The following is a 254,649-nucleotide window of genomic DNA, read 5'->3' as shown; positions in this document are numbered from 1 at the left end:
TTGAGACAAAATAATGAATATCCTTTGGGTATTTTGTATGCAGTGACGTAAGCTTTGAAAAAGATACAATTTCAAAGACGTTACTTTATTGTAGGAAAGACAACCCTATGACATTCTACATTTTGAATTTTACTTGGGAGTAGCTTTAAATTCTCACACTTAAAATTGCAGTGAAAAAAATATTGCTACTCATGCAAGTCTGGGCCCTAAAGTTTTCCTCCTTCCTTTTTTAACAATTTATTTGTCCATTTGTTTGCCTGCTAAGCTGTGTGGGCGTCGTATTGCAGCGGTCACTCAGCGGATTACAAATAAAAACAACAGTGTTGGGGTTCTGACCGCCCAATGGGAGCCGAGTGTGTGTGTGTGTGTAGGGGTGTGTGTGTGTTTGGGTGCATAAGTGGGGCTGTAGCACACCAACAACACTTAGCGGGCTGATTGACGTGCAACTCTTGGCTTGAGCGCAGCTTAATCCTGCTGCTTTCACAGATGGACTCAGTCTTCCTCTTTTTGTCTGGGTGTCACCAGCAGTGGCAGGGGCATGTATAGTTACACACACACACTCACACACCCACCGTACAGAGCCGTGTACTTTTGTTCACCAGGGATTGATGCTGCTGTGTGGGTTCTAATCCCCTCCCTCCCTTCCTCTTTTTTGTGACCTCCCCGGTGTTCCCGTAAACACACACATTCGCGCGCAGATGCACGCCTGCATCTACATGTTGGTCATTAGAAAAACAAAGGAGGTCAGTGTCAGGCAGCGAAATCAGGCAGCTGGGTCCTGTGAAGCGAGAGTTAATCCTCGTTTTCAAGGCCCAGAGACAAAAAGAAGCCTTGCAGAAGAGATACGTCATGAGTTGCACATGAGCAAGTCTCCGTCGTGCCACCTTGTCCTTTCAACCGTCTGCAGTCTTCTCAGCAACACAGTTTTTTGCTGCTCTATATCAGGTGTACTAAGTTCACTGTGTTGTATGAGTAACAAGATCACAAGGTGAAAGGTTAACCTTTTCTGCTCCCCGCTCTCTCCCTAATCATATTCCGCTTCTGCAAAAGCTTTGATTTCCATGTAGATGGAGCAGTGTTGATAACAGCGGGGAGCTGCCCCCTGGAGAAATGAGGCGGAGCGATAAGATAAGGCAGGCAGATCCCCATCCAAACACACGCACAAAAGACAAAAAAGGGAAGCCATCTCCCCACATGGCGGTTAATCTCTATTCAATCCGCAGATTAGAAAAGTCAAATTTCTCATCCCCAAAATCCAGAAAACGATTAGTCATTTCCCAGAGGGGAATCGCTTAACTGGGGTCCAACCCGTAAACTCTTGGAATGAGACAAGATCAATAACCGACTCCTGGTGACAATGACGAAGAAACAGCTCTGTGAAGGCGACGGGTTCCCCAAAATGAAGGTAGATGCTTTTAGCTCACAAACTAATGCTGATTTGTCAAGGGTTCTTGATCCTCAACAGGCAGCATGGTTTGCAAATAATTGGATCACTAATTCTCCTTCCATCGAACAAGAGCACACCCACAGCCAGAGCGTGGTCTTGTGGAAAAGGGGCTCCTTTCTCTGTATTATGCACAGCTCACACTGACATCTATGCTAATGGACTGTTTTAATCAAGTCTAATCGCATTGTCCAAACAGCGTGTGAGTGATTAGCATTCAGTTAGGGCCGTGTGGCAAAGCCCGACATCGATACGTGACATGTGACCTGTGACCCCAGACTGCTCCAGCTGCAGAAAAGTTTATCTCTCTCCAGGTCTGTTAATTTCCTGCAGCAAGAGTAATCAGAAGGTACGCAGACAGCAGGGTGGGGTGAAAGGCACTGTGGCAACGCAACGGGTGAAGCCAATCAGAGTAAGACAGCTGCTTTGCTTTCCGGACATGACATTAGCACACAGCCACTCAAGAAACAAGACTGTATCCAAGGCCCCATTGAGTTGGCAACATCCAACTGTTGGTCATGGTAATCTATATCCAGTAAGCCCTCACATTGTGCCATGACAGGACTGGATGTAGGACAGAAAAGCCAGAACAGTTCCTGTGAGCTGGGAGCGTTCAGAACAATACCCCAAGTTCCAGTACCCTCAATGGACTCTGAGAAGGATGCTACAACTGGCCTTGATGTTGGATATAGATGGGCCCAGTGTCTCCAGGAGACGAGAGTGTTCTGGAGGACACCAGCGTGTGAGAGGCTACGGTCTGATGTCAAGACCTAGACAAAACCCCAGCTGTCTCCAGTAGAAAGTGTTGAAAACAATAGATTATGTCACTCCATCACCATTTATTTCTTATAGAACTTGTGCGATGAGGCGACAATGTCCCTCCTCCACCCAAGTGAAATTCATACATGTGAAATTTTGAGCTCGTGCACAGCGACGTGCACACGCAGGACAGAAAGAAAGTTGAAAATTGTTAAACTTTTGTCGCTGTCGTTGCTACTGCATCCCGTGTTATTTTCACACTGAGTGGCAGAAAACTTTCGCCTTTGGAAGGTTGTTTGCCTGTTCGTCAGTACCATGTGTCAAGCCCATAAGGAACTACATGTTTTTTCTAAATGAAACGTCAAGGGGTCCACTTTTTTGCTGACATTGCAAAAAAGTTTTTTTTTTTTTTTTTTTTAAGTTTTTTTATTTGGTAGTAGCTCATCAACTCAGCCTCTATCCTGCAAACAAAATTACGCAATTTTTGTCACATCAATGTCAATAAGAATTCATTTTGGCACTTCCAGATGAAGTATGCATGAATGGCTGTGGTGTAAAATGCTTTTCAGACACCTGGACTAGATAAAGCACTATGTAAGTACAGGCTTGGTAAAAAAAAAAAGAGCTTTGTGTCTAAGGAGACCCAGCCAAATGCATCAAATGACTCAGTTTGCAGCAATCCCTCCTGCTGACCGAACATGTGGATAGTTTCTTGCATACGAACTGCAGTCTGCCACGTTGTTGTTCCAGATCTAGGAGGCTTTTTTTTCATCCTGCCTTTATCCATTCTGTTTTTCTGTGTTACATCCTAATCAGCACGTTAGAAGTCAGAAGAGAAATTGTCCCATTTTGAACGTGCAGACGTCTAACGCAGAAGCCAAGAACTTGCCTTCGTAGTCTTTGATAAATAAGACGAAAGTGGCTCAGTGCAAAAGTACATAATGGATTTGGTATTTCCAGAGAACAGCTGACGCTTCTTGAATGCAATTAGAGCGGCGAGATCATCCGTGATAGTCATTTTCATACGAATGGAACACTAAATTGTTGCGTGTGCTTTAAAATGGCAGCTGCTCCATCACATGCCTGACGTGTAAACTCTTCGCACCAGGACTGAATGTGTGAAGAGTTTGCTACACTTCATCATTCGCTGCTGTGCCGATGCTCACCAGCGTTTTGAAATGTGTGTCAGCATCGTGTCACACCGTCAGGCTAGTTGAAGCTCATCTGAAAACCACAGCAAATCTCTGTGTGTTGTCACAGAAAATTCTTAGAAAATTCAGCACCTTATCATTTCGTGTTCCCGTTGTTATTTTTCCATATTCCATAAAAATGTCCTCTCGTTTTCTAACCAATCTCAGAACTCTAAAATCTCCATAATCGCAACAAGCATAGATTGATATCTTTTCAGATCAAAACCCGTCCCTGAAAGGGCCCAACACAGCAGGTTGGATGAAGATAACACTTGGTCAGTGCTCAGACTCAAGGTGGGACGGTTTATTAGCTGCTGATGAGAAATAACAAGAACAGGAAACATAGCAGATGGGCAACGGAAGGTGCCAGTTTGGATTTTGGGAGGGGCTAAAGGGTGTTTTATGCCCATCTGCTGAGCCTGCTTTCTTAATTAAAAGCTTTTAACGTAAAGCCCATACATCGCGTCTGAACACTGTTTGGATACAGAAGAAGAAGGTACAGAGATTTTTAACAGCAGGTTATTCTTGTTTGGTCAGTTTTTTAGGGTTGCTTAAAATAAGTTGAGTTTCACGTTATACACCTCCTGGTGCCTTTAAATGCTGTTGTCCATCCATGTTAGGATAGGGTTAGGGTTAGGGTTGCCAAAACATAGTGTTACAAAACGGTTGAAATTGGTGCAGATAACCTTCCCCCCAAAAGGGAAGGATTTTAACTTGGTTAATATTTAAAGTGAAAATAAAATTGTGAAGTACCTTCTTGAATTAGCAAGAAGGTGCTAATTCACCCTGATTTTAATAGAAATAAAATCATGTCTTGAAGAGCCGTCAAAGTGCAAAGGAAGAATTCCATATTGGTCATTCAAGTTAACATGAACTGTATACACAGCATAACAAATTATAGAGAACATCGGACATAGTTTTTGCAAAAAACAAAAAAAAAAAAGGCAAATGTTACCAGTTTTATCTAACAAGGTTTGAGTTTCAAGAGATGACGTGAAACAGGAAGTTGAATTAGAACAGGAGTAAGGGGACGAGTCAAAACTGAGATGAGCTGCAGTGATTGGTCAGAAAGGAGATACAGAAAACACTGAGGTGATTGGTCAGATTTACACCTGCGCAAAATTTGTGAATGACGAGTAAATTTGCATTAATACTTTGACAGACAGGACAATGATCCAGAAAACACCAGCAAGTCCATTTCTGACTGCCCTAGTCAAAGTCTGCACTGTGTGGCATAAATTAGAACAAGTTCACACTCCAAAACAATTCAATGTGGCTGAATTAAAAAAAAACTTTTACTCATTTCTCCAGAAAGTTTTGAAAGATTCATTGCCCTCTTTAAAAAACACTTGATGGCAGTTTTTAGCAATCAGTTTTACAGATGGGGCCATATTGGTGTAGATTTTCTCTTTATTTAAATAAAAATAATCATTTGAAATAGTAGTTTGTAAAATTGGAATTATTCAAATTTGTAGATCTGAACACAAACTCTGTAAGAGTGCAAACGAACTTTTTCCCAGCAGTGCAACAGCTTGGACACGGTTCAAACACAAACTCGTCTGTATCCCGTTTGTTAAAGGAAGCTTTATACTTCACAGCTAGGTGGCTATTTAAAAATCCCATCACACACACACACACATACACACACACACACACACACACACACACACAGGCACATTTTTCACCCACACATCTCCGTGATCAACTTGTCAAACGGGCCTGATGACAGAGACTGCGCGACAGGGTGTCATTTACCACGTCAGGAAAAAGCACAAAAAGAGGGTAATTGAGGGGTATGCAGAGGAAACAAAGTTTGCAGGTGTCAGCGTAACTTTGTCTGCCTCCTCAAGACTGTGATGAATTTATGCATGGGTGGGTGAGACTGCCAAGTCAAGGACAAACGCCATATAATTACCCCATAAATTTAGGGAGCGATTAATTCCAAATTCCATCATTTCATTAACATGCAAATAGACAGCCATTGTCTCACCATGGGACGCACTAAGGAGAGTGACAAAGTTTCACTGGAGCTCCGCCGAACGCCTAAAAGCAGCGGCCGCAAACACGAGCGAACCCACGACTGTCTTCGTTGCACGTTTGCGCCGTCTCTGCGCGCCACTGGTTTTCTGAGAACGCTGAGGGTCCCAGAGTGGTGACTCATGCGAGCCGACTCCTTCAAAGCAAAAGAAGCGCAGTCACAGATATAATTGGATTTCATTTCAACCATGTGAGAGAAGAAAAATAAAAAGACTTGTCGTCCTCCACCTTGGAGAAAATGGAGCCAAAACACAATCTCTGTATTTACTGCACTGCGTAGAGAGGCTGCGCTTGTGCTCGGGTGTGAGGTTCACGCTAAGCGCCTCTCTCTGCACGTGCGAATCTGTTCTTTTCCAGCGAGTCAGTGTGGGTGCGTATTGCGCGAGCCCCTAAAATCCCAAGACGCCATCACAAGTGTCAAATGAGTCCAAATTGAGCCAAAAGGGGGGGAAAAAGAGAGAAAGATAGAGATAGAGAAGAGGGCTTCCCTGATGCTTTTTAAAGCAGCTGCTTTTGAAAAAGAACAAACCGCGGGCAGCTAACAAGGACGAGAGGGAAACGCAGCTTCAAATCGAACCTTTTCGGCCTGGAAAATACAACCTCTGCTGTGCGCGTCACAACATTTTGGAAAGCAGGTCAACTTTGTTAAGACCTTAGTTTTACGGAGCACCAAACCTAACAAGACGTGGGGCGTGCTGTGGTGGCGCAGGGGGTTAGCGCGCCCCACGTTTGGAGGCCTTGGTCCTTGTCGCGGACATCGCGGGTTTGACTCCCGGTCCCGACGACCTTTGCCGCATGTCTTCCCCCTCTCCTCACCCTCCTTCCTGTCTGCCTACTGTCGAAAAAATACGAGCCACTAGCACCACAAAAACTCTTCAGAGGAAAAAAAAACCAACTAACAAGACGTTAAAAAGATACAGCCAGGTGGTACACTTCTTTTTTAAAGAACGGTTGAGGCAAAGTGAAGAATGGCATTTCACAGTGGTGTGAGAGGCGGAAGCTAACAGCTAAACCCCTTCTGTTTTGACCGACTTTAGTGAACTCGTAAAAAAAAAAAAAAAAAAAAATTTCAAAAGAGCAATTTCATATGAGACTGCTGCGGCATTCGGTGCTGTTTTGCTTGGAGTCTATCTGCTACATCAGTTCCCCCAGATCAGCTGTGTCTCGTAAGTCCACTCTAGCTCTGCCAAGAACAAGAGTAAAGCCGCAGATTTTCCATCACACTGCAAGTTGTGCAGAAGCATCGAACATGGTAAGTTCCTAGTTTTCCAGGTCTTTTAAAGGCTTGGAAATGACGACAGTGGACTCACAAACCGTACTAGCTAACGGTTAGCCGTTAGCTTCAACTAACACTAATTCATTTTCTAACAAGATCAAGGAGGTATAACATCTTTCTAGAAAAGGTAAAGAGGTCACTATGATGGCTTCAGACTTTTGCTTCAAAAAAGAATCCAATCTAACTCGCTAAGATTGGTGCCATCAGTGGTTTTGACCACCATTTCTTCATGTATGTCTGACAAATTACCTCCAACAAGTCATTAGGATAGAAAGCTGTCATTGAAAATGGAATTAAATGACAGTATAATTCGTTTAAATCATTTAATAATTCATTTATTAATTCATTTAATAATTAAAAGGAACTACATTTTGTCTAACTTCTTGAGCAGTTTAGGAAATGTTTCAAGATTTTTAAAATAACAGAAGTAGCATAAGCATTCCCTTTGGGGCAATTTGGTTATTTTCACACCTGATAGTCCATAGTCCAAAATTGCAACATTTGCTACATTTTCAGCTGGTGCGGTTCACTATCACACTTCACTGTGTCAAATAATTCAAACCCTTTGAATAACCTATTCAACTCCTGGCCTGTGGTGGCGCTGCACCAAGCACCGCTGAAGGAAACGACACAAAAGCATTTGAAGAAGACACAAGCTCAACGTCTTTCTTCACAAAATGTTAACAAAAATGAAGTGGTGTCAGATTTTAGCAGTTGTAATATTTCTCTTGTCTTTGGCAAAATTTCTCACACTAGAGCTACATTCAGGTGTTTGTTTGGGTTGTATTTACCCAGAATGCCCCGCGCTATAGTCCGCTTCCTGCTTGTGGAGCGATCACCTGTCAGGTGGGCACCCGCATACGCATTCAAATCTCACCAGAGTTCACTTTAATCGAACAAAAACTTGGGTTTGTAGGCCGACCAGAGTTCAGCTTTTTGCTCCGCATCAGAGTTTGATTGCCCAAACCAACTGGTCTTTCTAGACAAACAAACGAAAGTTCAATTAAATTGGAATAAATACAGTAAGGCTGGTGTGAATGCACCCTTAACTCCGAATTCAACTGTAACCCCCCCCCCCCCCTCCTCCTCACAACACACTGTAATAGCATTATTGTAACAAGTTGCTATAAAAGGAAGACTATAAATGGGATATTTTAAAATGATTTCTTCACATCTTCCTGGTATAAAATGAAGGGATCACCAAAAATTGCTCTAACATTTTTTTTTTTGACCCAATCCTACATCATTTTGGAGTTTAAGTGGGTGTTAGACTGCAGTACTGTGCCCAAATGATGAAAATACCTTTAAGGAAATAACCTCAGTCAAGACGATATGGGGGAGTTTTTTTTTTGTTTTTTTTTACATAAAGAGCATCTACATGCCTCAGACCTTCAATTATAAGTGCTAACAGGAACACCTACACATCATCAGACGCCCGCGCACGCAGTCTGATATGAGCAGCTGCTGCCCACCTACCTGCGTTCATCTGACACATATATTTAACCACTCACATGTGCCTAACACGGCATGCATACACACACACACACACACCCCCACACAAAATGCAAATCGAGACACACAGCCAGATTTTCCAGCCTTATTTCCACATGTGCCGAGCAGCCCTGGGGTATCCACCGGGGGCGATGTTGGGAGTTTAAAGTGGCGCAGGGACCTACATTTGAAGACTTTGATCGTAATGCAGGAGTCAGTTCGGCAAGATGTTCTCTATGTGTTATTTAAGAGGCAGGAGTCGATTTGGACAAACGCACACGTCGAACAGAGGCTCCTTCTCCGACATCTGGAGTCGGAACATTCTCTCTCTCTCTCTCTCTCTCTCCGTCTCTACTCCCACTGTGTGCTCGTCTTCATCCTAAATATGCCAACCTATTGTTTAGAGAGTTCCTATCTGGCAGAATATAAAGCTCGACAATACACAGAAATGATAATAAGGCTCTCCTCTTGTGATATTTTGAAGCTCTGACCCAGTTTTGATTTGTACTACTGTGGGAGGGGGGGGGCTGTTACTGCAATACAAAGCTTGAGAGAGCAACTCAAAACCTTGAAAAGCATTCCTTCTGCTAAATATTTACACCCGAAACCTTCCTCGGGCGAAATAGCGGTGTTTGATAAATGATTGCTTGCGGTCATGTTTACGGTCCAGCTGTGGCACTGAGAAGTTCTGTTGATTCGAATGTTGTTGTTTTAGCTCAGTGAAATAAAAATCTTTGACGTGTTAAATGCTTTATGAGCCGGTGGAGTAGATGGGCCATTTGGCTCTTCTGTACCTGCATTTGTATTTACCGTAAAGTAGCGAAAATTGAAAGCATTAAAATAAATTTGGAAATGGAAACACGGCAATGTCAAAAAAAAAAACAACTCACTTAAAAAAAAAAAAAAAAAAGGTGGGAGCAATGAGTGAATTTTTTTTCCCAGATTATCTATTTTGTGCTAACCTGTCATGACAAAGTGACAGTTTTAACAATTATGTTAAAAACTTTTTTCTTTCTTACTTTTTTTTATAGTGTAGCTTTAAGAGCCAAACTCTGATTAGAAATTACATCATTTGCACAGCCCTTGTCCTAAGCTATACGGCTAACTTCCAGGTCACAGCTTTTTTTGTGCTCTTTGTATGTCTTGCTATGCGAGAAATATTGTCTGATATAACAAACAATACATAACCAAAAAACCCTGATTATTCTGATACAGAAATGTTCAGCCTGACCAGGCCTAAGCCAACCAGCTGCGGAAAAAAAACCCTGAGCTTTTACCTTCCAGTGAATGTACCATCCATGACCTTGACCAGGTTGCTCTTTAGTGTGAAAGTGGTTACTGAGGAGAGAAGACCCAAAGTAAGCTATTTTCCGTATCGGTGAGATGTTTAAAACCACAATCAAGCAAAAAACAAACAAAATTTACAAATGGAAACTGTTTTCAATGGAGATGCGTTAGCTGTTCATTCAGGCTGCTACAACATAAATTATGGCTGGGAATGATTCAAGGACCCCACTTTGAGCAAACATGCAATACAGACATTGACTTTTTTTTTTTAACTTAATTATGCTAAATCACCAATAAATAAAAGTGAATTACAGCGCTGAAAGGATAGCTATGTCAAAATAGTAGGTCAAAGGTTTGTGAAAGTTAAAAGATTGGAAGTTGGCCACAAGTATCAATATATCGGCGCATCGAAGCAATAAGGACAACCAAAAGAAACGGGACGATTATTTGAGAGCTCTAGGACAGTAATGGTAAGCCATGTACCTAGAAGTTGGGATTTGCTGTAAACCGCTATCCCTCGTGAGCAGCGCAGCATGACGCGAGGCTGCCACGGTAACCGGCCCCACGAAGAACGAGGCAGACGAGCCACAGTGGCGGAGCAAAAACTCAAAAGTCAAGGCGGTAACGGAGGCCTGTTATATTAATCACTGTCAGGGGCCTCCTCAGGACTCACGGCAACCTTGTGGAGGAGTGTCATTATATATATATATATATACAGTATATATATATATATATATATATATATATATATATATATATATATATATATATATATATATATATATATATATATATATATCGCAGCGAAGAGAAATGTGTGTGTGTGTGGGGGGTTGGAGTACCGCATGAAAAATGCCCTCCATCTGCAGTGACTCAGCCTGCGAATCCAAGGTGAAGAGGAATATGTTTGTCTACTTTCCTTCTCGGTGTTAGTGTCCGCGTCGCTGTCCACGCACGCGCTTCAATCTCGGCAGGAGCAGACTAAGACTAAGCTGGGAAAAAAAGAAGACAGAAAGGACATTATCAAGGCCCACCTCCATTCATCAGCTGCTGTGTGCATACGATTCGAGTCATTATGCTCAAATGGACATATGAATTCATGCAAGCTTGCTTGAACAATCGCCACTGTCCTTCCTGCTCCGAATCAAACAGCAGCAGATGCCTCCCCTCCCCTGCTACCACCGTCAACCGGCTAATCTGTTAATTCTGCATTCCCTTGGTGAGGCAGACAATACGTGACGACGAGCTTCAGCGGTAAAACCCCTGGCTATCGGATCTCTACGCGGAGAAGCCGCACATTGTTACGGGGCTTTCTAATGTAAATAGACTGTATAAACAATACATGTTACTGTCCTAGATAGATACTATGGTGCAAGAGCAACGCTGTTACTACTACGGCGTATTAGGGATAGGGACAAAAAAAAAAAAAACGCAATTTATGCTTAAAAAAATGAAAATGATTTCGATTCCGAGAAAAAAAAAAGTAAATTTCTGAATTTGAAAAGACAAAAATTTGCAAATTTTTTTTTTATCATGATACTGTTTAATATCGCGATACTAAATGAAAAAACACGTAATACGTAATACAAGTAAGTGTTACGTACTATGGCGAATTAGGGATAGAAAAAGAAACAGAACAAATTTCTGCTTAAAATTGTTTTTTGTTTTTTTTTGATTCACACAATTCCGAGAAATAAAGAGTAAATTTCTGAATTGGAAAAGCTAAAAGTTTGCCAAATTTTTTTGCCAAGATTTTTCCACTTAGTATCATGATACTAAGTGGAAAAAATAAATACTATGGTGTACTACGTGCTGTTACGTACCAGGGCGTACTAGGAATAGGAAAAAGAAAGCAAATTTCAGTTAAAATAGAAAGAAAAAAAACAAATAAACAAACTCACACAATTCCAAGAAAAATTGAGTAAATGTCTGAATTTGAAAAGACAATAATTTGCTAGAGAAAAAAAAACTAATTTTGAGAATGTTAGACATCTTTGACATAAAATTTTGGAAGTATTTGAGTTTCAAAAGTAAAATAAAACAAAACTAAAATTTCCTAGAAAAAAACTTGTAAATCCCTGAGTTTCAAAAGTTGAAATTTCCAAATCAAACATTTTTGACTTTTGAAATTTAGAAATGTTCAAATTTCTTAAGAGAATTTATGAGATTACAATTTCAAAATTTGAGAAATTTTACCTTTTATTTCTATGTACAATAGCCCTGATATGCTGTCATATTTGAGTGCAAAAATATATATATTCACAACTAATTCACACTGAGCACATTAATGTACATTAATGACAGCATGTGCACAAAAAAAAAAAACCTGAATTCCTCCATAGATCAAATTTACTCTTCCCCCCTGAATGGCACCAACTTTAAACCGTCTCTTTCATGGGAAAATAAGACAAAACTTTTTTTAGAGCCTGGCCAAACTCCGCCGAGAAGGCGTGATGGTAAATCCTTCAGAAAACCACTCTGATTTAATGAGCAGTGAAAGGAATCGTATCGCAGTTTGGGCATGTTTATTCACGCAATTTATTGCCTTTGCATGTGCACGCGCCTTTGCAGTGATAAATCTGCAGAATTTTGCTCTGCTGTCTAATGCACCTGCATCTCCAGCGGCGGCGACTTGTTTGCTTCTTCTCAGTCAGCAGAGAGATCCAGCAGGGAAGGGATTGAACTGATGCCTTTTCAAAGCTCATCACCGCGGCCTTCGTCCGTTTAGCTGTTTGGCTTGGGGTTCAGTCGCCGTCAAGGTGTGTTTATTCACACTGGTGTTTGTCTAATTTCGATTTTATGAAGTCATGGCTGTTGTTTGCAGAAGGGATTTTTTTTTTATGTTGCCACTGACCATGCTTTGGCCACCTTCCAGGGATTATACAGACTTGACTACACACAAGCAGACAGAGCTATATATATACTGTATATACATATGTCCATTTTGTTACCCATTAGCATAAACAACTGAACATTAGTTTTACCATTTTATTGTTTCTATGCATTATGGATGACAGTATGGCATTTGGGGCCATGACCTGGAGAAGAAAACTCCTGCTTTAGGAAACTAATCCAAAGTGTACCACAATGGAATACATTTTAATTTTTCATTAACACTCTGATACTAAACATAAACACACACACTCGTATGTCCTTCTGTCTTCACAAGCACTTTCCATTGACGTCCATTAATTTATTCATGACCTTAACCCTAAACCTAACTAGTAAATCCCTAACTCTGGTATGGTAAAAAAAAGAAAGAAAAGAAACAGCTCCTTGTTCTACTCTTTACAGCAGTGGTCCCCAACCGCGGGGCCACGGACCGGTACCGGTCCGTGGACCAATTGGTACAGGGCCGCGCAAGAAATAATTAAATATTTCCGTTTTATGTGTTGAGTCTGGAGGATCTTTTATTTTGAAAATCCTTTAACCGGATTCTGTCGGTTACCTCTTGTGCGCCAACATTGAGCCCACAAGCAGCAGAATGAGTTGGAAACAGCAGCAACAGCATCGACGCGCCGACCCCCCACCCGGTCCCGCAAATTTCCGAAGTCTCGACCGGTCCGCGGCACTAAAAAGGTCGGGGACCACTGCTTTACAGGACTCTCAGCTATTTAGAAACAATTGTTTCCTGGAGGCGTAGACTCTGTTGAAGTCTTAAATTTTACTCGATCAATAACATTTGTCCGTGACGTATGTAATGCGCCGGTTTACGAGCTGTAAAAAACTGTCCGGAAACAGAAGTACCGTGGCAAACAAGGTGGCTGTTAACGTTAATTCAATATTTGGAGGCGTGGCCAACGAGGACTGAACGGCTTCGTTCACTTTCTCAGCTGCCATTGCTAAAACTACAGGCAGACTAAAACGGCGCAGAAAATCGACATAATCATTCACAACTTCTTAAGTTCGCTTACTGGTCTGTTAGAAAATCTACCAGAGGAATCCAAGTCAATGGGAGAAAGCCCGGACTGAAATTTGGAGAGATTAGAATCAAGCATAATTGGACAGGAAGTCGATGGCCAGGCTATGCCCAACTCAAAACTTAACCTAAATTCAGTTCATACCTCAAGCCTAACCTAAACCCTTAACCCAGAAACTGTAATTATTCACACAGGGAACACGTACAACATTTCATTAACCTTTTATAAAGCATGGTATAAGGTTATAACAAACAAAAAAATACTAATTTCCACCTGCAGTCTCTGGACAGATTGATGTAATCAACAGAACTTCTTTGCATGGGGTTTTAGACACCACGAGTAGCAGTGGATCCTCCCCATGTGGTGGTAAAATGGGCCTTACAAGGTCAAACATACTAAACCACACACACTTACACAAAGCACGTTCAAAACCAGAGCGACAGCAAAGCAGCTCCTTACTGGATCCTCACTCATCTGTGGGGTCATTGAATGCAGATGTGCTCTCTACCTCGGCCAACGGGAGCCGCTCTGCCTCACCAGACCGTGGTGCTGTCTGTCTGTCTGTCTGTCTGTCTGTCTGTCTGGCATGAGGAACCCAAGTGGCACCAAGTTGGTATGTAACTACACGCCAGGATACACGATGTACACAAACACACGTGTGGGAGCCGTCTCACGCATGTTTGTTTGTTTGTTTTTTTAAACCTCAGTACGCTCACACGTCTCATGGGCAGTCACCTTGTTCAAGGCCAGGAATAAATAGGTAATTTATTGACGGGGTGCGTTCAATCACGGCTTCCAGGAGGCTTGCAGAAATTTACATCCACGCCTGTAACATTCGCAGCGTCTTGCGGGGCTGAGACCATCGCTGCCCCTCCATTTACGGTAACCATAGCAACTACTTTGGACTGCCGGGGCCTTAAGGGTAGCGAGGTCAAGGGTTGAGTGCTGCTCAGTGGAGAAATCAAATCTGTTCTTTGCCAAGACAGCAGCTCTAAAGATTGATGTCCAGCAGGGGGGAGAGAATCCGTTTTGGGGGTTCGGGCCGCTTTGACCCGGGATAAAATCTGCTGCCTGCGCCATCTCTGTCTATCTCTCCATCTCTCTCCTTCTCTTTCTGACTGATCCTGGAACTTTTGCCGTCTGCTGAGCGCAGATCTTTTCATCCACTGACATGAATGTCTTGTAACATCACAGAGACAAGAAATGTTGGATTGATTCCAGGGTACTCTCGGTCAATCAGTTTGCAGTCTGGTGATTTTGTTGCTCCCCCCCCCACACCTTCACCTCTCTCTTTTTCTCTCTACATCAGAAGTGAGCCCACAGGTGGTCGCTTCCTTTACCGTAGCTATGGCAACTGCCCACGAAAAGCAATGAGTGTTTGTCAGACATGAAGGGGAAAAAAAGGACCTTTCACTTACGTTTAGAGGAGAAGCTCCTTGGAAAAATGTGGTTTTTTTTTTTTGTTTTGCAAATTGTGATTTGATCAACCTTTGACTGAATCTACGCTCGGATAAGGCAGAGGAAAATGGACACAGTTGAGCCTGCAGGGGGTGGAGGGTCACTTTCATTTCCCTCAAGGCCAACTCACAGATGGGTTGAGCCAAGAGCAGGATGAGTTATGAGGCCAGAGGAGAGTGAGCATCTTCCTGGCACACAGGACCTGGGCCATCTGTCTGTTAGGCCCGCTTCGTCTCAGACCCCCGCTCTGGCTCCGGCTCTGTGGCATTCCCACCACGGCTGGACCGCCCTCGGAAAGGTGTTAGTTATGGCTGCGCCGCATCAAAGTGACACTGGGAGGGCCATGCAAGTCTGATTAGAATTAAAGGAGATGCATTAGAAGAACCAGACACTCTCTCTGGGCTCCAGAGAGTTTCATTAGGGTGTTGTGAGTGAGTGCGATAGTATAAAAATCACTCATCCTCGCTTTACATGTAGTTTGCCAGCTTTAATGCATTTTTTAATTCATTCTGTTGAAATTAACAAGTGGATGAAATCTAACGTTCAAAGTACATGGACTTAAAGTTTTATGACCATTTTTTGTGAGAACTATTACTGTTTTTTAGCCATAGCACAACAAATACCGCTCTTGAAAAACATGCGTTTGTAGTACGCTTCTCTTGGTCGCTAGTCACATAAAGAAGTTTGATTTGTGCATCACTAAAATGCACGCAGTTGCAGCTATTTTTACATTTAATAGATTTATTTTATTCGTTTAAACTCCCAAAATATTATTTCTGTACTTATTTTTCATTTAAATAATTATGTCCTAAATTTTTTGATCGTAATTTGGAACTCTTCGTGCTCCGTAGTTCAGTCAAAACTTCTGGGTAGTGAACCTGTAAAGAACGGGCAAACACAGGGACAGCTAAGGGAAGAAAGAGGTGGGAAGAGGCAGAACATGGAGGAGAATTGTGTGTTTGACCACTTTTAAGGGGTCACAGTGCAGGGATTTGCCGGGCACTGATATTTGCTGCTAAGTGAAAGCAGTGTGGAAACACAGATATTAAATGTTACAACCCACAACCTTTCATTTGACAAGCAGTGTACGCACACAGACCCACGTCTCTGTTCTGCCTCACGCTCTTAAACCCTTTTCCTCCTTCATCTCCCGCATTAAACTTCTGGCGCCAACCCGTGTCGCGCCAGAATTTGGCCACCTGAGCTGAACTTCCCTCCCTTCGCCTCCGTCGCATCATTTCTGGTTGACCTTCGTTGCCTCTCTCTTCTTCCCCACGTCAACGCTAGCGCTGCGGGCTAATCCACGGAGAAGCAATGCGGCGTTTCTGGAAGTGGATTTATAAGAGAAACACCAGTAAGCCTCTCTCTGCCCCGGTCTTAATGACAGATTAGAGACCCGCTACAGCATTAAGTCGACAAACACGCTGAGGTGACGCGGGGACCGGCAGGCGGGCAGGTACAGGAGGAAGGAAGAGCACCGCTGGGGAAGACGAGGCATTTTCCTTACAAAAAAAAAGAAGGGTGCTAATCATAAACTAAACATAATCTGCTTAATGTACCGCCTGCTAATTTAATTATTGTCAGGAGAAATCACATGCGTGTTGAAAAGGACACACAAAACCTCTTAAAGACCTTTCCACATTCTGAACACTGGCATTCAGAGAGCTTTTGCACAACGTTGACGTTCATTGCTCCATATGTCTGTCGCCATTTTTGGTTTATACCAAAAAGGATTCTATGATTGAATAGTAAGCAATGCTAAAAATGCTTGGGAGTAATATTTGGTCATCATCCGATGTGCTTCGTTCAACATGTGGGTGATGAGAAAAACGTGCCCATAAATTTAACTGAATGGGAGAAAATGTTCAGCAGGAAATGTCCGTCATGGGGTAACCTGTGTCTTCAGAGGAGTAATGCTGCCTTCCAGTTGTAGGAAACAGAGGCGCCGTCTAGTGGGGAAAAGTTATGACAATTCTAAGGGCCCCTAACCGACAGGGGCCCTCCACAATTTATTTTTTGTTCATAGAAATAATAAAAAATTGGGGCCCTGTCAATTACAAAATTAATCATATTGTATTTTTGAAGGTCGTTTTTAGCAGTAAAAATTAAATGTTCCCCCTTCCAGACCAAAAAACACACATCCATATTTGCCCTGAACCCCCCTGGATCTGCATGAAATGGTTCGTTCCTGCTTGGAGCTTTACGGTGACGGTGTTCAGCAGCAGACGGTAGAAAACAAGAACGACTGGCTGTTACTATGCTGCCAGGAAAAAGAATAAAGTCAGGTTTTCAAAAAAAAAAGAAAAAGGCAAGAGTGTCAATTTATAATCCAATTTTTCTCTGAGAGGTGGGTAGACTGTGTGCGATTATCAACCATTTAGCATAGCTAGCTTAGCTACAGACTATTATTTGCCTCCATTTCACTAGCATTTAATTAATTTTTTGTCAGGGGCCCCAAGATTCCTGGCAGCGCCCCTGCTAGGAAGTCATAAATTCAGACTACCCAATTGGGGAAAAAATCAACTGGAACGCCATCCCAAGTCCACTGGAAAACTTGACGCCCTGTAGTTACGACTTGTAAGGCTGAATTTGCATTTCAATATGGCCGCTCCTGGCATCAACAGCAGCAAGGTGATGTAGAAACATGTATTTTACAAGACACCCATGTAAGAGTGCGTCTGCGATCAGTGTTACCTGGAGCGACTGCAACTCTAAACGGAGCAAATCAAAAGTCGTGCTTGTTATGGAAAGTAAAGTTTGGAAGGATGTTTGAAAGACGTACTCCAAACAACGTCTATGGGCGTCGCCATGTTGGAATTCCAACTTACTTGACCTTCTGTATTTTGACATAAGTTCAATTTTATTATATTGCAAATTATTATTGCACAGATTTGGGGGTTTTGTCATATTTTCTCTGCATTACACTCTTATTTACTGGGGAAATATATACATCAAATCACACCACCAGCTGAATCTTGAAGCCTTCCTTTAAAGGTTTTGACCAAATCCTACTGTCCGCATTTTTATTTTATTTCATTTCATTTCCCCTTTTTCTGAACTTTTTGTTTTCAGAGTGATACACACATCAGAGGAATGATGCCACTGCACTTTCCAACCACCTGGCGGCATCTCTAGTGTTCTAGTAGAGTTACTCTTCAGGTTGTGTCTAGACCACTAAAGTGCATGTGGAAATGGATTTGCCTCCTTACAGATCTCCCATGTTTTGGCTCTTTTTTTTTTTCAAATCAAATCAACGCAACACCTTGAAACTCTCTGACCTCACTTCCTGTGTGACGACCAATCCCAGGAACATCACCATCGGCTTTGGAACGGTTCTCATTAAGTCTTTCACATCTCTCGCATGTATATTTAAGTTATAGCGCTACAGAAAGACAAGCATGCAGATATTTTTTGAGGAACACCAATAAACACGTTTGTTGATTTTCTGACATTTGTTAACTAGAGGGAGATTCTCAGACAATATTTTGTGGATTGCGCTTCTGTACCAAATTGGTGTTAAATTCACATTTTAGCTGGTGACTTGTCACCCTATCACAACAGGTTTTATATGTTTATTTCATTAAAAACATCTGCCATTTTCTGGCATCATTTTCAGGCGTAATTTAACAGATTTTAGGTAAATGAAATTAAATGAGACCAAAACAACAACAAAAATCACAAGTTCATGCTGTCGAGTGAAAACAAGCCGGGTAACAAATGGAAATGGCTCTTTACAGTATTTCATTCTGTATTTTTCCTGCTATTTCCACTTTGAAAAGCAGCTGTGACAGGATGATCCCAGCGATGATGGGACAGCTGGATGCCTTCTCGCTGCCCCGGCTGCTGTGCGACACAGTCAGATGGCGTGACCTCACCCCGGTGCCAGGTGACGTGACCCGACAGCAAAGGGCAGGGCAGAGCGCTTACTGCTGGGTCATCGCTGTGGACCGGGACCAAGGCTCACACATCTGACCTACATTACACCCTACGCCGTATGCAGGAGCTGCGCGTTAGCAAGTACAGGTCAGCTAATTCAGATTAGCTAGAATAAAACGCTTTGGTCTAGATAATGGCTGTTTTATGTTCTGATTCACTCTATTACTGCTAGAAACAACAGTGTTCACGTTTTAACCACATAAACAGACATACTGTACTCTAACATCTTGTAGTGGCTGCGCTGGAAGGTTTTCACCCAGTTAGCTAATCAAGCTAGCTTTCATTGTTTTGCTATTGTGAACAGAAAACACCAACACCGCCATTAGTGGAGAACCTGCTTCCTCTAGGATGTGTAATTATATTTTAGTCAATGTAACGACCATATAAATGTTGATTAACTTATATGGCTTCAATAAAACAACCATGTAAATTCCTCAAATTAATTTTCCAACTGTGATTAAGGGGGTTGTTTAGTAGCACAGTTGGGTAGTAACTAGCTACATTTACTCAGTTATGTTTACTTGAGTAACCTTTCGGCAAAATTGTACTTGTAGGAGTAATACTATACTGTACTTTTGACTTTTACTCGAGTAGTTATACTATGAGGCATCTCTAATGTTGAGTAAAAATTCTAAATACTCTACCCACTGATTAGCTTCACTGAATGAAGAACAAGCTTGTTTTAATCAAAAATTCATCAGACACTCACCTTCACAGCATTTTTTGTTTAAGTGTCATGAGTTTTATTTTGAAAGAAGTTGGAATTAAAAATCGGTATCAGCGGATCGGCCTGGAAATTAAGATCGGTGCATCTCTATGTGACTTAAATAAGCCAAAAGCATGCTGCAAAGAAGCACCGTTACACTGTCGAATCAAAAATCAAAAGGAACTCCAGGATGAATCGTGACGGTTAATCCACACGTATCCAACTTTACAGCGAGTTTTGAAAGATCTGAATGATCTTTTTTAAGTTAAATGGTCAGGTCCAGATCTTTGTCTTATATTTGGCCCTTTTTTTTGTCTCCTTAAATATAAAATCCTCTCTCATCTTCTCAAAGGCAGCTATCCAAAAGAATTTGGCGCTTCTGCAGAATTACATGCGAGCGGTGTGATTTATTCATGGAGCAAAGATCAGTGTCTCCAGTGCTGCCGTAGTGGAGCGCGATATTCTGTTTGATCCCACAGCAGACGTGTTTATTTTGGTTGTAATATGCAGGCTACAAAAGAGGAGCAGGGGGATACCAGGCATGGCGAAATTACAGGGAATTTGCGTTTAAAGGAAGAGATGTAGATGGGTTTTAAGTACGCCGTTTTCCACCGTTGGAGTTGTTGTAATTCTGCTGCAGCCGATTTGTTTGATATTGGAATACATGTGTGGGAAAATGGGAACATAATGAAGCAGACCATGTGTTTGAAATACCTTTGACATAAAAACTACTATCCAGATTTAGTTTCAATCAAAAACACAGCTCTGGTTAGGAAGTGTAGATTTCCACTGTGGGGTTTCACAGAAATATAAAGTTTAGAGAAAAACTGTTAATTCTTCTTCAGCTCCAATCAATGTTGTGTTTAAATCAGTTCAGACAGCAAGAGTTGACACCAGACAGTTTGACAGTAAACATCGAGGTCAGACAGGATTTCTCCAAAAGCAGCTCCCCTACCAAAATCCTGCCAAGTACTTTTGGTTTAGTTTCTATCACAAATATTTCAGTACACCTGAAATGAGACAAGACTAACTTACAAGTAACTTTTCAGGAAGATATAGGAATTTGCTTTTATGTAAATAATTCCTTAATATTGATGAACAACTGGCTCCATTGGCACATAATTTCACTTTTAAGAGTTTTTTTCTCCATGTTCTTAGTGAAATAATCTTCCAGCGGAACTATTCGGGGGTTTTTCTATTAATATTAAAGAAATATTGGCTTAAATAAAGCTCCTACATCTTGCTAGAAACTTTATTTTATGTTAGTTTTGTCTTATTTCAAGTGTACGAACATATTTGCTCTAGAAACTAAACCAAAAGAATTTGGTAAGATGTTTAGTTTTTGCGGCGTTGGGACAGAAACTGGTAGTTTTGGCAAACAGAGGCTCTAAAGTTATGGTTCAGTTCACAGCATCACCAGCTTAACCATTTTACTGCCACTTTTAGCAATTTTTCTGACCCATCAAGTGACCCCTTTTCACCAAAATAAATAAATAAATAATGACCAGCAGCAAATCCAGCAACTCTTTCTGGTGAATTTGGAGACTGACAGAGAAGACCGTATCACACTTAATTCGCACAATGAGCAGAAACTTGGAGCACAAAGACTTACTTCTGTCTTTACTCAGAATCAAGTCAAATTGTGTGATTTTTGCCTCTCTGGAAATGGAATTGGGCACATGACACATACGTCTAAATTGCCCCTTCGGAAAGCCATTCAGCTCTGCGGAGGCCTGGTAGCAAGTCATTCATTTGATTCAGGTGTGTTGGAGAAGCGAGACATCCAATATGTGCAGGACAGTACTGCTACAGGACTGAATTTGCTCTGGTTCACGAACTATGTTCAACCGAACCTAGGTCTCAGTTCGGTTGAAGTGAACTCCAGTGCGGCTTGAGTGCGTATATGAACGCCAATCGTACCGCAGACCGCTCCAAAAGCAGGAAGTGGACTACAGCGCAGGGCATTCTATATTACCAAGGAGTATTGAAGTATTTCTCTTGAGATGTCTGTTTTTCCTGCGGTAAGTGATTGTAAGGGCGGTTCTGCTGCAGTCAAAGACATTCTGATACATTAAAGACAGGGTCAGGTGGGCAAAGTGTCATTACCTGCATCCATTATTTCAGTTACGAAGACTCAGACTGTTTTACTGCGTACTTAACAGCACTCTGAACGGCTGCGTTAATGGCTAGCTGTGGAGGAGTTTGTGTTGTTCTCAGCAGGTTTATTACAGCATGTCCTCCAGTCGCCGGTTCCCTTTTCCACATAAGCGTACATTCTGCTGTGCAGATTGCACGCCCCGCATCCAGAATTACCAGACATGCAAAGAGTAAACACACGCGCACGGATACGGACACGGAGAACCGATGTGGACCTTATCGCGGCGCGAGGACAGCCGATAAAGTGGGACAGAAAGTGTGTTGTCATTCGAAAGAGATCTGTGGATTTACACAAAGGAGGCCCAATTTAGACATCCCGAACAAAGCTGGGCCTCGTCCTCCCTCTCCTTTCCACCTCGCTCTCCGTTGCACACGCATTCACACATTTGCATGCTCTTTGAGGAAGTGGCGGTTCCCATCCAAGAGCTCAAGCTGTGACCAAAAAAAAGAGGATTGTGGAGGCTAGCGACCGAGGAGAGACAGAGGTGGTGGAATGCTGAGAGGAACGGAGGTGTGTATGGGTGTAGAAAGGTTTCCCCCGGAGAAGCTTTAGGTCTGCGCTATTCTGAAACGCTTTGATCTCCCTGGGAAGTCGCTCACCCAGGAGTTAAAGCTGTATCTTTATTAGGGACACGCACTTCCCTTTCTCTGCTCTCAGCTCTGTCAACATTTTTAATATAAAATGGAATAAAGTATATATATATATATATATATATATATATATATATATATATATATATATATATATGTATATTTTGTCATTTTGCAGAGCCGTATTAGCAATTCAGATGAGGGCTATTTGGTTGCATTGGCCCGGCTTTCCTCCTCTCAGCTTTCCAGGCAGTTTGACAATGTTTTTGTGAAGACCCAATTTCCCCTAATGCAGCTGTAGCAACGGGGGAGAGACGGAGAGGACAGAGCCGGGACACGGAGGAGAGAGAGCAGCGGATGGAGGGAGAGAGAGAGAATATGTAAAGGACTGCTGGTGTAGTTTAGGAAGGTCAAAGAAGAGACGAAGCGGCCCCTGCCGTTTGGTGCGCTCTCTCTGCTGAGCTAATCTGAGGGATAATGTCGGTTATTGGAGTAATATGGTTCCGTTTAGAGCTAAAAGGTTTAAAATCATTCAGGGATTATAAATGAGCGCCACCCTGCCTGTAGATAACGGGCCGCTTCTACTTCCTGTTGCTGAAGGATGGGATGTCCTGACGAACTCCCAACAAGCTAACAGGCCAAAACAGCGGCCGCAGCGGCAAAAACGCAGCGAATCAAAAGTAGTATGTTATTTGAACTTTTACCCATTTTGTCATGTTGAAGCCGCACACTTGAATTTATGTTATTAGAAATTGAATGTGATGAAACACCACTAAGCGGTTTTAATGTTTTTATAGATAAATAAAAGAGAAATGTCCTGTATTATCTCACAGTGGGCAAATTGAGGTGCAGCAGCAGCATCGAGGTATTTGGGTTCACACAAAAATCAAAAAGTGTTAAAATATGTAAATAAAAAGTGAGTATTACGCAGATGTTTTGTGAGTCGAGGCAGCTGAGGTGAGCTAGCTGCTAATATACCCCCTAATAGCTAGCTTCTCTGTCTACCATGGGTGATGGGCTCAACTAACAATACATTAATCACACAATGGGTTACGTTTCATCATGACAGAGTTATTTGTAGTTTGTCTTGTTTTTTTGCTTTATATATTTACATAAATGTGATAGATTTTGTTTGTGTATGAAGGGTGGACCCCAAACACAACATGTGAAGTGAGAACAGCAGAGGGCCCAGGATACATCCTTGGGGAACTCCACAAGTACGTCGGGCTGTATAGGAACCCCTGTAGAAAGAAACATAATTTTGTATTTTTACCATGTATAGTAGAATCTTTGCTTCCGATCAAATCATAAGAGAATGTTTTGATGTATCCCAGGTATCTCAAACTCGAGGGGCTTGTGTGCCGCAACCCTTAGAGGGAACCCTCGTCGTATTTTACGTTTTGCATTTTGTGTGATCTTTTATCATTTTCATGTTGTTTTATTTATGTTCTATTGGTTTTGCCATGTTCAGCTCATTCCTCCGTGCTCATTAATGTTAGACGTTGCGTATAAAGGCTACGGCAAACTTCTGCAGACTATGGAGAAAGGAGCACTTTGTGCACACACACACACACACACACACACACACACACACACACACACACACACACACACACACACACACGTCATCTCACTCTCGCCAGCATCTTTTTGAGGACACTGGGGTGAAATTATATAATTGTTTTCCCTACCTCTCTGCGTGTGATGTGGGAAAATATGATAAGAACAGCTAATGAGGCGAATGATTTGCCGCTTCTCCCTTTTGTGCGGGCCTCTATCCCCCCCCAGCTCAGCCACGGGAGCCAAAAAAGCGTGTCTTGGCTGACGCCGTCGACTCCATTTTACTTGATCAGTTGGTGCGCTACAATCCAAAAAACAAGGGGGCGGCCTGGGGAATGTGACAGTTAAATGCTAATTCGGCGTGTTTGTAATGTCAATCAGGTCCAAGTGATTAGCACCACCTTTTCATCTCAAATGTAAACGTTTCGAGACCCTTTCTGCCAAAAATATAATGCCATCTTTTCATGCACGACTCCGGCCCGCGGTGCTAAGTCAGCGGCCTAGTTAATAAGTCCTTTTCATTAAACAAGCATTCATTAAACATTCATTCACTCACTCATCCTCATTTGCATTTTTCTCATCACGAAAAACATTCATGAAACATTCAGTTGTTCACTTGCTCTCATTTCCACGCTTTCGGGCGCGTTCTTCAAGGAGCGAGTGGGGGCCAAACCAGGCACGGAGGAAGAGAGGATAGTTATTAGTCTATTTCAACAATCTGTCCAGCAAATAAAAGAAGAAATTAGATTACACTTCCTCATTATTATGGAAAGGCATTGGCTATGCAATGGGTGAAGGGGGTGGGGGGATAAATGAAAAATGTGTTGCACAGGACATGCCATTAAAACATGTCATCTCTAATACAGCGTGTCTCCAGGTTTCAGCAAATCAAGTTTAATACTTTTAAGACCATAATGCCATCTCCAACGAAATTTAAGACATAAGAAATTGTAAACATAAGGAGCAGATGGGGGAACTTGCATAACGGGCATCACAAAAATTGCAAACTTGCCTTTGTGCCGATAGAGACAAAAAAGCTAGCTACCTTGCTAGCAAGGTTACATTAGCGTAGCTAGCTAGGTAGCCTCAACAATCTCGAGTCATAGAACTCAACAAAGATGCCTGCATGAGACTAAAACGTTAAACTGACATAAAAAAGTCCTGTGAGAAAACTATAATAAAGTCCTGCCATGACAAAATGTAAGACCTGTGATTAATGGATTTGAGGCCACCTGACATTTTTTGAAACAGATTTAAGAGAATTTAAGTTGTTAGTTTTAGGCAAAAATTTTTGTACCTTTTAACACAAAGCCAAATTCAATAAAGATGGAAAGAAGATAGAAGAAAAAAACATATATGATGCCATGACAAAATGTAAGGCTTGTGATTAATGTATTTAAGGCCAACTGACATTTTATTGAATTAATTTAAGACGTCTTAAGACCTTAATTTTAGACATGCGAATATAAGACTTTTTAAGTAATATGGAAGCATGAATGTCGTGGAAATTCATTCTAGGTCATGGTTCAATAACGTAGCGGCAAAAAATATGCAGCGTCCCATTCGGAAGGCGACGTGACTAGCTAATCGCTTCGCCGTTTCACGTAGCTTCCAGCGTCAGCATATGTTAAATATATCGCAGCGATTTTCATCAGGAGACACAAAGGACCTCCCCTGGGTCCCGCTCCTGACGCATTGTTTGTGTATATGTGTGAACGTCAGAGCGATTAATCGAATACCGATGATGCAGCAGCGAGAGATCATCATCTTCCTCCTCCGTCCTCGCTCCCCCTCTTCATTACCTTCTCCTCCTTTCCTTTTAAGTCGCGCCGTCAGGGGAGAGATCAATCTGAGTGACGGCCTGTGTGATCTTCCCCCCGGGCTCGGTGGGAGAAGGAGTCCTGTCAACATAAATATCCTTCCTGGTTTCACGGCCGCCGTGAACCATCCAAGGCCGCGGTGAGTCGCCTAACGTGACCGCTAGAAGGAAATCACTTCTGCTGTGTCCATTAGGGGATGGGTGGTGGGTAATTACGGGAATAACAATAAAAGTGATGAGGGAAACAGTTTAAAAATGTTAATGGGTTAATGTATCGTAATTGCTAATCACTAGTCTCCAGTCAGAGCTTTGGTTTCATTTGAAAACATTTGTTTTCTACTCGCAGAGCATGTCATGTCTCCAAGAAGATGCCCTACATCCAAACACGAGGGAGCACAACTGATCATAAGAAGGTTTTTATTCCCATTTTGATTGGATCAAAGGAATTTAGGTGACATTAGCTGCGTTTCCAACACTTTGTCAATATTCCGCTGAAGTCAAAAGAAAACTACAATTTCGCAATTGCAGTTTTCCATTAAATCAGAAACTCAAAATTACGCGGATAAGTTTGTTCAAGCGATAAGTCATTAAAAAAAACATGCGGCGCCATCGTCCACCAACCACTTCCTGTCGTCGTCGTCTTCTTTGTGGTTTGTGCCAGTGGCAACATCCAGTTGATGATCACGTGTCTCGTTTGATGCAATAAAAGTGTTTCCATTACAGTTTTGCAAACAAAAAAAAAAGTAATAAAAAAATCACCTCATCGTAGCGCCAAAACTTTTAATCATAAAAAACAAGATTTTTTTTATTAAATTCGAATGTTTCCATTAAGTGAATTTATTTTCAAAATGTCAAATTGCACAACTGTATGATCAAATGAAACACAATATGAATGCTGGTCGAATTTTTTTTATCAAAACCCAGACCAAACAAAAACTAAATAAACAATACAATGGTGTTTTGTAAACATTGCACTTTATATAAAACTCATCTGCCCAAATCATGGGCGTTTTATTATTTTAGGATTTTTATGAATGGAAGCAATTTAATTTAATTTAAACACGTTAAAGATATAGTCAATTCCTTTGGGAACGACAGAGTTATTATTACAATGCATGTGTCTGTACCTGCTAATTTATAGGACCACCTATTAATTTATCGGAATTTGCATTAATTAAGGAATTTTCCCTTTGTGAATAGGCACCAAAGCTGGCTCCAGGCCTGACTCACAGCGTCTGAGTTTACCAATTTAAGCTCAAACGGTTTGTCTGTGGAACACAATGTTATATTATCAATGCTGATAATTCACACCTATGTTGCTATGCAACATAGCATTTGCGATTGCTGGTATTATTCCGCCTGAGTGGCTGGATCAGCTGAATTAGTGCATCATCTGTTGATCAGGGTCACTATAAGGCCAGTTGGCACTTATTAAATGTCAGCTGGCGATTCGTTGTTAATTACATTTATTAGAGTCCGGCCTCAAAAAATTATATTGCAAACAGCTTTCCATAGATGACAGCCTCAACTGAGAAGTCTGTTGCTACTTTCTTAGTGGCAACAGACTTAACAATGGCCTGTTGGAAAAGTCTTGACACCAGATATTCTTGGCATCATAAATCGACTGAGCTTTACATTATGCTATAATGTTATTCCCTCATCAAAAACACACCCGGAGAGTTGCTTTGATTCTTTCATAAAAGTTTGAGAAATCTCCCATGGCAACCATTCAACTGTGCAAAATGCCCGGGTGGTCCAAGCTCCGCCTTCGAGGATAAAGCTCCTCCTCTTAGCTGCAGTTTCCAAACTTCCGAGCTTCCCCGACCCTGCGCTTCCACATATCAGCTCCTTCAGACTAGCCAGCCGCAATTAGCAGAACTACACATCTGCTGAGCTCATTATAGGAGCTCAACAGTTAAAGGGTTAATAGAGGAGCGGTTTGATGACTTCCTGGAAGTGGAGCTTCAGAAAGAACAGGAGTTTCTTAAAGAGACAGAGGCTCAATTTCAAGGCGTTAAATTGCTAAGTCAAATTTCTTTCAAGTCACACAGCAACTCAAGGTAGCAGATACTGTAGTTGGCTGTGTTATAAAATACATACTGCCTGTTTAATGGTTAGCTTAAAGGTAAAAGTTTAAGTAGGTTTTAATCCCATTCATTAAATCAGTTCCTAAGAAGGCAGCAAAGTTTTAGCCGGCAGGAAAAAATGCAAACCCATTTGCGCTTGTGCTATTTTCTAAAAATCACTTTGTCTGAAGCATTCACATTATCTTCGCAGGGGTTTGCATCAATATCCAACTTGACCCTTAAGAGCGAACAAAACGCACATGAAAATAACAAAAACAACTGCAAGAAAAGTGTTGTTTCTTCCTTTTTTACCTGTCTGAACCTCATAAAAATAAACAGAGCAGCCCAAATCTAACCAAGCCAAGACTAAACGCACACACTGAAACAGAAAAGACGCGTTACGTGGCGTTTTAAGAGAAAGTTGCATATGATTGCTCATGTTTCTCAGTTCCTTGCACTTCAAACCACCTTCCTGAGAATCTATCCGTTCTCCTCCTGTTCGCAACAGAAGCGCTCCAGAGGTATGCCCTCGGATGAGCACAAGCTGGAAATCCTTCTCGGTGTGTTGCATTAGGGCCGAGGGGATCTGCAGCGTTAGAAGACGAGTCTCTGTGGATTAACCCTGAAAGGCAACAGTTTTTCCACAACGCATGTCGAGAGTTAAACCAAAGTAAATCTAAAAAATGCTGCCTGTCGGAGCTTCAGAGGTTTTTAGAATTCTGTCTGCCTTATGAAAGTATTAGATAAGCTCTTACGCAACGCGGTTATTTTATTTTGAGGGTGGGATAGTCCAAGTCTAGAAAATGTAATCCGAAACTGTTAGTTTTAAAGCAGCTCCTGTTATCCGGTGATAAATAAAATTCTTAAAAGTTTTTTGTTTGTTTGTTTTTTTGCATTAACTCAGGCTATTTAAGCCTGATATGAAGATTTGTATAATGAACAGAAACGGTGAGGTGTGACAAAGCAAGCAAAAACAAAGAAATCCAGCATGTAGCGAATACTTCCAGTACTGCGTTTGAAGGAAATTACAAGTGTAAGACGACTTTGACTGGTCCAAACTATACAATAAATCTACACAGGCAAGTTTGGCTTCACCTTCTCCCCTGACATCAAATTACCATTCCTGTGGCATCCCTAATTTATATTTAGTCATTTTTCAATTATCCACCCAGATGCACATTCTAACATAAACTCTGCAGCTCAGTGGGGAGTGAAAAAAAAACCTTGCAGCCTCATTCGTTAAAGAAACTTTGCTGACAGGATCAAAGTTTGTGCCAAAGTCAGAAAGTTAGTTTTTAAATAAAAAAGAATACAATATGGAAATTATATGCGACCATAACAGAAATTGTTTAATGTCTAATAAAGTTTTCGAGGAAACCTGTCACATACTTTGCCTTTAAACGCCATGCTGACCTTCACACAGTGCTAACGTTTACATGAAGGTTATAGGATGTAACTCAAGGCCACATCCGTTTTTCGTTTCCCTCCGTTCGCCTTCAGGCAGAGCAGCAACCTGCAGCTTATTTCTCCGCCTCAGACCATACTAAAGATTACAGAAGATATTCAGTGTGGTTGTATCAGGGTAAGGCTGGACAATATCGTTGGGGGAATAGTGGACAGCTTGGAGTGGTTTCATCTGTCCGTTAGCGCAGCACCAGCTAAAAGACGACTCGCACGTTTTATCCTCAGCCAGCATTAGGACGTTAATAGAGACCTTGAACTCATCACTCCTGATTCTGCACCGAGGTTTGACTCTTTAACTCGGTTGATTCAGAAACAAACTGAATCAACCGAACCTACAAGCTTGTTTTTGTTTTTTTAACAGTACATTAAGTAGTTCATAGAGTGGGTTAGTAACTAAGGAGAAGTTGTGAATGATGATGTTGATTTTCTGTGCTGTTTTAGAGTTGTAATCTGCCAGTAACGGCAGTAATAGTTTTAGTAATGGCAGCAGAGAAAGTGAACGAAGCTGTTCAGTCCACACTGGGCACGTTTCCAAATATTGAATTAAAATTAAGCCTCGTTCGGCTTCACACGTCTCTCTCCGCGGTGGAGGACGGTTGTTTACAGTGCAGAAATTTTCCGGTAAGCTTCATAGCGTCCAACTGACTTATAATATATACGTCATGGCTAAATGTTAGCGATTGGGTAAAATTTAAAAGCTCAAAAAGTTATTCTTTGAAGAATAACTCTTCAAAGAAATTGAATTGATAAGTTAGAACAGTTAGAAAATAAAGTATTTTCAAATTTAATTGAACTAAATTGAAACAATCAACAGCCGAGGGGCTGCAATTCTGCCATCACCGTCAGGTGTACTTCTTTATTTCCCCCCTCCAAGCTTTGGTAAATGTCTTCTCCTCTTAACTTGGTGGCTAAATTTAGTTCAAATTTACCACAAAAACATTTCTGCGTTCCAGCGTTCCAAATATTGACTCCGTGTCTCAATGCAGCGCAACATCTAAGAGGGCTCCAAGGTCATGTTCCCTGCATTTCAATGACCTTCCGTGGCGGCAGAGCGGCCATAAACATGCCACCGTGGTCAATGGAAAACACGGGATCTGGCCATCTCGGAGCCTGCGCGAGCCAGCGTGTCAGTGGGCTATCGTTGTCTGTGGCGCGGCCGCGGACACGGACACCTGCTCCGCGGAGTCACACACAGGCAGCGGAGGAAGCCACCTGAATACAAATCAGACCGGGGATGATGGAGCGGGAGAGGCAGAGACTGCAGGCTCCGGTTGGGGAAATAAAAGCTGTTAATTAGCAAGGGTGCTCATAATGCGATCTTATGCTAATTCACTTTTCTAACCCCTGAAAACAGCCTCCTCGGTGGCTGCGGAGCCTGAAAAGAACAATTTTGATTTATTTATTTTTTAAATCCACTGTGATGGAGCTACACGACACCGCCGCTACTTCTCGTCTTTGACACTTTATTGCTTTTACGTTATTGATGAATATGTGGAATGGAATTATAGTTACTGATAAATAGTCCTCATCATGCCAAAAAAAAACAGAAACAAGGACCTTCACAGAAAGAGGATTTGGGTGAATTTTTTAAGCCGTTCTGCTTGCTAATGTTGCATAAGGGCTACAGCTGACTCATAAACACAGCAACATCTAATTAATATGTAGTCGAGTGCCCAAAGCAAGGTCATTATCGCAACTCTTCAGCCGTAATCAGGGCTGCTCAGCTTTGACGCTGGAAAGGCAGAGGATGAGATATAAATATTGTGTTCTTCGTGGTGAAGGCTGTTTTGAGCTTTAACTACAGCCTGAGGTAGAATAATAACAGACTGTGGCAAAAAAAGGGGGAAAAAAAACCTGTTCATGACCTATTTTCCTTTGTAATTCATCTCCAAGTGTGGCTTACCATTTTTATTCTGTATTGAAACACACTATGCTGAAGACCCGTCTCATTAGTCAGTCAGGTTGCGCTATCGTCATTATCAAGAAATCCTCCACTGACCGGAATTTGAAAGTAAGGTTTTGCTTTTGCTGCTAATGATCGGTACAAGTACCTTGATACTAATCAACATTCATAAATCTGCACTCTCGTGTTTCATAGCTTAGATATGGGTCCATGATGTCAGAAACTATGGAACACATTTCACATTGATCAGGCCAAATAGTTGCCATATATAGTAATATAGCGAACACACGACTACTCGCGGTTCAGTTTTCATGGAATCGGCTATTTGTGACTTTTTCTGTGACGGAGTTGCGTCTTAAGGGATGGGGTCAGTTGGACATCACAAGTTTTTCACCAAGTGCACAATCTGACGTGATTACGCTGGTGTTTGTGTGCGATTTTGGAAGCTGATGGTCTGACAGGACAAGCCCTGCTTTTCATTTCTTTTCCTGACCCTATAAGTCCTTGCCTTTGAGCAGCAAGAAAAAGTATATCAAACAGTACAAAGTTAACATAAAACTCAATCTTTTAAAGGTTGTTGTTTACCTCAGGAAAACTTTTCAGAAGGCGTTTGGATCAGAAGGACCTCTGAGTAGAACGAGCTCGAGTATTGTGCCACAGACGCCACATCCGTCAACAAAGATGATTCTGAAATGGCAGAAGTCAGAATTGCTTCCCAGGCAGCATCTCATACTTGTGCTTGGAAAGTTAATGACAATATCTTTCCCGAAAGTGCAGACAAACAAAAAATCAGCAGAGTATTGTCAGTAGAAAATAAGGTTCGGTGTCCTGTCAGCTGAATTAGAGAATCAGCCGTTAGAAGTGTGCAGGCAGACTGGTCAGATGGAGGAGCAGCAGATGTTTGCATTGAGGGATTTTCCATGATTTCACTGTTGACTGAAGTGTCATCTGATCCCATGAAACCGTGCCAAAAATAATTTTAGAAAATCGGAATGCAATTTGAGTTCCATTATTCAATAAAAGCTAGTTAGAGCTAGTAAGAAACGTTTTGAACTGTTGGTCTGCCAACACTTGCAGTGAGTTTCAAATAATGCCATGAAGTACTTCTTGGTCTAAAGTGATGTTCAAACACTATACGAACTGCCTTGTGAGACACGCTTTGTTATACCTGTGTTTAATGGGTTGTGGGAGTTGTAACTGGGACTTCATTTATCACTGTCACGGAAATAAATGCAGCAAGGTCGGGATTACCGCAGAGATTAATTCATTTATCCAAATACAACTAATGCAATGCACACAACACAGCTTGATGTTTTCCCCGTTCTTTCTAACAGTATTAGTTGGTTCAGGCACACCATGACCACCAACCTTAATCTGCACCAATTTTCCAGAACAAACACAATGTCACCTACCGCCAATGCAAATCCTCCCTCTATCATCACCATCTGAAAAATTCATTAAACCCCCTCCTGGCCTTTCCCCAATATGTCTCTCACTAATGGCATGTCACATGCATAATATACGAGTGTAATCTAAAATCATAGATTTTTTGTCATGCAAATCCACATGCGTTACAAAATCCAGTTAGGTGCTTTTTTTTTTTTTTTAACAGTCTCTGGCATGAATTTCAATTGCAAAGTGGATACAAAGTGGGCGGAGTCACCTGATCAAACATGTCAACCTGAACCGTGCATCAGTAACCCGGGAGCCAGGAGGGCCCCGTGGGGAAATGGACTTCTCTTCTCCTCACTTCACCTTCCACGTTGATTTGATATGAACTCGGACCATCTGTCCCATGCTAATTGCACGTGTGCTGCAATGTAGCCTCAACTACAGACGGACCCCGTGGTTAAGAAGCTGTCTTTACAGGTGAGTGTGAGCGCTCCGTTTAGTCCCTAAACACAGTTGTTTGCCCGACGAGCCCCGAATGAAGTTCAGCGCCGCTTTCTGTTGGAACTGTGCAGAAGTAAATCCATACGCCTAATCGATCAGCAGAGTCTGGACGTTTACTCAATCACAACCCGTGGTCTCTATGGACATTGTTTGTTGAGTGTGGAAAAATGTACCTGCCACTTTGTAGATGCAGTTTTAGAGCTCCCATGCAATGGGATATGCATATTCACGTTTGATTTTAATTTCATTTCTTACTTATTTCATTCACCGCAATTGAGAATTATTATTTTTTTGGCATTAGCAGGATATAGACAAAGAATTGTGCTTACTTGTAATGGAAACAGCGTTAGAGACAGAGAAGTGAAATGCTTAAAACTGATGAAAGAGGACAAGAAAAGTGCAAGAAGAGAAAAGAGTGACGTTCTCTTCACACTGGATTAAAATTATCTCTTGGTCTCCTGAAACATCCATAATCAAAGCTCAATTTCTACGTCAAGGCCATTATAGTGCATTTCTAGTTTTTTTCATCCTAGTATTCCAATAGGGTTCAGAAATTCACAAGCTTGTTTTCTTGAAATCAATTGAGTCTCCCAACTAATATTGGTGGTTTCACCACCTCCACCATTAGTGGAGTCTTGTTACAAAGTCTTGTTATGAAGGCTTTAGTCTTCAGTTATTAGTCTTGTTATGAAGGACTTAGCACCATCAGTATTTTCATCACAATAGCACCATGAGCGGTTGAATGAAAGGAGTTTCCATGTGAACTGATGCAAACCATACAATGTACTATTTTGCTAAGCAAAAAAAAACTCTCAAAGCACTCACATGTGGGCAAGAAGTACTGTAGACCATAATGTTTCTTTAACTGATTACTGTGAACTGATCACACTTCTTCCTCCTAGTCACTAAATACAATTTTCTGGTAGTAAGACAGGCACATGTTCAGTTTTAACCTGTAGTCTTTAATACCTTACTACTTCCTCCAGTCAACTATGCACAGCTAGGAGTCTGATTCCACAGTATGATGAAACAGCCTGATCACAGCAGGCTTTTATTGGCATGGAATTTGCAAATTGTTCACTGCAGTCGCATGATGAGGTCATTGTTCAAAGCAGCTGCCAAGAACGTAAATGTAAATGAGTTGGACCTCTGACGGACTGGTTTGGTGTGATTAGGTTTGGTCTGCATGGCCGTTTCTTTAAATGCTCTGCTGACCAATCCATGCCCAGGTGTGTGATACCATAACGTCGTTGATCAACACCCAGGATGCTCTGTGGTTGTGCCGTCATAATCTCACAATGGTGCACGCCCCATCTTGAATAACTCTTGACGTGACCAGGAAGACCTTTCGAACAAAGCGCTCTGATTTTAAGAACAAGAAAGAGGCCTTTGAGGGTAAAGATGAGTACTCTACTAAAGAGGAAATTAACCAAAATAAGACTAAAGGAGGAATGCTCAATGATCCACAGTAACCCTTTACATGATTTAGTCTTTCATCAGCAAGAAAACAAGAGCCACCCTGACGGATCAGGTAAACCAGAAAACAAGACAAATCCAACAGAGTTTGTGATGCAGATCCTACACAGCAACTTTCACTCTCACCTTCAAATAGTTTACCCACTTGTGACCTTTGAACCGTCAGTGAAATTGAATCCATTCTGTTCGTTAACTTGCTACTTGCAAACAGCTAAAAACGCCGTCCAGTTAAAAACTAAGGATTTTGAAATGTACGGCTAAAAAGAAAAACTGTTTTTTTATTCTGCTGGATTTCCTTAGATGAATACCTTGAATAATTAATTGACCAATTAGAATGTATGCATGATTGAATTGAAATGATTTCTTTTTAACATAATAAAGTGCCTTGAAACGACATTTGTTGGGAATCGACGCTACATAAATAAACTGAGTTGAATTGAATACCATGTGCACAACTTGGCTTTTACATGAATGAAATACTGATAAATGGGACTAATAATCCTACAGTGTATGTCTGTATGTATGTCCTATGTCCTTTGAAAGACGGTGTGTGTCTTCCATAACAGGAGGAGCAACAATTAACACTAAACTTCAGCTGAGCGTTGATGAGTTTATGTAAAACAGACGGGGAGGGGGGAAGGGAGCTCCAATTCCCACAAAATATTATGCTCTTATATAAGCAGGCACTAAATGACAGGAAATCTTGTTCTTTCATGTTTCTTCCCGCCGCTACCCTCACATCGCATTAAAACTCCAGGCGAAAAAAGAAAAGAGAGAGAAAGAAAGAAATCGTCGCTCTTGGAGGATCTTCAGTCAGTTGTTTTCACACAAGTCACAGATGTAAAATGAAACCATTTAATTCGACTGACAAATTTTCGACTTTGTAAAGCTCATAAAAATGACTTTATTGGAATTAATTGGATCCATATTTTCCCCTCCTCCCCCGATTTAGGAATGAATTAAATTTTGTCATTTGCACTTCAAAAACAAACATCCGCTCCAGTCCCTTTTTATCTAATGAGTCTATTGTTAAAAGCGAATGATTTCAGACCCCGACCCCATGTAGACTCTTGTCGCGAATTCACCTCAAACAGCTTCCAGGCTGAAGGCAGCCAAGGGAGGAGCATACGCTGCCTTGAAAAAGTGGATTTTGTTTTTTTTCTGTTTTTGCTTGTTCAGATCAAACATAATTTCATTCATTCTACGGAGAAGAGCTAACCAAAACAAACCTTCTGTGAAGAAGCAGCTGGTCTTACAGCTGGTTATGACAGCCTTGTTGGCAACGACTATCATTACATTAAATCTTGACTCTCTTTTTTTGGCAGTATTTCTTCAGTTAAGTCACATTGGAAGGTTCTTTTTCAACATTCGTTTCGGTACCTCCAGCGCCTGTCCCATAGTGAGATCCCTCACTTTTGTTTCAGAGAACCGGGGTCAATTCCTTAACCTAAAGTTTTTGAACATGAATGCCATGTTTCAGGTCATATCACAACATTTTATTTTGATTAAAATCCAGACTCTGTCTGACTTTGTCTCTTTAAAACCATTGTTTTTATTGGGTTCATATGAGGTATTCTTTCCAGACTGGTTTTGATCACGGTCCTGTTCTGTAAGCCTAATGTCCTTGAAATTTGTACTGGAGAAATTTCGCTCAATGGGAGAAATCCCAGGTGAAGCACTGAAGGGAGATGAGAATCGAGTGGAATTGCGCAGGCTAGCTTACTTCCTGTTTTCAGAAAAGTTCTGAATTATTGATACAAGTGTAGCAGTAAATTTTGGATATAAACTGAACTCAGCTTTCCAAATAATTTGGTCAATCAAGGTTACTTCATGACTTCTAATGAAGTTTTTTTTTTGTTTTTTTTTTACATTTAACTAGGTTGGCTTGGATACCTTATTTTTCCTCTCTAAATAAATAAAATTATCATTTGGCATCAGGTACATGTTAATGTCTCATACCAAAGTTAGTTCTTAGTTCGAGCATCGGAAACACTTAAATGTGACAACAAAGTAAAAACAAAAGAAATCTGCATGGGAGCAAACACTAATGCTGATCGATGCATATTCTACACATACCTAGGACTGTACTGGAAACAGTTATTCAAAACAAGATAAATTATCTACAACATGATGAGGCATCTGTGGTTGATCCAGACTGTGAGTCAGAGTGAGTGAACCCAGCTGTGCTAATCATGCTAATGGCTAATATGTCTAAGATATGAACGCTGTACATTTAAAAAGAAACTTTATATAAAAAGGGATAATGTACAGCTTAAGCATAAATGTCACCATTTGATGAACTGTACCAAATTGTAGCATAAGCTAATTTGGATCTGACAGGTTATAAAAAGGAATGTAAAATAATAAAAGATTAAATATAACTCTACAAGTTGCTTTCTAGTTGCACTATGTAAGCAAACACACACATACAGACTTAATCAATGCCACACACACAGAGTTAATGATCACATATTTGAGAAAAACTCTTATTTGTTTTGACATGTTAGTAAAAGTTATTGTGTTGGGTGACTGCTCTCTCTCACACATGGTGTGACATTGTGGTGCTCCTAATGTAGACAATTAATGGCCGCTGACAGCAGCATGAAAAGAAAACGTATTTTCAGTTCTTCTGCTTTTGTATTTTTCTATAGAACAGCGTATAAAGAAAAACAAAGCTAGGCTAATATCAGTATTAGCAGCTCAAAGTCTAATGTAAACAGCCTGTAAAGGACTGACCACTAAATTCAATTTTTGTACCTGATTCCAAATTGTTTTCCGTTCCAGGAAGAGCCACGACGCAGAACAAAATATTGTGTGTTGAAAGCTAGAACAGTGAACTGTTCCAGTTTTGTATTATTTCTGTAATTATTTTTTAGATTAAATTTTGAGTCATATTTATACAAACATGATAAAGTTCCTCTTGTTTCCTGCCTCTTGATTTTATTGTTTGGTTTATTTATTATTTTTCTGTTTTTGTTTATAGTTGGGGCCAATTAACGGGCCAACTAAACAGGTCGACAGTTTGCCATATGTGCTCCCCTAACTTCGTTGTGTCACAGCCTGAAAACCTCACACAGACTACAACACATCGCGTCCGTCTGCTCTACGAACACCTTAAAGCCACTGGATCTGGGAATGATTAGAAAGAACGATAGAAAATAAAATGTGTATATAAGAATATATTCCCTCTGCTTTATATTTTCCCCCCCCCAGATTTCCCTTTTATTTCAACCCAGGAAACCTGAAAGTAACCATAAATGACAAGGATCTACAACTACAGAAAGCTTGACTTTAAGAGCAGAAAATGAAACACTTGGTGGAAGTAAAAAGAACAGGAAGTAGTCCTGATAAAACCCAGGCTGGCCTCTTTAAGCCCCCTAAACACAGACTTTATCCTCTCAGGTGTGGAAAACATCAGAAATAGTTCACAAACTAACACTCAGTTTTTAAAGTTATTCTTATTGGCTGTTGTGTAATTAAAAGAAAAAAAAAAGTAGGATCAGGTTTTTCCAGCAAGAACAGATGCAGAAAAAGTGCCGTAGGACCTTGCAAAACGGTCCTACAGCATGTAGCTAATGTTAACAGATACCTACTTAAAATGCAACAATGTGTCCGCAAACTAACTCGAAAAATTATGTCACTGATGTAGCTCTGGATCATTGTTTATATAGGGCAGTAGTCCAGGAGCCCAAAAGATTTATTTTTTTAAAATATTTTTACAAATTAATATTTTGCAGACAAACTCATAAACCCAAATCAAGTGAGGTGTTGTAGTATTGTTTGACTTAAGAATATAAGCAATAAAAGTAAATAAAGCCATAGAATTAGAAGATTAGGACATTATAATATATCCTTTATGTGTTGGTATACATAACAAGGTACTGTAATTTGCATGAGTAAAATAAATTTTTGGCAGATAGGGCACCAAAAGTGGCTCCAGCCCAGGTGCCCACGTCATTCTAAATCCGGCCCTGATGTAGGCGAATCTAAATAAATGACAAAATAATTGAAAACTCATTTCATAAGGACATTACACTAAATGTAGTGTATTGGCAGCTGCAAAGAAGCGCAAAACAATTTAGATCAGTAAATCTAAATTGTAAAAACAATATAAGCAGTGATAAATTAATTGTAGTTAAAGATTGCAAAAATTATGTGTTATTAAAGTGCAAAGGTAAATGTGGCCATACACACATCAGGCTAAAATGCTTTAGTAATTCGTTCTTATCGTTTATATTCAGTGTTTGTTTCTATGACAAGAGTTGAAACCTGAGAATCATTAAACCTTCAACCTTCTTGTTATCTGCTAAAAGTCTTCTCTCTTTAAGACACACAAAATAGAAGAATCATTTACTCTTAAATCTTTTTACAGATTTTGTGCTTCCTCTGACTTTTAGCATCACCTTAGTGATGCTAAAAAAAAATAGCGAACTCTGAGTCTTCTTCAAAGAAACTTCTACACTGAAGAGTGTTGTTGTTAGTACAACCTGGTGGAGCTTTAAAACACTTTGACTCATCAACTGATCAGAAAGACATCAGAGGTGTGAGAACAACCTGCATACATAAAGCACATTTACATATCTCTAATTATAGCACAATTGAGCAAATTCACAAATATAAGCTAAGACCTGGTAACCTAATCTTTAAATTACTTTTTAAAAACTAATTTCAGACATTCTGGGAAACACTGTTAACCTCCAGGAGAGCGAGTCTCACTCAGTTTGTTTCACTGTAGGCGCTGAAGCACAATACAGCATGGAACTATGCAGTAATTAATTACACTCAGATGTTACTTTTATAAACCACCCGCAGACCCTGAAAAACCCATTTAGCGCCATGTTAGCGCTGCACTCCACGCCGCCTGTGCAGCGTAGAAAATCAGGAGAAGTAAACAGGGAAGAAAAAGAAAGAGAAACAAACACTAAGGCTTCTCTCCCTTTGTGTAATGAGGGTCATATTGCCCTCAAGCTACCCGAGTGTTCAGGCAGGAAGAATAATTTCAGTCATGAAGGAGAAGGGAGTGTGCTAGGTAGTGTTTTCCATATCAAAGAAGGTTGGGGGGCATTTTGTTTGAGAGGCACATTTTCACACAGCACAAATGTATTATTCTCTTTTTGATTAAAAATTCCCAGCCTTTTGCCCCGTCTCTTTGCCTAAGTAGGGGGTTCCGGACGATGGCAGCGAATTTGGCTGCTTGAGGCGATTGCCGGAACATGTGGGAACGAACTGCGCAAAAGTGTTCAGACGGCGAGTCCCACATGTGTAAAGGGCTTCCTCCTTCGGCACATGAGTTATCCGTCTCGTAGGCTGCGGCCTGTTCTCCCCTCACCGCAGCAGACATCTATCAGATCACTCATATTAAGAAGCTAATTGTCCCTCCTGGGCCACGCTGTTCATTATCTGACCCAGCGCACCAGAGTAAATGAAGCAGGGACAGGAACGGCGACAGCAGCGGACTGACACACTAAAGCATGGTCACTTGTTCTGCGCTCCATCAACCGGCATCCACGCGGCCAGCCCGTGGTTCTGCCGGGCCTCCACGCTCTGCGTGACAAGAAATCCCACTGTGAAAATGTCAACTACGGCTCTGCAACTACTGGTTCCAGTTTGCACTCCTAACCTCCTGGCAGTAATACTCCGTAACTCGCTTGTGTCTGTAGTTTGAATTGTGTGTTTTTCACAAGGCCTAAACAGGAGTAAAACGCTCTTCCCCCCTCTGGAAATCCATGTTTGCTGTGTTCAGTGCTTTGCCAAAAGCCTCACAAGCCGGGGAAGATTCACATTATGTCACGTTACAACCACAAACTACATTAGACTGACACAAAAAACATATGAAAACTTTGATACAAAAAACACAATTGAAACTAGAAGTATACATACACTGAATAAAGACATTTCTTTCGCCATCTGAAGTTAAATCAGGCCAAAGTTCTCTTGTTTTAAGTCAGAACGACTAAAATGATTTCTACTTGCTGAATACCACAATAATGAGAGGAAGAATATGTCAGCCTCAGAGATTTATTTATTAATGTCTTCAAAATCAAGTTTACATGCATTCGTCAGTATTTGGTAGTGTTGCCTTTGAACTGTATGACTTGGGTCAAACCTTCCACAATCTTCCCAAGATAGTTTGTTGGAGTTCTGGTCCGTTCCTCCTGAAAGAACCGAGGGAACAGAGTCAGGTTTGTAGGCTGCCTCACTAATTCTCTACAGCAGTGGTCCACAACCTTTTTAGTACCGCGGACCGGTGGAGACTTAGCAAATTTGCTGCGGACCCTGCTCATCGTCACAGAACCCGTCTCCTTCCTGAGCGGTATGTTGGCTCCACATTCCTATCATTTGAACGGATTAATGGAGCATCTTCAAGCATCTGGAGATTTTTCCAAGATGAACTAGACTTGGACATCTCCACAGTTTTCTTAACAAGAAAGCAGTGTGAAAGATTTAAACATTTCTGCTCATAGTCCATCCGCTCTGAAAGTGCAGTGCTGATGGAGACGCACACCAGCAGACTTGTAGCCAGAGGTGACTCTGCAAAACGCTGACGCAGAGGGTCTGTAAAGAAGTGTAGGCCACACTTTTCATTTGAAGATCATTTTCTCCTTCCTCTTTGTGATTGTAAAATGGAAAAGAACACCAAAAGCATCATTCAGTACTTGCCAAGTCTTTAAAAACTGCAACTGTTTTGTCCAGGTCTAACTTGATTTCATGATGCGGTGGAAGCAGCAGCAGCAGCAGCAGCTTTTTTGGACCTCCTCCAAGCAGAGCTGCGCTGGCAGGTGAACATTTAATACCGTTCCCTGTTCCCCAGTGAATGCACAACAGACCATGCCGCCCCTTTTTGAGCTCTGACAAATAACTCTCCCCTTCACATCCAACATGCGTCTTTATTTCGACGCACAATTGAGTCATGATGGGATTACCCATTGTGTGTACAGCTGCAGTCACCGGATTAGGGATGATGGCAGAGGAAACACAGTTCCAACCAACCGGCAGCTTGGAAAGCCACTCCAACACCTGGAGATCATCCATTATCAACACACCGTAAAGTGAGGATGTTCTCCAAGAGGACCTTACTGTCGTAAATGTTCCTGCAAGATCCACTCCCAGAACGTCTGAGTTGCCACAGAGGTTTGTGTCGTGCGCGAGAAGACAGCATGGTTTCCTCATCATAAGCCGTCAGCACTTCCCTTTCCACTCATCTTACCTTGGTGACAACAATCACACGCCGGTGACTGCGGGTGGGTGGATGCCCGTGTGTGGGAGCGGAGGTGGCGAGCGCCCCGACTGTCAGGACGAGATGACTGGGTGTGCAAGACGTGCCATTATCGCGACTCTCACACCTCCGGCAAGAATCTGCGAAAACAGTGCGCCGCGCGTGCAAGTTGCACCTTGAGAACAGTGACGTGCGGCGAGGTTCATGACTGGTGAGGCATCGACTGCTCTAGAGTCAAGATGTACAAATCCAAAATACGGTATAGAAGCTTGTGTTTTAGTTCTGACCTTAAATGATTAAAGTTTTTAATTATGCTTTAATCAAATCCAGACAATTCAAAATGTAAAACTAAGTTGTATAAAACCAGTTTTGTGACTGGTGCCATAAGCTTGCAAAATTTGATTTTCCATAGTATTAATATTTTATCAGATTTTTTAATCTTGTCCTAGTGAGGATGATGTACTATTATTATTTTGCTGTTTATGTAATTTTTAATATTTTAAAGTATTGAGCACCTGGCCATTTTGAATCCTGTTATTTGTATTTATTGTGTCGATGCAGGTTCCCTGTCTGGCCAGAAAGCTGTCTCACCTCATTGTAACCAGATCCACCTAATGGTTTAAATAAAGTTGATTGATTTATATGGTAGTGAAAACAATAGAACATTTAATATAAGGTCACATTTGATTTCTTAAAATTTAAATGTTTATTTTGACTGACCTCCCTCTGTTCAGATTTAAATTACAAATCATATACAATCTTACTTTTATTATATAAAGTTATATCCTTCTCCATAAATATCTGTCACTCTGTTGTAAAAAAAAAAGTCTTTGTTTCTGTCTTTTTTTCCCTTTCATTTCTGAAAATCTGGGGAATGACCTCAAATTGTTGTGTTCCAAATTTATTTTTTTCTATTTTTCAGATTGTTTTCAGTCTTTGATATGTAGAAGAAGAGCATCTGTTACATGTTGTGTCTATGGGCTCATCACTGCCCTCTATCAGTGAGGCACAGTACTTTCTTCACCCTGCACATTTATGGCCAATCAGAGAAATAAATAGGTCACACGCATTCATTAAATATATTAGACAGAACGTGGAATGTCAGTATGTGTAGGACATGTCGGCGCCAATTGCCTGCTTCATTCTCTATGTGTGACACAGCGCCACCAGAGGTGAGGCGTAGCACTGCACTGCCTAAACCAAATATTTAGGCTGCTAGCTAAATATTTAGCAAGGAAACCAAGTATTTAGTTCATAACTACATATTTCGTTTTATTGTAAATGAAATATTTAGTTAGTGAATTAAATATTTAGCTTGGAACTCTGACATTTATAATATGAATAACATGGTGAAAATATGACTTAGAATTTAATGCCCACACTTTTTTCTTTATGACAGGCTAAATAAACTAAATGATTGCTTTTATTTTTTTTACTCTAACTTTACAAAAAGCACCCCATACGCGATTGTCCCGAGTTCGACTCCCGTCCCCAGCACCGTATCCCCATGTCTTTCCTTCTTCCTGTTGAAATACTATCAAATAAAGGCCACTACTGCCTAAAAAAAAAGTCTCTGCCAGCCTACACCAACCCACGCAGGCACAACCAGCGTCACGGGAGCAGTGGCGAGTCCCGCCGCTATTACAAATCCCCACAAAGCGGCAAATTACTGTAATTTTAGTCACAACAGAGCCGATGCGCATTTCCAGAGCTGTCATGTTTCTCGGCGCGCTGAGGGACTCGCTGCATTCATGTCATGACGAGACACCGCGCATTCGCGCGAGGCGCCCCTAACGTCGGGCTCCACAACCCCCCCGTGACCTTGAGTCACTATCAGAGGCGGAGATGTCAAGTCGCCTGTTGGTTATCGGCGGGGACAGCGTCCACACGTCCCGCAACGGCAGCGCAAAAACAGTAATCAGTGTATGTCGGTCTGAGAATAAAGCGGGGGTGGTATTCACTCCGAGGGGGATCGAGAGCCACTCATGGTGACACACGTGCCCACATCGTCCCCTTCTATCGTTACGTCCAATGCCACCCACGTAGCGCGCGCGCGCGCACAACCTCGGGCTGGCATATGAATAAAGTAGCGTCTACTTCAAGTGTGTCAAAGCAGCTTACTCACAATGGCCGATACAGTGAATCAAGCACTTACCAGCAGCCCTCAGTGAGAGCAGACATTTACAGAAAGTGGTTAAAAGCTCCTACGAATTATCATGTTTCAGTGTCTGCTGTCTGATGACGGCTTTGTCTCGGTGACGGGTCCCGTCGTGCTGCAGTCGAAGTTTCACGTGCTGAACAGGCAAGCAGCTCATTTTTCCACTCAATTTTCAGCGCGTGCGTGAGATTTAATGAGCGGGCTCGTGGAGTATTTAAGAGGAGACTCGGATAACTAAGCTAGTTTTTTGGGGGGGATTTTTTTCCCCCACAAACACCTAACCTGCCTGCAGCAGCAGCGGGTTTGATGCGGTTTATTCTGCACGCAGATAAAAAGCTTTGGCATGCAATTACTAAATTAGTGGAGAAATTAATTTCAACTCAGTGAGCTGACACAGAAACGCACTGAACTGCTAATCTGGGAGCAGGGGGGACTAAAAAAAAAATCCTCTTGAATTTAAAGTTTAATGGATTAACGATGTCAAGGCTCTCAAGTGGATAGCCCTATAGTGCAGCGTAACTCTGAAGGATTTAACTTGCATATGGGGTATGTCAGCATACAAGCCTGCGGTCTGTTAGTGTGAGGAAGCTTTCCTCTATTAACACTACCAGTATGGAGAATATTATATCTAATATTTCATGGTTGGGGTAGGAAATAAAATGTGTATCCAGAAAAGGTTTTCCCAGGCTGCTTAGAGTCACAGACTTCAAATTGTAGAGACATGTCCTGTGGTCGGATGAAAATATAACTGAAGTGTTTGGGATATGCAACAAAACACATTTAAAGGATAAAAGGGGGAAGCTTGCAGGCCTGAGAGCCTCATTCCAATGCCAACAGTGAAGTACGGGGGTGGCGCCGTCATGCTATGGGTTCTTGTTTTCGCTGGAGGAAGGAATGGACTTCACAAAACAGAACGATTATATGAAAAGTTGCATTTTGGGCAAAAAAAAGGGATAAAGATACAAAGTATCTTAAGGACAACAAAGTCAATGTTTTGAAGGGACCACAGAGTCCTAATCTTAGTCCCATGGAGAATTTGAGATAAGATTCCCACTCCTCCCCCCAAAAAAGTTTGACGCCAGGCAATGGGACCAAAATACTGAATATAATGTATTTAGATTGCTGAATTTGAAGACGGTAAAAAAAAAAAAAAACAACCATAAAATAATTTGTTATGCTGGAATTAGACAAATAGAAATAATTTTGGTAATCTTAACTGGCCTAAAACAGCAAAGGTTTCATCTGATTTAATTGTAGACAATTGGAATAACAAGGTTATGAGTCGTTTACAAGGTATTTATTCTGTATTTCTGGCTTGAACTCTATGTTGTACACCACCAGTATGCATTTCTCTCTCTTACAAGTCGATTACCTGTCAATTCAGTATCAAATCAAGGCCACTTTAATTTAATTTAAAACAATACATTATGCATAATTTAAGATCAATTGTTTTTAGCTTTATATCATGTCGTAATGTTATTCCTTCATCAAAGTCATTCCTGGAGAGTTGCTTTGATTCTTTCTTGCATGTTTTGAGAAACCCTTGAATCTCCCGTGGCAACCATTCTGGGTTACACTTTGTTGGACTCGATGCCGCTTGCAACGCAGCTCATACTCAGAGCTGTGGCTTTCAAGCCGAGCTTCTGGCTCACAGAGCTGCCCTCCTCACCTCGGCTCCTTCAGACTAGCCAGCGTCAATTAGGCAACACCAGCTTGTTATAGGAACTATTTACTCAGTCCAGTGACCCGTCGAACGTTTCTAAAATCTTAATAGAGAATGTTGATGTGACGACTGCCCGAACGCAGAGTTTCAGAAAGAGCAGGTCCTTCTTAAAAAGGCAGAGATCCAATTTCAAGACGTTAAGTTGCTAAGTCAAATTTCTTTTAAGTCATGTTTGATATATACAGCATTTTTATTACAACTGAAGGCAACATAGTTACTTGATTGTGCTATAAATTGATACAATGTTGCTGGAAAACAAAGACGCCCTTTAATGTGCATTTTTGCACACTTGGGAATAGTGAATATTCTTTTTGTCCGGATTGTCCAGCTATTGTTTATTGCCATTTCTTCTGTATTAAGCATTTATAATGTCCCTCGCCCGTGACGAGGTGGCGGTCTGTCCACGGCGTACCCTACTTTTCACCCAGTGACGGCCGGGATAAGCTCTACTTCCAAATAATAGACCACGCTCGATTTATTGTCCATTCTCACGCGAAGGGCAAATATTGCACTCAGTCAGTCACTTTCACAGACATGTCTGAATGAGGCATTAGGAACATTAACGCAGAAAGTGACCAAGGTCCTAATGACTGAATGCTGACACTCCGACTGATTGATGAAGCCATTATTGTTATGAATCTTCAGCTCTGGAAATGGCCTTTGTTCATAGGAAAGGGAGAGCTCTGCTCAGAGGTGAATGTGTTGTCGAAACTGGAATTTATGAAATCCATTAAAGATTTTCTAACAAATACACTGGTCGTACCTACACAGTGTAGGATATCTGCAGTTTGAACGTGATGTCGACATAATTTAATGCCAGGCTGTTCATTTCTTCCGCTTGTGTTTTTCACACTATGTGACACAACTGCAATAGTAAACTTCTATCAGAGCTTTGTGTGGAGGGAATTTGGGGTGATTGATTGTGGCTTTAAGGATTCATCTTGTTCCTGATGGCCTGGTCTGCTTCCAAGAAGTACAACTTATGTAAAACAGAAACACAAAAAGTATTACATTGATTAACATTCCAGTTTTAATAACGTCTATGACATTTATTGGGTCTTATAGAATAGAATAGAATAGAATAGAATAGAATAGAATAGAATAGAATAGAATAGAAGTACTTTATTCATCCCAGCAGGGAAATTACTTCGCAGTTACAGCATAGAGACAAGACAAGACAAGAGACAAGACACAATAACAACGTCCGGGTGTTGAGTCTGGAGTTTGGCTGTGGCAGAGCTGATGACGTCACAGGCCACCGCTGCATCAGCTGATCGGGGAATGTAAACAGCGATCAAAATGGCGGACGTAAACTCCCTTGGTAAATAACACAGCCGCCGCATTCCCACAGCCAGAAGTTCAATGACCGGGCTACAAATCTGTTCCTTCACATTAACATGACCGGGATTACATCACCTCTCACTCACATGAAGTGCAATCCCGCCGCCCCTCTTCTTCCGACTCTTGGAAAAGTCCCTGTCCCCCACACCAAGGAAAATCCAGGAACCTCCACGCTGTATTCTGGAATAAGCGAGTGCAGCCAGGTTTCCGTGAAGCAGAAGATACTGCACTCCCTGTAATCCTTCTGGGTCCTAACCAGCGCCGTGAGTTCGTCTGTCCTATTTCCCAAAGACCTCACGTTCCCCACAATAATCGCCGGTAACGCTGGCCTGCGCCGTCTCTTCTTCTACCTCCATTTAACTCCAGACCCGCAGCCCCGTCGTCTCCTCCGTAACTCCTCCGGGACCACAGGCCCGTCTCCGGGCAGCAGCAGAGGCCCACACAGCGCAATCAGCCGTTCACGCGAGCAAACAATGCCGCTACTCCGCTCGGCGAGGTTCTCCGCAACCAAGAGTATAAAAAGTAGCAGAAGAACGACAGAACCACATCCAGCCATTGTGGAAAGCCCAACTGATGATCCATGGGTTCTTCAAGCACGGATCCTTAATCGGTTACAGCAAATATACACAGACAAACACACACGACGGAAGCTGCATCTGCAGGCAGCTCACAGAGCCCAAAATGAACCTTATGTTCATTTTGATGCACAGGGATAAACGTAAGGAGTAGTACAGTTTACAGATGAGATATTTCTCTAGAAAACTATTCAGTGGTTCAGTTGTACTACTATTACAGTTAGCAAGATACATTTGAATTCGCCTTAAATATTAGATTGTTTCAAATATTTGTCTTCTTAACTGGAAAATTTTATTGGAGAATATTTGTTTTAAATATTCCTCTGGCTATTAAATATCAATATCGCTTGCCATAAGCGCTTTGCTCCATGTAGCAGAAAAAAATCCAACCTACTCTTTCTGTGGAGTCTTATTAAAAGACTTAAAAGAGCAGTATGTAACTTTTATTTTTAAAAATGTGGGTTTTTTTATGTTAGTAAAAACTGCCACCATAATGTTACAGTTTAATATGAGAGATAATCTAACAGAACAGAAGAAACCATGAAGAGACAAATGAGATGTTATAAGGATTATATGTAGCATATAAATTTAGTTTGTTCAATAAAAGTATAAACCAGTTTATTAGGAAAGGCAACCTTTTATTGTGATGCGACACTGTATAGAAAATAAAATTAACTTGACCTTCAATATTACGGTAGGAGTCACTTCCCTTCCTGACTCCTACTGGGTTTGTATTGAAATGCTCCATTTTGGACCAAATGAGTAAGTCACATAAACTACTTACACTCCCAAAGTCATTTACTGCTCTGTATATGATAAACCAAGTGAATTGGGGCCAAAAGTCTATTTTATATGTTCTTGGGTCGGCTATGTTGATCATTTATACGTCGGAACAAAGAAGGGAGTCGTCAACGTTTCGTCGAGTTGAAATAAAAATTTTTTTTCCCTTTTCCGTATCAGGATCATCAGAACAGACATCTGGGGTCTGACGGAAATGTCATCTGTATCTGACACAAGAAAATTCAAGGTTTTTTTTTTTTTTTCTGAGATAGATTTTAATTCTCTCTTCCAAACGTCATGGTGCTTTAGATCTGCTGAGCAACGGTGCATGAGACCGGAACAAGTCCTCCGTGATGGGTGGCATGAACGTGGAGTTAAACCAATCGCAGCGAGCGAGCAGAACGCCACGACGGAACATCTCTGCCTTTCTTATCGCACACATTTAAGTCGAGAGCTGCTGTGTAATTGCATAAGAGAGCAAAACATGGCGCGGCATTTGCACATTAGGGAAACCCTGGAGGGACGTATTCTCCTCAAACGCCATCTTGACGCCCCCTAAAGCCAAATGATCATCCTCCATTACACTATGCATGAGCCCACGTTCCATTAACATGAGCCAGCATAAGACGACCGACTGAGAACTCAACTGACATCTTCCTCCTCTTGAAAGCCTAAAGTAAGTATGGATAAGAGAGCCGGCGTCTCACAGACATCTGTTAACTTTAGATACAAATCAAATGAAGTGTCTCGATGGGTCAGGAGTCCTTTAAGAAGTCTGCTCTGTTGTGAAAAAAACATTTCACTTGTCACTTGTGATAATGAGCACTGCAGTCATGAGGAGAAAAAAAAAAAAAGGGCTAAAGCTGTAATAGCATTGTAGGGAAAATTTGGAGTAGCTGATATGAGATGAGCTGCCAGAAAGGGAAGAGAAGCATCAATATTCCAAGGTGACTCCAGAGGAAAGTGAAATGAAGCACGGCATGGAAGCAATTAGGGAGGGCGCCAGTTTCCTTCGAGCTTGACTTAGAAATATTTGGTAATATCTTTTAAAATGAAAGTTTTTTGTTTTTTTTCACTTTTTAAGTGAGGTTATGTGGAGTACACCGTGAGTCCACAAAGTCCTAAATTATTCAGAACCACGGCAGATTTAAATATGACATAATCTTTTTGTCTTTGACTGATGTAACTTCTTCGGACAGGAAGTAATTTTTTTTTTTTTGGAGTGACCCAGACAAAGTTATTATTTGAATCTACAGTATATGTTGAGGGACTTTCAACATTGTCACCAAATTTGAATTGTCAAAAAATACCAGTAAAATGTAGCATATAACAAAATGCTACATTTTGTTATATGCTACATATAGCATATAAAAATGCTATATGTAGCATTTTTATATGCTATATGTATATAGCATAAATACACATAAAAGCTGTTAGCAAAACAAAATACAAAAAGCTTTTTTTTCAGCATTTATGGCAAGTGTTAGTTGGCTGTGAGGTTTTCCTATTAATTATTAAGAACATTACAAATAATTTTGACATGCCAACTTAGTTCAAGTATAATATGTTTTTAAAGGGAAATCCTCTCTTCTACATGATCCTATTTATTAAGAAAGGCCCTTTTCGTTTTTTGTATGTAAATTAACTGTTAGAAAGAAAACCATTCTAAATCTGCCAGTGTTATGAATACTTTTGGGTTTTATTGGGTCTTAGCTTGGACAAGTTTGGGGGGCAATAATTGTAGGTATCCAGTGCTTGCTTTCCAAATATGCCCCCTTATATTCGTCCACTAATGGTTCTTCTGCTTTGCGACTTCAGTGGTGATTATTTCTCATCAACAGTTAGTCAACCTGCCACTCACTATTACTGCCAGTAGTTGTTGTAAGAACTGGCTTTGATATGGGTTGCTATTTTTTTTTCCTCAGAAAGCTTCTTATCAGACATAAACTTACGTTCTTTTTTAAACGAACGTAAAAAAAAATTTAAAAAAGAAGAACGTCTTGTATAAAAACAACGTGTTAGCTAGCTTCCAACTGCTAACAACTCAGTCCACGAGATTATTTGATAATTAGCACGTTTTCTTTACTGATAAAAATCTAGAAAAACTGAAAAATCTTACCAAAAACTGTCTCGACGTGACTGTCTGAGGCTTTCCCCTCTACTTGTGCCTGAAAAGATTCATAGCTTCGATGTTAAGAATAGAGACACCTGGTGGCCAACTGAAGACATAGCAACCTCTCAGCCAGCCACGGAGCACTGGCTCCTTTTCACCACTATAAAGGTTTAGAAAAGACATTGTGTGGCTATTTTAAATATCGAAATGTATTATATTCTTAGAAGATGTGAGAAAACACTACAGCTATGTTCTTGGTTGAAAAGAATAAGACACCCACATGCAAAACAACCCAGATTAAACCAACAAAATGCTTCATCGCTCGCATGATGCTGTTTAATGATGGTTACCACTCTGTATCCTTCTGTAAATTCACTAGTTTTGAAGTTTTATTTATCCATTTTGTATTTCTGATCAAAATAGCACATAGAGCACTGTAACCACAAATTATACCAAAAGTATTTCCTGAACAACAAAGGTGAAATCATTTCAACAAATTCTCCTGTTTTTACCCGCAGATGGTCACTGTTCAGCCCTGGCATGTACATACGTAGGGAAGTAGGGCAGCCGTATTAGCCGAACGTAACCTTGCTGCGGGGAGCGAACGTACAGCCAAACTACTCTCTGTTGTGTTTTTCTCACCTGGCAAGAGACTGGCCCCCTGCGGGGAGGTGACAGAGGTCATGAGCCTGAGATGGCGAACCTGATGTGAAAGCCTGGGGAAAGCTACGACAGCCAGCACCATCATCATAATCATCCCATCTTCATTTGCTGGACCCCCGACAGCCGTCATAAATAGAACGGTCCTAATGGTTGATGGAGTGTTTGGGTCGTTGGGGGAGAAAAAAGGGGCGTATCATGAAATTGCATCTACCACTACAAAAAACTAAAAAGAAGGTAAGGTCTAGTAAAAAGAAGAAGACTACACTTCTTATGCTCCACAGTGACTATAACTTTGCTTTGAATTTACAATTCCACCCCCCAGCCCCCAACTTCTAATCCTGTCCGCAGCTTGTGTACCTTAAATCATCAAACCGATTGCAAACAAACTGCGTTTTATGGTCGAAACAAATTTCCTCAGCGCAAGCACTTTCTCTCTCTTCACACCAAACGGCAGCGCTGTTTGCTGTTGATTTTCCCTCAGCTGTTTTTTTACGGGACGTTTGGTTTGTCATGAATCACAGCCACAACTGGAGAGAGACACACAGCAGAGTCATTAATTTGAATGCAGATTAACACATTACAGAGGCACGCGAGACCATTCCCTACACTACTGGTGCATGACAAACTCCGCAGAAATTCAGCAGATGTAATAAAATTTCATCGCTTTTTGATATTTCCTAATGCTATGACACTCTTCTGGCTTTATAAGGGTACTTTCAACTGTGATCAATGGAAATAGTCGTGTTCTGGTCTGACAACGGCGCAGTAACACGCAGTATACGTTCAGAATATGATATGAAACCTCACAGAGACTGTTTGGCTTATGCCAACTGTGAACATTACTTGTATGCAGTTTTTTTTGTTGTTGATTTGTTCTTGGGTCAATGAGTCAATGAAAAAGTAGTTAGAAGATTTAATAGAAGAAACTTTTCAGTTTCATTTGTTAAACCATCAAGCGATTCATCATGCTCCTCATTTCATGCCGTCTTGTTCCCGCTTAGCAAACACCAGAAAGTAAAAACTGCTGCGTTTTTGTTTGTGACTTAGTTCAATATATAAAGATTGCGTGTTACTAAGTGACAGGAAAGTCTAATATTTTATACCATACTTGTGTGTCTTTGCCAACCTTTCAGGTTTCCGTAGTTTCAGACAGGAAATGATGTTCATGTGAATGTAAATAAAGGAGCTCCAACTGAAGGACGCCGTTTAGTTTGTTTTTTTTTACTATTGATGTTGCTCCTGTCCATTTTATGTTTTAAGAACATTAGACGGTTTACAAATGAGGTAAAGACAATAAACAGAAAACTTGGATCCTACATTCATCATGCAGCTGCATTACTTAAAAAACTCCCACTATCAGGAGAGAACGAAGGCACTCTGGGCGAGTTCTTGCCAGCTTATACTGTATTGCACCCGAGGAATGATTAGTGATCTTCATAAAGTATAGATTTTTGCGAGATAGAGCGAGAAAGCAACCTAGTGACTGTACTGGGTGTACTCGCCTCTCACCCAATCACAAAATAACTGGAGACACCAACTCCCCAGAAACCCACCCATGGATAAACAAGTATAGTGGACGGATGGACGGACGGATAGATGGGCAACACAATGGATGGATGACGATAGATCAACAAATGATAGATGAATGACACGATGGATTGAATACAGATGATGGATGGATGGATGGATGGATGGATGGATGGATGGATGGATGGATGGATGGATGGATGGATGGGCCTCTTGCTACCTTGTCATCAAGAGATGCAGGAAGTGCTGAATATTTTGGCTCATAACACATTAAGATAGACTATTGGTGAATATCCTTCTGCATGCTACTTGCTGGCTAAATATACAAGATCTATGTGGTTTTTTTGTACGAAAAATATAACAATTTGTTGGAAATGTCTCCAACAAAAAAGGCTTAGAGTAAGAATAAAAAATCCCAAATACCTTCTACTGTCCGTAGACGGGCAGTAACCCCGTCAGAGGCTCAAACATGGCGTAAGGTCACCGTTGGCATGTGGGTTGTGACTCATTCATCAGCAGCAGAGGAAAGGTTAGGCTACACGCTCCTGTGAGGCGGCACGTCACGCATGATCGTTCTTCACTCCGGGCTGAGCGGTGTGCATCCACTGCACTATTTGCTCAACATGTCATATCTCATCTGTGTGAGAGTGCGTCTCAGCTGTGGCTCAGGCCGTGTGAGTTCGGCGTGAGAAACGCGCCGCGACCCGGTGAATGTTGACTGAGAGTTCACGTTTGCAATCTCGCCGCAGAAAAAAAAAGAAGAAAAAAAAACCCAGAGTTCTTCACATGTACATCAAAGTATATGCGCCATACTTTCCCCGGCCCCAACGCACGCACTCGCGCGGGTTTCTGTGTCAGACGATCCGCGATCGCATGGAGCCCTTCATGTTTCTGTGAGCTGCATCAGGCAGCGGCAAATCTCAGATGACAGAGAGGAACAGAGGAAATAAGCCCATAAAACATTAAACAGAAGCTTCCCTGGAGGAGTGTTATTCATATATATCCATCTCCATCCAAAGACTTATCAAATGTGGCAAGTCTACTGTGGCGTCTTCAATGGCCAATTCTGCCATGTATAGCAGGCTTAATGGGAAGCACATTAGACTGGAACCTCGGTGACGGCGCGCTCGCTGAGGGTGAGGCATGGCTGCATTGATTTCAAGGCGCTGACGACGTCTTATCGGCCTTTTGCTCAACGCCGTTGCGTCGCGTCCTGAAGTAAATTTAGCTCTTTTTTTTCCCCTTTTCGCGACTACATGGAAAGCCCTGGTTGTTCCCAAGACTGGAAATCAAAATCCACCATCGCTTTAGTGGATTTTGATGAGAAAGAAGGGAAATGAGGATGGAACAAACAGTCAGGGGAGAGAAGGGGGAGAATCTGTGACAGAAACTGTAAATCCGGATTTAATGCTTCGGTCTCAAATGGTATCCGCAGAGCATCAAAGAATCCCCTCCATCCCCCCGTCCTCCCTTCCTCTCTACTCCACTCTCAAATGAGGAAAAAAAAAAAAAATCTAAGAAAGCAAAGGACTCAAAGGATTATACTCCTCCAATCGCATCTGATGCGTTCCTCTAGTCCTCACTAACACAGACACTCCCCTACCTGCCTCGTCCACACACACACACACGCACACAGAGGGAGAGACGGTGAGATGGAGGAGAAGGAGTAGTATGGGAGGAAAGGTTGTGGAAAAGGTTGGAGAGAGCACTGAGAAACCAGAGTTTAGGGGGAACCAGGATGCAGAAACAAGGTTCCCCTCTCTTGGTAGAGAGTGGAATTTGATTGGCGTGTTTCCTGTGCATACACTCACTCCACAAGAACAGAAAAAGTTGTTCTGTCTCTTCTGGTGCTGTAAGAACCAAAGGAGATCTTTCTGTTCTTGAAGCCCTACTTGGGGAGTTCTTGTTTGTGTATCATCTGAGCAGATGGGCAACAGATGGGTTTCTGTTGTGTGTTTTCCTAAGATCATATATCAGAGGTACAGAAGGAAGGATTCTGCACATCAGTTCTAGGATGTACCGACCAGAAGAACTTTGTTCTTGAAACATTGTTTCATCTGGCTGATATGTCATGGGTTGGTTTGGTTCAGTACTACTGAGTATATCTCCATTGTAATACCGGTCCATACAATCGACCCGTACCGCTCCATCCCTGGGCCTCCTTTAGTTGTAGGGCCATCAGACAATACTGAGGTACGGTTAGGGTGGAGTTACAGGGGCCACCCAACACAGTCCATCGATTGGAGGACAGAAAAACGTCACTGCTTGCGACAATCAAGAGACAAGAACAAGATCGTCTTGAGTTAGGGTTTTTGGTTTAACCCCACCTACCCAGTGATGGTCCAACTGGCAACAGAAACTCTCTCCTGTATACGGAAAACCATAATATAGCACACCGACTAACCGTGACCTATGGAAATATTCCATTCCACCCATTACTCCATCTTTACTGCCTTCCTTCAACCATTTTATTTATTTTATTCCCTCTGTTTATCTTCCATCTTGCCTTCCTACCATCTGTCATTCATCTCTTTCCTTCCTGAAATCAGTAATTCTATCTTTCAATATGCAGTTGAAAGCAGACATTTACAGACATCATCTTATGTTGACTGGCTTCGTCAGTGATCCTAACCGATGTAAATCAGTAAAAAGTGTAGCATGATTTAATAACGAACGATTATATTTTATATTAAACATTGTCGTCATGTCACATGTCTGTTTTCAGCAGCGTATCCACAAGAAATTTGTCAAAAATAGACCAAAAGCTCTACTGAGTTTGGAGCTGAGAAACCTGCACAGCAGCCCGTGAATGTTTAAAGGTTTCACTCTTTAAAAGGGAAACATAAATTAGGGCTTAAAGGAAAAGTCAGCCGCACATTCGTCCCGACTGTGACCTGCTTAGTCACATTAAAATCAGAAACATTCCGTACTGTAGCTTTAATGCCTGCGCGAGCTACATGAAACATCCTGTAAATGTCACGTAGCGAGCAGCTCGGTTTGATATTTGAAATTTGTCGGGTGGGTCCTTTTCATTTTCCATTTTTTACTTATTTATTTTCCCCCCCTGCTATTGCACTTGGCTGGGATTTGATTACAGTGGGAGCAGCGCTGCGAGAGGTCTGGCAGATCCATCCGTCTCCAGTCCTGCTGCTTTCTGCTCCATTTGCGCCTCGCATTAACACGCCTGTATCCTTATCCGAACCCGATCTGGATTCAGGTGCGGTCATGCTAATCCGAGGCGCGGACGTCGCTCGATGGGCCTCTGCCAAATAAAACCACCTGCAGGTCCTGGTCGAAAGCGAGCGCCTCTTCTTTCGGGTAATGAAACTTTAAATATCAAGACACTAAAAATTAACTGGATGTCACTGAATCTTAAAACGAGAATCATAAAACCTAACAGAAAGACGAGTCGAATGTGCATGGAGCAGCAGCTCCGTAACTTCTGGCCCTAAAAACGCACCTTACCCAGCATGCTTTTAGGCTGGTCCCTGCAGCAGCACACCCGATTTTAATTAATGGGCGACTAATTAGACTTTTGCTGAACTGCAATCATCTGAGTCGGCCGTGTCAAAGCAGGAAAACATCTGGTTTGGAGAAACTCTGGAATAGAGAATGAAAAAGTACAAATACTTCTGTTAGCACATTAGCTTCTTGTGATGCAGATGTATTAGAAAAGTTTTGTTTTGTTATTTACTTATGTTTTATCATTCGACAATTAAGTCTAAATTTGCAGAATGTTTGCAAAAATATCAGTCAGGAGAAGAATAAAAAAACACTAAAGTTATTAACTCACAGATTACTTTATTGGACGCACTGATTCAATATCAAGTCAGCAAAAACAACAACTCTGCCAATAACATGGCAGCAGCTTATGTACTTAAACTAAGCATAAAAATAAATGGGAGGAAATGGGGGTTTTGAATGTGGCCACATTAAAACCTGGTAGTCCAGTAGACCCGGTTCGATTGGGGACCAAAACGGCAACATTTACATTGCTCGCTTTCTCACTGTGTTGTGTCAAACAAGCCAAACCCTTGAAAAACATGTTCCCTCCCTCGCCTGTGGGGGCGCTGCACCAAGAACCACTGAAGGAAACGACAGGAAAACCTCTGAACAAGACTTGAGCGCAACTTCCTTCTTCGCAAAATGTAAAGAGAAATGATTCAAATGGTTGATGGCTGAAATACCAATATAACCGTGCTACTGGTTATTTTTGTTTAATAGCATTTTCCTTTTGCTACCACTTGCAATAAAAGATTAATTCATTTTAAAGCTGTTAATAATGTGACATATAAACATGCAGGTTCGTATATTAATGTAAGCCAGGGGTCCCCAAACTTTCTCCTGTGAGGGCCACATAACTTGTCCCTTCTCTGATGGGGGGCCGGGGTCAGTTTGTAACAGAAAAAGTGTGACGATTGTAAGAGTGCTAAACATAAAAATGTATTGTTTTTCAGAAAGCACAATCAAATAACCTTTTCTGGATTCTTCAGAGAACAAAAGTCAGGAAATAACACTATTTATGAAATAAATAATAACCAAATAACACTGGGTTCTCCACATAAAAAAAAGGGTTAGGGTCAATTATATGCATGTATAAAATAGTTACTAACTAATTGTTAATAATAAATAAAGTTCATTACTAAGGAACATTTTATTGCAACAGTCCAACTTATCAAATAAAAATGCACATATATGAAAATACTCTGGTATTGTTCAGGGGGCCGGACCAAATGTGGAGGCGGGCCGCATCTAGCCCGCGGGCCGTAGTTTGGGGACCACTGATGTAAGCTTTATTACTATGTTATGGAGAATGTTGGGGGAAAAATACAGCTGAAAAGATAAATGCTCAAATGTACTGATATGGAAAAGGAATATCTTAAAAGAAATTCGCTGTCCAGGCCTAGTGGTTCACCTCCATTTTTGGACTGGACGCCTGAATGTAGAGTGGATTATAAATAAATCTCATCTAAGAAGGTGACTGTGTTTTCGCATGTGCATTTTCGGCATTCGCATGAAGCAAGAGTGCTCAGTCAGATGTATATTCACACAGGATGATGCAAGTTAAAGTAAGGATGTGTTTATTATTTCAACTCGATGAAAAAAAGAAAGATCCATTTCTTATTTCCAGGCTTTATAAATCTGCTGTTATTTATTTGATGTGCTCAGAAGACAGGAGAGCAACAGAGATAACAGGACTATATATATATATATATATATATATATATATAGAGAGAGAGAGAGAGAGAGAGAGAGAATATATATATATATCTATAGATAGATATAGATATATATGAACGAAAGTGTAAATTTCTGCCAAAAAACTCATTTTGAGAATAATCTCAAACTTTCTGTAGAAAACCTGAAAATTCACATTTCTTTTCGAAAAAAACTCAGAAATTTTGACATTAATCACAACAATTCCGAAAAAACTTGAACATTTCTGAATTTCAAAAGTAAAAAAAAAAAAAAATATATATATATATATATATATATATATATATATATAAATATATATATATATATATATATATATATATATATACACACTGCTCAAAAAAATAAAGGGAACACTCAAATAACACATCCTAGATCTGAATGAAAGAAATATTCTCATTGAATACTTTGTTCTGTACAAAGTTCCATTTGCACAACAGCAGGTGAAATTGATTGTCAATCAGTGTTGCTTCCTAAGTGGACAGTTTGATTTCACAGAAGTTTGATTTACTTGGAGTTGTATTGTGTTGTTTAAGTGTTCCCTTTATTTTTTTGAGCAGTGTATATATATATATATAAAAAAAAAAAAAAAAAAAAAAATTCCCTTCTCACCCACCGCGGGTGGTTCTTATCCTCTGAGCTCGGGTCCTCTACCAGAGGCCTGGGAGCTTGAGGGTTCTGCGCAGTATCTTGGCTGTGCCAAGGACTGCACATTTCTGGACTGAGATGTCTGATGTTGTTCCTGGGATCTGTTGTAGCCATTGGTCCAGTTTGGGGGTGACTGCCCCGAGGGCCCCGATGACCACAGGCACCACTGTGGTCTTCACCTTCCAGGCCCTCTCCAGTTCCTCCCTGAGGCCCTGGTATTTCTCTAGTTTCTCGTGCTCCTTTTTCCTGATGTTGCAGTCGCTTGGTATTGCTACATCTATCACAACGGCTTTCCTCTGTTGTTTATCCACTACGACAATGTCTGGTTGGTTCGCCATTACCATTTTGTCTGTCTGGATCTGGAAGTCCCACAGGATCTTAGCTCTGGCGTTCTCCGCCACCTTTGGGGGTGTTTCCCACTTTGATCTCGGGGTTTCCAGTCCATATTCTGCACAGATGTTTCTGTACACTATGCCTGCAACTTGGTTATGTCGTTCCATGTACGCTTTCCCTGCCAGTATCTTGCACCCTGCTGTTATGTGCTGGACTGTCTCAGGGGCCTCCTTGCACAACCTACACCTTGGGTCTTGTCTGGTGTGGTATATCTGGGCCTCTATTGCTCTGGTGTTTAGGGCCTGTTCCTGGGCGGCCAGGATGAGGGCCTCTGTGCTGTCCTTGAGTCCAGCTTTTTCCAGCCATTGGTAGGATTTACTGATATCAGCCACTTGGGTTATTTGCTGGTGGTACATCCCATGTAGGGGCTTGTCCTCCCATGATGGTATCTCTGGCACCTCAACCTCCGTTCCCTGTTGTCTGAGATATTCACTGAGCACATTGTCTGTTGAGGCTTTGTCCCTGATGTATTTATGGATCTTAGTTGTTTCGTCCTGGACTGTGGTTCTCACACTCACTAGTCCTCTGCCTCCTTCCTTGCGGCTCGTGTACAGTCTCAGGGTGCTGGATTTGGGATGGAATCCTCCATGCATTGTTAGTAGTTTTCTAGTCTTAATATCAGTGGCTTTTATCTCCTCCTTTGGCCAGCTAATTATTCCAGCAGGGTATCTGATTACTGGCAGGGCATAGCTGTTTATTGCGCGGATTTTGTTCTTGCCATTGAGCTGGCTTCTCAGGACTTGCCTTATTCGTTGGAGGTATTTAGCTGTGGCTCCTTTCCTTGTGACCTCATCGAGGTTGCCATTTGCTTGTGGTATACCTAGGTACTTGTAACTGTCCTCTATGTCTGCTATTGTTCCTTCTGGGAGTGAGACCCCTTCTGTGCGGATGACCTTCCCCCTCTTTGTGATCAGCCGACCACACTTCTCTAGTCCGAATGACATCCCAATGTCCGTGCTGTAGATCCTGGTGGTGTGGATCAGTGAGTCGATGTCTCGCTCACTCTTGGCATACAGCTTGATGTCATCCATATAGAGAAGGTGGCTGATGTTGGCCCCATTTTTGAGTCGGTATCCGTAGCCAGTCTTGTTGATAATTTGGCTGAGGGGGTTCAGGCCTATGCAGAACAGTAGCGGGGACAGAGCATCTCCTTGGTATATGCCACATTTGATGGACACTTGTGCAAGTGGTTTGCAGTTGGCTTCAAGGGTGGTTTTCCACAGCTTCATCGAGTTTGCAATGAAGGCTCTCAGAGTCCTGTTGATGTTATACATCTCTAAGCATTCAATGATCCAAGTATGCGGCATTGAGTCATAGGCTTTCTTGACTATGACTCAATATATATATATATATATATATATATATATATATATATATATATATATATATATACTTTTGAAACTTTCAAGTTTTTCTAGAATATTTCTGAGATTAATCTCAGTGTTTTGGGGGGAAATTTTACTCCGTCTTATCCCCATCAATGGCCTTCATGTTGCCATTTATGTTGCAGCCGACATTTCTATGTCATATTTAAAGCTAAACATTCGACACCATTAGATAGATACGGATGTTTCATTTGTTCCAAAGTAAATTTCTGGTAACGTATTTGCTTGTTTTTTTTGCACTCGCCGTTGTTTGGCCCCAGCAGGTGTATGAGATTGGCCGGCCCAGCACTTCCTGTTTAAATAGGTGGATGACGTCACTGATTACATCAGTGGGTTCAACCAAATGGAGGTTTTCTCTTTTTTTTAAAGTATTGTTTGTTTTCTTTAAAGTAACCTTTTGGGTTTCCCTGTATCAAATGTTTTATTTCGCAGACCATTTAGTTCTGCAGATGAGTTTGTGAATTAGATCAATAATCTTGTTGCTGCTTCTTTGTTTAGATTTTATCCTTTGGTTTGGCCTGTTTTCTGGTGTGGTCTAATGAAGTGCAGGTGTGGCCAATTTTGTATGAAACCACTAAGAGTTTTGCCTCGTTGGGATGGATGGCACAAAACAAAAAATACTGAACACTAAAAATTCACCTTAAGAACTTGAAACCGCCAGCTGATGCTGCTGTCCTTTCATCTTTTTTTTTTCTTCTTTTTTGACCCTTTTGACGACATTACGTCACACCATTCAGCGGCCCGCGTCATCGCTCTCAGCAGCAGGAACACCTGTTCGACCGGAACGGACACCTGTACGCTAAAGACGCCTCTCTTCCTGTTGACAGCAGCAGCACCACAGTAAGAATTTTCCACCCAGACCTGGGACGAAAACAGAGTGGAGGGGAGGGAAAGAGGATTGCGGCGGCCGCATTTGAGCAGATAATCTTCTGAACGAGGCAGGGCGAAGAGAAAAAGTAGGAGTACTGTTAACAAAATGAAGGAGAAAGAGGTGGGGGGGTCGGAGGGAGAGAGAAAAAAGAGAGCATCATCGAAGCTTAACTCTGAAAGACTCCTGCTACCCAACCAGGTCAGATGAATAAAGAGGTTTTAACCTAATTTCTCACATCCACATGCGCTCTGTACGCTGTGAGGCTGTGACAGTAATCCAGTATTCCAACCTGGAAAAGAATGCAATAACATACAGAAAAAGCAGCAGAATCTATATGCTCGAATGAATATTGTTGGGACATCATGACCCGAAATGTCCTCCATTTTCACTCAGTTTTCAATAAGTACGTTTCTGGACTGAAAACCCGGTGAAAAAGCAAATGATAATGTGCTGCGTTTGAGCAGGAGTCATGACTCATCACATGGAGAGATGATGGTGGCAGCAGTACAGCAAGACAAAAAAAACCAAGCAAGTTTCGGTAGTTTGTACTGACCCCTGCTGGACAGAGTGGAGAATTACACACAGAAACAAGGTTTCTGTAGAAAAGATGTGCAACAAAAATCTTAAAATGCTTCATTTCACTGTGCTGGGATCATCTCAAGCTGAAAAGAAAGAAGGTCTGAGTATCACTGCTGTTAACCCTTTGATCATTGTGAAAGGTTGGAGCGAACAGAGAAAGTTCCGTTTACAACCGAACTGTGCAGCAAAGCATCCATAAAAATACCCATTTGTTACGTTTAGAAAGCGTTTAAATGGCAGTGAACAGTTTTGTCGTTAACTTTAGAGGGTAAATGAAGAGACTCCTGAGAGGATTTTAAAAAAGTTAATGATGCCATGACCTCTGACTCCCAGTCTTTGAAAGATGAACAGACACACAGCATGACAGATCAGTCATCGGGCTGTTTAATGACAATTTGCTGAAAAACCACAAAACCTCCGGTCATAGTTCCAGCAGATTTAGTCAAATCTATGTTTACTGTCGCAATGAAGGAGTGAGATCCTGCTACTGTAATTAAAGGTGAATTTAAAGGGGCAGTATCATGTGCTCTCCAGGCACATCTTGCCATTTTATAGCACTATCAAATAACTGTTACCTAACAGTTGTTATAAAAAGCCCGTATGTACCTAATATGACTTAAAAGAAATTGGACTTTGTGATGTAACTCCTTGAAAATGGGCCTGTCTCTTTAAAAACTCCTGCTCTTTCTGAATCTCCACCTTCAGGAAGTCAACGCAACATGGCTCCTCTATTAACCCTTTAAAAGAGCTTTGTTTTTTAACCAGCATTTCATTGAGCAGTAGTTGGCATAGTAGATGAGCTCTTCCGCCAGGTGTTTGCTAATTGCTGCTGGCTAGTCTGAAGGAGCTGAGTGGGGGCGGTGTGGTTGGAAACTGCAGCTCTGAGGAGTTTGCTGGGCCTTGAAGGCGGGGCTAGGTCCATCCAGGCATTTTCCACAGCTGAATGGTTGCCACGGGAGACTAGAGGATTTCTCAAACATGCATGAAAGGATCAAAGCGACACTACAGGTATGTTTTGATAAAATTATAACATGATTTAAAGCTAAAAATGGAGACAATTTTACAAAATACTGGCCTGTTAAGTGATTTGTATCCATAATGTACAAGTCAGACTGAAATGCTCCATGTAACCAAACAAATGTAACATGGTTTTATGTTAATTATGACGCCAAGAGGTTGGTTGTAAACCCATTGGGTTTATAAATGTTACGGGTATTTAAAATATGAATCCTTAGAAGAGATAATCTTTGGGATATCAGTGTCTGTCTTTTACAGATCAGAACCCCAAAAAAGTGCATCATGTACAGTTTTAGTATTTTTATTAGGCGAAATAGAACGCCTACGGAAAGGACAAACGCCCAGCTTATCTGAATGAACAACAGTCTAGTCCATCCATTTATTTCAGTCACTTTTATATGCAGCGTTACCTGGAACAGAAGAAGTAGTGGTTGTCGTACAAATGTCATTCAGAACGTCTGACGAACAACGCAGAAAACAGTAAAAAGTGAAATTTCTCTATGAATCCTATGCTAAAAAAAAAAAATAAAAAGTCTCCTCCACTTTTCAGACACTCCAGAAATAAAATCTAACCATGCAAGTAAAGAGATCCGGGAGAGAAAAAAAAAAAAAAAAAAGCCTGACTTTCTGATTCCTATAATTAAATGCTGGAAAACAAAAAAGCAGCAACTTTTGCTTTTCTATATTCAAAACCAAAACTTCCCTACGTTTCATTTACAACATAAAAATCTGACGTCCAAAGTTAGAAATGCAGATATTTTACACCAGAGTGCGTTTCTAAGCAGCGTGAAGAGAATTTTAAAAATGTTTTATTTCCTTCACACTCGTCTCCAGTCGAGTCATTTGCAGACAGCAGAACAACATTTTACAAGCTACATTACCTGCAGCGCTTCCCGAAAGCAAACATTTTCCACTCCGGTCGACATTTCAGCACATTGCCCTGAACACGCCTCCTAACCGGGGCGCATTCTCCACTTGAAGAGAGAGAGAAAGAGAGATTCTCTGAAGAAATACTTCACACTGTGAGATGGAACACAAAAAGCTGCTGATGGGGTTGTGTGTACAGTTCAGGTCAAAGGTTAATTTTCACTTCTACTCGGGATGACAAGGAACTGCTGCAAGGATGCTTGAAAACAAGAATCAAGTTTCAAACGTTTTGATTTATTTAGTGATTTTCTGTGAAGAAATATACTTGTATTTCTTTAACCCTTCCTTAGAAAGACCATACTTAGTCGCCAAAAAAAGGCAGTGGTTTAATTTGTGGCTTCATATTTGTAGCTCTACATATCTACAAAGTATCTGCAGGGCCTAACAAGTCAAATTTAAGACTGAGACATTTTTAATGCTGCCTGGAATGAAATTTAAGACGAAAAGAAAAGGATAACTATAGGGGATAGTTGGACCAAATTTGGTGTTAAAAATTAACTTGCATTTTAAAGTGTTGACATTCATAGTGGGATTTTAGAGGGAAAAAAAGGGGACAGTAATAAATGTTTTCTAAACATAGTCAAAGAAAAGACATACAGTACAGATTGAAGAGTAGTGGGCCGAGGATGGAGCTTTGAGGAACCCCTCAGGTGAGAGGAGCTGGACAGGAACTACTGAGAACAAAGGGTTGGTTGATCATGTTTAAAGTGCTTCAGGGATTTTGTTTTCTACTAAAGCTACTGTAAAGAAGGAGAACCTCTAGTATCCTATATTAATTCAGGTGAGTAGTAGTCTGATTTTCATAAAACAAAAATGCTTTAGCTGGAGAGCTGGAAGGAGTAGTTCAACTGTACCAAATAGAAACTTTGACAAAAACTGAACAGAGGATATGAACACAACATTATTATTTTTTTTTTTTACTGAAAAGGATGAACAGATTGTCTGATGGAGGTTGGAGCTGCCATTAGCTACTGGAATCTAACAACCAGCTTAGCATTCAAGTTCAGGACTCTTGCAGAGTCACACAGGACCTGGGATTGCAACCAACGGACCGGAGTTGTGCTCCGTCTTTTTGTTGACAATGATGTCCTGTAAAGTGACGGGCGCCGGCTCGTTATCGTCCCTCCGAGGAGCGTGAAGCAAGTCCACCACGGCGCAGGCGGGCTTCAGACGCCTGCGTCTTAGCGCCCGTTTTTCTGCTTGTGTTTTCACCGGAGGGAGCCCGTCGCAGATCCTGGAGCAGGCCGACCTGATGCCGCAGAAAGACGGGTCGTCGGACTGAGAGGACCCTTCGGAGCTTCCCTCCGACGGCGAGTCCCTGAACACGGGCTGGAGCAAATGTTTTATGAGCGGCGCGGCGTGCGCGGTGACGTCTCTGCGGCTACGTCCGACGGCTCCGTTGCACAGCTCGGGAGCGGACTGGAAACAGGGTTTCAGCGTCTCCACCCGGTCTGGAGGTTTCAGCTTACGCCGCCGCCTCTGTGTGTGGCGAGGAGAGAAGAACAAGATTAGTGTTTGCTCTTCAATTCAATTTTTATGTAGCAACGGAATCGATTTTCACACACCTTTCTGTTCGCTGGACAAAGACTGTTTTCCTCGGCGTGCAGCATTCCTTTAAACAAAATAAGAAAGCTCTTTTTATAATCTTGCAGTTACTACATTCTCCTGGTGATATGGTAATGTGGTAATGTGATATAATAAAAGTTTCACAGACTCAAATTTAAGACGTAAGATCTTTTTTAAAAACGCAAATGGAATTTAAGACCTTTATCTCCTCAAAAAAGGTATGAACTTCATCCAGCCAACTGGCAATAAATTTGCATTTATCCATCATGGACACTAAGAAGCTAGCTCGCTAGCAATGGCATGCTAGCAATGACTTATCTCAAAAGCCCTGTGAGAAAAAAAGTTACATGTAGAACGTACGAGATTAAATACTTCTGCCAAGACAAAATTTCAGACCAGTGATTAATGTATTTAAGGCCAACTTACATTTTTAAAAGGAAATTAAGACTTTTGAAGACCTCTTTTAAAAACCACAAACTGAATTTAAAACCTTTTTCTCCAAAAAGATGTATGAATGTCATCCAGCCAACTGGCATTACATTTGCACTTATCCATTGCAGAACTAAAAAGCTAGCTAACTAGCTAGCGAGGGTATGCTAGTAGTTGCCTCAAAAGCCCTGTGAGAAAAGAAATTACATATAGAACACATGAGATTAAATAGTCCTACCAAGACAATTGGCAGAATATGTGATTAACATATTTTAAGCCAAATTACTTATGAATTTAAGACATTATAAGGCCTTAGTTTTAGATACATGAATTTAAACCTTTTTAGGTTTTTAGGATCACCCTGATAATCTCACCTTCAGCGTCGGCCAACTGAAAGGTCTCAGAGTTTACGAGTGGATAAGATGCCCTCCTTTTCAATCCTGTCTCATCGCAGGGAGGATATTGCCTGTTGTGCAGACAGAGATGTCATGGTTGAGATAGAAGCATGCAGTAAGCTCGTCACCTTAAAATCAGTTTTGCATTCAACCTCGCAACGCTACACTTTTTAAGTGTAATAAAAATCCACGGCAGCTCAAAATGAAATGAGCACAAGCATCCTCGGCCTATTTAAATCGCTTATTGATGCCTTTCGAATGAGAATCGCACATTAGGCTCATAATCGACGTTGTACTCCTTTCGTTGTACCTTTCGGGACTGCAGTAGGTGGGACGTTTGGTGCTGGGTGGTTCTGGATCCGCGGTGGGAGGAACGGCGATGCGGAAGTGGTTGACGCACAGCAAAATGCCGAGACACACACACAACACGAGAGAGAGCAGCAGGTAGTTCTGCCTGTCGGTCACCTGGGAGACACAGACGAAAAGCAAAAAGGAAGCAATAATATTCCACGCACTTTACGAACACGGAGAAAATGCGTTAGATGTCAGTGAACTTGTCTGGTACACAATGTCTGAAAAATCTGTCTTTCTACATCCCAACCTGGTAAATTAAACAGACTAACTGTCCTCAGTTGTATCAGGTTAATAAAGCTGTGATAAAGCAGATGAAGGCTTAGTGCCGGCGGCGCTGCGTCTACCTCATTCTGCAGCTGGCTGACTCGGACAGACAGGTTGAGAACCAGCTGAGTCACATTCTCCAGCTGGCCCTGCAGCAACTGAATGGATTCAGTCTGACGCAGGTCCTATAACAAGACCATTAATAAAAAAAAAAAAAAAGAAACAAGAACACAATGAACAAACACCTTGGAATCATAACCAGCAATATGCACATTTCAAATCAATCTCTAAAAAAGGCAGAGAGGACGCCAGAAATGATGTCTTTGTGCTTTTAAGACTCGGTAAAAAGAAGTGCCGCTAACCCCTAACCCTATGACAACCCTAACCCTAACCCGCTGCAAACAGACCTACAGAAAGAACCTTTCAGAAGAAGTTCTGCGATCAGGTCTAAAACCATCTCACTTTGTCTCTGTCAGGCCAGCTGGTCTTTGCTAGCCATTGCTTACCTGCTCCTCTGCTATTCTGGATGTGTTTTGGAGCTTAACGATGGTTTTGTTGAAAGCTCTTTGCATCTCCTCCATCTGCTTCCGGTACCTTGAATTAAAAAAATACAAAAAAATGAAGCTTTAAAATCCCTCTGAAGCTGTAGAGTTGAGAATTGCAGAACAGCCTCTTGTAGAATCACCTCTGGCTAAGCTGCTCCAGGTAGCGCCCGCTAAGGGACATGTTCACCTCTAGCGCCTTGATTCGGTTGTTAAGTCTCATGAAGACCGACTCCTTCTGGCTGGAACCGTGCACCTGGTTTCCGTTTTGCTCCGTACCGTTAAAGGGCTCTGCGTAAATGTCTAAAAGAGACGGTGAGGTAGGAGAAGTGCTGGTCGGAACAGAAGGACGAAACAGCTGGTCTTGGCCGCCCGATGGAACTGGGAATTCTTCCGCCGGATCGTCCGTTTTGGCGTCAGTGACGGGACTGGGGGCGGGTTCGGGTTCTGTGGTCATGTCTATTGCCATAGGAGGAACCTCAGACGAGGTAGGGAAACTCTCCGGCGGCTCAACCTGGTTCTTTGAAGAAGCGGATGAGGAAACTGGAGTCTGACTGAGGTTATCCTGAGTTTCATTGGAGGCACTGGTTTCCTCCTGTGCGGGGTCGACATTGGGTTTTTCCTCGGTTGGATCGTCATCTGCTGAGATGCTGGGTTTCACCTCCGCAGAGCTGCCACTGAGAGAGAGCGAAGGCTCGACGAGTTTGTCCTCTGTCGACACATCCTGGCTCTTTTCAGGCCCCGACTCGTGCTTTGGTTCCTCAGAGGAGACGTCTGGCGTTTCTACGACAGGCGTGGCTTTGGCAGACGAAGACTCGGTGGCGCTGGGTGCGGGGAGGATCGGGATCTGACTGGGCTCCAGATCGTTGTGCTCGGACACAGATCCCTCTGGGTTCTCTGAAGGCGGTGCCGCCTCTGCGTCCGTCGCGTCTCGATCTGGCTGCAGCTCAGAGGCTGCCTCTGTCTCATCGGACTGACCCGCCTCGCCGGGATGAGGTTGAGGCTCGGGTTGGGCAGAGGAGGAGGGCGGGACCGAGGGTGTCACGACAGAGGGAATTTTTTCAACTATGTCCACTGTTTGGCAAGTCCTCTTTTTGGACAGGGAAGCTGAACACTGCTGCTGGAGGAACTCCTGGAAAGAAGTCGTGCAGGAACAAGAGGAAGAACGCGCAGCGCAGTATTCTAGGTTTTCTTCATCCCGTTTCTGATTGTCCTTCTTGTCGTCTTCCAGCTCCTCCTCCTTGTCAAGGAGAATGATTGTGGAGGTGATCGATTCTTCCTCTTCTTTTCCCAATGGAATGATGATTTTTTCCTCCACTAGGGGGAGCTTTTCTTCACAGTTTTCAGTAATTGATGCGTCTGGAGCAAATGGGTCGATTAAACCCTGCATGTCTGCAGCGTTTGGACTGGAAACACAACATGAAGAGGAAAACCAGGTCTGTATTAGACACAGCAACATGAGGGCACAGGGTAGAGGACTTCAATGATAAAAATACTTCACAATCATCTATGAAATATCAATAGAGTATACCACGGAACTGTTTTTGTAATATAAATGCAAGCGATAATAAAAGTTTTTATCCACCTTAAACATTTTTATTAATTGCATTCTTCAGCATTTTCTATTGGGAGCCATGTCATAGACTACCACATTATATTGCATGTTATTAAACTTCTGAGTCAATCAGATTACCTGATAAACCACTACACTTGGTGCTATTGCGGAGTTGCAACATTTGCTACATTTTCAGCTGCTGCGGTTCACTTTCACCCCGCACCGTGTCAAACCAATCAAATCTTTTGAAAATCCTGTTTCTCCTCCCTCACTTGTGGCGTCGCTGCACCAGGAACCACTGATCATTTGATTTTGGTTCCCAATACTCCAGCCTACTGGACTATCAGGTGTGAAAACACCAGAAGTCTAGACTTTGACTGGGCCATTCTACTATGATGTTGCTCCGTATTCTAGGACTGTGGCAGGTTCTTACACAGACTCAAGGTCAGTGGTCGCAGTTTCCGTGGCGGTTTCAGCTTGTTGGGATTGTTCACTTATGTTCACATCTTGAGATGAAAGGTTGCCTTGGGAAAAACAAGAGAGGCGTTAAATAATAACTAGCTGTCACCATGACGTCACTTACTGACATACAGGAAGAAGCTTCATAGTGTGCTGAACATCACAGATATTCGTTTTAGTTAGAGGAAAGCAGAACGGATGAAGTCAGTAGAGATCGTGTTTATACCTGTCGTCTCCTGATTACCTCCAAGGACAACAGCAATGTCCTTCACCATGTTGAAAATGGCATCTGAGGAAACGAAAAGCCCAAACACTACGGTTACGAGACGCTGCAGCACGGAGCTGTGAGCTCTTATTACCAAGACGCAAGTCATTAATACAACTATTGAGTTGATTCAAGACCTTTCGCTGATCCAATCAGATTATTGGACTTGTCTTCTCCAGGTACACTCCCAGGAGGATAATCTGAAATGAGGATTGAAAGCTCAATGAGATTTAAAATAAATAAATGAATAATTCATTTATTAAAACATTTTACTAAACCAAAAATACTCATAATTAAACAAGTGACTTTTTTTTAATTATGCAGTTTTTTTATTATAATTTTTTTTTATTTGCTTTCTTCCCATAACATACAGTAATCAGTTCTCTGTCCAGTCATGGCGAATCATTTACTAGTAGTTTTAGTAACAGAGGAAGATGAGATGATCTCATTGACTGTATGTTAGGGATGCACTGATCCACTTTTCTTCACTCCCGATACAAGTATCGGCCGATACCGATCCGATACAGAAAAACATCGCTGAACTGACTTAAAACGTTTCTGTTTTTCCCCCGCAGACATAAGTGTAATAAATTGCAAATTTATTTGATGCACCAGTGCAGCATTAGGTGGTCTAACATGAAAAACAACAGAACTTTAATTTGTGGAATCAGTGCAATTAGGAGTAAAACAGCCGATGTAAAGTAGAAAAAACTGAAAACGACTGAAACAATAGGTTGACTACTTTGGTCAAACGGATAAAAAACAAACTGCAACAAACCTTCTTATATAATTGCTCAGAAAGTGCAATTAGGAATCCTAAATGAAATGTAAAATAAAGCATGACGTCGCTCAGATTACGAAGCATAGAATTAATAGATGAATAGATCTGCCTTTATGGATACTGATATTAATTTTAGATCTGTGCATCTCTACTATACAGTAAATGTTTGAGTATGCATAGAATTGTTTTTTATTTTAATTTAAGACAAAAAAAAAAAGTTCCTAATATATTGTGTGGACAGTATGAGCCCACCTAGATCATCGTCCTGATCTTCTGGTCTCTCTGGAGGATCAGCGATCTCGTACTCTTCCACCATGCTTGTTCCGAACACCCTGACAAAAAAAAAAAAAGTTTAAAAAAACCCAAACAAACAAATTGAAACATTTCTAATGCAAGAAAGGAAGCGTCCTCCAGTAAGCAGGTAATTAAGGAAAGTGCTTTTACTAAAGTTAACCTTTGGTTCCGGTAACCAAAGGTGTGATACAGGAGATTAAAAATACTATCTGTGAATTGAGTTCAGGTTATTTGGTATGAAATTAGCAGGTCTATTAGTTAGAAACAAGTTAATCCTAACTAGAGGGATTTGTAAATGTGTACAATATCAAACAGAGAAGAAAATTCATCTGTACAACTTCTAATACATGCGTGTTTTTATAATTGTCTTGTTTGAGTTTTTTTTAAAGCATTCAATTAGGGCTACGACGACTGACTATATTAGTAATCTATTATTCTGCTGATTAATGATTAATCTGTCAAAAAAATGGAGAATTCTGCAGATTTGTCATTTGACCCCTTTTCATGTAATATTACAAATACATTAAAAGACGCTAATAAATAATTCAATTCCTTTTTAAATAGAACAATAAACATTTTAATGCCTAAAATGCCTTAACGTGGCATCCCTTGAGTGATCGCTTGATCATTTGTAGCAAAGGATGCATCTGCAGCTAATAAAATATTTCTAGCATCAACATGTGAAAGGTTCAGTCCTTCCTGCTCGACTTATCAATACAGTACAGGGCTGATCTGTTGATTGTTTTTTGGATTAAGTGATTAGTAATTGGTATGAAGGTGATGCTTAACAGGAAATTGTAGGACATATTTACAGTTTTTTTTTTAAATCTTTAATTCAAATTGTTAATATTTCTTTGTGTAGTTTTGGCTTAATTACTACTCTGAGCATGTTGCAGCTGTGAATGTGTTGCTCTTTCAGCAAATTGTCTTTTTTTGAGTCTGTGTACTCATGCATACGGTTAACGATTATGCAAATAGTGATCAGCTAATGTAGTGATCAATTTATCACCAGTAATCGTTTCAGCCCTACTTCCAATGTTTTTATTTTATTCTGTGTGGCTAAAAATACATCTGAATTCCTTTTTCGAGTCTGTATACTCTGGTCAACGATTAATCTATTGCTAAATTAGCTGACGATTATTTGAATAATCAATTCATCACGATTATTCATTTCAACCCTACTTCCAATGTTTGTTTTTTTCTTTCTTATTCGTCCTGCTAACACTAATCTGAAAGCTAACGTACCTTATGAGACTCAGGGGACAGAAATGTTCCGAACCGAAGTGAGAGACCAGCTCCACCTGAAAAAACCCCAAAACGCCAGATTATGTGGTAAAGACGCTCAGAACAAATCAGAAATGTCAGCAGCTGATTTAACTTGGCTGAGAAATCAAAGAAATTTCAGTGAACAAACTGGCTGGCGTGAATAATTCAGAAGACATGAAAGATGAAATACTCGTTGAGATTTCCTTCTAGTAAATGATTCGTTTACTAGGACGGAAGTCAGACAATCATCCTGTCGATGATGCGAACAGCGTGCGCTACAAGAAGAACAGGCTAACCTTTATGTACTTGGTGAACATCTGAGGCGAGAGAAAAGAGAAGGGAGAAAACAAAGAGAAAAAGATTTAGGATATATAGGCATGCTTACAAACAGGATGACATAAAGAGCTCAGCTCTAATGAATAACAGCAGGTGAAGCGGTGCCACCATCTCACCGCAAGAGACCAAGCCACAAAACATGCTTTTAGAAAAATATGCAATACAAGCAACACATAGAGACAAATATATATATATATATATATATATATATACATATATATATATATATATATATTATAGAAAATTCAAAAGTGGCCATGTAAAGAGATTAACATAAATTTGTACAAACAATAAAGAATTAGTTGTTTTTTTTACTGTGCTTTCCATCAACAAAAACACAATGAACTTTGACGGCGGTTCTGCTCACCTTCACGTATTTAGCATAAAGATGCTCGTCCAATGGGAAGCTCTGAACGGTGCGTTCGTCCCTGGCGTGAAAGGTTCCCAGCTTTGACCACTTATTTGTCGGGTACCTGCAAACGTTCATTCATACGACACAAGTTACTCCAACGACGCACACGTCTGAAGGCCAACAGCCACAATCTGGTGTTACCATGACTGACAATACGTAAGGATTTAAAATCTGATGATGTCCAAACGTGCCCATGGACGTTTACTTGGTTTTTAACAATAATGAAAAACGAGGTAGTAATAAAGTTCCTGTCTGATTTCTAGCTTTACTGACATTGAATACAGAATGCAAAAGTTTTAATTTAAAGAGAATTAGAGTAAAGACCAGTTACTACAAATGCACATCACACTTTTCAGATTGTAATAAAAAATTCTCTGCTCTTTAGTTAAAAAAAATGTCTTACAATTATGAGAATAAAGTTGTTTTAGTGTAAAAAAAAAAAAAAAAAGACATGACCACCTCTGTCCGCGTGGTTCTTTCCTCGTAATACACAAGTGTTTGCACGATCGTTTCAAAGTCCTGCTACTGATAATAACTTGATGCTGATGTGGTAAAACATTATTTAATATTTGCTTCACCTAAACCAAAGTATAACTTTGCAAGATGCTCAACATTCCTCATTTCAATTTTGTTATTTTTTTGAGTTCTCATAAAATTAATACTTCACACTCCTAATACTGGGACTGTATTGTTGTAACATTATGACTTAATTCCTTTAACAATCTTAGCCTGGTCTATTCTATTGACTTGAATTCACAGTCCAAATAAATGGAAGCCGTAAAGACAAAAAAAAAACATGGCCGCCTTGGTCGACGTGACATCACTCTGAACTATGAAAATCCAAGTAGTGCAATGGTGAAGAAAAAAAAAAATAGAGATATTCCAAAAATTAAGTTTTTAAAGACCAAGAATTTGATTTGGCTCAACATTGGGGTTGGAAAGCAAGAAAACATGAAAATCTAAGGATATTATTATTATTATTATCATATTACCGATCGCTGATAGAGACGAGAAAGTCTTTAGGGGTGGAGGAGAAAAGCTCAAAATTAGCAATGTCCAACTGCTTCAACTGGATGGGCTCACAGAGCTCAATAATGAACCTGAGCAACAGAGATAATGATAATAAAACACATTTAGAATAATATTCAGGTGGAGAATGAAAATACACGTAGTAACTGAAGGCAGAGCAACAAACCAGATTTTAGTGCTGCAGGGGTTTAACATGTACAAGTCCATGTTCTCCTTCAAAATGGCCGAAGTGCTCTGTGGAAAACGTTAGCAGACATCAGATTGATTTACCTTCTTTAAAGTGAAAGAAAGTGGAATGTGTTGACATCTGTGTGGAAAGCAAGAAATAATTTACAAAGTACCTTCGCCTCTGGGTTAGCACCAAGTAACTTGGCCCCGCACTCTACCGAGGCGTAGTTATGGAAGTTCTTCTGGACTTTTTTTACCGTATGAGACCCTCCATTGTTAGAGGTGTGAGTGGACAGAGCTATTGAAGGGAGAAAAATAAGAAGGAGGAAAAAAAGCAGATTTAATCTGAATAATCTCCCAATTTGAAGCGAACCACTTAAAAGTGTTGATCGTACTCTTCTCTTTCTCCACTTCCATCATCTTCCGCTTCCACTCGTCAAAAGTGGGGATGTCCTCGGGGTCTTTGCTGCTCGCAGTGGAGTCTGCGTCGGCGCTGACAGGGGAGCTCAAGTCCTGTCACAGATAATGAGGGAATGAGAGCTGGGACACCTCCTCTGACAGGGGGGAGGGGAAGAAAAAAAAAAAACCACAGCTCGTCTGATCGCCTCACCTGCTCTTTCAGCATGTGCGACGCGTTGGCTTCCAGATGCTTACTGCTGGGAGGACTCGGAGGGGGGGCCACTTCGGCGTTAGTCCCTGTGGTGTGCGCATTGGAGGTGTTCTCCAGCACTATTGGAGGGCTGCTGAGGGAACCAAAACCAGCGTTTATCACTCCTTAAAAGACAAATAATAACAGTACTCCCTCATGGTTTGTCACAGCTGGGGATGCAAGCATCCGAGTGATGGTTTACTGGAGTAAAAGGAGTTCCAATTGATTTACAAATAACCTTCTTTTGGCTTTTTCTGTTTATTTGGTCAGCATTTAATGCAGCTGACCCAAAAAATTGTTAAGCTATAACAATGTGTTTATTTTTTTTTAGTCAGAATATCATGAAAAATTTAGCTGTTCATATTACAGAAAGACGACGATACAAGAGAGAAAACGGCCTCTCAACTACTCATTAGTTGATTGATTTTATCAACCAACTTTAGATTAACTCATTAATCAACTTGCATCCCTAATCTCAACTTTTAATGAGCATTTTTTGGCTCTATATAACTGAACCAACCTGTCATCATAGGGATTGTCTTCTTCTTCTTCTTCACAGTCAACTGGAAGCAGGTCGAAATCAGTGATCTCAGGTGCAGCTGCTTCAGATCCATCACTTAAAGCAATTAAAGAAAACATTTTTATATTTTCAGCAGGAAACATCAAACGCAAACAAAGGTAAATATTTGAGTGGAGTGCAGCGATGGCGGCGGCCTGCCTGTTTGTGGCGACCATGTGGACGCTGTTTACGTTGGGGTCATCTTTGTATGGAGCAGAAATAACAGACATGGAGTTTGTAGGAAGCAGTGGAGGTTCAGAGTCCGGCTCTTCAGATCCAGATGTTTCTTCTTGCTGACGTTCAGAGTTCTGCTCGTCTTCGTCCGGCTCTGCTTCTACAGTCGGCTCATCTGATCCAACGGCCTAAAGGAAAGACGGAGACACTCGGGTGTGATCCTGGATCCATTAACCGCAGCTGAGAGGCTGATTTATGAGAGAGCGCTGAATATTCCGAGAGCGTTCAATAAACACAAAGACAGGTTTGCTTACAGGCGCCATCTTGGTGTTTGGAAGCAGTGAGGATTTACTTTGCTTTCTGCTTTTCCCCCCCTGTATTTAAGTCTGAGTCTTAATATGGCATGTTAGGGCCATTGTAGAAAAAATACAGGGTACATTTTTGTCAAAAACTTCTGATATTTTAAGATTAATCTCAGAAATTTTCTAGGCAAAAAAAAAGATGGAAAGTTGCTAGAAAAACAACTCAGAAATTTCTGAGTTTCAAAAGTCAAATTTTTTTGTTACTTTTGAAACACAGACATTTTCACGTTTTTCTAGAAGTTTTCTGAGATTAATCTCCAAATTTCAACGTTTTGACTTCACAGACTTGGAAATTTCCTTGTTTTCTTTTTTGTTTTTTTTCGAGAAATTTCGGAGATTTTTTGGGTGAAAACTTACTCCTTTTCTTTTCTATCTACAATGACCCCTATACACCATCGTTGCATCTACATCACTTTGTAAAACTATTCCTACACCTTGAACATTTTGTCAGGCTACAACCACCTGAATGTGTTTAGAGGGGATTTGATGTGAAAGCAACACAAGGTAGTTCATATCTGTAAAGCAGGGGGAAAAAATATACATAGTTTTTACAATTAAAAATCTGAAATTTGTTCCAACAACTTGTACAATGAACCTTAGCTGAAAAAACAGCTGTTTTTTTAAAAAAAAAGATTATTATATAAAATAAAACAATTATTACTTATTTTTTAGGTAACTGGTAACTGTATGGTGACTTCATGGTACAAATTATAGATTGTGTTATTGTGATATAAACAAATCAGATAAAGGAATTAAGAATAATTAAACAGGAAAAACAGATGTAGTAAATAAATGAACCAAATGTTCACGAATAGAGTTCAGTAGTAAGTTACACCATTATCACACATTGTTTTCTTATACGCTTAAATATTCCCGTTAAAAAAAATCAAATACTTCAGATATCCTCAACAACTTAGTGTGTGGAGTATTTTTATCATTTTTTTGTCCGTTTCCCCTACCTCAGCATGTTCCACTTCTCGTGTCAGCTGTTCTCCGTTATGCTGATGATCTCCAGACAGCTTCCCATTTTCAGGTAGACTCCAGATGTCTTCATTCTAAAACAACAGAACGAAAGAAAAACACATTCACTTTCAAATACATACAGATAGAAGCATTTGACAAAAAAACAAAGCGATGGTGTTTAAACAGAAGAGTCTGAGACAAGATCAATGACTTTAACAATGTGTCAAACACACGAAATATTATCAAATCAACAAAAAAAATATTCACTGTTTCAAGTGTTTCTGCTCGGGCTGAAACAATTAATCACGATTAATCGAGTATCAAAAATAATCGTCAACTAATTTAGTAGTCGATTAATCGGACTCAAAAAAGGCAACTTTCTGAAAAAACCTCCAACATATTCAGAGCAGTAACTAAGCCAAAGCTGTAAAAAAAAAAAACAAAAAAAAAAAACAATTGTAAACATTTTGCATTTAATATACAAAAAGAAAAGAGAATTTTGTCTGTAAATAGATTTTAGCCAAACATATTCAAGAAGAACAGCTTTAGCTTTACCTGGTTCAGATTTACTAAAGGAAAAGAAAATGTTTATTTTCTTATATTTAAAAAAGGAATTGGATTATTTATTCATTTGCACCTTTTAGTGTATGTCCAACGTTTTTTTAAAAAGTCTTAAATGGTAAAAGGAAAAAAAAAAAAAAATCTGTAAAATGAGGCATTTAAAAAAAATTATTCAGTTTTAACGATTAATCGTCAGAATAATCAGTTACTTAAATAATCCTTAACTGCAGCCCTAGTTTCGCCAGAACATTAATAATGCTTTAGATTATTTCCTCATCACACTATTATAGAGCGTTACCTTCTCATTTGGGTCCGGATCCCCTGAGTCCTCCGTCGCCTGGAAGTCCTGGGAGGACGCCTGATTCTGAGCCTCTGGCTGTGGCTCCGTGGATCCCACATAGCAACTAACACTCCTGCTGCAGTAGAAGAGAATCAGTGCAATAATAACGATGCTGAGTCACCTTGAATGGTAACATCATAATGCACTGATAAAACTGTATAAAAGCTCAGGTATTCGGCACGGAAAGCTAAACTGATATCATCTGTGAAATGACAACAGTTAAAAGACACACCTCAGGAAACAGAAAGTCTTCACTAACAAACTGTCCAAATGAATCTTTTTACTATTATCTGTATTCTTATATGGGCTTCTGGGGTGGTCCAGCTGTTAGTGTCATCGCCTTGCACTAGTGAGTCATTATCTCTTATTAAGAATGGAGATAAGACTTTTAGTTTTAGGAGTTTTGACAGGAGACAAAACTTTAATGGACCCTAGAGACTGATGAGACGTCTAAAATATCAACAAACTTTGAAATAAGTTTGTCCACGACTGAAGCTAATCTTTGCATGACCTAATAATTCTCCTAATAAACAATACTATTGTCATTTTGATATCATTTTAAGGTAATATATTGATAATGACATAGTCATACAAGTTTGCCCTCAAAGACAAATAAACTTTAATATTCTAATTCTTTGTTTACAGTCAAATAATATGTTCTACTAGGTCGCACTGTGGAAGCGTACAGTCATTATGTATTCTTACTTCTATTGGAGCAATAAAAATAATAATATTAATAACACTATTACGTACATTGGGACATGCAATATTCATGAAGTGGTCTACTCCAACACAACAGCGAAAAGTGGAAAACTACTGCTGCTGCTAGTTTCAAAACAGAGCAACAAATAAAACAATAAATGTTAAGAAAAAACAAAAAAAAAACGTATAAGCCAGCGTTTGGTGCAAATTCATAACTTAGCTATTGTTAACGCCAACAAATAATAAGTAAATAAGTCACATTCGCTTATTAATACATAATATGGTGACTAAGGGAGCACCAGGTATTTACAGACAACATAACCTAGAACTGCTATTTCTTTAAACCGAGAAACCAAATTGGTCTAAAAATATCCAATACAGTCATGTCCACTAAGATTTCTACAGAAATGCTTATACTAGTAAAATATTGCGTCACCCTTCCCGCTTTATGATTAACAGCAGTCAGTGGTTGATATGCTGTAACTAACCTTTAATATCATGGGTGGGACATGTTCTTATCCCACAGATGCTGTCTCTGTTGGCGTAATGAGTTCTGTCAGAGGTTCATATTCCCAACAATCTCAGGCTTTTTAATCTTTTTTGACACGAGGGGAAAAAAGAAAACAGCCACTAACCGGTCAGCTGGTGAACCAAACCTGCCTCTTATAGGCTGATCTGAGGTCTGGGACAGTCATTATTAGGAACCTGTCATTACTCAGGCATTGAAGGCTGTAGGGTTTGTTAAGAAAGCTACTCTTGCAGTCCTCAAATAGATTTTAAATTGGACTAATTTATAAAACGTACCAAAAAGTTAGCGACTGTACAACATATTCCTATGGCTACTTGTTGATAGAGTATTGCTGATTCAACCTCAGTCAGCGGCTACAGCTACCTCATCCCAACAGGTCAGAAGTCAGCCAGGTGCCACATCACAACATAACGTCAGGGCTAGCTAGCTAGCTAGCTGCTGCTATACGAGTGTGTTACGGTTTGAGCACGGCATGTTAGCAGTCAGTTAGTTTGTAAGTCTTCTTCTATACGGTCACATAACAGCAAAAACATTTTTTTAAAAAAATATATATGACAGGTGGTTAAAAAAAAACTAATTAAAAAACTCACCAAAAGAGTACAGCTATACATAGCCACACTGACACACTTCGCCACAACAGTTGTGTCATCTTCATCCCTGTCCTGCCGGGACAGACATCGTCGCCGCGCACAAAGAAACGTTTATCCTTGTAGTCTGTGGCTTCTTCAGCGGTGTAAAATATACAACCACCCGATATGCGCGGTTTACGTGCCTGACATGTAACAGTCGCGCTGGTTAACTGTGATGCTAGCCGCAGTTTCCCCAAACACAACAACCTCCTCCTGACAGCCAGTGCGACTCCACGTCCAACAGACCAATGAAAACGCAGAGACGCCCGTTGCGCAGTTCAAACGCCGGGAGCGCTCGTTTTCTACACGCTCGCTGGCCGGATGTGCGGAGGCACCTTCACTCATTGTTACGTCTGGTCCTCAAGCCGCTAATACAGTTGTAAGAATTAAGTCTGTCCATCATATTTGTTGTGGTTGTTTTGTGTCGAGCCCAATCCCACTCCCTAATGTTTTTGCTAGCGCTCTCTCAGTGAACTGATTGGTACATCAGATTCTCTATGTTACAATAAGTCAGTTGATTACATATAAAAATGATCTATTATAAATAAAAACAAGAAAAAAAGTTAAAGGAATCTTAATAATTCTAATATTTTTTGTTTTGTTTTGTTTGGTTGGTTGGTTTTTTTTGTAGCCAAACATTCGAAAAGTAGGAGCGCGCTGGAATTTTCTGACAGCAAATTACCGGGGGCAACAGTTTTCTGTTGTAGCATTTCATAAAAGTGACCAGTAGGGGGAGTTGCGTGGTGTAGCAGCAGAGCGGGCGCCCCGTGAACATAGGCTATGTGTTTCCACGCGAGTTCGATTGAGACCTTTGTTGCATGTCTATCTTCCCCAAGCCCATTTCCTGTCTGGTAGCTCTTAATAAGGGCCACTAATGCCAAAATATATCTATATAACAGAGATAACTAGATATATCATATTTATTACTTAAATAAAGTAATAAACGTTTATTGAACGTTTATTACTTTTATTTAACGTTTATTACTTTTATTTAACGTTTATTACTTAAGCAAATATGACTTAAAAATAGTCAGTGATGTTATTTATGAAAACCTGAATCAGAACTAGGAGGATGAAAAAGAAAAATAATAATAATTTCAGAGTTCTTCAAATGCTGATGCACAAGTATAGGTGAACGCATCATCGTTAAAAACATGGCCATCAAGTGACGTGTTCAAGTAGGTCGTTTCGACAAGTGAATGAAAATACTGTAACTTTGGAAAAACAAAGTTAGGACGAGTTGCAATGAAGGGCTTTTTAAGATAAAGTATCGCGAGACTTGCCGTTACGGGGAACGTTTAGGCTTATCAGAAACCAAAAGTAACCCGACATTATGTAAAGCTGTTTCAATTAGGTATGTAAAGCTACCTAATTGGTAGCCAAGCCGGTCAAATAAAACTTATTTTGTAGTGTTAGTTTTTCCTCACAACACTTTTCCGACATTATTTTTCACGGCCACTAGAGGGTGCTGCTTACTCACCTTTGAGACATTTTCAAAGTTTCATCTCGTTTGTAAATAACCTGGAAGACAAGCTGGCTCTGGTTGTAACATACTAATCAGCCTTTACAGAGGCAAAAAAAAAAATCAGTCAATCTTACATTATATGTAGTTTGTTATCTAAAGAACAATTGTTTTGCTACCATTTTATAATTTGTGATTTCATAAAAGTCAAAAAACCCCCACCTAAAATAAAACTCCACAGATATCCCCAAATGCCCGAGGGAGGTTACAGAGTCCTTCTGGGTACAGTCATTTCCATTTTGTTTTTCATGCTTGTGTTTTAATCTACTTCCTCCTTCAAACTTGTCCACTTGAATTCTGTATCCCTGCAGCAAAACATTTGTGCTCTAAATGAAAACACAGCAAGGATTTCTGGGAAATTTGGTCACGGTAAAACCCAATGGAAAGCTGTGTGTGTCATACTGTTAAAACTTTATAGCCTGGTTGACGCGATCCATTGAGATGATTTACTAACCTGCATTTACTGCATAACTGTTGCATCACGCACCTCATTTTGTCCAAAAAAGGTCACCACACCGACTAAAACACATATTACGCCTAAGGGGAATCATCAGTCAAACTCTGGCTCACACATGTAAAGCTTTAATGCCTTGTTACTCAAACGCAACTCAAAAAACCAGCCACCGTTTTCTACATAGGTAATGTGTATTAATTTGTGTTGTTCCATCACATAGGCTTCAAATCCACATTCTTAAACAAGAATCACTCTGTTGACAAGGAATGACATTATGAGGAAGAAGTTTATTGAGGAGCGATACAGACACAGAAAATTAACAACTTGTGCATTTCCAAATTGAACAATACTTTCTCTGCTAAACAATTTTAGCCAATTTCACATCAACTGGAACCTTTAGCTTCGTTTCTTTTCTATTTTTGTCACTTCAAAATTCTCCTTCTGTGTTTAACTTTGGCAATAAAGAATTATAATCCTTTATTTAGACTGTCATTAAGGCAGTCTAAATTAGAGAGAGGAGAGAATATAGTGAATACAGACAAAGAGAACGATTAAAGCGCTAGGATTCTTGACGAGGTCTGTAGAGTCCACTGGTACACTATGTCCTTATCATTACCTATATACATCAGAATACAGCTTAGGCTTACATACACAATAACAAAGTGACAGAGAAGCACTTGAACACTGACGATACGACCTTAAGCTCTGATACAAATGCTGACGGAGCGGCGCCTGGCTTTTGAGCGGAAACGACGAGTGGGCTAAAACTGGAGTGGAAGTTCGTGATGGGCATAAATGTTTGGGTCAGACCTGAGGAAAAGGCTAACCGGAGGGAACCCAATGACATTCGGAATAGACTAATCCTCCTCTATAGATCCACTCTGAAAACAGCCGGGTAATTTCTTAAGCAGAAATGTTGTGTTTGTGCTGTTAAGACATAGAAATTGGGTAGTTTTAACCAAACACTGGGCCTAGCATCGAGACCAAGTTTGTTGGGTTAAGCTAGCAGGAGCCTCATCACTCTTCACAGAGCCATTTTGAACTTAACAGCAGTCTGACCATATTTAACGATAAAATAAATGGTAATGTTATGCTGCATTATAATATTGTCACTCTGTTGAGTTAAAAAACAAGCTCGCTTAACTTTTTAGCTGCTAAGCAGTTAGCACCATTTACTGTTAGCTATTTTTAACAATAAAGCCAATATAGACAGGCTAAAAAGCTGCATTTATTTCTACTTCACCTATTCTTGCAATTATATTTCAATTTTATTATTTTAAGTTGTATTTATTTAATAAGGAAATAAACCACAGATGTACTAATGAGACCAAAAATGATTTTCATCATAAAGACCTGAAGTTTTTTATGCTGGGGATGAGTTTTGCTCAAGTTAAAGTGCTTGTCAATAACATTTAACCATACAGTAGATAGTTTTATTAAATAATAATTCACTTCAGAATTTATAATCAGTCAGAATTTAAAGTAAAAATGAAAAAAATATATATATATTTTTTATTAATTTTAATAAAAATACTACTTGTTTAGTAATCCAGGTGTTGGAGCAATTTATTCTTTATCTTTATTAATTTACAGAAATTACTAGTATTTCACAATGCAGATTAATCACATTACCTATTTAGACCTAAATGCCTCTCTTCTGTGGAGACTTACCTAGTTGACAGCAGCATGGTCTTGGACTGCGGTCAGCAAAGAGTCGCAACTGCGAGTTAAAAGGTGAAAACAGCGCAATGGAGTTTTCTATTAAACTAAGGTAGTATGTACTTATTGCAATGATCTGTTATCCTTCCACCAAAGCACAACTAGTTCACAGCTAACGTTTTAAATCAAGTTTGAAACAAAATCCTGAACAAAAAACCTGGAAAACTGAAACGTTTTGGTTTCAGACAATAATAGATTTTCTTTAACATTTTTATGATGACGTGCATTTTTACATTTCACACGTGATTAACCAAAGCGCTAGAGTACAATTAATTTAATTCCATTTTTTAAATCGATTGACAGCACTACTTTTAACATATGCCGGTACAAACCCATAACCAACCGTTGTGGCGTTGAATCAACTCGTTGATGCAGGACTCGGTTAACAACCTAAATTGGGTCAATCTGAACCCAGCAATTTTAAGAGTGTAGCTGAATGGAGCGTCTCGTGTCGAATAAGTTGTTCTGCCGTTGTATTTTTGTTTTTGTTTAATTGTTAGTTTTAACCAAAGCTTCACTTCCAGTCAGCATCTGAATGGGAGCTTGAGGCCCTTCGGTTCGGGGGTCACAATCTGACCATGGATACAGCACAGGTGGACACCTATGACGAGGTTAAACGTGTTGTCGAGTTCTGTGTGTCCATATAGAGAATATCAAAGGTGCTCCTCAGCACTGCTATGCATGTATGGCTGCTACTACAACACAGGAACAACTCACAAAAGTCAAACACTGAATGTTCCCCCCGCAGGGTTGTTTTTTTTTATATATATATATATATGATTCATCATTAACAGCTTTGACAGTGAAAACAAACAGAACTGAAACGCCAACAAACGTGCAGAGACGGCACATGCACACGTGTCCTCACACACGCACACACACATGTACAATGTATTATTCACACAGAAAGAAACAAACAAAAAAAATCAAGCTTATACGCACTTATACTAAGATACAACTTCTGTTCCTAAGAGAACATCAACACTCGGTGGGGGAGAGGGGGCGGGGCATTATACAATAAATTAATACAATACTAAATCAAACTCAGCCTACATATAGGCAAATTAATCCCTCTCCCGAAAACACACACACACACACGCCCACGCACGCATACACTCCCATGCAATAAAAGCAGCTTATGTGGCATGCTGCGTTTTGGAATGAGTAGGGCAGTATGATTGCTGAGCCTATTTTTTATTTGTTGTTTTTTTTTATGTAGAAGCAGCGACTGGGGGTGCTGGTTGAACCGTAGGGGTTGTAGGTAGGAGAGGAAAGGGGAGGGCGGGGGTTTCAGGGTAGTGGACCTGCTAAGCGAACCTGGATCACAGGCGAGCAACAAGCGCACATACACATACACCACAAGACGAGTACTGTACTGTACATAAATACATGGACGTCTTCACCTGGCGGGAAACTGAGGTTGAAGGGGTCAAAGATTTCGGCGGGCGTCTTCGCTAAGGACAGACGAGGACAGCAGAGCCATGGCTAAGAGAGAGGGGTGGGAGACAGAATTGGCGCGGACGAGGGGAAATCACGCCGGTGGGGTGATTATGGCGGGGCTTGTCTTGTAGGAGACGGCGGTGGTCGCCGGCTGGAGAGCGGTGACGCATCAAAGAACAGAGGAAGAGGAACAGATTGTCATTTATTTGATAAGAAAGTAGATGTACATGGTATTTTTCTCTCCACAATGAGGCAGGTATTACATTGTATCTAACAAGTGTTGCTGCCAAACCACAATTAACGTCAGTGAAATTTGGGCGTCATATACAAAAATGAGCAGGCCTGTCACGATAACAAATTTTGCTGGGCGATAAATTGCCCCAAGAAGTTATCACGATAAATGACAATATTGTCGTCTTGAGACTGTTTTCAAGTAAATTCAAGTAATTCTAACGAACATTTAACACTAGAACTGAAAGACATTTTAAATATCCGAAGTAAATAAACAAAGCAACAGACACAATGAAATAAAATGAATTATGAATTCATTGTAAAGAAAATTGTCCTTCAAAAAAGGTCTAGTTGAGACCAATGGGAGGGCGGGGGTTTCAGGGTAGTGGACCTGCTAAGCGAAGACTTTTATCATCCAGTTTGTGGTAGAAAGAAAAGAGGAAAACAATAAATCCAGCAGATGGAAAGTATAGAGCTCGTTTTAACTTCACAGGTGTAGAAATGAGATTCACTTTAAAAGCTTAACCTGCCTTCACCTCTGAACAGATGACAACGTTTATACTGAAGCTAGCCTGTTAGCAATTTACAGTCACCATGAAAGCTCACAGGGTATCCCCTATATGTATTGGTTAACTGATTTTCACTCTTCAGAGTCTCTTAATCCATCCCCAGCTGCTCAAATACTATTAGTCCGAAAGAATGACATAAAAAGATTAGAAGATGTGTGAATGCAAAGCTTCCTCGTTACCATAGAAACTGCTGGGCACTCCAGCTTGCCTCTACAGCAAAGAGCGTAGGTGGAGAATGAGAAACGTTGCTGAGAAGTCGCTGTGAAGATTACAATGAGCAGCATGTGCAAGAATAAATTATAAGACTGTGAAGTGGCTGCCTCTGCCTGCGCATATAAAGCTCTCCTGTCGTTTAAAGGTCGGTGGGCGTCTTTGGAAAACTATTGGTATAGAAAATGTGTTTCACCTCCATAAGTCCTCCTCATTGATGCATAGTAACTCATTATGTAGGACAACCCATCCTGTAGTTGTGAAACAGTAACTAATACATTATGTCTGCGCACATTAATGTGCTGATGACTGTAGGATTGATTAGCCTCACACTGAGGAAGAGTGATTCAGGCAGAGTGACACATGCTTAGTGAGATTCATGCCTACGTGAATCTTAGGATGTGTTAACTTTGAACAGAAAGAGTATGCACTATAAAAATTTAAAGGCTTATTTAAATAATGTCACTGTATGAGCAGCCAGGGCCACACTTCAAAAAAGGCTTACTGAGGCGGTAGCCCAGGGCCCCAATGTTTTGGGGGCACCAAAGATTTTTCTTTTCTTTTCTATTCTCCTTTGAAGGAATGGAGGTTTTGCAACGTTGTACTTCATATTAGGTGTGTTGTATTTCTATTTTTGGTATTTCTATTAATTTAAACAATATTCAAATATTTGACTATTATGACGTTGAAGTCAAATCGACTTCAACGTCATAATAGTCAAATATTTGAATTTGGAATTTGGAAATAACGTGGAGCTTGTTGGCCAGGGGACGTATTAAACCTACCATGCATCAGTTCATGGCTGCTCATCTGTAAGACTATATTTTAATGTACTGTAATTGGCATTAGAAAAATACTTTTTCCTTAGTGGATAAGGCACCAAAACTGTCTCCAGCCCAGGGCTCACATCCTTGTAAAGCCACCCCTGATTGCAGTCAACGTGTAAAGGGATAAATCATGATTTGTTGAAGAAATGAAGACACCAAGATTGTTATCTATTCTACTGCAGGTTAGATATTACTTGTTGGTCACCCTTAAGCAAAATCTTACCTAAAACACTCTAAACTAATCCTTTAAAACACCTCCTTTTCACATGAAACCCAATGTAATGTGAATAAACTGTTTATGTGCTCAGCTTGTTTCCAAAGCTTGTGGTTAGCTAATTTGGCTATTGCTTGTAAATTTGCAAGATACATCTACTTTAGCTCAGTAATTTTTTTAAATTGCATGTTTGTATATTCGGCAATGCACTTTCCTCATTAGGCTTTAATTACATAAATAAATACATTTTACCTTCAGTAACTTGGTAATTCTTTAGAAACAGAATAAAACCTTTTGAATTAAATAACACAAAGCATTAAAGGTGATGACTGCGTTTACCTGGGGATGCTAGGGGGGGCCCTGTTGGGGCGGCTGGGTGCCTGGGGGCTATCAGCGCTGTTGTTGAAGGGTCCCAAAGGTCCTGGACGGTTTGGTGGCAGTGGGGCCCCTCTGGGCGCCGGCCGCTGGCCCGAAGACATCCTTCTGGGGGCCGTGGGACTCGGAGGAGGAGACCTGGACAGCAGAACGGATGTGATCAAAAGAAAAAAACAGCAAATGTCAAGGCTTCCTGGCTTGACTTTTCCTTTCCCCATTTAAGTTCATTTCCATCTTACCTGCGACCGCCGGTGGATCCTCCCACCCAGGAGTTGTCAACAGGCGGAGGCATGGGGGTTGTGATGGTGGATGTAGAGATGTCACCTATGATGGCCAGGGCCTCCTTCAGGGCCTGGTGGGTCCTCAGCACCTCGTCCCTCCTCTGGGCCTGCTCCTGGGACTCATCCATCAGGGCATTCTGGTCACCTGCAGAGTACAGGCACGCCAGCAGCTCCGCATTGATGAAGTCCTTCACCTTTTGACAAGACCAAACAGTAAAGCAGAAAGAATTAGAGTGGTAAAACTGTAAGTTAACTACCAGTGTTCCTGTCTTAAACTTTACCTTGTATAAGCTTTATAAGGGCATTTCTAAATTATCTGTACTGAGAGTTTCTGACAAAACTCAATTTCCAATACTTTTTGTTGGTACAGTCTGTAATTATGTCAGCCACAACTGCAGCTTGGCGCAGCCTGAGCACTAGTCATTAAGTTTTACAACTGTAAAGACAAACTGCTAGGTTTCTGAAGTAGGAGCACGACGTTATTTTGTGAGTTTTGTCTGCAAAGAATTAAAATAGAGCTGAGCTGAAAACGGTTTCAAGATGAAGTAGCAACAAATCAGAAAGCAAAATGGAAACACTATTTACCTTAAGCTTGCCACGTAAGCCAAAATGCTTAAATTAAAATGAACCATGCTATTCTTTTGTATGAACAAGCTCAATGCTGTGGGAAGCATTTATCTGGATATGAACAGTATTTTCTAAAAAAATGTTTGACAGTTCTCATAAATTTAAGAAAACAGCATCTTAGTTGCTAATCAGCTTAAATGAAAACGGTTAGGCTGCGCTGCTACATGCTCTGTAGCCCAGCCATTTTACTTCACCAACACGTGAAGTAAGAAAATCTAGTCAGCTGTACTCCTGCAACCTAAAAATATCTGTTCTTTATTTTTCAAATGATAATTTTTTCATTTTTTTTAGGAAAGCAGCTTACACAAACACATGTTAGTTCAGGCCAATGTGTACTACTGCCGTAAGCAGTATATGTCTGGATATAAACAGTATTTTCTAATAAAAATGTTGGACAATTCTCACAAATTCAAGAAAACATTCTACCTGAAAGTTGATAATTAGCTTGAATTAGCTCGGAAATGGTTAGGCTACATTCTCTTCTATTTAAACACATTAATAAGGAAGTCTTGTCAGTTGTTCTGCTGCCACCTGAAATAGTCTGCTCTTTATGTTTCAAAAAATAATGGGTTGTAAAAGAGCAAAAGACACGGTATCTAATCTAACTTTTGATATATTGTTTCAAAATGTTGTTTATAACTTTGAAATAAAACAGCAGAAACAGCAGAAACAATTTTCCTCTGGACTTACTAAAATGAATGGTAAAGTAATTTTTCTTGCATTTCACCATTAGACGTCGGCTCTGCCAGACATTTGTGTTCGTAGATGTTTAGTTTTTTTTACTTACATTGTTGATCATCAGATGCATGATGGTCTTTGGGATGAGATCCCGGATGCACTTGCTGACAATAGCCATGTAGGAATCCACCAGGTTGCGGATGGTTTCCACTTTGCGCTCCAGCTGAGGGTCCATGGAGAAGTTGTCGGTGGTGGTGGTCGTCTCGCTCTCAACCTGCAGGGGGAGAAAAAGTTCACCCCTTTATTTCAAGGGAAAATGATTCCACAAAGGCTTAAAAGTAAAAACAAAAAAGAAAAAGCTGACATGTTTTGACAAGACTAATGTACTGACATTTTTGCCACTCACACACAGGAGCACACATAAAAAATAAGTGTTATACATTCCTGCTGTTAATGTAAGGCAATAAAACTCCTACAGTTCTTTTTTTATGCGGTTTAGTTTTTGTGATGTTTAAGTCACTAGTAATTAAACTGTACTACATAAATACTGTATAATTTAACCATTATTTATTTTAAAACCAGCAGTCCAACAGGCACTTTCAGACAGTTTGTTAAAGATTATCGGCCATTTCACATCATCAGCTACACGATAATCATAATCATCATTATGCTACATGACATGAAATGCACACATTTTCTCCTGCAGCCAAGACTGCAGCTTCTTGGGTTGTACCATATGAGGAATCTATGAATGTTTATTTAAGTTATCTGGGTACATTTGTCACTTTTCTTCTACAGAGGAGAATGAAAATTTGTCAGAACTGAAGTACAGTCTTTTAAATCAGATGTCACAAGCCATTAACATTCAGTATTTCTGTCTAACGATCTATAAATGTTATTTCTGTCTGGTTTGTATAAATCAAAAAAGCTGATTACGTGCTGAAAAGCGAATCCTGACTAAAACATTTACATACGTAGCCCATGGTGTTAATCTTGCTCTGTGCAGTGCCGTGCAAAAGTATGTGCACCCCCAAAACATTTTTGTATTTTGTCAAATTACAACTGTAAACTTAGATGCATGTAATCTGAATTTTCCAGAAATTTTAAATATACCAAATAAAAGATTTTTTTTTTCACTTTATTGTATTTCTATAGATCGACATGACTTATTACGATGGCAATGCTAAAAAAAATTCAAAAATAAAATTACGAGAATAAAGTCATAATATTACAAGCATAACGTTGTACGAGAATAATGTCTTATTACGTGGACAAAGTCCATAAAATTATGAGAATTAAATTACAAGAAAAAGTCATAATATTTTGAGAGTAAAGTCATACAATTACGAGAATAGTCGTATGAGAATAAAACGGAAATAACATGAGAATAATGTCACAGTATTAGGAAAATAAAGTCATAATATTTCAAGAACAAAGTCATAAAACTATGATAATAAAGTCACAGCAATACCAGATTAAAGTCGTGCAAGAATAAAGTTGTAATAATGTGACAGTAAAGTCATAATATTTCAAGAATAAACTTGCAATATGACTTTATTCTCATTATTTCAACTTTATTGTTATACAACTTTATTCTCGTTACTTTATTCCAACGATTATATTTATTTTATTTTATTAGTAATATTTGGTATACTTCCTGGTGTGTAACGTTGCCTAAAAACCCAGGCATGAGCTCGGTGATGATGTTAGGATCCGATTAAGCAGCCGCTGTGATTTTGAGTAATTCTCACTGAACCGTGTTGGAGCGGATTCTCTCACCGTGGTGGTCTTGTCAGGGTAGACCCCGGCACGGAGGAGGGACGACTTCCAGCTGTCCACGTCATCCTGGGAGTCACAGGCCAACTCCAGAGTGCGATTGTCCTTGTAGACGTTCCTAAACAAAATCATTTGCTTAGAACGTCAAGTGTGTGTCAGACGATTGCCTCTTCCATGTGAAATAGTTTCCTGTTGGGTGCCAAGCCAGGCATGTCCAACAGGAAACTTTCACGGGACATGTTGTAACAATTAGTGAAAGTTCAGGCATGAGACAAAACCTTTTTACGCCAATTCAGACTTTTTAAAAACCATCTGCTTGTTTATCTGCTTGATTACTACCACTCCCTAATGAAAATTTTCTATCTGTTTAACAATTCCCCATTTAATCAAATCGGGTTTGTTGAAAAAGCTAAAACTAGAGATGTCCCGGTCAAATCCCAGGTGCGTTTTTAAAGTCAAAGCGTTTTTAAGCGCCAAGTGAAACTCAACTCCCACTACCTGTTGTTGATCGACAGTCCGTGCCTCTGTCAGTCACACATCCTGGTAAGAATCGCAGCTGTGTTTTGCATGTCTCCCCCAAGTTTTTTTTCTCTCTAAATCCCAGCCTGTGTTCATGTTCCCATCTTCAAAATCTGTGTCATTTTGTTGCTCTGTTCTCAGGGTTCAATGTTGCAACTCTTTGTAATGATGCTGGAAGTAAAAGAGGGATTGCAATGATTGTGTGTCTTTTTAACATGACCTGCTAGGATCCTGTTCTGGGCGAGTTGCTCAGAAAGCAGCTGAAACATTACTCCACAACTTTTAAGACATTCAAATCAAAGTGTTAGGTTTACCACTAACTAGCAATTTTTATTAAAGTTTGTTTTCTCTAAATTATTAACTGGAACTGCATCAAATTAAAGAGCAAAATTACCTGGCATGAAAACAGGAGATTAAATATGCTACGGTTAGCTAACATCATCGATAAATTAGCTAGTACCGTACTGGCGGTACGTGTCCAGTCTGGCACATCGGTAGAAACGGATGATATAGCTATGTGCATTTTAGGTGACCCGCTGAGTTAACAACTGTTGGAGCAGCATATTGAGGGTGACCTGCAGAAACTCCATTTAACACTGAATATTTATGATATCATCAAAAAATGTGGATAAAAGAAGCTGGCAAATCAATGGACCGTGAAAGAGTTCATCAAATCTTACCTGCAATGGTAAACCCTGATTGGGTCAATTTCAGAGTTGGGTAATAACCACTTAAATTCACTGAACATTTTTGAAAAAAAAAAAAAAAAAAACACTTTTAGGAGCACTCTGTATCTTTATTTCTACTTGAATGATTTCATTGTGAAGTATCGCAACTCTTCCTTGAGTAAAATTTCTGAATGCCAAAAATTCACCAGACACAGACGCACGCAGCTTCAGTTTTTGTTCAAAGTTTGCTAAGCTGTTTATCGAAAGAAATTAATTTGGAAACATTTTTCTTTTGTTACATTATTTTGTAATTACATTATTTATAAGAATTATTTTCATTTTGACCTTTAAAATGCCAATGATTTCCGCATAACTATATATTTTGGTCCCTCTGATGATATAATCTTTAAATATTAAATGATTTATATTTTGAAGACTTACTCAGTACCAGAGTTGCCTTTTTACCAAATACTTTTTCACTCTTATTTCAGATATTTCTTTGACATTTCCTTTATATTTGAGTAAAAATATGTTTAAGTACTGCTACTCTTTCTTGAGTACAATTTTTTTGTACCCAGCGCACCTCTGGTCGTTCCTACCTAAAACACATTTCCCCTCTTTAGTCCTAGTTTTTATTTAATATCGTCTGCACAGATAATTTCCAAGCCAAAGTCATGAGCAGCAGACCTGGATTCTGTGTTGAAGATGGAGAATATGTGTTTGCTGGACATGAAACTTTTCTCCACATCGCGGACCTTCAGGTTGTCCAGGGGGAGCATGTACTTCTTCTCCTTCTCCTGGTGGAGGGGAAAGAGGAAAACAGTGATGAGCGTACACACAAAAAAAGAAAAGCTAAACGAGTTATTATGTTTTTGGTATGTTCAGCATCTGTCAGGCAACCAACCAACTGCAATGGGTAAGAAAAAGGTGAACGCAAGAGAGAGAGAAGTGGGGAAGGCAGAAAGAGAGAGGAGGTGATGCTAAAGGGAGGTGGAATGGGGGAGAAATGAGAGTGGGAGGTGAAGGCAGGAGCAGAGAAAGGGAGAAGAAAAGGGAGAATGAGCACATGTGGAAGTCATTAGGGTTTGGGTCGGGATGCAGTCGTTCTTCACGGTGCGTTTTCATGCAGAGAAGCGCTGGCAGAGAACTCTAAGGAGAGTCTGGTCGAGGTTAAGGGCGGTGCGGGGGGCTTGGTGTGTGGAAGGGGCAGGTCGCTGATAGGTAAAAGCCCCGGCTCAAACTCAAACTGAAACTCGGGGGGCCGACGTCTCTGAGAACCCCGGGCTCAAACAGATAAAGAGCGGAGATCCTTACCGTTCACTTTACACTTCAGTCCCAGCCTATGCGTCTTAACTCGGCCTGTCTGTTTTCTTTTATCTCAGCCACTCAATATTTTCTCTATATTTTCTCTTTCCATTCCAGAGGGGCCCACTTCCTGTCTGACTTTTTTTTTTTTTTTGTTCGAGGGAGGGAGAGGGAGAGCGAGAGAGATTAAATGACAGCCTGGCGTTAAAACTCAACATCTGGTAGTGCTTAGCACACAGAGATGCAGGGAAAGGAGGGAGAAGTTAAAGACGGCGGGGTGAAGGAGGAGGAGGAGAAGCCAAAAAGGAGAAGAAGAAGAAGAGGAAGAAGAAGAAGAAAGTCGATTCAGATGAAGATTCAGAAGAGACAGCCCTTCGGTTTGGAAAGTTGTGGTTGACACAGGTAAGACGTGGTGGGCACGGAGGAAGAGCTCTACCTCTGCAGAGACTCTCGGGTTGGATTCCCCAAGGGGTCACCACCGCCCTTATATGGTCAACCGGGACCCCTCCTTCTTCCTCTCCCTCTCTTACCCCCCACCCCTCCCTCGTGAGCGTCTCTCTTTCCCTCTTTTTTGTAATATCCCCTCCCAGAACGCGCAACCAGTGTGTCCCAGTCGTCTGAGCGAATGTGCCACGTCAAGGCTGGATACTCTTCATGACCGGCGTGACCTGAAAACTGGACCGGTCCAGGACGCCCGACCTAAACAAATAAACAGGAGGGGGAGGGGGCCGGTGGGGGGCACTTCCAGAAAACCCCCACACCCCACCGACATGGATGAGGCGTACCGCTGCATTTCAAATTTGGGGGGAAGTTTTTTTGCTGCAGGAGCGGCGAGAGGGGAAGGGGCGCCGACGGCAGAGCTGTCCCACCAGCGTCGGGACCGGCGGCGCACAAGGCCTGGCTCTCCACTCCGGCTCCGTCCACCCAGTGTTCAGACTACCTGTTCATTGTCATACTGGTGTACAGTAGTCTGCACATTGGTTAGACTGGGCACGGACCCTCTTCTGTCCGTCTGTCTCTCTGTGTGTTTCGTCCTTCTTCACCATACGTCCGAGGTCTCCACCTCATTTTTTTCTAGACTTTGTCAAAAAGAGCGCTCTCAACGCTTGGCTCGCTTTCCCCGCTCGCTTGCTGGTTTGTGGAATAAACTTGGGTCACCAGTTTCCTCACCACTAACTTCAGATCTGGCTATGTGCGCTTGAAGGCATACCTTGGTTTCAAATCAATGCTCGTTGAGCATTAAAAGAAAAGCAAGTTCACATAAATCACTGCATGAATGAGCGAGCATGCAGGCTGCTGAGGAAGATGCGGTCACTCTGGAAAGGGAGGGGAGTAAGGGGGGAGTGAGAGGGGATGAGGAGCAAGTATGGCTGCAAAGCATTGATCCAAAAGGGCTACGGACCAATCAATCAATTGGGGTTTGATGGGAAAATTGAGACACCCCAAGCGAAGGCATTTCTGTGGGTGGCCTAAGCAAGCACAGGGCACTGATGTATGATAGGTAGTAGCAAATGCAGGAAAAGCTGGAAAAAAAAGACTACAAAAACCACAAACACACACACAAAGCAGTAAATCTAACTAATCAGATTTTCAGCTGAGAACTTGGACTGTTCCCGCAAAAAGTCACAAGTAGCAGATAAAGTTCAGAGAATCAAAGCAGCGCCTCTGCTCTGCAAAGAGCTGGAGGACGGCGGAGTGAAGGGCACTGATATCTAATATGTCTTCTCTTCTGCAAAGAAAAGGCCAGATGATGATGTTTGGATTGAAAGTGTTCCTGCCAAGAATGCAAGAAGTTCCAAAGGAACTGCCAGCCGCATTAATACAGGGGAGGAGGCAGACGTGCACACCACCGTAGAAAAGTTCAAGAGGGTGTAAAACAGAAATACACGAGGAGAAGCTAGCGGGGTCTGTAATTACCGGCAATGCCGCGTTAGCGTCTCGGATGGCAATCTGCACGGCCCCCGTGTGCACCGCACCGCGCCGTCTGAGGTTCTGAGCGGGCGGTCGCGTATTTTTGGGTGGCTGGGAGAGCGAGCATTTGGTTGGGATTGGGGCTGCTCCAAATTTAGTGAAGAAGAAGAAGGAGTCAATGGCTGAAGTCTCAGCGGAAGGAGGTGGGGAGCAAAGGAACACAGAATATAAGGTGCATGGAAAGCACGAGTGAGGATGTGTTGGAGGAAAAAAAACATTTTATTTGATAATCAAAAACTACAGACACAGCTTTTTTTTGTTCAAGAACTCATTCCAGAGGACATTTTCCTGAAAACTCTTGATGGCAAGCAACTCAATCGGGTCTCCTGGGCAACAATGCAGCATCAGAATGGGCTGGCTGGAGGAGCTGCTGTGTGTCTGCCTATCTACACTTGCTGTGCAGAATGTCCTCCAACCTGTACAGCAGGCACAGACAGGCAGAGAGACGTCAGCCTGCCAAGCAGAGGCCGGCATCTGACCAAATGCTGCATCCTGTCGATGCTGGCCTGTGGATGCAAATGGTGGTGGGCTATAGCTGCTAAAGACATTTGCTGTCGTTAGTCATTCTTAAAATAATAAAATACTGTTTTAAAGTAGTCATTTACCCACTATTTTGATGGTTTGACTAGGTTTTTGTTTATTATTACTTCCTTAACTTAAAAGTACAACACAATAGGTTTTAAAGAGTCCTTCCTGTGCCTAACTCCGGTGCTTTTCAGCTGGAAGTCTGATTAGGAGCAGGAATGGACGATATGGCTGAAAAACGTATCACGATATATGCTTTTCATATTCGGTCAATATTAAGAATTATTGATTCATTTTTTCTTTTAAATATCTGAAATCCTGCCAAATTGGTGGCGTGACTTCTCCAGTTTTACCCACAGTTTTTATGCCATGTTGTTGTTTTTCATTTTGAAAAGCATGGTGGTAAAACTTGAAACTGCTGCTGTGCAAAATACTCAGCAGGTTGTTGCTACATAACCAAAGAGTGAGTGAGTTGATGCCGCCCATTTTGCCTAGCTGGCCATGGGAGGTCAAGAAGCTAAAGCGAAACTATTGCTGTATGTACTATTACTGATTTACTGTCTAGCCCTAATGAGGAGTCTTTGTGGACTTCATGCTGTTGAAATGGGCCATTAAAGGGAAGGTTTGGGAATTTTAACGTGAGGTTTTATAAAAAGATTAGTTAAAATCTTACCTGCAGTAGAACACTTCATGTCTTCATAAATCCAGACAAGTTGAAGCTAATAGCTAATAGCTAGTCTGAGACAAAAGCTAAGAAGACTTCTGACATATTGAAACTATTCTAATCTCCAAATCTCATAGCGGTTTATGTGAATTGTATCAGCTGTTTGCATTTATTGGTTAGTTACACAGCAGGCGATTAATGTCTATGAAAATGAGGGCGGAAGCAGTGCACCAGTAATCATCTTCCTGCATAAAAGAAGCACTGAGTGCATTAAAAAAATCTATAAAATTGTTTTTGGTAAACCAAAATTACTACAATATTTTTTCTTTTAACGCTGCTTTTACTCTCACATCAGGTAGTTAACTAAAGTGGAAACATTTCCCATGTTCTGTTCTCAGTTTGTGCTTCACACAGGAAGATCTTTGGTTTTGCACCTCCTCCAAATTCCATTTCCTGTGAAAATAATCTTCAGCTTCAGTGTAAATATCCATCCATTGTCTTTCCCCGCTTATCCTTGCAGGGTTTCCAGTGATCTCTGGACAATAGGCAGGGACAAGAAATAATTAAATATTTCCGTTTTATGTATCATTTCAGTCTGGAGGAACTTTTATTTTGAAAATCCTTTAACCGGATTCTCTCAGTTACGTCTTGCGCGCCAACATTGAGCCCACAAGCAGCAAGATGAGCCAGAAACAGATCAGATTTTTTGGAAAGTTTCTTTGCGAAGGGAAAAAGGCCCAGAGAAGAGACAGGAGAATGGATTCATCCCAGTAGGTGATTCCCACAAGCTCAGGGCTCCCATTAATTTGTCGTTATCGTGAGTTAAAATGTTCTGTGTCTTATTTTGTAGGGGTGTGTAAACGTTACTATGGCAACCAGAGTCAGAGAGCGTTACGGCGGTGGTGGAAACGAGATGAGAGGAGTAGAGCTTGTGAGTTTTAGGTCTGGTTCACACGATTTAAAGATTGTCGGCCGATTTTCCAAACCTCTGTGACCACAGAGCCGATAAAAGTCCAACAGGTTCGGTCGGTTCGTGTGTCCAGCCACACGGCAGGAGCAACACACCACAGAACCGATTCCAGAAGAAAATCCAGTAAAACCGCCAACATACCAAACGTGAATTTAGAGTAACAAACACGGATGACGATGTAGATGCAGTAGTGATAGTTTGTGGACTCATTTTAAGCGATAAAAGATGTAACAAAAAGAAAAAAACGTTAAATAAAAGACTGAGGGAGGCGCAGTCGCACTATTTGCTGCACTATGCACTAAATCGGGCTCTCAGTTGCGCCATCTCAGCTGTTTGGGATTCCCTCTGTTCTTACGTCACGGATTTCTGATTGGATACCTGTCACATTCAACAGGCTGCGTTCTTGCTCCCAGTCAGGGAAAAACCCCACAGGCTGCGATAAAAGGGCCAAGACAATTCAACATGTTGAATATGTCCGATGTTAGATTGGAGCTGCCCCATGGGCCGCAGTAAAATTGCCAAGCCTTGACCGGTCTGCAGTGACAAAAAGGTTGGGGACCACTGACCTACAGGACACGCAGGACAGACAACCATGCACACACACTCACACACCTAAGGAATCAACTAACCCAAGAGTCATGTTTCTGGACTCCCAGGTTACCCTGGGAGGAAGCCAGGCTACCCGGAGAGAACAAAGGGAGAACATGAGAAATCCATGAAGAAAGACCCCAGTCTGGGATTTAAACCAATGACGTTCTTGCTGTAAAGCAACAGTGCTACCAACTGCAGCACTGTCTAAATAACCATCCAATGCAAACATGGCGATAGTCATAAACTGAGATTGGATTTTTTAAAATCTGATTTAAGTCTTTGGTTCATTAGGCTAAGCCTCACATTACTGTCATTGCACAAAGACAACAGTAAATTTGGCAACAAGATGTCATTGCATAGCTACCGCAGTTTACAGAAAAATACTGAAAAACTACAAGTGTGTCTATAAACACATAGATATAAAAGTGTTACTGGTGCATGTAAGGAAAAAAAATCTAAGTATAACTTAGCATTTTCAGAGACATTAGCTTCATCCTCTGAACTCATCTAGCTTTGTACTGAATGAATAATATATATTTTTTCCTTTAAAGATTTTTGTTTAATGTGCTTAAGTGTTCTTTTCTGCAATTTTGCTTAATTCCTGTAAGGATCTGAGGTATTTTTAGAAAAGCACTACACAAATAAAACATTTTATTTGAAGGCGCCTTTCTTGGCACTTAAAGTCACTGACCAATATACAAATGAAGATCCAATGAGAGTTATCTACTGCAAGACACCAACTGCTTATGCCTTTCAACAGACTCACTCCTACCCCTTTCCACAGTTACCCACATGTAATAGACTAATATTATTATGTAATAAAACTGAAGGCAGCTGAATCACGCTCACCTCATCGTCCTTGAACCAGGAGAGACTCTCGGCAGTGAGCACAAACCAGTACTCCTTGGCTCCTCCCTTAATGATGCTGATGTTGTTGATGGTCAGCCAGCCTTTACGGATGACCTGAGGGGAGAGGGTACAGCCGAGGCGTGAGCGGCAAAAAGATTCTCACCGTAGAAGCTTTATGTTAGTCGGAAACAGCAAACTGGTTACATTTTGATCATGTAATTTGCGCAAAGGCGGCGAGACGAAACGTGCGCGAAGGTTAATTGAGGTGTGTGAATGTGACTCACTCGGTGCAGCCGCACTCACAGCTAGATGCCGGTTAGAGGCTTTATCTTCTACCAGAGATAAAGCGTGCGTGTGTGTCGTCAGTGTTGAGTGTATTAACCCCGACACAAACAGAACCATACAGGTCCGGTGCCAAGGGATTACTGGGTCAGATTACTGTCAGACCTGCACCGCCTAAGACTGACTAAAGAGTTTACCCACATCTTTATAAAATCTCTTTCTCATGGCTCCAAGAGCTGAAGATAAACAAGAAGAGATGAAAATAGAGGTGGAACTGGTGTTAGGAGAGAAATAAAGTAAGAAAAAACTAGAGCAGCAACTTTTTTTAGTAAAGAAAAAGTTTCAGCCCCACACCGACCAGTTAGCATCCCTATAGCGCGTCACGAAGGAAAATGGCAGTGGTGCTGGAGAGCACCACACACTGGCGAGAAGCAGAACTGCAGCAGGTACACACGACATTGCAACACACGACCTACGGATGAGCGATACTCACCGACAGACACCCTCGAGAGGGCAGCTGAGATTCTCACTAAGGGGTGGGGATGAAATGCAAGGTGGCACCTTTATGACACAGGGAGGGTTCAAACAAAGGGAAACGTCTCAACAACACCAGGCATGATGGTGGGGGGAAAAAGTGATACTAAACAAAGAAAAAAAAAAGCATTTTTCAATAGAGATGCACCGATCGCAGAATCCACTTTGATGTATTTTTTAAAACTCTGATCTGCCGGGTATGATTATAGTTCATTTCTTTCAAGAACTGACATTTATATACAGTATATATATATTGTGGATAAATTTCACTGATTTAACAATGAAATGTTAGAATAAAACTATTGTTTTTCAAAATGTACGGCGCTGTCCTTCTGTATCATAGAAAATGTACAAATACAGTTAAATCCTCCAGGTTGTGCAACATATATAATTAAAAACTAACTCAAACAAAATGCAGCACCTCTTTACTCTTTCACACAACACCTGAAAATAACCCCATAACAAGGTTTTCAGACCTTTTTTTCAGAAAAAAAATCATTTCAAAATATACTAACTGTGCCCCACAAAATATGGGAGAGAAAAAAGTGTTTTATTCTTTCATTTGTTATAACTGGGGGTGTAAGAGGCCTTTGACCAATGTTTAGCTACATCAGCAGAGAGAGCAGTATGCATTACACAGCTCTACAGTTCAACAGGAATTCACTGTTGTTTTAAAGCCCAAATAAAATTACTAAAATCAGAAGCTGATTTCTCGGTGCATCGCTACTGTTTAAAAATTGGTGACTACCTGAAACACTGAAGTATGGAAGCCAAGAATGAACGTTTTCCACTTTTCCCCGGTGGTTTTCTTGAGATAATACAGTATATTCATTTTCCAACAATTTCCTCGAGATAATTAATTAACATCAAGATACCAAGTTAATCTCTCTTGAGAAAACCATGGGGAAACAAAATATGTGGCAAACGTCCGCTCTTGGCTGTTAAACAAAAGCATGGGAGATAAATAATTATAAATATAAATGATATTTTATTGTAGAAACTTTAGCAGTGAAATGAATAAATCATAAATTTCATCCTATGCAAAAGATTAACTAAACGAAGAAGAGAGTTTTGTAAATGTGTTTCAGCTCGGTGGTTTCCATTCTTCTGTGCCGTCTCTGATTCGCGTCGATGCGAACAACAGCTTCGACCTCGTGTGCCACCATTTGTATTTTGACACGAAACGGAGAATACGCTCACCTGATTTCCTGCTGAACTCTGACTCTTGTTAGTCTGACTGCTCCTCTGCTGAGCGCTGCGCCACGGCAACAGCAACACGGACGCAGACATGGAGCATCAGATAAATAAGAAGAAAGTAGGTGGGGAAGAGTGACAGCAAACTTTGTTAAAAATACAAAAATTTAGTGTGTTGAATTGAGGTGAGATGGTTTCATGTTTACCTAGCAAATCCAATAAAATCCTCATGATTGGTGTTTATGTAAGAGAGCTGCAGATCAATCAGCAGCAGAACCTGAAAGGACACAAGATATTTATTATGAGAAACGACTGGAGGAAGATGGAACAGGCGTGTAGAGTAGCACCGTGATTATAAAAGGGTTCTGCAAGGTTGCCTTATTTTAAGTAATTTTGCTAATTTTCTTGGTATCAATTGGAAAAAAAGACTGAAAACAATTCAGTCAGCTTTAAAATCAAGATTTAGGTCACAATTTCTTGAAAAATGCGTGCTGCACGTTTATTCAATTAATTAAATGCAAATCTGGGTGCAGCAAAGTTTGCTTTTGAGTAAAAGTTACAGTCTAACTTGATAATCTAAAAAGTAAAGACAAATAATTAATGTTGTAGTCAATGTTTCTTATTGTGAGAAGATTTTACTTTGTTTGAGATAATTCTGTGCTATTGAAAAATAGAAAGGCTCCATCTACGTCAAACACTTGAGCTGAAGGGCTAAATTTGTATCGTTCTTGGACTGAGGTCAAGGGCCACAAATGGCCCCCGGGTCACACTTTGGACACTACAGGTTTATATAAAAATCATTAAGTCTTTTAAAACAATACATTTTTTTTAGTTAATACTGTGCCAAAATTCTAACTGATCAAAAAACTTTTTAGAGGACAGAAATGTGTTTAAAATCAAATAAACACCTGAAATAATCCATACATTAGATCGATTTTTTCATTTAAAAATAGCAATAAAATATATTGTAATAATTTTTTTATTTTCTCGTAAATAACTCAAGGTTATTCTGTGAGACTTTCGTTCTGCTACAGGGGATATTTTGTGCTAAGCTAAGCTAACCTAAAATAACTTTACCTAAAATTTAATTGGTCAGATATTAACCTCTTGCTGTACCTTTGAGTGAGTTTTGTTTTTAAGAAGTAAAAGGAGAACTACAGATCTGATTTTCCTTTTCATTTGTAATAGTTATTAGTAACTAATGTGATAAGTATAGCCTGAACACAGAGCGGTCTTTACCTGGTCCTTGGAGCGACTCTCCCTGTCCCGGATGTGAGAGGTGACGATCCTCTCGGTTTCCTCGCGGAGCGTCGGGAAGCATTCCAGCTGGAAACAAAACACGCAGCATATCAGCGCATCCACAGATGGGAAACGTCAAACGTTATTATGGAAGCTGGTATTTCCAGACGCTGCTTTACGATTAACTAAAGTTAGCATGTCATATAGCAGCAACATAATCGTCATGAGTTGCGGGGGTGGGGTACCTTGTTGGAGCACTGGCGCACGGTGTTGATCAGCTCTTGGATGACCATGTCCACACATTTGATGCATGGCTCCTTCAGCTTCACAATCTGCTTCTTCACTATAGCCTCAAACGCCATATCAGGGGTGAAAAGCCCAGTTCTGGAGAAAGAAAAGAAATGATCTGACTGGTTGTTGTGCAGTTTAGCATTAGCGTATGAATTACGTCACACAGGGTGGGTAAGAACTTTTACAGCAAAGGTTTTCATCATTTTGTGTTGCTAACAAGCAGAAGGTTGCTCCCTATGGACAAAAGAAATAAATAAAATAGAGAAACCCCTACCTGATACCATGAATGTTCTTGATGGCGTAGCTGATCTCACGCCGCATCTCCTTGTCATCACATTCCATCTGAAGCAGAAAACAAGAGAGTTTAAAAAAAACCACACACTTCCTTTAAAATAGTTTACATGTTCAGCTAATGAAGAGATTATCTCAATAACTGAATACAGAGTACTTGTTGGTTTTACACACTTAAATATTTTATACTTAGCTACAGAATAGAGAGCAATTTTTAACATTCACACTGTAGAACATTTTTTCAGAGAAAAAAATAATTTTTTTGTAAAAACAAGAAAACAGAGTTAGCCCTAGGAACCAAGGTTGCAGCAAATCACTCTAACTTGTCTATTTTTAAAGAAAGTGAATCTTTACAGCCTATAGAGGGATTATATGCACCATCCTCCACATTTCTTTAAACTCTGGTAAAGATGTGTAAAAAGGCTTATAATACAAATACATCTTTTATTGCAGTAACATAATTTCAGATGTTTTAAACATGTTTTCTTTGAAGTAATTTAAAAAATACGTCAATATTTTATTGCTGCCCTCAACACTTTCAGGATCTGGATGGATGGATCACTATTTGTCATGTAGACAGGATCTCATGGTTGTCATGGAGACTTGCTTACCCCCAAGATGCCAGTCTGTGTTGCAACCCCCTAATGGTGAGCTTTGCCATTTTCTCCCTCTCGTTTCCCATTCTGCTCCCTGGCTGCGTTTCCCCTGACCATATAATTGTGCAAACTGGAATTCTGAAAATAAATTTTTGCTCAACAGAAAGACGCCAAATTAAAAAAAGATCAAGAAAAAAGAACTCATGTTTTTTGATACAAAGTCTTTGTGGTAGGATGAGGCGGTTTTTCCAGTTATACCGAAATTTGTATTTTTCGCAAAACTGCGACGAAAACACTTTTTTAGTATCACACGAGTCAAGTGATCAACAACCAGAAGTTTCTACTGCCGAAAACGATGAAGAAAACCACAGGATGTGGCAGGAGGACGACCACTTCCTGGTGTGTTATTTAATGAGTTGTCGCCTGAACAAACTTATTCACGTCTGATTTTAATTGCGTTTCTCATTCAATGGAAACAGCAATCACGAAAATGTGTGTTTTCTACATCAGCAGCACATCGACAAAGTTTCGCAAACATTTGTAAATGAAACTCAGCTACTGCGTGTGATAAAAAATTTTATATGGATCGTCCAATTTTATTTCTTCAATACAGATCCTGTTTTATAACAGTGATATCATACTGATGCAATTAAAGTTTCATTTAGTGTATTTTAAAGCTTTTTGCCCATCTTTACCAGCGTTGCAAACAACTGTGTTTATCCTATTTTTTTCCCCGACTTTTCAGATTTAATATGCAGTAGTTCACCTTGACGAGTTCAAAAGGGAAGCGCTCATGAAAGATGCGATTGATTTTCGCTCCACCAGACAGCTCCACCGTGTCCACCTGATCCCCCGAGCCTTCAATCCTCTTCTCAAAATCAACAGAGAACTGTTGCACCATCCTGAAACACAACAAATGTGCAAACAAAAAAACAATAACAACAACCACATATCAGCTAATTACAGCAAGCCTCTGATTTCTGGCAACTTAAAAAAGGTGAACTAACAAATAACAGAAAACAAAAAGAGGAGAGAAATTCCTTTCACATGGTCTTTAGTCAGCAACGTCTCATGTTGCTTCGGCTGTGGGAAAAGAAGCAGTACTGACTGCAACAGCTGCTTGGTTTTGCGAGACGGGTCATCGGGCCGGTATCCCCGGTATTCTTCCGCCTCCTTGTCTAGAGCCAACAGCTGGGTCTGCAGCTTGCTGCGGAAAGCTGGCAGGGTGTCCCGAATGTGGTTGGTCAGTTGCTAAGGAGACACAAATCCGACAAGACGCAAGTTAAAATCAAATACAGAATAAAATGACGTGCGTTTTGACTACCTGGAATCTTTTTTTTTTTTTTATCTTAATTGTATCGTATCACGTAATTCACTGTAATGAAATAAGATTCTGATCTTCTTCCAAAAGCAATCCAGAGAAAATCTGGAATTCTGTGAAATCATGAATTATTTAGAGCTGGGCAGGATGGAAGGTGGTGAGTGATGGAAGCAAAAAGAACACACACACAAATAAAAAGTAGGCCACCCTCTTATTAATTATGTAAAGAGCATCGTGGGAGAGCAGAGAGGGTAAATCCATCATCACCTGGTTGAGCACTTGCTGCAGGCGAGGGGTGCCCATTTTGTCGGCTATGTGCCTGTAACTCGGATGGGACAGGAAGAACTTCCTCTCAGCCTCCAAAGCCGCCTTAATGTCCTTCTTGCCATCAATGTCCTTCTGACTGCGGTTCACCACGCCAATGTACCCTGGAATAACACAGAGAGATGTGAGAGAAATATTCTAATGAATGCAACCTGATAAATGAATCAAACGATGACAGTAGAAAGTAGGGATGCACCAATCCATTTTTTCACTTCCGATGCCTATATCTGAGGTTTACTATCGTCTGAACTGAATTGAAATGTTTCTGTTTTTCAAAAGGGACTGAATTACAAATTGATTTGATAAATGAACACACTTAAATACACCAGTACAGGTGTAACACAGATCCTGTAAATTCTAGACACTAACAGGTACCATAGAATTGCACAAAAATCCGTGAGGGACGACGGAGTCCCTGCTCAAAGTTCCGTGAAAGAGGTGAACAGAGCCTTGTGCCAGAAGCCCATTAAAATGCTGTTTACATCGTTTTAAACTGTGATTGTGAGCGTGAGTGGGAATAAAAACAGCAATAGGTGTTTTGTTCCATATAACACAGTAGGATTGTAACAGGTAAACCTTTATGGATGCAAACTCGACTAAAAACCCACCTGTCTAGGATTGTATTTGAAACGTAATCAATTACAAATTTATTGATGGAACCTGACTTAATGTCGTGTTTTGATTGTTGATTCTATGTTGCTTTGTGTTTCTGTGTTTGTAATGATGTAAAGCACTTTGAAATGCCTTGCTGCTGAAATGTGCTATACAAATCAAATTTGATTGATTGATTGATAGGAATCTTGGGCCCCATGACAAAAAAAAAACTAGGTTAAAAATTGACACTCTTGCCTTTTTCTCTCTCTATTTCTCTATTTTTTTGAAAACCTGACTTTAATATTTTTCTTGGCAGCATAGTAACAGCCAGTCGTTCTTGTCTTCTACTGTCTGCTGCTGAACACCGTCACCGTAAAGCTCCAAGCAGGAACGAACCATTTCATGCAGATCCAGGGGGGTTCAGGGCAAATATGGACGTGTGTTTTTTGGTCTGGGAGGGGGAACATTTGATTTTTACTGCTAAAAACTATTTTAGAAAACACAATATGATTAATTTTGTAATTGACAGGGCCCCAATTTTTTTTTATTTCTATGAGAAAAATTAAATAAATAAATTGCGGAGGGCCCCCTGTCGGTCAGGGGCCCTTAGAATTGTTATAACGTTCCCCCCCTGCACCAATATCTTCACAAGTTACACAAACATTAATTTGTACAGTCAATGGAATCAGGAGTAGAACAACCAATGTAAAATAAATAAGAAAAAACTGACGCTGACAAAAAAATAAACATCAGTAAACCTTCTTTCAAATGGTTCAAAAAATGCTATTTGGATTTCTAAATATAACGTAAAGTAAATAATAAAGCATGATGTCACTCAGAGCACAAAGCGTAGAATTAGACTGAATCAATCTGAGCTTATGGATTGGGAACATTGCCACCGATATCCGATCTAGAACTTTTATCAATATCGTAATCGATACAGATATTAATATCAAATCAGTGCACCTGTAGTAGAAAATGTCTTATTCTGAATAAAAATACACACCTCTTCGTAGCGGCAGCAGTTTGTTCTCCAGAACGTCTCGGGCATCTGTTCCCTCATCCATCAGATCCAGTTTGGTGATCACTCCAATGGTCCTTAAGCCTTGATAAAGCAAAAGGAGTGAAACAAGGAAAAATATAAAGAATAATACATACAGTATATTGAACATTTCTACATTTTACCAAACTCCAACTATAGACTCAATTTTGTTGAACTGGTATTTATTGTGATAGTCTAGCACAAAGTAGTGCATCATTTTGTCAAGGAAACAAAAGGATATATGGATTTATAAATGCTTCACACAACAAAAATGTGTGGCTTGCATTGGTGTTCAGTCCCTTGATTCAGATACACTGCAAAAACACAAAATCTTATCAAGTAATTTTGGTCTAGTTTTTAGTGCAAATATCTTAGTACGCTTGAAGTAATATAAAACTGGCTTACAAGTAGCTTCTTAGCAAGATACAGGTGCTTAAGTCAATAATTCCTCAATAGTGATGAAAAAGTAATAGTTTCTCTGTCAGATTATTTCACTTCTAACATAGAAAGAAATGTCTGGTTATGAGAGAAATGAGAAAAATTATCTGCCAGTGGAACGAGAACTTTCAAAGTCCAGACCTAAATAGAATGGAAAATGTTGTGCAAGACCTGAAAACTAATCTTCAGAGTCATTTATTACATTTGACTGCAAACAGTAATGGGCAAAAAATATAAATATGAATATTGATTGTTTTGATTTAAAAAAAAAAAAAAAAGAAGAAGAAAAAATTAAACGGCTGTCTTTTGGCTTATAGAACCTGATGTCTGTTTTTCTGCAACAGCAAGCTAAACATGGACCAATCTGGCCAACAAGCCCATGTCTGGTGATCTGAGCAGCCAATAAAAATCTGGCAGTATTTCACTGTTAGGCTAATAGAAGACCTCCTGCCTGTTTACTACAGTCTCAGGTTGCGTTTAATGGAGCTTAGAGGCTTTTAAAGGATATTCCCAGCCCTATATTCTTTCATTTGGGGGGCATCAAATATATATTTTCACCCTGATTCCCCTTTGGTTCCTGTTTTCATTCATTTTCTTTTTCTATTATTATTATTTTGATTCTGCTCTCTTGTTCTACACTTAAGTCTTAATCTTTTATGTCTCTCGTCTCTCAACACTCCTGTTTCTAATAATAATCTGATCCCTGCAGGGAGGTGACGCCGCCACATTTAGAGAGGTCAAAGCACAAAGGTCAACGGACAGCCTCTCACAGCTAACAGAGATTCCCTGTTGAGCTTTCATCCGAGCCAACAAACACAAGGTCACGTCTTTCAGCTTTGATTTCTTTCGACGTCTGACGTCTATCGCTGCAGCCTCCTCGCTTTACCCTGAGGGTCGACGTCCTTCGCCAGTTTGAGGGCGTCAGAGTTGGCCAGGTCGGTGTTTGCCGGGGTGACGGCCAGGATCAGGCAGCTCTCTCTGCTGATGAACTGCATGATCATGTCCCTGATCTGCTGCTCAATGTCCGCAGGCTGGTCTCCAACTGGCACCTTGGTGATTCCCGGCAGGTCGATGAGGGTCAGATTCAGCACTGCGGAGTCACAGGAATGCAAAAAATGAGACGTACTCCAGAGTCGGACCAAGGAATATGCGAGATAAGTGGCTGTTTGGGGCCTCCGCACCACCAGGGGGACCCCCACCCCCACCAAGCTAGCGTGAAATGACAAAAAAAAAAAAATACAATAAAACATTACATATACAGTATGTGTATATATTAACACTGAATAACTCAGACTAAATGGTATTACACATGGAAAATCTGTTTTTAGTTTGGAACTGTAACATTTACAAATGTAGGAAAAACATGGTGAGAATATGAATTTGAATAATGAACACCCACTTTTTTTATATGACAAGCTAAATAAACCAAATTATTGATGTTAATTTTCTACTGTGTAACTTTACAAACAACACATGTATTTCACCGTAAAAAATACATGTTGGTCTGATTTTCTTATCATAGCATTTTAAAGAACTAGTGTAATAATACATATACTGTGTTCAAAGTTAAACAGCCTCTCTTCTCTTTAACATGAAACTATCCAGCGGCGTAGGAAGCGGGGGGGACGGGGGGGACATGTCCCCCCCAATATTGAAGCCAGGTGGATATGTCCCCCCCAAAAAATTGTACCGCAAAATATTGGATTTTGACATTTTTTTAACTAGCGTGCTTTTATTTTGAAGGCGCAGCATCGCCTTACGTCACGGTACTCCCCCTCCCCTCTCTGAACTGCTGAGTGAGCACTCAGAAGGGAGGGAAACAGCGACACAGAAGTCAGAAACTTGCGAATGAGGTAAAATGGTCTGTCGGGAATGCTGCTATGAATATTGCTTATTTATAACGTCTTGTTGTCAGTTCACTTTCATATATAGGAACTGAATCTTTTTGGTTTAGTCATCTTAGTCTTGGGATGATCACTCATCCAATATTTAACTGCTAACTTTCTCTAGACGTTTGCTACGCTAGCCAAAATGTCTTTTTTTTATATATATATATCTCATTTCAGTACAATGCCACCACCAACTAAAAGGCTGAAACAGCAGCAGGACTTACTCAGCTTTTTTAAAAAGAAGTAACGTCAGTGTGAGTAACAGTCACACAACACAAGGGCAACACCTGTGTTGCCCTTGTGTTGAAATTAGCCCGGTCTGGGCGTGCGTTTTACGAGGATTTTTTATTTTTTGTGTGGTTTTGCTTCGCCGAAATGGACAGATATTATACCTGCCGCGCTCCTGATCGTTAGTTAAAACCACAGGGAGAGTTAATTTTAATTCTTAGCAGCGGCTAACCAACAAATTAACTTCTGCACCTTTATTTCCTCAAATAAACTGCTGGCTCCTCTTTTTAGACTATAAATAGATTAACACAACATTGACAACTCTGTAGTTTTCTCTGTTCTGTACTGCAAACTGGAATTAAAGGCGCCATTTCTACCAAAGGTCTGGACAGACTGGCGACCTGTCTAGGGTGTACCCCACACCAGAACCTCCCGACCCCACTAAGGGACAAGGGTGTACAGAAAATGGAAGGATAGATGGATTTCTACCAAAGGTTTAGAATGCGTTTTTGAACCAGATGCTTCAAAGCGCCCTGTCCATAATTCTTCAACACACTGTCAGCTCCCTGTCAGAAAGACTTTAGTTCAGAGTCCATAAGATAATACTCTGAAAGGATTTTAATGGATTTATTTTATTTGCCTCTGCGATTAACTCTGCGCGTAAAGTCTGTAATGTGACAAATAAAATGTTTTGTTTGATTTAAAATTGGCCATGTTAGGCTCAAGAGCTGTACCTCATTTCTGAAACCATCTCATATGTTTAGGAGCAACAATGCAGGGACAGCACAAAGGAGACAGGAAAAGGAGAGGATAGTGCAACCGGGCTAGAGGCAGGAAGTCAGAGTGAGGGAGAGACAGGAGTGGAGCAACAGGTAAGATAGAGTAACTCATACGAGTAGATACTTCATGAGAGTCCACAAAAAAAGTTGAAAATTTTAATCTTTTGCTTGTAGTAAGTGTAGTTCAGGGGCATTGAGTGACATTGTAACTTTTACTTCTAGGGAGTTCAGACTAGGGACACACAGCTGAGAGACTCTGAAGTCAGTGGACAGAGAACAGAGCCAAATCAGCCACATCCAAAATTCATAGACCCTCAAGCTCTAGCCAACAGAACTTTACATTTCCAAGGAAAGTGGTACAAGGAATTTCCCTGGCTACATTATGATGCAGTGAAAAATGGCATTTTGTGTTTTTATTGCATGGCAATTTACCAGGACAAACTCACACCATTTGGTGCAAAATCCGAACCCGCCTTTATCACTTCTGGATTTAAAAATTGGAAAAAAGCATGCGAAAAATTTAAAGCACATGAAAATAGTCACACACATCGTCATGCTGTTTCTGTGACTGCACAAGAAAGTCATCCTATAAATGCCCAATTATCCAGTGCTTTGGCAACTCAGCAAGGTGACAATAGGCACTGTCTGGAGAAAATTGTGAGCTCCATAAAATATTTGGTACGGCAGGGACAAGCTTTGAGAGGGCATGACGATGATGACAGCAATTTGTATCAACTGTTAAAAAATCTGGCAGAAGATGATGCCCTTTTGGCTAAGTGGTTGCTGAGGTCTCAGAAAGAATACCTAAGTCCACAGATACAGAATGAAATCTTGTGTTCTATGAGCAATAGTATTGTCAGTGAAATAGCAGATACAATCAGAAACCTACCAATTTTTGAGTTTGCAATTATTATGGATGGAACACAGGACATTTCTGGGAAAGAACAAGAAAGCATTTGTCTGCGATACATTGACAGTGACATGAAGCCCCATGAAGAGTTTATTGGCTTGTACTCAGTTTCTGAAACAACAGGAAAAAGCCTTGCTGCTGTTGTTAAAGATGTGCTGCTCAGATTAAACTTACCAATGCATGGTTTACGAGGTCAAACTTATGATGGAGCAGCCAATATGTCTGGGAAGCATGCAGGTGCACAGGCACTGATAAAGCAAGAGCAGCCACTAGCACTTTTTGTTCATTGTGGAGCACACTGCACTAATTTAATTGCACAGAAAGCTTGCTTAGCCTCAGTTCTGATCAGAGACGCATTGGATTGGGTGAACCAGCTTGGAGTTCTTTTCTCTCAGTCAGGGAAGTTTAAGGCAATCCATGCAGCAACAGCACATACAGAGAATCCATCGTGCACTGCAATAAAACCCCTCTGCCCCACAAGATGGGCAGTACGGAGCAAAGCAATCAGAGATGTTTTGTCACAGTATGGGTCAGTGCTGGCTAGCTTGCAGGAGATGGCTTCTGGTGCCTCAAACACAGCATCCACTGCTAATGGACTGCTGGGGCAGTTTAGGAAAGGTAAAACAGTTTTGGGTCTCATCCTTGCCTCACCTGTGATTGATGAGCTTGAATGCCTGAGCATCTCTTTCCAGAAGAGAACTCAAACCATTGCTGGAATGAGGACTGCTGTGAAAGTTGTTCAGACTTCACTTAAGGCTAAAAGAAATCAAGAAAGTTTCAACACTCTGTTTGAAAAGGCGATGGCTGAGGTTCAGTCTTTGGGTGTTAAACCCATCACAGTTACACAGAGAAGGCCACCCCCAAAACGCTTCACTGAAGGAGCTAAGACACATCAACCTGAATGTGCCAATGACCACTACAGAGGTGAATTCTTTAAAGTATTGGATGTTGTAGATGCACAGCTCACTGGGCTATTTAACCAGGATGACTTGCTGACTTTGCAAAAGTTGGAAGAGACACTTCTCAGTGGAACGATTGATGCTGCAGTCATTGGGAAATACCCAGAGTTGAATAGAGAGTTACTTTCAGTGCAACTTCCTATGTTTAGACTGAACTACTCATTTAGCAACAGCGCAGAAGCTGCAGGGATCATTGGTGGACTGCCTGGAGAGGTCCGTAGACTTTTTGGGCAAGTGGAAACTCTGGTTAGGTTGCTTTTGGTGGTCTCCGTTTCATCCTCTGAGGCAGAGAGAAGTTTCAGTGCGCTTCGTAGACTCAAAACGTGGCTCCGGTCTACAATGACTCAAAACAGGCTTAATCATGTTGCTGTCTGTCATGTACATAAAGATAAACTTGATTTACTGGACAAGAAGTCAGTTTGCAAGCAATTTGTGGCTGCAAATGAAAGGCGGAAAAAACATTTTGGCTCTTTTGCCTAAGCCAGTGTTTGCCATCCTTTTATGTTTCCGGCACATTTTTGGCGAATTATAAATGCATGGCTGTAAAGTGCAATTGTTCAGAAGCACAGAGGTGTTGATCTCTACCTAGGGTTATGTGGCCTATAATCTCTGTGCTAACTGCTTTCCCAACAGTTAAAGCACACTGTAGTCAGTGAGTTAAAAAGCTTGTCTATTAAATGTGTATTTATTGTTGGTAAATATTTCTTCATTTTTGATTTGGTTTAATTAGTCATACAGTTCGACAAACTGAATAAGCATATTTTGATTGATTTTCTTTTCTTCTTTTACTTAATGTTAAAAGTGTGAATAATTTGTTCACTACATTGTCTGTGAGGGCTCTTTCATCTCAGAATTTTGTTTAATCAAAGAGATGGTTCTATGGTCAGTCAACCTATATAAATTCATTTTTGACCATTATTGCAAGTTTGACAAAATAAAACATATCAAACTTTGCACTTGTGTGGCCTACTGAATTGTTTTTAATCCAACTGAAATATTTGATTTTCTAGTGTGTATGCGGACACTAAATATGCCAAGGGCTGAAGCCCTTGAAAGACATCTCCCTTTGCTTAATAAAAGACTCCAGTCATTTTGTTTGGTGATATGCTCACATCTTATGAACAAATGCATTATGTAAATTTTAAATGCATTATTTTTGCAAGACACAATTTATAAAGGAATAAAGTAAAAGATTAAATAGCCTTTTTTTTAAGTAGCGTACTTAAGATATATTTCTGTTGAATATTTACGAATCTCAGATTTCCGACATGTGTCCCCCCCAATTGTAAACTTATTCCTACGCCCCTGAAACTATCTTTACACGCTAGCATGCTAGTTTGGCTAGCAAGTTTAAACAGACATTAGTGATTAGATGGTACGAAAATCTCATAATAACAAACATCAAGGTAAATAAAAGTTTATGTTTTGTAAAAAATATTTTCAATACTGTGTAAATTACATTTTACACAACATTTGAAGAGTATATCACAGGAGGAAAAACACTTTGGCCCCTTTTATGCTGTTCCTGTAAATTTCTCCCAAATCCCATCTGTTAGTAATGCAGCCAAAGTGTAATATTTATCTCACTAATGCTGATTTATCATTTTTTTGGAATCACTTTCTCTCCATCTGGTGTTCAGTAATGGCATATTATTCCTATTGCTAATCTGCATGCCAAATATATAGCTACATACCAGCTATGTGCTGTATTCTAATTAGCAATTTAGCTGCTACCTGATAGAAAAAAGTAAAAAAAAATTTTATATACTGTGATGGTCTGGTGACCTGTCCAGGGTGACCCCGCCCCTCACCCGTTGACCGCTGGAGGTAGGCACCAGCACCCTTTGCAACCCCACTGGGATAAGCATGTAAGATAATGAATGGATGAAATTTTTTATATAATCATAAATAAATTCACACAGTACTATCATAAAAATAATAATATGGACTCTTTTAATTATATATAAAAAGCCTGATGTATTCAACAGAAATATAGTAATTACTTAAAAAGCCGGACAGACCTTCGGTCTGATCCAATCCCTACAGTACAACATCATTACCAATATATGGAATCTGAAATAGTTCTACCTCCTTATGTGATTTGTTTTATTATTCCTACAGATTATAAATGTAATTTACACCATCAAACAGAACACCCTCGTCTTTGTTTCCAGTGACACAGCTTTAATAAACATCATCCGCTGGCAATTCATTATGAATCCCATCCTGTCACACCCTGTTTAGATCCAGAAGAGTTTCAGCGGTCTGCCACTAAGTTGACGTTAAGAAGAAGAGAAGGGGAGCGATCTCATCCGTACCGTGAGGGGAGTAAACCCGCAGGTTGATGGGGACAGGAGATATGCCTTTGTTGGCCCCCGTGACCCGATCGGTCTCGCCCTCAATCTCTTGGCGCACCTCGTCGAAGTCAGTGAACTTTTTCCCCTTGCAGTGGAGGAATTCAGCCCATTCTGTGGGGAAGGGGGAAAAAAACAGAAAAACATGCACCAAAGATTAGTAATGGCTGCACTGAGAGGAACAAAATGCCGACGGAGGAGGGAATAAAAAGCAGCACCATTTAGAAAGTAAGGAGGATTTTGTGTGTGTGTGTGTGTGTAGGTGTGTGTGTGTGCGTGTGTGTGTGTGTGGATGCGTGAATGAGTGGACAAAATGTGTCTGTTATTTGGCGTGGGTGTGTGACATGTGTGTGGAACCCACCAGCGGTTGCACTGATGAGCTGCAGAACCAGAGGCCTGCGGGTGACGATACCAGAACCGCGGGGCAGAAAGTCCCTAAAGAGGAAACACAAATCAGAAAAGTCCTTTAAAAGCCACATTTATCGTGAACTCACAGTGACGAGCCACTCATTTTATTCCCATGCTAAGTGTTTGTGGACTGTGCAGCTTGTTTTCTAACAACACGCCAGATGCAGCAGACTTTTCCTTGCCGTTTCTTTAATGGAAAAAAACCCCATCCTGTTAGCGAGCTCAAAACGGCTCAAACCAGAAGCCATTTCAAAACCGAGCCTGCAGCTTTCAGCTGGTGTCTCTCTGATCGAGGGGGCAGAACATTCCGACCCGATGAAAAGCAGGTCCGGATGAAGAGCTGACAGGGGCGCTCGCTCATTTGCAAAACGATGACTTCAACGTTTTCTGGAGGGCTATGCACACAGGTGATGAATATGCTTGTGTGTGTGTGTGTGTGTGTGTGTGTGCGTGTGTGTGTGTGTGTGTGTGTGTGTATGCGCGTGCACATAATCTGAACCTAAAAGTCTATACCTTTGAGGCTAAAGGCTTGCTGCAGGAAACCTTATCAACAAATATTCTCTGAGAGGGACGGCGTACGGGACGCACCTGGAAGAAACGATGAGGCCTCCGTGAGACGCACAGACGGACCATTACTCAGCACCGCGGCGCTCATTGAAAGGCTGGAGGAGGACTAAATCAATGCACCCAGCTGAATCAGTGCACTGAAATATTTGGGTATGTCGAACCACATTACTGTGGGTTTGAGTTGGGTTTTTGTTGAGAGCTAACAGAAAACAATGCTCCTATAAATTATTAAAGACTGAGTTGTGTATATGAATACAAGCGTCAAGGGCAAAAGCGTGACTTCATGCGTTCACCTGATTAGCCCCTATTTGTTTAAACACAAAATTCCAGAGCAACACCATGAACATTCATTTGTGCAATCCGGAATGGGAGCTGCTGCAAGTGCGCGGTGTTTTAAAAAGGTTACACACGCCACAGTTTTCTGCAACCGGCTTTGTATGCATAAAACTGTGGCTCTGTGCAGAAAAGAGATGGGTGTCAGAGTCAAGTTCTCTAGATCTAGCTGCAACATTAGTCCTTTAATCCAAGAAATGTTCTTCAGGTGATAAAAGGCTGATTTTGTAATTATCTTTATGTGTCTCTCAAGGCTCAGAGACACGTAAAGCGAACTGTGCTGCTTTTCAGGGCCACCAGAAGACCCCCAACAGAGTGTTAAAGAATTGCCAATTGTGTTAGTTGCTCAAACACAATTGAACAACTTGTTCAATTGCTCAGTTGAACAAATTGTTCAAAAGTTTCATATTTAGACCTATGACACTTAGATCTAGTTCCATAGGTCTAAATCTATTAAACTATTCATAGATTTAGAATTATGGTAAAACACATAACGCACACAAACATCCCAGTTTGGACATTCAGTACTTGAATGCACCATAAAAGCATTGCTGTTGGGAAATGCCCTCTGGTCTGAAGGTTCTTTACTGCTGTGCAGTGTTTTGGACTGGTTAAATGTTTAAGGCAGCCGGATTTGGACTTTAGCAATTATTCTCTAGTACCAATGATGTTAACCTTGAGCTTGCTGTTGTTTTAAGGGAACAGGGTATGTACCACATTGCTATTGAAAGACATCTTTGTTGACATTATGTTTTGGCTCTGTAAAACTTTCTTTCTCCAAAGCGGCTCCATGAAGAACCTTCATGTTCCCAAACGGTAGCGTTTTGCGATAGCTAGGAGTTCTGGTGTCACTTTTTAGAGTTGTGCTACAGAACGCTGTATTTTTGTTCTGAATATAAATGTTCTGCATGCCCACGGGTATATCTAATGCTATTTTTGTTCAGTACACATGCATAGTGACCCGACATGCACTGCTAACTTAGTTAAAAGTTAGAATTTAATGTCACAAGTCGCATTTTATGGACAGTGTAAGTGGAAGCTATGCCACAAATAAATGACAATAATTTTGTCTTTCTCTACTGTACCGAGTCTGCATTGAATCTGACTATGAAACCAAATAAGTAAAACAACAAAAAGAGTAGTGTTGTCCTCTTAAAAGCAACTCTATCAGCAAATATTCAGAGCTCTTTAGCAACTAATGTAATAGTACCATTTCTTTAAAAAAAAAAAAAAAAAAAAAAACTCAAATCCAAAGTAATATGATATTACTGATCGTTTCTTGATGTCTTTAAACATACCCAAATATTTTAATAAACAAATGTTTATTGTCTGTTTCACAATTAGTGACTGTATGATGTTTTTTTTTATTATGTAAAGCACAAAAAAACGTGACTTGACTTGGTGACTTATGATGTAGCTAATTGCTACACTGATTTACGGAAATACTTGCTTCATAATGAACTACAATCCCTAACAGGTAATTTGCTGAAAAAAGAAAATAGGTTATCCAACTTTTTTTTTATTATTATTATTTAATCAACTTAAGTTTATCCAAGTACAAATACTAAACTTATTAAGTTGACATGTTAAACAAACATTGATGAAGTTTAACAAACTCAATCTTTTTTTAAGTTGGTTTTTTTCCAGTGTTTGAACTGGAATTGGTGCCACGCAACACCAGGCTCTGGATGCTTATTGGGCCAGAATGCCCAAAGGTGCTGCTGTAACCCACATAAAGTTGTGGCTGTGTGTGACCCAGTGCGGCTGGTTTGGAAAAACTGAAGGACGGGACTTTACTGAGTGGCAGATAATGATGGTCTGCAGACAGCCTCTCGCACTGCGTGGCTTCTTACGTCATCCTCAAGGTTAAACGGGAGAAGGGGATTATCCTATTTCCGGTGGTCAGTTTTTACCTGCCGACGAAGTTCTCCAGCACGGAGCTCTTGCCTGCGCTCTGCCCGCCGACCACCGCGATCTGCGGCAGGTCCAGGTTGCAGGCCTGGCCGATGGAGCTGAAGGCATCCTGCAACCGGTTGACCAGCGGGATCAGATCCTCCATGCCACGATTTCCCATGGTGCCTTTAGTCAGGAGGACTTGGAATCAGCGAATGGAGACAGAAGGGAGGTGATGGGGGGGGAAGAGGGGACGTGGCGCTGCTGTATTATTAGTCCAGGACTACCGTGGCGCTTGTTGTGGCGGAGTCATCTAGCCGCGCATTGTCGCCCCCCCAACCCTCGAGCCAATCGAGGGTCGGACGGGCTGTGGAGACAGAAACAAGGCAGTTAGAAAAAGGACAGAGAGACAAACTGCGCAGGAGCACAACCTGTTTTTTTCTCTCTCTCTCTTTCCTTTCTTTCTCGCTTTCCAACACAGAAACACACACACGTCCAGAAAAGCTTTTTGCTGTCAAGGACATTCACCAACCGGAGCTCAGTTTCTTCACAATGAATAAAAAATCAAATAAAGCAACACCGAGCCACCTGCCCTTCTGCACGCGCACAGGTCGCGCGACATTTAATGAATTAAAAAGATAGCGTCAGATGAACGCGCGACATTATTAGCGTGAAGCTCACCTGTGTTGTTGTGTCGTTCGTTGGTGGGGGTGGCGGAAGGGGGAGGCTCGCTCAACCTCAGGGTTCCCCCCTTCCTGGTTCTACGCGTCTCGGCTCGCCGGTGTGTCGCTGTCCGGTGCTGAAACGACCAGGCGGCGGAAGACGAGCGTCGACACTCCGCGAGGTTACACAAGCGCCACGCGCTCCCACTGCCACTACACCGTCGGCTCACAGTCCACAAAGTAAACCGCGCGCCTGAGGTCGAACGTCAGCGCGAGCAGAAATTCGCCTTTGACAGATTAATCATATTATTTTTCTCTCTCTATGTCTACCTCCTTCGTCCCTCTCTCCCCGCTTCTCTGCGGTGTGACTGCGAAGCTGCAACCGACGCGACGGAGGACCAATGAGAGAAGAGGGATCGGCGGGCGATGCGGCGGAGCGCGGCTTCCCATTGGTCGAGCGGGTACAGGTTAGGCCTCGCGCAGCCGGCCTCCTGTTTACATCCCCTTCGCCGCTCCTGCCCCCGTCGTGAGTCATGCGGCACGGCTGCGCATCGCTGCAACACACACACAGGAGGATGCGCCTCTTCAGATCCCCGCAGTGGGTGCAGAAAGTACCAGTTGTTAAAAAAAAAAACCATTCACTCGTATATATCGTTTCATATCGCTTTGTTTCATGCACATTGCCAAAAAAAAAAAATTAAGAAAGAATTGGGAAGGAGGTGGGAAACATGGCCTCGCAAGTGCAGGCGGGATTCACGACACATTCAAGATAGAAAGAGTGTGACATCTGGGCCCAGACTGCCACTAGTGTCCGAGACTCCTGCTGGTGGAGGCGGTCATGCGGAATGGATGCCGTCTTAACCTCTCACAGGCCAGCATCTGCGCCCGCTGCTGGAGGCAGCCTTCTCTTGGCTACAGATGAGATCTGTCATTGATCTGAAGGAGAGGTCTAATTTGCTCCTAAAGGCCCTCTGGCTGTGATGTTGAAAGCAGACTTGAAATACACCGAGGGCAGAGAAAGCAAAGCCATTAGGGTCACTCATTCATTTCTAGGCCACAAAATGCCATTAGTGTTGAATTTGCCCTTGTCATCATGGACAGGCCTCTGGAGTGGACGCAATATGATGTGGTGAACACTAGATGGCGGTAATGATATACTCTGCAGTTTATCTCCGCCACCAACGACCTTATTGGTTATTTAGGACGGCGTATTAAGACCATTTGTCGATGAAAAAAGGAGTAAATTTGCGCAAAACAACAACAACAATAAAATACACAGAAATATTGAGAATGATCTTAGAAACTTTCTAGAAATATAAGGGTAATTTCTGAGCACCAAAATTTGAAGATTTGTGAGGGAAAAAAATCCAAAATTTGAGGACAATCTCAGAAATTTTCAAGAAAAATCTTGGACATTTCTGAGTTTGAAAAGTCAAACATTTTCTAGAAAAAAAACCTCAGAAATTTAAAGCATGAGTTCAGAAATTTTCTTTTTAAAAAAACCAAGGGAAATTCAGATGAATTTCACAGATGAAGATTTTCTAGCAAAACATTTTTTTTAGATTAATCTCAAAAATTGTCCAGAAAAATCTAGAAAATTTCTGAGTTTCAAAACTAAATTAAAACTTAAACATTTGACTTCTGAAACTCACTTTTACGAGTTTCATGTGTTTTTCTAGACAATTTCTGAGATTTGTCATAATTTGAGGCTAATCTTTTGACCCACATGCAGAATACACTTCAGGATACAGAGAATGTCAGTTAAATAAAGTTTATTGTAAAAAGAGTTTAAATGCATCTTCTTTGCCCGGGGTATGGGACGGCTGGAGATCTGGATTCTGAGGACGGAGTAGATGAGAGGTGAGTAGTACTGAAGGTGAAAGAGAGAATAATTAGGAGACCTTACTAGTGAAATGGAACTGATCCACCAGGGGGAGGTATTCTGCTGGTGCTGGAACTTGGTTTCTAGGGTGAGTGCCAGGTCCAGGTGGAGTTGGAACTGAAGCCAGGAGATCCAGAGAGAATGGGCAGCGATGATGGTTTGTTAGTTGTACTTCATTGGAGGGTGGACAGGTTGTAGCACAGACTTGAACAGCCAGAAGAACCAGTCGTAGGGATTTATGAACCAGGGGTTTCTTTATGAAGAATCTTGGAGGTGAAACGATAAAACTCATAAGGCACAAAGGTAACAGCCGCTGAGAACCTACAAGGAAAACACAAGGGAGGCTTGAGTAAAACACTTAGAAAACTCATCGAGAGCACACACTGAGGGGCACAGAGTACCATGAACGGCAACACTCAGGCATCGAAGGACTGGTGACAGGCTTCTCTTAAACACTGGCTGATGACAGATAGGCTGCAGGTGTGACGGCTGAACACCTGAGACCGCCCTCTGGACAACACAGCTTCCTGGCTCCATCTAGTGGATAACTAGAGACAAGAAAAGCAGCCCCACAGAACCTAAAACTCCAGCTTCCCAACAAGATTAACCTGAACATTTCTGAGTTCTTCAGCAAAAAAAGGACTCCTCTTTTTTCCTATCCACAATGGCCAATTGTAGTTATTCCACATCCAAGACGTTTGTTTTCATAAACTCTGAGGAGTTTATGAATGAGTTGCCTGTTAACATCGTCTCCTCAAACTGGAAATGTCAGGAGCATTTGGACAGTGATGACCAGACAACTGGGTCAGAGCATCTCTAAAACTGCACCGCTCTTGTGAGATGCTCCCAGTCTGCAGTGGTCAGTAGGTAAGGTGGTCAAAAGGAAGCAGTGAACTAGTTATTCATGCTGGGAGCAAATAATGATCTGATACTGCTGCTCAAATTGCAGATGGTTCTGGGAGACAGGTGTCGGATTACACAGTTTGTGGAGACTAATGAAGGAGATTACAATATGACAGCTGAGCAGTATATACAGTAAAAAGTAAGGCTCCTGGCCTATAAACCGGACTCGTTTTCCTTCATTTTGAGTGACTGCGACTGGCTGATGCTCACATAATAAAGCGATCTTATTCACCGATCTTATCTACTTCTGCAATGGTTTGAAAATCAGCTACTGTCCCATTTTGCTCTGTTGTGAAAAACGTTGTGCTGATAGACCGGGTGAAGTCTACACAGTAAGCACCAGTGGCTAACAATAGTCACCCCACTGTTGCCGACTTATCGACTTCGTTGATATATTTCTTAACTTTTTAGACAAATAGCAATCGATATCGGCCAAAATCAGAATCGGGCTAGGGTTAGGGTCCGCCAGGAAACTGCAATTGGTGCACCGCAAGTAAAAACACAAGTTAAGATCACGAAATGAAATTCTTGTTTTCTTTTGTTGTTTTTTTTTTCATTATTACTACTCTGTAGCTTATTGGTGTCTGATCATATTCGTGTCCTTCCTGCTTGTGAACAGTGCTATGAAAAAGCATTTCCTCCCCAACACATTTCTTCTGTTTTCTACTTTCACGTCACATTTAAATGTTTCCGACCACCAAATAAAGACGCCAAATGTTAACGTGTTGATGATGACATACGTGTGGTTGAAAAGGTTTGTGTTTGGAGCTTTGTCGTTGACTCTTTGCCTGACTTTACGGCAGTAGTAATACGAACTTGCTTACTCTGTCATCTGCAAGAGAGAGGAAAAACAGAGAAGACACGCGTTTCATCTTTAGCGATGCACCGCGACATCCAGTCTGAGCGCGCACGCAGATGGAACGAGAGCTGCTATTGCAATTGGTAAAAAAAAAAGACTTTCAATGCAGACAGTGTGTCAGGGGTCCTGGGGGCCCGTACTTTCAAGCAACATGGCGGAGAGGCTGCGGTCTGCAAGGAGGTAGTTGTTAGAATTACAGTTTACAGGCAGACATTAGTTTTATTTAGATGCCAGAAGAGACATAAATATTAGTAATGGGCAGACAAGTTAGCGCCATGTTTTCAGAGTTTTCTGAGTCGTTTCTCAGTTGAAACACTTTGATTCACATTCCCTGGTGAGACAGGACGTAAATTATGCACATCGTTTAGGTTTGACATCCGCTGACGTCTTCCGGTCTACACAAGCCGCCGGACCTCTTCACATTTCGTCACTCGCAGGTCAGAAGCTTTAGACGTTCCAAAGCTCACAGAAAGCTCCAAGTAGCAAAACAATTTCAGCCAAAGTACTGAGGCATATCATCAAAATGAGACCTTTGACCTTTCCAGAGGAGGTGTCCTAGCTCTAAGCCCTCATATGGCCTGTAATTCTCATGTTTCACATCAACAAGTCAAATAAGCCCCGGTGTAGACATGTTACGCAACAATGTGCGCCTGTAAAAGCAAGTCTGGTGAGCAAATAACTGTCATCCACGAGCGCTATTTCACTGAGCGCATGGAATATGTTGCAGCCACTGTTTGCATAAATATCTGAAAGAAATGAGGTATTATTTGACTCTGTGCCTGCTTTCCATCACAGGAAATCAATAGTCAAACTGTTTCTGCAGACCTCTGAGGAGGCGATCTAGATTTTCAACGGTTGCTTTGATGGTGAACTCCGCACACAGCCCCCGTTCTCTTTCTCCTGTTGGACGGTGTTACGAAATTCACCTTCAGACCAATGTCCCTTTGGAAATAATCCTGCGGAAAATGTGCCGCCAACAAACTCAGAGGGCTTCTGAGAGAACTGCCAAACTAACTATTTATTGTTTCTCCATCTGAGAATGTTGTTCTATGCTCCCTTTTTTTTATTGTTCATGCCATAATTTACATCAGAGGATCAAACAGATTACTCCAGTGGCATTATTAACATTCACAACACATTGTGTTTTGTCATTCCCTTCGAGTGCCTTCAAGTGTCACTGAAATTTTCAGCTGCCCACGTGGAAACGCTAAGCGAGTTCTGGAGAAAAGCTTTATGGTCGGAGAGAGAAAAAAAAAAGGTTTAGCGATGACAAAGAGTGTGTTTGAGGGAGTAAAGCAAAGTCGAGCACACGCAAACAACCGATCCAACTCTCAAGTGGAGGTCGCAGTTCTAGTTCTCGGGGAGCTCTTGTTACTCTGACACACCTCGTCATTTCAGGCAACTTATGTCCATTGAAATTAGGCATAATTAATCATGAAAACACCAGATCTCCCCACTTCTAAGCTAAGCTATTGGGAGAAAAAAATAGACACAAGTGATCGTTCCAACGGGACAATGATCCCAAACACAGACAAATATCTGCTTTTGGAATCCAATTAACTGAACCCATATTCTGGTCTGGACCCTCGGCTATTGAGAAACGATAGTTTCCTACTTGGACTCTGTTCTAAATGTTACCCGATGGCTAACGTTTGCCGGTGAGGTGTGTAATGAGCCAGTTCGACGCTATGAGGCATAACCGGAAATTTCCTGCACTGTAAACAACCATCCTCCACTGGAGAGAAAAGTGCCGAGCCGAACGAGGCGACTGTTCATGTTAATTCAATATTTGGAGGCGTGGCCAACACGGACTGAAGGGCTTCGACGTCATCGTTCACCATTTGTCCTTCTGTTTGCTGATTGGCTCGGCAGATATTGAGCCGGACAAATCGAAGTAAATGGGCGAAAGCTGGTGAGCGAGATTAGTTCATAATTAAAATGGAATTGTGTGGGACGGCAGTGGCTAGGCTAACCGCAACCATAAAGGAAATAAATTAAATTGCCAATTAAAATGACCTAGAAATGAACTCAAATATTCAAACAGAAGAGTGTCTAAAGTTCTCATAAAAAAAAAGAAATCACTGAAATTGTTGTATAATTATCCTATATTAGAAAAAGAATAATACAAACTCTTAACAAAAAATAAATTACTATGTGTGCTTCTAAGGTTCTGACTGGAAATACATGAAAATGGAGATATGAGCCGTCTTGCTCGAACAAAAGCGGGCTAAAAATCAGCAACCGTTCTATGTGACCAATAGTGAAATCAAACCTTTCTCCAACTGTTCATAACAAAAGATGAGGACGATGAACAGCTCGGCTGGGCTCTGCCTTCTGGGGGAGCTAATGGAAGAGCTTCCAGTTTCCCGCCATGATCCCCTCTGGTTTAACTTCTGCTTTACCAGAATTCCTGAAAAACTACGTTGCGCAAGAAAAGCACACCTCCACGGCAAAAACACTGTGGAACCCGGAGACTTTCCGTGGGCTGGAGACTAGACAGATTAATTAAGCAGCGGACTGATCTCATGGAAACACAGATGAGCACCTCAGCATTTTCCTCCATTTCTCGCGTGTATGTTGAGGTAAATATTTTGTGTCCACAAGGAAGACGAACGAGAAATAGAGGATAAGTCTTAGAAGCCGAGCGAGACGAGGTGACAAAGTGTTGATTTTTTTTTTCTTCAACATTTTACCACCTTAAGCACCAGCCTCCTCGTGACCCTGCAAGGATATGCAGGTACTGATGGATAGACTTTGACTGGGTCATGGTCACACAAGAATATGTTGCCACTCTACCATTAAGTCCAGATTTATGGAGTACATGACATTTATTTGCACTAGATATTGGACAGAGGTGTGCGATACTGCATATTTTGGTGTCAATCCGATACCAAATAAATACAGGGCCAGTATCGCCGATACTGATACTTTTAACTTAATATAAATAATGGATATTTTCATATCATCAAACTTCTGACCTCTATGTGTTTTTGTGGTCTTCCTTTGAATTGTTTTGTTCAAACAAAGGACAGAATTTAGACAAATTTTAAAAGTGTCGACAAAATACATTAATAACATTTTAACGGGATTTATGTGCTTTTTTTTTTTTTTTTTTTAGTAATGAAGCAAAGTGCAAAATATAATTTGGGAGCAAAACTAAAACATTTTTGTTTTTATGTAGAGTAGAAAAATGAAAACACAAAAATAAAATAAAAATTCCAGATGGAACGTGAAAGTATTGATCCCAGTCTGCTTGTATGAACCAAAAGTGATACAGAATTAGTATTGGTGTTACCGATGTTTTTGGATCGATCCGGTACACGTCACTCTTTTCAGATTTTTCTATGTAAAATAATAATGCACCAACGTCCTCCCACTTCACATTTGTATGCTAATGCCTGTTGCGTGTATTTACCATCTCCACTTAAGGGTTGGGGGGTTAAATACCATTTGCCTCACACTGTTGAAGGCCAAAAGGGATTATTTTTCTGAAATTGTTCATTTTACACAGTAAAGCTCCACTAATATGCACACATAGCGGTATAAATGATCTCTTAGATACATTTCAGGGTCTCCCCCAGACAAAAACAGGGAACAGTCACGTTGCATCAGCAGTTAGCTTAGCTTGCCTCCTATGCCAGACTTCCTGCCCAGCTGTGAAGCGGCTCGGCTGTACAGATCCGTCCTCCGGCCATCTGAAGCGCCGCCTTGCCCCGGAGTCGCTGCCGACGCATTCCTCCTCCACCTCCCCCCGCCCCGGTCGTAATTTCCCCTTGTGTTGTGGCCGCAAACTGGGTTTATTACGGTTAATCATGCAGTGGTTTAATGGGGGAAACTATTAGTTGTTGACAGGGGCGTAGGAATAAGTTTACAATTGGGGGGGACACATGTCGGAAATCTGAGATTCGTAAATATTCAACAGAAATATATCTTAAGTACGCTACTTAAAAAAAAGGCTATTTAATCTTTTACTTTATTCCTTTATAAATTGTGTCTTGCAAAAATAATGCATTTAAAATTTACATAATGCATTTGTTCATAAGATGTGAGCATATCACCAAACAAAATGACTGGAGTCTTTTATTAAGCAAAGGGAGATGTCTTTCAAGGGCTTCAGCCCTTGGCATATTTAGTGTCCGCATACACACTAGAAAATCAAATATTTCAGTTGGATTAAAAACAATTCAGTAGGCCACACAAGTGCAAAGTTTGATATGTTTTATTTTGTCAAACTTGCAATAATGGTCAAAAATGAATTTATATAGGTTGACTGACCATAGAACCATCTCTTTGATTAAACAAAATTCTGAGATGAAAGAGCCCTCACAGACAATGTAGTGAACAAATTATTCACACTTTTAACATTAAGTAAAAGAAGAAAAGAAAATCAATCAAAATATGCTTATTCAGTTTGTCGAACTGTATGACTAATTAAACCAAATCAAAAATGAAGAAATATTTACCAACAATAAATACACATTTAATAGACAAGCTTTTTAACTCACTGACTACAGTGTGCTTTAACTGTTGGGAAAGCAGTTAGCACAGAGATTATAGGCCACATAACCCTAGGTAGAGATCAACACCTCTGTGCTTCTGAACAATTGCACTTTACAGCCATGCATTTATAATTCGCCAAAAATGTGCCGGAAACATAAAAGGATGGCAAACACTGGCTTAGGCAAAAGAGCCAAAATGTTTTTTCCGCCTTTCATTTGCAGCCACAAATTGCTTGCAAACTGACTTCTTGTCCAGTAAATCAAGTTTATCTTTATGTACATGACAGACAGCAACATGATTAAGCCTGTTTTGAGTCATTGTAGACCGGAGCCACGTTTTGAGTCTACGAAGCGCACTGAAACTTCTCTCTGCCTCAGAGGATGAAACGGAGACCACCAAAAGCAACCTAACCAGAGTTTCCACTTGCCCAAAAAGTCTACGGACCTCTCCAGGCAGTCCACCAATGATCCCTGCAGCTTCTGCGCTGTTGCTAAATGAGTAGTTCAGTCTAAACATAGGAAGTTGCACTGAAAGTAACTCTCTATTCAACTCTGGGTATTTCCCAATGACTGCAGCATCAATCGTTCCACTGAGAAGTGTCTCTTCCAACTTTTGCAAAGTCAGCAAGTCATCCTGGTTAAATAGCCCAGTGAGCTGTGCATCTACAACATCCAATACTTTAAAGAATTCACCTCTGTAGTGGTCATTGGCACATTCAGGTTGATGTGTCTTAGCTCCTTCAGTGAAGCGTTTTGGGGGTGGCCTTCTCTGTGTAACTGTGATGGGTTTAACACCCAAAGACTGAACCTCAGCCATCGCCTTTTCAAACAGAGTGTTGAAACTTTCTTGATTTCTTTTAGCCTTAAGTGAAGTCTGAACAACTTTCACAGCAGTCCTCATTCCAGCAATGGTTTGAGTTCTCTTCTGGAAAGAGATGCTCAGGCATTCAAGCTCATCAATCACAGGTGAGGCAAGGATGAGACCCAAAACTGTTTTACCTTTCCTAAACTGCCCCAGCAGTCCATTAGCAGTGGATGCTGTGTTTGAGGCACCAGAAGCCATCTCCTGCAAGCTAGCCAGCACTGACCCATACTGTGACAAAACATCTCTGATTGCTTTGCTCCGTACTGCCCATCTTGTGGGGCAGAGGGGTTTTATTGCAGTGCACGATGGATTCTCTGTATGTGCTGTTGCTGCATGGATTGCCTTAAACTTCCCTGACTGAGAGAAAAGAACTCCAAGCTGGTTCACCCAATCCAATGCGTCTCTGATCAGAACTGAGGCTAAGCAAGCTTTCTGTGCAATTAAATTAGTGCAGTGTGCTCCACAATGAACAAAAAGTGCTAGTGGCTGCTCTTGCTTTATCAGTGCCTGTGCACCTGCATGCTTCCCAGACATATTGGCTGCTCCATCATAAGTTTGACCTCGTAAACCATGCATTGGTAAGTTTAATCTGAGCAGCACATCTTTAACAACAGCAGCAAGGCTTTTTCCTGTTGTTTCAGAAACTGAGTACAAGCCAATAAACTCTTCATGGGGCTTCATGTCACTGTCAATGTATCGCAGACAAATGCTTTCTTGTTCTTTCCCAGAAATGTCCTGTGTTCCATCCATAATAATTGCAAACTCAAAAATTGGTAGGTTTCTGATTGTATCTGCTATTTCACTGACAATACTATTGCTCATAGAACACAAGATTTCATTCTGTATCTGTGGACTTAGGTATTCTTTCTGAGACCTCAGCAACCACTTAGCCAAAAGGGCATCATCTTCTGCCAGATTTTTTAACAGTTGATACAAATTGCTGTCATCATCGTCATGCCCTCTCAAAGCTTGTCCCTGCCGTACCAAATATTTTATGGAGCTCACAATTTTCTCCAGACAGTGCCTATTGTCACCTTGCTGAGTTGCCAAAGCACTGGATAATTGGGCATTTATAGGATGACTTTCTTGTGCAGTCACAGAAACAGCATGACGATGTGTGTGACTATTTTCATGTGCTTTAAATTTTTCGCATGCTTTTTTCCAATTTTTAAATCCAGAAGTGATAAAGGCGGGTTCGGATTTTGCACCAAATGGTGTGAGTTTGTCCTGGTAAATTGCCATGCAATAAAAACACAAAATGCCATTTTTCACTGCATCATAATGTAGCCAGGGAAATTCCTTGTACCACTTTCCTTGGAAATGTAAAGTTCTGTTGGCTAGAGCTTGAGGGTCTATGAATTTTGGATGTGGCTGATTTGGCTCTGTTCTCTGTCCACTGACTTCAGAGTCTCTCAGCTGTGTGTCCCTAGTCTGAACTCCCTAGAAGTAAAAGTTACAATGTCACTCAATGCCCCTGAACTACACTTACTACAAGCAAAAGATTAAAATTTTCAACTTTTTTTGTGGACTCTCATGAAGTATCTACTCGTATGAGTTACTCTATCTTACCTGTTGCTCCACTCCTGTCTCTCCCTCACTCTGACTTCCTGCCTCTAGCCCGGTTGCACTATCCTCTCCTTTTCCTGTCTCCTTTGTGCTGTCCCTGCATTGTTGCTCCTAAACATATGAGATGGTTTCAGAAATGAGGTACAGCTCTTGAGCCTAACATGGCCAATTTTAAATCAAACAAAACATTTTATTTGTCACATTACAGACTTTACGCGCAGAGTTAATCGCAGAGGCAAATAAAATAAATCCATTAAAATCCTTTCAGAGTATTATCTTATGGACTCTGAACTAAAGTCTTTCTGACAGGGAGCTGACAGTGTGTTGAAGAATTATGGACAGGGCGCTTTGAAGCATCTGGTTCAAAAACGCATTCTAAACCTTTGGTAGAAATCCATCTATCCTTCCATTTTCTGTACACCCTTGTCCCTTAGTGGGGTCGGGAGGTTCTGGTGTGGGGTACACCCTAGACAGGTCGCCAGTCTGTCCAGACCTTTGGTAGAAATGGCGCCTTTAATTCCAGTTTGCAGTACAGAACAGAGAAAACTACAGAGTTGTCAATGTTGTGTTAATCTATTTATAGTCTAAAAAGAGGAGCCAGCAGTTTATTTGAGGAAATAAAGGTGCAGAAGTTAATTTGTTGGTTAGCCGCTGCTAAGAATTAAAATTAACTCTCCCTGTGGTTTTAACTAACGATCAGGAGCGCGGCAGGTATAATATCTGTCCATTTCGGCGAAGCAAAACCACACAAAAAATAAAAAATCCTCGTAAAACGCACGCCCAGACCGGGCTAATTTCAACACAAGGGCAACACAGGTGTTGCCCTTGTGTTGTGTGACTGTTACTCACACTGACGTTACTTCTTTTTAAAAAAGCTGAGTAAGTCCTGCTGCTGTTTCAGCCTTTTAGTTGGTGGTGGCATTGTACTGAAATGAGATATATATATATAAAAAAAAGACATTTTGGCTAGCGTAGCAAACGTCTAGAGAAAGTTAGCAGTTAAATATTGGATGAGTGATCATCCCAAGACTAAGATGACTAAACCAAAAAGATTCAGTTCCTATATATGAAAGTGAACTGACAACAAGACGTTATAAATAAGCAATATTCATAGCAGCATTCCCGACAGACCATTTTACCTCATTCGCAAGTTTCTGACTTCTGTGTCGCTGTTTCCCTCCCTTCTGAGTGCTCACTCAGCAGTTCAGAGAGGGGAGGGGGAGTACCGTGACGTAAGGCGATGCTGCGCCTTCAAAATAAAAGCACGCTAGTTAAAAAAATGTCAAAATCCAATATTTTGCGGTACAATTTTTTGGGGGGGACATATCCACCTGGCTTCAATATTGGGGGGGACATGTCCCCCCCGTCCCCCCCGCTTCCTACGCCGCTGGTTGTTGAGGAAGTAAACAAAACTGCCGGTGACGGCGGCTAGACACATAAAAAAAAAAAAAAGATTGTCCGGTCAAAACAGCCTGTAGAGGCAGACCAAACGCTGAGACACAAAGCAGGAATTCAGCAACGGAGGGGGAGAAAAAAAAAAAAGGTTAATTCTTCCGCTCGTAGGTTTTCAGCAGAGGTGGGTTGAGTTCACAAAACTCGAGTAAGAGTAACCCTACTTCATCACAAACTGACTCAAGCAAAAGTTAAAAAAAAAAGAGCAGCCGTTCAAAGTATTCAAGTTAGAGTAAAAACTTGGAATACCCACAGTAAAGCAGAAGTATTTAATATTATTTTAATATTTAAAATGACGTCAGACAAAAATAGGAGGTTACGTTGACGTTCTTGCATTTTGATAACAGCAGAATAAAAAAAAAATAAAATAAAAAATTCCCAGCTAATTTTTTTCAATATAAAATTTGAAACTTAAACTTACATTTTCTTAAAGGGTGACGTGCGTCCAGTGGCAACATGGTGTTTGCTACATTCTTCATCTTATCGCTAAATGACACAACACTCAGCAGATACTAATGGAAGTTACAGCAGAACAACAAAGATTGTGTCCAAACAAGAGGTCTCACCTTAACATAAAGCACAACCGTGAAACTGAGATTAGTGAATTTCTGGTTAAAATATGTTTTTTTTTTTTTATTAAGTGAAGTTACTGTATCCAGAAATTTTACTCAAGTAAGAGTAGCAATCCTTTATAAAACCATTCCTTTTTCTTCCAAAATTTACTCAAGTAAACGTAATTACCTAACTCTGGTTTTCATGTTGTTTGTCCGTCTCGGCACATCCCCTTCACCATCAGAAAAAAACAAAGAAACACATGGAGCACTTACAAAAACACTCCACACCCCCTGGTTAGTCCATCCCCTCGTCTTTTCTGCATAAATACTCAAAGTTCTGCTGGGATTCAGGCATCAACCTGAACTGACGGGGACAGACAAGCAGAAAACAGATAAAGCTGCAATCAAGACTTCCAAAATGCTTCTCCTCTTGTCTTTCCTCTCTTCATCCTGCTTTGCTGTGTTCTCCCAAAGCCAAGGTCAAGCCTCTCTCAGCCGCTCCAATGATCCCAACGGACGCTGCGTCTACTCCTTCGCCGTAGTGAGTCCGCAGGAGTCCAGTTGCCCCGGAGGAAGTGCCAAATCAGAGATGGATGAAGTCCTGACCAGACTCACCTTGCTTGAAGCTCTGGTCAGCCGGCTGACAGCAAGAGGGGAGCAGGGAACCGCCTCTGGCGGGCTGAGGCGCAGCGAGGAGAATCTTCAGGAGGCTTACGCCCAGGTCACAAGAGAAAGAAACCAGCTGCAACTGGACCAGGAGCGTCTGAACGCGCAAGTTCGGAAGCTGCAGGGCACAGTGGCCGAGTTAAACCGGGAGACGGAGAGGCTCCGGCAGAGACCCTGCGAGCAGACACACACCTCAGGTGGAACCCTGCATGAAAACAGACCTTTCGGAGGTATGTTGTTGCTAGAATTAGAGACTTACGGTAATGTTTTTGTGGTGACAATGAAGATTCCAGGTTTTCAGATCTCAGGTTTTGTCAGAAAACAACTTTAGAAGTTTCACATTTTCGTCTTGCGCAAGATAAAACTAATTCTTAGACATAATGAAAACTGATTGTTTGGCATTCTGTTTTTTTTTTTTTCCAGACCCTGGATATCACTTTGAAAATACCTCCTATCAGGAAATGAAGGCTGAGGTGAAAGAGGTCCCTGCATCCCGCCTCCTTCCTGAGGGAAGCCAACTAGCAAGTAGTCCAAAGCTCAGTTCAAACATTTCCTCAGAATGCGGAGAGTTGTTGTCCGTGGGAGACCCCGTGCTCCACAGAAAAGCTGACACCATCACAGGGAAATATGGAGTGTGGCTTCAGGATCCAGACCCTAGAGGCCCCTATTATACCAACAAGACGGTGTGGCGAATCGATTCGGTTGGTAAAGAAATCCGCCAACTCTTTGTGTATGAAGATATGGATCAGTTTTCCAAAGGCTTTCCTATGAAGGTCCTGGTTCTGCCGGAGCCAGTGGAAAGCACAGGGGCCACCATGTACCGAGGTTCCCTGTACTACCAGCGCAGACGCAGCCGGACCCTGCTTCGCTACAACCTCACCTCAGAGAGTCTTGCATCCCGTCTGGACTTGCCTCATGCCAGCTTTCACGGACAGCACCCGTACTCCTGGGGCGGCTACACGGACATCGACCTGGCGGCGGACGAGCGGGGGCTGTGGGTCATCTACAGCACAGGCAAAGCGAAGGGGGCGATTGTTATTTCCCAGCTGGATCCCGCGAGCCTGGAAGTGAGGAGGAGCTGGGAGACCAAGATCAGGAAGAACTCGGTTGGCAATGCCTTCATGGTGTGTGGACGCTTGTACACGGTGGCCAGCTACATGACACCCAACACCTCCATCAATTACATGTTCGACACCGCCACTGGTGAGGGCCAGGCCGTCGCTGTGCCCTTCGTGAACAAGTACCGCTACAACAGCATGGTGGACTACAACCATGCCCAGAGGAAGCTGTACGCCTGGGACAACTTCCACATGGTCACCTACGATGTGAGACTGGGACAGGTTGGTCAAGGAAGAAGCTAAACGGGACTTAGAGAGACTCATGTTCAGTTGAATATACCTACATACAACTGGTTTCATTGGGCATGAATTTTGTAAAGCTTTGACACTTTTTTTAAAAAGAGAAATAAAAGCTGCATTATGTAACTTTTTTTTTTTTTTACATATTTGTTAAAACTGACTCTATTTTGTGTCATCTGCAGAAATACACCACTCGGTCAAAAACAACCAATGAGAGCCGGGAGCAGGGTCTTAACACTGTAAATCACCCACATGTACACGCTGCTCACATCTTTCCCTCGCTCTCTGCTACACTACAGCTTCTTCCAGACAAGGAAGTATGCCATGAGCGCTAAGGCTAGCTAGCACGGTCACAGAGGACGCCGGATGAACTGTTTTCCTGGAAAATGTGTACACGAACCCTCCTCCTGGCTCCGATTGGTCGTTCCTGACCAGAAGCGGTGCACTTCTGCAGATGGCAATAGGACCACTGGAAGGAGTAGGAGAAGCTTGATTTCTCACACATTATCGGTGTCATATTATACTGTCAAAAGATAGAATTTTCACAAGTAAATAAATAAAAGAACATATTTTTGTAAAAGTTAGATACTGCAGGTTTAAGAGTTTCTCTCAATGTTTTTTTCCCCCTGTAAATAATGTATCTTAATAAGAGCTGCGATGCATATAGTGGATCTATTGTGCTCTGTTTTACTTTTACTAATACCTTTTGTTGGTCTATCTCTTAAATTTATGGTTAAATACATTAAAATTTACAGTTAAACTGGTAAGAAAGTTCAAGGTGTGTGAATACATTTGCAGGGTCTGATGAGTCCAAAGAATAACAAGGACAAAACAAAATATGGATCAAAACAATTAACTATCAAAGTACAGCATTCACAATGAGTCTTTTTTTTTTTTTTACTGTACCAAATGAAAACTTACACTTGAAACTTTGCGCAGTCAAAATTTGTTTGCAACACCTGCGTCGTCTCAAACACGGACCAGTACCAAAACAAATGGGAACGGAGCGTATGCGTTTTCCAATAATGTATGAATATTTTACATGTATTTGTGCAAATAAATTCAGGAGAATTCTTTACTATAAAGAAAAGTAGTTTATTTACAGGTACTTCATGGAAATAGGAGGGGATGAAATGGCCATGTGCATGTACCAAATTGGGATAAAAATAACCAAATGTCATTATTTGGTTATTTGTTTTCCTCTACAACTTTTCCCAGTCCATTACAAGTTCCATGTCTGAACATTTTATGGTGGATAAAAAGATTTACGTTGAATTTTCTGTCAACCTTAATACCAACCCCCGTTATTATACACTTACATTTATTGAAATTCAACATTATACTTAGGAGCTGTCACCTCAAAATAAAATTGTCTTGCGATATAAACTAATAATTGATAAGAAATATCTCAATAATGAGCAGATGTCGCATGCTGCCCCCTGGCGGACAAAAGGGAAACTGCATTTAACGTCACAGCTTTGAGTTGTCTGCTTATAATGTTTCAGTTGATCCCCGGCGCCATTAAGGACGCGCATTAACCTCCTTAGGATGAAGTCATGACATTAGACGCGGGGTTTTGCTTGGTTCGGTGACGGCGCGCTGAACAGAAGGTGTCGGCGGCTCAGTTCACCAACACTGAAACACGAGAGACGCGCCGCACAGGATAATGACAGTCAAGAGGCCCGGCAGCAGCTGACGGAAACTTGGGTGAGTGGGAGCTGACTTTCCCCGCCAGCAGGGATCACATAAATATAGTTTGCGCCGTGAAATCCGACAGCTCACGTTGAAACACAAACAAACCTCATCAGGAAGCACGTGCGAACCGCTGCTGTACGCGGTGCACGCGGAGCTAAACACGCAGCTACACCTGGACGGGATTTCAGTGTGAAAGACAAGACTTTGTGACATTTAACACTTTTTAAGACCCAAAGACTATTAAAACAGAGGATGGCGGGGTGATTCTGAGGTGTTACAATTAAGAATAGCGAAAGCTTTGACGTTTTGGGGGTCCGTTTGTGGTTCCTGGCAGCGGATTTGTGCTTCTTGCACTGACTCTTGGGAGCCTTAAACTGTACATGACGTCATCTATGACCTCACTGTAGTTCTGTGGCACGGTCTTGCTTCTGATCGTTGCTATGGAAATGATCACCGCCTGTCCACCGTTTTTGTATTAAAAGATGTTAAGTAGACAGGAAAGGTAGAAATATTACTGGGTAATTACATGTTACGGGTAGTTAAAGCAGGCTTATAATACACTGAGGGAAACCCTGATAAAGTGTCTTAATCTGTACGTCACTGCCCACTTAATAATGATATCTTTTGAAATATCAAAAGATATTTTGATATCTTTTGATATTAGATATTATACATATCTAATAACCGGTTATTTTCTCATCAGGGATATTTTCCTCAATCAAATTAGAAATATACTGTATATATATATATATAGGTAAATGGATAGATATCTATATCTATCAATAGATAGATAGATATAGATATAGGTCTCTATATCTATATCTATATCTATCTATAAATATATAATGCGTTTACAGTCATGATTTTAAACTGTAGCAGGAAGCCGGAGCGCCCAGAGAGAAACCTGCAAATTTCTTTTTAATATTTTATTCATGAAATCTATTTCTGACATTTTGTAATTAAATGTCAGAATGTCAAAATTGCTAAGTCTTGACCGGTTTCGCGGTAATAAAAAGGTTGGAGACCACTGCTCTGTAGTGACAAACTTAAGTTCCCCCCCAAAGAGAATCCACCTACCCTCATATGGGTTGGCACCACCATGGGTTGAGACACATGATTTTCAAACGTTTTAAGTATGCGACCGCGTTAGACGTTCTCAAACCAGAGAAGAAAACAGAAACACCAGTTCAGAACAGCACATACGTGACTTTATTTGAAAAATAACTCAAATTCAGCAGGATTTTTGGTTTTAAATACAAACAGCCTACACATTTTCTCAACACAAAGGCTGATCCAGACACACACACATACATACACGCACACACACATCCCTACACACGTACACACACATATGACTTAATGTTTCCACTCTATCATCCACAGTCCCTCATAAGCCCTGTCCAGGCTTTCCCTCAGTCGAATGAAAAGCAAGTCCTGCAGAGAGTCCCAAGTCACCCACAACCTCTCCACCACGCTGTACTGGCAGTAACCCATGGCCAAGCCAAAGCCCACATCCGTCACATAGTGCCTGGCGAGCAGCAGCCGAGATAAGCTCACCAGGACCGCCCAGCTAACCACCAGGACCCTCATGGAGGCCGTGTCTGCCACCTGGGCGAGGAAGAAGCGGGCGCACATGGTGGCCCTCGAGGCGTGGCCCGAGGGGAAGGAGTAGCGCTCCACGAAGAAGGCTGAGAGGATGTCGGAGCGGTTCTGGACGGGCGTCCGTCGTCTCACCAGCGTCTTCACGGCTCTGACCAGCAGCAGGTCCAAAATTAGAGCTGTGAAGTTGGAGAGAGGCATAAAAAACATTGGATTACACTTGAAAGATATTCATAAAGTCTTTCCATTAATTTTAGGTCTACATAAAGTCCAATACTGTGCGCCTGCTCTTCATTTCAATAGTGTAAGAAGACATGTCAGGAAACAAAGACTTCCGCATCACCTTCCTCCGTTGAAACTATAGGCTATGACCAGACAGGCGTGCCTGTCACAGATATTTTGGACATCACTAGCAAGGGGTAGTGATTCAAATCTTCGTACAGAATGTCTGACCTGAGTCATATGAGTAAAACTTTGGCTGCTTCAACAGTAAGTACACAAGGTAAACTAGTAGAATCACAAAGAGGAAGCGGACTCACTGGAAACTGTAGACATAGGAGCTTCTGTTGAATCTTGAGTTTCTACTTACTCAAGTTAGTAGATGCACCAGAAACATAGTAGACATCTTAAGAAGAACAGAAGACTCAAGAGAGCCACTGAGAACTCAACAGAAACATGGTGGACTTAACAAAAACACAAAGGACTCAATGGAAACAAAGAGGACACAACAGAAACATGAAGGACTCAACCAAAATACAACTGATTCAGTGGAAACCAAGAGGACTCAATGGAAACAAGAAGGACTCAGCAGAACCATGGAGGACTCAATGGAGACAAGGAGAACTCAGGAGAAAAAGGATGGACTTGACCAGGGGTCTCAAACTCCAGTCCTCGAGGGCCGCAGTCCTGCAACCTTTAGATGTGCCTCTGCTGCACCACACCTGAATAGAATAATTAGGTCAGTAGCAAGTCTCTGGAGAACTGATCTACACAAGGAGGAGATAATTAAGCCATTTCATTCCAGCGTTTTGTACTTGTGGCACATCTAAAAACTGCAGGACTGCGGCCCTCGAGGCCTGGAGTTTGAGAGCCCTGGACTTGACTGAAACCCAAAGGACTCAACAGAAACAGAGATAACTTCACGGAAACATTGGCGACTCAACACAACCATGGAGGACTGAACAGAAACACCACTACTACGCAAGAACATGGAAATGTATTCTCTTCTTGGTTGGGGATCTCTTGGATTGTTCTTGACACATCATCCGGAAAGAACTTTTTTTCTTGCGCGATGTCTCAGAACCATTACATACAAACCATCCAATAGTATATTTATTAAGAGGATTTAGCAAGACTTCTACAATTAAGTTCTTGTCAAGTACGAGTTGTTATTTAAAAAGAAAATGCATATTGTTCTACCACTTCTGGTAAACAAACCAATTTGTCTGGCCTTGCAGGGCTATGTAATGACCTTGAGATGTTTAGTGAGAAGAATCAGCAGAGACATCAACCAGATGAGTCACCCACTTCACCCACGCATGGACTGTGCATGTCAACAGTGGCCATGCAACCCTCAATCAGACGGCATCGTACACAGAGCCCATAAACATAAACACAAATTAGATCAGGAGCAGAGCAAGAAGAAAATGCATCTAAAAACAAAAAAAAGAAGAATATTGTAAAAAAAAAAAAAAAGTTCAATATATTTCAAACTCATTTTTGAGAGTAAAACTCATTATATAGATTTGTTACACATAGTGAAATATTTCAAGCCTTTATTTCTTGTGATTTTAATAGGACGCACAATGTCTAAAACAGTTTTAGTAAGACTCGAGAGAAATATGAAGAGACATTTAATGAGGTTACAGCAAAGTAAAATCAGAAATATGGCTACTTTTTAAAATTCTCATTGACAGCTTCTGAACAGCCGACATGAAAGAAACATACCTTTTATCAATTGCTCTCATCAAGAGCAACTATGTAAACGTGACCCTCTTCTTCCCGATGGGAGAAAAAATAAAATCAATGGGCCACTAGAGTGAAATACACATGATCTAGACTAAATGAATAAGTCAGACAAAAAACCCTTTCTCAACTATTTATTTACAGCAATCCCATTTTGATCCAAAGTGTTAATTGATCGAAGAACGTGTGTAATAGTGGCGGAAGCGAGACATATTCAGTTGTTTGAAAATTGTGTTAAATGTGTAAGGTGTCACATTATAACAGGAAACTGGTGTTGCTGTGGCGATAACTGGCTGAAGGGTTTAACAGGGAGTGGGCAACCAATGCCATTTGGTGTAAATGAACATTTTACATTAAACGGCTTCACATAAAATGCTTCAAATTACAAGAAAGAGAGATACAGCAAAGCTCTTAATAGACAAGGTCACTTTCTTTCAGATACAACTTTTAAATTTTTTTTTATAGTAGTTCTCAATGACTAAAGTGGTTCTGGTGAGTTAGACACTGGGGACAGGTAGCTGAGAAATTTTGAACATGGGGAGAAAGTGAGTGATTTTTATTATTATTATTATTTCTTTTCTACTATGGATGTAATTTTGCTAAGTACTTTTTGGATTAATATTGATTTTTTTTTTCTCTCTTTCTATTACGAAAATTAAATATTACAAACTTAATTTGGGCCAGAAAATAATTTCAAATATACTTTTCTAATTTGAAACTATAGTTTTTTTTTAAGCTATTAACTTATTTTGACAAACAGTAGGTCAATTATTTATTATTATTGTTTACAATGTCAAGGCTGAACATAAAAAGCTGCATTAGACTACCGACCGGTGGTTAGTTAAAGTACTTTGAAACAAATATTAAGTATTTTTCCAACATTAACCTAAACCTGGAAGTCGTTCATGTTCCTGTGTTTACTGCCATTTATGGCCTGGAGTTGTTTTTATTATGATTAGCGCACAGGCCTCTGATGTATGCCTGCCGTCTGACATTAACAATAAAACATGTCATGCGAATTTGGCCCCCGTGTTCCAAGAATAGCTGTGGTATCTCAATAAAGCGCAAAACAATTGTTAAAGGGTTTAAAGCAATCAATCAAGAAACAAAAAACACACGTGAAAGTGTTCATTACCGTGGCTCTCAGAAACTGGTTTTCCAACTGAAGCCCACCCCGCCAAACCCACCTCTTGTTTGTTGGTCGGGGGGGGGGGGGGGGGGGGGGGGGAGTTCCATTTGTACTGTACATTAGGTGACCCATGGGGAGACTGATTTAGCTCGTTGCGCTATTTAAACGGCCATTATTATTGCACAGCTTAGGCCAGACAACAGCAGAGCGCGACAATGACTGCCAAAGGTCTTGCCGAGTTATTGGTACGTTTGTGCGTAATAGCGCGCACGCGTCCGCTATCAAATTTGGTGACAAAAACAAACAACAACAAAAAAAAAACAAAGATAGGTCAGTAAAATGAACCTGTTGAATCAAACAGAAAGGTTAGAGGTGTTAAAATGGCTCAAGTGAGGAAATGAGTCCAAATGATTTGTTTCGAAATGGAAAAATTAGTCGGAATTATTCCAACCCAGACCTAGTCCAAGCTCTGTCCTCACCCAGGGTCAAATTCAGCATGAGCTCCTGCTCCGCCACGCTTTCCCCCCGGAGCAGAGTGTACACGGCGCCGACCAGCCACGGGGCGACGTGCCCGGAGAACTCCACCAGCCGCACCAGGGGCCGGATGCCTCCCCACGGCGACTCCTCGCACGCGCACACCCCGAGCTTCTTGGACAGCCACAGGTCCACCGCCAGCAGGAACCGCAGCGTTATGGCGAACATGGGCTGGCTCAGACTGACGGAGAAGTCCTCGGCCTGCGCGCCGGGGGAGAAGTAAGGGCAACTGGAGGAGGCCCGGCGGCGCCCGGGGGGGACCGAGTCCGACGATGCTCTGCTTCCAGCCGCGGCTCCTCGGCAGCTGTTCCGTCTGCTCCCCGGGGAGGACATCGCTTCCTCTGACAGAGTGTGGGGCACCGGTCCGCGCGGCTCTCTTGAGTCCCGCTGCGCTCAGGCGCAAACCACCCTGCAAACGGGTCCAATCCAAACACGGGTTAATCTGGCACCAGTTTAGAACCGGACCCCTCACCCCCTCCTCCGATCACGTGGGCTCGCAACACTGCTAGGTTCTTACAAACCGTCTGGAGAACAATTTGTCTTTATTTATTTTCCTTGAGATTTCTCGAACTCTGCAAAAATATTTGCATTCAAGGGTACTCTGAGAAAACCATGGTTCAGATTTTCACGAAAGAAACAAGGTTAAATTATTATCTGCCACACATAAAACTATCTAGAGAAGAAATTATTTTATTTAGCCAACTCTGTGTGTAGGGTCAAACATGAGCTCCGTTTCCATTACAAATGTGTGCAAAACATTGTCAATATTCCGCTAATGTCGAAGATAAAAACACAATTTCGCAATTGCTGTGTTTCCATTAAATAAGAAACAATTAAAAATCACACCTGAATAAGTTTCTTCATGTGGTGAGTCATTGAAAACATTCTCATAATCCTCTTACCACTTCCTGCCATCTTTTTTGCATTTTCTACCAGTAGTAACATCCGGTTGTTGATCCATGACTACAATGCTAAAAAAAAAAAAAGTGTTTCCATTGCAGTTCAACTTCAATTCAGCCGAAAAGCCATTTCATCCTAGCGAAAAAACTTTTTTTTTTTTTAGACGTTAAGAGTGTTTCTATTACGTGAAATTATTTTGGTAATTATAAGTTGCATAATAATATGGTCAATGGAAAAGCAGCTACAGACCAATCCATTTCGAAGTTAGATGTCCCACCTCACCACTTCAACAATGGGTTAATGTCGGTGTGTGTTGCCATTACAAATGCATGCAAAACGTTGTCAATCTTCCGCTAATGTCATAAAAACAATTCCGCAATCGCGGTGTTTCCATTAAATAAGAAACGCGTTTTTAAATCACACGTTTGTTCACGCTGTAAGTCATTAAAAATATGCTGCGCTAGGAAACTCCTACTACTGGGAGTCGCAGCTTCATGGCACAGTCAATCTGAAAGAGCAAGTCCCACCGGCTGGTCCAACCACCAAACAGTGGGGGAGAGTTGAAGAAGTTGGTCAGAGAGTGTATAGTTGAAGAAATGCTGCCCTTCAGCATGGCGATCAGGTTTATGTTGAAGGGGCGGAGCTGCTGAAAGTAATTATTAGTGAAGCCTAACTTCCTTACTTGTACAACCAAGTAATCAGTAAAGTAACTGCTTTGTCAGGGTGTAGTCAGAAATCAAGTCTGGTTAGCTGATATTATCTTTTGGACCTAAAGAGGAACGATCTAGAGTCAACGCACAGCTTCAGTTATTACAGCTCAGAAACCTGTGCTCAGATCTGAAATCCGGGAGATAAACTCAGACCTGAACCTCCAGAGACACTTAAAGATAGTTACAAAATCAGCCTTCTATCACCTGAAAAACATTTCTAAGATTAGTGAGATCTAGAGAAACTCATCCATGGGTTTATCTTTAGTTGCATTGATTGCTGCAACAGTGTTTTCACAGGTTTGCTTAAAAAGTCACAGGCTGCAGAACGCTGCTGCTCTTGTTCTCACTAAAACCAGGAGGATGGAGCACATCACATCGTTTCTAAAGTCCTTCCACTGGCTCCTTGTAGCTTGGAGAATATAGACTGTTAGTTTATAAATCACTGACCGTTTTAGCACCACAATAAATTAATGATCTGCTGTTGTAGTATCACCCCTCCCAGACCACTCGGGTCTTCTGGTTCTGGTCTGCTCTGCATCCACAGATCCAGAATCAAATATGGAGAACCAGCGTTCAGCTTCTATGCACCACAAATCTGGAACAAACTTCTAGAAAACAAAAACAAAAAAACAGCTATAACATTAAGCTCCTTTATATCTAGACTAAAACACGCCTGTTTGGAGTTGCCTTTGATAAGTAGTAAATGGAAATGTTTTGGTTTTTTTTAGGTTTTATTGGCTGTAGCGGCCTTTATTTGATAGTGAATTGATAGGAAAGTGGGTAATGAGAGATAGGGAAAGACATGCGCCAAAAGTCACCAGGCCAGGTATCAAACCTGCGACGGCCACGTTGAGGAGTAAGGCCTCCATATCTGGGTTGTGTTTGATCCCTGCACCACCACAGCACCCCAGTAAATGGAACATTGATCAAAATATTTGTTGTAAATGTCATTTGATAATATTGATGGCATTTGACACAATGTAATGCTTGTTTCATAATTAGTTATTGTGCTGTGTTTTTATGGTGCAAAGCACTTTGAACTGCCTTGTTGCTGAAATGTGCTGTACAACTTGACTTGGTCCGATTGTAGCAGGTAGTTCAAAATGGCGTCCTATAAAAACTAACAAAACCTCTCCTAGTCCCCTTTGCTCAGTTTGCTTATCTTGCTCTTTATTGTTATCCCACGTTTCAGCTTAAAGCCCTGGTTAGACTCAACCTTTCACAGAGTGATAGAAAGACTAAGTGTGTTTTGAACAGCTTGTGGTTTCTGGTGACATGAACACATCATCGTGGTCACGCCATCCTACCGCCTCCACCCACCCCACTCGCTGTTCGCGCTGTGTTTCAGAGAAAACCTTCCGCCTTCTCTCTGTTTAAAGCCGTCTCTCGCAGGCCAACCCTCGACCACATCCAACATGCCAGGGCTGCTGCTTGGAGACGAGCTTCCTAATTTCGAGGTGGAGAGCACTGCTGGGACAGTGAAACTCCACGAATATTTTGGTGATTCGTAAGTAAAGATCTGTAGATTATTGACTGTGTGAAATCTTTGCAGTGATTTGATGATAATTCAGTCAGCATAACAAGGAAGGGTGGAGGAGTTTGACCTTGTGTGATTCCTGTTAGCGTTCTGATTTCTGCTTTGTGTGCGTCTGAGGTACACTTGTTCAGCAGTGGAGACAGATAAATCTATACATACAACTGGATCCTGTCTGTCAGATTAACAGCAATAATAAGCTGAAATATGTCAGTTTTATATGGGTCATATCAAAGATGCCTCACACAATCACATTGCTGACCTACGGGGAAAGAAAAAAAAAAATCCTGCGTCATCAGATTAAAAATTCGCCTGCAAACCAGGTCACATCCTGTTATTTTTCTGTCAGCAACATAGCCCATCAACAAAAGGTTTTCATTTAGCACATTCTCTCATTTAATTATGCAGCAAAGCAGAAGGTAGAACCTTTTTACAAAGAATTAAGTCAATGAGTGCTTCAAAGTTTAAAAGAACTTCCACGTTCACCAACTAAGTTACTCAGTTTTGTGTAACCCTATCAGTCTCTTGTGTCATGTTTGGGGTTTGCCCTCATTTGCTGTGATCGTAGGTTTATAAATTTCTGAGGCAATATCGATTAGCGCCAGTCCTAGACCTAAATTTGGGCCAAGCAAAATCTGTCTGACATATGGCCTTATTTTCAATTCTAGAAAACTTTGGGTATACTGAGGGGTTCATGGAAATTCAATGAGTGTATAGTTTCCAGAGGCTTTGGCGGCCTAACTGAAGCCATCCCCTTTCCACCTCTGTGATTGACAGTTGATTTGAGATGTACATCGTGGCTGAAAGTTTCTATTTTGGTGTCACCTTGTCATAGTAGAAACATTGTTACGGCTTCCATGTTCCATAAAAAAGACTTTGTGATGTCAGCCTCTCCAAAATCGACACATTTATTTAGTCTTTCCCTTTTCTCTCATGAACTAACTATTCAATATGCTAACTGAGGCTTGTACAGTTTGTAATGGAGATATTGGTAGCCTAGGAACCAGCTCCTCGTTTTTATGTTTGGCTCTGTACAGAGGGTTTGAACTTTGGCTACTGAGAAAAGATTGGTGTGGGCTCCGCTTAAGTTTTAAACAATTGGGTCCAATTTTATACCCAGTGGCTAAAGTGTGGGATGACATACTGTACCTAATGCGTCAGCTCAATAAAGCTTACCAGAAACTGTAAAAAGCCAAGTGGGGAGTAGGACCAAGAAATCTTTGACGGCAATAAAATGTCTTACACATTCCTCTCTCACTATTTGGAAGCATGGCCGATGCGGACTGAACATCTCTGTTCACCTCCTCTTTGCCAGACCATAGGCAGACAACTAAAACGTCACAGAAACGAAAAGAGTGGAGGCTGCTCAAGAAGACTCTTGGTGGAGATAGTAACAAATTATAGGATGTGTTTCAGAAATAATAGCAATCATTCATCTCAACGTGTAAAATTAGCTCAACAGTGAGACAAAAGAACACGTCAAGCAAGTATGAAACCTCGACCTCATTGATTATGTTCCTGACCTGAACAAAAGTAGCTCCTTGGTCATATACAGTGCAGCAAAAATTAGGTCACATCCTGTCGTTCAAATGTCAGATTGTTATCATTCCTACTTCAACCTACTTCAGAACTCTGAAACCCCCCACCCTGCTAGTCTCTAAAATGTCCATCTTCTCTGCAGGTGGGGTATCTTGTTCTCGCACCCCAGAGACTACACCCCTGTATGCACCACGGAGCTGGGTCGAGTCGCCAGGCTGAGCGGCGAGTTCAGCAAGCGCAACGTCAAGCTGATCGCTCTGTCCGTCGACAACCTGGAGGATCACCACGGCTGGAGCAAGGTGATACGCAGCGCCTCATGAAAGATCTCGAAACTGCCTACGTCTTGTCGTGTCACAGCCGTAAACATCGACGGTACTTGCCGTGTCGAGAGCACAAAGTGCGACGACGCATACGGATAGCTTACCAAAGGATTGTGATTGAAAATAATAATGGATAAGAAGCTTAAGACAAGATGACTCAAAAGAAAAGCTAAAGTTACAGGTGGATAGAAAACAATGCCAGGATTGCTTATGTTATATTTTTCAGTTTCTCGAGGTTAGTTGCAGAACTTTTGTTTTTAGAAAAGACATGCCGCTGGCATGCAGATTTAGTTTTGTGCCCGGCCTGAGGCGGCAATGCTGATTGGTGCCGAGTGCAATATGGCAGTGATAAGGCGGTGAGTAGTGGTGCACCCATGCTGGCTAACTGCATCTGTAAATAATTTTATTTTAAGTCGGGCTGAAAGAAAACAAAGCTAAGAATCCACACTTTCAGAATCTGTAAATAACTCAAAATGCCCAGTGGTTCTATCATGGACTTGTCAATAGGATGAACAAAGAAGACAACAATAAGTGTGTTAAGAGACTAGTACTTTTATTTCAGGTTGCATATATTAATATGTTGTGTTACTGCAGGGGCAACTTCAAGGCAGGTGGTCCGTGAGTGTTTGTTAAATGAGTTAAATGGTTATCAGCCTGAAAAAGTTTGAGAAGCACTGGTTCAGAGCAAGACATGTTCGTTTGTTATTGGGTCCTGGTAAAAGTCCAGACCGAAGTTTATTTCAAAATGACTCACTTTTAGCGGCTTTGCAAAGAAGAAAGAGCTTCTTCTGGGGTCGTGCAAACACCTACTGTACTTTGTACTGATCTATTACTCTTAAAGTTTCCGGTTGTAGCATAACAAAATATATACAGTATGCTCCATGTTTTAAAGTTTTCCGCCAACTTCAGAGCTAATGGTTCATTTAGCTCTTTTGCTAACTCTGAAAACGTTTAGCGCGCCTATCAGACACATTCTAACGCACTAATTTACTTGGCAGGTGAATAAAGTTTTACCTCTTTGTTGAATCTTCAGTTATTGGTCTAAGAATTACCTATTTATGCTTGGGCTCTTATTTTGAAGTGTGGAGACTTTATAGCAGCAGTTCTGTTTCCTCTACTCGCTTTCTCTTTTTTTCCCCCAATAACTTCATCTCAAACAAGAAACATAAAGGAACAAAATAAAACACAGACAATAGAGAGCAAAATATAACCATTAATAAAACATCTGAAATGGAATTACAGAAGATGTAAATTAAAAAGGAAATTTAAAATAGTACTTAACAGTTTCAAGGACAGATATATTTTGAACTGAAGTTAGCGCTTTAGCATTAGCTTGAGATAAATACTGTAATGTTGTAGCGCTTTAGCATTAGCTTCCGCTTGGTGTTGTGCATTAGTGTTAATGGAACTAACTACTAATGAGTAGTGCTCTATGGTTAGTGCTACTAACTTTTTAGCTAGCAGTGCCCACCACTGGTTTTGGTTATAAATGGATATGTAAGCTCTGCAATCTTGGCAGCTGCTTTGGTTTAAAAAAAAAACTCATCAAGGCCCTGCGTGTTTCCTCTCTGACTAGGACATCCTGGCTTACAACTATGAGAAGTCTGAGGGCAACGAGTTGCCATATCCCATCATCGCAGACAGCAAGCGGGAGCTGGCTGTCACTCTGGGCATGCTGGACCCCGTCGAGAAGGACAAAGACGGCATGCCGGTCACTGCTCGCTCCGTGAGCGTCACAACCACATGTCGTTTTCAACCACGTCAGGGTTTCCGAAATGAAGTTGCGGTTCACTTCGAAAACCCTGAATCTGCGACCTGAGTTGAGGATTTGAGACCCGCTTAACCTCCCACTCTGATTTCCCCTGTTTTGTCCAGGTTTTTATTGTTGGGCCTGACAAAAAGCTGAAACTGTCCCTGCTCTATCCCCACACCACGGGACGCAGCTTCGATGAGATCCTGCGCGTGGTCGACAGCCTCCAGCTCACCGCTCAGAAACGAGTGGCCACGCCCACCGAGTGGATGGTGTGTGGTACCTTTTGAAAGCAAAAATCCTCAACAGGAGCCCGACACACAGCAATAAGAATGGACCTCATGAATTTTAGTGGGATTTTATGTGATAACCCAACACAAAGGTTAAAATCTGAAAATCTGGCCTGCGTTTTTACTCGATGCAGTCTGCTTTTTTTGTGGAAGGTGCTTAAAACAACTTTTAATGAGATTACAACAGCAGATTTTTGGAGTCTGCTGTAGCTTTAAGCTTCTACAGATCATTCCCCCAGCATGTTCCATCAGGGTGATATAGACAAACATGGTCAATTTGGGCCTAATCTGACATGTCTGTTTTCATATGGTGGTTTGTTGGCCACCACATTGTTTAAGATGCATGTCGATTTTTATTCACGGATATCTGATTAAAAAGAGTTAAACACCTAAGCATTGCCACACTTTTTAGTTTTTTTTAACCATTTCATTTTCCTCCCACTTGAGCTACGTGCGCTACTTTGTGTTGCTCCATCACGTAAAATCTCTAAAAATAACTTAAAGGTTGTGGTAGAAAAAAAAAAGTAGAAAAACCTTAATTCCACGTGTTGCATTTCTTCCCTCCAGCCCGGAGGCTGCGTGATGGTGCCTCCCAACATGCCCGAGGACGAGGCCGCCGCTTTGTTCCCGATCGGCGTCTTCAGCAAGGAGCTGCCGTCTGGGAGGAAGTACCTGCGCTACACTCCAGATCCACTGGATAGGAAAGGCTGTGAGCCGCCACCAGCTGAACCCGAATTACCCACGTCTCTGGAATAACGGGCTTCTCGTGCAAATCTATGCGATGAATACAAAACGTCTTACCGTAGAAGCAGAGTTGTTCTTATATAACGTGTTTGTAATGGGTTAACAGAAGTAAATACATTTTGCTTTCACCTTATACATTGTTGCGTGCGTTAAAAGGACAGTGGCACTGCATCCAGTCTGAACTAATAATAAAATAATAAATAATAAAAATCAGCCCATTCTGTTCTGCCTGGGTCCTCCTCATAAACAACATCCATGTGTTGTCAAGCATTCCTTAAATCCCTGTTACGCTCCTACATTTTGCAGTAGGATACAAATAAACACCTCAAAAGTGGGTAATTGAATAAATAAATAAAAACTAAAAGAGCTCAAATGTAACTGATTTGCTGCCTTATGTGATGTCAACAGAGGAACTGCTCTACTCTGTGGAAGCTTGATTTTAGGAGGTAAGATTAAATACCGATTTATAACTAAATAGCCAAACTAATAGAAAACTGACCGTGATGTGTTGGCTCAATAAAAACGGCGGCTAGCAGCTTTAAAATAAATTAAATTAAATATTTTTCTCTCTGGTGAAACAGACGAGATTTTATAACTGCTTCCAACTGGGTCAATGACTGATGTTTAACCACTGATTCACTTCCACTTCTCATTCGGGGATATTGATTAATAAACCTGAGTGACAAAGTTTCGTGATGCTGATCTTGCTGTAAAAGCACATGCACCGATCCATCATGTGTGGTTTAAGTCACTGTAACAGGTTGGCGTAGCTTCAGCACAGTAGCAAGTTTAGCTGTTTGAGCTGATGCTTTGTTTTCAGTGATTCACTTTTTCAAGGGAGCGTTGATAAATAATTCCTACCGGCTAACGTAAATTAGCCGGTAGGAATTCAATTGAGAATCTGTGACAAGATTTGAAAACTGCTTTTCAGAGAGTCTCTGTACGACCGAGGTTTGAACTACTTTTTTGTACGCGCAACAAAAGTCCCTTTTTGCAGATTTTTCTTTAAAAAACCCACCAAAAAACAAGCAATGAAAATCATTTACCCCATAACTAGGTTATAACTGTAGCAGATTTAGATTTAAAGTAACCTTTAAATTTGGAAATAAATACTATGATTTTTTTTATTGGGCTATCCATGGAGTCCTTAATCTTATGTCAAAATCTGTGTAAGAAGTTAAACATTGGGGTGATTGAAAAGAGTCTTTCCTATATCTCAAACTGGTAGTGCCCTATTTTATTTTATTTTTTTAAAAACAAAAGAAGCCATTTGTCCAGTGGCTTCCAGACTTTGGAACTCATCCTTCGGACTTGAGATGGGTGGGCTTTCTGGTCTCCTCTGAAAGGCAGATAAAAACAGATATATATATATATAGAGAGAGAGAGAGATACAGTATATGCATTGTGAACTCTTCCAGCGTTTGTACTAGTTTACTGTGAAGCAGTAAGTGGGTATTAAATTAATACATTAAAATAAAACTTTAAAATGTTATAATTTCGTTTTGAAATTCAAGGTGGTATGGAAATTTAATACGTTAACCACAGGTCTTAAATTTTATTATGAAAGAACTAACCACGTATATGTAGTTTTATTTCTAATGAAAATTTTGTCAGGCAAAAAGAAAAAAAGCGTCTTGCTCAGACGTCATGTGAGGCGTTTAAGGCTATTACCGCTAGCTAGTGTTGTTAGGTACGGGGTTGCCATGGGGCAGCGACGGACGGAAGTCGTCGCCACTCGGGTGAAACCAAACACACATAGCGACAAGAGGTTGAAGACTACAAACAGACGCCAGAAATTTCATAGTTGTTGTCTACAATTCTGAATAATAACGCTGTAATTAAGCAATTAACCACACCCTGTTCTTAAATACTCCCCCCCCTCCCACTTACTTTGGCCATAGAAACGCCCGTCACATTCCCTAGCAGACGCCAACTTCCCGGTCCAATAACTGCTCGAAGCATTAAGCTGGACGCATTAAGTCAGCTGTGTAGGATTTGTCGCTCCTCCTCACCGGGCCGGTCGGCGGCATCGGCTTATCAGCTTTGATCTTAGGAACGCGGGCCGCGGCCTGACAGCAGAGCGCGAGGACAGCCGGGGCGAACCGAACGGGAAGGAAGGAAGGAGAATCTGGAGCGGGACGCGCCGCTCTCCAACTGAAGGGCATTACCCCAGTGACCCAGCTGCGACTTCAGTGAAAAGTAAGCGCAGGTGTGTCTCAAAATTGGTAATATTTATTAGGAATGCACATGAAGATGAAGCAAGCAAAAAAAAAAAAAATAAGATACCGACTTGAACAATAAACTGCCAGCTCAGGACGAACACAAACCTTCAGCATGTGGGTTTTCTTAAGGCGAAAACGAAAGAAAAACAGCAACCAAAAAAAAGTGGAATTATTCATATTAATAAGAGCTGCGAGGATGAGACATCTGCTGCAGTTTCGCCCTGCAGTGTGTTCACTTGTCTCATTGGTGCTTCATGAGGGCCTGGTACTCCCTCTGGTGGGAGAACAGCTGCAGGAACACCTTGTACTTCCTGTCATAGAAACTGTGAAAGGAAAACAAAAAGCTGTGAAGTTGAAATTGCATCTTGTTTGCTGATCAATTGGGATTTTTTGGAACCAAAACAAAACTGAAGACATTTTTATTAAAGCCAACAAAACAAAACAAAACAAAAAAATAAAGCACTGAGCATCTATTTTAAATGAGCATATATACTGAAGGCTACTAATAAATAATGAAATAAAAGTTTGGTATCATATATGCAGAGCCTCACAAAACCTTTAACAACTTTCATTGGGATTTTATTTGACAGACCCACACAATTTTTCTTGCTGATTATGAAGAGGCAAGAAAGTTGATACAGTTTGCTGAATGTTTTTGAAACAATACTTGCTACGAACTTTGCACTTCCAAAAAACGGGCGGGGAAAGAAGTCCCATTTTTCTTTGGGAAATAGTTCAATAATTTTGGATCGGGTGGAAAACATTTGTAAACAAATTTTTTTAACTATTAATCGGATTGGACTTTGACTGAACCTCTCCTAGATTATTAATAGTGTTTTGCACGTAGGTCTGCGTATCCTACATGGCTTGATACAAAATGTAAGCTGCTGCTCATTGCCCGGCCATAACTTGGCAGCTTTTCGTGTTCAGATTATGGATGAAATGGTTCACTGTCAGACGTTTCTTAGCTTCCGATGCCGTTTTCGGCCCTACGGGTGGTTGGAACTTCTCCACAACGTCACCCCTGATATTCATCTGTTAAAATGGCACAGTCAAAGCCCAGACCCAAACCCAACTGAGGTTGTGTCACGAAGACATGAGACGTAGAGCTGTAAAAGCGTATCTACAGATATCAGGAAGTCAATTTAAGATTTGGCGGGCCTTCTTAATGCCACATTGAATAAAATTTAAGACAGAAAAAATATTTGAAAGATGCAAGCAGTGTCAAACTTAACGTGTTGCTAGAATGGACGCAGCCTCGCGTGGGGTTGGCAACAGAAGTGAGACAGTGACGAAAACAAATGTAGTCCAGCCAACCGGCGACAAATGTGCACTTCTGATAAGACGCATAAAAGCTAGCTAGCTAGTCAGCAAGAGTATGTTAACATCAAGCCTCAACTGCCTCCAGCCAGAATACAATGGAGATGTCTGCGAGCGACTCAAACTTCTGCTCACGAGAAAAAAAAACAAGTACACACACACGATATTGAATAATTCAACCAAAACAAAAATTAACGTAACATATTTAGGGCCAAATTACATTTTTATATACAGTTAGACATTTTAAGGCCTTTATGTTAGATGCAAGAATGTAATGTGCTGCATTTGTAAAAACAGTTAAATGTATCATTTATAAATCCACTTTAGTTTATCTGCTGCTTTGTATTTGACTACCGCGTAAATTTCCAAGAAAATACAGGATGTTGATGTCGTGTACTGCTTGGAAAGTCGCTTTCCTCACCTCTTGAGCTCCTGGTCTGGCTGAACGACTCGCCCAACTTTGGCCATTTTCTCCATGGCCACCTGAGGCACAAAATTGCAAAGACAAACAGCAACCCATGAGCGGGCATAGAGAGACACGCGTTTTAATTTCACGCCAGCCCGTGACCTACTTATCCCCCAAAACACAATCCGACTCCGGTGGTTCTGGTTCGCGTCGGCTCATGATTAATGCATGGAGGCCTCTCACTCCTACCTAAACCTACAAAATCCAGACAGCGGAGCGCGTGGAGCTGGGGGGGGGCCCTGGGGGATCAGACACAACAACTGCCCCATGTAACAGCTGCCGCCTGGTCCCAATAATGGCGCCTTATTTTTAGTCTCTATGGCTCCGAGGTTGCTGTGAAACTTTGCCCCGAAAAAAGATTTAAAGCCTTACATCTTAATCCATATTTCGCGCGTCCTGCTCCGTGGACACAGCCAGCAGAACTGAGGGAGTATTATACGCTGGTTTCCCTCCAGCAGGTGGCGACACCGAGTCACATTTCAACAATACCTGTTAACGGGATGCTTTCCATATCTGGGTCCTTTTCTAAGCTCGTTTATGTGGATACCCAGCATGCACCTCTGTGTGTCACATTAAATCCTACTGAGAAAAGAGGTCTGCATGAATTATTGACGCCTGGGATAAAAGACCATCAAACTATACAAGTAGTCCAACCCATGCATCAAAGATACACTTTTTATGACACGCTTTAATTCTTGTTCAGTGTAACCCAGTTACGAAAAGCAAGGAACTTGAAGAATTGTGGGGGGAAAAAAGCTAAATAAATCCAACAACATTAGGAAATGAAAGTCATTTTCACACTAAATTATTATTAAACTAAATGTAAAACCTCAGTCTAGATAATTAGCATGAAATTTGAACTCTAGCTCATCCAGTCATTCCTTTTTGTTTTACTAAACAGAGTATTGATTTTAAAATATTTGCTGAAATCTAGGTTAGTCAAACTAAGAAATGTCTTGTAATGCAACTTTTATGGGCAAACAAAGTCTAATGACATGGTTTTAAAAAAAATGATAAGAATTAGAATAACAAATTAAAGCACTGGACTTTACACCAGGTCCTAAAGAGATTAAAAGCTAACCTCAGGTGTATTAAATGCCAAAACACTGCTGTTAGTCAGTAAGCATGAATGAATCCAAAATGGAGTAGTAGCGTAACAGATGTGTGTGTGACTGTACCTCTATGGCTTCATAGTCCTGGGATGCACAGGCGCCCAGAATGGCTGCGCCCACTAGAACGGCCTCGGACTGATCCGGCAGCACCACAGGAAGTGCTGAGAAGAGAAACGACCCTTAGCAACGGCTCTTTCCTGTTTCCAGACTTCCTTGCTGTTTGAACTTATATTATTCTTTGCAGCTTATTTACTTAGCTCTTGTCATTTTAGTTTATCCCTTTGTGTTTTGATTCATTCGTCTGTGTTCTGGGTGGTTTCCTCTTTGGGTTTATTCATTTGTTTAACAGGTACAACTAGGCCTGTCACAATAAACAATAAATCAATTAATCACATGATAAATTAAAATAAACTCAATCATTTTTATTTGCTTGATTTATCGTTTGCCTCTTTTTTCTCTCTCTCTCTTTTTTTTTTTTTTTTTTTTTTACCAAAAACTGAATGATAAAACTCTTCAGTCTGGTGTTTCGGCCTCAACTATCCATTTTTTTGAAAGCTAAATTTGTTTACAGGGACTTCATAATTTATTTTACTTGTTGTTTTCTTTCTTTATTTTGCACCTTCCAAATCTCTTCCAGTTCCAGTGTTTAAATGTTAATTAGAATTTAAAGTGTATTGGTCTTTGAGAACGTGTGCTTGCATTTTTATGCCACTGTTACTATTATATTACTTGAAAACGTTCTCAAAACAACAATACTATTGATCGCAATCAGTTCTGGGGCAATTTATCGTCCAGCAGCATGTGCTATCGTGACAGCACTAGGTACGACGTGCAAAAACATTAACCAAAGAGGCTTTTTCTTGGATTTAGATTGAGCAAGTTTCCATCTGTAATAATATAGAGTAAAGTCATACAACATTCAATGTCCCCGTACACCCTGTTCACAATCACTATAGTCACATAAAATGACCACAACAAAATCATTACTAAATGCCACAACTACAGTTTGAATTAGTTTCTGCTGTGTTTATGTCTCAGCTTCCCCCGCCTGTCAGTTTGCTCCTCATCCCAGCTGTTCCCCATCTCTTGCTTCCTCTCAGCTGTTTTCTATTCTCTCCTGATGAGTCCTCTTTGTTCCTCGGTTAGTTGCACCTCTCCCTCTGTTTATCAGATTGTTCCTCTCCACGATTCCTCTGTGGTTTGTAGCTGTTTCCCCTCCGGTTTCATCTTTCACTCAGGACGTGTTCAACGGCAATGCCTAGTTCGGGTCCGACCCCGACGTTCAAGAACTTTCACTTCGACTCGATTGCTCTATGCGAGCTTTTACGTCAGAATGTCTGAGAGTCTGGTCCATCTCATAATAATTTTCACAATGACTTAGAGCGTCATTTTTGAGGCAGGTGTCAGCTACATTGACTTGCTAAAGCCGATCCGTTCGGACTGTTTCACATTCTGTCAATAAAAAAAACAAAACAAAACAGAGAACATAAACCCTAGCAACTAGAAGCCTTGGTGGAAGAAAGCTTGTGACTCTGAAGCAGCAGACATCAGAAGCCATAATAAGAATTAGTGACACTCTGAACAAATCTGGCCCTTAAGACAGCTACTGTCCAGAGAAATCCAAAACAAGTCCAAGTTGCAGTTTGCCATAAGCCATGTAGAAGGTTGCTTTCAGTGGGAGAAGGTTCTCTGGTCTGATTAGACTACAAATGAACTTTTTTTTGGCCTAAATACAAAATTCTACAATTAGCAGGAAGCTAAAACTGTGTTCCAGTTGCGGTCTGAACTGGGAAATTCCAACTTCCCTGTTGGAAAAATCTACTGGAACGCCCTCTGAAATAAAATTTCCCAATTGGAAAGTGGGAGCAACTCCGTCTGCCACAGGTTAAGGCCAACTTTCAATATGGCCGCTCTTCGTATCTGCAGAAGTGGTGGAAACACGTTCATTTTAGGGGACACACATGCAGCGCCCGCAACTCTACAAAGTAAAAATGGTGTTTGTTTATGGAAAGCAAAGCTTAAAAATGTTTATGGGCGTCTCCGTATTAAAATCCTGTATTCTTAAAGCTGTTACTTGGGGTCTGACGTCAAACCCAGTTTCCACTGCCGAGGTAACCGGAATGCAGCGTAACTCCCACGCATCACCCTGAACGCACCACATACCTGTAGCATTAGCTTGGATCTGTACAAACAGAAGGTTTTTGCTCAAGCCGCCACACAGGAAGAGGGTTCTGATGTCACATCCTGCTTCTTTCACGGAGTCCAGAATGTGACGCGTCCCGAGCTGAAAGTCAGACCCAAGGAGAAGAAGAGGGTCGCCTCGTAAGCCTTTCGATTTTGCACACAGTAGACGCTGAGAGAGTGATAACAAACACATGGCTTACAGCGAGAGCCTGTAGCGTAGCTAAATACAGCCGGGCCAAGTCATCCACGGTTTGGGAAAGAGGCAGACCAATCACCTGCAACACAGTCGAGTGAACAGGAAGAGGAAGGGCTGAATCACCAGCTGAACCCTGATCTGAGAAATAGCTTGTTACTTCATAAAATATTTCGCTTGTTTAGTTTTACAACACATTCAAAGAAAATATATTGATCCCTAAAGTTCAGAGGAGAAAAAGGAGCTTCATGTGCCGAGAGTGTGGCACCGAGGCCTCACCATTCCCTTCAGAGTGGGGTCAGCAAGCGGCGACCTGTTGCCGTGGAAATCCGGCCACACGTGAAGGCTGGATCCCAGCAGGTCCACAGCAGGCGGCGAGCCGGCCATCTGAGCCAAGTGGCTGTTCAGATACGAGTAAATGTTGGCGCCTGTGAAGGGAACTCTGAAATGAGAAATAAAAATACTCTTGAGACGCCTACTGGACCTTAACGTGAGCCTGATATATGGTTCATTGGGGACAGAAAGTGTTCCTGATCAGGCCTGTCGTGGTAAATTGTGCTGGACGATAAACTGTACAAGAAGTTATCGCGATAAAACGATAACATTGTCGTTTTGAGACCATTTTCAAGTATCATGATGGGAATGCCATAGTAGGTCAATAAAGTTAATTTCTAGCAAATATTTAACACTGGAACTGGAAGACATTTTAAATATGCAAAATAAACAACCAAAACAGAAAATGAAATGGAAACTGAAGCCTTTGTAAACAAAATTGTCCTTCAAAAAAAGGGCCTAGTTGAGACCAAAGCAGCAGACTTTAGTAGAGAGAGACGTGAGAAAAACAATCATGCAAATGGGAATGATCAAACTTTAACGTCCACATTATCACTGTGTTTGACACTTGGTGTGATGCGTTTGGTTTTCTCTAAAGACGTTAGGGCTGAAACGATTAATCGCAACGAATCGATTACTGAACTAATCGTCAACTACTTTAGTGATCGATTAATCGCTAACTTGAGCATACACAAAAAAAGGAGGCAATTTGCTTTAAGAACAACACATTCAGAACAGCTATGAAGCCAAAATTGTACAAAAATGTATACATTTTGAATTCAAGATAAAAAATAAGTTTGTAAAACATCTACTCAGAAGTGGCTCAAGTGGAATGATTTTAGTTTTACCTGCATCAAATTCTCATGTTAAGCTGTCAATTATTAATTTGTAACGTCAAATCAATAATCAGATTAGCTCTACACCGTATTGATGTTAGAAGTATTTTTTAGCTGCTACAAAACGATGAATCGCTGCTACAAATGATTAATCGTTCACTAAAGGAGTGCTGTGCTATTGCATTTTAGCTTAGTTTATTTTAAAAAAGGAATTAAACTGTGATGATAAAAGGATGTATTTGCATCTTTTATTGCTTATATATTGTATAACAATGTCTTCAATGGTTAAATAAAAAATCTGAAGAACATGCAAAAAAAAAACTATTATTTTGTCCAATTAATCGATTAATCGGGAGAATAAAATAATCGACTACTAAAATAATCGTTAGTTGGGTCTCGAAAACATGATGCTGGTCGTCGTCGCCCAACGACTCCACTTTGGTCCGGTCAGATGCACACGTAAGCCTCTTTGTTGTTGTCTCTTTAACAAAAACAAAGGCAAATTTTAAAGACGCAGACACACAGCCACTTTTCTTCATACAACTTGTGGAAGCAGAAAGGGACGGATTCAGGTTTTAACCTCTGTGTTAACCCGTTCACACAGAATCCACATTAGCAGTCAGCAGGACAGCGCCTCCTCCAGTCAGCTGCGTGCAGTAGCAAGAAAAACCAACTGAGTCGCTGTGAGCTGACCTCTGGTTAGCCTGTTCCTGTAGCTGGGCGTAAGCAGCGTGGCCCTTCACAATGTGGTCGATCTGCAGGGAGGAGAGGGACAACGGAGAAGTAAAAGAGGGACAAGCCGCTGATAACAAGGAGGCTCACAAGGACGTGAGAAACAGGTAAGCTGAGTAATGAATGAATTACAATAGAAATGTTTTTTTTCTAGTGAATGAGTGCAGGAAGTCAATAGATTGTGTTTGCTTTTAGTTTTAGGTCGCTACTTAAGACTGAATGTCTGCACATCCTATGAAAAACAGTGGACATTCAGAAAAATATTTAATTCTTTGCTATTGTGAGATAGGATATATATAGGAGATTTGATTGAAGATGAATGTTTTTTTTGTTTTTTTTAAACAAAAACAACAAGGCTTATAATACATTGACGGGAAACCCTGGATTTTATTCTTAAGCCATATCGCATAATTCTGTTAGAAAGGGTGTGTTTTCCAGTTTCAAAAACAGGAACTCATATTGCTTCAATCTCCTCGGCACGGTTAAATTTGATGTTATATACAGTACAGACCAAAAGTTTGGACACACCTTTCTAATTCAATGGGTTTTCTTTATTTTCATGACTATTTATAAGGCAATAAATCCCACTTATTAACCTGACAGGGCAGGTTGACCTATGAAGTGAAAACCATTTCAGGTGACGACCTCTTGAAGCTCATCAAGAAAATGCAGAGTGTGTGCAAAGCAGTAATCACAGCAAAAGGTTGCTACTTTGAAGAAACTAGAATATAAGGGCTATTTTCAGTTGTTTTACACTTTTTTGTTTAGTGCATATTTCCACATGTGTTATTCATAGGTTTGATGCCTTCAGTGTGAATCTACAATGTCAATAGTCATGAAAATAAAGGAAACTCATTGAATTAAAAGGTGTGTCCAAACTTTTGGTCTGTACTGTATATGAATATGTCCACATATGTGACAAGGTGACTGTGGCAGGGCGTCTGACCAGCCTTCCTGTGGCACTCTGTCCTCCCTCGTTAAGCCACAGGTCTGGCACCATGGCGGACAGGTAGGGTCCCCACACTCCGGGCACAAACCGAGGCTGCTCACTGATCTGCTCATAAATGACACACATGAGTGATTATATAAAAAAATAAAATAAAATAAAAGCAGTTAAAAAAACTTGATTACAGGAAGTCATGCATCCCTAAAATCCACTGACCGCCATGTGACAAGTAGACGTCCCACAGACAATCACCATGCGCGACGTGATTGGCCAGCCCTCGCAGGGCAAATCGAAGCCTTGCACATCAGCGCCTATGACACCTGGAAGGAGTAAGACGGCGTATCGGGCTCATTTTAGATTGAATTTTTTTTTAAAAGGAGTACATTTCTGTAGAAAACCTCAGAAATTTATTTATTTTTTTAAGAGAAAACTTGGAAATTTCTGAGTTCCGAAAGTTGGAAACTTTCTAGGAAAAAACTCAAATTTTGAGATTTATGTTAGAAAATTTCTAAAAAAAAAACAAACCCCAAAAACATAGAAATTTCTGAGTTGGAAAAGTGCCAACGGCTCAGGAGAGGCAGCTTCCGACTTTCGTGGCAGGTGACACGGCTTCGGTGTCGAATTTAATATGGAATATGAAAATGTTGATTTTGAACAAATAAAAAAAATATCATTTCTAAAAAACAAAACAAGAATACATATACAACTCTGGGAAAAATTAAGAGACCACCGCAAAATGATCAGTCTCTCTGATTTTACTTTTTGTAGCTATATGTTTGAATAAAATTAACATTGTTCTTTTTTTCCATGAACTACTGACAACATGTCTGACATTCCTCTCTAACACTAACTCAGGAAGAGCTCAGAAATCAACATTTGGTGGAAAAGCCAGGAGGTTTTCAACGGGGTTTAGTTTAGTGGGCTCTTCATTTTTTCCAAAACTTTTTTTGGTGGAAATTCACTCCTCCTTTTTATTCTATCTAGAATGTGTCTAATCATAAAACTACATCATAAAGTAGTTTTAACCAAAGAATATCATCATACTATACTAAGTGGGGTGAGAGGGATAACATACTCGACATGCAGAAGAGGAGCATTAAATCAGCTCCCAAGCCTTCATGTGGGATTCAGCGATGGCACCGACTGTTGCAATAATGTTTGCAGAGCTGGTTTGTGTTTTATAGGAAGCGTCCTCGCCTGCGTGTAGACTGGCAGGAACAACAACCTTCGGTTCGGAGCAATCCGACCCCTGACCGACGCAACAATACGCGGCTGGCAGAGGTCCCGACCGCGGGTCAGGGGGCAGGGTTCACGAGCGGGTGGAGCTCGCAGAGCCAAACCAGATGGTTGGGATTCCAGGAGCTGCGCAGGCGCTTCCCCCCTCCCGCACCGAAGGCTGTACATTTTGCTTTTACTTGAGTCATTTTACTATCTCTACTATTACTTGCGTAAGATTTCTGGATTTTCTGCCCGCTGAATGGAAAATGAACATGTTTTAACCAAAAACTCACCAGACACACACACACACACACACACACACACACACACCTGCAGTTTTTGTTAAAGTTTCATGAGTTTTTTTTTTTTTTTTTTACTGAAAGAAACTGATTTGGAACATTTTAAATTTGCCTGATTTTGTTATTTTTTTTGTTACTTATATGAATTATTGTCATTCTTGTCCCTTAAAATATAACAATTTCCACTTAACTTTATATGACATAGAAATTTAGAAGACATAAGGTAAATATTAAATGATTAATCATTTGATCAGTTACTTAGTACTTGAGCAGAATTTTACCAAATACATTTTACTCTTCTTGAGTAATTTCCTGGACAGCTACTTTTACTTTTATGTCAGTAAAAATATGTCGAAGTACTGCTACTCTTACTTGAGTACAATTTCTGGTACTCGACCCACGTCTGTTTCTGATTTTTTGGGGCGTTTTTATAATGCAACACACTTTGAACTGCCGTGTTGCTGAAATTTTCGACACAAATAGGCTCGATTGACTGATTGATGAAGCACTGATTTCATTTGATGGGACTTTTGAGGCTGCAAATCCGTAAACATGTCAGTAACTTAGCGAGGCTAAGCGAGGCTCAAACGACGCCTGTCCCAACAACTCGCTCCTGTTTGCGCTCGCTCTGCAGAAACGTGTCTCAGTGAAGGTCGTTTTGCCACTTTCTGCTCCTGCAGGTGCTCTGTGCTTTTCGGCTAAAACGGGTTCGGATAAAAAAAATTTAAAAAAACGCTGCACTCGACAGCTGCAGGAACCTGTCGTGGAAGTTTACAACGAGAAACAAGTATTTTTCCAGAGTTGGATTCTTGCTTCGTGGAGGATGAGGGGAGTTTTTTGTTGTTGTTGTTTTTTGAGACGCCTCAGTGAGCTGGTGCAGTTAAAATAAGTGGCTTCAGTCTGGACACGACTTTTGTTTCCTTTTTGTCTCCGTTGGGTGTGCTACCTAAGCCTCCGGCATGAGCATCAATGAGTGAAGCACCGACTGCTGTTCCTGGGTTCAGACCCAGATCTGCCGCGGCCTGCGGGGTCAGGCCTCCTGCCAGAGGACTTCCTGGAGAACACGTCGCACTGCCTGGATGGAAAATCGTTAGACGTTAGAAGACGACAATCAAAATGAAGCAAATATTTGTGAGAGATATGAGATTAGATTTATATATATATATATATATGTTCTTGCCTATTTTGGAGAAATTGTTTTCCAAAAGATCCTCCAGTCCAACGCTAATCCAAAAGCTGGGATCCCAGCCACCTGGAGGACAGTATGTCCACTTACACACTAGAGTACATAAAGACCTGAGGGACAGCGGGGAAGAATAATACCAGATTACATCGCACATTGGGTGAATTTTGATATCTATCCGGTTATCTACTGCTGAGGACACAAGATCCGAAACATTTTGACAACAATTAAAAAAAAAAAAAAACACAGATAACTTTTTTTAATCTGTCCTGCTGCTCTGCTTTTACTCCGAGAAATTAGGTCGGTGTTCCCAAAACGAAAAAAAAAACAAAACAAAACATGCAGTTTGGTATCCACACAGTGAGATTAAAAACAGGGCCTAGCGAAAGTATTAATTCCTCTTGAAACTTTGCATAGTTTGCTACATTATAACCACGATCCCCCTGTGTATTTCAGTTTCACTGCAAAATCTCCAACTCTTACACCATTTTTTGGTCCAGTTTCCAGCGCAAACGTCTTAGTACTCTTAAAATAAGACAATTAACTTGCAAGCAGCTTTTCAGCAAGAAATAGCAGGTTGTTTAGAGCAGTGGTCCCCAACCTTTTTATTACCGCGGACCGGTCAAGACTTGGCAATTTTGCTGCGGCCTCCGGGGGGTTGGAGGTGGGGGCGTCAGATAATGCTTCTGCATGTTGGTGTTCACGCTAAAGCCTTTTTTTTTTTTGGCTCCGATTTTCCCTTTGAGACAACCTTACAACATCCTGTGGTGGTGTGTTACATGGTGTGTTACGTGGTGTGTTGAATATGTCCGATCTAAAATCGAGGATATTCAACGTTGTCTTGGCTCGATTATCGCAGCCTGTGGGTTTTTTTTTCCTGACTGGGAGCAGAACGCAGCCTGTTGAATGTGACAGGCAGCCAATCAGAAAGCGCGGTGACGTAAGAACGGAGGGGAATCCCAAACAGTTGACATGGCAACTGAGAGTCCGGTGGACATCAGAGGTGATATGTGGAAATGTTTATTACTACATGTAAAGGTCATTTTATATATGTTTATTATATGTGGTTATGTTTGTTCAGTTAAAAATGTTAACTACAAACAAACATAACTCACCTCCAAATCATAGTGCAGCAAATAGAGCGGCTGCTCCCGCCATCTTTTATCAAACGCCTTTTCTTTTTGTTTCCTCTTTTATCGCTTAAAATGAGCCACAAACTATCACTACTGCTTCCACATCGTCATCCGTGTTTGTTACTCTAAATTCACGTTTGGTATGTTGGAGGTTTTACTGGATTTTCTTCTGGAATCGGTTCTGTGGTGTGTTGCTCCTGCCGTGTGGCTGGACACACGAACCGACCGAACCTGTTGGACTTTTATCGGCTCTGTGGTCACAGAGGTTTGGAAAATCGGCCGACAATCTTTAAATCGTGTGAACCAGACCTACAACTCACAAGCTCCACTCCTCTCATCTCCTCTCCACCACCGCCGTAACGCTCTCTGACTCTGGTCTCTATGGTAACGTTTACATATCCCTTCAAAATAAAAATCTGGGAGAGATGAGAGACAATGACACTCGAACTGTTGCTTATGCTCAGGGTTTTTGGTCTCTACGTGGCGACGCAGTTTGAAGCTTCATTGCCTCATTAACATCCGGTCACCAGATCATGCAGAGCTTGGAATCTGGGAATCACCTACCGGGATGAATCCATTCTCCTGTCTCTTCTCTGGGCCTTTTTCCCTTCGCAAAGAAACTTTCCAAAGACTCTGATCTGTTTCTGACTCATCTTGCTGCTTGTAGGCTCAATGTTGGCGCCCAAGACGTAACTGAGAGAATCCGGTTAAAGGATTTTCAAAATAAAAGATCCTCCAAACTCAAATAATACATAAAACGGAAATATTTAATTATTTCTTGCGCGGCCCGGTACCAATTGGTCCACGGACCGGTACCGGTCTGCGGCCCGGGGGTTGGGGACCACTGGTTTAGAGTCAATAACTCTAAATGAAAAATGAATTGCTCCGCTGGCAGATTATTTTACTTATGAGAAAAATGTCTTGTTATAAGTGAAATAACCCTATATCTTGCTGAACAGCTTTCTTATTCCAAGTGTACTAAGACATTTGCACTAAAACTAGACTAAAAATACTTCAGGTTTTCTGAAAAAGAGCAACTAGAGGAACTGCAGACATACAAAGGCTGGAGTTTAGTGGATAAACGAATTACTGCTCAAGCACTCCACAAATCTGAACTTCTTCAGGGAGCGTCGAGATTAAAAGCAACCGTTCAAAGAAACGTTTGTCGCCAGCCGTGTAGCGGACACAGCTCTCTCGTCTCATGAGACCTGATCTGCACTTCCAGGCCCTCTTTGCAAAATCCTACGTGTGGCAATAAACTCACATAGTGAAGCGTGGTCCTGACAGAATCGTGTAGTGGGTGTCACTTTGCTTCAGCGGGGATAGAACTTATCAGAGTCGAATCTCGAAAGAAATAAGTAAACACTCAAAACCAATTGAAAATTTGTGGAAAGACTAAAGCCCTCAAAATATTTACATGTAGGTCAACGGCTCCATCGGGACACTTATGTCATCATGACAGTTAAGGGGTTAAGTTAAACAGAAATGCCCGATTTCCCCCCCTTCCACTTTTCAATTACACACTACGTCGTGTTGATCTTTTCATGTAAAACCCCAGTAAAACAAAGCTAAACGTGTGACTGTAACGTGACAAAACATGTCAAAGGTTCAAGAGGTTTGCGTACGCTTGTGTGTGTATAACACAAATTCCCTTCTACCCCCCAAAAACAGAGCAAGCCGAGGGAGCTGACCTCGTTGTGGAGCCTGTAGCTTTCCAGGACAGGAAGTCCGGCAGGTCAAAAAAGTGAGCGGCTTTGTCCCAGCAGCTGTCCTTTAGATTCTGACAAAGAGGCAACGAGAATCAGTAGCTACTGACGGCTGACCCAAACTGTAGATGAGCACGCGTCACGCAAACTTAACATCGCCACCAAACAGATGGAAGTTGGTGGGCTGTTCAAAAGTATGCAAGATGACCAGCTGGTTTAACAAGAAAAAGAACAAAAAACACACAGATCGCAGAGGAAGAGGCGATGACCTTCCTCACCTCTTTCAGCCAGAGGAGCTTCGGAGGTTGCATCTCCTGCGACATGACCCCCCCCACCCTGCTCAGGACCCTGTGTCCGGTGTTTGTTATCCGATCCGCCTGCTCCGCAGCGCGATGGTCCATCCACATCACCACGTTCTTCTGCGGGTCGCCTAAATTACAGAAGAAAAAAAAATCAGGAGAGAGCATCAGGTTTTTACAAACGCCGCATTTTGTTCATTTGTTGACGTCAGCTAGGAGGGAAGAAACATGAATTTTAGTTGCTGAATGCGTTCAAGACAATCACCAGACTAAAGGCTGAAGATGACAGGAAGCTAACTAACACGACGCTCACCCTCCTGAGTGACCGGCACTGGCTGGAAGCTTTCATCCAAAACTACCAGAGAGCAGGTGGCATCGAAGCCGACGCCCCGGATCTGGTCGCTCTGCACCCCACTGGTCACTACCTGCGATAAAACAGAGTCAGAACGACATATAACCACACCACCGGTCACCGTATGTCTGTAAAGTAAGGAACAAATGTTTGATCAAGTGTTGGATTATTACAGAATGTTCCAGCATAAAATAATCTATTACACTTCTCAAACAATTAGCCACCCTAAAGGATATTCAGATAATATTTTTGTACTCTGAACCAGGTGAATTTCAACTATAGAAGATGTAGCTAACGCAGTATTTTACACCACATAATCCAGGATGCGTGTCTTCCCTTTATACACCTGTTGTCGTCTCATAGTAGAGATGTTAAAATGTCAAAACCTGTTTAAATTGCTAATAAACAAACGCGCTCTGAACATATAAGCTGTAGCTAAACTGCTTTGACAAAAATAACCGATAACCTAATTTACCTCATTTTGGCTAGCTAAACCGCTAGCTAAAATGAGTAAATGTTAGATTAAATCACACCAAAAAAAAAAGCTACATGTGAAACATTTTTAATACAGGAAGTTTGGTGAGACACAACCTAAGCATGAGCAGTAAAATAAGACTAGAAAAAAAATGAGGGAAACATTTAGCAAATTGTAAAGAAAGATGGCTAAGCAGACAGATTAAGTAAGGCAAATGGTGTTAGCTAAAAAAAAAAAAAACAACACATAGCAGTGGGAATGCTTTCTAAATACAGACAGATTTCAGCTGGTTTCTTGGCTTTCTTTGTCTTTTTGCAAATCCGTTTCTTCATGTGTTTGATACTTTTTCTCATTGATTTCTTTGTGTTTTACTTGGGTCTCCTCCGCCCCCCAACATCTGGTCTAAAGGTTTTGTCAATGTAAATATTAAGACATATATTTTCTGGTCTGGGGGGAAAAATGAAAAAGGTAGACATGTTCAATGCTTACTTTAGTAGCTGTATATAAAATAATTTTCAAGGAATCACAGCTTCGTTGAAATGTTCATGTGTTTCAGTAAATCACATCACATAGCTTAATTAAACCCATGCTGCGAGGCCCGTGATTTCTGAAACCTAAATACAACATTTAGGTTTGAAATAAAAAAAATAACACTTCAAATACAAAAAATGTGGACTTAATGAAACACATGCTTATCTGCTAATAGACTGTTTTCCAAAAGTACTTTTAATCTGACAAACGAGCCTCGTTCTAATTGAATAAATCGGACTGTACAGCCTTATCCTGACTGACACTTTACAACAATGGGTACATTTTAATCTTTGTAACCTCTGCAAATTTTGATAACAGGTGTGAGCAGGAGGCACGTATTTATCTTTCAGTTGTACAGGACGCATGTCACGTTAAAGATGGTAAAGGTTTCGAAATAACTTACTTTCATAATGCTACGGACACCTCTGAGATTTGGACAGTTTGATAAAGCGATTATCAAAGACCTCATCTAGGATTGAGTCCTTTGATACCAATTCCGTTTTTTTTTTTTATTTGACCATCTCTTGCACAGAGAACTTCCCACCTTGACCACTGAGCAGCATTTCTGCCATATCTCTGTGGAGGACTGGACGTAGTGCTCCGGCTGGGGCTTCCAGATGGTGATGGGTTCCTCTGCGGTGGTCTTCAGGAGCCCCTCTCTGGTCACCAGTGCGGCCCTCACACTGGCAGTACCCACATCAACCCCAACATAAAAGACCTCCGCCATGTGGAGCAGCCGCTGAGGATCCTCCGGTCAAGAATCAACCTGGGTGCACTGTTGAAGAATAAATAAAGTGTTGACGCCAGAGTGAATGAATGACTCATCTTCTTCTTATTATTATTATTATTATTATTATTATTTCGATTCCTTTATTGGTTAATGAATACAGAAAGACTAAAACTACAGCTCGCAGCCTTGTACGCCGTTATCCTTAAGGACACTCGTGTCCTCGGTTTGAATAACAAAGCTGCAGATTTACACCAATCAAAAGCGCAGATTGTATTTTGAGCACCGCGTGCATAAAACCCCCGCAACCAATGACGCATTTGCTATCAAACTCAAACACACGGAGTGTTCATCCGAAAATCTTATTTCACGGTAGAGAGCGAGAGAGAGAAAAAAAACGTTTAATCGCGTACAAGTTTCTTACCATGAACTTTGATATGTAGCAGGACGGTGGGGTGAGACGGAACGCGAAAGCGGCCAAAAAGGATAGCATTCGCATTTTTCTTGTCGAAGCCAAACAAACTCTGGAGACCTTAGCCACGCTGTTAGGATTTAGAAAGAAGACTATACCATGGTAATAAACCATTTTAATTCTTCTGATAGGTTAATTAAAATAAAAAAACGTACATTAGAGTAATAAGAAGTTACTTATTTACTTATGTATCACATCTTTTACAAATGTCGGGGTCCCTGGAATATCATTGGAGCGCCTTTAACAAAATGACGAACTGATTAAATACAATTTCAGCTCTACAAACACACGTTGACCATTGATTACATGGCTACTGCGATTACATTTTGGAAGCACACATTTCAGAAGACCGGGCTTTTTCAGACAGTTGAGGCAAAGATTCAAAAACAATCACTTACTTTATGATAATATGGTCCAAGCCACGTCACAGATTCAGCAAAAGCAGCACGAGGACTAAATATTCAGCGAAATACCAACGTTTATTTTCAGCAGGTTTATTTTAAATATCTTCTCATTCTGCTTCAGCTTATCCTCTTGTAATAACTTTAAACTGGTCTGAGTATTGATTGTTCAGGTTCCATGACGTTCTTTTAGAGTTTTCTTTAGATCTGTCAAATGTTTGAGACTACAGCCATGGGATAGTGTGATAATATTAACTATTACTTCTTTATTGATTTGATTTTGACACCCAGACTGGAGTAAAAACAAGACAAACGTCAAGTTTGTTGTTTAGTAATGACTATGTAAGAAAATTTGTCTGAATCCAATTCTTGTTTGTTTTTTTTTAATAATAAAGAAAAAAAAACATTGAAGTTGTTGTGTTATAACAATAAAAGAAAATAGTGAATGATTATAATTTATTAATTTTCAAAGTCTGGCCTGTGTGGTCTGTGTTCCACTAAAATAATCGACAATATTGATTGGGAATCATGTCAAAGCAAGCATGCGGAAATATCAGTGATTATTTGCTACACACTGTGATGCGTGGCGACCGTGAATCTCTGTTTTCTCGCGTACACACGCAAACCACAGATGCCGTTTTCTCAAATCTCCACTGCGGTCTGCGTTTTCCTAAATAACCGTTTAGTGACATTAAACAGCGTTTTTGTGCGGACGAAAGGTCAAAAGGTATGAAAGTGTATTATCGAATTGCTCAGAGTTGCAAAAAGCATGACCTCGCTCGGTTGAGTCGATTTCCCTGCCTTTGTTCACAAGGAGACAACTTTCCAACAAAACAGATTGTTGAAAAGGACAGAAACATATTAATTAAAACTACCTAACTTTATCTTTCTTGCCACTGTGCAGTTGTGTTCTTTACTTGAAGCAGCTGCCTAAAGGAGGCGGCGTGGGCCGAGAGCCGTGCGTTTGGGCCATTAATGGTCAGCAGACGTGGAGGCACAGAGGAAAACCGGAGCAGCGGGACAGGAAGAACCAGCTGCTCTTCAACAAACACAGCGCAGGCAGTGTTTGAAATCTCATCCGTCTCTCTCTCGGAGCCTCGGTTTGGATCTCCTCTCGAGTCCACGCGTGAAGGTAAGCAAAACTTTGCTCTGTTGATACATCCAACACACGCACCATAACCTCTCTCTCTGTGTGTGTGTTTTGCTCGGGTGGAGGAATCCCAGACCATTCCGCCGCTGCCGGGAGGCCGATGGCTTTCAGCTTCCGACTGGAAAACTGTGTGCGGAGGAAACAGCTGGACTGGGGGGGGGGACGCTATTCTCTAAAGGTGACCCCGCTGGGCGAGCTGGAGGGAAAAGCCAACAGAGAAACAGGAAGCATGGCCGGGGCAGTGTGGTACTTAGATGGGAAATGACTATTCTTTGGACCTGACACAGGTGCACTGAGACAAATTCAGACATGGTGTATGTCTTAGAAATCTCTAACCTGTGAAGAGAGAGATAAGAGTCTGAGTAGGACAAAGGCAGAGATAGATGTGCTTTCTACCACAAAGGAGGCAAAAGGCATTTCTGAGGAAACAACCACTGGGGTCCTTAAAGCTGCAGAGTGTAACATTTACAAAAACATGTTGTCTTGTTTGATATTTATTAAAACTGTCACCATGTCATGACAGTTTGGTATGAGACGGATAATATGTCATGAAGAAAAACAAATATCCGTCTACTCCCGGTGCTACTATAGCAGTCTACAGAAACGCACCGCTCCCAGTCGGACAACCAATCAGAGCCAGAAGGAGAATCTTAGCGCTGCCAATCAACCTCCTGTACGCTGCTCAATGTGCCAACGGTGGAAAAACAAGTTACCGTTACGGGAAAACCGTTAATCCGCCGTAATCCGTGGCTATACTAACTACCTTCAGCATTCGTGGGAGGCTATGTTGTGGTGAGCCAGCGTTAGCTTAGCAGAGAGCATAAATGTGATGGACAGCGCTAAGACCCTCCCCTCCTGGCTCTGATTGGTTGTTTCAGACTGAGTGGTGTATTTCAGCAGTTAGTTTTTGTTTTGATTTTTACAGATTATTTGTCTTGCACACTATATTGTAACAACATAATCATAATTCTAACAAATATGTAAAAAAGAAAACACTTTTTTTTTTTAAACATAAAAGTTGCATACTGCAGCTTTAAGGTTTTAAACAACAGGTTTTGCGACAACACTAGCAGTGTTGACTTGAAGCGCCTCTGGTTATCCCAGTTTAACTTCACTTGGAGCTTGCTGACTTATTTAGTTGGCCGGAGAAGAACATGTTGAATAATAGAGTGAGGGAAACCAGCAGGACTGGACTGCAGCTACACAGAGGCTCCAGGCAGCAGTGCAGATTCAGTTTACACCCAGAGGGCCTTGCATGTGGGAGTCACAAAAACTGGCATGTTTCACTTTTTTTTTTTAAAAGTCTGAATACCTGGGGTGTACAGGCGAACTCTGCATTTTCCTAAGCATTGGGGCCGTTGCTTGTTTGCAAAACACACACAATAATATCAGAACTTCCTCTACGTAGAATACACACCGCATTCATACACATGTGCTTGCCAAACATTGACTGGATTGGAATTCATTAGAAGAAAAACATAAAAAATCTAATTCAGTGTGAACTGATTGAACTTTATTTTTTTTGGGTTGTTTTTTTTTTTTTTTTTTTTGTAAAAGTGCCATAAAATCAAATTGGTTGTGAATTAACCCTATATAAATGTACTGAAGCTGCTTGTTCTACAATATTTTTGTGAAAATCCATAAATAAAAACCTATACAAATTTTTTAAAATCTATTTTATATAAATAGTTTATATAAATGATTGTTTCTGTGAAATCATGAGTTGTAAATATTTTTTAGGGAAACCAGTTTACATCAATACTCTCAAATTTGTGCTTTTTGTTGTTGTCGTTGAGACAGCTAACCATGATTTACTGACTGGACAAGAAAAGGGTGTCGGACTTTCTGCTACTTTGCGAAATTAATTCAGATTTCACTTGGTAGAGCATAACTACGTTTCATCATTTGGTAAACATGATTGGGCAAAGATCAAATGTGAGGTTCCTCAAGGCTCCACCTCGGTGCCTCTTTTATTCCAAATCTATTTTTTTCATTAATGCAACTTCACTGGTTCAAAATCTTTTCTTTTTTTTTTTGGAATGTGAGAAAAGTCCTTCACTTTCCCAAATAGTTACCGGTCAGCTCAATTATTGGACGTCGTGTGATGTCACCGACCCAAATACTAATAAAATAGAAAACATATCTTATGAAATCCCTCAGTGGAAATCTACACTTTATCCATCAGCTGTACTTTTACTGTACAATTTGTTAGTAGAAGAAATAAGATTTAATGAAGAAAAAGACAGTAGGGATTTATTTTCAGTAAGTTATATTGTTTCTACAGGTGCCTAAAATTATATCAGAAAGGAAATTACATCTCATCCAAAATGTTGCTACCAAAGTTCTGAGCGGTATCAGGAAATGAAACGTCCCTCAGCAGTCTTTACATTGTGGCGCTCTCACTCTCTCTCTTTCTCAGAAAGAGAGATTTTTTAAAATCTTCTAATATCCCTGAATGAACCTAATTTATTTCAGTTGCTTGCTAGCTAAAACCCACCTGGACCTCTCTGGTCAGCAGGGACCTCTTTCCACGGATTCCCAGAACCAGAACTAATGAGCAGGAGGCAGCATTTAGTTTCTGAGCTCTTCAGCTGCGTTGGCTCCTTTAAATCAGGACTGGAAACACAGTTGACATCAGCTTTCCAGCAAAAGCAAACACCTTTTTTTTTTAAATCAGTCTCTACTCATTTGTTTTTATTTGCATTTTACAGCTTCTTTTTATGCAAAAACCTAAACTATGATACACTTATTCTTAAGCTACGCACTGGCTTTTGAATGCACTCTTCATGCAAAGCACTTCAAAGTGTCTTCGGGACTTGGGATAACATTTCCATCTGCGGGTTTGACACAAACTGCAAAAAAAAAAAAAAAAACTGTGACTTTAAGAGCGTCTCCCCTAGAACAAAAGCACTCTCGATCTAGGTCAGGCTCATCATCTGTAGTCTATCTTTAAACAGACTTTCACGGCCGAGCAGCGCTCACTTCCTGGCCGTACGCAAAGAGAAAGGGAAAGAAAAATTCACTCCCGAGACTTTTGCGCTTTGACGCCTAAATTTGATCCCGTAAAACCTGAGTCGTGGCGTCCATAGTCGTATAAAAAAAGTGTCGTGATCGGGATGGACAAATAGAAAATGAGCGGGTAACTAAATATTCAAAAACACTACGTAATCCCAGAGTACATTGCTGCTGCGCCTTGCATTACCTAATCCCATAAACCCTCGCGAGGAGAGGCGGGGACAGGGCCGGTTGTCGGAGCAACACACATGTCATTAGACGATCCCCGCCCGCGCTCCCGTCTCCAGCCAATCACGGGGCGTAGAAATGACATCATTGTTATTTTCAGTGGGGCTGCAGCTTAGAGGTGGATAAAGTTCGTCTCCACGTTGGAAGTGATTGAAAGTATTACCCGTTTTCGGAGTGTTATTGTTATTTTTAGTTATTGGAGCGGGAGGACAATCCAACACAGGAGGCTTGACGGGGGGGTAGACGCACAGAAGCTCGGCGGCGGAAGAAACGTTTTTGGTTTTGTCGATGAGCGCACGGTTCACAAAGGAAAACTTTTCTCGGGACGCAAAGTTGTCAAGTGAGTTGAACTCCCAACAATAGGCAGCATCCGCCTCGGGACAGTGGGCAGATCGTCACAGAACATACCGTAAAAACGACAGAAATCGGACTCTTGGTTCAAACTCTACTATTTGGACGGGATTTGGAAGAAAAGTTTATGTCTAGAAAAATCCGTAAAATGGAAGCGACGTTCTACGACGAAGCTGTAAATGCCTCCAACTCCCAGCATGACGGGGCGGCTGTGTACGGGTTCAACCCCAAAACACTGAAACAAACCATGACCCTGAACCTAAACGACCCGAAAAACTTCAAGCCCCAGCTGGGGGCGAAGGCCCTGGACATTCTCACTTCGCCCGACGTCGGTTTGCTGAAGCTGGCGTCGCCGGAGTTGGAGAGACTCATCATCCAGTCCTGCAGCGGGCTGACGACCCCCACCCCGACCCAGTTCATCTGCCCCAAGAACGTCAGCGACGAGCAGGAGGGCTTCGCCGAAGGGTTCGTGAGGGCCCTAGCTGAGCTCCACTACCAGCAGATCCCCGCCGCCCACCCTGACGCTCAGACCGGCGGGACCAGCGGGGTGGCACCCGGCGCGGCTCCGTGCGAAGGCGGCGGGATTCCCTACAGCTGCACGGTGCGCACGGAGCCGCCCGAATACACCAACCTGGCCGGTTTTAGCCGAACGGTGGGCTCCGCGTCCGCACCTGTCGCGGAGAGGCACCCGCCTACAAGTTACCCGGGAGCCCCGCAGCCGCCACACAACCACACGGACCACCAGCTGGCGGCAGCGGCGCAACAGCAGCAGCACCCGCGGTTGCAGGCGCTCAAGGAGGAGCCGCAAACGGTGCCCGAGATGTCCGGCGAGACGCCTCCGCTCTCCCCGATCGACATGGAGAACCAGGAGCGCATCAAGGCGGAGAGGAAGCGCATGAGGAACCGGGTGGCCGCGTCCAAGTGCCGGAAAAGGAAGTTGGAGAGGATCTCCCGACTGGAGGACAGGGTCAAGAACCTGAAAACCCAGAACACGGAGCTGGTTTCCTCCGCCAACGTCCTTCGAGACGAGCTGGCTCTGCTCAAGCAGAAGGTCATGGACCACGTCAACAGCGGCTGTCAGCTCATCCTGACGCAGCAGCTCCAAGCCTACTAGGCTGCGGAGACTGACGGAGCCAATAAGGGACCAAATGCAACTTCAGATGGCTGCTTGAGACCTTCCACCAACCCCCCCCCCCCACTCCCGACAGCACACGGACACGAACTGTTTTGGCTCGGTCGGTGTAATAGGAAGCCAACACCTGTTATGTTGCAGACGCACAGAGCTGAGTGAAACTTTTGCTCCTATAGTCTGCCCACTTCTGAATTTCACTACATTTTTTTTTATTATTATTTCTACAAGAACTTGTAGGTCACGCGTGGAAACTGTGCACCTCGTCACAGGAACTGAGGTGGCGTGGGGATACAGCTGCACACGGTGAAACACAATGACAGCTGGCGCACCATTTAAAGAAGAAGAAGAAGAAAAAAACACTAACAGCTGTCACACCTTCCAGACGGTTTTTATTCTTATTATCTTCTAGGTGTGTGTAGCTTACTGACAGCTGCCTTACTTCCAGAACACTCTTCTTCATACGACTTTTTAATACGTGTGTAACTTGTTAGCCCTAAAAAAAACAACAACATAACTCTTTGTAATATTTGTACGCTGCATTTTTGAGCACTTAACTGTAAATAAGGCTAAATGAATAAAAGAAAAGTTGAACATACATGCTAGCATTTTTGTCTAATTTACAAGGAGCGAGAAGCTTTTTAGTCCAAGACTCGGGAACAGACGGGGACCCTGAGTCATTCTGTGGCGTGTGAGGCGCGAGCGCTCATTGGACAGAGCCCGGCTTCCGGAAGGAAACAGCAGGGAGCCCAAATATGGGAAGGTGACTCGAAGTGCGCGTGGCTGAATCACTGGCCTCCTCCCGCCCCTCTCCCCACTCTGCTGCTGGTGACGCCAACAAGTCACCACTGGGGCAAACGCAGCTTTGTTTACACACTTAAGTGCGTAGTAAAAACGCAATGTATAATTTAGCTTAAACAAAATGACTTTTATTCATAACTATGTGAAATATATATTTATAAAAAAAAATAGCAAAAAAAAAACAAAACAAATGTATGAACACATATACTATGTAGAAACACTGAGGATCACCAACACTGTAACTAGAAACTAGTAAATATTAGGAGACATTCTGGATATTATGTTTCAAGGCGAGTTCAATGCACACTGTAAACTTCAGCTCTTCTCCAGACCAGATTCCAGCATTTACTCTGAACATCGCAGATGTCGAAATTATTTAAGCATTTTCTCATATGCAGCACTTTACTGTAGTTTTTTTTTTAATATATACTAACTTAACAATTTTCACATCAACACTGCAGCCTAAAATCTTAGAGAACTTTGCTAGAAAGTTCTGATTTAATACTAATTTGTCAACAGAAGACCTCTTATTTTTACGACTAAAAATCTGAAAAGTGTGGTGTAAATTTGCATTAGACCCTCGTCTTCTACGTCCATTTTTTGAGGAATAGCTTTTTGCTGCAGCCAAATCTACGGAGGTATAATGGTGCCAATATGTTTCACCCGTGTAAGGTGAGATTAAATTATTGTAAAGGTGGTGGGGGGGGGAAGGTTGGCCACACATCACACAATTATGTGTTAATAGATGCTCAAAAAAAAAATCTTACTTAAATTAGTAAAATAAAACAGGAAAAAAAGGAACCTTATGCTATTTAGGAAGAAGTAATAAGCATAGTGTACAAACTATAACACCGTACACAACCAAACCTGGTACAATTGACAAATTGAATCCGATTGATTTTAATAGATTTTTCTTTTGTATTTTTTATCTAATTTCTAATAATTAACATTACTTGCAGTTTCGTAAAGGTGATGAACATCGTTTGGACATCCAGGATGCAACACGTTATCCCTGAAAGCAGCAGGTTAGATTTGAAGAAGAAATTCCCACAAGAAATCCACCAGAAGCATAAAAGTATTTTTGGTCTAATTTCTGGTGCAAATATCTTAGTACACTTGAAATAAGACAAAAATAACCTAAGTAACTTTTCAGCAAGAAAAGGAGCTTGTTCTAAGACAATAATTCATTAATATTAATAAAAGAAAAGCATTAGTTCCACTGGCAGGTTATTTTATTTATAACGATACCTTTTTCCCATGTTATAAGTGAAATAATCTGCCTGTGAAAATAGTAAGTTTTTCTCATTATTGACTTAAAACAAGCTCCAGTTTCATGCTGAAACATTATGTGTGTGTTAGTGCACCTGAAATAAGACAAAACTACAATATTTCCACTAGAAACTAGACCAAAAACACTTGGTAAGACTTTGTTTTATCCAGAACTAGACTGTTGTGCTTCATTCGCTCCTACAGTTTAAAACGGACTAAATTACAACCAATTGTTTCCTATTGTGCAACAAGTAATTAAAAGTTGGACAGGTAAAGGTTTTACATCATACAGACAACAACAGCGTTCCAGCTTCCTGGTTTTCCTCTTGCTCCATCTTCTGTAAGCCACAGGTTTTATCCAAGCCTTTCACTTCCTGGAAAACACCCCCCCCATGTGGCTGTTCTGGAGATGGACTGGTTTCCAGAGACGAGCTCGGTCCTACAGTCTGGTGAAAAGAGAGTCAGAGCGAGCCTCTCAGCTGACCGGCATGCCCTCCTTACCGGCCAGCCTCTGCCTGTGTATGCGGTCCTGCTCCAGTTCCTCGTGGCTGGGGTGCCAGAGCTGGACCAGGATGCGCTCCATGTTGAGGGCGTACATGGTGTGGGAGGGCATCACGCCGCGATGAACCTGCGCCACACAGACGTTACACGAAGCGTTAAAAGCATCTGAAAGCGTGCTAAAAACTCACTTTTGCTGATCTTCGTACCTTTAGCGCTTCCAGGAGGTCAAACATGCTGATTGGAGGAAGCGGTGCAGGTAGCGTGTCAGAGGAGCAGGCGAGCAAGTGGATGGCTTTTTGCTCGGCGTCGTCGGGCGACACCTGAGGCGGCGGGCACGCAGCAAGAGATGCGCTTGGAGGAGGACTTAGAAAGAAAAAAAACACACACACAAAAATAACGGCAGGGGTATATATTTATCTGGATCTACAGAAACATTTATGCGTTTTCTCTTAAGCAGCACACGTCAAACTCAAGGTCTGGGGACCGAATCAGGAATAGGTTTTATGTGGCCCTCTAGAGTCTAGAAAAGGAATCTGCAAACTTTGCCCACATTCCAGTTAAATGCATGTTATTCAGAGCCACAAATGTTATGAGGTAAATATCCACTGTACGAACTTTGTTGTCATTTTTAAAGAAACACTGCTTTATTTCAATGTTTTTGTTTTAAACTAATAATAGAAAAAACCCTAAAACCTTGTAAAAAAAAATAGGATACATCTTTATTCATTCTGTGGGCTGTTGACATTTTTAGAAAATGACGTGAAAGAACCCTTCAAAATTTAAAACCTAAAAAAAAATCAACAATTTTTAGGTTGATTTTTAAAATTGAATTTTAAATTCAATTCAAAAATACTTTACTGCTCCCAAAGGGAAATAAAATGTTGCTGTAACTCATATTAATTCAAATCCTCCAAAGAGTTTCTGTGGATGGTGACGGCAATTTGTTGTGGAAATTAACGCAATTATTCCATAACAAAGAAGGAAAAATCTGCTTTTGTTATTACAGCTATGTGTGATACGTCAGTTGGTTCTGTATCATCATTAAGCAGTGGGACCAAGAGCTGTTATGTTTGTCCATGTTTTTATCAATCAAATCAGAGCAGTGTTAGTCTGTATTCTGCTAAATTACATCAATGTGCAAAAAGATTCAACATTACAACAGATAGAAATCAGCGTTTTGGCTAAATCTGGTGCATTTACAGAAATATCGATTAATGTGCGTCGTCCCTAGCAACGCACACCTGATCCTGATGTGGCTCAAAACCAAAAAAATGAGCGCGACGCCCCCCCACCCCCGAGTTAACTAGAAAACGTTGACGCTCTCTACCATTCGCTGATGCCGTGGTACGCAGACAGGCTGTTCTTGAGATAAGGCCGAGGCGTGACGTCGGTGCCGAAGGCGTAAGGGAAGTGTCCGTCGCGTAGCCGGTACGCCTTCCTCCGAGTGATTACGGCGGTCAGGACGTCTTTCAAGTGGTGCTGAAATGAGAGTTCGGCGTCAACGCACGAGCAGGAGGAACACGGTTTCCGTTCGGCGATTTACGCCAAGCAATGGAAGAAACAGGATGCGACATTGGTAAAAGAAGTCCAATGTTTTGTGGCAAACGTATTTCTAAAAGGTGCCGGTGACGTGAAACCTTCAGCAGGTGTTGGTAAACGACCCAAGCAATCCGTACACAGAAAGAAACCGTAAACGAATAAGTTCAGAATTGAAGTTGTGTGTAACAGTGTGACATGACACAGGGGGGGAGGGGTTTGAACACACGCTGAACGGGAGGAGGAAGGAGGATCGCAAAGAAAAGACACCGGCTGAAATCTATGAGCGATTAGAAAGCCGTCCTGCTGCTGAAAATATTTTAGCAATCAATTATTCTGATGATTAATGGAGAAATCCAATAAAAATAAATAAAAATTGGCACACTTGGCAGATTTTTCATTTAATCACTTAAGATTATTTTATTTCATACTAGAAATACATAAAACGATAGCCAATTTAATTCTTTTATTTAGATAAGGAAAACATTTTATTGCCTAAAATTCAACAACTGCATTTGTAGCAAAGCATTCATCCGCAACTGAAAAATCCTTCTAACGTCAACATGTGAGCCCGTTCTGCTCGACTTCCCATCCCTTACAGAGCTAATCGGTTGATTGCTTTTTGGATTGATCGATTAATACTTGAATAACAAAAGAAGATTTTTTACAGGTTTTGAACCAGCTGACGATAAAACTGAGGAAATTTGGGTAGAGCATATTTACAGACAGGTTGTTTTTTTTCTTTATCTTAAATGCTAAATGTTAACATTTTTGCTACAGTTTTGGTTTAAATACTGCTGTTATGATGTTATTCTTTTAGCAAATGACATTTTTTGAGTCTTAACACTCCGGTTAACAATTAATCGGTTACTAAATTAACTGACGATTACCTGAATACTCTGTTATTTTACATTATTACAAATTACTTAAATTTCTTTTTTTGTTTGTTTCTTTCTATGTACGGACTGCCAAGGCTCCAGTGAACATTTCACATCAAAACCACCTTCAGAAACACGTCTACAATAATATGACAAATTCTGTCCGACACTCATTTTCACCGCCGTATGTGATGGAGAAAGCAGTTATGTAATGTTTGTGAGCAGGCATGTGGATGACGCCGGCCCACCTCCACAGCACAGACCACGGTGCTGATGGCGTCTTCTGTGACGTTGTCCAGCCCCATCTCGAAGGCGGTGACCATCATGCGGGCCTCCAGCTGGCCCCGGGTCGGCAGCAGCAGCGTGTGGGCGCTCAGCCGCAGCTCCTCCTCCTCGCCGCCCGCCTCCCGCGGGCTGAACGGCTGCGCTCCGAACAGAGGGTTCTGTGGCTGGAAGCGGTGCTGCGGGGCACCGAACGCGACATCGCAACGAGACGGTGAGTCAACTACTAAACGTGCAGTGAATCATTCATTACCTGTCCCAGACATTAAAAACAACCGCTCACGATGCCAACAATTGGCTCATCTGAACTGTGACTTCCTCTGAAAGTGAATTTTGAAAAAAAAAAAAAAAAGAAAAAAAAAAGAGAAGAATGAGGACTTACATCAAATTTCTGCCTGGAGGAACACTTCTTCTTTCCTTTTGACTTGTCAGACTTTGAGGCACAGCTTTGCCACTGCAAGGAACCTGGGCCCTCTAGAGGACAGAGAAGGAAACACAAGAAGCATTAAAACGGGTTATGACTGTAGTGGCGACACACAAGCCATGACGCACATCTGCAGTCTAAACTGAACTTGGATATTATTTTATTATCTGCAACAAACTAAAAGTACCGTACAAAAAAAAAAAAAAAAAAAAATACTTGGCACATACATACTGTACATTTCTCACAAAATGTTAGAGATATTTGTTTTTTTTGGGTGAAATCCATGGAAAACAGAAAAAGTTCACATGCCAGTGACAGAATACAAAGAGAATTAAAGTAGAAGTGTACACTTGTGTTTTTCCAATGTCAAGCAATACTTTTAATCAAAAGTTAGTAAACAAAAGTTGTGAGTATGCCACAACAAAAGAATCTCTAAGTGTCTCCATGGCGTCCATAACGCGCCATGAGCTCTTGGTCTTGACGACGACATCTCATGTTGTTCACAAGTCAACTCAGGCTACGTTAACGCAGCTGGTCTTGATACTCGATTCAGATTTTTTTTTTCTTCTGAAATCTGATTTTTGTTTTTTTTTTGCGTGGTCCTTCATACCACTGATTGATGCGATGGCAATTGGACGTTCCCAAAACGAGCCGAAGAACGTTGACATCACACTCCAGCGCTCAGTTTGAGGAAATGTTGATGGCCGCCATGGTTTCTGAATCGATTTTAAAATTTATCCATCAACCGGAGACAGCAGTGGGAGTGTCACAAAAATCATCAGACGAAGGAAGTTAAATTAATAGAAACGGCGTTTTGTGGGGCATTCACTGCAACATCTGTAGAAAAATCTGTTTGGATGCAAAGTCAGAGCTAAGAGTGGTGGGATTGGGATGTGATGCGCTTCAGTGGAAAAGACGTCTTTCATAGTTATGATATCTTTCAGTCATTGCTCAAGTCCAGTGGAGAATTATAATATGCATCGATCAAGTAAAAGTGACTCTTTCGGTCTCTTTGTATCCGTGTTGCAACCTGGTGATGAAGCTCTGTGGCCACTTCTGTCGGACAACATCCTATTTGTGACCTTGCAACGGTAAGGTCCTGGTCATCAGTTGCTAGGCGTCGTCTTGGTCTCTAGATGTCCAAATACAATACGTGTATGTTGGCCTATTCATGTAACAGACACCTGGAGTGAATTTTGCTGCTAAGCTCCTTTACTAGAGATCAAAGAGTTGTGCAAAACGTGTGCATTCAAAGGTTTACGTTAAAGTAATCTGTAAACTTTATGGCGCATTTTGGGTTAGTCCTGAAAACTCGCTCCAAACCCGAATATGAGAGTAGTGTTGAATCGACAGCAACTTCAGACGTAGACACGAAATGCCTTTGTGTGCAGCAGCGGAACGAGCGGGGGCGTCCGGACGGCAGCGCAGGTTTGATGTATGGAGGGTATTTCCTAGTTCTCTCCCCCGGACTAACCAAAACCGAGACAGATTACACAACTTATTCAGGCGCCACACAGGTTTAAGGTTACGGATACAGGGATAAAGTGGGAATTTAGAAGACTAAACACAATCATAAATCTAAGAGGGAAAGCATAATCCCGAGATCACTGGGGAGTTTGATTATTTATAGAAACTGAAAAGAACACGACTGACGTTGAATGGGTAAAAAAGACAGCAACTCTACTTACTACCTTACAAAGGTTTTATTTCTAAAGCAAAACGCCACAAGAGCAACACGACAATTAAAGCGCCAGCAGACTTGAGAACAACAACAGTTGACTTCATAAAACCTTGTTGTTTTCTTTTGAGATGCGTCTAAAAGCTTTGCTCTCTTTCTGGCCAGTGAGTTTTACAAATATTTGATTATGGAAGATTAAGAAAGAATAAAGAACAAATTGCGGTTATTTCTTATGTGTACAAACATTTTCTTCCCAAACCAGCTTGTTGGACACACGCACACAAAAAAATTAGAATTGATCAACTGATTTGAGGGACACGGTCACTTTCTTAGTTATACTGGTGCAACTTTGTTGAAAATACAAGCTGGACGAAGGTGTGGCTACGACCTCTTGACTGATAACATCACTATTCAGTTCAATACAAAAAATACTTCATTGATCTCAAAGGGAAATTAAGTATTGTTGGGACTCATTAAATTAATTCCTTCTGTGAGAAGCAGGAAGTATGGCCAAACAGATTTGTACAACTATTTTGTTGATGCTATTAAAAAAAAAAGACAACATCCTTTGGAAATCAGTTATATAGTTGATTTTCTGGTTAAACACACCCCGGATTTATTCCATGTTCTCTGCGTACACTGATGATAATAGCAAACTCAGCACTTGATCTTAAGTGACTATCCCAAATAAAGTTGTTGTTTTTTAAAACCAGAAATAAATCATTCGTTTCTCGATTTAAGCACTTTGATTTATTTCTTTCATTTCGTGTACATACCGTTAATTATTCACACACCTCTCCCATAAAGAAGTAGATGAAAAACTACTTTCATTCAACCAAGACGTTTGTTTCTGTTTCACGCAGTGTCGGAAGTGAAGAGATTTGTTTTTTGTGTGCAATATTAATGATATCGGTAAATGGTTGAACAGCAGCCGTATAAATATTAGATAACAGCCCACATTTTTAGAATTGTGTGTCCTGGCGAATTTCCTAATGTGTTCGGAGGTTTTCCGATGTGTCATGATAACTTCTAATCAATTTATTACAACCCCTAATAACTTTCTGAACAATTCTGGCAGTTTTCTGATGGAAACGACTGTCCAAACATTTTGAAGCTAGGAAATGTTTGGCATTTGACAGCTTGATCCAAAATGCTTTCAATGCCTTTTATTCTGTGTTGAATAAAATAAGACAGGGACGAATCTTACAGTCATGAATATGATGATGACGATGTGTGCCATGAGAGCTTTGATGAACATTTCATCAACTGATCAACTGTTGCGACTCTTTTCTACATCCTAAATGCCACAAAAGGTTTGACCCAAGTCATACAGTTTAAAAGACAGTTCTGCCTGCAAACCTTTGAAATGTTTTTATTTTTAAGTTTTCTGGTGTTTAGGATATAGAGATAATTTGGGTAATAGTAACTGACAAGAGACATTTGGTCAGATTTAACTTGAGGCAATGAGAGAAAAAAAAAGTGTATTATGTGTCTTGATATTCAGTTTATCTAAATATCTTGTTTCCACTGTAGGCATTGTTCTATAAAGTTATATGAGGTCACATTTGCACCTTATCTACAATACCCATTAGCAAATAAATACTCATTTGTAGCACGCAAGTAAAATTGTCCGACATGTTGGAAGAGATGCTCTAACGTTTGCACGAATCCGGATGCATCAAACTCACCTGGTGTAGAAACAATAATCTGACATCGTGTGAGGATGGCCAGCAGGAAGTCGTTGTGAAAGTGGACTGGGATAGAAAAGAGAACATCTTCGATAAGCCACATTGCTTTTCAGAAAACATTAGAAAGGAAAGCAGCTTCGTCTGCACACCAACCATTCTCCTGAGGCAACAGGCGACGTGCCTCGACGTCAAACTCTTCTTTGCTAATCTTCTGTTTGAACCACAGCTTTAGGTTAGCCCAATAACTGCAAGGACAAAACAAATGAGGAATGAAAGAACTTTAAATAGCTACAATGAACGTTCTTTTTTCTTACGTTAATGACACATTTTAACTAAAATAAAACACAAAGAGCAGACGTTTATCATTCCCAGCACTACACGGACGGCACAAAAAATCCTCAAAAAAAGTCAGGAGTGAACCGCTAAAAACATTAGCTAGCCAATGCTAATAGCCAAGTGCTGGCCAGCTGCTAACATGCCGAGAGGCCTCAAATTAACTATATGGTTTTTCTGCGACATGGGAATGGAGTGCGAAGCAAACCCCACACAGAGGAAACTCGTTAGCAGCCTGTTCATCTTACTGCTTCACGTTGTCGCCGATGGCATTCGTTAAATTCTTCTTCGCAATCTCCAGCTCGCTCGCGTGAGCCGCCATAGCGTCAAAAATACGTCATCACCAAGCGACGCCCAGGTTTTTACAAAACTTTATTCAAAAATGAAAGTTATTTAACTAAAAGAAAAAAGATCAGATTTTAATCTTGCACATATTTTTTTTAGCCTGTACATAATTACTAGCCAATTGATAGGTGACAGTTGTGTTGTTTCTTTAAGTTGTTTTCCGAAGAAAAAGAAAGTAACTGGTGTTTACAGTTGAACCCTAAAAAGTATGAAGGATTACCGAATCATTACTTCCATCTTGTGGCAGAATATGGTACTACAGTGCATGTAAAACGTTAAGTAAATAAATGAACTACTAAACAGAATTTAATTGAGAAGTAGTTGAATAGGAAACACAAGCACAGTTTGAAATTTATCAAGAGGTTTGTAAAGCTTACAAAAACGTACTTACAATTATTTATGTGTCCAGACAAGAAAAAGAAAACATTTGGCCTGTCTTTAAATCTGTGGAGACATTTGAACGATCTGAAGATTTATGCCCAACATGTAACATTGTAATTATCTTCTGTTTTCTGACCCCCAAAACATGAAACCAAACTTAGCTATATCCCGCTTCACTGACTGATGATTATGGTAAGAATTTTTCAAATAACGTTATCCTTTTGCTATGATTTAGGTAGGCTTTTTACTATATTAAAAATATACATTTTTTAAAAGTATATTCTTATATAAACAAATGTATGGATTCAAATATTGAAGATGATTTACTGGGAATTTTCCGATGTATTCCAGTTTTTGTCGTAATTAACACTATGTGCGATGACCACATTTGCATTTGCAACTTCTCAACCACCAGATGGCGGTATTTCCTTTCAGTTGGCACGGGTGTTTGGTAGTCATCCATGCCCGAATGTGGGAGTCTACCTGTTGGTGGGCTCCGTCTGTTCATCCAGTACAGGATAAATGGATGGATCCCTCATCACAAGGGTGTTGGGTCTAGGAGTAAAACACTCATTCTGGAAGTCTTTCCCAGTCTGAAAGAAATATGATGTCCTCAAAGAGAGTTCTCCGTCTGTCCTCGGGTCTCCTCCAGAGTGTGGACAGTATCCTGGTCAGATGTCTGAACCACCTCAGCTGTGGCAGCTCTACTCTAAGTCCCAGAATGAGAGAGACAATGTGCAGGCCTGCTGAACTCCTCTGAGCTCTGGGAACAAGTTTGACTTTGTACTGGAGTTCTTGCTTGGATTAAACAAGGATAACCTTTTAAAGCATCCCAAGGTACTCTGTCGTCAAGCTTTGTCGAAATGCAAAACACATAAGTGGACAGGAGAACCTTGCCTGGTTGATTGGTTGCCTGCTACGCACTGTTGTAAAATACCAAGGGGAATACATACTAAAAGCAATAACAATGAAATGACTTCCAGATTTAGTCACAAAACTCTGATTGCACACAAATAAACATTGGACTCACAAATAAAACACATTTACACATTGGTGTGCTTAGAGGCCTTTCTGTTCCTGAAAAGAGATCATTCCCGACTGTCCCCTGAACCTCATTAACACTTAATCTGGCTTCTTTGATCTGGCAAGGACATTCAATGCTTGACATTTCCAAATCTTTCACCTTCCACAATGTTTTTGCTGCTAAACTTAATCAAATAGGAAATATGCCTTTTCAGTCCCCTGAGGATATGTTTCTTTTCTGATTTCATAGCTTTCCTACTGCATAAAATCCAAGCATCTGTCAGCAATTTTAATGGAATTAAAGTAGCTGTCTGCTGGAATATTTGAACAACGTCCCTTGCTAACCACTCCACATTCCTGCCCCGCTCAATAGTTAGTCTCATCTGCTGCTAATGTGGAATGCGGCAGCAAAAATATACTTCTTTAAGAAGAGATTAAATGCTATTTTTCTTCTAGCGTGGTCTATATTTGGAATCCCGTTGCTCCTCTGTACTGGATGTAAAGTATTTCTGTGGTTCCTTCTGTGGTCCTTCGCGGCCCCTCGGGTTCGTACCCCTCTCAGGCAGCTTAGGCCTGGTTGGGAGGCCCATTTGTTTTTACTCTGTTTTAGCCGTGGTACAAAAACAAGTCGAGTAGTCAGGGTGATGGCTTCTCTGGCTCTGCATCTGCAGGCGGTCATGAAGTCTTAAACAGAGCGCCGTGACTCACGCCATTCATCACAATAAGTGGGATCACACAGCCAGAACACATGCAGTTAATAGTCTTACTGTGGACTGCTTGTGGGCTTCTCACTTCAGTGGGCAAGTGCTGACTCCACAGTGTTTTGAGGTCAAAGTTCTTGACAGAGGAGATCCCTTTGATCGTGTGGAGAATTTCAAGTTTGGAGTCTAGAATAAACAGCCATGCCGATCCAACCACATTAACAATGAGAACCATCTGACTTCTCGGGTCATTAGTGGATGCGTTTCCGCTCGAAACGTCTGTTAATGAGCAAGCAAGGAGCACGCTCATGGCAGGGCTCTAATTTTAGCCTCGGTGACTTAACTTATCCTGGCAAAATCCATCAATCCATAAAAGTAACTTAAGAAAATATGAAAAAGTTGAACGTGCAATTATGTTCGCCCACCCACCCCCTAATAATCAGATATCCCTAAATAATACCTAGTGGAACCAAATACCTTCAAAGTTACCTAGATAGTCACAGACTGAGAGATTTATTTTTCATCTCTGACATTGTGTTAAACTGGTTCACTTCTTTACCTATCAGATCTGTTTCTGATTTTATGAACCAGGTTTACTCACATAGTGCACCACTGTCTTGTGGGGTACCTCAAGGTTCAGTGTTGGGCCCTATCCTATTTTTATTGTATTTACGTCCCTAGGGGTATAGCCTAAAACGCTATGCTGATGACACACAATTGAATTGATCTTTGCAACCATTCAGCTGTCTGTCCGACATCACATCATGGCAAACAATCCAGTCAAATGCAAACAAAATAGAAACTCTTTTTATTTTCCCTGATGAAAAAAAGTCCTTAAATCAGGAACTGTCGCATCTTTAGCTCCTATTCTGAAAACTGGTCTCACAAATCTGGGTGTCATCTTTGACAGTCCCTCATCTTTTGACTGTCACTGTAAAATGCTTGCTGGAAGTGTTTCTATCATTTACGGAGCATCTCTAAGTTGAGATCATGTGTGTCACAAACTGCGGGAGAGATGGTTTGTCATGATCTCATTTCGCTCCTCTTAGACTTGAGTAATAGTTTAAACGGGACCATTCTGGACCTTTTGGATTCTCTGGCTTCACACAGGACTCTGATGTGTTTGAGTCAAATGTTGTTGGCTTTTGCCTAATGTCCTTTTTTGTGTTGTAATTGTTTTGCTTTGTGATTTATATATCTGTGAAAGTTATGGAAATAACATTTTACTTGCTTTACAAACAAGATAAAGGATAAAGTGGCGAGGAACTTACACAAGAATTAGGTTATAAAGCACTATCCCAAGCTTGAAAAATCTCACAGAGAAGCAAGTAGTTTGGCACAACTATAAGCCTACCAAGACTTAGTAGGTCTCTCCAACACATATGTTTACAGATCAGACAAGTAGAGAAATAATCAGAGAAATAAGCAAGGACATTCCTAGTAGTAACTCTTGAGGAGCCGCAGAGATCAACAACTTAGGTGGGAGAATCTGTCAACAGATGTGGACAGTGGCTGCGTTGAAAGCCACAGGATGCCACAAGCCACTCCACGGGACACAGCAAAACCATGGACAAAACTCTTCTGGTCAGATGAGACCAAAATTTAAACTTTTCTAAAGTATAAATTTAGGAAGCTGGTCAGGGTCGATGGGAAGAAGACTTCAGACCGGGGGTGGATGTCCACCGTCCAGCCACAGCTACATCAGGGTGGATCAAAGCATATTTGTTTCTTAGAGTGGACCGATGATGCATCTGTGGTGAGACTTAAAAAGGTTCTTTCCATATGCTTTCCATCCAATCTAACCGAGTCTGAGCTGTTTCGAAAAGAACAATGGGCAAAAATGTCAACACTGGTAGAGAGTGACACATACCTCAAAAGACCTGCGGCTGCAGTTGCAGCGATAGCTGGTTCTGTGTTGTACTGGCTAGATCTGATTGTGTGACTTTTATTCGCACAACATGGTGAAAACCTCCACATGGTGAACTACTTTGTGCAGGCCTATCAGGTAAAATCCCAATAAAAGACAATAAAGACTATGAGGTAAAATGACAAATAAAACAAAACTTCAAAGGATGTGAATACTTTGCCTTAAACTCTTATTCACAGATAAATGACTGGCTCTACTAAGTACTGAGAGTGAGAACTGAACCTCTCGGCTCTAAAGTGAGCCTTTTCCAGAACCCTCCACATAATTGTCCTTTTTTCGTATAGGTTTCTGGTAATGTCTTAACTCTAAGGCAGGACTCACTTCCACAGATTTTTTTTTCTTTTTTCACCATGCCCATCAGGGTAGAAATTTTTAAAGAAAACATCTTCCACATCCTGTCTGTTGATTTTGCCGTTAGACTCTCCACTGCACTTTGGAGGGGTAATGAGTTTCTCTCACATTTATTCGCTACAACAGCGGACCTTTTTCTGGCAGAGAACCGTCCCAACATCTTCCGAGCCCTGCGGTAAACTCTGGAGACGGGAAGCTCCTCTCGGCGACAAGGGGTTGCTTTCAGCTCAGAAACCTGCAGCGTTTCTCGGAGGACCACACCGCAGCGGCGGTCGGCCATCCTCCGTCTGTCGGCCAGCGATCGGAGGTGGTGAGTGCGGTCCTTTCAAGGGAGCCAAGGATGTCACCTTCACTGTTCCAGGGTCTGGGCTGTGCAGGGGCTTGGTTTTCGTGGGCTACCCGTGCATTTCCATGTCGTTTAAAATGCAAAGGCTCAGCCTGTGTGCTGGGCGAAGTAAGTGGAAAAATGGACCAACAGCTCCAGTAGTTATAGAGCAAGCCACGCGCCACCCCATCGCTAACAGAGCACCAAAGTAGACCTATTAGAGGAAGCTGCCTGTTCATTCCTAATTACAAGGAGAGATTTAAAGGTAGTGTATGTAACGTTTATATAAAAACATATATATAAAAAAAAAAACGTTTTTTCAAATTTGCTAAAACTATCTCTATGTTGTGACAGTGTAATATGAAACAGATAATCTGTGGAAGAAAAGTGAGCTCCTTTGACTTCTCCACATGGTCCTGCAAAAATACATAGTTCCATCGAAGCTACTCGATGGAGCTACTCAATCAGAGCCAGGGGAAAGGGTCCTAGCACAGTCAATCACCCCCGTGTATGCTCACAACCTCCACCTTGCTCTCTGCTACGCTACAGCTAGTACTGCTAGTTAGCGTGGCCACCGATGATGGCGGATAAACGCTTTTCCTGGAACAGTAAGTTGTTTCTCGGCCATTAGCAGTAGTAGCACTCGAAGAAGGTGGAGGAGCTCGGTCTTTTCACAGATTATCTGCCAGAGAGCAGAAGATATTTTCCTAACTTTTTGGAGTATGTTAACACTTTATGAAACCAATTCACATACTTTCATCACTACTATATCCAAATTATTCAAAAACTTGATTTTTGCAGAGTTGAAACTTTTACGTTCCCTCTGCGGAAATGGATGTTAACTCCTAGTGTTGATCTTGAAGTTATTCACAACCATGACTTTGTGTTTGTTGAAACACTACAAGCTTGGCACACCCAAGGGATAGTGGATGACCAGTGTCGGTAGGCAGCCACTTGTTGGTCTTTATAAAAATGGTAATTTGGATTCCAGACCTCTGGCCTCTTTGCTGATTACATATTTTGGCCTGGCAGGCAGATCTGGGTCAAAACCTGGTGACTCTAAGCATCTACCGTTTTCAAGCGATTGAGACCAAAAGGCTTCTGGGGACGTTCTCTGCTGCCAAAAGTTGGATACTATTTCTCAAACGTGTGGTTTGACAATCTAGTCTTGATGCACTGTAGATTATTCATTTGATTTTACTGCTCATCTTCAACTCTGAATTGTGCTGTTGACCGTGAGACCCAATTGGACTCAGATTCCATTCCAAATCATGTTCAATCGGCTGAGTTCACCACAGGTAGACTCCTGTCAAACTGGAGGTACAGCTTAAGACGCTCTGGGAGGAAAATTTGACCTAACTCTAATTCTTGGCCAGAATTGTTAGTAAGCACACATGGACTGTATTAAGATACTGCTCTGTTGGCACACCGCAGGATATTTGGTTGGGCTCACCTTTCCTTCTTTGGACAAATTATTTACGAGATGCTACAAAGAGGAGCATTGTTGGTGGAAAAGACTATCCACCAGTCTTCTGCTGTCCATTATTGTATTTTCTGAAGCACAGTAGTAATGCTTCAGAAAGACCCATCGCTGAGAGGAGGAGACAGACGAGGACCTGCTGTTCGAGTGAAGCCCCCCCTGCAGTCCGACACTCATCATCATGCTATTCATTCTGTGCCTCTCTGGCCGTGTTTATGTCTTCTCAGACAAGTGATGAAGGTTACACCCTTTCCTTCAAACGGTTCTTCCCCGAGAGTGTTTGACTCACTTTGTGTGCAGATTGACTCATACCCACCTGCACCCAATTTTGATCCAGCTCTAGGACTGAGGCAGCACAAACCTGTACCTCACTTTTCAGCAGGATTTCATTCCAGCTGGATATTTCACCACTTTTCTCATTAAAAACATTTGGTTTCTGGAATGTATGGGGGTTTTTTTAAGTATAGCTTACAAATTTTCAGTAGGGTTTAGGTCAGACCCAATCAAGTTAGTTAATGTTGATTTTTGAAGCAGGAGATTCTTTCCTTACTAACTTCCTTTCTGTCCACGGTAATGTAATATTTCTCTCACCGTGGACTGTGAGAGTAGTTCTTCCAGTGGCTTCTAGTCTGTATTTGGATGAAAACTTGGTACTGCTTGGGTTGTTCTTGAAAATCCTAACCAATTGTCTTGAGAGTGACATTTTGGGTCGGCTGGTTGAGAAATGGACTTAACTCCCAACTGGATGGCATTGAGTCCCTTTGGTAAACTTACGTTGGGCGTCCTGAATGGCTTTCGCAAAGCTTGCAGATGTATAACAAGAATGTATACACACATTTAAATGAGATGTAGTATTGCATCATTTTACAGTTATGTTCAATAAATTGCAGTCTACGTTCCAATGAGACTCATTTGTCAAATGAAAGATACCCTTTAAAAATAACCTTCCCACAGGTGCTAAACATACTTTATTTTTTATAAATGAAACTTGTATTTTACTATTGTACTTTTTTGGTTGAAGATGAGTTCTGAGAGTTGTTTCTGCTTTTACATCCTACGGCAGGCTCCTTGAACTATCCTTAGTCAATTGCTATGCCCCTGATTTACTAAGCTAGGTAGCTGCGGCTAAGTAGCTATTAGCTAATGTATTGTAACTGCAAACCCCTTGGGTTTTTCAGAAACAATACAGTAGGGTTTAGGCCAAACTGTCACACGCACAGCCATTAGCTAACCATCCAGGTTAGCTAAAGCCTAAGTAGCCATTAGCTAAGTAGCCAGTAGTGGCTACTTAGTTAATGGCTAAGTAGCCACTACAGTCACTAACACAATAAACATTGCATTAGTTTTTTACTAAGCTATGTAGCCACTATTTTACTATTTTGGTTGGAGATGAGTTCTGACAGTTGTTTCTGCTTTTACATCCTGCAGCAGGCTAGTTGATAATATTTGATTTTGATGAAGACTGAGTAAAAGCTTTTCTCGCCGCAATGGAGAGGAACATTATGTGCATGTGCGAACTGAAAACATGTCATGTGCCGAGAACAGAGGCCAAACAGGCGTGATTGTATTTTGTGTCTGTTTCTTGCACAAAGTTGTTTTTCAGAGGAGAGTGAGTCACCGCTCTCAGCTTTTATTGTGCTTCAGTTTTAGGAAAATGATGCAACTGCTAATAGTGCTTGCGTTTTTCCATAAACATGCTTGGGTGACCTAATGAATCTGACTAGAGTTCTTATAGAGTGTTTTGTTGCTTTGTTAAGAGGCTTACATTGCTGGGTGTGAGATCTCTTGTGGTCGGCGTTTAGGTCTATTTGCAGATCTGCTCGCCTTTAATGTGTTTTATGCAGTTCTGCTGTTCAACATGGACTCGACGTTTTATCTTTTCCGTCTGCTGGCGTGATTCCCCCTGACAGGTTTCCAGCTGATCGCTGCACGGGGACCCATGACTTAATCCATGCGAGATCTCTCCACCAAAAGTCAAAGAGATCCTCCCCTGAGGGGAAAGAATGTATTAAAAGGCGGGATTCAGGGGTGGCAGGTAGGCTACTGTGAAGAAAGAAAAAAAAACAAACATGGAAATTTGGACTGATTCCATTCCCATTCATCTTCCTCCCTCCATCCAGTCTGGGTTTTTTTTTGTTTTTCTTCAGAAATGTGTTTTCCGTTGTCTGTCCCAGCGCTTAAAACTCTCAATTTGCCTGGTACGCATATTTTTCCATCTCCAAAACCACGCAAAGCAAGACTTAATTCCACCTCCCCCACACTCCCTCGCCCTCCTCTCAACAACGCTTGCCTTTCCCAGAGTCATACTGAACTTTAATCAAAGTCCGAACGAGAAAAACACACAAGAACAATTTCCATATGAGCGCGCACACTTTGAGAATGATTGTCCCATTTACAGCAGGAGGAAACGGCTCCTGTTTTTCTACGGGATCGTTTCCTGCTCTCAAAGGACACCTGGCCCTTTTTCACTGTTATGATAACTTAATTGTAAGCATAAATTATACGTTCCGGTCATCTGCACTCGGACAAAGTACTTTAGCCTGCAGCGGAAAGTTTGTTTTAAGGGTAGGGATCTCAATTAAAAACATTATGAAATTAAAATGTGCTGCTTCAGGAAAAGTGTGTGTAGTTTATCTGTGCAGCTTTCAACACAGTGTATTTTCCAGCTCTTTGTACCTGAAGCTAAGTAAAAGCGGAAACTCTTGTTAGCACCAGACGTTTACCTTGGTGAGGTAGGTGAAGTTGCATTCGGATCATGTGACGTTAGTACCAGCAAAGCTATAGACTTGAATACTCTCTGAAATATCTTTTGCCTTTTAACATGCAGGGCCTTGGAAGGTTATTCATACTCTTTCAACTTTTTCACATTTTGTCAAGCAACAACCACAAACTATGTATTGTACATGGTTTTCATGTTGTTGTTTTTTTAAAAACCAGTAAATATCTATCAATTCTTTTTTTTACAAAGTAGCTCCAACTCAGTCACCTTAGATGGTGGTACAGTCGGTAGCATCAGCTCCCTTTCCATTACAATAGTCCTCTGATGTCAAAAAACGCAATTTCGCAACTGCTGCGTTTCCATGAAATAAGACGAGCGATTGAAATCACACACGAATATTTCACGGGATAAGTCATTACAAAACATACTGCACCATCATCCTCCAACCACTTCCTGTCGTCTTCTTACCATTTTCCGCCAGCAGCGACATCCAGTTGTTGATCACACGACTCAGTTTTGCGAAACACACTTACTTCGACACGGCTGAAAAACCACCTCATCCTAGCGCAAGAAATGTTTTTAACGGAAAACTCGGTTCTTTTCTAAATTATCGTGTGGATTTTCGTAACTACAATTTGCGCGATTTTACAGTCAGTGCGGCTGTTGCCTTGAGGACAGAAAGACTTGGGTTCAAATCCCAGTCTTGGGTTTTTCTGCACAGAGTTCTGCCTGTGTGGATTGTCCCAGAGTCCAACTGCTTCCTCCTAGAGTCCAGAAATATGACTGTTGGGCCAGTTCCCTGTAACTTATTAAATAAATTGGCATCCGGTCTTGGGTGTACCAAGCCTCTTGCCCAATAATCACTGGACAAGGACAAGTGGGTTTAAATGATTGATGAATGGAGGACGTGTTTTAAAGTACATTTTTTGTGTTTTCCTAATTGGTTTGGACTTTGACTGGGACATCCTAACACATCCCTTTGTACCTCTGGCTACAAATTTAGTGATGTTCTACCAGAAGATGGACAATACATCAATAAAATTTGCACTGGTTTCTGCCGCAGCTGATGTTTGGCACTGGTCAAAAAATCTTCCACATTTGAATTTTATGTATAGATGTCAGAGTAAACGGAGCTCAAAACAAATGGTTGCTACATTTTTCAGTTTTTAATTTGTAAGTAATATGAAAACCGTGTATTATTTTCCTACATTACAACTATTAGATGCACTACTTTGATTTATGAAAACAAACATGTTGAAGTTTGTGGTTGTGGCATCACACAAAATGCTTAAAAGTTCAAGAACTCGTAACTTTTTGTCGCTTTACAAAGTTATGTGTGATACAGATTCGTGTCCCTAAATCCCCGTATGGGCAGAGTTTTGCGTCTGTTCCCGCAAACCGATGCTCGGCCTCTTTCCCTTGGCTGAGTTTGTCCGTCCGCGATCGACCTCTCGCTGCAGATGTACCATATAGCGCAGCAACGTAAACAGTGAGTCTTGAATGTGACGGCCCAGCAGCCTCAGTCTATGGGCCGGATCAGCATGCGGACAGACTTCATGGAGTAGAAACCCCCGCCGTAGTCGGCCCAGAAGATGCCGTCCTGGAATTTGCTGCGGTACACTCCTCCGGTGTACCAGACACCGTTGAGGTTGGCTTGGCCACAGGCGTTGTACCACCAGCCTCCTTTATGGAAATGGGCACAGTTACCTGTTATGGGTTAAAGGGAATCAGGAGGAAGAAAAAGTTAATGGGCAAGAGGGTTTGTTTGATAAAATGTTTTACAAAAAGTCAGCAGAAAAACTACGTTTCTTTCAAAGAAGAAAGTTGCCTTGATAAGATGTCTAAAACCCAACGTTGTGCTCCTTCACTAATCTGACCTCTATTTGTGGAGCTTGAGGGGATCAACAGTGTTGACTGAGGTCAAGCATGACTGAGTCCCAAAGAGTCAAACACAATTTGGAAAAAAAAAGTCATAAAGAGCTTATTTACTTTACGCCGACAGCAAATAATCTCCTTGTCACCTCGAGCGCTTTGGCATGCGTTCAGCGCTGAATGAAAAAGGGTCATGGATCTGAGTGAGAGATCATTGTTTGTTTTCCAAAGGAAGTGAAGGCTTTGCTGAAGGCTTCCTGGGATTCCAGGCGAGCGGGGGCCCCGAACCACGACGTTTAGGGTCCGTGTAGAAAAACAGGAGCAGAACTTCAATGCTTCTCCACTGTTTTCCACAATAAACAACCCTACCTCCATGTTAGAGTGCTGAAATATAAATTACAACCGAATACAGTAATTTACAAAGCGTGTGTGATCAGTACAATTACAAGTTGATTTTATTTATTTATTTTTTTTATCTGAATAGCTTACTGGGATTTGTGCTTTGTGGACTTTTTGGAGTGTTCTCGTTCATTTTCAGTACATATTTTATCTGCTTCTATCAATGATCTGCCTGCAGATGAAAAGTTGTATGAAGCCGATCCCAATGTGGTGGAGATTTTCAGCTTCATAAATATCGATCGCCGAGATCAAAGTAAGAATGCATTGTCGAGGCTGTCCTCCTCGGTGGAGAATTATTTGAACCTGAGTTTATGTAGAGTTTGTGAAAGGTACGTTAAGCGTAATTTACAGAAATCAGTAGAAATAGCTCAAATTTCTTTATAAAACAAAACTTGTGCGTAGGCAAAAGAAAACTTCTTAGCACAGAAAAAGAAAATTCTCATGAAGTCCTTTTAATCTGTTTTAATTTTTCTGACTTTGCATGCTTGGCGAGTCATAAAATTCTGGTTTATAATCCAGACTGCCAAACCGGCACTTCCAAATCAAACTAATTTAAACAAGGACTTCACCAAGCTTAACAAAATATGTTTTGATGCCAACATGTTTCAGCTTAAGCTTAAAAACATGCCATGGTTGTCTATGGAGGACCTAAAAAAGAACAACAAACTAGTGTTCTGGTCATTTATGTAGAATATTCATTCATAGGTTCTATCAGCTTAGGTTTCTTTAGTCAGTTATTATTTAAGTTGGCTTGGAACCAATATGTGCAATAAATGTGTGTATTTGAAATTGTTAAGATTGCTTTGATAACTTTTAGACCCTCCCACTAATTTAAGAGATTAAGAACTCTTTGGCGAGCATAAAAACTGCTCGCCGACAATGACTACCATTGGTTTTAGCTGTCCAGTTGACAGGATAACATGCTAAATAGTAAAGTTTCACATGACACGTGAAAGAAAAAAAGGATGTAGTGCTTTGCTACTAATTACCAACACGAAGACAACTAGATAAGATCTAAGGGTGTCTCATTTTACAGGTCAGTGAAAAGTTTTGAAAAGGGATTGAGAGGTAAGAGGTTCAGCTGTGCTAGCTTGACTTTGACAACCTTTACATGTAGATGTGCTGCAGAATTTGGTTCAGTTAAAACTAATAAAGCAAGCCGGACCCCAGCTCTCTGACAAGATCATCAGCAGAGCAGCTGTTTAAATTAGCTAATCAACCGCCGCTGTGTTCAGACGATCACTTATTAATAATCGCAAAATAAAACATCAGGGCTGAAAACATAAAACTATAAAGGACTGAATGTTCTGTTCTTTGTGTTTGAAATGCTCACATGTCTTTTGGTGTTGAATTCTCGTGGACAGTGATGTCAGTAATGCGCTACAAAGTAACGCTTTACTGACGTCGGACCACATTTTTCAGTAACGAGTAATCTAACGCGTTGCTTTTTCAAATCCAGTAATCAGACTAAAGTTACTTATCCAAATCACTGTGCGTTACTGCGCGTAACTATTTTCTTCTGGAATTTAATTTTATCTCCTCTACCCGTCTTGGAGTGACCGCCGTTTCTATGCGACAGCAGCAGCTGATCGCCGTGACAGAAATGCAAACGATGGAGGGAGGAGAGAGATGTGCGTTATGTTGCTGTAAAAACAGAAACTATTTTGAGTTTCTGTCGCCAAGTCTGACTATTAACGAATTTGGGCTTGTTTTGTCTAAAGTCGCTTGCAAATTGAATGAGTCACGAGTTGGGGTTTCTAGGGCTCGTTTTTGAACGTTGCTCATTTGGGCTTGGACATAAGCAGAGACACATAATCAGCCCCAGAATTTGTATGACATCCAGTTAGTTTTAGTCAGACTCTCCCTGTCCATCATTACCCGGATGATTGTTAATGTCAAGGTAATATATTTGCTTTGAATGACGTCGAGTTTTTGCGTTGCCCTCCAAAAAACCGCAAACATCGAGACCAATATGAACAGCGCAATAAACGTAAAAAACAGTTTTTGAGTTGTTCTTCAACAGTTTTCCTGCTTTATTCCTCCCTTTGCTGTGGCGCAGCGCACAAAATTAATAACACCCACATGTCCAGGTTTCATTTAGTTAACAGAACTGTTCTGCAGCGCGGCCACGGATGGCAAGTCAAAGCATCGTCTTTGACAAGATGTAAACAGTAAAATGCAATGCTTCTATAAAGAAGACATCCCAGTATGACCGACCTGAGAAGGCGTCCTTGTCTCGATCCAGAGCGGTGAACTGTTTGCCGTTGTGGCTGCTGAGGGAGTCCCCCGCATTGCCCTGGTAGGTGCCCAGCCGCAGGCGGTAGCCCTCGCTCTCGGGCTCCAGGTGGAAGCTGTTGTACTGCGCGTACACCTTCTTGTCCATCCAGTCCTCCATCTCCACCAGGAGCTTGTAGTCTCCCTGCCTCCCCAGCTTGTAGATAGCCTCAAGGCCGAGCCAGTACTCCCCGTCTATGTTGCCAAAGCCGCTCTGGATCAAAGGAAGATTACAGGGACGGTTACAATGAGATCACAGGAAATAACGCGTGTTGTGTATTCATCCGGGTCCCCGAGGAGTTTGGAAAGGCGGTGATTATCTGGGAACATAAAACTTCTTGTGGAAGAGTTTTGGTTGTGCTTCTGTAATTCAGGAGAACTTCAAAGAGCAAAGAACACATGGTGACAAAAGATTACCACCTTAACCTATGAAATTTAGAAGAAAGCAATGCTGAAGAGTTTATGAAATAAAATAAGCGCCTGTATTCAGAATTCTGATACCGGGTCATGAAGCCAAGCGGTTTTGAACGTAGACGATAAAACATACCCCAAGGTTTTAGTAATGTCGAACTATTAAATTCATTATCCAGATCACGTGTCAGAAAGGCCCAGTCAAAGCCCAGACGCAAAATCAATTGAGAATCTGGGACAAAACTGAAAATTGTTATTTATAAATGGACTCCTTCTAATCTAACTGAGCTTGAACAATTTTGGAAAGAATGGGTACACTGCAAAAACACAAAATCTTAAGGCATTTTGGAAAAGTTTCTAGTGCAAATATCTTAGTACACTGAAAAATAGACAAAACTAACTTCACCAGTAACTTCTTGTCAAGATATACAATCTGATTTTAAGTAAATAATTCCTTAAGATGAATAAAGAAGAACAAGTCCCACTGGCAGATAACTTCATGCATAACATGGGACAAATGTCTTGTTTTAAGTGAAATAATCAAAGCAAGTTCCAACATCTTGCTTATTCCAAGTATATCAAGATATTTGCACTAGAAACTAGACCAGAAATACTTGGTAAGATTTTGTGTTTTTACAGTGCAAAACATTAATTGTGGAGAAATGCAAATCCACTAGAGGATCAATTTTCGATCAAATTGATCCTCTTCCTTCAACTTCAGAATCATCCATAACTTTATATAGTTAGGTTTATCTTTTTTTTTTTATGTCCATCACATTCAATTTCTGTTAAATCTTGTTAACCTCTACGGTTATAATGTGGCAAAAATGTGAGAAAGTTCAAAAACGCCAACGCCCTGCACCAGTCTCAAAAACACTCCACTTGGAAAAAAAAAAGAAAAAAAGTTGAGGTTTATGAATGTGGATGAATTGTGAGCCAGCAGATGATGAATGAAATAGGATTTCAGCATGGTTCAGTGTGTGTGTGTGTGTGAGATGGTTACGGTTTTGGTCTTGTGGTAGAGTGCAGAGACAATTCAGCGTTGAGGAGAGCAATTTAGCTGCCAGTTACCAGCGCATGATGCTGGCCAGACTGAGTGGAACGCTGGATTGTTGCAGCTGTCAGCAGCGGTGTACTCCTCGTTCTCACAGAGCCTCTATATGCTCACTGTGCTGGGCCGCTCAGTGGGGAGGCTCTATAGTAGAAGTGGTTTTGGAAAGACGTGAAACATGCCTTTCTCATTGGGACGGCTACAGTTTCATGTTGGGAATCTCAAAACATTGTGTTTTATGGTAACAGAAGGACTTGAGACCTGAAGGTAATTATCTCAAAGACCCCTCGGCTCCCTAGGAAAGCTCAAATAACAGCAGAGCTGTTATTTTTGAAAGAGTTGGAGGAAATACTGCTGTCATCACCTTGTAGCTGTCCCAGTTCCTGAAGAAGTTCACTGATCCATCTCTCCGGCACTGGATAACCGTCCAACCTCCGTTGTCTATATCCTGTTCACACCAGGCTTGCACCGGCCTCTCCGCCTCATCTGGTTTGATCAGATACATGCCGCTGGTGCTGTGGCCGGCCTCCTGCGCCTCCTGGCAGTCTCTGAACGGGCCTGACGGAAAAGCATGATAAGAGAGAGGGGGAGCAGGCGGTGAAGGACAGGATCCAGCTGGAAAATGGACAACGTGACTAACAATCTGACAGTGAACTGAAGAGTCATCGGTCTTGTCCAGTAACTTTGTAAATGTTTACATAAAGGCAAAGAGCAAGCGAAAGGCGAAGAGTTTAAAACGTACTTTACAAAACTGTGCATCTAAGGGAATATATGCTAGGCTTACTGGCCTGCTTTAGCTAGTAAGCCTAGCTAGAGCAGCTATAGTGAATTGTACTGATTTAGCTGGTTTGGCTAGTAAGGCTAGTTAAAATAGCTAGGCTTACTAGCTAGCTGTACAGAACTATGAGGTTCTATGACACAGAATCTCTCAGCTTTAGCCAGTAAGCCTAGCTAAAACAGGCTAAAGTAAAGCAGAATCAAAGCAGCCGTTTCCTTCATTTTATTACATTAAGCAATTTATAGAGTGAGCCTTTAACAAACATTTTCTATGCCAGATAGAAAAAAAAAATCTTAAAATTTGACAGTTTATTGTTAGCCTCATAAAAATTCTCCTACTAGCTCAGGAGCTACATTTTAACTTGGCTAAAGTGTAGCACTACTTCAGTGTCATTTGTTACGTCTCTCTTGTAGCTTGAAGTATTTTATTTCAATCTCTGTGTATTCTTTCATATACAGGTTTGTGAATAAATTCTATTGGAGTGAGCATCAGGCTTTTTCTCTCACACAGCCCAAGTAAAGTTCACTCCAAATAAAGGAAAGTGCTAGCATGCTAGCAAAACATTTTCTTACAATGCCATTTGGGTTTGATCATCCTGATTGCAATGAATATTTACATAAAAAATCTAAAAATACCCGTAACTGTTTTGTTTCACGGGTCAAATGTTTATTTCCCTCCAAATGAACCAATGTGTTTAATGGACAAACATACAATTTAGCTGTGCCAAACCCTGGGACATGTTCCTGTGTGTGTGTATCTGCAACTTTAATCTGGGGTTTTATGTTTCCTTTTTAACAATGGCTTCTTTCTCCCAGAGCAGCTTTTAAGACCAGGCAGCTGCACCATTTTTTACAGTGTAAATAAAAACTCTCCCATACCTTACCAACTCTCTCATGTTTAATTTTGAACACGTCTAACTCAAAGCACAGACTCTCATTTGTTGCAAGCTTACAAAGCCCTGGCATCATCAACCTGGTCTTTATGAACTGTGCCATATAACGTTTGGACTTTGAAGACATTAATAAAGAAATTTCTTATTGTTGTATGGTTGCAAAGGAAAATACTGTTGATGTTTGACTGGCCGAAACGAGAATGTGTCGTCAGACATTGACAGCAGTTGTTATTGATTGAATAATGGTTGTATGTCTTCTTACAGTGCGCGGGTAAACAACTATTGTAAATATCACTCTGAACAGCGGAAAGTGCATGGACTCTTCCATAGTGTTTGTATCTGGTCATTCTTAACACCTCTGTATTAGTAGAATTATCTCCAAGGTCTTGATCACCCTCAGATAGATACCGTTTTTGGTGGCGCTACACTATAAACTCACCTTGTCAAAATGCTCTAAATGTAACAGACATGTTGTGCATATGAATGGCAGTAAGGCCTTTTGATTACAATTGGTCAAAGGAGACCTAGTACTTCAAGATAACCCGGAAAGGCCTCCAGTGTTTGTGAGAGAAAAAAAAAAGTACACTTTGACAACACTGCTAGACAACTCTAAGCTTTACACATTTTATAGTTTTTCTGCTTCTATTTTTTTTTTTTTAGCATTAATAACGTCTCACTTTTCTAATACTCACCCCCTCAAACCTCAACCATACCCAAAAATCCATGGAAAATCTGGCACCTCTGAAATTTCAGCAAGAACACTCAAAGCAGGCTATTTACCATTTACATGTGGCTGCTGCAGATCTACAAAGTTATACTTGTTTACGATTTTCTCTAAGGACAGACCAATTAAGTCTCTCTAATGAGATATGACTCCCCCTCCCTCTCCCTCCGCTATGATGACAAACAGCTACAAATAGATTCATATAGCTGTGCGTAGTGAGTTTGTTCGACGGGTAAGCAACTCCTATGTAATTATTTATTTATACTACTGTTAAACTTTACGGCCTCTTGCGTACGCTGAACATGCCTCGGCTCTTGCGGTAACCAGCCGAGACTCCCATCATGCCCGCCTGGCTTTTGTCTGAGCCTCACGCAATGGAACAGTCTCACAAACAGATCATTTGCCAACATAGCTGTCCTGAAATCCTTCACACTTTATTATTCTTGGGCAAAGCCAATGTGAGCACGTCAAAAACTTTCTGTCAATGAGCAAAATCCAGCTGGTCGACCCTGTCTTTCCCTTGGTAAAGGTTTCCTTGGTCGACTCGGATTGTACAACATTTGTGTTTCCATTCTGGTCTGTGTGCTTTCTGTTGCGCATGAAGCAGAGTTTCAGCTGATTTTGCACATTTTTAACCTTTTGGAACGAGGCTGCTGGTCCATCTACAGCTGCAGCCTTAGAGCGTGATGTTGTTATTATTGGCCTTTCAAAGAATGATTGTTGTACATTTCGCCATGACAGGACTGTCTTGGATCCACAACGGCTATTGTAGACAGAGAAGGAAAACAAGGAGAACATTTTCACCAAAAAATTCTGGAATTTTCTAGAAAAAAAAAGTAAATTTCTGAGCTCCAAAAATCTAAATTTGCCAGAGAAAACATGGAAATTTATGAGTTTCAAAGGTCACTTTTTTTTAACCTCAAAGAATTTCAAAAAAATCAGAAATGTCTTGAAACTCAGAAATTGCTTTGGTTTTTCCAGAAATTACTGAGATTAATCTCAAAATTTCAGATTTTTTTTTCTAGCAAAATATTGACTTTTCAATCTCAGAAATCTTCCAGAGCGTTTCTGAGATTAATCTCCAAGTTTCTGAGTTTTTAGGTGGAAATGTACTCTTCCTTTTTTTTTTCTTTCTACAATGGCCCTACTACATTGTCATATGGATCTGACCGTGCAACAGAATCTAGGAATGAAGAAGAAGAAACGGACAATCGCCCACTCACCCTCTGTGCTGAAGTTTCTCTCAGATTTCGGGACCTCGAGCGTACTGCTCGTGGGGGTTGACCCGGAGCGAGAGCCCCTATCCGGCCCAAACCCTCTGGTGTTTCGACTCTGGATCTCATTGGTGAACCGTGGCACGCTGACCGGAATGTTCTCAGGTACCACCTGCACCAGTGGGGGTCCTATAGGTGGCTGTTCATGGCGCCGACTGTGCATCTGCATGCAGTGCTCCTCTAGCGTTCCGATCAGCACCGACTGATTGTTCACGATTGCAGACAGCGCTGCATATTTGGCCTCCAGCTCCTTGTACCGGGACGTCAACCGCAGTGACTCGGAGGTGGCGTTAAGGATGCGCGTCTCCAGCTGGGCCAGCTCCAGTGAGTTATCCCTCTTCCTTATGATCTCATGCAGCAGCTGCATGTACAGCTGAGTCACTCTGGAGTTCATGTTTCTGCTCTCCTTCCTCAGTAGCTTCATCTCATTCACCAGGTTGCCGTCCACATCCACCACGAGCTTCAGAGTCTCCATCTCTCGACGCTGTTTGGACAGAAGGTCGCGCACCGCCGCAACATCCAGGCGCGTCACTCGGTCTTTGTCAGTGGAGTAGCCCCGGGTGGCGCAGATGGGGCCCGTAATCTTTTGCTCCGGGACCAAGAAGGTGTAGGAGCACTTCTTGTTTTCTTCGGCAGCCCCCGGAGCTCTTCGTATCCTCGACAGGATGGGGTTCCTTGCCAGGGCTTGACCATTGCTCCAGAGAGACAAACCCAACAGGAGGGAAAGGGTCCACATCTCAAGTCCCATGGTTGCTCCTCTTGCTATAGCCAATCAACCAGAAGATCTGTAAAATTACCACAAAAAAAAAGAAATGACAAAATCTGTTTTGTGCATTTCAGCAAACACCCCTGCACCAACAACACAACAAAGTTGTCCATCTCCAACTTTACAGCCTCTCACTATCTTTCACAAGATTCATTTCTACATGATACGTCAAAAACGAATAGGATCCATGTATATACTATCTGTGCTAAGTTGCTCTTTGTTGTTTCGCGGGGGAGTGGTACCCATCTTGTTGAACAAATTCAGACACGTACAAGACAAACAAAGTTTCATGCACTTGAAACAATTGAACTCATGCATTTTTGAGCCAGGAGAAAAAAAACAGAATACTGAGACAAAAACGATACTGAAAAAGGGAGAGCATGCAAACTCCAATGAACCGCTGCTGTTGAATCTTTTGCAGATCTCTGTCGAATCTGTAACCCGCTGAAGCAAAATAAAAGCACTTTGCTCCCAATGTTTTGACTTGCATGTCACCTTAGTGCTAGCACACATGAATTTCCCCATTGAGGGACAATAAAAGTAATTTCTATTCTACTCTATAAATATCAATCCATTGATCTATTTCCTATGCTCCCTTTGGGTTGCATCGGGAAGCTTCCAGTCTCAAGTAGTGAACAGTCAAGAGATAGAATACTGAAAAACCATCAGTAACTGCATTTCCACTACTAATGTGTGAAAAACTCTGTCAATATTTCATTAATACGGAAAAGAGACAATTTTGGAATTGCTGCATTTCCATTAAATGAGAAACATTAGAAAACATGTTAACTCTGGGTGTGCCGTGGTGGCGTAGCGGTTAGCGCGACCCGAATTTGGAGGCCTTGAGTCCTCGACGCGGCCGTCGCAGGTTCGACTCCCGGACCCGACAACATTTGCCGCATGTCTTCCCCCCTCTCCTTCCCCGTTTCCTGTCAGTCTACTATCACATAAGGGACACTAGAGCCCACAAAAAGACCCCCTAGAGGGGAAAAAAAAAAAAAAAAAAGAAAACATGTTAACTCAAACTACTTCCTGTTGTCTTCTTCTTTGTGGTTTGCGCCAGTGACTTGATCGCGTGACTTGTGTGATGCATAAAAGCATTTAAAATAGCAGTTTTTCTTAAATAAACCAGTTTTGATGCAGTAAAAAAATAATAATAAATCACCGCCAAACGTTTTTGTCAAAAATCTTTTTGTTTGTTTTTAAATGAACGCATTTTCTTGAAACAAATGTATTTTCAAAATATGAAATTGTGCAGTTATATAAGTGGAAACGCAGCTACCGAGACAGACAAATATGCATAAATTTACAGTTCGGTTCAGGACAATTTAGATAGGCCATGCATGTTTTTTTTCTATTATTATTATTATTATTATTATTCTGAGAGAAAAATCTGTGTACCCACCAAAAAAGAAAAGTCAATGTGGACTGGAAAAACATACAAATTTCATGCTGAAGGCATAAAATTTGGCTGCTATGCATTAAAATTGATTTTATTTGCATACCGCGTACAGCAACGGATAATTTCCTGACATATCAGCTATATGCTTTAAAACAGAACCCAGTTTATAAATTGTTCTAGTTAGTCAATTCCCTAACTGTTTAAACTTTAGAAGAAAAAACATAATCATTTCCTTCTTATTAAACTCCTTCATTCATGGATGCACAGGTATAATCAACATGAGGATTTTCCGGGATACTGAAAGAAAATGTGAAACATGAAAAGACTGGATCACTGGCAACTATTGACATAAACAAGTATTAATACAACCACTACAACAGTAGTCAAGGTTCCCTTTGCATTTAGGTATTGACCATATATTAATGCTACAGTGAGCACATTATGCCTGAACCAACAAAATGACCCAGTTGCTGCTTTGTTGTTCTGTACCTATTTGTTCTGAGTATAAAATGGTGCCATCTGTCACAGACACTTTTTTTTTTTTTACAACTTCTGATTTTCCATGCTTTTCTGCTTACTTATAATCTGCTGTGAGTAAATGTAGTTCTATGATTGCAATATATATTATCAACCAGCAGGAGGTCATTTAGAGTTACGGAGCCTTACAAAACAGCAGCGGTAACATCGTTAAGCAAAGGGAAAAGTTTTATTTCCAACTTCATTAAAACTACGTTGCTTCTATAATTTGGTCCGTTACATAACGCATATTAAAACTCAGAGAAAAAAAAAATTTAATTACATTTTTTTCCCCCCTTTCATTTTCCCTCCTTCTGGGATCATTTTTTTGGTCTTGTTTTCCAGCAGCCCTGAGCCCAGGATCACAGTGTGTTGCTCACTTCCTCAAAAAGGACAAACTACTAAAAGACCACTGCAAAAAAAACAACAACAACAAAACAAACAACTAGCAAATCAATTAATAATTACCATTTAAAGACTTGGTTAATCTTCTCCAGTAATATTCCCATCCAATCGTCTTGCTACTATCTGTTCCATATTTGGTTTTTGCATTTTCTTCAGTAGAACTGGTTCTAAATTACATTCCTGCAATTGAAAGCTAATAGTGACATGTGTGACCATTTTGAAAAAAAAATATATATATCAAATAACTAAATATTATTTCCAACATATATTAGAGGTCCTAAGTTATTATACAATGAAATAACTAAATAAAACTCATACATTTTGTTTTGTGTTTAGCTTTCAGTCCTCAGGAATATATTGGAAATAATTTACACTGTTCTAATGTCTCACAAGAAAAACATAAACGTCTGATTGGCCAATCACTGCAGACCAATCACCATTTTAGAGGCAAAATATACATTTAAAATATTTATTAAATAATTAAAAATGATTATTTTTGTTATTCACGGTAAATGTAAATTAATTAATTTGATGTATGCATCTCCAAATGTGTTCACATTCCTACTTTTTAAATTGCTGAAATGTGGCACTCGTGGAGTTCCGTACATAGGCGTGGACAGTTACGATTATAGTCAGGAAGAAAATAACTGTAACTTAAAAGCCAGACCTGTGTTTTTCTTCACCAACCGGCCTACATGAACAAAAATATCCTTGACAATGATTTATTAGCTGGATGTCCCAGTTTTGTGTCAGAGGCCTTATTGATAAAAAAAAAAATTGAATGGAAGGAAACAAGTGATAGAAAAAAAAGTGCAAAAGTAACAGCACTTAACAGCAATCCAAAAAGTCCAATTGAGTTTGGACTGCAGCTGGAGGCGCCACACACAGATGCATCCAGAACATGCGCCGTTACATTCCTGGAGTTAAGCCACGCCTGAACTAAAGACAACATTAAGAGCCGCTTACCTGGGCTAAAGAGAAGGAATGGATTGTTGCTCAGTGGCTCAAAAATCCTCTTTTCAGATGCAAGTAAATTTTGCATTACGTTTGGAAAAGCCCCAGAGTTTGGAGGAAGAGTGAAGACAAACAGAATCCAAGTTTCTTTCGGTCCAGTGGAAAATTTCCACAGCCAGTGATTTGTCGTCTGCTGGTGTTGCTCCACTGTGTTTTATCAAGGCTAATGTCAACGCAACCTCTACCAGAGCACTTCATGCTTCCTTCTGCTGACGAGCTTCATGGAGGTCCAGATTTCACTTTCCAGCAGGACCTGGTACCGGACCAAACTCCCAAAGGTACCAGAAGCTGCTTGAGTGACCCTGGAGGTAATGTCCTCGATTGTCCTGAACCCCAAAGAAGAATCTAGGGAGTATTGTCAACCTATCGCCTGTAAGCCATAATCATTAAAATGAGAAGAAAAGAACATCTAAATCAGTCCACTGAGTCTACTGAATCTGCATCTGTAAAGTTTCACTTTTTGAACCGTATTTCTTGAATAAATTAACTTCTACGTAATATTTGGTTCTTCTGGGTAAAATTTTGGTGACGTGTGTAAACTGCATCATTTTTTATCAGTAACATATCTGAGTAAAAGGCTAGTTTGCAGTATTATATAAAATCAACTCTTTTTTTGAGTTTTCATGTTATCATGTTATACTGTTATTCCCTCATCAAAAACAGAGCTGGAGTGTTGCATTGATTCTTTCATTTATGTTTGAAAAAAAAATCCTTTCATCTCCCATGGCAACCATTCAGCTGGGCAAAACGCCCGGGTAGACCTAGCTCCGCCTTCGAGACGCGCTTCCGCCTTGCAGAGCAACCTTCCCCCGCCTTTCCTCCACTCAGCTCCTTCAGACTAGCCAGCAGCAATTAGCAAACACCTGGCTATGACTTCCTGAAGTCATGACAACGGAAAGAACAGAATACTTTAAAGAGACAGATGCCCTATTTCAAGACATTAAATTGCAAAGTTAAATTTCATTTAAGTCATATTTATATATATATATATATATATATATATATATATATATATATATATATATATATATATATATATATATATATATATATATACAGTATATATACTGTATATATATGGCATATCAACTGCAGTTAACATAGTTACTTGATTGTGCTACAAAATGGAACTATGCCTGGAAAACACATAGGCCTAATAGCGCCTCTTTAATGACTTTTCCCTTAAATTATCTGACATCGTTAGACCACACTGCGTCTCTGTTGACGTTTTTTTTTTTTTCCTCTAACCCGTCTGCAGTGCGAAAGGAGAGTTGTTTGGCGTAAATCAGAAGGAGCGTCCACAGAACCGTAAACACGACAGTTCTGTTTGACAATGAAGCGAGAGAGCACTGAAATAAAGCAACATTTTGGGGCTTTTCAAAGCAAACTTTGAAAGATGTCCAGGTGGTCTCAGACTTTGCGTCCACCAGGCAGGAGCTGCCCCCTGCTTCTGCAGCCCGGTTGTTCCCTGTGTTATCCTAATAACTCATATTTTCAATGCGTTCCCAATTGGCTCCTGTTTCATAAATGGACTTGACCACTTCTATATCAGGTGTCGTGTTGATGTCTGGTGTTAATGTTTCTGTAGACCTCACCGCTCAGACCTCTCACACAATTCCCTCACAGCCCTCCAGTCTACCTGCACTGGCTCATGCGGAGCAGTAGGAAAAGTATTCCTCTGGAAGTCTGGAAAAAGGATTTCACTTAATATTTAAAATAATCCACAGAGGATTGAGCCAACGTGTCAAGAGATGGATCTAAAATATCTTCTAATGAGCACGAGATGACGGGCCCTGATGGATTTACGAGGTGCAGAAATGTGTCGGCACAAGGAGTACATCATTTTGATTGGGCTAATTTTCACGCAGTGGTAACACAAGAAGAGGGACTTGGTGTGTTTGAGGAATAACAGCAGAAACAGAGATTCAGACATTTTAAGGAATGTCTCGGTGAAGCCTGTTTTTGTAAAGAAAGCTGATCTTTTCATCGTATTGGTTTGGACAGGAACTGGAATAAAGAAGGGAAGGTGAGAGATCCTCCTGGCCATGGGTCCATAATGATGAACCAAAGTCAGGCTAAACCAGAATGCAGCGTGGTGGACATGCCAGTCCGTCACAGGGAAACACAGAGACACCCTGGTCAGACAATGATGTACACATACACTCAAAATGGTGTTTTCACACCTGATGGTCCAGTACGCTCAGTTTGATTTATTACATTTTCAGCTGGTCCAGTTCGCACTGTACTGTACTGTGTGTCAAATGATCCAAAGCCTTTGAGAAAGCTGTTTGCTCCCTCTCCTCTGGTGGCGCTGCACCGAAAACCGAAGGAAACAACAGGAAAACCTCAGAAGAAAACCTGAGCAAAACTTCCTTCTTGACAAAATGTAGACAAAAATGGAGTAGTGTCAGAGTTTAGCATTTGTAGGATTTATCATTTGTTTATGGCAAGAGACCACGAGCCATTTCTCCCTTTAGCGCTAGATTTGTTCATTTGTTTTGGTTGTATTCACCCAGAATGCCCTGCGCTATAGTTCGCTTCCTGTTTGTGGACCATCCGCCGGTCCGCTTGTATCCACATATGCGTTCGAACCGCCCCAGAGTTCACTTCAGTCGAAAAGAAGGCTAGTTTTTAGGGGGACCGGAGTTGACTTTCCAGAGTTCAGCTGTGCATTCACAAACAGACTTTCTAGACAAATGAACTAGAGTTTAGCTAAAGCAGACTAAACAGGGCTGGTGAGAGCACACCCTAAAAGAGACCAGTTAGCCTATCAGTCATGTTTTAGGACTGTGGGAGAACGCCCGAGTGCCCAGAGAATCCACATACACTGGGAGGACATGCAGACTCCCTGCAGTAAGACCACAGTCAAAGAAACGTATCCTGGTGGATTAGCTGAAACTGCTGCTCCTGCAGATTACTATTTTTGTACCATTTGTCACGGAAATAATAAGCTTGACTCGTTCTGAAGTTCAGTGTTTTATTGATCCCAGATCTCTACGAGCCGGCATATGTTTTTAATGAATAGATTTTTCAACAACACTGTTGCTCTCTGAAGCCAGAGTTTTAGCTTTGCCATGTGGAACAAGCTGCAGTTAGAATTAATTGTGAATCGTAAACGGCATGAGCACAAAGTAACGGTCGCTCAAGAGAAAACGAGTCACACGTCAAGAGCCGCCCTGCGACAACTTGGCACTGTCGCGCAGTTATTATTTGCAGCAAAGTCCTTTCTTTCACCCCCCGTTTCTCTGTAACCGCAGGTCAGCCTGCTTTAAAAGTCGAAGCAAAAAGTCTGAGAACATTGGCACGTCTGCATGACTCCAGCCGCTCAGTATGAATCTCACAGGCCCCCACTCTGACAGCGGTGACAGTGTTTACATAGAGGCTCTTTAGCCAGGGCTGTAAATCTCATCTGCGGTTATTAGTCCCAAGTTTCCCTCGTTCACAATGTGCAAGACCTCATCAAGTTTATTACAAAGCAGACTGCATATAATGACTTAATAAATGGTTAATTTCCTGTTTTTTTCTTTCTCTGTTCTCAGAGTTGGACATCACCAGCAGTCACACAGGGGTCAATGCACGAGTATTCACACAAAAGTATTCGCAAAAATAATTTTTGCCACTTTACAGCCGCAGACTTCAACCGGTCTTATTGGGATGGACCGCGTGATGAAGATAGTGATACAAGGTTTTGCAAGTAAAAGTGTGTCATTCATCTGTATGGCGTCCCATAATGAAATCTGGAACAACCAACTGTCCTCAGTCCCTGAGTAGTAAATAAAAGCCACTTGTATCAGCAGTGGTGGGCTAACTAAAAAGTACCAACCATAAACTCTAGACCCGCTAATGCGAAAGCAGTAAACCAACATGCTATTTAGCGGAAGCTAACGCTAAAGCAGTTCACTAACATGGTATTAAGCAGAAGCTGATGCCAACACACTGCATCAACATGGTATTTAGCAAAAGTTAATGCTAAAGCAGTAGAACAGCAGGCTATTTAGCTGAAGCTACTACTAAAGCAGTACACTAACATAGTGTTTACCAGAAGCTGATGCTAACACACTACATCAACATGTTATTTAGTAGATGTTAATGCTACAGCAATAAACCAGCAGGCTATTTATCTGAAGCTAATGCTAAAGCAGTACACTAAATGGTGTTTAGCAGAAGCTGATGCTAACGCTCTACTTCAGCACAGTATTGTCAGACCGCTAATGCTGAAGCACTGCACGAACAAGGTATTTAGCAGAAGCTAATGCAAAAGAGCTAAATTAAACCACGATGATAGCCGCCACGTGTCAATGGCACAACATATGTTACTACATAGCATATCATCCTCAGTAGGGCCAGATTTTTGATCAGGAAGCACGCAGGACATCATTATATTTAAAATGTTAACTATAGCACAGGGAAACATTCTGGGTACAGAATGAATTCCAGCTTATTCAAATGAAAGTTCACAAAACAGCCAAACAAGTTAGCGCTCTGAAATTCATCCAGGAAAAATATTTTAAGGGAAGCTAAAGTGCGATAAAGGTTTTCAAAGTCAGCAAAAATGCTAAACTGCTAACCAAAGAAATTTGCTCCGCTATTAGCGTATAGCATAATAGCAGAAGCGTGTAGGTACAGTGTTAGTGTAATGTTGATATTGTTCTGTGAAAACCTCAGAGGTTTGTTAGAGAACTGCATGAAAACCAAGGAACACAGCAGACAAATTAAGAATAAAGTTGTGAAGTTTAAAGCAGGTTTAGGTACTGAAACAATATCCCAAACTTTGAAAATCGTACAGAGCTCTAAACAGAGTTGGCAGTAGATGACAGGGAAGCTTTGTCAGAATTAGTTGGAAGACGGGTGGAGCTACGTGCTGGGCCATGTTGAACGAAAACCATTCAGCAGGAAAGCAACCAACATACAGCCAGAGCTATAATGGAATCATTTAGAACAAGCCACATCCATGTGTAAGAATAGCCTAATCAAAGTCCAGACTTAAGTACAATTGAGAATATTTTTTTTGCAAAAAAAGAATTCAGGGAAGAATTGTCTAGAAGTTTGCAAAGATGGTAGAAACATTCCACAAAGGATTTTTACAGTGAAATGTGCTTTACAAAATCCCGACTCGGAGAAGCTGAATACAAAAGCAAGCCGCACTTTACAGATTCGTATTTGTGACAAAATAGTCTAAGCATCATTTTCTTCACAACTGTGTGCCATTTTTTTGTCTGCGTATCCCATCAAAATCTCCCCCCACCCCCAAAAAATATGCACTGAGGTTTGTGGTTGTGATATGACTGCATCTGAAAAAGATTCAAGGAGAATGAAAACTTTTTCCAGGCACTTCACAGGGAACCATCAGTCCTGCTTTGCTGTGACCAGTTTTCGAAGATCGGGTTGATAAAGAGCCACACAGTGCGAAGACGAAACCACCTTCTGCTGGAAAACAAGCATAACTCAAACATATTGTTAATTTTTAATTTATTTATTTTTTTAATCTGCATTTTTCCAGTCAAGCTGTGTTGTGGCTTTTTCTAAGGACCTGTGCATTTCAGAGCGCTGTGCCAGTCTGCCCTCAAGCGCTGGTGCCACTGATTAGGCCCGTCTGCTGAGGAGGCAACATGATACACAGACTTTCTATGTGCTGAATATGATGAAGGGCTTTATGTAAGGCCTACATTGGTAATAAAAAAAACTCATCCACAGATCCTAAATGTCACCAAATATCCACAGTGTGATGCATTCTTGGAAAGTTGTGACTAACTTGCCACAAAATTGATAGGAAAAATAATAAAAATTGCAAAAGTATTGCGGCAAAGCTCACATTAAACAACTGATGTGACATTATAAAAGTAAAAATGACAAACTGGGGATTAGAAGTGGTTTTAAATGCTGAAGAAAAAAACTCATTTCCATTAGTTTTTAATTGATTTAATTCCTAAGACTTTGCTTTATTGTCGACTGAGGCGAAGTTGAAGTAGCCCATCATAAGTTGAATAGAGTGGAAGAAATGTCAAATGGCTTCAAGCTGAATAAACACTGCTAATTTTAGCTCCTGCGTTATAAGCTGCAGCTGGATGACCCATTAAGTCTCTTTCTTATTCATTCTTTAGACTAAGTAGGTTTTTTTTTTTCCACCTTTCAGAATGACGTGAATGAGAACTACTGATACAATATACCCGAGTTGAAAAGAAGAAGCAAAAGAGAAAAAAAAAAGAAGACATTTTTAGAAATAACCAGAAGCAACAACTTCCCCACCTGTGTCAGTGAGTTCAGTCAGCGGTGTCTCAGTAGCGCGCCTCCACCAGGTTCATTCTGCGCCTCCTCGCCCCTCGCTGCTTTCATTTGCCTCCAGCTTCCACAGAGACTGAGGGCCCACGGCAGCCGCAGCCCACTGGTACGGAGCGGCGGAGGGTGGTCCATGCACAGAAAAGAAGGGAGGCTGATGGAGAGGTTTTCCTTGCAGCCGTCTCGGCCCTCCCCCTCTTCCTCTTCTGATGTCATGTGAAGTTTAAGAGGGGATGATGGATGTTTTCACAGCAAATGAAAGAGAGGTGAATCCAACTTGGGGAAGTGAGCAGCAAAGACACACACACACACACAGACTTTACGTTAGTGTGTTTCTGTTCCTTTTAGCAATCGGATCATGGTTGTTTACAGTGTTTCCAGTCACATGATGCTCCTTTTGTCAAATTCCATCCAGTAGACGTGGGCATATCGATCCAAAATATCGATAATATTAACACCATGTCGATATCCGTATTGTCACCATAGTTTCAGATACACTCTTGAAATTTTATTTCATTTTGTATTGGAGTTGCTCACAACTACCTCAAAACAGATACTGGAAACAGGTGGAAGAAGTTGCTTTGGTTCCTCAGACGATATCAAAATGAAACGTTTTGCATTTTCTTCACAGAAACTAACAAATAAATAAAAACTGTGATTAAAAACAATAACTGGAACTACAACATGCATTCATTAAACTGACTAAAACATAATGAAATTATTGATATAATAATACTTTGTTTTGTGTTCGTGAATCTATTTATTAGCCTTTTCGGACTGATGTGATATAGGGTTTTTTTTGTTTGTTTTTCTTTAACACAAACAGTTTTGCGTTAAAACGTAATTTGACGTCAACTGTCGTGAAATTACGTCACTCCACGCGCCTCTTGGTGGTCAGTTGGTTGTTCAAATTGAAAATATTTTCTGAAAATATTTTCAATCATGACCCAATTGACGTATACATAACCACAATACAATATTTTGACCTTATCGATTTCTGCACCTGGAAATGAGCCAAAGCATGTAAAAACTAAAACTACTAAAATAAGTAATAAAAACGAAACTAAAAATTAACAATATTTAACTAATAAAAACTAGCAAAAACACTTTAAAAGTAAACTGAATTAGACAAACAAAAATTCACTACACAGTAAAACTAAAATAATGGGGGGGGGGAAAAACCCAAACTATTCGGACCTTGGTGTCGGAGTGTTTTCACTGTAACATGTCTCTGTGACTTGCGGAGGATAATGCTCCGTTTCCGTCTTTCACAGACATACACACACTTTCACAGACATACACACACTCACCTGTCAGCTTCATTCATGTGACTCTCTCTCTCTCTCTCTCTCTCAGTCGTCTTTCTCTCTCCTCCCTTACAAATCTGTTTCCTATCAGCTCTAATCTAATTCCGGCTTCATTCCGGGCATCCAGTAGCTCCGGCATACTGTTGGGAGGGACGGGGTGGGTGTGCGTGTTTGCGTGTATTTTGGATGTCGGAACGTTTCTCTTGTGTTCGCGGATTATGAAGGATGTCTGTGTCTCTCGCAGCAGTCCAAGAACTGTTGGCAGCTGTGTTTGTTTGGTTATGGAGACAATATGCGTGCTGGAGGAACAAAAACAAAACAAAACAAAACAAAAAAAAAACATAACCCTTCAGCTAAATGCTGCGGATGGAGGAGGAAGGCTCAGGCTTTGAAGATGCGGGGGGGATTCTCTGCGTGGGGGACATTTTCCAATCCAGCATGTGGGAGAAGAACGGTGGTTCTGATCAGCATTGTGGCAGCGCATCATTCAGAGAGAGAGGAGTGCATTTATTTAAAGCACTAATGAACAAAATTATTCTGGCTCTTCTGTTCTGTTTACATTTATTATCATTCCTAAGTAGTGACTTGTCCTTTCTTTGGAAATCGTAAACAATTTATTAATTGTCTGAAGAAGAAAAAAAATTGCTTTTCACAATAAGAACTCAAGTGTCGGACTGAAAGAGAAAAGAAATCTTTTTCAGTGAGCTCCTCCTTGTGGTTAAAGTACTTTACTACCTAAATGTCGACGATAGACATTAAAGGGGCAGTATTGTGTATTTCCCCAAGTACATGCACAGTGCTATTAAATACCATAACCAAGTAACTACGTCACCTTCGGTTATTATACGAATGTTTTATATATCAAATTTGGCCTAAAAGAAATTTTACTCCCTGATTTAACGCCTTGAAATTGGGCCTCCGTCTCTCTCCTACTCTTGTTGAAACTCCGCCTTCAGGAAGTCGTCACAACATGGCTCCATTAACTGTTTAACAACGTTTTCACCAGCGTTGCTCTGAGAAGTAGCTCCTCTAACGAGCTCAGCAGATATGCAGTTCCACAAGGTGTTTGCTAGTTACGGATGGCTAGTCTGAAGGAGCCGAGTGGGGGAATTAGGAGGGAGGATGTGCTCTGTGCAGCAGAAGCTCATGAGCTTGGAACTGCAACTCAGAGGAAGAAGGCGGTGCTATAGGCTCACCCAGATGTTTTGCACAGCTGAATTGTTGCCACGGGAGATTAAAGGATTTCTCAAACATGCATGAGAGAATGTTAGGCTCTAAAATAATTTCCCTTTAAAAAGACTGAACTTGTATTATAAAGTCAACTTTTTAAGCTGATGAAACTGTAGTTCCCACATATGTAACTATTAGTCACCTTTATAAACTGCCGTGGATCACTGGCTAGTAATAAGATCAACCCAATCTCGCATGTATTTGCTGCCTGATACTCTGCGTAGTTTGATTTTCTGATGTCTTGTAATTTCATGAATAGATGCGTGGAATGTAAGTCAACCCTGTATGTAAATTACTGTTAAGTTAAAGGAAAATTATGGTTTCCAAAAGGATTTACAAATAGAGTCTGATTCTGTGGGTAATATGGCACCCTGACCAGGGTGGCAGGATTTAGGGGGTGCATCAAGCAGAATAAGAGAAAGAAAATCATCTGTCAAAGGAGGAATTCAAGTACACATCTTTCCGTTTGTGAACAAAGGGAATTTTCACATTTGTTTTAGGTTTTTTTTTAAAAATGTTTTGTCTAAAATAATTGGTCGAATGTATGAACTGGTCCAATCTGAAAATTATCTACATAGTACAAATGTTAATTTAAATGCAGTTTTAGCCTTTATTCACTCATATTTGTTGTACTCCTTTGGCATTAACGAAGAAGAAATAAGAGTGTGTAAATCAATCTATATGAACCAGCTAGACCTGGTCTAATTCACAGTAGACAAATTACATGAAGAGTAGTGTCTAAATTCAGCCTTCAAGGTCTGGTATCCTGTATGTTTTAGTACAGTGGTTCTCAAATGGGGGTACGCGTACCCCTGGGGGTACGTGGAGGTACTGAAGGGGGTACGTGAAGCTTTTCAAAATATCTTTAAAAAATCAGTAGGCTCCTCATAATAAGTCTTGGGAAAAATTATTTTGTGAAAAGTTCGATAAAATATAAATGTGTGTTCATGCACTGAATTTTATATTCAGTATTTAGTTTCAATATCCTTTAAAATAAAACGGTTTGACTGGTTTTATACCTTCCTGGTGGTCACCGTCTTCTGTTTTTCTTTTTTGTTTAACCATGCAATGTTTGCAATATGGATGTATTTGTCAGGTTCACTGATATAAGTTGTTTGGCTTTAATAAATCAGACAGTGATTTTACAGCACTGTACTTCTTTTTAATTCCAAAAATGTTTTGCCCGTGTCAGGGGGTACTTGACTAAAAATATATTTTTAAGGGGGTACATCACTGAAAAAAAGTTTGAGAACCACTGTTTTAGTACTTTAAACACACAATTCGTTGAGCAGCACACCTGAACGCATGATGGATGGTTCATTAGCAGGTCTGTGCAGAACTTTGGCATGCTGAATGGATAAAGTTGGACCAGTTAACTCAGCAAGGCAGTGACATTTAAAACTGGCAGGACATGTGCTCGTGATTTGTAAAACCTTCGTTTGTGAAAAAATTAACAGGGGAAAAAAAGTTTCACTTCTAAAAACAAGCAAACAAAAAACACGTAATTACGGACAGATATTAAAGAACGTTGGGTACTATTGTTTTACAGGAAGTGGTGTTCTTGTTTCTCCCATTTTTCGTCTTTTTATTTTATTTTATTTTTTAACTGTATGTGTTGTAAAGCCTATGATGTCTGTCTCTTTAAATGGAGACGGACCGCGGTGGCTCGTGCTGTAGTTTCGTCATGAAGCGGTGACTTCAAACAGGCAGCTGGATGACGTTTATCAGGCTGGCCAATCGGATGCAATTAAAGTGACAGCGGACACTCCGTAAACAACGGCCGCGACTTAAATCAAAACAGAGGGAGGATTTTTTATCACTTATACTTTTATTTTACCTCTCTCGTCAGCAAGTTGCAGCATACGTACAACCATAATTGTTTCAAAAAAGCTTTTGTTGTTTGTCAGTTGTTCACATTTTTCTGACGACTTTACTTTTTTTTTCTTTCCGAGAATGGTGAGTTTGACAGCCTTAGTCGTGAGAAATGCTGCCGACGGTTTAATGTGTGTGCTCGTTGTCAAGGTAACAAGCGCCGTGTCATGTAGCGTGCAAGCGGTAGGACCACTTGCCTCGGTCCACTTTGCCGGAGATTAGGTGCTTCAGACGGGCTTTGCTTGTTCTGCTGCGGATAAAATTAGCCTCCTGCAGCGTTTAGAGATCCTCTGTCACTGAGCCCCAAGCGGGAAACCCGGGGGAGGGGGAGACTGTCACGGTTGATTTGTAGGCTGGTTAATTCGTGTTTCATATAAAACTCTGTCCACCTACAGACAGTTCAAACGAGGTCAGTTTGTACCCTCAAATTACAGCAAATACAGCCTCAATGCACGATAGATAGATAGATAGATAGATAGATAGATAGATAGATAGATAGATAGATAGATAGATAGATAGATAGATAGATAGATAGATAGATAGATAGATAGATAGATAGATAGATAGATAGATAGATAGATAGATAGATAGATAGATAGATAGATAGATAGATAGATAGATGGATGGATGGATGGATGGATGGATGGATGGATGGATGGATGGATGGATGGATGGATGGATGGATGGATGGATGGATGGATGGATGGATGGATGGATGGATGGATGGATGGATGTAGATAGATAGATAGCGACCTAGGTGATACTCCATTTAACATATTTGTTGCTGCAAGGGTGTCAAGATTGAGTGCTAAAAATTCATCCACAATTCTTCACTTTTGGTGGGAAGAAATTTGTCTCAAATTCAGAGGCAGTTTGTTTACGGTGTCCACAGGTTCGTTTAGTGAAGTCGAGAAGTTTAAGAAGAATATTGATGTCTGATCAACATAATAACCTCTGAGCGTTTTTGATTAGCGATTTGGGTTATGTTTAGGATTTCTTTGGTACAGAAATGTCGAGAGCGTATCAGCCAGGATAGGGATGCACCGATATGAAAATTTGAGATGATATTGATATCTAATATTAACGTCGTTGTTATGGCTGATAACCGATATCGACCAATATTATATGTATCTGAGGTATTTTAATACTCTTTTGACATCTTGAAAAAAACAAAAAACAACCGTACCCCTGACTTCCCCACTTCTTCTTTGATTCAGTTAAATTCAAAGTCTGGACTAATAGCCAGTCGAGGTGGTGTGGTATGATCTTAAACAGGCACACTTTGACAGCCACTCTACTATTCACAGTCCAAGTTGACAACAAACCATTTCTTTTGTATTTTTGTGGCCCCTCTTGAACTATTTGTTTACTCTAAACTGAGTGATTTTCCTCACTTTAAGTAAACGGCGTGAATTTTCATCCTGTTATACACATACTATACAAGACAGGAGGTACGCTAAACAGGTCTCACACACCATCAACGTACATAACAAGACAGAGTTGACAGCAGAATCTTATTTTACTTCTTGGACTTTTCACATGATTTCATTGTTTATCCAGCAGGATGCATCATCTGATTACTTTTCGATGTGTGCTGCAGGATGGCGAGGGCCCCCAGACGCTGTGTGACCTCTGCTTGGCTCAGGTGTGCAGCAGATTAGATGCTTTGTGCAGGAAGGGAGCAGACGGTTCAATGAGCCTCATCTGGGCCCCACTGTTTCCACAGGAACTGGCTGACCAACTGCTGCAAATGATGGCAACCAAAGGTATGAAGGGGAGCTTTAAAACTAACTAACCCCATCAAGTCCAGGAAATGAGGAAAGCAGCTGCCAAGGCAGATCAGTTTCTTCGTAAATTTAGGAAAGGCAATCATTAGTTCAGGAATTGACCTGAGGTTGAATCTTCATCCCATGCGGAAGAATTAGCCTTGTTAAAAAAAAAAAGCTAATCAGATGATTCTTGTGGTTTTTTGCCCACCAGCAGGTCGAGGAATTCCAGGCTGAAATTGTTGGAAATGTTCACTGCACAAACATTACGGAAGACTAAACTGAGGTTTCTTTTTCCTACAATGTCTCCCTTTTTGCTCCTCTCTCCTCCAGGAATGCTGAATGACGTAACTGTTGGGATTTTCCGAAACAGCGAGAAGCTCCGCCTGCGCAGCGCCTCCATCCGCTACTGTAAGGTGTCCGCTAAGGCTTTCCGCCTGGCCCTCTGCCCTCACAGGCTCCTGGAGCTAGACGCCTCCTGGGTCCCCGGGGGTCTAACGGGGGCTGATGTCATCTTGGGCCTGGCCTCCAACCCAGACTGCAGGGCTAGTCTGCAGATGTTGGCCCTCAATGGCTTGAGTCTGAACCTGGGATCTCCGGAAAAGGACGGTGGAGTGTGCGTTGGCTTTAGCTCCCTGGAGGGCCTCAAGACGCTCCACCTCGTCAACACAGATCTAACGGATGATATCCTTGAGGATATTTGTTCTCTCCCCCGGCTGGAGACTTTGGATATCTCCTGTAGCTCTGTGTCTGAATTGAATGCGCTCCTTAAATGTAAAAACACACTGAGATCCCTCATTGCCCACCGGCTGTACCGACTTGACACGTCTCCTGTCAGGTTGCTTTTTATCTTCGCCCAACTTCATGCTCTTAGGCATCTGGACTTCTCGAACAACCACTTTGCCAATGACGACAGCGAAAGTAGGGTCGACGGAGACGAGACAGTGAGGCAGCTTCTGGAAGCGGGTCCTCAGATTCTCCCGTCGCTTCTCTCTTTAGATATTTCAGGAAGGAAAACGATCAATGACTCGGCGCTCAGAGGCTTTGTGGAGTCCAGGAGCGGCCTCGTCTTTCTCGGTCTGCTTGCCACTGGACTTAGTTCCTCTCCTGTTCTATCTTCACACGAAAACCTAAAAGTAAGCAGCTGTTTCTGGTATCAAGCATTCGGTTTTAGAGCAGGGCTTTTCAAAGTGTGGGGCGTTCTGTCCACCATGACATGGGGGAAAGAAATACATGGGGACAAGTAATTGGAAACATTTAGCCAACTTCAATAAGCCTATGCCAGAGACATAATGGATAGAACTTTAGTACCTAAAGCTAAGCACTTTAGGTATAAAAGTCCATAGACTAAAGTAAAGCTAGGTTTATTGTTGATGCATATAACTGGGCACTACCTTTCACTCAAGCTGGACGATTTGGAAGGTGCATCACATTGCACCTTCCAAATCGTATAAGTCCCTTTAAACTTATTACGGTCTGTAATAAATTTAAAGGGACAGTATTATTTAAAATGATGTTTTTTGAGTTTTACGTCATGTTATAATGTTATTCCCTAGTCAAAACCATAATTGGGGTGTTACTTTGATTCTTTCATGTATGCTTGAGAAATTCTTTAATCTCCCATGGCAACCATTCAGCTGTGCAAAACGCCTGGGTGGACCTAGCTCCGCCTTCGAGGCTCAGCTTCTCCTCAGGCAGGCACAGATGTGTTTTTTCATTTCTGATTTCTTCTCGGTCACACTTTGAAAAACCTCTGTTTTAGAGCAATCCAAAAAACCCAAAGGTCCCGTTAGGAGAAGGTTGATTCATGCATAAGCTTCTGGTTTATTTTGGACCCGAGGCTCTGTATACTCTCTGAATATGACCATTGTGTTTGCGGACTCTCTGCCGATCTGCTGTGTGTGCTCAGGTAACTGGAGAAGCTAATGAGAAGCAGCTCTGGGAGGCACTCCGAAGGTACAGAGAGAGGGAGTGTTTCGTAAAAGAGGCCCTCATCCATCTCTACCATCTGACTACCGACACTGACAAACCGCAGCCAGACATGCTGAAGGTTCGGCAGCCTTGTTACTTCACTTACTGTTTTATTCTTAATTTCAACAGTGTTTTATTACATTTTATTCAATATGAGATGGTTATCTACAAAAGTCATCTACGGGCGTTTTTCAGGGAAAATGCAAAGCCAATGGGATAGATCAAACATTTTCAAAGGTAGGATCCGATCAAAGGCTATGACCAAGTGTCTTCCTGCTCTTTAATCACTTCCAGTTAGTATAAATCTAGATTATTTAATTCTGAAGGCCATAGCTAACTCCTTGTCTGAGAGGCGTTAGGTGCCCAACTTTACTTTGTTGGACTTCATTTGACATCAGTTTGGTTGGTTTTGGGGAGGTTGAGAATGCACAATCAAACTCTGATGCGGACCAAAAAAAAGCGAACTCTGGTCTACCTAAAATCCTAGATCTCAGTTTTTGCAACTTTTGTCTCCAATCCAACCGAATCTGCAGATGACGGGTATTTACATAGAAAACAGCAATTATTTCCGTAGGTGTAGTGATGAGGCTAGCTAGTTATCTGCATGTATTAAAAAATCTTATTAGTTTCATTTATAACATTTATCATGTACATTATTTTAGGTTTTGACCTCAAATTATATTATTTCACATTGGTGTGTAACAGAAGATGCGTCTCTGATTACATAAGGATAATGCTAAATCGATTCTACTAACTGGTTATGACTTTTGAAAGAACCTCAAAATTCTAAACTATCCCTTAATTTCCATTAACATTTCATTAGTTCAGATTAAAAAAAGCTCAAATGTTTTTGTTTTTTTTGTGCTGCCCAAAGGAGTAGCAACCTTCCAAGATCTTCAAACGGATCACAGACCACATTTCCACGTTTGGCAGGCCAAAAATTGAGAATTGAGAAATGAATGTCTAATGAGATGACAACGCAGTTCTTGACCTTCTATTAATTCTGTGTGGAATAGGTGAAGCTTCAGAAATATGCAACCTAACAGCAACAATGCATTTGCATATAATGTGTCGAAACTACAACGAGAGAGCAGAAGACTTCAGACAAGCAGGATGAATAAAATGTCTGAATAAAGCCGAGTTCTTCTAGAGGCGTGACGTTAAAATCCTCTATACCTGCCACCTGTAGCGAGAAAATATGATAAAATGTTTATGTTCTTTTCATGTTGGTTCATATCGGATTAAATCAGTCATGATTCGCAGTACTTCACCAATTCTGCTGGGGTTTGAATTCATAATAATAGACACACTGGGGTAAGTTGCCCATATGCTTGCAGTCAGGAGCGTAGAGCACAACGGTTGTGTCTTTGGTCAGACTTGATTCCCAAATTCAGCTTTACACAAGCACAAGGCCAAAAATCAAACGTATCCGTCAGTTTACAGTCAGTTTTCGTCCAATGTGCAGTCGATGTGGAGTTAGCACCCCCTGCTTGTTGTTGAGAATAGAGAGACGAGGTCATGTGCTTTGGGTTGGACTTGCACAGCATTTCATTTCACTTTGGAATCTCTGAAGATTTTTTTGTTGTTTTTGTGCAGAAGAAGCAGCTTTTAACACGCGGCATTACAGCTGAAATGTGGAAAAACGCGACATTCCACAACCGAAAGTTGAGTCAGTTTTTTGGTGGAAAAGCATCAAAATGACACGTTTTTTTGTTTTTGTTTTTTTTTTTCATTTTCCAACACTTCTGGAAGCCATCTCAGTCCGAACATATGCTCAACGCTGAGGGACCCCGATGTTCTAATTACTGTGCTTAGGAGTGACTCCAGAGAGGAGGCGCTGGGATAAGTGGTATAGTCCAGCTGCTACAGCTGGCCCGGTGAGCGGCTCTTTGCTTCTGGAAGGTTGCACGCTAATTCCTGGCCTCCGGTTGTTCCAGACAGTTTTCCAGCAATAGCAGCAGCAGAGATGGCAATCTGTCGTCAAGGATGCCTTTTTATTTATTTATTTCCCTTCAGTTGGTGGTGGAGGCCATGCAGAGCCACCCAGAGTCCCCGCATGTCCACCTGTTGGCCACGGCGTGTGTGTTCAACCTGACCACCCGGGACCTGGCAGAGGTTATGCCTGTCAGGCTGATGAGCGCCACGGTAACCCAGCTGCTGCACGCCATGGAGACCTTCCCTAACATCCAGCAGGTGGAGTCAAACACTAAGATCTTACCGACGTGGTTTACTTTACGCAGAGTTGGGTAGTAACTTGCTTTAGTTACTTGAGTAACTTTTTGGGAAAAAATTTAATTCTAGGAATATTTTTTACAAAGCTTTTATATATATATATATATATATATATTTAATATATATGCTTTTTCTTGAGTAATTTTATTATGAAGTGTTGCTGCTGCTACTCAAGTAAAATTTCTGGATACTCTACCCACTGCGAGTAACTTCACTAAATGAAGAACAAACGTGCCGTAACCAGAAATTCACCAGACACACACATGCAGTTTCTCTTAAGGTTTCACGGCCTTTATATCGAAAGAAACTGATTTGGAAAAAAGAAAATTGTTTCTCCGGATTTTGTTATTTTGTAATTATGTCATCTATGTGAGTCGTTTACATTTTGATTCTAAAAAAAAAAAATTTCGAAATCTCCACATAACTTCATAATTTGGTTCGTCTGTGTCATGAGTTGAGAGTTTTGAGACGGTGAGGTGGACCCAGGTTTGTAGGAGTAAATGATTCTTTTAGTGGCGATAACGAAGAACACAGAGAAATCCAGGCAGCACGGGTGAGCAGCGGCAACAGCTCTGATTCTGGTAGCAGCCGGTTATCCAGGCGGCACAGGTGAGCATAAAGGCGAAGAACTCAAACGCTGGTAGCTCTGGCGATATGACTTGAGACAAAGACAACTGACGTTCAACAAATGACAAGGACCCAACAAGGAGCAGGGAACACAGGTGGGATTAAACACACAAGGAAGGTAATCATGGCAAACGAGGGACAGCTGACGGACATCACGGAGACAAAACTGAACCTAAGTAAACCAAATCCTCACAGTCTCATGATGTCATTTTTAAAAACAAAAAAAACCATTTGTACCAAATACTTGCTTTGTTGTCAACTTTTCACTTTTATTTAAGTAAAAATATGCTGAAGTGGTGCTGCTTTCGTGTTTTGTTGTTGTTATGACTTTAGGCCGCTCTATTTTGGACTGAATTTTCATACTTTATGTTTCATCCTTCCATTTTTCCAGGTGCAGAGCAACTGTCTGATGGCGCTCTGCAACGATTACCTGCTGCAGAATGTTCCTTTTGACAGGTTAGTTTACTAACCCAACCAAACGCTAATTTAACTGTGAGCACCATGGAAAAGTTGCACTTTTATTCTGTTTTTAAGATAGTTTTTTTTTTTTTTTTTCCCAACCTTAAACGTTTCAGATCATCAATCAATTTTTTTATGTCAGACAAAATGCAGCTGGTGATCAATCAATCAATCAAATTTTATTTGTATAGCACATTTCAGCAGCAAGGCATGTCAAGGTGCTTTACATCATTACAAACACAAAATCACAAAGTGCTGCAACATAGACTCAACAATCAAAACATTACATTAAGTCAAGTGCCATTATGAAATTGGTAATTGATTACGTTTCAAATACAATTCTAAACAGGTGGGTTTTAGGTCAAAATTTAAAGGAAGTCAGTGTTTCAGCTGTCTTGCAGTTTTCAGATTCGATGCAACACTGACTGCTACCAGAGAGCCTTCCTGCCCAAAGCATCATCATCATCATCATCATCCCCAATGACTGTTTGAAAATACTTGGACGATATGAGATATGGCAACATTTGATTTACTCTTAGGATCGATAATGTATTTGAAAAAAAAATAAATTATCTGTTTGTAAATAACCCCAGGTTAGGGTTATTTACAAATCCTTCATTTGGGGGTCTACTACACTCGTTCGCTTCCAGAAGATCCTGCAAAAAAAAAAAAAAAGTCATCAATTTATGATCTTAAGTTCAAAGGCACTGAGGGAAAAAATAGAGAAAAAAGTACAGCTTTATTCCAACTTTTACAGTGGTCTAGTCAAAGACTTGACATAAATCTGATTGTGATGCTGTAGCATGACTTGATGTACGAATTTTATTCTCTAATGTTGCTTAAGAGTGGGCTGATTGCTGCAAACATTTGGGTGGGACAATAACTTATTCAATTTAGTTGGTATTTATTTTTCAGATAAGGCCAAGTTGGTTTAGATACATTTTTACCCTTAAAAAATTAAATCATATTTTAAAAACACATGTTGCATCCAATTGTGATATCTTTATCTGGGGGAAAAAAATAGTTTTATCTAATATGTGTAAAAAAAAAAAAAAAAAACAAGTAATGAGGAAAATAAATACCTTTCCACTGTGCTGTGATTTGTATGTTTTCCTGAAGTTGACTTTCTGTGTAACTGCTTTGCATTTTGGTGGTAATGAATCTTTGATCCATGCTTTGTTCACAACTCAGGTATTTAGCGGCCATGTTGGTGATCAAATGGCTGAGCAACCACGAGGAGCCGACCCTGCAGAGGATTGCGGTGGCCGTCATTTCTGTCCTTGTGGCGAAGGTTGTTCCCTCTCTGAGCTTTGCCTGATTTAGAGCTCCGGTTAAATCCAGAAAAACACCGACAGTTTTATGGCTGATTAAAGGAACTTTAAAAAAAAAAAAAAAAAATCAAGTTTGACATTTAGTAGAACTTTTAAAACGAAAGAAAAAAATCAACCATAGCTCATGTTTTGCTTTCATGTGCAGATTTCCATAGAGGAGACAGCACTGCTCAGCAACGACATGTCATTTATGAAGGTTTGTTGCCATTTCAAATTAATGCCACAAGCCAACGACAAAAGTAGAATATTTTCTTTGTTGATTGTTTCAATTTGTTTTGTTTTATTTTTTTTTTAAATGGGACATTACATTCTAATTAGCATTTACATTTAAATTCATGCGAAAACCAGCCAACTGGCTAATTCTCATCTCTAGAACATCAGCAGGTCGATGATGTGAAATAATAATAAGACAAAACAGCCTCAAACTGTTGCACACACAAGAAAACTCTTCATAAAAGAGAAAAGGGGGTAAATAAACAGTTGTTGGTAATTTGTACTGTGTAATTGTTCGATAATTTTCACTTTAAGTTGAGTGGAGTTAGCATAGCGGCACTAAAAATAGACTTATTATACGCTAAGCTAAACAGGCTTAAACATTAGCCCCTAGGTTAACTTTTCCATGTCATGGCCTCGCTCCCAACCAGCTTTAGCTTCTGAGCAGGGACACACAGGCAGTACTGCAAAATACATAAAGCAGCAAAATAATTATCTTTTCAATAATTATTTTTGGTTTTCTATGCTACGCTAGCTTGAGGAGCCAGCAGCTTAATGAATTGCACTGGCAGCCAATCAGAAAGATGAGCATGGCAAATAACATTTGAATGAATTCTTTTACCTTATATTTTAAAATAACGCGTGACAAACAGATTAGATTTTGATTTTAAAAAATTATTTAAAAAAAAAAATTTATCATTCCGCCAGTTTTCTGAAACTCCCCTAGCATCCATTTCTCTTCCCGTTGCCACAATTTGGTTGAAAAATATATATATACACATAGAATGTGTATACACAGACGCATTCGTTTCATCCTCTCCTCTCTGAAACCTCGCTCTGATTCATCGTCTCTCCTTGCTGTCTGTCTCACAGCAGCTGCTGACTGTCGTGCAGCAGAAAGCCATGCTGGGCGTGGTAGACCCCACTCTGAAGTTTGCCCTGAGCGCGCTGTGGAACCTGACCGACGAGACGCCCACGGCCGCCCGCAACTTCATCGAGTGTCAGGGCCTGGAGCTCTACAAGGAGGTTCTGGAGGTCAAGGAGCACAAAATAACTCACTGATAAACCCATTCATTTGGAAACGCAGTTTTAAAAACAGTGACTTTCACCTTTCTTGTGCATGTTTTTTTTCTCTTTTGTTTGTTTTGCATTGCAGTCCTACTACAGCGAAACTACTATTCAACAGAAAGTTCTTGGCCTTTTGGTGGGTATAGAGAGTATGAATGATAGAAACCACGATTAAAATGTAAGCACACTGTTGGGACGCTGAAAAAGACTATCGTTATGTTCAAGTTTTGCTAAAATATCATCTCAATGCTAAACATGTAGCAGTAGCACACATGTCCCCATTGCTAATATTAGCATCCACATTTCTAAAAGTTTATTTATTTTTCTTAAGTTTCATGAATCCCTGAAACACACGAAAGCTGAATGGGTATAATTGCACTTTACTGATGACTGAAGAACCTAAATAACATATTCAAAACAATATCTTTGTGTTTGAGCTTCTTATGTCTATTCATTCAATAATTTAGCCACAAAAGGGGTTTTTGAATTAAAAGTTTTGCTGACTTTATTGATTCATTCATTTATGGACCCTGCAATTAACTTGATTAAAATGTTTAATCAAGTCCCACCACTAGTTTAAATTGCTAAATGACCAATAGCAGATCAATTTTGCCCAAATTCAAAACTAAATCTCATTCTGTTAATTATTGCCTGCATCTACCACCTGTGAAGCCAAACTTTCCATCGTTCTTAAACTGTAGTCGTGGGACTCCCACAATCACTTCAAGGGCCACAAATGGCCCCTGGGCCTCGCTTTGTACACCCCCGTATCACATCATTTGAAATGAACAAACACTCTGTTACAGTTCTTGTAATTCCATCTGTAGTGCAATTCGATTTTTATAAAAACAAAAGTATACAGTCCTTGTGTTCTGTTAAGAACAACATAGCAGAGGTGGAGGAGCTCCAGTCTGACCTGATGGATGAAGACCTGTTGGAGCACATCCTCAGCCTCCTGCAGGACTCCCAGATGGTGGTGGGGGTGCGCTACTTTGCAGGAGGGATTCTGGCGCAGCTGGCCTCCAGAGCAGAGGCCTGGACGCTGGACCACGCGCTCCGGCGCACCGTTCTGGAGCAGCTGGTGTGTGTCCCGGTCACAGAAGATAGGTCTGTTCATCAAGACGGTTTCTTTCAGCGTCTCTTTTTGTCTCCCTGCAGCATGAATCAATAACAACATGGCCTCATCTGGAGCAGGAGATGGTGTCTTACAGGTGAGGCTGTAGGACAGAGCCGAGAGGAGGTTTTGTTAGTATTGGCTCCTATGTGTAAACTGTAACGTTTTAAGTAACATCCACTTCCCCCTGCAGAAGAATTCCTCTTGAACATTTTGGTATTTGTCACATTAAAACATCCTCATCTCATCTGATTTAACTTACAGCCACTTAAAGTAGCACTATGTAACAGATTATCCTTTTCACATATTTGTTAAGACTGTCACCATATTGTGACAGTGGAGTATGAGACAGATCATCTGTGATTTTTTTTTTTTAAATCAATATTTTTTACCTCCTCCCTGAGCTACTATTGCCTGAAGAAATGCACCGCTCCCGACCAAAAGCAACCAATCAGAGCCAGGAGGAGGGGCTTAGCACTGTCAGTCAACCTCATGTACACGCTGCTTTATGTGCCAATGGTAGAGAAACAACTTACGGTTGATCCGTCGTCATTGGTGGCCAGCCTATCTAGACTGATCATTGACAACAGGCTATGCTAGCTGCAACGTAGCAGAGCGCAAGAGGGGGGAGAGAGGGGATGAGCAGCGCCACATGAGATTGTGATTGACAGCGCTGGTTAGTTAGAACTGGGAGAAGGCAGAGAAGCTCAACTTTCTCATTCCATACTGTCACGACAGTTTTCATAGTTTCAACAACTATGAAAACAAATATATTTTTAGAAAAGTTGCACACTGCATCTTTATCTCCTTTGTGGCATTTCTGTACAAGGTTTATAAATCTAGAGACACATTTTCAACTCTTTTGCTCTTTGCAAAATAATCTACACTTAGTCAGATTGGGTGGAAAACATCATTCAACTTTAATTTTTGCTCAGGATTTAGGACTGGACTTCAACTAGGCCACTGAAACACATTGATGGCTGCATGTTAGCTTTTCATGGAGTTTTAGTTGTAAAAACTGTGAAGCCCATGGATCGTTTTCATTTCAATTCAAATTTACGTCCTACTATTCTTCTGTCTGTTGCATAAAATCCCATTAAAACACTTTGAAGGTTGTGGGTGTAATATGACAAAGGAAAACGGTCAAAGGTTATGAATCCTTTTGCAAAGCACTTTTCATCTTGCATAGGCCTTTATGAAATGCCCTCAGCTCATTTTTTTCATCCTGTGGACTCCACCGCTCTTATGCAACGCTTCGCACTTTATGCTGTGCGTCAAAAAAAAATGCATCTCTCTTGAAACACGAACGTGCGTTTATTGTTACCGAGTTTCTACTGGTGAGTGCAGCCAGAGTGTTGCCGCCAGCACCTGGAGCTGAAAACCTTTTCGAGTCCAATTTCTGAATAATTTAATGTTAGAAACACAGAAAGTGAACATCTGGTGCAAACGAAGAAGCCGGGAGTATAAAGTGTCGCATCAAATCGTGGTGATTGTCTTTCTGGTTTCAGGTCCTTCCGTCCATTTTGCTCTCTGCTTCAGACTTGCCAGCCCTCAGGGGTCCAGCTGTGGGCGGTGTGGGCGATACATCTCGTTTGCAGACAAAACGGTAAGAAAACGACGTCAGGAGACACCTAAAGATGAGGCCAGTGAACGTTTTTGGCACCTAAATCTTGAATGGTGTCGAGTATTTTCAGGCGCTCTTCTCTGAAAATTATTTGTCTTTTTCAAACGGTGCAGCTTCGTATTACATCCACATGCTAACTAAGGAGGGCCTGACGGAGCTTCTGAAAGCACTGGACACACATCCCGACACACACAGCGACGTTAAAAGGGTTTCCCAAAGCATCGTGCTGATGGTACAGGAACAGCAGACTCCCTGTGAGGTGGCGAACAGCCAGACGGAGCCTGGGAAGTCCTAACAAAAGTGCTTTAAAAAGCTTTTTTAGACGGATCTGTGGTCGCCATGACGACACAAAATCAATAAATACAGTTGTTCAGAACGGTGTGTGGATACGTAATGACTACTTGTTAAATACTGCGTCTTGTATTTAATTGGGATTCGGTGTGATAGAGCAGTGTGAATTGGGACGCGAGTATGGAAAACCAGTCAAATCAAACATGTCTTTCAAAGATTGTTCAAAATAAAAATCTCAAAGTTGTGGCGTCTGTGTGTTTTATGCCAGCCTTTATGGAAAAGAGGCAAGAACCTCAGTGTCCAGAGCAAACTGTTAGACAAAGTGGTGGCAGCGTCATGCAGTGGGGGTTATTTTTCTGGATGACCGGAGTTGATGGAAAGCAGGGCGCCTTCGTAAAAAGTCTTTTAAAGTCTCAAAGTTGTGTATCTGAAATTAAGGCCTTAAAATGTCTTAAATTCTTTTTTTTTATGTTAGTTGGCCTTACATGCCTAAACCACTTTAATGTAGCTTTTTGTCTTGCAGGAAACTTTCTTGTCAGGCAAAGGTTTGAGTCGAACGCAAACATCTTCATAGCATCATTCTGTCACTCGAGGCGACGGAGGTTACTGGCAACTAGCTGCTCATATTCCCTTCCTTACTGGTGGGATTTCTGCTTCTACAACAGGCATAAAGCCGGTTTTATCGTCTTTGCTATGCTTGATTGTAATGCAGCAGGTCTCCCCAAACAGACCCTATGTTTGTAGTATTTTTCCGTCTTGAATTTAATTCAAGGTGGCATTAAAAAAGGGTCTTCAAACGTTTTAAATTTGACTTGCTGAAACCTGCGGATACCCTGGAGAGATGGAAGCAGTTAAATAAACCCTAATGCAGAATGAAAACCTGTTTTAGGCTGTAAAAAAAACCAGGGAAACGGTGCAAAGGTTCACCTCCCTGCCGGATTTCAACCACACGCGCCGCTAGAGCTGCGATAAAGTGTCAAAGCATTTTCATTTGTTGGAATGGCCCAGTCAAAGTCCAAACCTATAAGCAAAATTGATCGTCCACAGATGGACCTCAGAAAATAAGTACAGTGAAAGGTGGTTGAAAGAAGCAGCGACTCTGCAGCTGGTAAACTCAAGTTTGAAGCTCGTCTGTTAAGAAATGAGCAGCTTCAACACCTACCGCTAGATGGCGCTTTCGTTCTTCACCTCAGAAATATGTACATGTATATGCCTTAAAATCGTGCTTATTTAAATCAATTCATTAATTAAATGTCCAGAATCAAGTCATATGTGTTTATTGATATGTTACCAAACCTCTATGAAGCTTTTGGTTTTTGTATCTGTTCCCTGAGTAACAAGCTCACCCCACTAACCCCCCCTCTTCCCTCTGCTCTCACTCTGCTAGATGCTGAATTCATTAAATTTATGTAACGCGGCTCGAAGAAGGAGCCGCTCCACGGCGTCGCTTGTAAGTTGGCCTATTTATAATTCCTTTTGAAAAGAAGATTAACGAGACGAGGAGAAATGCTCGAGCCTCACCGCTGTCTTTAACTTTCAAATTAAAAGGAGCCCGACGACAAGATTAAAGCTTCGCGCGCTAATAATAATTCAGCGGAAACAGTTGTGTGATGCAGGATGTCCTAACAGACCGGAAATAGCCGCTCAACCATGAAACGTCACACTATATGTGGCTTAAAAAGGTCAAGATTTCTAAAGAGAACTTGGACCAAGGTTTCAATAAGACGACTTGCTCTGAGACATGATACGTGTGGTGAGAACTGCTTTGCGTCGTAACGGACTGTCTGAATATATACTCCTTAATAAATATTGTTCTCTATTTTACTGCTATTTCATTTATTTATGAAAAAAAGAGGGGGCCATATGTATTTATTTACCGTCTTTTCGATGCATAAGAGTTTTAATACAAAACGTGGTACATGGATCTGAAAGGTTTTTATTATTATTATTTTGTTGGAGGGTGAAGTGGGGACTCTCAAAACTATCTGCCCATGCGAAGAAGTATTTCCACCTGCTGATTAAATCATGCATTCGCTGCACAACAAGCGGCTTACTGCTTGGCCTTTAGAAATGCTTAAATAAAACATATCTGACAGCATGAAAATTCTCTACGTGCAAAATCTCTCACCTAAAGTCTTAAAGGGACGGTATAATGTGGTTTCCGGGCACATAGTGCCATTATATAGCACTATTAATGCTAATCTCAGTTGTTAAAAAAAAAAATCAATACGTATCAATTATCACTTCAAAGAAATTGGACTTCATAATTTAACTCCTTGAAACTGGGCCTCTATCTCTTTAAAAACTCCTCTTTCTGAAACGCCGCCTTCAGGAAGTAATCATAGCATTGTTTTAACCAGCATTGCACTCAGAAGTAGCTCGTATACTGCTAAATGCAGAAATTACTGAAATAAATATGTTTGGTTTCATAAACATTTATTTTTGTACGAAAATGTCAAATATGAAAACCAAAACGTTGCCTTTACGTCCTGGTACTGGAGTTTAAATGTGCATTCACACCAGTCCGGTTTTAGTCTGATCTAATCAAACTCCAGTTCGTTTGTCTAGAAAGTCTGGTTCGTTTGGGGACGTGTGAACTGCACTCTGATGTGGACCCGAAAGCTAACTCTGGTCCGCTTAAAAACCTGTCTTGGTTCAGTTGAAGTATCTCTGAAGAAAACAGCGCAGAGCATTCTGGGTAAATATAACCAAACGAAAACGCATGAGTCTAGCAATAGTGGAAGGAACGGCTTGTGGTTTTCATTTTGCTTTTGTTTTTTACCAAAAACAAAAAGAAAATTTGACACCACTCCATTTAAGCTTACATTTTGTGAAGGAGGAAGTTGCTCTCCATGTCTTCTTCAGAGGTTTTCATTTTGTTTCCTTCAGTGCTTCTTGACATAGCGCCACCACAGGCGAGGAGGGGAACAGATTTTCCAAAGGGTTTTGATCATGTGACAATGCAGTGTGAAAGCGAACCACACCAGCTGAAAAAGTAACAAATGCTACCATTTTGGTCCCAAACCGAATGGAGTCTACAGGACTATCAGGTGTGAAAACATCCTGAGTTTTTCAAAAAAAAACATTCAGTCGTGCACAAAGAACGTATTGTGGTTTGGTATTGTGCTTGCTTCTCAAGCTGCATGGTGATTTTTCATAATTCGACAGCTGTCATCGTCCTGCTGTCTGAAACGACGGACATCAGGAAGGTGCTGTGAATCGGCAACAACGCCTGGACGAACGAAATGCGCCAAAATAAGTCTGGCATCGACGGAGAGAGCTGTCATTTTCCATTTTTGAGAGGCATTGTTACAGGACTCCAATTAGTTTTTGCTGTGTTTGGGTGGGCCGAGTAGGAACATGCTTCTGTGACAATCCAGAGTTCAGCTTGTTTTTGTTAGACACTCGTTGTTTGTTCAGGTTTAAGGGAAATCTGGAGCAGAGGGGACACATACCAGCCTGCTGCAGATATAGCCATCAAACTACATAATCACATTTCCCAAAATGTCACAAAACAATGGAACAGCTAAAGCCTAGAGGAATACAGCAGATGCAAAAATAGGACTTGTGGCCAAAAATAGAGAACAAGGAGATAAATAAAGAAGCAAACAGCAGACATGAGATAAGAGAGTCGGCTGAGTCCAAGAATATTAAAGTCCCCTATCATGTTTCACGACTAGTGCAAAAATACTACAGTCAAACTTTTCAGACTCACTCTCAGGTACTTAAATATCACCGCGCTACTTTCGAGTCAAAGCTCAGCGTGAATTAGCATCTCATTATCTCACATGCGCGGCCATCTTTATTGGATCTGGTGAACTGGTCACATCTCCAGCTCTGAACGCGGACGCACATTGCGAGGCCCGCGCGCGACAGAGCGGGTTGATCTCTGGGTTTTTTCTTCTTCTTTTCAGCTGGAGGCCCGTTAGACACCAGCTAACCTTCTGAGCAGTACAAAAAGAAATGCAGCGAAACAGCAGAGCACGAAGAGAAACTGAGCAACAAGAAGAAGAAGAAGAAAAAAAGATAAACGCGCGCGCGCTTCTCCAGGCGCTGTGATGAAAGGACGCAGCATCTCCTCTGAAATGACCTTTTTATTGCCAGGGAAGGATACAGAGATGGCAGGCCTCTGAGCCTGTTAGCAGATCTGTTACAATGGAGGCGTCATCCGTCACTCCGCCGACTAAAAGCAATCATTCAGGACTCATTTTATCTGTTGTGTTTGTTTCACAAACATATGGTGTTTGCCAGACGGGCACCGGATGTTCAGTAATTTATGATGAATCACTGCTTCCGATTTCAGAACAATCAGAGCGGAGACAAACAAATTACCGTTCTCACATTTTTTCACGTTCCAAACACAAATTAGACGAGTTTTTAAATGAGGTTTTATCTACCAGACTAACACAAAGCTTAATAGTTCACAATAGACAAAGTAGGATGTGCATTTGTCTTCAGGCCCCCTTTTACTTCGATGCCACTGAGGAAATGCAGTGCAACTTTTCAGCATGGAGGCTCATTCAGTCTAAACCCAGAGGGACCAGAAACAACGAACATGCATCACCATGGTAACCGACTTTGAACAAGACATTGTCCCCATATTGTGCGTGGAACAACTTTTCCAACAATATTACTAAATTATTGACATAAAACAAACATATTTCATGCTGTAAAGTTACTTGCAAGTGAATTTCCTGTTAGCTCAAGTCTACTAAGAGTTTTGCACTGGAAACGAGGCCAAAATTACTTAAGATTTTGTGGTTTTTGCAGTGTAAGATCCTAATACAATACATAGAAGTCTGCGATGTTAAGGCCACAAAATATGAAAGTGCAAATAGTTTTTGCAAGTTTCAGCCAAAACAGATACATCAAGCGCAGCTGTTGCAGCTTTTCCTGAGTGTTCCTGTTCCAGCTGAGTGCAGCTGTGTGTCGGGGTCGGACCCCGCTGAGAGTCATTTTATCATTTCTAAGTGGAACAGAACAATGATGAAATCTCTCTCAAATGACTGAAACTGATGGATCCAGGTTCTATAACTTCAGTGTATAATTCCTCAACACCTCACACAACACAGCGTGTGTGTGTGTGTGTGTGTGTGTGTGTGTGTGTGTGTGCGTGTGTGTGTGTGTGTGTGTGAGTGGGCATGTTTCTAAATAGATTTGTCAATTAGACCCACTCTAACCAGCTGTCACGTTTTCTGACCACAGGGCGTTTCATACCGGCGTAGAACGGTGAGTGAAGCAGAGAAAATCTGGATCTGATCACTGTTTGCGTTTTTCTTCCTCCGTTCTCTGAGCAGGCTCACAGCCAAAGCCTGGCTGCCGAGGTGAACAATGCCAGATGAGTACATCTTAGTCCCGAAGCACATTCTAATCACAACACATCCGTGTTTGGGTTTCTGGATGGTATCCTTTTTGTGTTTGCAGCTTTCTTACTCACGTTTTTAAGTCAGAAATGAACATATTGGTTTAATCTATGCAGATGACGATGTATTCACTGGACTTAAAAAAAAAAAAAAAAAAGAACACTAACAAAGAACGGTCAGATATTTGTGTGATGCTGTATTAGGGCCAATGTAGATAGAAAAACAAAGGAGGAGGAAAATTCTTCCAAAAACTCAGAAATTTTGAGAGTAATTTCAGAAATTTTCTTGTTTTTTCTAGAAAATTTTAATGTCAAAATTGTAACGTTTTTGGCGCTGCTAAGGAAAATGATTATTTAATGCTAAAAATACACTTAATCTTACGACATGTGTAAAGGGATAGCCAACACTTTATTTGGAACAGTTTTCTGTGGAGCATGGGGGAGCTCACAATAGCAGACATTCAAACAAAGCAGGGCCCTTTTCCTCCCCCGCTGACACACAGAGCAATAAAATTTACAGTCCAAAAGGGGTCAGAGACTTCTTGGCGCCTCTCGGCCCGCGTCGGATGGAGATGGGCACGAAGTGGTCCGCCTTTGCTTAGATAAAAAACAGACATCGGAGCGGTAATCAGGGGAGTTTCCGGGGTTCTTTGGGGGGCCGAACAAGGTCTCTAATTGGTCAAAGAACGGAACGCCTTTTTTGCATATATTAAATAGGGAAACTCCTCTTCTGTTTAAAAATTCCAGGCCAGCAAACGGAGAGAGAGTTTTTTCATCTTTTCTCCACGTGGGCGCCTTTGTCTGTCTCTGTGTTCGTTGGTCTTCCCTTGTGTGTTTTTATTTTCATGAGAAAATGCATATCTCTGTATCTCTGCAGCTTTGTTGTCGATTGCTCTGTATGAATTAAACTCTGTGATCTGTGACGTCATTCTGTTTCGCTGTACTTTTGCAGCCGTGATGACATCCGCTCGCGACCCGGCTAACAGGAGGAAAAGGAGAGCCATGCTTTTTTTCCAAAATTTAAGCTAACATAATAACTTTTCTCCTTAGCAGCGCAAATGTACTTTCTTCACTGAGGCTGACCGTTGCATTGCTCACATTATTGTAGGCTACACTCAATTCATTTATTCACTATTATCCACATGTTTGGGGGAGGAGGGGGTGAAGTGCGACCTCTGAACTTCTCGGCTCAATCATTCTGGTTTGGGATCACAACGATGATTAACCTTTATTGTTGCCGCCTTTCACCATAAAGTAGAAGATTAAAGTTACAAAGTGAGCTTTACAACTCCTGTTAGGTAGATTGTTTGAAAAAAGGGCTCTTTACTCAATTTAGTAATCGAGTCAGCCTGCCTGTTTATCTCTCTTCCTGCTAGCTAACCAGCTTTAGCTTTAGCAGAACAACATGGAAGTCGCTCTTGCCAGGTTCAGAAAGGCAACAGATGATCACGGTTAGACTTCACAGCTAGATGTTTACAGCGTGGGTTTTCTGGCCAGCGATAGTCCTTTTACACAATGTTCCATCCAGAGGTGATTCACGCTGGAGGCAGGACTGATGCGTTCAGGTCTGTGTGTTAAAGCACATTCAGACATGTGCCTAAATATGGGAAGGATGGAGGGGGAGTTAAAAGTGCAAAATACTGAAATTTAGCTTAGCCACTTAATATAACTGTTACCAACGGTCCTGCAGTATGACTGGAGTATAGATGTGAAAACAGTCCTGACTGAAATAATTCCCAGTGTGCAGTGGTGTAGCACGCTTTTCAAAGGTGTAGGGGATGTGAGCTGACCTGGAGGATCACATCATAGACCTGTAGCTCAATAAATGAATGTTACCTGAAATACACAAAGTAAGCATACTTTGCTTAACTACATCTTATTAGGCTACAAACTTAAAGTGCATCATGTTTTCTTGTGTTGGTTTCAAAAATCCTACCTTTTTTTTTGTAATTTGTCACTTCCTGCAGTATTTTGACTTGTTGGTTGTGATTGATTCTTTTTCCTCTGAGGAATACCCTGATTGGATAAAAAAAAAACAAAAAAAAATTGTCCGTCATGGTGGTGTGGTTCATTTACATATGTCTTGCAGTTGCTTTTGTGTCACCAACACACCCACACTGCAAACATCTAGTGTTACCAACATAGTAAAGATAAATGAAATGAAATTTGGCCTTCTCAGCAATCCATACGTGAGGAGCAAGAATGTGAATTAGCAAGCAAGTGAATTATAAAGACAACGGCGCCAATTATTCTTTGCTTACAAAGATCTATGCGCTCACGTCTGTTTCACTGCGCACTCAGATTGGTGCACAAAGACATCGCCACAGAAGTACGGTTTTTGAGCAAAATTGCATGAAAACTGTGGGTGTTAGTAAACTCACATGGTCACTACGCCCATGATGGTCTGCAATATGAGGGCTGGTACTCCATACTGTACACTCTAGAAATCCTTATCACATATATTTTTTTTATGTGGGGTAGATTTGGGCATTCCCTGTCCATCCACATATCTCTGTGCTCACACAAATTAGGTCGCCTGCCAGTTCCCGTTCCAGCCCGCAGTATCACCCTTGCCTCTGGCACCACATTTTCAGATCGAGACAATAATACGCCCTCACTTATTCATATGTCTGGCGATTATATATTTATGCTGGTATGTATGGGAGTTCAGCACAGACATGCATTTTGTCAAATGAAAAAGTCCACGTAAGCGTGCAATAATCGTGGCCGTGATTCAGAGTGCCTGTGACTGACCCCAAGGGAAGTCCAACTTTTCAGTTGTTTGTCGCAACAGAAGGTTTGTAGAGCATCAGAGGAACGCCACCGTCAGAAGGTTCCTGTTAGTACAGGGATACAAGAGAATTTAGATATTATGTGGGACACAGTCATCATCTGCCAGAGAGGTCGAGAGAGGAGAAAGCCACAGTAATAATACCAAGAACTGAAGAAATTGATGAAGAGACTAAGGACATTCTCATGCAGTTTACTTTGGTTTGAATGTTGTATATTCTAGCTGATACAAAATATTTCATCATCTCGTAAGTGTGTTTCTGGATACTATCTCCATAAAAGTATTTGTACGGATTTTGAGAAGATGTCTTAAACAAAGATGCACAGCCTTTGTTTATTAGTTTGTTTACCGTATCCCATAATGCAGAGCCTACCTGGACAGCTTTTAGCTCAACCTTTCAGTGGACACCGATGTGTCGGATTGAGGTCGTTCACGTCGTAAACGAACCACTGCGGACCTTACCGAGGTCCGAGGTCAGTTTGGAGGAGGTATCTTTGGTGCGGTTCCAAATGAACTCTAGAGTTGTTTATGTCGCATTCTCAAAATCCGACAGTACTTTTCCGACAGTTTTGTTTTGGTCTGTATCTTGGTGCAATTGCTGTGTTCACATCAACACAAACAAACCGCTGATTGAACACTTCAGGTGTGAAAACATCCTTAACCCTCCCGTGAAGCTTGTGGGGTCATTTCAACCCCATAAGCTTTTTACTCGTTCCACGGTCTGGCGGGATCACACTGACCCTGCGTGCGCTTTTGACGTTTTGTTTTGTGTGTGTGTGTGTGTGTGTGTGTGTGTGTGGGTGTGTGTGTGTGTGTGTGTGTGGTTTGACAGGACAACCTTGTCCCCAAAACTGAACGCATAAAGTACAATCATAGTAATTACCTCCAAAAAGTTTTCTTGTAACTACAGCTGTATAGATTGTAAGGCTATTAGTAGAACAAGTTCTGCATTGATATATTTTGGTCTCTCTCTTTTTTGTTTGGCAACACAATGACCTAACATTTTGACAATGGTGTGCACATTATTTATATCCACTGTAGATGAGAGTTTAGTACAGACATGCATGTTATGCAACACTTAAAAAAAAAAAAGAAAGGGGCGTGCTGTGGTGGCGCAGGGGGTTAGCACACCCCACGTTTGGAGGCCTTAGTCCTCGACGCGGACGTCGCAGGTTCGACTCCCGACGACCTTTGCCGCATATCTTCCCCCCTCTCCTCACTCTCCTTCCTGTCTGCCTACTGTCGAAAAAATACGAGCCACTAGCGCCGCAAAAACTCTTCGGAAAAAAAAAGAAAAAGCAGGCTGTGTAAATGCCCGAAACGTTGACGGCAATCAGCGAGTCAGTGACTACGTTTTTCACAGGCGTTCCTAATCACCAGTCATGTCGGCAACATACAGACCTCTGCTTGACATTTTGACATCCTGCCACGCCATTATGCCTAAATTGGTACAAGCATAGTTATACAAACTTTGATGAGTCAGGATCACCCATTTATATAAAGAGGACGAACAAGCAAAAAAAAAAAATGAAGGAAACAGAGTTTTAGACAGATTCAGGCTGTGTTTAGCAGAGGTTGGTATGAAATATCTTTACTTCCACCTTTCCTTTTTCCTGCTTGAGTCAATATCATCGTTTTGTATCTGTAAAAATTAGAGTCCATCGTGGCTCTCAGCAATATCTGCCTCTGGAATTGCGTTTGCTTTTCAAGCGAGAAAACGGCGTCTGAATCATCCGTCAACAGCGCCCACATTCATTTGAAAACCCTCCCAACTCCCCCACCCCCACCCGCTACTGTTTGGCTACAGCTGAAAGGAAAATGTCTGTTTATGCATAAGCATTTGCTGCTTCACTCCACAGAGAAGAGTTTAAGGAGAATTTTGCTTTTTGCTGTCGCTTATGTCATTTACACAGTCAACAGAGAGTGCGTTGGCTTTCTGAGGTTCAAATTCGTCCATCCGTCCATCTTCCATTTATCTGAGATTATTGTCGGAACACACACTAAGGCCTAGGCCCGTCCCAATATCAATAAATCAATTAATCGTGTGAGAAATTAAAACAAACTCAATACTGCGTGATGTGTTTTTCTCTTTCTATCAAAAGCTGGATGATAAAAGTCTTCAGTCTGGTGCTTTGGTCTCAGCTAGCCCTGTTTTTTGAAGGGCAGTTTTGTTCGCGGAGGCCTCATAATTAATTTTGTCATTCTGCTTATTTATTTTGGATATTTAAAGTGCCTTCCAGGTCCAGTGTTAAATGCTTACTTTAGCAACTTTAGCAAGAGAACTGCGACTATTTGGCGACTACATCTCAGAAATCTTGACAAACTCTTGTCAGCTCAATGGAAGAACAGCTTCTTGTATTTGTACTTAAATTACAAATGTGGCTGGGAAATTTTTACTTAGTTTGAAGATCAGCTCCATGCACATCTCTCCTTACAAATAATGTGTTCCATTTGTTCCGTGAATTTGACATTTTCGAGTTATAAATTTGGGGGGTTTTCACCAATCACAGCCTCAGATCCAATATGGCTGCCAGGCACCATGATAGCAGCCACACCGAGTTGTTCAGTCGTACTTTTGATAGCATCTTGCTAAATCGACTTATCAAGAGTAACATTTATTTGTGAACATGTTCCTTTAATGTTTGAATGTAAAAAATGCTGAGGAACACGTCATTTTTCTTGAATTGCTGATGCTAGCTAGCAAGCATCACATTGTTTCCATTGTTTTGACAAAGTGGACCAATGTTGAGGAGAGTCTGACGCGCCGTCATTCCGAGATTCGAGTTTTGATCTACGAAACATGGCAGAAATGAAAGAGTAATTTTACAGAGAACAAGCCATTTCCCATCACTTCTGTTGGTTTTCCATCTTGCTAGCTTACAATTAAAAACAAAATTAGCTGGCTTGACTTTAAACAAACAATTTAAAGTCATTCAGTTCCATTATTTGAACGGACAAATTTGTCCGTGGCCGATTCAACTCAAAATCTGGCCTGCTTGAAACATCCTGCACAAATGACAGTAACAAAGGAATCTTACTTGTTCTATTTACAAGAAATCCAGTAGATTTCCACCTCATAATATTCCTTTCTTATTCCTCACGGGACAAGATGGTCAGCAAACAATGAATTATGAGTAAGGCAAACATTTCAGTATATATATAAAAAAAGACCTTTACTTTTTATTAAAACTTTACAACTCGCATTATGCTAATCAGAGTAAATTTTGTGGTATCAAACATGTTTGCAGACAGACCAAAACATAGGTTATTAGCGTGTGTGTCACCTCCGGGGGAACTAAACCTTTCAGTGCTTCCCATCACAGTTACTTGTATTGCTTTTAGACTATGTAAAAAGTTACAGCGTGCAGAGACTGAAGTATGTAAAGTTCCTCATATGGAAGTCCATATTCAAAGATTTCATTGGTAGTTTAGGCTTTTCTTCCTGTCTTTCATGCATCACCAACAACCTTCCAGGCTTTTACATCAAATCAAACGAAAGTGATCGTTCAGGACTTTTGATGTGAGATACTAAAAGAACATTATCAGCAGCTAATGTCTTACCTGCAGTACAGACTCAGTACGTCTCGACGTCTTCAACTGATTAAAATCCAGATTTGTTGGACCAGATTTCGAAGCTACATGGCTAAATCTGAGAGCCGCCACAACCACATAATCCTAAACTCCAATCTGAAATGTTTACCTGAAATTTATCTTATAACCTTTTACACCATTTTCAGGTTTGAATGGATGGATATTTACAGACAAACCTGTGACTATTTCAGCAGATATGGAGGTTGGAGGCGGTGCGTCACTAATAATCTTCCTTCTCAAATGTAATAAGTTTCAAATGGCAATTTTTACATAAAAGTAATTACGTAAATGTCTATTAATTAAAAATGACTTAAGCCACAATGTTTGTTTTTTATACACAAAGTTGCAATAATAAGTTAGAGAAGAAGACAATGGGACTAGGTAGCACCGCTACCTAGTTTCATACTGGATTTTTACTGTTTGAAACAATTACAAATCATAACTGTGATTTAACACTTGAAGGTAAAGCTATGAAAATGGCAGATAGTAACATTATATTATGTAGCACAATAAAGCAGCTTGACTAAATGCCACTGTATGACTGTTACACTGCATTTCTTTCCTTTCTGACTGTTAATCTGACCTCAAACACTTTGTTGATCTAGCCTCATCGCGTTTCACGCAGGAAGATAATCAGGGATGCGCTGCCTCTGGCCACCATTTTCTGTGTTTCTTCTAAAGCAGAAATTTGTTCATAAACTGATATGACGTTTTGAAATTGGGAGTTGTTTTCGGTCTGTAAAAGTCTATTTGAGCCTTGGGCCTATTCTGGATTGTTGGTAGCATCAATTAGCTAACGACAAAACCAGCTAATCTGGACTGATGTGAAATGAAGACGCAAAGATATAAATTGCTGATAACGTTTCAGCCTAAACTCAATCCAAACATCCTGAACTATCCCGTTATACAGTCCTTTCAAGTCAGACTGCGCCTTTTGGAAACAGAAGATTCCTTAAAGATATAGGAGATTATTAGCATCATTAAAAAAAACAGTAATGTAAAACTAGTTCAGAAGACTTTTGAGGCCAAAAGTCTGAAATATAAAATAAGCTGAAATAAGCTGGATGCCTTATAGAAACACCAAACTGGTCTATTAATACCAGTTTTACCAACTCACTTCCTTTCTGCTCAACAAATCCACTCAAACACAACACAGAATTATACAACATACAGATTCATACATTTGCATATATGGTTTAAGTATCACCCAGCTATGGGGACCTCCAGCATGGAGACTTAAAAAAAAATAAAAACCTGTTTCATCCCCGGAAAGCGCCCTACAAATGATTAGAAACACATTCCTTATCCATTTTCTGTTTGCAAGCCAAGACTCAGATTTGATTTAATGTCAGACTTCACAGACAGCTGTAGAGGAGAGTTACAGGAGGCACTGCGAGAATCCATGGTGGACAGATTCTTTCAAACAGTATGTGACGTTTTTAAGCTCCTGTTGCCCCGCTCTGTTCTGCCTCTGGATGCACCAACCGTCTCAATACCTTCCTCCTCGTTCTCCAGTTCGAGCTGATCGTCCTTCTTCTTGATGTAGCGCTCGTACAGCACCATGACGACGCCCATCAGCCACGCCGACACCGTCCCGGCGGCGAAGATGACGAAGCCGATGACAACGAAGAAAAAGTAGTCCCAGGAGTCCAGTGTCTGGTGACATAACGTCCGCAGCTGGATGCCCACCTCACTCAGACGCCGACCTTGCATGTCAGCCGGTGAACCACACACTGTCCGGCCCTCATCTGTCACACACACACACACACAGACAAGAAGTGATGGAGATTATTCATGTGACAATGTGGCCTAACAGCATCCTCAGGCGATAGAAAGCAGTGGATACTAAATAACTGCTCAGCTTTTCTCCAGTAACTATAAAACTTGCCAAATCACACACCAGATGAATGCCAGCTGTTCAGAAATGTTACATATTTATTTACAAAATAAATTGTCTGGCAAAGGTATTCAACTTTTTAACATTTTAGTCCTATTACAACCACAAACTTTCATTTAGAAGAAGAAGAATAATTACTTTATTCATCCCAGCAGGGAAATTATTTCGCAGTTACAGCAAGAATTTTTTTATACACAGATTAACACACAGAGCTTAAGAGCTTTACTTTTTAGTTATTTTTTTTTTTACTGGAACAGCATTGCTAGCTAGCTAGGCCACGGCCACGGCCAGGCATAGCTAACAATCTAGATGGATGACTAGCTAGCTAGGCCCAAGCCTTTAATTTTTATTTCTGTTTGTTCTTTAGTGGAACAGCATTGCTAGCAAGCTAGCTATCAAACTAGCTAGCTAGGCCATGGCCAGTTTTACCAATTTACAAGGCCATGGCCAAGCTAGGCCAGGCCTAGCTAACAAGCTATATCGATAAATAGCCCAGGCCTTTAATTTTTATTTCTGTTTTTTCTTTACTGGAACAGACTTGAGCATCAATTTGCTCTTCAATCAAATTTTTTTGCACTTTATGGAAAAAACTGTACACATATTTGTTTGGTTTTTCTTTTGTTTCCGTTTATATTATTAAAGTATTTCGCACATATAGGGTAGGGTTAGGTTTTGTCCAAATTCTGTTGTAGGTTGTCACAAAATAACTTAGAGAAAAACAATAAAAAGACATAAAGTTCAGAACTGTGAAGACATGTCAACATTTAACAATGAAAAGTATAGGTATCAGAATCTGTATCGGCGATACTGGCCGTGTGTTTACTTGGTATTGGATCGATGCCAAAATATGGAGTGTTGCACATGTCTAAAACTTTGCCATTGTAGTTATCTACTAGCACATAGAGGAGCAAAAATTTAAATTTTAATAAGGATTAGTCTCAGCCAAGTAAGACCTAATGACTTTTGTCAGATATTTCCCAATTTAATTTACTGCACACATGCTCTGTTTTTGTTGTTTGAATCAGGTGCTATGGGCCCAGGATAATTTACTCTGAGTCTCATATCATCCCTGAAGTTAGCCTGGTCTGAAGACGGCCTGTCTGAGGCCGAGAGAAGAATGCCGTCTGTTTTCTCGTACACACCAACGGGAGTCACAACCAAAATCACTGAATTCTTCCTCTCACTGTCTCAGAGTAAAGCTGGTTGTTTGGCCACATGTGGTTGCTCACGTTGCCAGTGATTTTATCATCTCCACAATCAAAACACACTTTGCTTCTGACACACAGAAATTTTAAAGAACCTTTGAGCAAGTTAATACAGGCAAACAGAGCTGAAAGAAATTAAAATACAGAAATCTGCTCAAGTATTAAAATTCTGCTGCCCTATTTATCAAAACACTGCGAGGCTTTAGGGGTTTTCTGTGTTCCACAGTTTTAAGTTAATGCAGCATTTAAAATCTCTCTCTCACACACACACACACACACACACAAAAATGAATTATGCAAACTCCTTTTCCCACACAGGATTAGAGAGGGAGTGGGGTCTTTTTGTCTGCCTGAGACCTCAGATAACAATGTTTCTCATCACCAGGCTTTAGGTGGGACTCCAGCTAAGACCCTCTGAGATCCGCAAATCCCAACAAAACGTTGACTTTCCTCTTTTCAAGAGAACTGGATGGAAGTACAGTAAGTTCAGTCAAAATCCAATACAGAGCATGATGGATGCGACACTTCAACAGCTGATGGGAGTGCCGTCTTGTTTTTTTTTAGTTAATGTTTTGCTAAAGCGAGACAGTACTGTAACGCTGCTACAGACACTGCTGGTAATTGGCATGTGTTTTATCAAAAGCTTTTGTGTTGTGAGGCATCAAAAGCTTTGAGATCCTCTGCAGTGGGAACAGTGTTCCTGTCTCTCTGCACCAACACCCCAGAATACACACCATCACTTAGCCAGAGAAGACGAAGAAATGCTTTTGGATTCAATGAAGATCTGCTGCTTCAACCCACTTGACGCGAAGAAATCTTTCAGCACAAAGTGAGACGGATGACAGTAACTATGTCTCGTACTGCACTGCCTTGCTCACGTAAATAGCTTATCAATATTCCCTCTCTAATTAACTGTTTGCAGGAGATGGTGGTGCATCTCATCGCAAACCTTCCTAAGGACATTTTATGATCTCATTCACTTCCCATCTTTAAGACTTTGTCTTAATTGATGAGGCTGAAGAGGAACCTCCGTTATCAAATCAGTCTATGTAGCCTTTTGCTAGTAGGCCAGTGTTACATTAAAATACTTTTTTTTTATATCTTTACATCATGTTATCATGTTATTCCCTCATCAAAAACATACCTGGAGTGTTGCCCTGATTCTTTCATGCATGTTTGAGAAATCCTTTAATCTCCCGTGGCAACCATGCAGCTGTGTAAAACGCCTGGGTGGACTTAGCCCCGCCTTCTAGAGAAAGACCCTCCTCAGAGCAGCAGGTTCCAAATTTCTACTCTTCCTCGTCACAGAGCAGCCTTCCCTTGTGATGTCCCCACTCAGCTCCTTCAGACTAGCCAGCAGCAATTAGCAAACACCTGGCGGAACTGCACATCTGCTGAGCTCATTATAGGAGCTACTCCTTCACCAGCATCATACTGTTAGCATCATAAGCTAATAATTGGACATTATCAGAATCCTGCGCACATTAAAACACTGAAGCAACATGTTCAACATGTGTTGTCCGGTACCATCTGTGTGACTAATTTAATGACATGTTCAAATAAATAAGTTCTTACTCCAGCTTACGCCATATGGCAGCCATATTGGATTTTTAAAACAGTGTTGGATAAAAGTATAAAAAATATCTGGAGTAGTGTAGCTGGGAATTAAACTTCTGCTCCAGCTCCCTTGCCGCTTATAATAAATAAAAACTAACTCAAGTTAGAAGGCAGTGTTTCTTACAGCTCTTTTTTTTATCCTCAATGAAATTACTTGACAGCTCACCTCTAAAAGAAAAAGACAAATTGACGTTTCTGAATATTTTAAGAATTTAACGTCCAACTCTCTGTAGCTCTCCTTGACTTCCATGACTCGAGTTTCTGGAAATTAGTTTATCGGGGTCTGCTTGGCTCAGATGTGCTGTAGAAAAATTCAAAGCGCGCTCTGATCCTCTCAGACAGCTGCTGCTGCTGCTGCTGCTGCTGCTGCTGCTGCTGCTGCTGCTGCTGCTGCTGCTGCTGCTGCTGCTGCTCTCTCTCTCTCTAACGATATGCTGTTAGAATCTCCGGCTTCAGAAGAGCCCACTCTCCTTCCATGCCCATGGATCCCGCCCTCCCTGCATCCCATCATCTCTGTACGTGTCGCAGGCCGAGAGCCGAGCTTCCTCCCTCCATCCTCACTCAGTCGGCTCACGTTTGCACATCTACTCTCCGCGTGTCTCACAGGCAGGAAGGAAAACCCTTACGGGCTCGCCCACCTAAACCCTCCTCATCCTCCTGGGCCCCCCAACCGGGACTGCCATCAAAGAAGAGGGCTTTCCCTCTCTTCTTTCCGATTCACGCTCTGCTGCATTTCGAGACGCTTCCCTTACATAACAACTGACAGAGTGCTAATGCAGCCAGGAAGGCGAGACAGACGAGAATCTGTTGGTTCCTTTCTTGAGGCTTTTGTTCTCTCTCTCTCTCTTGCTTGGTGTTGTTGATTTTCTAAACTGAAGGAGACAAGCATGCTCTCGTCCTAAACCAGTGTGAGATATGATTTTTTCCCCCCCCCTTCATCTAGCCTAGTGTTATTTTCAGCTAACCAAAAGGTATCGCCTCCCAGGGCTGCTGCCTCAGGCACCCGTCTACCACCGTCCCATGTTGTTCGTTTTTTTTTCCCATTTTTTTTACAAAGTAATATCAGTAGCTACATATTTTCATTGACAGACAGCAGAACCCATTTTCATGTCAACGCATCCCTAACTATTACTTTTCTGTAGCGTAGAAAATTTTTGCTGGATCGCTCACTTTTTAAGCCAATGCTGACAAGAACTAGCCAAAAATCTGAAATTATATTCAGTGTAACATTGGAAATAAACAGCAGCAGTCTCGTAAAAGACCCCATTTTAAAAAGAGTGTGTAAACTCCAGGGCTTTGGTTGGCGCTAGACAGTGAAACATCATTTAACGAAGATATTAATAAATAATAATAAACAAAGCTATTTATTTTCCCAAACAAAACATGGATCTGTTTAGCATGTGAAAACTATACAGCGGATTTCTTTGTGCCCGATTAGCTTAGCGTAGCTTACCTGTATCGAACCCCATTTTATGCTAACTCTATTCAACTTAAATTAAAATGACTGAAACACTACAGCCTAAAAATAGCAAACAACTACATAAGAAAACCATTTATCTACTTTAAGAAGAGGTTGGGGTTTTTTTTAGTGCAGTATTTTTGCAGTTGTTTTTTCTTATTAAGAATCATAAATCAACCTGCCAATGGGACAAGAGATTGACATTAGCCACTTGGCTATAATCTTAAGTATTAATTAATATGTCATGTCCTATTGTTTTTTTTTTTTAGTAACTTCAATCAACAACAAAAAAATAGCTAGGCATTGTTAACCAAAACGTGTTCAGGAAAAAAAAGCTCCATCAAATCATACAGATTTCGCGTGCAGGGCCAAAGGATGCGCGCGTCTGAGGGTTCGGCTTCTCCTTTCCTGGCAGCTGTCACCGGAAGAGGCCGCAATCCAAGTCAGGCGAGACAAACGGTGACGAGCGGCGGGAAAACTGGGACATCTCCGTGTTTCGCCGTGTGGCGAACCGCGCGGGGAGTGAGACGCGGTACGGGGAGGGAGGGTAGTTCAGAGAGCGTGGAAATTGTATTACAGCCATGGTGTTAAAATTACGACTGGCTTCTTTGCTCAGTAAGAGGCGCTATAAATAGCAGCTGGCCTTTTGCACAGCGACATGTCCACACTGAACCAACGGCATCGTAAATCAAAGTTTAGGATTTGCTCAGAGTGTCGAAAGCGATTTTTCAAGTTGGCAGGGAAATAACAGCGGGGATCAATATTTGATGGGGGAGACCCACGATTCGTTAATCACACCTGCAGCATCGCGTCCCAGCGGCCGAGTGGAAAATTGATCGATTCGTCGTTTCTGGATAACAAGACGGTCGAGTTTCCTGTCAAAACCGCGGCTGGTGGAGCTGAAGTGGCTAAAAGAGAATCAAGAGACGCCATTCTTTCTGTTTTCTTTTTCATCATTTAACGGTCCAACAGTCTGAGCCAGACTTTAGAAAAGGCTTACAGAGGCAGTAACCCAGGGCAACCAAGTTTAGGGGCTGCCCAAAAATTATATATATATATATATATATATATATATATATATATATATATATATATATATATATATATATATATATATATATATATATATATATATAATTTTTGGGCATGATGTTTCACAAACAATACACCTCATTAGGTCTGAACCGATTAATCGGATGAATCGATTATTATTATTATTAAAAAAACATCAACTAATTTTGTAATCAATTAATTCTAAACTGGAGTCTCAAAAAATGCCATTTGCTGAAAGATATTCAGAGCCCAAAATATATTTATATTTAAGACTAAAACATCTTTGTTTGCTAATCTGTTCTAAGGAGAAATCCTCAAATGAAATAGTTTTAGCTTCACCTGGTTCAGATTTACTGACGTAATGTGTTGTATTTTACACAATGAAATATTTTCTCATAAAAATAAGGATTGTTTTGTGTTTTATTTACTTGGATCTTTTCAAATATTTCTAGTATTGTAGATAAAAGGCTTAAGTTGTCAAATAAAATAAACTGTCGAATGTGCCATTTTATTACACTCGATTAATTGTCGGATCAGATTACTAAAACAATTGTTAGTTGCAGCCCTAGACCTCATCTTAAAGTCATGGACTTGTTTCACATGTGGTGGGTTTTTTTTTTCTAAATATTGTTGGATTTTTATGAATTTAAGCTAAACTCAAACATTGGAAATTTGCCACCTTTTTGGGCCCAACATGGAGAAATTCCAGACATTTCAAACCGACCATGCATCTAATTCAAACTCAGATTTGTATGACTTCCTATTAATGTTCTGTAATTTGCATGAGTACAAGTTGGGCTTTTTCCCCCCCTGTTCTCTGGGATAGGGCACCAAAACTCCCTCCAGCCCAGGGGCCCTTATTTTTCTAAAATCCGGCCCTGCTCACAGCGGTCAAACGTTGCTGCTGCCATCTAAAAGTCATGGAACCGAAGGATCAGAGAGCAAATCATAAAACAAAGAAAAAAATAAAAGAAATTTCCACATTTTGGGGGTCAATTGCTTTCTATTTTGTTGGTCAAATTTCTTTTACCATTCCCAACCATCAACTACTATTTCATTTATTTGAATTTAACAGCATGTACCAGAATACGTCTGATCTTAGGAGTTTACTGAACGGTCTGCAGAACATCGTCTCTAAACTGTTAGAATGAGATGTTGTTGGTGATTGCTTTTTTTTTTTTTTTTTTAAATCTAATTATTTTTAATGTGCTCCTTTGCTTGCAGTCTGTTGACACTTTTCCAGAAGTCTGACAGGCTGTTCAAGTGCAACATTTCAAACCTAATCTGAGTTGAAATGTTGTTTTATTTGCTTCTGTGATCGTCAATAATTAGCATGCTAACTCAAACATTTGGCAGATAAATAACTTTTGGGACTTCTGCAGTTTTGTTTTGTTTTTTTATTTTACTATGTGTGTTTAACCCACAGTTTTTCACTGCGGTTATAAAAACAACAGCAGTCCTGCAGGCTATTGGCCATTTACTCGTGTGAAATAATAACTGTTGCAGATGTTGCCCGGGTGATGTGAGGCGAAAGAAATTGTGCAGCGCGGCTTCCGCGTGTGCGCGACAGGAGTGGTTCGTTTTCCAGCACAGTTTCTGTTGAAGAAGGAGAGAAAACTGTAAAACTCCCTGTGGGTAATTATAAAAATAGGATCTTAAGACGGAATCTAAAACTAACATATTGATTTTTACCACGCAACTATCGATTAGATACCGACACTGACCTGGCATCAATATTATTGGTGCATTTCGTTTCTGTTAATTTCAACAACAATGGCATACAAATAAAATGAAAAAAACACAACTACATTTAAGTAAGAAATTTATATATGACCAGTAAAAATATAGAAATATACTTAGTTGGAGCTTATTTTTTCATGTATTGCTGCATCAGTGCGGCGTGACGCGGTTATACTGACGTGTTCAGGAAGCTCAGGCTGCTTTGCTACCAAAATCATCAACTGGATTTGACTCACAATCCTTTAAAGGCTGCGGTTATCCCTGTTGCTTCCCCCGTTTCTTTTTTTGTTTTGTTTTGTTTTTTAAAATCTCATTTTCCTTCCACTCAACTTTCCAATAATATGTTTGGACTAAAAAAAAACCCAAACATATTGTCATAATGTCATAACCTTTCCACATTAAAGGCCTTTTTAATTAGTCTTAGTTTTAGATATGCCTTAATAAAGACAAATTGATGTCAAAATTCAAATAATGTTAATCTGATGAGGACGTTTAAAAAATATATACATCAACGTAGCCCTAGCTGACATTATATACTTATTTGTACTTGTGTTGGGTTTCATTTGTACTTCAACTTTTCCACGTTTTGTGATGCTACAGCCACAAAACTAAATGTGTGTTAGAGCCTTTTTATGCAACACATGAACTCAAAGTTGTGAAGTGGAGGTGGAAAATGATCAAATCAAACTTTTTTCTTTTTTTTTTTAACAAAAAAAAAAAAAACAAAAGAAAACTTGAAAAGCGCGGTGTGCATTTTCACTTAGACAACTCTTTGATTCCGCTAAATGAAAGGCAGCGCAACAATTGCCTAAAGAGTTTATGTCCTAGTAAATGAAGTTCATCTGCATATGATTTTGTCTCAGGACTTTATATGAACAAATATCTCCATAACATCGCCTAAAAAAAAAAACACAAACACAACATGGGATCAGTTTCAGCAACGTTTTCATTACTGAAACAGTAACGTTTCAGTAATGAATCCATAAATCCACATAAATCCACAAATACGCCCCTAGTGCTGTTCAAAACATGCCAGACTCATCAGGGGCGGAGTAGATGGGAAGTGTAGGATGTACGATTTTTTTATGGAAAAGGAAATCAACTTTGGGAGTGATGAGGTGGAGCACAAAGTAAAAAAGAAATAATAATAAATTACCCTGGAAATTTTCTTTTGTTTGTTTACTTGCATACATGATATGTAAAAAAACAACAACAAACAAACAAACAAAACATGGGATGAAGAAGATCATGAAGTTATAGTATTTTTTTTAAGAAGCAACATAAGTAGTGAACCTCCCATGTATCAGTTCAGACCCACTGATGTATAGGGCTAGCGTTGACTAGCAGTGAACCGGGGCACCAAAACTGAGGCCCACATCATTCTGAATCCGGCCCTGCTGCCGAGAGCCACGAATAAACTTCCATGTAAACATTACACCAGATTACAACACATATGTTCTTAGCTGCCTTGTAAACGCGGTTGGTTGCACAGGTTTTTATTTTGGGGTATCAGACTAAAATTGAGAACAGATCTCAGTTTGTGTCACAAATTCAAACTTAAATACATTGAAGTTTGTGGCTGTGATCTGACAAAACATGAAAAATTCAAGGGGCATTTTGCACTGAGGCAGGAGATGAGAGATTTTTATTTATTTAATTTATTTTCGTTGAAAGTGTGTTTTGCAGACATTGTACTTAATATAAGAATCATAGGCCAATCAGGTGAGTTGTAATAGTATTTTGGGATTTTTATGAATTGAAACAATACTCACGTAATTGAAAATGACAAAGATATAGTTTTTGTCTGTTTTTTGGAAACAACATGGAGCAACTGGTCATTACATCACAGGTTCATACTTAATTATGTAGCTATAGGACAACCTATTAATCTACTGTAAATTGAATTAGCAAAAGAACTTTTTTTTTGTAGATGGGGCCCCAAAACGGTTTCAACCCAACGGCCCCAAATGCTTGTAAGCGGCCCTGATTATGTATCAATCAAAACACGTTTGGTGTTAAACTCAGAATTTATCCAGGGTGATAATTCTGTATTTTTCTACGGTCTAATTATATTTTTATTTTGACAGGAGTTGCTTCCTGCTAACAGCCTCCAGTAAAAGGCCAGTCCATTACGTAACCGGGCTTTCTAATTAGCGCCAACTGGAGCGTGCGGCACGCGCTCCCTGGACTAACCGCTTCCTCACGTGACCCCGGGGTGAAAGTGAAAGCGAGCCGACAGGACCTTGGAACTTGAAGGTCTCCAGGTGGACCCACAGGCAGAGGTCCTCGTTGTCGCACTGGCAGCTCCACGGGTTCCCGCCGAGCCCCACGGAGCGCAGGGCGGCCAGCGCGAGCAGCGACGTGATGTTGAGCGCCGTCAGGTTGTTCCGGCTCACGTCGAGCACCTGCAGCGCCTCGTTCTCCGAAAAGGCGTCCGGGTGGATGTCGGAGAGCCCCGGGTTGTCCGTCATCCTCAGCATCACCAGGCTGGCCAGCGGCCCGAACGTCCGGTCCTCGATCCGGCGCAAGGTGTTGAAGGAGAGGTCCAGGTAGGCCAGCTTGCGCAGGTTCCCGAAGGTGGACTCGGACACCTCGGTCAGGGAGTTGTTGCTGCAGTCCAGGTAGACCAGGTCGGATAGGTAGTTGAGCGCCAGCGGCGGCAGCTCCGCGATGCGGTTGTTGGAGATGATGAGCTGCCGCGTGGCCAGCGGCAGGTCGGCCGGGAAGGCGACCAGGTGCTGCCCGGCGCACTGGACCACCAGCTGGTCGTCGCACACGCACCTGTCCGGGCAGCCGGCGGAGATGACCGGGGACGGCACGACCCCGGCGCCCAGGAGGAGCGCGAGGAACACTACGAGCTGCAGGGGTTGCGCGCTTGCTGGCTGCGGGGCAAGACGCATGACACCGCCGAGGGCTTCATCAAGCCCGTCTGGACAGAAACAGACACAGTCACATTCCTCATTGATGTGCCGTGAGAGGGGGAGGGGGAGGGACGAGGTGGCCGAGTTGTTTTGTCCCCAGAAATGATTCCCACCGAGGTCCGATCCGAAATGCGTGGCCGCGCCGTGGCACGCTGCTACCGCTGCGCGCCCAGTCTCACTTCATCCAGCCGGCCAGCTGCTCCTGGAGCCGGCGCGCATCCGCTGCCGCGTGAACTTGACCCCCGGATGCCTTCGCGCTGCCTCGCATCTTGATTTTCTCTCTCTTTTTTCTTTTTTTTTTCCTGTCGAGGTTGTTTCTATGGCTTGCTATTCGCACGTCGTAAAAACCTCACAGCGTTCTCCCGTCTCAGTTGTTCCATTAGATTTTTTTTTTATGTTGCCATCCTGGCGCTCACTGTAACTGAATCCAACTGCGCGGTGGGTAGAGGAGGAGGAGGAGGAGGGGGGGTGGGGGATGGGGGGGGGGGCAGGATGTAGAGTGAGCTCACGCTTTGGAGCGAGCTGGAGCACGAGCGCAGGGGTCTGGGTACCGGAGGGAATGCAGGGGCCAGTCTCACACATGGAGGAAGTACAAGCCCTGCACGTTTGGCATTTGGTGGTAAAGGTCACCTGGAATGCTTCCGCTGTGGGTCTGCGTGGCTCAGGTGGGTTTCAGTAATTACAATCAGCTCGGTTAATAAGTGTCGGAGGAAAAAAATGACAGGAACGTTCCACAAGCAGGGGCGGATCCTGCTTAAATTGGGAGCCCGGGGTAAACGCCCCCACACACCCCAACGCCCCCCAAAGAAAACAACTCTGATCCATCTACAAACCAACCTCTCGTTTGAATTAAAAGTGAACGCTGATGCAATTCAAATGCTTATGTGAAAATAAAACGGATCAGGAAATGAACTGCAGCACAAGGAATGCTGGGTAAACACAACCAAAACAAACGTGAGCGTCTACAGCCCTAGCAGGGAAAAAAAGCAAAATAGAAATCCTAAAATCTGACGCCACTCCATTTTGTTTACATTTCACGTAGGAGAAAGTTGCGCTCATCGCGTTCTTCAGAGGTTTTCATGTCGTTTCTCTCACTGGTGATTGGCACAGCGCCACCACAGGTCACGGGTTTTCCAAAAGGTTTCGGCAGCGCAGTGGGAAAGTGAACGGCAGCAACTGAAAATGTAAGAAAGTCAGGCGTGAAAACACCCTGAAAGTTTTCAAAATCCCAAACGAAGTTTGACGACCTCTGACTGTGGAAAACGGTGGTTGAGGTCTTTTGTCTTTTAGACAAAAGACCTTGTGCTTGTGTCTTTTAGACTTTTACCCTAGAAATGACAAAATGGAGGTCAAATTGACAAATGACAAATTGCATTAAACTGCTATCTAAAACGTCACATTAGCACCAAATTAGAGACGCACTTAAAACTAAACAACAAGTAAAGGGAGCGACTGAAGGATCTGTTCTGCTTCGTTTCCGATTTCTCCGTAGCAGGTGACAGGACAGGATGCGATGGGTGGTCTCAGGCGCCGGCGGGGCTTATTTTTTTATTTTTACTCTGTGTGGAGTCCTGAATCTATTCTTGGTTCTGTGTGTAGGTGTTGAAGTGCTGAATCAGACCCAGCAGGATGGAGGAGGAGCAGCAGCAGGAGGAGGAAGACAGATGTTGCTGCTGATGAGTCGTATTAAACAAATTACCCCAAAATGGCAACCAGCAGCCCCTTTTTTCTCCCCCCACACACACACTGACCACACTCTCTCCATATTCGCCTTCCACCCTCAGAGATCCACTAAAAGAAAATCTGTTGGGTTTTCTGTCTATTCACGGCCTCTGTCAGGTTGCTCTCCATGTGGACTGAAGTCATCCTCACCGCTGTTTAAGCCCTTAGAAACTGGCTCTCGGAGGACATCTAGTGTCGGCAACATGGAACTGCGTTTTAGGATCGATGCTTGACGGATGTTTTCACTCTCAGCTTTGTCACTGTTGCGAAATGGAAGTAAACGCGGAACCAGCGGACGTTTCACATGCTCTTAAAAGTTTACCCGTAAGCAAAAAAAAAGAAAAATTATCAAGAATAATCAAAATATTGTCTAAAAATCGGTTCAAAGTTAATTGTACTTACTTCAAGTGGCCACCGTTTGAGGTCAAATGGTGGGTTTTCTTGAGGCCTCCACTAGAATCGATTATGCACCGACTGATGGCCAAGCAGAACGCAATGTTGGACTTTATGGAAAAGCGACAAAAATACAGGTGTTGCTGAAATGCAGACATAAAAGGTTCTGTTCGCTTCACAGTAAAAACCTTAAAGAAGTCACCTGCTCAGAAGGAACAACGCTTTTAACTTTTTAGCCTGCGTGTGTAGCAGGAGGAAGCTTGCCCTGCAGGATTGAGGACACCTGGAACCCAATTAACTTCTCACAAGGTGTGGAGCATAAAAGGAGACTCCTACACCTGTTTTCTTTATGCCTGGACATGAAGAAAACAGTCCACCGACCTTCAGCTTGATTGGTTTCCAGTGGTCACGTCTCTAACATCAGTAAGTAGTGATGGGCAAATGAAGCCTCATGAAGCAAAAAGGTTCATTACTCGACGCTCAAACCAACGCCTCCAGGTGAGACTGCAACCTGAACGCAGCGCCTCGGACCGCTCGGCCATCCTGACATCACGCAAATGTGTTAATGTCTTTTCTCTGAGAATTTACATATGGGTGAAAACCACTTGGTTGATTGAGAGCTCTGCAAAGTTACATTTTCTCTGTTATCTATTGGGATGATTTCATTCCTTACATGTGCAAATACCACAGCAGAGTCAGCAGTCAGTGGGTCCTCCATTTCAACTGCCTTACTTACTTACACCAAAAGTACAGGAGTCGAGTTAAAATGACGACTCTGAGAGTGCAGTCGAGGCAAATGAGAAAAGTCTTTCTGTCAGAAGTGGGATTTGAACACACGCCTCCAGGGGAGACTGCGACCTTAACGCGGTGCCTTGGACCGCTCGGCCATCCTGACTCCCGTCCCCTGGGGTGTGAGGTGCCTTTTTATGTAGGATGTTCGAAGGGCGAAGAACACTTGACAATTCAATGAGGACTATGCCAAATGTTTGCTCATAGCGACAAGCAAAAGTTAGCAGTTTTTCCGCTAAATTTCGGGTTGTGTTTGCATTGCTCCCATGCAACTTCTTACCATAATGTGTGCTGAGTGATGGTATTCCGGAGACCCACTGAACATCTCCCTCAATTGTTGTTGGCAGACCTGACCAGAAACTCATTTTCTTGGTCCACTTAAATGGAAGCAAATTGGGATCCCAAAAATTGGGATTCGAACCCACGCCTCCAGGGAGCCTGTGACCTGAACGCATCGCCTTAGACCGCTCGGCCGTCCTGACTTCCTGAGTTGCGCACAAGCAGCTGGGTCTTAATAAAACAGGCCGTCCTTGAAATGTCAAATTCATGCTTTTAAAACTTTTAGTCAAATGGACCAAAATTGAGAGGAGAGTACTTCTGTGCCAAGAAAAATAACATCAAGCAATAAAGTCCAATTATTTCTTCTTTTTTTTTTTTTGCTGTAGGAGATGGGTGTTATTCATTGCAGACCCAGTTTCTTTGCACATTTGCATTTAGTTT

General features: G+C 41.2%; 12 protein-coding genes, 1 long non-coding RNA gene, 1 other non-coding gene and 1 pseudogene across 26 annotated transcripts; 5 read left to right on the top strand and 10 right to left on the bottom strand.

Moving 5' to 3' along the window:
• Positions 1–62,984: 62,984 nt before the first annotated feature.
• Positions 62,985–79,396, bottom strand: LOC102231363 (SUN domain-containing ossification factor-like). 3 transcript variants are annotated; one of them, XM_023335059.1, is made up of 24 exons: positions 79,111–79,396; positions 77,248–77,365; positions 76,385–76,480; positions 75,049–75,251; positions 74,851–74,946; positions 74,292–74,424; positions 74,077–74,194; positions 73,855–73,979; positions 73,680–73,747; positions 73,477–73,584; positions 72,440–72,545; positions 72,033–72,053; positions 71,716–71,771; positions 70,429–70,508; positions 69,533–69,595; positions 69,357–69,419; positions 69,105–69,195; positions 67,260–68,522; positions 67,081–67,168; positions 66,655–66,759; positions 66,267–66,421; positions 65,936–66,027; positions 65,132–65,178; positions 62,985–65,045 (listed from the first exon to the last, which is right to left on the bottom strand). In XM_023335059.1, exons 1-24 carry the CDS (start codon positions 79,173–79,175, stop codon positions 64,587–64,589), a joined length of 3,819 nt encoding a protein of 1,272 aa, XP_023190827.1. In that variant the 5' UTR covers positions 79,176–79,396; the 3' UTR covers positions 62,985–64,586. The 3 variants fall into 3 exon arrangements, with proteins under 3 accessions (XP_023190827.1, XP_023190828.1, XP_023190829.1); XM_023335060.1 differs by having other exon boundaries at positions 77,248–77,362; XM_023335061.1 differs by lacking the exon at positions 72,033–72,053.
• Positions 79,397–81,392: 1,996 nt separating this feature from the next.
• Positions 81,393–118,483, bottom strand: LOC102231625 (dynamin-3-like). The gene is made up of 21 exons (XM_023335071.1): positions 117,282–118,483; positions 116,621–116,967; positions 113,761–113,834; positions 113,364–113,513; positions 107,167–107,370; positions 105,807–105,905; positions 104,150–104,310; positions 103,670–103,812; positions 103,328–103,463; positions 101,949–102,016; positions 101,629–101,767; positions 101,384–101,470; positions 100,351–100,421; positions 100,151–100,205; positions 98,135–98,248; positions 91,947–92,056; positions 90,076–90,190; positions 88,406–88,570; positions 86,950–87,185; positions 86,675–86,848; positions 81,393–84,435 (listed from the first exon to the last, which is right to left on the bottom strand). The coding sequence occupies exons 2-21, from the start codon at positions 116,779–116,781 to the stop codon at positions 84,393–84,395; spliced, it is 2,505 nt and encodes an 834-aa protein (XP_023190839.1). The 5' UTR covers positions 116,782–116,967; positions 117,282–118,483; the 3' UTR covers positions 81,393–84,392.
• LOC111608828 (zinc finger MYM-type protein 1-like) lies at positions 107,384–112,337 on the top strand. Of its 3 annotated transcripts, none has more exons than XM_023335081.1 (3): positions 107,384–107,941; positions 108,024–108,133; positions 108,347–112,337. In XM_023335081.1, the coding sequence occupies exon 3, from the start codon at positions 109,597–109,599 to the stop codon at positions 111,523–111,525; it is 1,929 nt and encodes a 642-aa protein (XP_023190849.1). In that variant the 5' UTR covers positions 107,384–107,941; positions 108,024–108,133; positions 108,347–109,596; the 3' UTR covers positions 111,526–112,337. The 3 variants fall into 3 exon arrangements, with proteins under 3 accessions (XP_023190849.1, XP_023190850.1, XP_023190848.1); XM_023335082.1 differs by having other exon boundaries at positions 107,384–108,133; positions 108,347–108,423; positions 109,162–112,337; XM_023335080.1 differs by having other exon boundaries at positions 107,384–108,133.
• A 536-nt stretch (positions 118,484–119,019) lies between the features above and the next one.
• On the bottom strand, positions 119,020–123,998 carry LOC111608830. The gene is made up of 3 exons (XR_002752873.1): positions 119,546–123,998; positions 119,169–119,465; positions 119,020–119,100 (listed from the first exon to the last, which is right to left on the bottom strand). It is a non-coding gene; the product is annotated as an uncharacterized LOC111608830 (long non-coding RNA).
• Positions 123,999–124,034: 36 nt separating this feature from the next.
• Positions 124,035–130,179, bottom strand: LOC111608827 (zinc finger MYM-type protein 1-like). 2 transcript variants are annotated; one of them, XM_023335078.1, is made up of 4 exons: positions 129,168–129,879; positions 128,976–129,085; positions 128,686–128,762; positions 124,035–127,947 (listed from the first exon to the last, which is right to left on the bottom strand). In XM_023335078.1, exon 4 carries the CDS (start codon positions 127,510–127,512, stop codon positions 125,584–125,586), a length of 1,929 nt encoding a protein of 642 aa, XP_023190846.1. In that variant the 5' UTR covers positions 127,513–127,947; positions 128,686–128,762; positions 128,976–129,085; positions 129,168–129,879; the 3' UTR covers positions 124,035–125,583. The 2 variants fall into 2 exon arrangements, with proteins under 2 accessions (XP_023190846.1, XP_023190847.1); XM_023335079.1 differs by lacking the exons at positions 128,686–128,762; positions 128,976–129,085; positions 129,168–129,879 and adding an exon at positions 130,030–130,179.
• LOC102231884 lies at positions 130,168–132,011 on the top strand (annotated as a pseudogene).
• Positions 132,012–134,747: 2,736 nt separating this feature from the next.
• Positions 134,748–146,443, bottom strand: LOC102232139 (phospholipid phosphatase 6-like). Its single transcript, XM_005811031.2, has 3 exons — positions 146,366–146,443; positions 138,734–139,197; positions 134,748–135,339 (listed from the first exon to the last, which is right to left on the bottom strand). Exons 2-3 carry the CDS (start codon positions 139,119–139,121, stop codon positions 134,918–134,920), a joined length of 810 nt encoding a protein of 269 aa, XP_005811088.1. The 5' UTR covers positions 139,122–139,197; positions 146,366–146,443; the 3' UTR covers positions 134,748–134,917.
• Positions 141,724–148,888, top strand: LOC102229529 (peroxiredoxin-6-like). The gene is made up of 5 exons (XM_005811021.3): positions 141,724–141,905; positions 143,614–143,770; positions 145,368–145,517; positions 145,667–145,813; positions 146,399–148,888. The coding sequence occupies exons 1-5, from the start codon at positions 141,814–141,816 to the stop codon at positions 146,585–146,587; spliced, it is 735 nt and encodes a 244-aa protein (XP_005811078.1). The 5' UTR covers positions 141,724–141,813; the 3' UTR covers positions 146,588–148,888.
• On the bottom strand, positions 148,788–165,371 carry fggy (FGGY carbohydrate kinase domain containing). The gene is made up of 16 exons (XM_014473299.2): positions 165,267–165,371; positions 164,660–164,890; positions 163,071–163,182; positions 162,737–162,888; positions 162,444–162,532; positions 159,617–159,732; positions 159,383–159,511; positions 157,136–157,239; positions 156,920–157,027; positions 155,935–155,996; positions 154,352–154,514; positions 154,080–154,154; positions 153,859–153,979; positions 151,762–151,856; positions 150,539–150,600; positions 148,788–149,120 (listed from the first exon to the last, which is right to left on the bottom strand). Exons 2-16 carry the CDS (start codon positions 164,840–164,842, stop codon positions 149,039–149,041), a joined length of 1,653 nt encoding a protein of 550 aa, XP_014328785.1. The 5' UTR covers positions 164,843–164,890; positions 165,267–165,371; the 3' UTR covers positions 148,788–149,038.
• Positions 165,372–169,603: 4,232 nt separating this feature from the next.
• Positions 169,604–172,186, top strand: jun (Jun proto-oncogene, AP-1 transcription factor subunit). The gene has a single exon (XM_005811023.3). The coding sequence runs from the start codon at positions 170,587–170,589 to the stop codon at positions 171,571–171,573; it is 987 nt and encodes a 328-aa protein (XP_005811080.1). The 5' UTR covers positions 169,604–170,586; the 3' UTR covers positions 171,574–172,186.
• Positions 172,187–173,602: 1,416 nt separating this feature from the next.
• On the bottom strand, positions 173,603–181,320 carry tada1 (transcriptional adaptor 1). The gene is made up of 8 exons (XM_005811032.2): positions 181,227–181,320; positions 180,799–180,890; positions 180,646–180,711; positions 177,238–177,329; positions 176,822–177,034; positions 175,487–175,638; positions 174,366–174,522; positions 173,603–174,286 (listed from the first exon to the last, which is right to left on the bottom strand). Exons 1-8 carry the CDS (start codon positions 181,298–181,300, stop codon positions 174,134–174,136), a joined length of 999 nt encoding a protein of 332 aa, XP_005811089.1. The 5' UTR covers positions 181,301–181,320; the 3' UTR covers positions 173,603–174,133.
• Positions 181,321–189,526: 8,206 nt separating this feature from the next.
• Positions 189,527–210,408, bottom strand: LOC102230314 (angiopoietin-related protein 1-like). The gene is made up of 5 exons (XM_005811024.2): positions 210,255–210,408; positions 199,855–200,690; positions 196,602–196,795; positions 194,719–194,989; positions 189,527–191,937 (listed from the first exon to the last, which is right to left on the bottom strand). Exons 2-5 carry the CDS (start codon positions 200,651–200,653, stop codon positions 191,750–191,752), a joined length of 1,452 nt encoding a protein of 483 aa, XP_005811081.1. The 5' UTR covers positions 200,654–200,690; positions 210,255–210,408; the 3' UTR covers positions 189,527–191,749.
• A 101-nt stretch (positions 210,409–210,509) lies between these two features.
• LOC102232653 (protein zyg-11 homolog) lies at positions 210,510–227,632 on the top strand. Of its 5 annotated transcripts, none has more exons than XM_023335072.1 (14): positions 210,510–210,550; positions 216,294–216,459; positions 216,793–217,595; positions 218,369–218,509; positions 220,447–220,623; positions 221,681–221,745; positions 222,940–223,039; positions 223,225–223,275; positions 224,166–224,327; positions 224,449–224,496; positions 225,241–225,441; positions 225,519–225,571; positions 226,983–227,080; positions 227,212–227,632. In XM_023335072.1, exons 1-14 carry the CDS (start codon positions 210,518–210,520, stop codon positions 227,391–227,393), a joined length of 2,280 nt encoding a protein of 759 aa, XP_023190840.1. In that variant the 5' UTR covers positions 210,510–210,517; the 3' UTR covers positions 227,394–227,632. The 5 variants fall into 5 exon arrangements, with proteins under 5 accessions (XP_023190840.1, XP_023190842.1, XP_023190841.1 ...); XM_023335074.1 differs by lacking the exon at positions 210,510–210,550 and adding an exon at positions 214,103–214,777; XM_023335075.1 differs by lacking the exon at positions 210,510–210,550 and having other exon boundaries at positions 215,988–216,338; positions 216,420–216,459.
• LOC102232259 (leucine-rich repeat-containing protein 52-like) lies at positions 225,429–251,468 on the bottom strand. 4 transcript variants are annotated; one of them, XR_002752872.1, is made up of 5 exons: positions 250,347–251,468; positions 240,630–240,881; positions 235,506–235,588; positions 234,688–234,767; positions 225,519–225,577 (listed from the first exon to the last, which is right to left on the bottom strand). XR_002752872.1 is itself a non-coding variant. In XM_023335094.1 (3 exons), exons 1-3 carry the CDS (start codon positions 251,002–251,004, stop codon positions 225,525–225,527), a joined length of 963 nt encoding a protein of 320 aa, XP_023190862.1. In that variant the 5' UTR covers positions 251,005–251,468; the 3' UTR covers positions 225,429–225,524. The 4 variants fall into 4 exon arrangements, 2 of the variants coding, with proteins under 2 accessions (XP_023190862.1, XP_023190861.1); XR_002752871.1 differs by lacking the exon at positions 234,688–234,767 and having other exon boundaries at positions 225,491–225,577; XM_023335094.1 differs by lacking the exons at positions 234,688–234,767; positions 235,506–235,588 and having other exon boundaries at positions 225,429–225,577.
• A 2,484-nt stretch (positions 251,469–253,952) lies between these two features.
• On the bottom strand, positions 253,953–254,035 carry trnal-aag. Its single transcript has one exon. It is a non-coding gene; the product is annotated as a tRNA-Leu (tRNA).
• Between the last annotated feature and the right edge of the window lie 614 nt (positions 254,036–254,649).

Source organism: Xiphophorus maculatus, chromosome 6 (assembly GCF_002775205.1).
Source record: "Xiphophorus maculatus strain JP 163 A chromosome 6, X_maculatus-5.0-male, whole genome shotgun sequence".
In the NCBI taxonomy this organism is placed as follows: domain Eukaryota; kingdom Metazoa; phylum Chordata; class Actinopteri; order Cyprinodontiformes; family Poeciliidae; genus Xiphophorus; species Xiphophorus maculatus.
The sequence above is the reverse complement of the archived record's forward strand: the minus strand, read 5'-3'. Positions and strand labels throughout refer to the sequence as shown.

Coding starts and splice junctions, on each gene's coding strand:
- LOC102231363 (XM_023335059.1), bottom strand. CDS start 79,175: ATGAAGATGACACAACTGTTGTGGCGAAGTGTGTCAGTGTGGCTATGT. Junction 66,028..66,266: donor ACCTACTGCAGTCCCGAAAG/GTACAACGAAAG, acceptor TCTGCACAACAG/GCAATATCCTCCCTGCGATG. Junction 65,179..65,935: donor TCAGTTGGCCGACGCTGAAG/GTGAGATTATCA, acceptor TTTTGTTTAAAG/GAATGCTGCACGCCGAGGAA.
- LOC111608828 (XM_023335081.1), top strand. CDS start 109,597: ATGGCAATTTACCAGGACAAACTCACACCATTTGGTGCAAAATCCGAA.
- LOC102231625 (XM_023335071.1), bottom strand. CDS start 116,781: ATGGGAAATCGTGGCATGGAGGATCTGATCCCGCTGGTCAACCGGTTG. Junction 113,514..113,760: donor GCTCATCAGTGCAACCGCTG/GTGGGTTCCACA, acceptor CCTTCCCCACAG/AATGGGCTGAATTCCTCCAC. Junction 107,371..113,363: donor GCGGGTTTACTCCCCTCACG/GTACGGATGAGA, acceptor GTGACTCCGCAG/TGCTGAATCTGACCCTCATC.
- LOC111608827 (XM_023335079.1), bottom strand. CDS start 127,512: ATGGCAATTTACCAGGACAAACTCACACCATTTGGTGCAAAATCCGAA.
- LOC102232139 (XM_005811031.2), bottom strand. CDS start 139,121: ATGTCCTCCCCGGGGAGCAGACGGAACAGCTGCCGAGGAGCCGCGGCT. Junction 135,340..138,733: donor CATGCTGAATTTGACCCTGG/GTGAGGACAGAG, acceptor CCAACTTCACAG/CTCTAATTTTGGACCTGCTG.
- LOC102229529 (XM_005811021.3), top strand. CDS start 141,814: ATGCCAGGGCTGCTGCTTGGAGACGAGCTTCCTAATTTCGAGGTGGAG. Junction 141,906..143,613: donor CACGAATATTTTGGTGATTC/GTAAGTAAAGAT, acceptor TCTTCTCTGCAG/GTGGGGTATCTTGTTCTCGC. Junction 145,518..145,666: donor TGCCGGTCACTGCTCGCTCC/GTGAGCGTCACA, acceptor TGTTTTGTCCAG/GTTTTTATTGTTGGGCCTGA.
- fggy (XM_014473299.2), bottom strand. CDS start 164,842: ATGGCGGAGGTCTTTTATGTTGGGGTTGATGTGGGTACTGCCAGTGTG. Junction 157,028..157,135: donor CGTCTACTTGTCACATGGCG/GTCAGTGGATTT, acceptor ATTTATGAGCAG/ATCAGTGAGCAGCCTCGGTT. Junction 150,601..151,761: donor AGGACTATGAAGCCATAGAG/GTACAGTCACAC, acceptor TTTGTGCCTCAG/GTGGCCATGGAGAAAATGGC.
- jun (XM_005811023.3), top strand. CDS start 170,587: ATGTCTAGAAAAATCCGTAAAATGGAAGCGACGTTCTACGACGAAGCT.
- tada1 (XM_005811032.2), bottom strand. CDS start 181,300: ATGGCGGCTCACGCGAGCGAGCTGGAGATTGCGAAGAAGAATTTAACG. Junction 180,712..180,798: donor CCTGTTGCCTCAGGAGAATG/GTTGGTGTGCAG, acceptor TTTCTATCCCAG/TCCACTTTCACAACGACTTC. Junction 177,035..177,237: donor CCTCCAGGCAGAAATTTGAT/GTAAGTCCTCAT, acceptor GGTGCCCCGCAG/CACCGCTTCCAGCCACAGAA.
- LOC102230314 (XM_005811024.2), bottom strand. CDS start 200,653: ATGGGACTTGAGATGTGGACCCTTTCCCTCCTGTTGGGTTTGTCTCTC. Junction 194,990..196,601: donor GGAACTGGGACAGCTACAAG/GTGATGACAGCA, acceptor CCTTTGATCCAG/AGCGGCTTTGGCAACATAGA. Junction 191,938..194,718: donor AGACAAGGACGCCTTCTCAG/GTCGGTCATACT, acceptor AACCCATAACAG/GTAACTGTGCCCATTTCCAT.
- LOC102232653 (XM_014473295.2), top strand. CDS start 216,258: ATGCATCATCTGATTACTTTTCGATGTGTGCTGCAGGATGGCGAGGGC. Junction 220,624..221,680: donor CCTTCCCTAACATCCAGCAG/GTGGAGTCAAAC, acceptor CCATTTTTCCAG/GTGCAGAGCAACTGTCTGAT. Junction 223,276..224,165: donor ACGACATGTCATTTATGAAG/GTTTGTTGCCAT, acceptor TCTGTCTCACAG/CAGCTGCTGACTGTCGTGCA.
- LOC102232259 (XM_023335093.1), bottom strand. CDS start 251,004: ATGCGTCTTGCCCCGCAGCCAGCAAGCGCGCAACCCCTGCAGCTCGTA. Junction 240,882..250,346: donor GGAGACCTTCAAGTTCCAAG/GTCCTGTCGGCT, acceptor TGTGTGTGACAG/ATGAGGGCCGGACAGTGTGT.